The sequence below is a fragment of the Callorhinchus milii genome, unplaced genomic scaffold (genome assembly GCF_018977255.1).
Source record: "Callorhinchus milii isolate IMCB2004 unplaced genomic scaffold, IMCB_Cmil_1.0 Scaffold5, whole genome shotgun sequence".
NCBI lineage: Eukaryota > Metazoa > Chordata > Chondrichthyes > Chimaeriformes > Callorhinchidae > Callorhinchus > Callorhinchus milii.
In genome coordinates this window covers 16,718,260-16,924,971 of record NW_024704746.1, presented here as the reverse complement: position 1 = coordinate 16,924,971, position 206,712 = coordinate 16,718,260, and the positions used below count along the sequence as shown (strand labels likewise).

Genomic DNA, 206,712 nt, shown 5'->3' with positions numbered 1-206,712 from the left:
GAGAGAGAGAGCGCAGAAACTTGGCAAGTCGTACCTCTCACTTTGTGAGCGAGTCGGACCAGGAACTCACCGCTCCTCAGGGAAGGGGCTCTTCTTAAAAGAGTGTACATGAGCCAAAGGAAAGCAGTGAGTGCAAGTTGCAGATCGGGATCGTTCTCGGTTCCCAGTGTTGGATGGGAGTCGTCTTTTTTCCCAACTTCAAACGTATTCAGCAACAACAACAACAACAACAACAAAAAAGAGAAACGTAAGTGCATGTTTGCTAAGTGTCTGCTGTTGTGACTTTGGTGTTGGGAGTCCTACTCTGTGTTGGGTGGGTGGGTGGGTGGGTGGGAGTTTGTGTGTGTGTGTGTGTGTGTGAAGTTTCAGGAACTATGGTAGAGAGGAATTATGATATTACCTGCTGTAATATGGCTTTCAGATTGATCTTTTACTACATTTCAGAGTGTCCTTGCGTCTTGGCACCATAATGAGTGAAAAGTGACTGTGCAACACACGCCCTGAGGTTCCGCACCATCAGCAACTTGCATTTATATAGCGCCCTTCACGTGGGGTTCTCTACAAATGAAGCATCAAAACTGCTTTGAAATGCCAATACAGTAACAACAACAACTCGGATTTATAGAGCGCTCTTCACGTGTGGTTCTCTACAAATAAAGCATCAAAACTGCTTTAAAATGCCAATACAGTAACAACAACTTGGATTTATGTAGTGCACTTCACGCCGGATGGCGTCTCAGAGCTTTTATTCAGTAGCCTAAAATATAGGTGCATCCCTTTGTTAAAATACATTTTGGTTCCAGAAAACCCTTCAGACTGTTGTGTGTAACATCGGTGTCTCCTGGAATTAAAGATAAGCTATATCTCATGATAGTACTACATTCTGTGGTTTTTTTCCCAAATGCACGAGTTTTAGGCATTTCTTTTAAAAAGGAGTATGATTTAAGTATAAAATTAACATTGTTAAGAGATTCTCCTTTGCAGCTACACATCTGAGCACTTAATGTATAACATTCCTTTACATACACCCTGGGTAACTGGAATGCTGAAAATGTATTTTTGGAGAAATTTTCCTCAAGTAATAGTTCATATTTCATAAAGTGTTAGAATTGGCACTAACATGGTTGTTTTTCTGGTAATGAAGTACAAATCTGCACTTAGCATCTTCAGTCACTTCTTCACAACTGTTAATTCAGTGAGGGTATTGTAGAGTTTCAAGACAGTCTTTTCCTTGTACTCTATGGACACTAATCCAGTATTGTTAGGTTATCATTGCCATAAACATTGCTGGCAGTCAACTGGAAATTATTAGTTCATTATTCAGCAATGATCCTGCTTTTTAGACAGTTTAAGATGATGAGGTGTTAGAATGCATGTTCTTTGTGAGCTCACTTGTTGATTGATTGACTGGAGAAAGTGTATTTACAGCTGCCACTAGCACTGAGGGCCAATAGCATCCCTCAAAGGCATCCCCAATCTGAGGAGTAGTAATAATAATCTTTGCATTTGTAAAACGCAATTACTGCACATAAATTCATATCATGTATATTGTATTTGATGCCACGGATTGCCAAGTTGGAAACTAATCTTGGAAAAACATTCCTGCAAAGTCAATTGCAGTTGCGTTGATGTAGGGAATATAGAAATGGTTGAAGTACAAGACATTCTTGAAGATTCATTCGAATAATGAGCATCTGGAGCATGTTTCAAATTTATTTTCTACAATGCAGACTCATTAATTTCACTTGTATTTGGATTTTTGATATATTGAGTTCATTTCAATAATGCAGGCTTTATATGTGTAATAATTGTTTCAGTTGGGGAAAGGCAATGCAGAAATAACATTCTTTCTCTTTCCCAAGTTAAACTGCATTTATTTTTGGCAGACCACAGCACACACATGGAAAGTCATCAGCTATACTAGCTGGAGGCACCTCCACACCTCAGGCGCTGACAGCATCACTATCCAAGGATGCACACTCCACCTTACTAAGCCAGTCTGGAACCTTGGCATTTTGTTTGACCTTCAACTATCCAGTGCCATGACCTGCTCTGCCTTTCCCCATCTCCGCCACATTGTCCAACTATGCCACACACCGCAGGCCGCCGAGAACCTCATACACGCATTCATAACATCTAGGCTTGACTGCTCAAACTCTCTGCTTGTCGGCCTCCCCAACTCCTCCCTCCATAGGCTGCAAATCATCCAGAACTCTGCAGCCCATATCCTCTCCTGCACCAGGCACCGCGACCCCTTTTATCCCCATCCTCACCGACGCCACTGGCTTCCCATCACGCAGATGATACAGTTCAAGAGCCTGGTCAAGATACATGGCCTTGCTTCCCCCTACCTCTGTGACCTCCTACCAACACGCCCACTCCCTCCCGCCTGCTTCACATCCCCCACCTCGCCGCCCCACTATTAGCGGGCTGGCCTTCTGCTACTCTGCCCCCACCCTCTGGAATTCCATCCTTCAGTCCCTCCACCTCGCTCCTTCTCTTGCCTCCTTCAAGACCTGTCTCAAGCCACCTGTTTGAATGGATCCCAGTGGAACAGCTGAATTGGAGTGCAATTTGGCTGCTCTATCCTTGGATTTTCAAGCTGAATTTACACTGCTAATGGTGCAAATTGATCATGAAAATCCTCGTGTAATGCAGGGATATGACTCATTTGAGAACCATGATGCCTGCATGGTAACCTTATCTTTTACTGAGAAGCAACAGATTTAGAGATTTTGTGTTTACAACAACAAGGTTACATTTGTGTAGTGCCTTTCATGTCGAGAGAGTGTCCGAAGGCGCTGGACAGAGCTGGGGTTGGAGGAGGGGAGGGGAAGGGGAGTGGCCGATGGCATTGTCGAAAAGGAGGGTCTTGAGGCGGGACCTGAAGGAGGCTAAGGAGGGGGTGAGGCGGAGTGACTGGGGGATGGAATTCCAGAGGTTGGTGGCAGAGTGGCTGAAGGCTCTCTCTCCAATGGTGGGGCGGGTGGGTCGGGGGACGTGGAGCAGGCCAGAGCCAGCTGAGCGGCGGGAGGTAGAGGGTAAGGAGGTCACAGAGGTAGGGTGGGGCGAGGCCGAGGAGGGCTTTGTATGTGAGGACCAGGATCTTGAACTGGATCCTCTGAAGGATAGGGAGCCAAAGGAGTCGGGTGAGAGATGGGGTCACGGAGTTTGGTGCGGGAGAGGGCACGGGCTCCAGAGTTCTAGATTATCTGCAGCCTGTGGAGGGAGGAGTTGGGAAGGCCGACAGCAGGGTGTTTTCATAGTCGAGCCTGGAGGTGAAGGCATGAACAAGAGTTTCAGTGGCCTGAGGGGTGAGGGAGTGGCGGAGTCGGGCGATGTTACGGAGGTGAGGGAAGGCAGAATGGGTCATGGCTTGAATGGGGGGAGAAAAGACAGTTGAGGGTCGAACAAGACACCGAGGTTCCTGACTGGCTTGGTGAGTTGTAGTGTGCAACCATGGAGGTTGATGCTGCCCGAGCCTGAGTTGCTGAGGCCCTGGCGTGAGCCAGTCAGGAGGGCCTCAGTCTTGTTCACGTTCAACTGTAGGAAATTTGCCCTTATCCAGGACTTGATGTCCGACAGGCAGCTTGGAGGCAGCCTGGTTGATTCACTGACAACGCTTGCTGTGCAGGAACGTTCAATTCCATTCACTACACTTTAATTTTATTACATGAACACACAATGAGAAGATCTGAGTTTGACTCATTTTTTTCTTAGGTTCGCGTTCTTTAACTGTGCCTTCGATACCTTCCTTCCCCCCCACCCCCCATCCTCCATGATCCTGACCCTCAGCTTGACCCTCCGAAACATTGGTTGTCCAGCACCTTGGGTCATCTTCCCGACGTGAAAGGCGCTATACAAATGTAATGTTGTTGTTGTTGTTGTGGAGGAAGAGGAGGTTATGTGAGCATCCAGTGAAGGGGGGGGAAACAAATTGTTGGAAAGAGTCTATCCGTCTAGTTATGATTTTAAATAACTCCAAGTTTTCTCTCTGATGCTGTAGATGTTACGACCTCCAATTCCAGGTGTTGCATGCAGTTACACAATGATACAATGTGCATTGTACTAGTCATGGTAGTAGGTACATGTATCTACTTTTTGCAAATGGGACCTTTTTGCTCCCATTTGTCACTAGCAGTGCAAAAAAATGGGAGCTTTAGTAATTCAATGAAATACTAAGAATTTAATTTAAAGCAACAAAAAACAAAGGTCAACCACTATCAGATCTTCAGATGTAAAATAGTAGCATTTCAATGTAAAGACCGAGACCACTTACTTTAGTGTGGTGACCCTCACTTAGAAACCGCATGTTCACACGTTTTATGCAGAAAATAGATTCAGTGGAAAGAGGGTGTGGGTATCTCTGTTTGTGTCGACGAGAAGAGAGAGTTTTGGCTCGCGCCAGCACTTCAGGCACTGGCAGCATCAGCATCCACGGTTGCACACTCCACCTCACCAAGCCAGTTAGGAACCTGGGCGTCTTGTTCGACCCTCAACTGTCCTTTCTCACCCATATCTGTGCCATGATCTGCTCTGCCTTCCCCACAACATTGCCCGACTCTGCCTCGCCCTTCAAGCCACCTTAACCCTCATACACACATTCGTCATCTCAAGGCTCGACTACGGAAACTCCCTCCTTGTCCGACTCCCCAACTCTTCCCTCCACAAGCTGCAAATCATTCAGAAATCTGCAGCTCGTGTCCTCTCCCGCACCAAGCTCTGTGACCCAATCACCCTCGACCAGCTCCACTGACTCCCCCTTCCTCAGAGGATAGCATTCAAAATCCCTGATCACTTTCAAGGCCCTCCACAGCCTTGCCCCCTCCTACATCACTGACCCCTTATCAACCTGTCCGTTCCCTCCAGGTCTCCCGCCCAACTTGCCCTACCGTCGGTATTCGGGCTTTCAGCCTCTTTGCCCCCACTCTTTGGAACTCCATCCCACAAACCCTTCACCTTGCTCCCTCTCTTGTTTCCTTCAAGGCATGACTGAAGAACCTCCTTTCTGACTGTGCCTTCAGCTGCCCTCCTACCCCTTCTGCCCTCCCTCATTCTCGTGTTGATTGATTGTCCAGCACCTTGGGACATCCTACAGATGTGAAAGACACTTTACAAATGTAATTTTGTTGTCGTTGTATCCAGAGGGCAAAATATTTTGTTATTGTTATAATTGTTAATCTTTGTTTAGGCGAATTGAGCCAACCCTCTGTGGTGGTCTCGGTAATCCAGTTCCTATTCAATACTTCGGGGCACTGCTGATGACAGCCCAGCTAGCCTGGCTAATCAGCAGGACTTGGAAGGGCAGCCCAGTCCCTGGGGGCAGGGATTCTTCCCGCTCAGCTCCTGTAAACCTTGCAAGCCATAACCCTACCCATTTGGGCACTGCTAGCTGGACAAGCAACGGGCAAGCGTGTCAGATAGTCTTTGGCTAGGTAACTCTTCCAAGACAGAAAAGTAAAAGGGTGAGATTCTATGTTGTACTGTAGACCCAAGCCTATGCACAGTCTGCTAAATCATTCTGAGAAGGGTTGGTACTAAAATCCTGAACAATGTTATTGTCAAGAAGAAGTAATTTCAGAAAAACTAAGAACTCTTAGAACTACTTTTGACGATGAATCCTAGTTTCACTTCATTTTGTGAAATACTGCTAGATGCTCCCAAACACGTAGACAGCAGATGTGTGTGTGCTTCCCTGCAGCTGAGACAACAACATTTAAAGTGGCTAAGTGCTGCATTTGGTAGCCACTGTGAGTTGAGCCTCACCAGGGATCTGATGTTATTGATGCACTGGCATTGTATCACCACTTAAGTTTACCCTTCACTTTTTGTCTCAACAATCTATGTAAGATATTTGTTTTGGGTTGGGCGAGTGTCTGACACATGAGGAAATTATAAAAGTATCCAAACCAAATAGAGAGTTCAATGCATCCCACCTATACATGGAAATTCCAGAGATGTTTATTGGAATTCAATGTGTACTCTTCCCCCTGGAGGGACATATCCTGCTTACCCAATTACAGAAAGTTTAGGTGCAGGTTGGCAAGAGCCAAGGTCTAGGGACCTTGGAGCTCTGGGATACTGCTGGAGTCTAACCAGCTAAAACTGCATAGCTTGCCATTGAGAGCACTGCCTGGCAAGCTTTCCCGCTGCTTGTCCAGCTAGGACCACACTACACGTTAAGGTTTGCAGGGTTAATAGCAGCTGAATGGGAGGATTCCCTGCCCCCCAGTGACTAGTCTGCCCTTTCAAGTCCAGCTGATGATCCAGACTGGCTGTGCTGTCATCATTAGTGCTCTGGAGTACTGCAGACCTGCCTGGCTCAGGAATTGTCTCCTTCAAGCTGATTTTATCTCCAAGGGGACCACCAATTGCCACCCCCCACCCACAAAGATTATCACTAGTGAACAATTTAATTAGTGAATTAAAGAGCTTTTTAGCATAACTGTAATTGCAATGAGCTTTTAGATGTTTGCTTTAAGAATTGCAAACCCTGCCTTTGCCACAGACTTCCCTTTAAGTCTGTGTGAGGTTTTCTGAAACCAGTTTTGTAGTTTGTACTTGCTCTGAGAATGTTGGTACTAGCAATTTTATGAGCACTTATTGTGGCGGGACCAGTAGAGAAACCCAACTCACTGCTGGCTTACTGAGCTGTAATTGGGGAACGGAACGCTCAAGGATGAGTTGGAATATTTATTCTAACTTTATAAAGTTGCATGTTCAAACCAAAAAAAGGACAAAGTGTACTGTTCCCTTTCATAAGGCTTGTACCAAAAAATGTGATTGCGCAATTTGTGATTGTCAATGGGAACAAGTGTTAGTAGAATTCCAAGTTTAATTTTGCATGGAAAAATGAAACTTATGATTTAAAAGTTTCTGCTTATTCATTCATGTGATTCAGGACTGTGGATAAGTTAATGTTTGGCTTTGTTGATTTAATACACTTCTAGTTGGGTCTCAATTGCAGCTTTAAATGGAATCGTAACAAATTCTCATGGTCTACTGACCCACTTTGTAAAATTAGCTCATCGGCAGGACTTGGAGGGACAGGGAATCCTCCCACGCAGCTCCTCTTAACCCCGTAAACCAACACCCTAACAGGTAGGGATGGTCCTAGCTAGACAAGTTATCAATAGCAAACTCAGTGATTTAAGCTGATTAGACTCCAGCAGTACCCCCAACACACCCTCTGGGGTCCCCAAACCTTGGCCCCTGCCAACGTTCGCTTAATGCTTTCCGGAATTAGATTAACAGGATGAATCCCTCCAGGGAGAGAGTGTGCATTCCATTCCAACAATCTATTTAGATTATCTAGGCTTGCATCCCCATTCTTACTATTGCAAGAGTAAAAGATGGCTGCTAAACAATAAGGTTTACCATAGGATTCTCATTTATACAATTTTAGCTAATTTTAGTGACTGAATACCTTTCCAAATAGAAATAATCTACAAATGATTATACAGTCCTTGACTTGCAAGACTTTTAACTTTTTTCCAATTTCTTTCTTTACAGATAAATTGGAAGAAAAATGACCTGTTACTACAATGAATCTATGGAATTTTTCTATAACCGCAGTAATGGGGAATCTGATGAAGATTTGCTGGAGAGCACACTCATTCTTGGTTTCGTAATCGGCTCATTGTTTTGCCTGTTTATTTTTTTGTCCAATGCTCTGGTCATCTGTGCAGTTGTCAGAAACCGTCGATTCCATTATCCTTTTTACTACCTGCTAGCAAATCTGGCAGCAGCAGACTTTTTTGCCGGAATCGCTTACGTATATCTTATGTTTCATACGGGACCAGTGTCAAAAACGTTGACTGTGCACCGTTACTTTCTCCGGCAGGGGTTATTGGACGCAAGTTTGACTGCATCAGTGGCTAACTTGCTGGTTATAGCAGTTGAACGCTATACTTCAGTGATGAAAATGCAAGTACACAGTACATTGACAAAACGAAGAGTTTCTGTTCTCATCGTAGGTATTTGGACAGTGGCTGCTGTTATGGGTGCTACCCCCAGTATGGGTTGGAATTGCATCTGTAATATTAGCACCTGCTCTGTTCTGGCCCCAGTCTACAGCAGGAGCTTTTTGATATTTTGGGCCGTGTCCAACCTCTTCTCATTTTTCATCATCATGACAATATATTTGAGAATATATCTATTTGTGAAGAAGAAGACTCAGATCATCTCTCCGCACACCACCGGTTCCATCAAACGCAGCAAAATGCCCATGAAGCTGGTGAAAACCATCATGACTGTACTTGGTAGGTGATTCATTTATTTTAATTACTGAAAGGGAGGATGAGTGTTTTTGTCAAAATGCAACAGAGGCAATTTGCACTTGTATGCAACACGTTTCCCATAGTCTTTTGCGTAGTACGTCTGAAGTGCTCCACAAGGGGAGCACTGTGTAAAGTAATGGCCATGCTCCACTCTGCTCCATAAAACGCTGAAATTGCCTCCCTGGCAACCTAACCTGGTGTGGGACTGGGGGAACCTTTGACATGATGTACAGCTCACCACAGCCAATACGCTCCACTCCCTGCCAAAAAGCACAATTAAAGTTGCATTTTAAAAGTTTTTCTTCCTTTTGTGTATTAGAAAGGATGTGATTTTTGTCTATGATGTTTCCCAAGAATTGAATCAAATCATGTAAAGCATAGTAGATAATGAACCTGTTCTGTTCTCTAATCTCTAAGCATGTAGGAACATGCAGCTCTTCGGGCTGTTTCCAAGTATTGTTTGAGAAGAAAAACAAAGAGCAATCACAACTTGTTTGACCAGCAAATGTTGGTTGAGTGAGATGATGAAAGTGCGATACAATTGTAATCTATTGTTATGTATATATGCCTATTTTTGTTGAAGGAAACCAAGGATCAGCTTTTGGCAAGTTGAAAGCCAATACCCTGTAGTAATTTGTATTTTAAAAAGAAGAAATGTCAAATGAAATCTTGTTTAGGAAGATGGACATTTTTTCTCATCTGAACATGACTTCTTTCAAATCCTGCTTCTCTGTACCATATATCGTCTGACGTAAGGTACAGAAATAGCTTGCTGGTACTGTAATGATTGACAGAGTTCCTGTATGGGTTGGTGGTGTGTTTGTATGGGTGGGTGGGGGGTAGTTCAGTGAAGTGAGCTTCCAGAAAGAAATCTTGTGTCTTCATGCAAGCCCAGTTCCATGAATTAAGAATTCCCACAGTATCTTGCCAATTTGCATGCATGCATGTTGAATTTTTCCTTGTGTTTTTATCACCCTTTTTTGTTTCACATCCAGCAACATAACGTTTTGTCTTCATTTATAAAGTTTACATATTTTAGCCTTCCACTCTTTGTAAGGGATATGATGCATAGTTACATATTAGAGCAATGTCAAGGAGAAATGTTTTGAAGGACAATGGGTTCACGAAAAATGCCTTCAGACAATAAATTCAGCCACCATTCAAGGTCAGTGTTTACATAGTCTGGCATCAGCAGATCCACAGTTTCACTGTATCATAAATTTGCCTACTGGGAAAATATGCATACTCATTATTTAAGGTATTTGCTGACTTTTAAAATATTTTACTAGGTAGTTATTATTAAACCACTTTTTTTTCATTCCAATTGTTTACATCTTATAATAGCACAACCTCCTGCTGGAGTACCATTCTTATAGGTGTCCTTTGGTACCTTGTTTCATGGGTAAAACCTAGACAATGAGCGTTAGTCAGAAGGTTTGACTGAGGAGAAAGAGGTAGCATTATAGTTCAAGGCAGCCTATCCTCATCTGGTTCGCACAAATACACTTTGCAGCAGGGAAGTGCAGCAGATTGTGTCACTCAAACTTTGCAAAGCACCTCAAAGGATTTACTGTAGAATGCAATAACTGTATTTTATAGGTGAACGTGACAGGCAATTTGCATACCGTAATATCTCACAAATAGTCATAAAGTGAATGATCAATTTTATCATGGGATTGTTGGTTAGGACACTGGCTGAAACTACCTTCTCTCAAATATGTAACAAAAAGGCTGCTTCGAGTTTCTGTACTGATTTCCTGCAACAAAATATAGAAATGCTGGAAAACATTCTGCTGCAAGATGATAGGTATGTTGGTGTTCAGATTGCTTGTGTGATTTGCCATAAGTGAACATGGTTAATTTCTGAAGCTCTAACATTTGTCTGAAGAAGCTGGAGCTAAAGAAATGTTTGCAATCTGAAAGATGGTTCCTGTGGCCCCAAAATACTTTTTTTTAAATCCAGCATTAAAAAGGTTAATGTCATCTCTGAACGAAATGCAAACTAGGGAAGTCTATAAATAATTGCGATTCCTGCTTGATTTCCAATCGTGTATAAGCAAATGGAACTTAATTGTCATGATTATGTCTTCTAAAGAATTTCCAAGATGCTTGGCAGTCACCAGAGTTTTATCTTGCCCTAGAGACAAGACTCTGTCGGAACAATTTTTGCAAAAATGTTGCAATTTAAAAAAAAATTGGCACATCAAAGACGGTTGTTAATGTTCTTTATTGTTTCTGCATGTTCACATAACGCATGTTCATCATACATTTTCATTCTACATAAGCATAAATCTTTAGGAATTAAGGGAGCAACTTTATACCAAGTCTAAAAGTTTTATTTGATTTTAAATTACTGCAGTATCGCTTAGTATTTTTGAAGCCTTTCAAAAAATTTAGTTTGTTTAAATAAGACTTGTTTAAGACCTGACCTTGAGACTTCACAGATAATGATCAGACCACCTCAGAAATTTTATTGAAAACCACATTCAAACAGTAGAGTTTCCTTCAATCCATTCTATTACACTATCCTTTTCGGAATCGTATCCTGATGGCAGTCAGAAGCAATGCAGGATTGCATTGGTAACTCAAGCTACTTTAGACAGTGGAACACAGCTGTAAAAGTACATTAGAAAACCCAATATATATTGTACAGAATACGTGCAAGTTATAGAGAGATAATGTAATGGAAAAATATAACATAGTCAGGAATAAAGTAACAAGACAATAGAAGTTGAAATGGCAGTCAAAGAGAACTGCCAAATACTAGAATGTGAAAAAAGAGTGAAGATTTCAGATAACGGCTGATAATAAAAAAAATCATCAGTTAAATTGTATAAGCTACCACTCAAATTAATATGGTTTACATTCCTAACTAGAGCTCAGCACAGATGTTGCCCTAAGATGTGAATGAGAAAATTAATCTTGATATCAGGCAGAAGCAGATTCCTACAATGGATTAATTCTGTTAAGCATTTTATTTGCCTACAGTACATTGAGCCCAAACTATGAATTGACTGTTTAGTTTGTTGATACTAGAAAGTGAAAGATTGCTGAATTATTTCATCTAGGACTCCAACCTTTATTTGTAGAACTTTAACTCTTGTGACTTTCTATATTCACCTCCATACATAGTTTGATTTTATTCTAGTTGTCAGGTCAGGTGACTCCACAAAACCCATTGCATTTATTATCCCAAGATAGCAAGAGAAGGCCCAATCAACCTTCACTGCTTAACTACGTGAGTAGATCCAGACTGGCTTCATGCAGTTGCCTAGGAACATTAGCATCATAAGTAAGTAATTGCTGTGGTACTTCAGTTGCCCACTGTATAGTTCAAGAACATCACCAGGTAGATCCTGTTCATGGGCTCCAGCCAAACTGGTGAGATTGCTGGTGCACTTCCAGATTAATCCCTCATTTACATTAATGCTTCGTTCAGAAGCTCCTCTCTGAACCATCTCTTGCCTCTTACACTAGGCAATGGTGTGTTTAAGACCTGTCTTTTTTAACTGGCAAAATGAGTATTTGTAATTTTTTTTATTGTTTGCCTGTTTAGTGTCATCATATTTTTGGAGTTCCTGTTTCTTTGTGCTATTACGTAAAATAAAATGAGTCAAAGGCAGAAAGCCAATTCGCATAGTACTTGCAATGTTCTCGATTTTCTTTGAAGAAGGCCCTTCAAACTGGCTGCATCTGCTCTGGCTAGTCTTGTGATTGCAATGTCAGCACGTGTTATGAGTTGCACTTGTTTCAAAATAACCTTAGGTGCTGAACCTTTATGGACATATATGTTACAATCTCATTATTTCTACCTATCTATTATTTTGTGGATCGAGATCTTTCATCACCTTAATGTTTGCCTTGACAATTGATTCGGAAAAGCACTCTAGGTGTTTGTAGCAAAAGTTACATCAAATAAGAAAACATTTGTCAGCAAAAAGTTTCACAAGTTGATTGCACTAAAACCTAAGTTCAATAAACCTTATCGCCACCACTGGATAACCTGCAAATTAGCTCTTGGTAATCCTTCAGGCATCCTTTATTTTTAGTTTAATGGTTTCTTAATCGATTTGGAATGAAGCATTCCCACCAGTGATTAACTTGCAGCAGAGAGCTCAAAAAGGGCAAATTCAGGCCAAAGTTAATTTATAATGCAACTCAATTTTCAATAGGGCAATAAATCTGCTCAAATGCTGTTGCTCGCAGGAAAAAATTGTTCCCACCGTGTCCAATGGACGTATTTGTACTTGCACAGGCAGGAACGATTCCATTTATCATGCTCCTGTTACAAAATTAAAAACTGTTTTTGAAATTCTGTTCAATTTTGTCCAAAAATGTCAGTTTTAACCATTGAATGGCTTGAAGCTGTTTCTCTTCACTCCAGATTATCCCTCACATACAAGCAGAGTTGAAAGACAAAAGGGCTGCATGTGACAGCACAGCAAAACCAGGGGTCAGATATAACCCAGAAAGCTGGAGAAATATTTTGTTCTCACTGATGTTCTAATTTCTATGCCGCAAGCATGAACATGAACCAGGAATCCACTGTGCTGCAACATTCAAAAATGGCAAAACCGGCAGATTGTGCGAGTTCCTTGCTGGGCTTTTACATTTTTTTCTAAATGCTTTTTATTGATAGTTGAAAAGAGGGTGGATATGACTTTTCATTGCATAACCTTACTAATTCATGCAAAGTCTACTTATTTTTCTTTATTCCTTTTTTCTAAATTGTTTTGAAGAGCACTGTGTAATTAAACCCGCAGTTTTTCTTTTTGCAAAACAAAATGGGTCGAATACTCAGATTGGTAACAGATTAATTGAAGTGAGACTACTTTGAAGTCATTTTTTTCAACAAAATTGGCAGCCCATGGGTACATTGTTGATCTTTCCTCATCACCCACTGATTGCATCTATAGCCAGTTGAATATTCTGAAATTGATTTTCATCTCTCTTTAGCAGACCTAATCCATATTTTAAAGTTGTGAAAAATGACATGATGAAAATGTGCATTTTTAAGTCGTTTTATAGTATATTTTCTTGGGAGATTAGTTTCAGTCCAAACTTCTACTGAAAACTAAGGAATAAAATGGTTCTTTCCAAACTTTCATCCTGTCCAATTTGTTGGTGTGACTGCACACACTGACTTCCTGAAACATTCTCAAATATCAGTCACAACACCCATTTTTTTTCAAAGCATCTGATTTGTTCCAACCCCTATTGTGAAATAACAATTTGGAGCTTGCTTTTACTTGTCTCTTTACAATCTCTACACATGCACCACGATCTTTCAAGACAATTTGAGCACAGCTACAAAATCTACAGACATTTATTATATAAAATTCAATCTAAGAAATCCCAGGAGCCACAAAGTATATTTAATTTACATTATTTCATTAAACTGAAAAAATGATCTTTATTTTGTTGTAAAAGTCTGTGTTAAATCTCTTGTTTTACATTGCGAGTGGCAATCCCAGATTAATTACAGCTCATGGGAGTTTCTGTTGTGAAAGCAGTAAGCAGGTCAGGACTAGCCTAAATGTAGATCACGAAATGGGCTGAGTCAGCTTTCATGATTATATCTTGTGGGGAAAGCCGTGAGAACATCTGCCTGTTTTTGTCAGCAGGCAACAAGTTCCCTAGCAACAGAAGTTGTATCGTGCCAGTTTTCAGAAAGATTTACTTAACAAAGTAATTGACCAAGGTGGTGATGTGATGGTAAACGTTTTCACGAACTGCCATATGGAATGCAGGTACTCCAACATCAATTTATACTAGTGAGCCGAGCCTTAAAGTTCTACTTTAGATTCATTATTGAAGGATGCTGCATTTACACTGCATCATAGGTAGCAAATGACCATTTAACACACAATATTAAATTGGGTGGGGGTAACACCTGTTGAAGCACACTGGAGCCCTGCTGCTAACATCGCCTGGAGGCAGCAGCAAATACCACTCCATCTTATCAAGAATGTTCATACCTTTGTGTTTAAAACTACAATGCTGATGTATTTGGGCACTGTGATATTATTTTTGGTCAGTCAGGTGTCTGGCACAACTGGAAACCTAACGCTATGCTTAAAAGTGCCCAAACCAACAGAGATCCATGCATCTGCCTTTAAATGGCTATTTGCGAGATAGTTATTGGAATGGAATATGCGCCCTCTCCCTGGAGGGCTTGATTCTGACAACGGTTCCATTGCTAAACATGTTAGTTCAGTGTATTAAGGGGAACGCTTGTGGGGTTAGAGTTGTAGCATTGGGTATTGTGCTTTGAATGTTGTGAATGCTAACACTGTGTGGCAGGTTCTCAAACTATGGGGCGCGCCTCCCTGGGGCTCTATGAGTTAACCAGTTGCATGTTAAACAACACAGCCACTTCCCCTGCTCACAGGTAAGGATTTTCAGTGTTTTTTTAAATGGGGGAAGGATGGGCAAAATTGCCTGGAGCAAAAGCAGGCCGACATTGAGCAGCAGATATGGGGGAAATGGATAGATATTCCTAAATTGTTCACGAATACATTTGTAGATTAGGGAGTATTCAAACAGCTTTTTTTTTCCTGAAGGGATTAGATGAAGGTGGAAATTAGGTTAGAACACAGTCTGTGGAAGGGGTGACCGATATGGACAGAATGACATTTTTTCTTCCATCCTTTTTTTTCTTCCATATAGGGAGATGCAATTTTATTTTCTTGGCTTAGGGAGGATCACTGTGATAACCCTTGCTCTATACGTGGTTTAAAAAAACTGAAATCCTTCAAAAGTATACATTTTAAATCAATGCTATAAGAGTATAAATAATTTTATTCCCAATTGTTATTTAAGAGCTTCCACTTTTGTGTATAGTTTTAAAGTCGTGGCAAGGCCATTGTTTCTGATTGTACGTTAAATTACAAATGTTCAACTAGGAAAAATTAGGAACTGTATTGAATAAAAAATGAATGTGATTGTATGTGATCCAATGTTCAAATAGGAACTTCAATTAGCGTAACAATACCTCAAGGAGATGCATTTATCTCTCTTCCTCCACTTGCACATTCATTCCAGCACTTGTACTTCCCACATGTATGCTTCTGTTGTTTAATGTACTTGTGTTAGGCACCACAACAATGTAATGCTTTAATGTTAAAGCAAACTGGTGATCCCCTGCAGCACCATTCACATTCTAATCAGATTTTTTTTGGATCAGCAATTTTCAATAATTTCCTTGTTTTGATCAATCTTTCCAGGGATGATAAACCCTCCAAAAAAAAATGTGGTCGCTAAATTCACGACTGTTTCTGGGACACTGCTGTGTGCAAATGGCTGCACAGTCAATTCACTTTACAGTATATTTTGTGAAGCGCTTTGAGACAACTCAATGATGTGATATGGCGCTATATCAAATCCAAGGAGTACTACTATTATTCTTTTTTCTTATTTGTAACTTTCACATTCTGCGTCCACAGCCTATCCCCTGCCTGTAGGATCTGTGAGTAGAATTACAGGGTTGTCTATTTGATCTAATTTTCTTGCAAGCAAACACAACAGAGGCAGGGTTATACCGCAGAGAACTTGAAAAACTGGTACTGGAGTGTGAATCCTCATCAAAGCTGGGCTCTACTTCAGTCAGCAATCTCCGAAAAGTTGTATAACTTCAACTAATTTAATTGTGCTTTGCTCTTGAGAAATAAAGCAATGTTCTGATCAAGGTCTTAACCTCCTTATCTAGGATGATCACTGCAGTAATGAGGGAGTGTGCTGTATTATATCTGTATGGAGATGTATCCCACAGAAAAGGTATTAATCCAGTGTCCCATGTATCTGAGAGTAGAATTACAGGGTTGTCTATTTGATCTAATTTGCTTGCAAGCAAACACAACAGAGGCAGGGTTATATCACAGAGAACTTGAAAAACTAGTACTGGAGTGTGAATCCTCATCAAAGTGTCAGAATCCGTCACTGTGAAGCACTCCGGGATACTACCCTGCATAAAGGGCACTATGTAAATACAAATTGTTGTTGTTCACGTGTTAATAATAATACACATTATTCTGAAGAACGGGGAATTCTTCTGGAATCTTGATGTTATACCAAATGCAAATGTATTAATGCAAGAGAAAATGACTCTTCACAGCGTGTACAGCAATAAAAATTTACTTGGCAGCATTTTATCAGTGGCCGATGCAATGTCGGGCAGAACGTTGTTGGGAAAGTGTTCTCAGAATATTAATGTACAAGTTCTTGAATCACTTGTCATTACTTTCTTAGAATTACTAATCAGTTTTGAATTATGCCCAGTCTAAACTAAAAGTCACTGCAGCAAACACGCCACCTAGAGACGTTATACTGAATGCCATTGAATGTTAAAATGTTCGTAAAGGTTGAAACCATATTACATGGATTTTCGAACACCATTCCTAAAAAAAGACACAGAAGCAAAAAAATAATTAGAATTACAGAAAAGATCATTTGAGGTTTTATCTTTCAATGACAATAAATTTAAGCTCTTCTAAGATCTTTCTCCCAGCTCAATCTATAATTTGGATAACTCGGCCTGCAAAGCATTATGATTTCAGGAGAAGGAATCCAAAGAAAACTATGATTTGAATATGACTCAACATTTTCGAGTTGTAAATGTGCCTAAATTAACTAGTGCAGTACCAAAGTCTTAGTTGATTCCTTCAAAAAATGAAGTGACAGCTTCCTGATTCATCAGGAAGAATTGCTAGATATGGTATTGGGTGGGGATGAGAATATGGATCTATATAATCCAAGGTGTGAATACTAATTCTCTTAAAACACAATCTCCAGATAGTGTGGACAAATAGACATCTGTTGAAATTCACATCGCCTCCACTCCAATTTATGCTGCATGTTTGTCGATGAATTGTTGTAAAATTACATCAATTCACTGCCTAATGTCACCAAAAGCATTTCTAATGTACAGTATAAACACAGCATTGGAATGGGGTGCTATATTTATATGGAGTGTTAAATCTTTCCTTATCTAAAATAGATGTAGTAGTCACAGTACTGTAGTGCGTAGTTTTGCAAAATGAACATTGAAATGCTGATCTATTTTGTATTACCATTTCAAAGGTTTGTACATCTGTACCCGTATGATGTAATTATTGGCATATTGCGTGACTGGTTTCTATGTGCTGGGATGATTTATTGTTTTGTTCATTGAGTTACCATTGAGATAATAGTTACTGGAAAATTCCTCTAGCTGAGGTAGATAGATAGCTTCCACACCAAGTTATGACTGAGGCAGGATTACTATAGATGACCCATATCTTGGTAAATCAGCTACATTGATAAATATAATGATTACTGATAAAGAAACCGAGCACTATGTAGTCAACTTGTACTTTCAGATTTTTACGAATGAAGATGGATAAACAAATTCATTGATTTACAAATAGAATGGATTATATTTTATTTTGTGAAGAGCTTTCTCAGTGATTAGTAATTTTATTTCATTCTCTGTGACAAAGCAATAAAACTTGTATTTTTGGGGGGTTGGGGCACAGTGAAACGAAACAGAGCAGTGTTGGCTGCACCTTTTTTCCAGTAATTGCATCAATCCCTTTTATGCCAGTTGGAACAAGTGTGGATTTTTGAGGAAACATGTCAATGGAGGAAATGGTCTTTGTTGCTTAAGATGAATTATTCTGAAGAAATCTGATCATTTATGAATCAAAAAGCCCTATAAAGGGTAGTCTATGTTATTCGGGGTTTCCCACTATAAAGACACAGTAAAAGGATCGCAGATTTTAGTGATCCATGTAAAGCAGATGTGAATTTGCTCTGGAATGGATACTCGTCAATGCTTTCTTGTAGGCATTTGCTTTGTTTTACTACAGTAACATTTTAGTTGATGTAATGTTTCTGACTAACCAAGTATGATTTAAACAAATTGTATGTGGATGATTCAGTCCTTCCCCAAATTCTGGTAACAATTGTGTAAAAATATGCACAAATGAGTTGCATTTGAAGAGTGTTGATCATAACTATCCTGTCTTATGGAGGTTCTGTTTTATTTTTGTTTCAGGTGCTTTTATTATCTGCTGGACCCCAGGATTGGTGGTGGTTCTTCTGGATGGGCTTCAGTGCAAAAGCTGTGATTTGTTATCCATGAAAAAGTGGGCCCTTATGTTGGCTTTAATTAACTCTTTGATGAATCCGATCATTTATTCCCGCAAAGATCGTGAAATGTGGAAAACCTTGAAGAGTATGATTTGCTGCATCTCTCAAAATGCATTTGAAAAGGACCATTCAAAATCGATCTCGACCAGGCAGAGTATCATCACTGAAAGTGGCTACTGTGCTGAAGAACAAGCGTCTTCCTAAATGCTACCAGAAGAAGCTTATAAACTCTGATTATTAAGTGGAGCACTGCTTTCAACATTATCACAGGGATTATCACAAAAGTACCAAATGATTTTGGAAAAAGAAGATTCTTTGGTCCATTTGATCTCATCTTTCCAGAATACTCAGCTTACTTTCTGCCAATTACAGCATCACACCGTTTTGCTTAAATGGGTTAAGCATCCTTGCCCTAATTACCCTTCTTCTAAACTTGTTCCAGTTGTTAATTATCCTCATTGTGAAGAAATATTTCTTTGTGTCTGTCCTGAACTCGCCCTTTGCAGGCCTAATACTATAAAGTACTGTACTTATCCTTGTAAACCTACACAAAACGTGCAGTAAACCATAATATTTGGAATAAAACTAGTGAGATACATTGTTTTACAATGATACTTGAAACATAATATACCAGACTAAAGGTAAACATAATAACATTAAATATCTATTCACTTCTTCAGAACTGAGTAAACCGGGGGAGAAATTGATCAAATTATTGTAAATGTTGAAATTTGCTGACATTTCTCAATGTTTTCAAGGTATATAGAATGCGTCAATTGTGACTATAGATATATAATTTGTTTCCCAATTGGTAACTCAACTGATACCCAGTGTGAGTTATTTTACCCTTTTATAACATGGTTTGGCTACTTGGTTGTGAAAAGACTATCTTGTTAGTCCTGAACTGGTCATTCTCTCTGAAATTATAATATTTCTATATATTTAGAAACGACTAACATACATGTCTAGTCCTGTTAACCTACAGTATAAATTGAGTAAAAATATACAAAAAGTAAACATAAAAGACCATGGTAATATGTATTACTACTTCAAATTTGTTTGTTTGAGGGATTTTTTTGTAGTTAGACTAATGTTTGAATCCAAGTTACAAAATATAAACTTATCCCTTCCATAACACATTAAATGTTTCATTTAAAATGCAGCTTTTATTTGTTAAAAAATGCATGTTTATATGATGAATCCTAGCATATAAAAATGGTTGTAAGGTTCTTCAACTAAAATGTATTTGGGTTTTGCTAACCACATGTATTTTTGTCCTGGTTACCAATCTATAGATATATTACTTGTGGATTTATTTGAGTAATATTCGACAATTATATTCTGTAGCTTTGAGGAGTTTTGCCAAGGTTGATCTTACAGTACTCAAAGCATTTCTCAAGTACTGATATTTTTCTTGGAGAATGCATACAGTAGTACAGGACAAACTACTGTTGTTATGATTTTGATTTAATGCCCACAATTTTGGATATTCAAATCCAAAATGAGTACACAGTTAATGGTGGGGATCTGGTTCATTTCAAAACAATAAAAACATTTTTGGTTTATGTTCTTGATGTTTTTGACCTTTTTATGCTGCTCACATATAAGGATTTGAGGCATTTCTGTCGTACATATTTTATTTTCAGTGTTGTGCATATAAACTCACTGTACTGGTGCTCTCTGCATAAATCAATTTATATGGAGCATCACTGTTTCACTTTAGTGACGATTCTTAGTAAACCAGTCATACATTTATAGCTAAAAAAAATTTTCTTTTTGATGAGATCCCGGTTTGGAAGAGGTTTGTTATTTAGCCATTGATAATGATTTAGCATTGCACTGCCATTAATGAAGGAGCAGCATAGAGATACTCCCTCCCTAAGTCAGTGGAGTAGTGTGGCTACTTTGATTGGATATAGTCATCGGGAGATAGTACAACTGAACCAGCAGGTAACCAACACTGGTTTCCCAACAGTGTCATTACTTAGCTAGAAGTTGAACCTTGCTTTTGTATGACTTGGTACAATGTAAATTTGAACATTCTGTTCAGTGAGTTTGCAAGATGTGCAGTTGCAATTTTTACTGCATGTTTTGATCAAATTTTTATAATGTAACATTTTTCAAATCTGTATTAAAATGTTCTACTTGTCAAAATGAGAATATATGTGTGAGAGTTGACTTTCTATTAAAAATTGGGTGTGTTCTTTTTAATTACACATTTTCTACTGTAATTATTAGCACAACAATTTACATTTATGGATAATGAGATACAATAGATAGAGGCACAGAGTTTTTTTACTTTATATTTTTTAAATTTCTCACTCTCTGTAATGATGCCAGTATGGGGATACTGAAGTCATTACAGACAGCAGAAAGTTCAGAGAAGCCCAAAGATTTTTTTTTACATTTTTTTATTTTATTTGCCGTTGCTTGTAATGGTGCCAGAATAGGGATACCAGCATCATTACAGACAGTGGGAAATTCAAATCTGTGTGAAATATATATGAATATAGGCGTTGATCAAATTGTAGATACATTTATTGGAAAACATATACATTGTCTATTTTCCTCCTCATTGTCAATCTGTTGTGAATACATTCACTTTGTGTATATGTTAGCACTTTTTAAAGTATTTAGACTTGATATAAAGTTATTTTAATTCTTGGTTTTTAACAATTTTAATATTTCTTAACATTGTTCAATGCTTTTTTAACATTTTGCTTTTGTAATAAACCCTCTTTCTTCAAGTTAAAATCCTAGATCCACTCCTGACGATATATAGATTCATTCCATTTGATGACAATTACGTATGAAGCACTTTGTGTCTTTTCAACATTACAAGCGCTATATCAAATGCAAAGGTTATTATAATGGTATGATTTAAATAACCCAAATCAACAATTCTCTTTCCGGGTAAGCAGCTCATATGCAAACTGGTGGTATGTGAGAAAACAGCATTCACACTGAAGTTAACAAGTAAGTCACACATTCTCTGCCTTTCACCCAATGCTGCTAGTTATCAGATGCACTCTATAGTTTTTCAGCCAGCTGGTTGATTAAAGAAAGTAGGATGCATGCTATTGAGCTTGATCAAAACACCAACTAGGTGTTGCATACTTGCAGGTTAATTTGAAAGGATGTTTTAATATAGTTTAGAGAATTTATTCCTAACCTGCTGTTTTCAGTTTTTTTTCACAGATCTAAATCTAGAGCTCTCTGTTGTTTATCGTTTCTAACAATAAAATGCTTAATATCTTGACATCCACCAAAAGGTAGCAATTTTATTAGCTTGTACTCATTGGGTAATTGCGCTACTGGTTAGATAATGGCAACAGACAACAATCTGCAAAGAGTCTTGAAGCACCTGCCAGGCATTATTATTGACACATAAGAATACAGATACAAAGCTACTAGTTGTTCCTTGATGAAAGCTTTCTTAAGGAAACAATATTATTGTGCCAGCAATACAAATAGTAGTTCAAAATGAAAGAGCAAGATGAAAATGTTCATATTGTTTTTTGCAATGTATTCAGAGCTAGAAAATATTTAAATTGTGTATTAACAAGGTTAACTACAATTGAAAGAATTGCATTTGTAGTTAAGAATCGCAGTTAAATGCAAAAACCTCAATATATGTGCAGCAAATAAAATTCCTTATCCACTGAATTTCAGATTCAATTACAATAAATTGTTCTTTATTTGATCAATGTTCACGTACAGATGGAAATGTCTACTGCTTTTCAGATGGAAATTCATTTTTAATTGCACGACCATCTTGATCTCTGCTGTCATTCTCCTTTCTCTGCCATGTAATTATCCTCTTAATTAATTTGGTGCACTTGTCAGGAGTAATTGTGCAACCATCAGAACCTATTTCTCTTAAGGGTTGTTAAGCTGCCGTTATTGGTGGTTTAATTCTGTTTGTTTGACTATCTGCCTTAGCTAAAGTCTGGCAGTTGTTCTATAATGAAAACTTTATAGTTTCTTAACTTCATTGCTAAATTTGCAACGTTTTTATTTTTCCCAAATGTGTTTCAGGATCAGTCCATCGTTGATTTATTGATTTTAAATGTTGTATTTGTTTCTAGCTGATTCTAATTGACTTTCATTGTCGATGCCAGCCAGGACCTTTTAAGATCTGAATCAAATGTCAGAAATGCTTTATAATTACTGAAACTTCCAAGGTCTGTCGTCACTATCTTCTTTCATCAACACTGAATTTCCAGAAAGCTGCACCTCTCTCATCTCAAATACTTAATACATCTGATTCATTCACTGGAAGGGAATTCTTGTTAAACAAATGTTCAAATTCCATAGCTCAGGTTCCCATTAATTGCACAAGAGCCAAATATAACAGAACATGTTTTCAATGCTTTATTCCAAGCCCCATTGGAAGAAACTAAACAGGGATAAAAACAGATTGATCATATTTACATGGGCAGACATGTACCTGAGACAGATGCAAGTTAACTTTCTTTTTAGCAATCTGAAAACATAACTAAGCAAACATTTATTTATCAATAGAAATGTGTCATTCTTTGCAGTAGCATGATCTTCGAATTGTTTAAAAAAAAATTAATTATTCTTTTCACCCATTTACTCGAAGTTTCAGGGGTCGTCTATCTATCCATCCATCCATCCATCCATCCACCATCCGTCTGTCTGTGCTTCAAAAAGGATTTCAACAACTGATTGACATAGAGACATGATTTATACCTCAACGGAAAGGTCTTGCATCTAGGAGTGACATGGGCAAATTTGTTTTCAGGTTTCTCCTATCAATCATGAATTAATTTCAGTTTTGCATTATTCACTGTAGTTACACCTGGTGGAGGCCGCGTCAAAGTGGAGCTGTAGCATCGTGTGTCGCAAACCACATACATATGTACGCACACACTGCAGTTACACCTGGTGGTCGCGCCGGATGGTATCCTGCGTCACAGAGCAGGGACTTAGCCAAACAGCAGGAACAAAATAAAGAACACAGACAAAGCTAAGCCGTGGCAACAACAACAAAATTATATTTTTAAAACACTGAGTCCTCCCAAAAGGAGTCAACCCACAGGAGTCCTCCCAGATGAGTATAGATAAAGATGAAATGTCTGTGTGTCCATCTACGTTCCATATTGGATCCTTTGGTTGCAAGCGTAGCTGCAACGGGTACAGCTAGTATTTTATAATCTGGCTCCATGGTTGTTAGGGTGCAAAAGGTGTGAGAGCCACATAACCAGGTTGTTCATTCTGTGTCATTTTGTCATCAGTGAGCTGCAATCAGGATTATTGAAGGCAGTAATCAGCATCATTCTACCCGTCAGTGATTGGAGAAAATAATCAGTGTCCCTGATAGACCTGACACAGACAGATCAGAGCAACAGCTAACAAGCAAACAATTGAACTACCACCGATTATGGGAAGCAACAAATTTACTGCTGTTTTACTAGACTTATCCTTTCTCTTTCTTGTAAGTATGGATTTTATTTTTACTAGAGAACATAGTGCAAACGTGTTCTGGCATCCTGAGATCAGTATACACAATGGATCTACATTCTATATTTACTTTAGTGCCTTATTGTAAATTGCTTGAAGACTATATTATAACTTGTTTAAGATAATAGTCACACATTTACTAGAATAAGATTAATAAAGGCATGAGATGCAGGAGTCTTGACAAGTTTTAAAGCTCTTTAAATTTCTTTTCATATTTCTCTTGTCAAATTTTCCAAGATTTAATAAATCAGAAATCTTCTTTCTGCACCTATTCAAGTTGAAAATCAATGCATTTTAAGTCTGGGACTTTATGCTGTTAATACATATGTGCAGGTTCATTTTCTTTTATATAAATGAAAAATAATTGTCCTACATTTAATGGAACTATCATCTTCATTTTAGGGAGTTAAATAAAGCTTTCCCCCCCATGATTTGTAATTTGGATTTGGGTGTATTTTAGATTTAGATTTTTTTTGAATAATAGTAATAATTATGTTCGAATCGTGATAATTTTGTTTCAATCCCAGATGTGATCCCGATATAAATGCTTTTATTTTGCTAAAACTGCCATTACCTTTGGTTAGGAGTTATGTAGCAATACCTGTCTCTTTTACATGTGAACAAAGTTATAGCGATGATATTGCCCGTCCTGCCTTACCTGTTGGATCAGTAACTTTAATTCACTGACTTTGGAGTTAATCTTTCTGTGAAGGTTGCAGAGTGCTGGCATGATTTGGATAACACTGAGTATGACTGTTGGCCCATCGAGCAACCAGATGAACACAACATGATCGACTGTGGGGGTAAGATTGAATATAAACACACTAAAAACATATACCCAGATCGATCACTTCTGTGAGTGTGTCAAACCTGATTACATTCAGTTGCATCATATGTTCAGGGTTGCATTTCAATAACTGGTGTTTGTGTGTGTGTAAAAAATAAGACAAACTGACTTCTCAAAATATTTTTCTCAACGTATTTGCTTCCAGAAAATAAATCACATACCACCCAACCTGATTTATTCCCTCCCCCATCTTTTGTGCAAAATTACTACCATAAAAAATTGTCTTGATTGATAATTTTGTGTCAAGGGAAAATGCAAGGACAGCTGGAACTAAATTGTTGGAATCATCAGATTGCTTGTTAAGGAATTCCTGGGATTTATTTGCTTTTAAATAATGTTTTTGCATTTAGCTTCTCCATAATTACAAATTCAGATAGTTATTGATTGCTGCTACAATTATGGTTTCCTTTCCTTAAGGTCTGGAAATGAGCTGGGTGGACAGACCCCCGGAAAAAGTGCGAAGTGGCGAGGAATTCAATGTTACCTATAGTGTTAGTGCTTCCTACGGATTTTATCAGATGGCAGTCACACAGGGAATTCTGAAATTCAGGTGGGAATTGATCTGAAATTGTAGAATTGTCTATTTGGTATTATCGCCAACAATCCTCAATAGATAAGAAAGGTTTGCTTCCTGAAAGGAAATGTTGCCGTTACACCTGCTCATGATGTGCCTTTCCTGCCTCTCTGCCATAAATGGGTGTGAGTGACGACCCCACTCATGAACTTAAGATCATCAGCAGTGCCCTGGAATACTGCGCACCTGCCTGGCTCAGGAACTGGACTGCCGCGATCGCCACAGAGGGCTGGCTCGATTCTGACATTCCATTGCCAGGCATATGACCTTGGAGCTATTTATGCCGTTAATTAAAAAAAGGTTCAAAACTAGCTGAGAAAACTAATTTTGAAAAGGAACTACAATTTTCATACTTAACAGAGTTAAATGATGACTCCACATTATCAAAAAATTTTAAAAAAAGGTCTAATGGAGAATAATGATTTGGGGAACTTAGGGAGAGAGTAGATGCAGATTCACTTTATAGTGACCTCGTTATCCAATGTTATTCATGTGCTGGATTCCTCTCTCAGCTTTCCCCTCAGCGCCTTGGGACGTCCTCCTGACGTGAAAGGCGCTTTATAAATGGAATCTTGTTGTTGTTGTACACTAAAATATTATCAAGAGTGTTAAAATATCATGAAATGGGCCATTGCTGATTTCTGTAATACTATGGTTACTTCTCAAAGGCTCCTAAGTGGCATAATTAGGTAAAAGAGAAGTCTGATTATTGCGAAGTTCTGACATGCCACAAGGCAGTCAGGTCTGAAACTGATCAGAATATGGAAAAGTCCAGATGTACTCCTGCCTGTGAGTTATTGAATGATATTCAACAGATGGTGTATTTAAAATGTTTATGTGTAGCAAATAATTGATATTGGTTTCTGGCTCGATGCCAAAATAAGTACATAAGCAATTGATTACTCACTCCAACGGGAAATCAAATATTTTTTTGCAGGAAACATAAGATGTCATTAGCACCGCCCTATTATTTATTTAATTAAAATTAATTTAAGATCATTAGTGAGGTCTGAACTGGAAATCATTGAGAAGGGTTTGGACACTCAGATAGAAATGTTCTTGTTTTTTTTCATGACTATGTATTCAATACTATTAATTTATGCACAATGGACTAATATAGTGAAATGGATACTATTGTTTAGCTTTAGTGTGACTGACTGCTAAAACATTTCCTACCTAAAAGTCAATTTGGCTAAATTTTGCACATAATGGTTGATTCAATTTATGTGTTTAGAAATGCAAAAAGTTTAATTATGAATCCGATAACCTCGCTTCAAGTTAAACTTTCCATGTTTTTCTTGATATGTAGCAATGCAAGTGAAGCAAAGAAGTTCTGTGAAGAAAAGGAGTGCCCAGCAAACTGGAAAGATGCGTCTGAAAACAACTGCTGCATTTACCATGCCAACATTCATTCCTGCCCCATGGCATTTATGGTGTGTACTTTTTAAATTTGCTCTTATGTGCTGAATAGTCCACAAAATATTGAATAAAATGACACTAATCATATTTTATCATTTGTCTTATATGAAAGTTTGGAAAATCTATCTATTAGTTTACATTTAACTATCTCAAGGTCTAAATTGCAAATTTCACAAACGTTTTTTGAAACGGCAGATTGCGTATGAGTCCCAGATCATATGTTGAATGAACGGTTTTACTCTGGAGAATTATTGGCTGGGACATTCGAAACAAACTCCCTTTCTTTTACAAATTGTGTGATGGGATCTTCAGTGTCCACCAGAGGAGAATATTTAAGGCAGGATTCCAAGGGTTTTTAAACCTTGTTTGTTTCAGAAAACAGGTGGTATATGTGGTCCTTGGATTCCAGATGATGGAAAAATAGTTACTCACACAGTGTCACAGGCTGGGAAGATGTCCCAACAAAACTGGACAACTAAGGTATTGTTTATGGGCAGTCTGATTGTTTACTGTTGATGTACAACGTTTACAAACTCTATTTAACTTACAGACCTAAAAAAATCTACATTTGTTACAAAAAAAATGAAACTAACATTATTGTATTTACTCGAATCTAAGGTGTCCCTGATTATAGAGCATAGGAGAGTTTGGAGAAAATAGAAAGAGCTTTGCTTTAGTTCTAAAGTGCCATTGATTCTAAGCCACACCCTGATTTTGGAGGTGCCTTGTGATTAAAAACTCACCTTCAATTTGAGTAAATACAGTATTTTATTAGAGTGACGTCTTTAAGTTTATGATTAATGTATACATAAAGCACACAGCCCAGGATTTTTGGTGGTATTTTTTAATAAATTATTTTGTAAAACAGATTGTGCGACAGCATTTAATGAGTGTCTGTGACTGTTCGGTGTCCTATTGTTTAGCATGATCCTCTGTTTTACAGGGATCAGGAATAGATTAAAGTCTTCCTTTTCTTTTGTCTTAGTGTTATGCCACAAGGTTATCTAGTTGGGTGCCGGGATGTGAATAAATTGTATTATGTTAAACATTATTCATAAATACAATTTACTGAACCTTATAAGATAAACTTGATTGATTCACTAGTAACTTTCCTTAAACTAGGCTACACTGTTTTAATTGTTTAATAATATACATAAATGAGTATATATTAAAAAAAATAAGACGAGTTAAGCTTTTTGAGGTAATCATAATCTTACAGCACCTGAGAATCTCCATGAATACTCCATGCTATTTTTAGTTTACCTTATAATGTTACAGGAGCTCTAATCTGATCCTAAATTGGATCCATTATCTTTTTGAGCAGGTAACCACAAATTAATATGTTGTTAGCTACTCATAGGATTCATTCTTGTGCCAAATAACAATACTGAGGATTTTATGATTGATTTATTCAGATCTAATCGCAGTAATGCTTGTTTTTTTTTCTTCATTTGCACACCAACAAATATCACTCCTTTGTATAATAATTTCCAGGTTGTCTTAGTCCTCGATGGGATTACTTCATTAATTGCACACGTTAAACTAGGACGTATGCATGCTGCTTTGGAAGCAAAGACAACAGTATTGAGTGCACAAGGTATTGGTGCATGCTTGCCACTTTGGACTTTTTTAAACAACTTAAGTTTTTATTGCTGTGGGATTCATTAGCATGAATACATGCATATTTTGCATGCATTGAATATTGAAGAATAACTACAGTATTTTAAATAAATGTCTTCATACAATGATCATGTCTTTAGATTGCATTTCTGATTACTTGCACAAGATGAATCATGTTTCCTTCTTAATCTGTGTTATTAGTTTGCGATGATGGAGTTTGTGATGGTGATGAACGATGTGATACATGTCCAGCTGACTGTGGAGCATGTCCCATGCCTACGACAATCAAAGTTTCAATAGGCCTTCCAATTGCTCTGTTCTGCAGTGGGTTTATATTCACTCTGGTGGTAGGTAATAAATAATACTTTGATTAGTGTCTTATTGTGTCAAATTATCCTAAAGTACTTAAAATGAGTTGTATTGGAAATGTATTATTAGGCCCTATGTGACATTCTTAAAATAGTACCAAAGGATTTTAAGCATTCACCTGAGATCCAGTGATATCCACGTGCGCAACCAACAGTAGAAAAGTAAAACAAACCACATAAATCTCCTGGATGGTGATTTCTCAATACACCACAATGTTTTGGGAAGTTCAGGTATAAATGGCAGAGATTTATGGAAAAGCCAACACACATACCACCCTGTGTCCCACTGTTTTTCTAATCTTCTCTTTATCCAGTTTCAGTTTACTTCTACATTATTTGTAAACGTTTTAGTATTTACAGTACCAGAAGCAAAAGATGCTTTGGGATGAGAGCTGGATCATCAATTTGAAAGAAATTAAATCAGGTACTTCGCCAATTTTAAGATTCTGAAGATATGCACTCACTTTCCAGAACGTACCTGTATGACACTTTCAGGATTTTTGTCAAGCCACTGTTATTATTATTTTCAGGGAGCGCATTTCAAATGGGATTTGGCAGCATCGAAAGTGTACAAGCAAATGGAATTTCAAATGCAAGCCATGTGACTGATATAACCACAGACGCACATATTCCAGGATCAACACTTAAACACTTTATACAGACTGGCATTTAGTAAGTTAACTCACCATTTTCAATGGTGTTATAACTGATTTTATGTTTGTTCACATACTATTTGTATGAATACAGATAATTTTACCACCAATGCTAAAATTCGCCCCAGGAGATAATGTAGATTGGGTGTTTTTTAATTAGGTTTGTTTTTCATGAACTATGGAGGGAGCAGGCTTGATGGTCTGTATGGCTGTGACTCATTCAATGCTTTGTTACTGAAAATTTATTTCCCTTTCTGTCGCAGTGATGGCAGGTCAGTGGCTATGAAATGGATCCACAAGAAAACATTTGCTCTATCAAAAACTGTTCGGAAAGAGGTTAAGCAAGTAAGGTATGCAACACCGTTTTAGTTACTGGAGAGAAATAGAAAGAGACAGAGATACCAGAACCTAATGATTTATCCAAGTTGTCTATTTTAAGCAACTGTCTCTTTATTTTGGTGTTATCAAGAAAATTAGCATGTAACTCATTGAAAACGTGCTTTAAAAGATAATTAACATGTTAGGCCAATATTGTAGATGATGGTTAATCCCGTTGATGGCAGTATGTGTTCAGCAACTATCTCTCTCTGATTTTTCAGAGAACTCGATCATCCAAATCTGTGCAAGTTTATTGGTGGCTGTGTTGAGGTCCCCAATGTTACCATAGTTACCGAATACTGCCCTAAAGGCAGTCTGACTGATGTTCTTTATAGTGACGACATTCCACTAAACTGGGGCTTCAGGTAAATAATAAAGACACAATTTATCCTTCTGTATTAAATGTGGAAAGTTTGGCTGATGCTTGAAAAAAGCCTTCATGTCAGATCTGATTCTCTACATTCAGTATCAGACTTGCAAAGTTATCTTTATTACAGAAAGTCTCTTCTGAGGATGTGTAATGGAACTTCTTCAATCTACATTATTTCTTTCATTTTATTGGGATTTTCTAACTGGAACATGTGACCACACATTGGTTCTTCCTTGTCTTTAGTTTTCTTACCTACACACTTGATAACTTGATAATATTGCGTTTTGCGCACAAAATATACAGTCAATTCACTTTACAGTATATTCTGTGAAGCATCTGAGAAGTCTAGAAGATGTGAAAAGCACTAAATCAAATGCAAGGATTATTATTATTGTTGAAACTATTCAACGATTGTTGTACTGCTTCTATGCCAGTGATACAAATCCTATGTGAATATATTTGGGCAGTTATGATTGACTTCTTAATAGCTGTGGTTGGACAATGTAAACGTTTAAAATCCAATACAAACTGCCACTAAGATGTCAAGTTCACTCAGAGGAGAGTAATAGGGTGTCAGAGAGTGTATTTTGTGGGAAATGGAAACATTTGCACCGGTATAGAAGGAATTGACTCTCTTTTTAGGTTGGAGATTAAGACAACATTATTAGTACAGATTATACACTTAAGAAGAGAAACATTCTCTTGTTTGGTTTTCTTTAGATTGTCTTTTGCAACTGACACAGCACGGGGAATGGCATATCTTCACCAGCACAGAATTTATCATGGACGTTTACAATCAAAAAACTGTGTCATTGATGATAGATGGGTTTGCAAAATTGCAGGTAATCTCAGATTTATAAACTTTAAAAATCTTAGAGTGAATTGCAGACTCCTGCAAGGAACAGCAATGTTCTCAACAAAATATTAATTTTATTCTGTAAAGATTACGGTTTAACAACCTACAGAGCAGAAGATTCTGAGGAATTTACTAACCTATTCAATATAAAGCCTGGACGTGTTTACTGTGCTCCAGAAGTTATTTCATGCATCAGTTCCAGCCTGACACCAGCAGCAGACGTTTACAGGTAATGAAATTAACAACAACAACAACTTGTATTTATGTATCGCCCTTCGCGCCAGATGATGTCTCGGATCACTTAAAAGTTCAAATGGAAACCTTCCTTTTTACAACTTGATATACAAAAATTAACATATTAAATTCATGTTTTTCTGAATGATTTTATGAAACTTTATTTTCTAATTAAAATAAGCAGAGTGAGTTACACTTATTACCTATGTTTTTCAATCTCCAGCTTCTCCATAATATTGGTTGAAATTGCGACACGTTGCAACCCTGTTCCTGTATGTAAATATTCTGGACTAACTTTTTGATGGATTTTATGTGGTTTCAAACATTTGATTGAAATTTCAATATATAATATATATAATTTATTTTAAAGGAAAATATAGACCTTCAGAAACTTGAATTGACGTGGCGTCCTCCTCTCCCTGAAATTATAGCTAGAAAGTCTGACAGTGACTGTCCAAATCAAGAGGAATATATAGAGGTAAGGTTTGTGAGAACAGAAATAGCATTGTTACACTGCATCAGTTATTAATTATTCAAAGTAATCCTTCGCCTACAGATACACACTCATTGCATCTGAGCAATACTTTAAATTGTTTCAAAATTTGATATATAAAGTGTCATATCAAATGCATGGATTATTATTGTAAATTAAGTAGAAAACGTGATGGGTGTTGATTTATGTACGTGTCTACTTTTAAATTGATTTTTCTATTTCTAAGTTGGTGACAAAGTGCTGGGCACAGAACCCTCCTCTGAGGCCACCATTTGAACATGTCAAAAAAATGCTAGAAAAAATGAACCCTAACAAAGTGAGTCCGGTTGACATGATGATGAACCTGGTAAGTGTATTTTGGTTCATTTGCTCAGTTTCCTGCTTTGCTGAGAGACGCATCAGAATTTTGGTTTCCAAGGAAGTTTCTCCGCAAAATAGTACGTTGAACATTTTAAGTACAGGTTAAATCACATTCATTTGAAACCTAGTGACATGGGTACTATTTAAGACTGTGCAATATTTAATTACATATCGTCTCCATTTCTTTGGCAACAAATTATAGTTTAGTACACAAATTAGCGAATTTTTTTTTAAAAAAAGCTACAATTTCAGGTTTCCACATCCGAGCAGCTTAGCACTGTTGCATATATTCAGTAGGTTTGGCTTCCAGGTTTGCAGGGTTAACAGGAATTCAGCAGGAAGAATTCATGCTCCAATGATTGGGATGAAAGTCTCCTCTCTCTGCAATAACAATGCTGTGTCGAACATCTTCGTAAAGTCTTAGTCCATGGGTTCAGAGTATTATAGGAGTATTATATGTGGAGTCCTGTAGCTCAGTGGTTAGAGCACTCGCTATGCAAGTGAGAGACCTGAGTTCAATTCCAGGCAGGGCGAAACCTTGGGCAAGTTTCCTTATTCCACACAGAGCCTAATAATAATCCCTCCAAAACCAAAAACAATAATAAATTGGTCATTTTCAACCCATGACTGTTTGTGGGACGTTGCTGTGCGCAATTGGCTGCCGCGTTCGCCCACAAATATACAGTCAATTCACTTTACAGTGTCTTCTGTGAAGCACTTTGGGACGTCCTCCCGACGTGAAAAGCGCTATATCAAATGCAAGGATTATTAAGGAATATTATTATTATAGAATGGGAAGTGGACAGATTCATATCAATATGGAGTCTTTGCCAGTGGTAGGTTTTTGGCAACAAACATTTACATAGCACCCTTGACATCAGGAGGCTGTCTTAAAGAAGGACAAGGTGGAGGTACTCCGGGATAGAGTTCCAGATAGAAGGGGCAGAGTAGCTGAAAGCTCATTCTCCAATTGTGAGGCAGATTAATTCGGGGATGGGGCGGGGAGGAAAACACGAAGTAGGCCACCAGTGTTTGTTGAGCAGATGGAGTGGAGGTATCACTGGAGGTGACACCAGTAGAGTGGGGAAAGGCGGTGGAGAGATTTGAAAGTGAAAAAAAATTCCTTAATTTCAGCCCACAAATTCACCAAAATAAAAAAACCCGCAAATCTCCAGCAGACTCAAGGCATGATTAACTGATAAATTGAAGTGCCTCCAACAGAACTAGGTTACCTTGACTAGTCATTAGGCACAACGCTTTAAATATTTATTTTAATCCAATCTTTGTTTTATATATAGTAAATTAATCTTACATGTAATTATGAGGTAGGTTCTAGTATTGCCGAAGAAATATGCTGCAACAGCTTTCATGCTGGTGAACAACTTCAATTAATTATCCAGCTATCTGAATAAAATTAGCAAAGCAGAAGATCTGACAATCCGGAGTGACATTGTGAGCTTTGTATAAAATCATGTAACCTTGGCGCATGCCCTCTACCATCAAGAATACACTAGCACAAGTCTTCTGTTTATTCTAGATGGAAAAATACAGCAAACATTTGGAAAGTATTGTGGCTGAAAGAACTCAAGACCTGCTCCTGGAAAAACAAAAGACAGATTGCCTTTTGTACAGTAAGATATCTTAATTTGAAATTGGCCTTCAATGCTCTCAACTGAATAGCGTCGCAGAAATCATCTTTTGAGTTTATTGTTCTGTTACTTGTATCACCAGGTATGTTACCAAAGCAGGTAGCTGATGATCTCCGTCAAGGAACTACTTCAGAAGCCCAAACGTATTCTAATGCTACAGTGTATTTCAGGCATGTCATTTAGACATTGTGATCTTGAGTTAATTGTTGTAATGGTGAGAGTGCTGTAACTGTTGTTGAGTAGATCTAGAATTTTGCTGGCCAATTTCACCAAACTGTTGCATTTTATTGTGATGGATATTCCTGGGATAAGATCTGAACTCTCTTGATCTATGAGCAGCAGTCAAGTAAATAGTGACTCAGTTAGGTCAGTGTCTTGTCAAGTTGATGTTGGGTTCAATGTTAAATACTGCTATTAATGTCAGAATTTTGTTGCATTTTCGGAATTTCTTTTCCTGACTCTGTTAAACATGAAACCTTTTCTGTTTGAAATGCCCCAATTAAGGATCTCTGCCAACTATTANTTTTTTTAAAAAATCTCCTGTTTATTGCAGTGGGCCTTAATTTTCCATTAGTTATTCTGTATGTGGGAGTGACACAATGGCTGAAACATAATTCTCACTGATCCATACAACTTCTTGACCCACAGAATTTCACTCAGATCTGACAATGTTGGGTGAACCAATCTTTGATTTGGATTTATGTTTTGTTACCAATACGTTCACTTTTGTGTTTGTGTTTTCTTCCAAGTTGCTATAATAATGAATTGCGTTTGGTGCCCAAGTATGCAGGACTATTTCTTTAAATTAATAGTTAAATGTAGTTTACTCTATTCCCCAAACTCTTGTCATTTGTACATTCTTGCATTCTTAAATCTCTACTAATTATCCTGAATTACTTTATTCTCGCTACTAGAGAGAGAAAAAATTAATTAGGAGAGAATAGTTGTTACAGGTGATCAAAATATGTTTGCCTTTCTGATTACGATTCTTTATTTTCTGTAGTGATATTGTTGGATTTACTCAGATTTCAAGTGACAGCACTCCTTTCCAGGTAGTGGATTTTCTGAACAAGCTGTATACTACCTTTGATGATATAATTGATAACTATGATGTCTACAAAGTTGAAACAATAGGGGATGCATGTAAGTATACATTAACATAGGATACCTGTTTGAAAAAGAACATGGATTCTGAAGAATATGCTATTTAAGTAATACAATAATATTCCAATTTTATAGAATAATAATTATTGCATTTGATCTAGCACCAATAACATCACAAACATCTCAAATATCCTCACAAAGTTTCTGTGAAGTATATTGTATTTGTAAGCAAATACAACAGCCAATTTGTACACAGAAATATACCACAAACAGTCACAAAGTGAATGGACGATTTTATTTGGATGATTGTTGGCTAGGGCATGGGGAAAAACTCTCTTCTGTTTTTGAATAATACCACAAGATCCTTAACATCCACCTGAACAGGCAAACCAATCTTTGTGCAAATGTCAGCCCCCAGCTTTGCACTGCACCTCACTCCCAAGGAAAATCGTCACTAGTTAGCTTCTGTATCTTCACTCAGTCATTGACCCAGTAAGAAGATTTTTTTTACCAGTTGTGGGTATGGCTGTTACCCATTATAAGTTTCAAAATATTACAGTATTGATGTATCTCACATAAAGGCACAAATAGACAATAGACAAAGCACAGATTATAGTTCCAGCGATAGTCCTCTGTTGGAGTGAATCAAGACGTGGTTTAATGTTTGTTCTAATCTTTGGCCTCATGGCTTTGAGCCAGGGTGGATTTGTCTGTGTTTTATTTAAAAAAAACAATGATCTTCATTCTGTGAGGAATAGACTTGCATTGTAAATCCCAGTTGAAAAGCACAAAAACATCTCTAATAAAGTGTTTAATCTACATAAAACTATTAATCTTTTCCTATTTGCTCATGACAGTTTAATGTAGATTACATTTTGCTTCATTAAGAATATAGTAACAAATGTAAGAATTCAAGTTATTTGAAGCCATCAGTGCTGCAGTGTTTCTTGCAGCGTTGTTCTGCCCACAGTAAAAAATATTTAAAGTCATGGTTAGTACATATTAATACTTATGAAAATTAAATCTTTATTAATATTTATGGGAAAACCATATTATAATTGCAAAGTGTAAGGAGAAAAGTGAAAATATCAGGACAACATTATACAATCACTACCAGTGATCTACAAATGTCTTTAATACATTATACAGTACCAAGACAATAAATGGTCACCATTGTAAACAAGTAACAAAATGTTCACTAGTTTTAGTCATTGAATATGATGGGACCATTATTATACTGATATGTAGTAGACATAAATTTACACTGATGAATGTTGCGTGTGTGAATATCTAGTATACTTCAAATACTGCTCACACGATAAGCACACAATTGCTACTCTTATCCTTAAAGCCTCTTTGCCACACTTTTGTTCTGATTTGTGCTAAATTATGGACAGTTTTGGTCCTATTCATCCATGATCACCAAGATTAACGTTGAAACTGCCTGAAATGTAACTACCAGGAAGCTGTTATATATTTTCACCGAGACTGTTCCAGCTCCGGTAGAACAAAATGATTAACCAAATGAAGAACTTAGAAAAGGATGTACAAATTGCAAAATAAAGTACTGAAAGTGGCTACCACTTTGTTGATATCTGTTTCTATTTTGCTTTCCTACTTCTCTGTGTAGATATGGTTGTCTCCGGAGTGCCTAACGAAAATGGTATAAACCATGCAGGTGAGATTGCAAGTATGGCATTGGATTTAGTATCTGTCTGCTGCTCCTTCAGGATTCCGCACAAGCCAGACATAAAGTTGAAAATCAGAGCAGGCATTCATTCAGGTAATCAGGCTCTGCCACTGTTAAGTGCTTTGAGACGCTACCCTACGTGGAGTGCGTTATATAAGTGCAAGTTGTTGTTTTAACCATTTTAATATTTCAGCTGCTGATAACTGCAGAGTTTGACAACCAAATTAAACAGGCTGGCCACATTTTTCAGAGATGCTCTTAAGCTTCGTGTTTTCTTCTCTTGATTCTAAAATTCCAAAAAGGTCCTTTAGTGGCTGGAGTAGTTGGAACCAAAATGCCTCGATACTGCTTGTTTGGGGACACCGTGAATACGGCATCGAGGATGGAGTCAACAAGTGAAGGTATACAAGCCAGTGAATTAGTTATTGGATTAACTATGATTTTAGATCCTTACAGAGTGTATTTTCAATAAATTTGGGGCAATTATTAAATTATGTTTCCTCCTTGAAGAATGAATTGTACGTACACATGGTGGCAGAATATTTAGTGACTAATTAGTGTGGGTATTTTTTTTAGTGGGGGTTTTCCATTAGAGGTCATTTTAGCACAATGACAAATTCCCATTAGATTATGGGTATTTTAATTCCTTTTTAATAACATTAATCCTTGGACTGGTACTTATAACAACACACACCTGAGCATATAGAGCTGCTTATCTGTTCACGTAAACACTTGGTGTTCTGACCTTTGCAATCTGCCTGCAGTTGCCTCGGTTTTCCTAACATAATGGGAAAATTAGGGGGTTACTGCTGGAACAGGGCAATTCAAGTGTTAACCGCTTTGTGAACCTCTTTATTTTAAGGACAATAGATGAGTTTTACAAGTAAAGAATGCTGGGCTATTTATCTCTGTTGATAAAGAACTGTGGATCTTTTTTCTAAATGCTGTTCACTTTAGAGAAGCAGCAGCTGATGTCGGGAAAGAATTGAAGTGAATTCTGTTAATATCAAGGTTTTCACAATTGATCAGTCAGTCAGAAACCTTTCATATTGTAATACAATTTGCCTACAAATACACAGCAACTACACATCACAGTGAATCCTGTGAAGCACTTTGAGACACTTGACAATGTGATAAGGTGCTATATCAAATGCAAAGAATTATTATAATTAATAATTTTATACACTAATTACAAATAGGAAATTAGGAAAGGCTACTTCAGTGCATCCTTTTACATACCACTTATAATCTACTCCAGTAAGAATTCTATCCTACATAATTAATCAGCCAAGGAAAATGATTGCAACATTTTTCCCCGTCGCCTCCCAAAAAATAGTCCAGTAAGATTCCACAATATTGATTTAGAGTTAAATCTCCATCACTCAGACCCGGCCAGCTGCTCTCCACAGATATCTAGTCCCAGCTGCACAGAAACCATCGTGCTTCATGGAGTATTTAATCGCCTTTTCATGCTGTCTAGAATATTCAGCCTATTCCTAACCAAATAATTATCTTCTCTAAAGGACAAAGTTGAAAGCACACATATAGTGGTGTCTTATCACTCCAGTCACAATTTTGTCATGAGGTAAAGCTGAAACCATGAACAATTACCATGCAGAAAAGCTGTGATATATTCTTGATTTCTAGTATATTACTAGTGGTGAACTTAATTTGGAGGACAGGGACTACAAAAGCCATGCTTACCCAGAGATCATTAGGCTAACGTGTGAAATACTTTTTATTCTATCAAAACCTCTAAGCCTAGGAAAATCTACAAATCCCTCAGAATGCACAGTAGGGATTAGCAATCCGTGGATATGGTTTTGTCTGGCTGTTAATTGCAGTCAGATTAGTGTTGTGATGTTCGCAATGCAGTGGCTAAATCTTCTGAGATTCAGTCAATCTAACCAAATAGGCCAGCTCTCAGCACGTACTGTACTATATAGTCATATGGTAACAAGTAATCCACCAAAACAAAGCACTTCAAAGCACAAGCAAAATTTGCATTTACTATGTATTAAATGTACAGTTTCTTTAAACTAACAATGTCAGCAACAGTGTATTTAGTTATGTTTCTTGTTGACGCATCTGATGACTTGATATCTGTCAAGTGCAATCTTAACCAGGAGAGGATTCTCTGATGATTCTCTCGAAATTGTGATTAAGAAAGATTTGTTCACTCGATGCTAACCACACAGATCAGATTATCGTGCAACAAAGGAAACAGCAACAAAGCAGTAAAAAAAATTTCATATCAGTTGTGTGCCTATATATTTTCACAGCATACCAGTTACAATTCCTTTTCCATAATGAGCATGCGTAACAGTTACCGGGTAGAAGACAAACCTAGAAATTGCAAATGCATTATTTAAGAATCATTGTAAAAAGCATAGATTGTGAAATTTAATCGCCTTTTTCTATGATGCCCTCCCATTATAGCATTAAAAATACAGTGCAGTTCCAGTACCTCTGATTTGCTCAAGGAAATTGGTGGTTATATCCTCGCTTGTCGTGGGACACTTAATGTAAAGGTATGATTTACATTGGATTTGTATCAACTTAATCTTTATTCCCACAATTGGAAAGTGCCATAATGTTTGCACACTGGTTTATTTTGAATATACTGAGATAAGGCAATTTCTTCCTTGTGGTATCTCAAAGCCACAGCAAATTAACACATTTTGAATTGCATACATAGCACATGAAAGATTTTTTTATAACACCTTATATTGAAACAAATGTATGTGTGTGTAACAAGAAGTGTGTTGAGGAGAGGTTCTGTATGTGTGTGTGTGTATATATATATATATATAGGTGAAGTGCTTTGAGACGTCTTGAAGACGTGATAAGGCACTATATCAAATGTAATTATTATTATGTTAACCCCGACTGACACAAATTTGTTTTAATTAAACTAAATCCCTGTCCCTCTTGCTTTCATTATTGATAATGTCAGATTAGAGAAATAAAGACAATCACTTTTGCTGTTACATCTGAAGCCTTTATTTCTCTTTGTTTATCTCATATACCAAGTTCTCATTATCAAGTGTACCTCGAAGAGTCTGCATTGACCACATTTATGTTGCAACCATTGTATATCCCAGTAGGGCTCTTCAAGGTAATCTTTCGTCCAAATTATACTTCTTTTGGATAATTATGCTGCAGCCATATTTTGTTTTGTGTATTGGGATGACACAAAATATAAATATAAAGTGTACAGTGTAATGCAGATAAAGAAAGTTTGGAATTTAATGATTTACAATTGCAGAGCATGTGGTTGAAACTTATAAAAATAGACTTATTATTCAACATTGCTAATAAGAATGAGGTGTGTGAAATTTACATTGTTTGCGCTGACAACAATGAGTAATACTTTTATTTTGACATACATTATGCCAATTTTAAACATTTGATTTTATCTTGTAAAATTACATAAAAGTAGTTTCGTTTATTTTAAAAAAAGTTTAAATTTACTGCAGCTTTATATTTGCATTGAGATACACACTTTTTTTAAAAAAATCTCCTCAAAGTCATGGAGTAGTACTGGCTTGGCATAAGTGTAAACAATTCTTGACACTTCTATACAATAAATATATCATCGTCTCTCCCTGTCCAGCTATAACTCCCCAAATATCCTGTTGAAAGCAATTCTTAGGCCAAATTTGCACACCATATCACAAGCTATGTTTCGGTAATTTGGCAAGTTGCATTTAGAGTTTAATCCCAAAGGATTATAACTGTATCCTGCACTGAGAGTGCTCACAGCTGGGTATCACTTCAAATGACTAGAAGGTTCAGCTGTCCAAAAACTGGATGTATGCTATTTAATTTCACTATTTACTATTCCAAAGAACACACATGGTACCCAATTACTATTGTCTGTAAAGATTATTATCCGTTGTGTTATATCTATTTCAATCTGCAGTACCTTACATTTTTATTGTGCGTATTGTCTGACAGCAGTTTGTCTGAGTGCTTTCTCTCCACCTCAAACCACGTTCCGTCCACGCATTTCAAGGGGCTCAAGTCCAAGCATTTATTTATACAATGTTCCTCCATCTGAAAAGATACTCTTCATGTAGTTCTGTGTAGTTTATTGATATTTTCTCTGATTGTTATGACAGGCAGGCGAAGCATTTGTCTTCCTGAATTGCAATCAGAATCCCATCTCTTTCACAGAAAGACATAAGTAAACAGTCACAAACTGAGAAGCCAGATGGAAAGAACAACATTTGGCCTCTGCTTGCACTGGAAAAGTACAAAGCAGTTAGGCCTCCAGGAAAGGGGGCCCAATAAAACAATATCCCTTTTCATGAATATAACAGCTCATCCCTTTACAGGGGAAAGAATGCTAACATGAGAGGAAAGATGGGGGAATAACCTCAAGAATGCCACAAGAATAGCGACCCAATTTAACTAAGGTTTCATGTTTCAAATACATTTTACCATAAGTCACCAGGCACTGTATTCTTTTTCAGGGTAAAGGAGAAATGATTACATGGTGGCTTCAAGAGAAAGAACGCTATGAATCACAGAAGGAAGAAATTAAAAATGCATCTTTTCCAGCTGAAGACAATCAACTTTGGACTGTACCAGGCTTGTTAAATCCTTGAATACTCCCAATCAAATGCTCAGTAAAGAACAAAGAATATGATCAGATTTGGTTTCTATTGGTACATAAACATATTTGGATCATATTTAACATTGTTAAAATGTTATCATTTACATTTGTTTTCCATGGTATAATGGTTCAGTGTCCAGTTATTATGAAAGAATTTAGAATACAAAAAATTACAATACATTGTTTGTGTTACAGCTAATTTTACTTTAAAATCCCTCTTCAAAACATTCATATTTATTCCACGTTTTTAGTTTGTACTAACACTAGTAATAATAATAATAATCCTTGCATTTGATATAGCGCTTTTCACATCGGGAGGACGTCCAAAAGCGCTTCACAGAACTCACTGTAAAGTGAATTGACTGTATATTTGTGGGCGAACGCGGCAGCCAATTGCGCATAGCAATGTCCCACAAACAGTCGTAGATTGAAAATGACCAATTTAATTATTGTTTTTTGGTTTTTTTTTGGAGGGATTATTATTAGATCAAAGTTATCTAATAAAAAGTGAGGAAAAATGTGTCACTCAGTCTTCAATCCAATGACACAAATAAAACATTGTAAAGACAGAGTAAAGGCACTGTACCACATTGTCCGTTTCTCAGTAACAAGGTACATTTTGTGCAAAATTATACAAAAACAATTACATGGGGATTACACTGGAATTTGGCCCTACACTTAGCAACTTTTCTTTCCCTTAACAGAAGAGCAGTGGGATTATAAAAATGGTTGTGGTAAATTAGTGATGAGACATTTTTTTACACTTGAATCCAATTAATTATTCTTAGTCTCAAGTAGATACTAATAGTAATTTTGAACATTTGCCTACAATTTCAAATTTAGTTTGGGAAAACATTGCAGCACATGTTTGCTACTGCAGGAACCTTTGCTATGGGACTCAGTCACTAATATTTGAAAATGTTGAAGAGAGCAAAATTTCTGTACTACCTTCCGTTCATTCAGTAATATTGATAGTTTTATTAGGAAAAGGATCCAAAGCTACAAGCACCCCTTCAAATAAGAAGAAAGAATTTACTTTATCAGGAATTACAATTTTTTTTACTGAACAATGCCCTTTTCCCTCTTCCCCAAATACCACCCAACTCTTGTTGGTATGCTAATTAGCAAGTTGCTTAAATGAATTAATTGAATTTTTTCATGGATTCCAGGAAATAAATATTTGCATTTCAATTAGATTCAATAGTATGAAAGGCAGAGCCTGCCAATAAATGTTTAGTTACACAATAACTTTCACATTAACAATGCATGTTAAAAATGTGTTTAGCATATTATGAACATATTTATTATACAAATTCATAGATGGTGTGTTTCTAAATGTCATATTATTCAGTCTGATTGTCTTGCATGGCTTGCTATTTTTAAATTCCATAACATGAAGACGTCAAATGTACTCTAGAATCTAATTTTATGGATTTGTTTATAATAGTGTTGTTGAGGTTTTTAGCAACCTAATAATCCTTGCATTTAATAAGAAGCCTTATCATGTCGTCGAGACGTTTCAAAGTGCTTCACAGGATATACTGTAAAGTGAATTGACTGTGTATTTTGTGGGCGAATGCGGCAGCCAGTTGTGCGTAACAAACATGCAGAATATAAAAGAAATGCTTAAAATGTGTTGTGTGATTTCTTCCAATTCATCAATAAAAAAAAATCCCTGTAGCACAGCACATAATTGCACTGTGACTTGTTTTGGCGCATCCCCACCAAACCGTGGAAGTCAAATGCTGGTCTTCATAGCATTACTATGAGTGGTGTTGAGCAAAATATGGCACCAAAGGGAACAATTTCATCTGTACAATCACAAGAGTGGATATGATGGTATCATTGCAGGCAGCATAAGTGGGTCATTCCTCCCTCTTGGGAGTGGTATCAGTGTGGTATGTGCAGGCTTATAACATAAATACTTGATGAATGAAAATTAAAAGTAAAATAAGAAAACATTATCCCTGTTTTATAATAAAAATCCTTGTATTTGATATAACGTTTTTCCACGTCTGTCTGACATGAGTATTTTCATTCAATTCCTGCTGTTTGGTTATACAACACATTGATCAACCAAATATGATGTTAGACCACAAAGGAAAAGAATGTACTCAGTTGAGTTTACACTGGCATTGGGTTATTTTGAATTTAACAGTGTTATGCGACTGCAGTTTGTCTGACATTGGAATTTAGCTTTTATAGCTGAGGTGCTGCTTCCTTCAAGAACCATTAGTTGTTGGAACATGTGCTGTAATGTTCCAAAATAGCATCCTAGTTCTCAACCTCTATCCCCCCCATCACGCCTGTGAGTACTGCAGGTTGAGTGTTTTTTCCTCCTCAGAGACTGAGCTTATCCACATTGCTCAGCTGTTACAAACCTTATGATTGCAGAGCTGTTTCAATTGCAGCGAGCAATTTTGGTAAGCTCCTCCTCCATTCATAAGGAACACTTTCAGCCATATGGTGTGAGTTAGAGAGAAACTTATAAAAGACAAAGAAATCAAACGAAATGATAAAATATTAAAGGTTGAATCACGCAAGTGCTTTGGCTGGGTGGCAACATTCTTGGGTGCTGATGTCTCCATAATGCTTTCCTAAACTCCTTGCGATTTCATTCCTCAAGAATCCCTGATGTCTACTTAAATCCAGGGCTTTCTATCTTTCTATCCCACTTGGACATTTTGATATTTTTTAAAAATTAATAATCCTTATTTCACTGAACAAATCCAAAGCTTTGATAGTGGCATTTAACCAATCTACCATTATTATATATTTGTTTAATTAATCTACCATTTATCATATTCAGCATTGCAAGATTTGTAATTTGTAGTGTGTGTGAGAGTGACCAGTGTCAGACTGTAGTGTGTGTGAGTGACCAGTGTCAGGCTGTTGTGTGAGTGGCCAGTGTCAGGCTGTAGTGTGTGAGAGTGACCAGAATCAGGCTGTAGTGTGTGTGTGAGAGTGACCAGTGTCAGGCTGTAGTGTGTGTGAGTGACCAGTGTCAGGCTGTAGTGTGTGAGAGTGACCAGTGTCAGGCTGTAGAGTGTGTGAGAGTGACCAGTGTCAGGCTGTAGTGTGAGTGTGTGTGAGTGACCAGTGTCAGGCTGTAGTGTGTATGAGTGACCAGTGTCAGGCTGCAGTGTGTGTGAGAGGGACCAGTGTCAGGCTGTAGTGTGTGTGTGTGAGTGACCAGTGTCAGGCTGCAGTGTGTGTGAGAGTGACCAGTGTCAGGCTGCAGTGTGTATGTGTGTGAGAGTGACCAGTGTCAGGCTGTAGTGTGTATGAGTGACCAGTGTCAGGCTGCAGTGTGTGTGTGAGTGACCAGTGTCAGGCTGTAGTGTGTGTGAGAGTGACCAGTGTCAGGCTGCAGTCTGTGTGTGAGTGACCAGTGTCAGGCTGCAGTGTGTGTGTAAGTGACCAGTGTCAGGCTGTAGTGTGTGTGAGAGTGACCAGTGTCAGGCTGTAGAGTGTGTGAGTGACCAGTGTCAGGCTGTAGTGTGAGTGTGTGTGAATGACCAGTGTCAGGCTGTAGTGTGAGTGTGTGTGAGTGACCAGTGTCAGGCTGTAGTGTGTGTGTGTGAGTGACCAGTGTCAGGCTGTAGTGTGTGTGTGAGTGACCAGTGTCAGGCTGTAGTGTGTGTGAGTGACCAGTGTCAGGCTGTAGTGTGTGTGAGTGACCAGTGTCAGGCTGTAGTGTGTGTGAGTGACCAGTGTCAGGCTGTAGTGTGTGTGTGTGTGACCAGTGTCAGGCTGTAGTGTGAGTGTGTGTGAGTGACCAGTGTCAGGCTGTAGTGTGTGTGTGTGAGTGACCAGTGTCAGGCTGTAGTGTGTGTGTGTGTGACCAGTGTCAGGCTGTTGTGTGAGTGTGTGTGAGTGACCAGTGTCAGGCTGTAGTGTGTGTGTGTGAGTGACCAGTGTCAGGCTGTCGTGTGTGTGCGAGAGTGACCAGTGTCAGGCTGTAATGTGAGTGTGTGTGTGACCAGTGTCAGGCTGTAGTGTGTGTGTGTGTGAGAGTGACCAGTGTCAGGCTGTAGTGTGAGTGTGTGAGTGACCAGTGTCAGGCTGTAGTGTGAGTGTGTGAGTGACCAGTGTCCGGCTGCAGTGTGTGTGAGTGACCAGTGTCAGGCTGCAGTGTGTGTGAGTGACCAGTGTCAGGCTGCAGTGTGTGTGAGTGACCAGTGTCAGGCTGTAGTGTGAATGTGTGAGTGACCAGTGTCAGGCTGTAGTGTGAATGTGTGAGTGACCAGTGTCCGGCTGCAGTGTGTGTGAGTGACCAGTGTCAGGCTGTAGTGTGAGTGACCAGCGTCAAGGCTTTGCTCTGCAGCTATTTCAGAGTGAAGGCGTAGGTCGGTCACGTGGTGGCTCTGATCCCGCCCCCCCCTCTCAACCTCCGACCAATGAATGCGGCGCTTCCTTGTTGCCAACCAACGGCGGAACCAATCAGCGGCCGCGTTATAATAAAGCGCCGGAGTCGGAGCTTCAAACCGAAGAAGCAGCAGCAGCCGCCGGTGAGGGAGGACTGTTGTCGGTGGAGTGGAGGCCCGGGCACCGACCAGTCCATCTGCTCTGCTCGGGGTGGGGAATACTCCCCAATACACACCTGCCGGCCGGTCGGTCGGTCCCGCAGGACATGTAGTGCGAGCCCCGGGTGGGTGGGTGGGTAGGGCTCAGGGTGAGCGGCCGCGGGCCGTGTGTCACCTGCTGAAGGTCCGGCCTGCTCTCCCTTCCCCTTCCTCCCCCCCCTCCCCCTCTCTCTCGACACCTGGCCGCCGCCTGACGTTTCCAGGGGGAATCTTTTACACTGTGACAGCCCCAGTGAAAGGAGGGCCCCGGCTCGGCCCCGGGCTGCGCGGCAGAGAGTCTTACACGCCCACCTTCATGCGGAGGTACTGACTTTATTTCTCAGTCGCTCTCTCTCTCTCTCTCTCTGACTGTCTGTCTGTCTGTGTGTTTTTGCGGCTTTCCCTGCGCTAAGGCTGTCGCTCCTCCCCCCCCCTCCCCCCCCAAAAAAAAATATCCAGTCAATTCACTTGACAGTAGATTCTGCGAAGCGCTTTGAGACGCCTCGAAGACGCGATGAGGCTTTGTATCCAATATTATTATATATATATAGGTGTGTGTGTGTATTATTCCTGTTTGCGGCTCCTCTGCTCTAAGCTCTGCCAGTGTGACCCCCCTCCCACCCCCTAACCCCCTAACCCGGGGCCCCCCTCGGCTGCTCGTTTCCCTGCTTCAGCGCAAAGGAGACGCGTAACAAGTGCTGGAAGGTTCTGCTCGCACGGCGCTGGAAGGTCGTGCGGTTGACCGGACGGACCCCCGAGCTCGCACTGGTTTTGGGGGTTCAACCGGGGCCCGAACTGGAGCGACAGACGGACGTTGGACGCACTGCAAATTAAAACAAAACACACCAATGCACGTCAGGGAAACTCTATGGGTTACACTCCACGGTACAGTAAAAAGATTCGTCGTCACTTCTGTTTGAAATGACGAGATTGTCTTGCAAGGTTTGGAATTGAAATAATAATAATAATAATAATAGGAAATGAGAGTTTCCTGTGAACTTATGTTGTTCCAATTGAAAGTCACACCCACTGAGGTCGGTGTCTGTCTTCTTGCATAGATAGATAAAGCGGCCATCGGTGCCGAGAGATTACTCAACCAAAGACGTAAGCGGATTTGAACCACTTGTATTGGAGGGATCACGTCTCATAGGTAAATTAGACCGTCTCTTACACCGGAGCTTCCGAAGATTTTCCAGGTTTACTATGCGTTGCATTTTCCTTGATATACATAGTCACAATTGCACGGTTATCGGAGTAGAATACGAGTTGCCAGTGTTGCATTAAAAAAAATGCAATGTAGTACTGCGGTTAGACTTTTATTAAAGGCTCTATTGATTAATATTGCACACTTTTAGCTTGGTTTGGAATATTTTGCTTGTCTCAAATTGGTGGAAATGCCTGTAATTTGTGGTTTGTTGTTAATTTGAGATCAGTAAGTTTTAACTTTGTTCCATCTGGCATTGAGAGGGGTGGGGTGGGAGGATGACCGAAGGCACAGTCAAAGAGGAAGGTCTTATGTTTTATGCATTTTATTCAATCCATTAAGTTTGCAGGAGGACCTTTAACCAGGGTTTTTAGGTAAATTAGATTTTCAGGCCAATCAATGTCTTATTCTTTCAAGTTCGCTGGAATTAATTAAGATAAAGATGTGTTACCAAGAAGAAAATCGACTTGCAGTTACACTATTGGAATAATGTAAATTAATATACTCCATGAATTAAATGTCTTGATCATTCTCTGAAACTGTGCATACTATTTGAGGGAAGAAAAGGAAAGCCTCTGCTTTGGGTATAGTATTTGTTTTTGTTTATAGGAAGGTGTGTATCATACTTTTTGTCACCTGCTCTTGACTGATTTATCAAACTACATTATACGTATTAGGTCGTTAAAATGTAATTTGTTTCTGTATATAGTTTCTTTTTGTTTCTCTGTTGTAAAAACTGGGAGTCATAACTGAAATCTTCTAAAGAGACAGATGTCTACCTATTTTTTCCCCTCTTAATTCAGTGAAATTGTCAATCCGTGGTATGTGGAGTAAGTTTGCAATAGTGTAGTGTTAACTTACTTATAGTGGTATAATAGTTATGGCTCAATTAAATGGTACACTTATTGGAAGCCAAATCATTTTGTCCTAACATTAGAGAGTTGTGGAACTGGGGCAGGATATATTTGGCATATTCAGAAGAACTCTTAAATTGTTAATGTTCATGGAGTGATGTTTATCAACTTTTAAGAACATTTAGGGTTGAGGCAGTTGCTTGGATACTGTATTTCACGAATGTTTCAGAATCTGCCTGCTGTTCTGTACTATGGTATAACCTTGATTTGTAAACAGAGGTTGAATGAGGAAGAATTCTATTTTATACATTTTAAGTATAGCCTTCCTTTTTTTTTGAAAGGACAGCCTCCACAGACAATTTCTGTCTATTCCAGACACTAATCTTGTGCTGTTTAGATCTGCTGGGTTTCAACTTTTATATAATGTCCCACCTGGTCAAAGACCAAGATTGAATGATGAGCTCGCACAGCAGAATGGAAGGATATTGCATGACCAAAATAGCTTTGCAAGGGCTGGAGACCATCTTTGCCTTATTATCAGCAAATCTTAGTTCTTTGTGGATGGATGATTTCTTTTAAAATGTGAGAAAGGGCAAGCTGTGGTAATCTTGGATCTCCCAAGGAGAGTAATCTGATTGTAATTTGTGGCTACGCAGTGCAAGAACATATTCCAGAATCTAATCTTGATAATGACATTGCATTGCTGACTTAATCTGTTATCTTATAGATGCTGTTAATTTAAAATGTTCTGCCTTTCTATTTTTAGGTGCTTCCTGCTTAGAAACATTTATTTCAGTCAGTTGTGTGTTGCAGCTGAACTGCTTGTACAAGTATTTTGGCTGCTCAGTTGCTATGGGAGATTGGAAAGCTATAACCATGCCAGAACCATCACCAGGTATACTAAATGCTTTATAAAATGAGAACATAGGCACACTGAAGCTTAGAAATATCTTTGTTATACTGTCTATGGAATATTATAATTTGAGACACAACTTATGTTTGTCCAACAAACTATGCTAATGCCAATAGTGTATTTCCACCTTCTCATATATGGTGTATTGTGAACTTGTGATTATCCTGCTTCCTAACTATGTTCTTTTTTAAGATTTCTTTAAATTGTTAGATATTAAATGGGAAAAAGTGGTGTCTCTGTAATTTAAAGTTTTATATTACATGGTGGAATGCATTACCAAAGCTATGGAACTAATATATTTACAGGGAAATGGCAAAATAATTTGAATATTCACTTAACTAAAATATTGATTGCCTTACCAAACAAAGTGTATATATCTATCAATATAGATTCAATTATCCTATGTTAATTTTTTAAAATTTGTCTGCTATTTACGTTGTGGGTTGACACATCTTGCTTTAGCAATTTAGGCAATGTTAATCTTTATTGAAATCCACTTTAAACCATGGGAGCAGCTGTCTGTTGGCTTTAGATTTAAATTAATTCGGTTTCACTTGTTATATTGGCTTCAGCATGTGAGAATATAGGCTTGGATAAGGATACCCAAGTCTTGACGTTTCAGTTGCCAGATTACAATGGAGAAATTAACACTAATTCAGAACTCCTATGATTTAGGTTTATACTTTGGTGATCTTTAGTCTTTATCTAGGGTGAGGGTCAGAGAGATTTGCTGATTTTAGGTCATCGCTTGCTGCTCTGAGCAATTTTTATACCGTGATAATGTGCTGAAATGACTCGGGACATCTATTCTCAAACCTTTTGTGCAGTTAATCAATGGTAACTGTATTGTAAAATGCTGAAATTTCTAGCTGCTTCTTGTACTTAGTGTCATTTCTAAAATGGACTTTGAGCAAATCTGTGGTATGACTTGTACACCTGATGTATGCAGCAAATCTACTGGTAATCTGTTTGAGTCAGCTCATTACTGAAATCTAGATAGTTCTCGGACATTATGTATATAGATTTGAGCTCGGAATTCAATGGGCACAAACAGTGCTACCCTTTTTATACAAGTGAATACTTCCAAGAGTTTTTTTAAAAACTTTATACAGAACTGGGGTGAGGGAAATTGACTTTTAACCTGTTGTGATTGATTGTAGTCGAGACAGCAGGAGAAATGTTCAAGATTTTAGTTAAATCTGTTGCCAGTTTATTCTAAGAAGTACCACAATGTTTTTGTTTATATTTGTGCCAAATCAGTGCGTGTAAGTTAGGCTGTTGAAGTAGTGAATGAAGTTCAAAACATTAGATGGTGGGCTGCAGTACAGGGAAGCTAAAATGAATAACTTTGTGTTACACACAGAGGAATAACGTTTCCCACTTCTTTCTCCTCCCCAACAGATAGCAAAGAATTTATTTTTCGCGAAACATCCAGGTCAAGAATGTCTCCCTCTGTCAACTCTGATTCAGTATTGCAATATTCACTGCCTGAATCTCCTAATGTTAGCAACAATTTTGGTTCATTTTGCACAAATGGGAATGTGGAGCAATGTATATCATACCTCAATCAGGTGAGCAATTTAAATGTATTTTGAACATTTTATAGCATATACATTCATGAAAGAATTTTGAGGATCAAAGTGTGGCTGGTTTCTTGTTTGACCCTGTGATGGATGCGCAAGGTCCCTTATTTTATCGATTTAACAATAAATATTAGGGTTTTTTTGGCTATGGTAATGCATGAAAAAAAATCCTCCCAGTTTGATCTTAGAAACTTGAATTAACTTTTATCAGTGGTGCATGTGCTATTGTTTGAAGTTGCTAAACTTGTGATTTTAAGGATTTGTGGTGACCTGAGGACACGTGTGCAATTGTTTTTATTTTTCTGGAGTGCAAAATAAGTTTTTTTTAAAATTATTAAATGCTTTTTGTTTTGTGTAGTCACAGAGTTTAATGAAAGCAGCTGTTAATATTTGACTTACTGTCTTGAGTTTCTTGATGACTTAAAGTAGAAGTTTGAGGACTGAATTGGTGGATACTGGATGGTGCAAACTGAGTTGAGCAATTACTCCTTGGGATCCACGTATTGTGTGAAAGAGACATTAATATGGGGGAACATACCTAGAATAGTCAAATGCATTAAGATTTCCTTTTTTGGTTGGAGTATCTTTATTGAACTGGAAAGATGGATTGACCGCATTGTGAACTCTGGATGATAGATTGATTTCATTGTGCATCTATCTTAAATCCTCTTTCTCCCATTGTAAGCAACCATATGTCAGTTTTGTTTTACTTGTTTTATTTTAACTTCTCCTTTAGTAAGCTTGCCTTTTTTTTATTTTCCATTTGCCTCCAGCAAACGTCAAACTTTTTATGTGTCCAGTCCCACTTCAATGAAAAACTGAGATTTTAAATCTTGAGATTGACTTGATCATGGTAAATTATCAGATTAAACAACTAGTCAATTATTCAACTTTTGCACGAAGAGTTGCTAAAAACTAATACTTAATGTTCTAAATCGTTATATATGCAGTAACAATCGCATCGAGAGACCTGGGTTCAATTCCTGGCAGGGCGAAACGTTGACCAAATTTTCTTACTCAACATGCCGCTGTTACCTAGCAGTAAGTAGGAACCCGGTTGTTAGTCGATTGGCAGATCGCTTTTCTGGGGGTAATAATTCCTTTTTTTAAAAAAAAATAATAGATTGGTCACTTCAATCCACGACTGTTTGTGGAACACTGCTACTTTTCACCCACAAAATATAAAGTCAAATTCACTTTACAGTATATTCTGTGAAGCACTTTAAGACGTCTGAAAGACATGATAAGGTGCTATATCAAATGTAAGGATTATTATTATTATCTGATGTGGTGATCACTGTTAGATTTTTATGTTTACAACTTTTGTAAAAAATGAACTTAGTACAGTATTTGATTTGATCCTTTCAATATTTTAGGAGCTTACTTCCATGGGTTTGACATCATTTTATAATGAAGATGCACAAAAAGAACTAAATCTGGTGGCCATTGTAAATTGCATGTATGATCTGCTTCAGCTTAATCGCAGAAGCCTCCGTACACTAGAAGATCTAGAAACCCAACATCTGAAGTCTAGTAGTGATCTGGACCATTTGCAACATTGCCAACTTAAGCTAAAGGTAACGTATCTAATTGAATCAGCTTTGTTAGTAGATCTTCATTTCAGAGCAATGGCAAATCTTTGTTGGAACACTACAATCCTTTTCCATATGCGCAGAGATTCCCAATTTTGAATCGGATTACTGTTTGAATTCTTCATGAATGATTTCCTTTGCTGTATAAGCAGAATCTGTCTGGCAGCTGAACACACCCTGCAGCTGCTTTTGTTGAAAAGAGCTTGTGTCTGATCTGCAACCTCAACATGAACGCAGTTCTGTATTTAATGATTTTCTCATAGTTTTGTGGGCATGGTTTAATTTTAACTTATGAACTCAAATCAGTAGAGTCAATATCCACACTAATTCGGGCCAGCCCATGTGGATATGAATACTTTGTATGTTTAGTCACTGTCTCTTAATTGTCTGCCTTTTGTGTTTGAATCCTTGGGCGAGGGGGCAATCTGAGTGCTGCCAGATTCACCCCTCCTTAAGTTTAGGCTCTTGTGCAACAACAAAAAAAATCCTGTTATGCAGGTAGTTGGAGTATGGATGTATGGTATTCAACTGTATGATTTTGAAAAGTCCTATTCCCTCACTCAACTCAGTGGTAGCACTTGCCTCTTGAGTCATAAGGTTGTGGGCTCAAACCTCACGTTGGGACAAGAACCCATATAATCTAAGATGACAGTCTAATGCAGTGCAAGGAGGTATTGCAGTGCCGTCCACATAGGATGTTAAACCAAGATCCTGTCTACTTGTTCAGGTGGACGATAAAGATCCCATCGCACTTTTCGAAAATCTTCTCCCAGTGTTCTAGCTGACCATCCCCAAATAAAATTGGTCATTCTTTTCATGACTGTTTGTGGAACATTGCTGTGAGCAATTGGGCTGCTGTGTGATCCTACATGTACAATGTCACTTTACAGTGAAACCTGTGAAGCGCTTTGGGACATCTTTCTGATGTGAAAGATGCTACACCAAACCAAAGATTATTATCTATAATTTTAAAAGTGATCTCTTTCTCCAATTACTGCTCTCAAATGCCAGCTAGAAAATGTGTGAAAATCCTCACACAGTACTTTGTCCAGTTAGAATTTCTCCTTGCTACCTGCCTAAGATTGTGAACTCACTCTATGGGATTTGTCTGTACAATCTGTATCATGCTAGTTTGTGGTATGTTGTAGTGACATCTGCATATTATTATGCAATCAGTGAACACTTTTAGAATGGAATTAATTGTATTGGTCATGTAACATGTTTTCCCTCTCTTAGGATCAACTTGAGTCCTCTCATAGGGAGGTTAAATCCTTTCAAGAAAAGGACAGGCAGTTGCAACTGAAGAACAGAAGTTTACACAGTTTACTGAAAAGTGAAAAGGAGGAAGTAAGGACTGGTGCATGTTTTCTCTGATTCTAAGTTGGTTTATTAGATTGCCGTTACTTGCTTTGCTGCTTTCTCCTTAATGTATTTGTAGGAGTTAAAGAATAAAAAACAGAATTCCTCAATGTGGATCAAACTAATCCTCATTGCAAGTGATATGGCATGCTAATTTAAGATAATGGGATCTAAAACGTGGTGACTGGAGTCTCACACAGCAACTCCTGCCAGTAGCTAGATGTGCATCACACTGACCCACAGGAGCTCCACCATGATGCAGTTTACTTGGGAGTGGAAATCAGCATGACTCATTTCTGGATACTGGTAGGAATGTCTGCTTGAAACACCTGTTATGAATACGCCCACCGTTCCCATATATTCCCAAAGATGGTTAATTTTGCATCAAAGAATTTTTCTACTGGAGTTCATGTCTCCTTGTAAGATGATTAATTTCTAGTCCTGCTATTGCAGCAGCTGAGTAATACCAATGCCATCAGTCCAATTCAGTTTAACTTCTCTTCTCACACTTTTTTAAAATGTTGATCCACAGTTGCTAAAGACTCGTATTTTCCTTTTTTAAAGCACATTTTAAATTTAAAATGGAAGGTCTGCTGAATTTTCTAACCTTCTGTACAAAAATTCAGGTATGTAGTCTAGGGTTCTCTTGAATCTTTGATGGGTATGTGCATTGCATTCCTGTAGAAAAAATCTTGGCTGCAAGTTTGTAAACATTTAGGATGTTCATTTTTTTCTGTCCTGCACCAGAATGATCAAATGTGAATTAGTTTTTTTCACTATTTTCAGATACAGAAATTACAGAATATCATAGCAAGTCGTGCAACTCAATACAACCATGATATGAAGAGAAAAGAACGGGAGTACAACAAACTCAAAGAACGTTTGCATCAACTTGTGATGGATAAAAGAGAAAAAAAACTATGTAAGTATTTCTAGGAATTTGTAATGTTTGCGGAGAAAATGTGCATGTTTTAACTATTGAAAATCCTTGTGAAGCGCTTTGAGATACATATTCCCAATTTAAAGATGCAGTATCCAATACAAGGATTATTTACTTATTGGCATTTCTGTGTGGTCTCCTATTCTGTTACCTAAGATTTTAAAGGTGTTGGCAGAGCATTTCTTGCTTAAATACTTTATTGGTTATGAATGGCAACATGAACCTTCATTAAGAATAACTACACATTTTTAGACTTTTGGGGATTTATTTCACATAGAAGTGGAATGATCTCTGAAAGTGCTAATGGCTTTTGCTTTTGTTGAAGCCTTTAATGATGCATCTAAGAGTATGATAATGACTGCAATACTTTCTCTTCTGATGTTTTACGTTTGAGATAGATACCCATAGATGGCCTCGAGGCTCATCAATTTTCCTGACCTGTATAAATGAGTTGCATGAGATTTGTGCAACAAGCAGTGTAATTTATCCACTTCTTGCTAGTGCAAGAGGGGCTGAGAATACCTAAATACTTAACCAGCTGCAACTATTTCAGCTGGCAATCAGTTCAGCTAGAGCATGATTTTGTTAGTAAATTAACACTCTATGAGTAAATGGCTGTTAGTGGTCAATATTTTGTTACCTAATTTGGAAGTCTTGTGCCTTACTCTGGATTACCCACACTTTAGTCGTGGCTACTAGTATGACCCCATTACCTTGCCTCCTTGGTGATGCATTTTGCAGGCATCTCTTTTACAGAGCCCCAATTTAACCAAAAGCCTGGTTTTTGAATGGGATAAGCGGAAAATGCTGCAAAGTATTTGCTCTCTGGACCACTTGTACTGCAATGATTTCATGTTTGTCTTTTTTCAATAGTTTTTTTTGGTATGATTTTTGAATAGCTATTGATGTCCTTAACTACTTGGGGCGGTCTGATGGACGACGCAGTGCATGGAAGACTGTCAAAACAGAAGCCAGGTACTTTAGTTATTTTGTGTAACAAGCGTTAGGCAGTGTGCTGCATGCACCAGGGCTTGGCAGACATTTTTAAGTGACTTAACATTTTTTTCTCTTGTCATAAAACTGCAACTTTTTTTTCTTCCACCCTCTTTCTCTAACCCCCCCACCCCACCACCCACCCTAATTGTTCAGGAATGAAAACGAAATGTACCGAGCCATTATAAATAACTATGAAAGGCATCATAAAGAACTGATGATAGAAAATGTGGAGCTAAAACAGGTTCTACAGCAGATGAAAAAAGATATGATGTCTATACTTAGCCCTAGAAAACAAAGACCAAAGGAAAACTCAGAAGATAGCAGTGGCATAGTAAGTTTGAAATGTTGCTGTTTTTAAAATGTTAATATGATGCTCTACTACCTTTTAATAGAATACTATGTTTTTAATTTCATAATTTCACCTGCTGCATATTGAAAAAAATACCAATACACCCAGGCAAATGCATTGTTATTTTTTGATCTTTGTTACAAAAACCCGTTGTGGAAATTATTTGCATTTTATCTTCTACATAATTTTTTTAATGAAATTCAACTGTGACTGATGCAGTGGATTGGCAGTCTGTAGATGAGCAGTAAGATTCAGACTGTTCATAAGAGACATTTATTAAAAAGTACACTTAGTGTTTTGATGGAACAAATTATATAGGGATCAGCAAATGACAGATGCACATATTCATTGCCCTCTTATAGAAGTTGAATCAAGCACATTCATTTTTTAAAATACTTAAAGGGACTAATTGCTTCTCTTATTTGAAAGCCATATAAGTTATTTAATCAAGCTTTAACAACTTATCCCATAGGCTGAATCAGACAACGAAGAGGATATTCGTGAACAAAATAAAGAGAACACATTGGAGCTGTCTTGTGATGTAGTTAGAGAACAACTTACCAATAGTATCCGACAGCAATGGAGAATGCTGAAAAACCATGTTGAGAAATTAGACTCCCAAGGTATGATTTGAATGGGTAATGAAAGTTATTTTGCAAGTGATTCCTAAGGAATTTTCTGACATTTTTGAAAAATGAACTGGCCGAATTTTATTTTCTTTCAAAAATCAGTTTCTTTTCAGACAAGATAGCACAACTGCTGATACTAAAAGTGTTTGAATGTTTTTTTTAAAAATCCATCATTCTTTTAGATACCCCCCCCTGCACTCGCACCATGGATTGGAAGACATTTTTGTAATTTTGTAAACAAAAATATTTTTTAACTCCAGCCAAAAAGGTCTAACCAAGTTGGTCATTCATTGTGCTGAATGGTGATGAACTACTTTGAACAGCTGGTGTTAAGTGACTTCTTGGAGAATATCAAAGTAATTTTTTAAATAATTGGAACGTAACGCCATCATTTGGTAAAAAATATTTCAGTGATGTGTGTCAAAGTTCCTTTGGCTCCAATGACTCCATTTTAGAAAACTGCAAATACATTAGCATTCTTGCAGCATCTTTTTATATTAAAAAATATTTTAATCTACATAGGCTTGCTTCCTAAACCTATATTTAATTACTGCAAAACATGAATGCACATAGGGCTGTGAAAAAAATGAAGTTATACAGTTAATAAAAAAATTTAAATTGTGATCCAGCAAAATAGTTCCTGTGCCCAGAGCTTTTTTTTATTGAAAGGAGTGAGTTATCTAGGAGTGCCTTTAACCGAGTTTACTGCGACTTGTATAATGTATGAGGAATTGTGAAGCACTTCAATATATTCAGTGTAGTGAAATTCATCAAATATTGTAGAGTTAATAGGCCACATTTTCACTTTATTGTAGCTTCCTTGGTACAATCTGGCTTTCTGGTTGGTGATGAAATAATAAGCAGAGAGCACTATGAACAAGAAATGGAAACACTCAAACTGGAAATTCAGCAATGCAGGGATGTTATCAAAGCTCAGCAACAGCTTCTACAGGTAATGTTTAGATAAAACGCTCTGGGATGTTACCTCCGTAAATGGCACTGTGTGTGTGTATATATATATATATATATATGCGCAAGTTGTTGTAATACTTGATTTATTTGTATAACCTGACCTATGGGAGGTGGGGAACAAAATCTTGTTTACGTATTTACTATATTTACAGATGGAAAGCCAAGTCTAAACATGGGCAGTATTTATTTGTGTTTTTGTTGTAAATTATTTTGTGGGCCATTGGGAGAAATGATTGTGACCATTGCCACATTGGTTAAGAGCCTAAAATATGGATTGAGATGGGACTATTTGGCTTTTTACATATCCCCCTTCTGTAACCAAAACAAAACCTATCCTGTTGTTGATGCCACCCCACTCTCTCCTGTGGGGAGATGCTGCCTAAGGGCAATGGAACATATTCACTCTATTGAATCCCTGCTTGCTCCATCATTTTGTTCTTTATAGTGTGTGTTACAATATAGCCAAGGTTTTTCAACCAAATGTTTGGATCTAGATTAGACTACAGCCTTCATTTGTGCATTTACTGTCTAACTTCTATTGTAAAGGTACCTAGTGATTGTGAAATAATATCTGCATATTAGCACATGTGAAGTATTTTAATATCTAAAAAGACTTGGTTAAGAGTAGTGATTTATTTTAAATATCATGAATTATTCCTCTATCTGCAGATAATTCTATGAAAAATGTAATGCATTTTGGGATTGTTTTGTTAATTGATAAATGTAACAGAAAGGGGGAAAACAGTTGCAGATAGGAACATAATTGTTTTGAGATGAAGAGTTTATTGTTTATGACTTCAAATTAAGGTGTCTGCCGCACTCCAATGCTACCCAATGTGAAGAGCACTATATAAATGCAAGTTGTTGACTACAATTTAATCTGTAAAAATGGGTGAATGCAACATAATCTTAAAGCTTCAAAGCATTGAACATTTTAAATGTGAAGGTTAATTGTATTTTCTTTCCGAAGCAACAGCTTAATGTCCAGTGTGATGATGAAACAGCTGCACTACTGCGTGATTGCTATTTGCTAGAAGAGAAGGAACGATTGAAAGAAGAATGGAAATTATTTGATGATCAGCGAAAGAACTTTGAAAAGGAGAGGAGAAATTTTACAGAAGCAGCTATTAGACTAGGGCATGAGGTACTGTATATTTTAGCATATTATAATGTTGTCGCACTCTTAAGTATAAAGGGAAGAAAGTGAGGTTTCTATTAGGAAGGATGAGATTGAGTCATGGGGCTTTCAACAACAAATCTTGTCAGTTTCAAAGCATAAAATACAATAACTTGGAAGAATCCAAATCATGTCATAAAATATGTTGTCTCCTTTTTAAGAATATTTGGGTAATTCAGTGGATACTTTTCATATATCTAGAATAGCAGGGGCTTGGGAGATGCATTTCAATAATCCATTTTTATGTTGCAGAGGAAAATATTTGAGGAAGATCGAGCAGGTTGGTTAAAACAACAATTTTTGAACATGACTCCTTTTGCAGAGAAGAAGAAGCCAAAGATCATGAAGCAGCAAAGTATGTGTTCTGTTGGCGTCTTTAGTGTCTTTTTAAAATGCTTTACTTTTTTTAAAAAAAATGTATTTGTGGTTTTGGGAAGTAGTTTATGTTCAGACAAAGCTGAGTGAATCTACCAAGGCCACTCTTACACCACCTGCTGGCTCTTTTTCTAACTGCATTAGTAAAATCCTAGGAGCAGACAGCCCGTTTGCCTTTACAAAATTAGAATGAAGCAGAAAGTGGGCAAACATAAAGAATGAGCCTACTATCAAGCCTAATTTGGACCAATTTGTGGGTGTGAAAACTGCATATTTGTGTGATTTCCTATTGCTCTCCATTTCAGCTGCATGGGGAATAAATTGTGCCCTTTCAGGCAAATAAAGTTTTTTCTTTTTGGACATTGCAGCCTGATTTAACATAAGAGGACATACTGATATTCTACTTGCCGTTAAACATAATTCTGCTGCATATTCATCAAGTTGTAGCTGTGGGGAAATTTATTCAAGTAAAACAATTAAAGGTTTTGAGTTAGTGGGTTCATATCCAGTGTATCTTAATTTCCAGGAGTACTTCAAAGTTCTTTCCACTTATTTGCCTGACTTTATAATATCTTCCAGGTTCAGAACAAGAGAAGCAGAATACGCAATCACCACCAAATATGTCTGTTTACCTTCGACCTAGTACAGTTCCAGCAGCAACACCCGAAACCTCATCAAAAATCAGATTTCCACCGCTAGTCAGTTCAATGTCCACTGAACCATATCGAACGGTGCGCCATATTCCAGGAAATAGGTGTGTATGTGTGGTATTTCATACACTATGGATTACAATTGATAAAGTAGCTTTCACATTGTGAGGATGGCTCAAAGCACTTCAAGTCAACTGACTTGTGGCTTGGATTTTAAAGTGACATTAATTAAGTGACATTAGTGTAAGAGTTCAATGAGCTTTCTGATTTCAAGGTAGAAAAGAGGAAAAGTGTTGGACAGCTTATTTGGAACTTGTAAGGAACATTGCAGAAAGTGTCAATATAATCAGAATTTGACTTTGTAAATTGTTGTCAAGTGAATGCAATCGGCTGTTCCGTGTTTATTCCTTTTTCATTAAAATTTAACCAATGTTTTTTGTATAAGTACATTACAGTTCAGATTGAGATACAATGTTTTATTTGTCATTACAGCTCAAGACCTCTACCAAAAAGGGGAAATAATGGTGGCATTTACGATAAAAGAAACAATTGTGGAACACCAAGTGAGAAATGGAGAAACCCAGCAAAATCAACTTCATCTCATGATTATTATGATGCATCATCTCCCATGTTTTTAAAACATTCATGGGATGAGGATTTCAATGAAAACTCTCAACAAACTGGAGCTGAGCCTAACCTCAAGTGACTATATTTGTACAAGACCAAAACAGTGCCACATTTTGATTGTTTTGAAGTTCAAAGAATGTAGGGAATTGCATTTCAAATAATGCAGGAACATTTAAAATGTGGCATTTGTATTGATTACTTCATGTAGCACTTTGAATGCGAGTGGAACTGTTGGTTGTTGTAATTATAATCTATGATTTTGATTTTCTACAAATGCACTATGCGTATGATTGGGTTTGAGGAATTGGTTTTAAGGGGAGGTATTTTTTGCTATAGATAATTTAAGTCTGGGTGCAAATTCATTTATCATTTATACATTTGTTTACCTAGATTGTTTTTATCACTACTACAGTGATCAGGTTTTCAGAGAATGTGTCTACTGAAGAAATTTGCACACTTCAAAATTACCACTACATGCAGTCTTTGCTGAACTTAATTACTTTAGAGAATTTTAATTTTTTAAGAAAAATTGTAACTCATGAATTTTTGTCTTTGGAAGACATGATTTTAATAAAGTGAGTTAATTGCATTTGTTTCCCAACTTTTTTTGTTCTACAGTTGATTATGTCTTCTCATAGTTAACCTGAGCAGGTATATCAATTTCCAATTGGATGATTTGCATCTATAGCTACTGAATCTTTCTCAAAAATGTTAACTGCAGTGCTTTGATCACTTAACCCACAGTGAATATATTTTGATTATTGCAAGAAATTTTGTACTTGCATGTTAAGGTTTTTGATTGCCACAATTTTATTACGTTAGTAAAACCAGAGTATGTTCATGTTTCAGAAGATGCTAATGTTTTTCCTGATGTACAGAGTCCATCTTTCTCATTTCAGCTACCTGGTGTATAATATTTATTGGCAGGTTATATTGAAATTCGGATGCACCGAGGTGCCACCTTTTGCAAATTGCTCCAAAGACAATTTCAGTAATGAAAGTTATAGAGTAATTGCTTCTCTGACTGGTTCACTAACTCTGGTTCAATCTTCATAGAATTATACAGCACAGAAGGAGGTCATTCGGCCCATTGTGTCTGTGCCGGCTCTTTGAACAGAACTATCCAATTCAGTCCCACTCTCTCCCTGTAGCCCTGCCAACTTGTCCTCCCCAAGGAAATCTTGACTCTTGGATTTCCTTCATGTAACTGCTTGCTAATGGTTGTGGTCACATTCTGGGGGAAACTGTTTCAGCTGATGGGCTAATGCAATTAGGAACTACATTTCTACTGAGAATTTAAGGCACACAGCAGTGTTCCGTGGATAAGGCAAACATGGGCAGTTAATGGCTATTTAGAGTTGTCAAGTATGCCTCCAATCTTGGGAGTTGATTCTGTACAAAAAAAACTATGCGTTGAATCAGGTGGTTTGCATGGTCAAATTGGAGAAGTTCTGCGGATTTCAATATTTTGAAAATTAAAGTTATTACTCATTATGAAGAAAATTAAAGTTAATACTGCAGAAGATCCACAACTTCCACAAGTTGATCCACAAATTAAAACTATAGCACCTTAAACGGGACTTAGCTCTACATAAATGGGAAATTGAATTGAATCTTTTGAGACGAATGCATATAATTTGATATTTTAAATTTGTATTTGTTCAATCAAATGTTTTAATATCTAAATCCCATCTTTAAATTTAATTTACTCTAACCAAACAAATAACGAAAGTACCAATTGCTATTTTAGACAGTCCTTTTAGAATTCTGGTCCAACCAGTGAAACCCCCAAAATGTCTTTAAAAAAAGTTAATTATAATTAATAATATCCAAATGTACAAGGAATGCTATCAGTGCTTTCAAGTAGCAAGTTATTTTCTTCTGACTATACTTTAAACAGGATGTCATGTGGAAGAATTAAATACTCTGCCATACAGACACTAGATGGAACCAGAGCTTAATTATGAAACGGGTGTGTGATTTTTGTTAAACATGCATATGTTAGGTAGCTTTTTGAAATATGTGCTCATGAAATGGAACGTGAGCTATTTAGGAGTTTTTGACCAAACATAAACAGTGCTTTTTCCTCTTCCCACTGCTGTCTGGTGTTAACTTTAAAAACTGTTTAAGCATCTAGCAATAAGAGGCAGGGGAAAAAAATGATACCTTTCTAATGGCCATTATTTGCTGACTTTTTGAAACCATTAAAATAACCATAGTTGTATGTCTCATTCTGGGTCAGACAGATTTTTAAAAATCCTTACATTTGATAGTGTGTTGTCACATTGTCAGTCTCAAAATATTTCACTGAATATTTCTGTCAAAAAAATAGTGACTGTATTTTTAGACAAATGTGTTTGGTAACGTTCCACAAAATGGCCAAGAAGCAAATGATCAATTTTATTTTGGGGATTCAGGTGTGGGACACCAGGAGAAACTCCCTTGTCTTTTTTGAATAGTGCCTTAGGACCTTTAATGACCACTTGAACAGGCAGACAGGATCTCATTTAACAACACATCTAAAGGACTCTGCCATTGCAACTCACCCCAGAAATGCCCTGGAGTTTTGTCCTACACTGAGCTCAAAATACAGACCCACGGTTTGAACTCAAAGGGGAGGTTCTGAGGGGAGAGTGTTACCAACTGAGCCAAGCTGAACCTGTATTTTATTCTACAATACTACATTTCAATTGCTGATTGCCTCAGTTACGATTGTTGATTCTTTATGGTTTTTACTATTCAGACCATGACATTGCATATGGCTAAACACTGATTCTTGTGGAGCCCTTGACCAATCTTATCATCCCAACACTGATCCTCATTTCTTTTGGTGGGTGATTGCTTTCCCAATTTAGTTCAAAAATGGAAGATTAATTGAAAATAATCTAATGTATAATTGCCATTAATTAATTAGAAAGGTTAGATTTACAATAACCATTTTATTAAAGGTGATATCCTAAATTCACTGTTTAAAAGCTTTGTGACATAGTGCACCTGGACTTTCAAAAGACGTTTGCTAAATGCACGACATAAGAAATTGTATTCCCCTGATGTTGACTGCTGAATGGAACTTGCATCGGCCCATTGAAAAGCCCACCAAATTTGCAAATTGCTGCTGTTTAGCCTGGGTTGACATTACACCTAGAGGTCTTTAGCAGGAATATGTCATCAATAATTGCCTCTTGAAAGTAGTTGTTTCGATGGTTATCTGGTTAAGGCAAGGTAACAGGAGGATGTGGTCTAGCAGATCCCCTGCACTGTTACGAATCTGAGTTTCATGATCAGTTGAAAGGATTCCAAATTAAGCCTGAATCATGGAGAATTAATTAAATTGTTTGATAAGAAATTGATCGATAAGTGAAGAACATTTCTGATGTGAGAATCAACTCTGATGAGCTGCTGTTACAGTTGAGACAAGGGAAGCCAAATAGTTTATAACATTTAGAATAAATGTATTACTCCTTCATTTGATTGAAGTAATCCCTGCCCTCATGACAGAAATAAGGTGTAAAGATTTAAAATATATCAAGAAGAAAATATGATATTTTTAAGAAGCTGTGAAACTTTGCAGCAAAAATGTGATTCTTTTGCTTTTATATTCTAATGCTACTTCAGCTGAATTACTTTTATACTGCATTTTATGTTTATTTGGGCCAAAGCACATCTTGACAAAATCAATAAAGAAATCTACGAATAGGGAAAATATGTACTATATACTTTGACCAAAAAAAGGGCAAGTTGATCTCAATCCAGGTCATCATAACTTGTGCAAAGGAATTTAACCCACGTTAAACCCAATGAATTTGTTACTCTTTCAAAAATTATTTTTGATTATAAAGGCATTTCTTTATCTCACATAACTGCAAGTCACCACGGTTAGAACCAAGATATTTTAATATACACTAAATAATTGAGAATAATGATTTAAATCAAATTGTTAATCCTTGGTGAACTTTGGTACTGATTTAACAAATGCATCAGTCAGCAAATAAGCACATACAGGTAGAGAACTGTCTGGTATAAATTGATGAAACCAATTCAATCAGTACCATTCATCAGTCAACATGAGGGGAATTATTTTCTTATTAACCTTGACCATTGTGGGTAAGTTAATAAACATGTTGTGCTCTCTAGTTTTAATTGTTTTAAACATTTATACCAAAAATATTTGTTCTCATTTGCATATATGTGTTCTTCAAATTCCAGGAGGTGAGAGAAACCTTGGTAAGTGCAATTTTCTTGTTTGAAAAATACAGTTTTTCAACATGACTTTAATTCAGTGATTTAATCAATACTGTACTAACTTGATTCAAGTACCCAGTTTCAATGAAAGAAAAACACACGTTTACAAGTATGAAGGCATAATTCTAACTGGACTTCCAGAAAGTGGTTTGAACCGAGCAGGTTTAAAAATTACTTGTGGAGTGCAAATCAGCAGACTGACACAAAGAATCCATCTTCTTAATGTAAGTAGATGTAAAATACTATCATGATCATCAATTTAAATAAAAATGTGATGCTGAAAATAGAATCGCAAAGTAACCAAAAGACAGGCAACTACAATTAGTTATTTGTGTAATGTTGTTTCTCAAGCGGAAAAGTCACACGAGCACACACACACACACCCACAACAAAATTACTGTTATATAGCGCTTTTCACGTCAGGAGGACATCCCAAGGCCTTGGGACACACTCTCCAAGTGACAAAGGCAGATACCATCTACACTGCTGTGAAAATAGAACTGGGATTAAGTGGGTGCCAACAACATGGGTGAAAGTTTTCACTCTGGAATGAATCAATAAATCTACGAAGAATCTGACCTTGCGATGTGGTAGCACCTCAAAGTACGTCATCGTCCTGTAATTACTGTCAAATGTAATCATTTTTGTAAGCAAATGCGGCAGCCATTTTGTGTACAGCAGGGATCCCAAAACAGAATGATCAATTTGTCCAGAAGATTGTTGACCACAGCTTCAAAAGTCTGGTTCTTCCCAAAGAGAGGTAGTTGCTACGATGCACAATGGAAAATCATAGAAAATTTCATTATCCATTTTGATATTGCAATATTTTCAAAAATGAAGAATGCAAATCTCTTTTTAAATACAAATTGTATAATTCTCTGTGGCCAATTCATTGTGCCTATTGGTTATTTACGGGTAATGTGTTATGCCTTTCAAAATTTGTTCGATGCTGTTTCTTAGTTCATTTGGTTTTCAGATCACAGACCCTCAGATTCAGGAGCTCAATGGTGTTTGGCCCAATGTTCCATCGAATACAGCAAATAAATTGACACAAAGACTGGCAGCCGACCTGACCAAACCTGTGAAGTTTGAATACAGCAATGGCCGAGTTGGAAATATTAATGCCCCTAAAGGTTTGCCTGAAAACATACTCAATATCCACAGAGGCATTTTGAACATGCTTCAGATCACTATGAAGAACACACAGAATGTCTATGAGTTACAAGAGGTAAAGGTTCAGGCTTCACCACTCACAGCAGATATTTACATAAGTATTGTTATTGTATAATAAACCAATTTGTCTCTCTCACCTTCAGGCTGGAATTGAAGGCATCTGCCATACAAAGTACATACTTCAGGAAAACAGAAAGGCCAACCAGATTATTGTAACAAAATCAAAAGATCTGGATAATTGTCAGGAAAGGGCATTGGAGCAAATTGGTCTTGTGTATACAATGCTATGCCCTACCTGCCAGCAGGTAAAACTGTTAGCTTTTCATCATATTATTCTAGATATTATCTGTATGTCATACTTAAAAATATATTTGTGACCTAGTTTACCTTAAACAAAAGCTATTTGATATGCATTTTGAACCATTTTAATCTTTTTTTAACTCTATTAATGGAATTGCATGGAATGGTAATCACATTTTTTCCTACTTTAGAGAAGCAAGAATTTACGCAGTATGGCGACATTTACCCATATCCTGAAACCTAAACTGTCTGGTGCACTCATTGTTCAGGTTGAATCGCGTGAAATACATCAATTTACACCATTCCATGAACTTGATGGAACTGCGATTATGGAGGCAAAGTAAGCTTCCAAGAGTGAGATTATGAATTCACAAAGAATTTGTAGAAAATACATATTATTTTGCTTCACCTCAAATTTCAAACTGTTTTTAATAACAGAATGTTTTGAATAATAATAATCCTTGCATTTGATATAGCGTTTTTCACGTCGGGAGGACGTCCCAAAGCGCTTCACAGAACACACTGTAAAGTGAATTGACTGTATATTTGTGGGCGAACGCGGCAGCCAATTGCGCACAGCAATGTCCCACAAACAGTCGTAGATTGAAAATGACCAATTTTTATTATTGTTTTTGGTTTTGGGGGGATTATTATTAGGCGTGTGGAGTGAGGAAACTTGCCCAAGGTTTCGCCCTGCCTGGAATTGAACTCAGGTCTCTCACTTGCAAAGCGAGCGCTCTAACCACTGAGCTACAGGACTCCACAATCTATCCAAGTATATTGTGTTATAATTTAAATTTATAATTATGTATGATTGCAGATTATGCCAATGTTGCAATAATTTGCTGCAAAACAAAATAATCTTGTTAACATTTCCAGTGCTAATTACCTGTCATTTGATATAATGTTTGAATGTCTAATAATGTCACACACATTATGGTACATTTCTTATTAATATTTTGCTTTTCAGACAACACCTCTTTCTGGATAATGTCATAGCTGTAAAGGTTTCTGAACCTCAAGTTGAGCTTCAGAGCCGTGGAACTTTGAAACACCACTGGGATAATGATATACTCCAGCAACCAATCCAATTAATTAAATACCAAACTCTGGAAACCCAGGTAAATATCAACACAATATTGTTGTGCCGTTCCCCCATCCCCCCCCACCACCATGTGATAGGGTGCACTTTAATACCACTATATTTGTAAAATTTTTTATATAGATAATTGAAACCTTGAACCATTTGGCCCAGAACAATCAGGATCAGGTTCATTCTGATGCTCCAGATAAATTTCTTCAACTTGTGCAGCTTCTTCGTACAGCATCAGATAAAATCATTGATAGTGTGTGGAAGAATTATGCAACAAAACGGGCGTACAGGTAACTAATTAATCACAATATTCTCCGTCGAGAATTTAGTTAACCCAAACACATACATACTGTATATATGATACAGTAGATACAATTATATCCGAGGCATTGGTAAGCTTTCTGCTGCTTGTCCATTTGTGGACATTTTATTAAATAGCTTCACAGGATACACTGTAAGGGATCAAAACGCTGTGTATTTTGTAGGCGAATATAGAACAAGAAAATGTTTTCACCTTGTTTCTTAAACGTAGACACTGGATTTTGGATGCACTTCCTGCTGTAGCAACAGCTGATGCTCTGAGATTTCTCAAACACAAGATTCAGTATTCAGAAATGAAAGCCACCGAAGCAGCTCAGGCTTTAATTCTTGCAATGCAGCAACTTAAAGCCGACCGGCAAAGTGTGTCTGCAGCTAAAGTGAGTATAGACCTACTATTTACCTGAATTTTGTGATTTGGAGAGGAACCACACCAAAACTTTTTCCCTAATATTTTTGACATGTGTTTGACATTTAACAGTGCACCAAAATTACTCTTAATATATTTTTTTTTGCAGGGATTACTTAGTGTTGCTCACGTGCAACATTCCTCCATTCTTCGCCAGATTGTAATTCTTGGATATGGTTCTGTGGTTATGAGGTACTGCGCAGATCGCCCAACATGCCCCGCTGATGCTCTTCAGGTAAACTGCTGTGATTAATAGCTCATTCGCCATTGAGTTTACATGAGATTAACAAGACTCTACCTGAGGTTTTTTCTTTCCAGCCACTCCATGATCTACTTGTTCAAGCTGATCGGAATTCCCACGAGCATGACATTGTTCTCAGTCTCAGAGCAATAGGTAATGCAGGACAGCCTTCAAGTATAAAACATATAAAGAAATATTTGCTTGGTTTTGGAAGTGACTTGCATCTTCCATTGAATATTCAAGTTGATGCAGTATCTGCACTGCGTAACATTGCAATGAAAGACCCACAGAAGGTACGAAAATCAGCATACCACACCTCCAGTTAAAAATCAAGTTACATTGAATCAAATCATTCTTACAAACCTGCAATTTGATAAAATATTCTATACATTTTTTTGATCTTTTCTTTGTTATCTTTTGAGACAGGTACAAGATATTACAGTACAGATATTCATGAATCGAAAGAATCATCCCGAAGTACGAATGATTGCTTGCGTTGTGTTGTTTTCTACTAAACCTAGTTTAACTTTAGTGACAGCGGTAGCTGATTCACTGCTAAAAGAGACCAGTTTACAGGTTACCAGCTTTACATATTCACATATGAGAGCTCTGTCCAGAAGCTCGCTGCCATCTGCCAGACCAGTGTAAGTGTAGTACTGCATCGCATAATCTTCACAGCACCAAATGCTGCCAATCAGCCCTTGTGGAGTTATTTTCTCTAATACTATTCCAATTATTTTTTTCCCATTACTCTTATTATTTCCTTTTAAATGCTGTATGTAAATGATCCTTCTAACCTCATCCTTTTTTATACTAATATAGTCAATTTATGTTCACTATGTAATTCACTTTGCAACTAGTGAGAACTTATTTGCACTGTTAAAACCAATTTTCAGTTTTTACTGGTGAAATGTTGCATGTATTTAGTAATCCATTATTTAGTAATTTGGAGCCTGTATTGATAATCCAGTAACAATTCACGTTAACAGGGCTGCATCCTGCAATCTAGTCATCAAACTCCTGACCCCCAGACTTGACCAACTTGGTTCCCGATACAGTAGAGTTTTCCGAATGGAAATGTTTAGATGTAAGTTCTAGCAAGATTCTAAAGGCAACATTAAATCAATGGTTAAATAGCTGTGTTTAAAAGAGACTTTTTAATTGAGAACATATTATTAAATTTCATTAAATTTGTAAAATTGTCTCAGAATAGATTCCACATGAAGTACCTTTTATTGTGTGTGCCTTGTAAATATCTAGGAAATGTCTAATTTCTAATCAATATTATTTTGCAGCATTACTATCTCTAGTATCTAAAACAATTCAATTTCTAATATAAACAGCTTAGATTCAAATATACATTTGAAGGCTTAAAACAATTGCAATCTTCAACTGGAAGAACCAATAAATTTATTGTTGTATCTTTCAGATAATCTAATGACAGGAGCATCTGCTGAAATGCTTTTCATAAATAATGCTGGCAATGCAATCCCATCAGCAATCTTGGGCAAAGTTCATGGTTATGCCCTTGGCTCTTCAGTAGATCTTGTGGAGGTAATGGATCACTAATTTGGAGTATTCAATTCAATATGAAATGGATCTCTAACTTCACGATGGATTTCCTATCTACGTGGAATGTGGATTAAGTATAATAAACTGATTTTTTTTATCCACCAAGGTTGGCTTGCGAGCAGAAGGTCTTCAGGGAGCCCTAATGAGAAATCGTGTAACACTCAGTGGAAAACCAAATATTGAAAAGATTCAACGTATTTTAAAAATGGTAAGAACAAATTTGCACGCTCACTGGTTAACAAATACTTTGTAATATATTGGCATATTTCAAAACTTGGTTCCTAATCCATTTGATTTTCCAGCTTTCTGGATGGAAAGCTTTGCCTGAAGAAGTACCTTTGGTGTCAGCGTACATCAGATTATTTGGTCAAGAAATAGCCTTTGTTGAACTCAGAAAAGACGACATCCAAGAAGCCACTCAGGTACCAGAGAGCTATGCAAAGTATGCTTGTAAAAATACAACTGAATGAGCTGATCTGAGCAGAATTCTGAGCACCCACTCTAATCATTGTTATGCCACTAGGTTCATTTCACTTTTCTGTACAGTCAGACACTCGTGGATCGAAAGTACTAACTGGATTACGGAAACTTCTAGATCGGCTCCATAACCAGATTGGATTACATGCTTCTGTAGCATTACTAGCAGCTGAGGTACGACATGTCATAGCGACAAGTCTTGGTCTGCCAATGGAACTGTCCTTTCATTCATCTGTTGTAACAGTGGCCACAGCAAATGGTGAGCATATATATACTTTATCTCTAATTTCTTTCCTTTCACTTCCTTAAAAGGGCTCTTAAATAACCACAGCCACATTTGACTTACAGTGGAAGTGTACAACACATTAACCTTTCAATGAACTCTACCAAAGTCTCAATTGGAAATTTCTGCTTTCGTTCTCGAACAGAACATAAATTGTTGTTTGATTTAAGGGTCAGCCACACTCTTTCCATAGATGTGAAATAAGAATAATTGTCTGTTGAGGATCTTCCATTCATATAAATATAGGAACTAACAGAGAAATGCCTCTCACTGGACTTGTTGCAGGAAATAAAATTTTGTTGCTGACTCATTTTATTCCTTTCTCTTAAACAGTTCAAGCACGCATCTCTCCTTCCTCCATTTCTTCAATTTTTCAGTTACTCAATGCCGACATTCAATTGAAGACCACAATGAACCCAAGGTATTTGTTTATTAAACAAAAGGAAAATCGTACTTGATTTCTGTTGAAATTTATGCTGTAGTGTAGAAGGATCTCATTTTTATGTTCTTATTCAGATTCTTCTCTGTATTAAATCCTTGTCTGATTTAATATTTTCTGTGGTTTGCAGTGTAGCTATTTATACCAAAGCTGTCATGGGAATTAATGCACCCTTCATCCAGGCGGGTGTGGAACTCCAAGCAAGAGTCTGTATGAATCATCCAATAAATATAGCTGCAAGGATAAATCTAAAAGAAAGAAATCTGAAGATTGAAAGTAAACCAGCTCAACAGGAGAACCCGATCATATCATTCAAGTAATTAATACTATCTTCCTTACTGCAAACATATGAGGTTAAAGGTATTCATTAGTTTCCTTTTCTATAATATTTCTTATTTTTTTAAAAACTCTTAAGGTGTTGTTTCTTCTTGGCGTACAATACCATTAATGACAGCACCACTGTTTTCAGACAGGAACCCAGTTGATGACTGCATTATTTTGCCATTGGAACCTGCTGTAGCAGAGCTCGATCCTTCCTCACTTGATTCTCCTCTTCGACCATAGCTTCAGTCACCCTCCTACCCCTACCCTCCACGCCCTGCACCCCTCCTGATCCCAACCAGCAGCTCGGGTGTGGATCCCTGACTGGCCAGCGCCTTGGGAGGTCCTGCTGACATGAAAGGCGCTATACAAATTTAATTTGTTATTGTTGATTAGAAGAAGGAACTATATCAATTTACTTTTAACTCATCTTCCTTATAGGGGTAGAGGGTTAGGGAGGGAAGCTAATACCAATTTTAGCATCAGCGTGGCTGAGATGGACAACATCACAAATTCAGACAGGAACCTTTCTGTTTCACGTGGCTCAATACCACACTATTCAGTATACATATCACTGAGAGACTAGGTGAACTCTGCTTATATTGCTTATGTAGTGTGTGTGTTTTAAAACAGTGTTGCTTTTGCTATGTTAATAATATTTAATATATTCATTGAATATGAAGGTCACAAGTTTTTGCTGTTTCAAGAAATATTGAAAATTTAGCTGCAACAAAAATGACACCAATTTTACCTGCAAATACAATTACAAAGCAAGCCTTCATGTCTTCAAAGAGGTCATCCAGAAAGAATAGGCAAAAAATTGTAAGTAACTGATTTTTCTTTCACATGAAATAGGATGACCTTAGTCTTGTGTGCAGGTTTCCATTCTTATACACCTCCGCACTGTTTTCTATTTGCTGTGTACTTGTGTTCTTAGTTTTTTTTAATATACTGTAATACAAAATTATGTTATGTCATTGGAAAAGTGTGACATTTCTTTGTTGTTCTACAGGCTCAACAGTCTTCAGGAATAATATCAGAAGAAACTGAACAGAGAAAACGATCACAAGTTGCAAGAACTTCTACATATAAGATTTGTTCCAGAGCAAGTGAATTGGGGATTGAAATTTGCCTTGATGCATCAATAGAAGATGCTGTTTTTATCAGACCATCCCCATTGTATGCAATGATAGGCGAGCATGCTGTTACAATATTTGTAAGACCAGGTAAAGAAATCTAAAAAGCACATTTTGCACTTAAGTATTTAAGTACTTTTGCAATATTGTTGGCAAGGTTATGATTCACGATAAACCTTTTGTTTGCATTTCACTCAGAGTCAGACATTGAAACAATTGTGCTAGAAATACAGACAGGATCCAAAGCAGCTTCAAAAGTCATTCGAATGATGCAATGGGAGAATCAGCAAACTGTAAGAATCCAGCACGAAATATATATTGATCAATATCTAAGGCGATACATTTATTTCTTGTGTATTGAACTCTAACATTTAAGAACATCGCTAAAACATTTCTAATTTACTACAATAGAAGTGTCAATAAAATATGAATAAACAAGTACCTGATCCAACTGTAGAATCCCAGTATTTCTTTACTGATCATTTCTTAAAACATTGTTTTAATTTGATTAATTTGATACATCTCAAAGACGTGAAAACACTATATTAAATGCAAGGATTATTATTATTGTCCCAAATACAAATGTAATACTTATGGGCATCACATTTCTCGGAAAATACATTTTTAATTTATGATGATTCATCTAGAGAGTTTTATGATTATTGAGCTTTCCAACACAGATAGAAGCTGTATAATTAATACAACTATCAAGAAAAGGTTTTGCCCAGTTCATGATCTCTGTCTCCACAATATAATCATGGATGATTTTACTTCTGAACTGTTTAGCGTTCAAGCACAAGGATCTCAATGAGAGGTTTGTCAGGAAGAAATCCATCCTCTGGTTCAAAGCGAACACAAAGCAGTAGCAGTTCATCAATTCTTCAATCATCTCGCCAGGTTTGTCTTCTGCTCAACAGTAAAGTTTCAGCATACTTGAGAACTCAGATGAGCTCCAGGTCTAATTAATCTATTTAAAATATATTTGTTTGTAATCCTAGGACGAACTCATCAGGAGCGCTGGCTCCCCTATTCTCACCATCCTTCTTCGATCCGTAAGGATTGACAGGAAACAGCAAGGCTATCAGATCACTGGATTCGCAGAGGTTTCAGATCGCAAACCCAGAGTTCACTTGCGTGTGGTAGAACTGGCTGAAGATAGCAGGTGGAAAATCTGTGCTGATGGTATAATGCCTCATGGACATAAAGCAATGGTAATAGACAATTCTTCTGTAGCTACTTGAATCTACACAGAGAATATTTCTCATTATTCAGTAAAAATAATCTTTAGTAAAATATTCTTTAGGTACTATTGAGATGGGGTAAAAACTGCCAGGACTATAAGGTTTATGTTAAGGCTTCGACTGGTGACTTTGCAAGCCATCCAGCAATTAAGATGAAATTGCAATGGTCCAGGATTCCTGATTGGTTGAAATCAAGTGGAAGAATGTAAGTTTCAAAATAACATATTTATCTCACTTCACTGTGCACTTTCTATGCTGTAGGAAACAATACGACTGTGCTAATTTATGTATTTTATCTGGAATCAGGGTTGGAGAATCATTATCAGGAATTGATTACCTGACAGGAATGTCCCAAAGATATCAAAATAATCCTTCTCATCAGATTACAATGTTGGTCATTCTAACAACACCACAATCCATTGATTCCATTATTAAAGTACCCAAGGTATCGCAATCTATATTTACTTTTATCTCCTTGTACTTCAAGTGATATTTCTTTGCCTCAAGAGCTTCTGTTTTTAACGTCAGAATAACAATAATCTTTGCTTCTGTTTCAGATGACAGTCTATTATCAAGGTGCCCAATTTCCTTTATCAATTCCCATTGGTGCAATCTCTCCACGGGTAAAAGCAAGAGGATTCAAATCCATCACTGAAATTCCTGACTTGCTTCTTACAATGAACCAACGTAATTATTAATTCCAAGTTTGGCCTCTAAATCTCAATTAGCTATACCCAAATGATTAATTCAGTTGAATCTTGTTAAATCATTTTAAGTGAAAAACAATGTAGGAAAGCATCTTCTCAGTTTATTCAAAATATTAACGTAGGAAGGATTTTTGTGTTGCATTAAAGTGTGGGAAAATATTTTATTTTCTACTTTAATAATTTGGTCACTCAATCCACGACTGTTTGTGGGACACTGCTGTGCGCAACTGGCTGCCGCATTTTGCCCATAAATATACAATCATTTCACAATATAGTGTATTCTGTGAAGTGCTTTGAGACGTCTAGAACATGTGAAAAGCACTATATCAAATGCTAGGATTATTATTACTCCTTCAGATTGCTTTTCTTGGCATTATTTTAAGACCAACAGAGATTACTCCCAGTGATGTCCAACATTATTTCCTAATCCAAGTTTACATGAAGTAAGTAGTTGGACATTGATCTCAATATTGTTTATGGGACTTCACCAGCACAGGTTAGCCACCATATTTATCTATGTATGGCAATGACTATGTTTCAAATTAACTCATTGTGTAAAGCATCTTAATGTAATAAGCTACTATATTAAATGCAATTCTTATTTTAAATACAAAGAAATTCAGTTCATTCTCTTTGTATTTAAAATAAAAATAATATAATAATAATTCTTATATTTGATATAGCGCTTTTCACATCTTCCAGATGCCTCAAAGTGCTTCACAGATTATACTATAAAGTGAATTGACTGTATATTTGTGGGCGAAACGCGGCAGCCAAATGCTCACAGCTGTGTCCCACAAATAGTCGTGGATTGAATTGACCAATTTATTATTGTTTTTCTTTCTTGAGGAATTATTATCAGGCTATTTTAAGATAAAATAAATTATTATTTATCATAAAATATTTATTTATAGAAAATATTATTTATTTAAAATATTTTAAAATTGCACAGCTTCTATTTTGGGGGTAATCATCTGTCAATTTCTGACTGGATTTCCTAATAAAAAAAACAGAAGTACATCACTCCAACTCAGGGGAACTATGCTCCAAATCGATTGCAATCTCACAAATTGGATTGTTACCTATGAGTTTCCATTTAGTTTCCATCTTAAGGATCCTTGGTCTACATATAAAGGAATTCTGTTAGAAATCACTACATTATTGGTCTCCAATGTGTAGATTGCCAAATAGGTATTTTGTGTAATATTTTTTATTTTGTATTTTTGCAGGGAAGTGTATTGCAGAACAAAATAAGGTACTTTCATTTGATAATGACCAGTTAGAATATCAGATACCTAATAACTGCTATTATGTCCTGACACAAGACTGTTCAAGTGCTCCAAAGTTTGTTTTATTAATGAAACGTGCGAAGATTCAATCAAAGAAGTCAATAAAGATCCTAATATCAAATCCCAATCTGTAAGTAACATTACAAATAAGCTTTATCTCTTTTCTTGATTCAAGAAAATGTACATAGTTTATGGCTGATTTATAAATTAGGTAATGATGCAAACAAAAGCAGTCAGATATTATTGTAACTGGACATTATTGATCCCTTAATAATAAATCTATAGCGGATAAAGAATAGCACACATTTAATGCAACTAACATAATTTTCCTTAAATACATGTATAAATCCTAGTTGAAGGTCTTGGGAAAGTACATCACACAATTATATTTTTACGGTTGATGCCTTTCTGGAAGCTTACGGTTCTTTAAATAGAATTTTGTGATTTTGTTTCTTAACAGTGTCATTGAAGCATATCCTGAAGATCAAGATATTAAGCTGTTAATTGACAATGTGGATTGCCCAGTGAGCTCCCTACCAAGAGTTGAACAAGGTGAGTGTTTACTATATTGGCTAGATGGTTAAATGTTCTAAAACCAGTAGCAGAAATGTGAGACGTACAATGCAGTTCAGCTCAAAATGTATAAAAGTTTACTTATTTACCCATCATCGCTTACCTTTTGACACCACATAGTTTAAGGACATTATTGTACTTCCTGTTTTCTTTATTCTAATTTAGGTATTGTCCAGATTCGAACAAATGGCACTGGAATTATTTTGGAAGCAAAACGCATTCAATTGGACTTATTATACTTTGATGGAGTCAAAGTGCAGGTAGCTCACCCAACTGATGAGATAATTTTCCAAGTAGATTGTTTAGAATTGTGGTTGACTAATATATGTTTTATTTTAACTGTGTTTTAAGGTTGTGGTGAACCAGATGAATAAGCGGACTTGTGGTATTTGTGGGCATAATGATGGGGAGAGAAAGATGATAATGCCAAATCACAAGCAAACTGAAAGTGTTGATGTCTTCTTCCAATCGTGGTTATGTGCAGGAACCACCTGCCAAGATGGTAGGGGATTCTGAATTACTTTTAAACCATGTTATGTCACAAAAGAAAAAAATGATGCCTGCATCCATTTCTTCAGAACAAGAACATATGCATGTTTTTTCTTTTATTTTAGAATGCAAAGTTCAGCGTGAATTTGTAGAACTAGAATCACCACTGAAGTTTGGAGGCAGCGAGTCCAAATGCTCTCCAATAGAGCCAGTCCAACGCTGTCTACCTGGGTGTTCACCAACTGGAAAAGTTCCTGTCAGTGTCGCTTTCCATTGTGTACCAACTGGTAAGTTTATGGATTGTTTTCAAGTAATAATAATAATAATCCTGGCATTTTGATATAGCGCTTTTCACGTCAGGAGGACGTCCCAAAGCGCTTCACAGAATATACTGTAAAGTGAATTGACTGTATATTTGTGGGCGAACGCGGCAGCCAATTGTGCACAGCAACGTCCCACAAACAGTTGTAGATGGAAAATGACCAATTTATTATTGTTTTTGGTTTTTAGTACATTATTGTTGTGTTGAACTTTAAGATACAAAACAAAGCTGCAAAAGTGATGGGTGGTAGTAGTTATCAATGAGTATGAAAGTATGATTTAAGAATTAAAACAGAGGTACTGTCCATTCGTATCAGGCTGATAATAACATAATTACATCCCAGACGAGAGGCCATACCGTAGTATTTTCTTTCTCAAATTTTATTTAATTGTAACAAAATACTTTGACTTACAAAAATTGACAATAAACAACATTTGTTATTACATAAAGCAAGATAAAGTGTATTGGTAGGAAATGATGTGTTGTGTTGGAATTCTATGACTAGTTTAATTTCCGATTGCAATATTAATCAAACAATATGGAAAAATCATCACTTGATTGTTTTAAAAATATATACAATGTGTACTTCAATTATATGTGATCATAACCAGTCTGTTTAAGCAAATATGTTCAAATTGTTAATTAAGCATATATTGCATTCTTAACAGATACTTATATGAGTCAACCTTTGAGTTTCGATTTCCATCACTCTGTGGATTCCCATAGTGACTGTACTGAAGCATGAAGACTTCCATCTTCCTTGACTGCATTGAGGATAGAGTTTTCCTGCACACCAAACTCACTCGAGACTCAAATGTATAATTTCTGACAGTCATATTGTTGCTATGCTAATTTCAAAAATGAACTTTAAAATGTGTAACTGTACAGTTAACTCATCATTCCAGAATATGCATTCATATATTCCAATAAAGTTATTACCTGTCAGCAAGTTTAAATACCCAATACTGTGTGTGAATTATTTATATACATAGCAACTGGATCACTGGAAATAGCAACTGAATGAGGAGAATCAAGCAAAGAAGAATCAAGTTGACCTTCCAAAGTCAAAGTAGTTAGAAGAACATATAACATTCAACAACATCAGCACATTGCAACTTCATATCTGATTTGATTTTATATTGAATTTTTCTGGAATATTGGGAAAAAAAGGTTCAAGCTTCACATTGGGGCTTGAGCTCCTAATTTAGGTTAACTTTCCAGTGCAGTAGTGTCGTCCTTTGGTTGAGATGTTAAACTCATGGGGAGCCATATTGGTGTAGGTTTTGTTTGATTGTGGAAGACGTGAGCTCAATGGGCCAAATGGCCTTCAGTCATTCCATATTTTCATATATTTTCATGAAGTAAATCAGAACAATTTTGATCAGTGTTCTGAAGGATTCATTGCCAAACCTTGTGGGAGTAAAACACCCTGAATTGTTTTGGGTTTGGAGAGGAATTTGCAAATAGGAATGAAACAGTAAATACAGTACACTGACATTAGTCCTCTCCAGTACTGTGCACTTTTTTTCCAGGAAAATCTTTAAGGAATCTATAATCCTTGCATTTGATATAGTGCCTTATCACGCTGTTGTGACGTCTCAAAGGGCTTCACTGAATATACGGTAAAGTGAATTGATTGTATATTTTGTATACAAACATGGCAGCCAATTGTGCACAGCAATGTTCCACTGGGAAAGCTTTCCAGAGTTTCATTCTTCAAATGTATCATCATTTGAATTGTTCTTGTGACAATAATGCGCCATGCAAACATTCAGAAGATTTGTATATCATGAATATACATCTGTGAGCTCTTACAACAACAACAACAACATTCCATTTATAGAGCGCCTTTCACGTCGGGAGGACGTCCCAAGGCGCTGTACAGTTGGGTCAGGACCCAAGCAAGGGGGAAATGGTCAGGGTGAGGGGAGGGACGGGAGGGAGCAAGGAGTGGGTAGAGAGTCGAGAGGGGAGCTGAAGGCACGGTCAAAGAGAAAGGTCTTGAGACCGGCCTTGAAGGAGGAAAGGGAGGAGGCGGAGAAGGCACTGGGGGATAGAGTTCCAGAGCCTCGGGGCTGAGAGGCTGAAGACCCGGCCACCGATGGTAGGGCGGTTGGGGCGGGGGATGTGAGCAGACCGGAGCCAGAGGAACGGAGGAAACAAACCCAGGCAAGTGCGCTAATACCATCTATGTAAAGAAACTCTTCCCAATATTATTTAAAATTGTCCTTCACAATGCTGAATCTGTGTCCGACTGTCTTGCAGCCTTAATGTATTTGAAAATATCGTTTTGGGTTTACTTTCCCTATTAAGAATTATCTATTAGGCTGAGCTGCTTTCTGAGCTGTTGCTTTAGAAGGCTAAATAGTTCTAACTAACCTAATCACTCTTTCATGACTCATCCTTCCAACACTGAGAATCGATCTTAATGTTTTCCTCTGAACTGCCTCTGGAGCTCAGTTGGCCTCCTAATGTCACAGTGACCAGAACAGTACACAGGTTTGATCATTCCAGAACACTGTAGGTTGAACAGGACCTTGGATGATCTGAACTTACCTGATTTTGCAATGTATCCCAGCATCCCATTTGCTTAGTGTATTACTATCTCATTCTGCTTGGATACAGTGGGCAACTTTTCAACTTCATTCATGGCAATTTCTATCCCATCCTTGGATATGCCATCTCCAAATAAATAACTGTAAGGGTGGTCAGAGAACATTTACCCCATTTGAAGCCATGTTGGGAGTCATTAATGATGTTTTTTTCATGCAGTAACTATCTTGTTTTTGACTACTGATTGTTGAGGACAGGCTAATGAATCTAGAGTTGCCAGGTATGGCATCATTCTTAAATATGGAAACCACATTGGCTTGTTTTTAGTCTGCTTGATGATACCCCGCAAATCGTCATCAGTGCTTGACAAATCTCTTCCCTTGTCTTTCTCAGTGCCCTAGCAATGTATTGGTTTCAGCACCATGAATCCACTAGATCTACTGCCTCACCATTATCAAAATTTAATTGAGAAATATGTTTTAAATAAAACTATGTAAGCAGTTGACAGAGTATATCTTAATACATATTTTATTTGCTCTTAATGTCCTATAATTATTTTATTTTAAGAGGTGGGCGAGTGGGTTTGTTTATATCTTATGTACATTCATTTGTGAATGACATAATTTTATTCATCGGGGAAAATTACATGTGACTATTTGGCTAAATAGTTTATTTTTGCCCTGTCTTATATCGCTTCTCCTACCAGGTAGCTCTCCCATCTCACTGAATCTTGGATATAGATCCAAATATAGATCCAAAACCTTCATTATGTTGTTCATATTCTGTTCGCAATTGATTCAATTTCCAAATTCTTGGTCTCGTAACACATGGATTTGCTTTTACCTACTCGGGCTTGTCTTTCATTAATGTAATTAATACAGAAAATGTTTTTTTTCCGTTTGGATATGTACTGCGAAACATCAATTCTTTGGACCCAATTGCTGTTGCAGTGTTATTTTTGCCATATTTCTGTTTTCCCTATTGGAGTATATTTTCCTTACTTACATCTCCCTCTAAATGTTTTTAAAATAATTAAATTTTTCTCTTATTTTCTAATTCTACCTTCCAGTTAATCTTTCCAAAAGCTCACCTCACAGCTGGAACATTTGCACTCACCCCTTTATTGTTACTTTTGGACTTAACTAAAATCTAGTTATGCATAAGGACCACAGTAAGTTTTCACTCATTTCCATGTTATCGCTCAACTTTGGATGACTCCTAATTACAGAATCTAATACATTATAATATCTCAGCAGCATGTTTAACAGCTTCATAGATTTTACTACAAAGTGTAAAATTTACAGTATTTTATGGATGAATTCGGGTGAATACTTTAGTTTAGTATATTAGGTAATTTGCCCTCAAACTGTGTCTGAACAAAATTGATAAAGAAATCACTGCTTAAACAAATCGTGTGCCATAAATTCATTGCCCCAACAAGGGCGAATTGATTTTAACAGATCCAGGTCACCGTAACCTCTTCAGAGGCCTATGCCAAGCTACATCATCAATTTTATGCATTTTAAAGCTTTTTTCAATAGTTCATCTCATTATTTAACTAAACATGTATATAAAGGTATTATATGCAGTTAGACTTTAAAAAGCCATGTATAGTTTCTGCATCATTGTAATCTAGGCAATATCACCACAAATTGGCAACTTCTATTTAAACCAAAATATGTTATTGCTCAATGTGAACTTTGATACTGATCAAAAAATAGATTATTCAGCAAAAGTTACCACGTACAGGGACATGTGGTACAGAACCTCATGCTTTAAAAGAGCTGGCAGAGTGAGCAAACCTCCATTCACCAATCAACATGAGGGGAATCATTTTTGTACTGACTCTAGCCCTTGTGGGTAAGTTAGAAAACTTCCATCTGCTAGCTATGTTCATCTATTTTTTTTATTAAAAAAACAAATTGTGAATCTTTAATTTGGGCTCACTTTTATTTGTTTCTCATTTCTAGGGAGTCATGGATCCAGCGACAGTGAGTAAAACTTTACTTGCTTAACACTAATATTTTGCAACATGAGTTTATTTTTATGTGTTCCTAAAAATATTGCACTATAATTTTACTTTGTTCACAGATTACCACTCTGATGAAAAGAGGACTCAACCTAGCTTCAGTGAAAAGCAGACCTATGTTTATAGGTATGAAGGTGTGGTCCTGACTGGGCTTCCAGAAAAGGGCTTAAACAGAGCAGGTGTGAGAATCAATGCCAAAGTGAAAATCAGCGCACTAGCACAAAGAAACTATTTGATGCTGGTAAGATAATTTATAAATAATAACAGGTTAATTTGAGTAATCATAAAACATTAATCTCACTGAGGGACAAGATATCTCCATCAACCATGAAGGAACCTTATACAAAAGTTAAATCTCAAGATCACATTAATTTCATGCAACAACCCTGAGAACACTGCTCTCACCCACACCAAACTTTGTACCCCAATTACCCCAGTCCTTGCCAAACTCCACTGGCTCCCGTCACAAGAGAGGATTGGCTTCAAGATCCTCACTCTAGTGTTTAAATCCCTCCATTCCTTGGCACCCCCCTATCTCTCTCACCTCCTCTCTCGCCACAGCAGAACCTGCTGCCTCCGCTCTACTGGATACGGCCTCCTCCGTGTCCCCCGAATCCTCCGCTCCACCATCGGCAGCCGGAGCCTTCAGCCACTACACCCCGAAACTTTGGAACTCCCTCCCTCAACCCCTTTGCCTCCCCGCCTTCTTCCCCATCTTCAGGTCGCCCCTGAAGACCTTCCTCTTCGACCACTCCTACAGTCACCTTCACCCTCTCCCTGGCTTGGCCTCGGGCTCCACCATTGTTAAGTGTTCTGATACGTGTAAAGAGAATGAAGTTAAAAACAAATATCTGATCGGTATTTCCCCTATCAGATTGATTTTTGATTATTTTATTAATGCCTGTTGCATTATAATTTTCTTATATGTATTGTACATTTCACTTATTTTTCCTGATTTCCTTATTTTACTGCAAAACAAAAATATAAACTGTTACAAAGTAGTTTTGCCTAACTAACAAAACCGTAAGTACAATGTACTCATTTTTCACAAAAACATTTTGGAATTCTCTAGTCTGAACTCTCAAACTTTACAATCACATTACAGCTCATTTCAGATTTATAAATTATAAAATATCTATATCAATTTTTAATTATTTACCATATTAAAACACAGACTGTTTTAAGTAACATCATAGCAAGTGTGTCAGTACTGGCACAGCTTAGACCATTTATGTGATTTGGTTCATATGTTTTTCAGATCAGAGACCTTCAGATTCAGGAGCTGAACGGTGTTTGGCCCAATGTTCCATCGGGAACAGCAAGCAAATTGACACAAAGACTGGCAGCCGACCTGACCAAACCTGTGAAGTTTGAATACAGCAATGGCCGAGTTGGAAATATTAATGCCCCTGAAGGCTTGCCTGAAAACATACTCAATATCCACAGAGGCATTTTGAACATGCTTCAGATCACTGTGAAGAACACACAGAATGTCTATGAGTTACAAGAGGTAAAGGTTCAGACTTCACACTTGACAGCAGATATTTAGACAAGCATTGTTCTTGTATAATAGACCAATTTGTCTTTCTTCTAGTTGGGAATTGAAGGCATCTGCAATACAAAATACATACTTCAGGAAGACAGGAAGACCAACCGAATTATTGTGACAAAATCAAAGGACTTGAGCAACTGCCAGGAGAGGGTCATGAAGCAACTTGGTTTGGTGTATGCACTGCCCTGCCCCGCCTGTCAGCAGGTAAACTGTCATCGTGCTTTGTTTCATCTTATTATTTTATGTTTCCCAGATATTCACACTCAAGAATATTTTTGTATTGTGTTGGATGTTCTTTACAAGTACATCATTATTATTGTTTTTGTATCTTTAGAGAAACAAGAATTTACGCAGTAACGTGGCTGTCACTCAAATTCTGAGGCCTAAAGTATCTGGTGCAATCATTATTGAAGCCCATGCACGGGAAATACATCAGTTTACACCATTCCATGAACTCGATGGGACTGCTGTGTTGGAGGCAAAGTAAGCTTCCTATGCTTGGATTATAGATACTATAGCAAAGTAAACCTCCAATGCTTAAATTATAGAAATGATGGCAAAGTAAGATTTCAATGCTTAGATTATAAATGTGCCATTAAACAGCCTCTTTGTCTGTCTGTTTTATGTGATCTTCCAGTTCAGGGACACAAACTAAATGTAGTACAAAAATAGAAGTCGCGGGGAACATTCAGCAGGTCTGGCAGATCTATGCAGAAAGGAAAATGAGTCAACGTTTTGGAACCCAGTTCTGACAAAGAATCGTGGACCCGAAACGTTGACTCACTTTCCTTTCTCCATAGATGCTGCCTGACCTGCTGAGTGTTCCAAGCGACTTGTTTTTGTTACAGATTTCCAGCATCTGCAGTATTTTGTGTTTTATTTATAACCAAATATAATATCCCAGCTGCCACCCTAACTGAGATTATTAGGACTAGGGATCTAAACTGGCACTTCACAGTAAAATCCTGTGAAGCACTTTAAGATGTGTCAACGATGTGATACGATGCTATGCCAAAGATTATTATTGTTATTCTGGTCTCTATGGCTCAATTTCATTCTTCAGAGTTGTTTTACCAACTACACTACTGACATAAAATGGGCAGAAAGTTTTCCCTATTATTTTCAAAATAATTTTATTATTATTTCTAACTATTTCTGTAGCAGTTTACAACAATAAAGGTACAATGTTTGTATTTTAGAATTAGGTAGGAGCATTAGTTATATCGAAGTATAGATATTATTTACTGCTAAAACAAAACCCAACTGTGTTTTTCTCCCCTATATGTTGCCGTGTGATTTTTAAAAAAAAATATTACTGGCACAGAGCTATAGTCTGATCAATGCAATTCTTTGCAGACAAAACCTTATTCTGGATGACATCAAAATTGAACTAGTCCATGAACCACAAGTGAAATTTCAGAATCGTGGATCTCTGAAATACCGTTGTGGCACTGATCTAATGCAGAAACCAATTCAGTTGCTTAAGTACCAAAGCCTGGATGCAAAGGTAAACAGTCCCAATGTTATTCTATGGTGTGTTTTACCTACATTATAAAGACTTGAGTGTCACACTGTTTGCTACTGTCTGTAGATAATTGATACCGTGAGACACATGGGGCAGTACAATGAACACGAGGTCCACTTTGATGCCCCAGAGAGATTTTTGGAACTTATTCAGCTTTTGCGTTCTGCCTCATTTGAGATTATTGCAAACAGTTGGAGGAGAGTTGCAGACAATCAAGATCATAGGTAATTATTTCATTACAATATTGTTCATTGTAAAATGTGTTTTATTGTGCATTACCCATAATCTGAACACCTATAGGCACTGAGATGTTTTGGGTAAGATATTTGTTTTTTCATTACAAAAGCAGAATTAAGTTTGCCACACTTAGCAAGGGTGAAATCCCACTCTTGACATTTAGCCCGCCCGTGCACTTGAAGAAAAGATTTGAATATCACGCTGAATGCGGCAAAAAGATAGAAACACAAGAAAATCTTCTCACTTTGTTTCCCAAATGTAGACGATGGCTATTGGAAGCACTTCCTGCTGTAGGAACAGCTGATTCCCTGAGATTGCTCAAACGCAAAATTCAAAGTTCGGAAATCAAAACCATTGAAGCAGCTCAAGCTTTGATTCTTGCAATGCAACAACTCAAAGCCGACCGACAGAGTGTACCTATTGCTAAAGTGAGTGAGATCTTGTGTTATTTACACTTTTAGAGAAAAAAAATCAAATGCTTTAATGTTTGTCACGTGTTTACAACAACAAAATTAAATTTGTATAGCGCCTTTCACATCAGGAGGACGTCCCAAGGTGTTGGACAGTCAGAGTTTTGGGATTGGGGAGGGTGGAGGGCAGGAGGGGAAGCAGGGTGATCGAAAGCACAGTCGAAGAGGAGGGTCTTGAAAATAACGCTTGAAAACTAAAGATTGATCTCCTTTGTATGTCTTCTGTATAGGAACTCCTCTCCGTCGAACAAATAAAACAATCTCCCATTCTTCGCAAAATTGTTCTTCTGGGCTATGGTTCTGTCGTGAACAGATTCTGTGCAGAGCGACAATCCTGCCCCGAAGAAGTCCTGCAGGTAAAATGATGGGTTTAATGTGAGAAATGATCTGGATTATTATATGGTTTGTACAAAACTCTCACAGAGGCTTTTTTTTTGTTGTTCCAGCCACTCCATGATCTGCTTGCCGATGCTGGCAGTCGTTTACACGAACGAGAGATTGTTCTTGGCCTCAAAGCAGTCGGTAATGCTGGACAGTCAACAAGCATAAAGCGTATTCAGAAATTCTTGCCTGGCTTTGGAAGTGCAGCGTTGAGTCTCCCACTAAAGGTTCAGGCTGATGCTGTAGCTTCATTGCGTAACATTGCAAGGAGAGACCCACGAAAGGCAAGAGAAGCATTCCTTTTATTTCAGTAAAAAAAAATAATGTTTTTTTAACTACATTCATTGTGTTAACGTTGAACAAGCTCACTTAAAATGCTTAATGACATTTGTTTAAATGTAAACATTACAAGATGCAGAACTGTTTCTGTTAAATGGTGCTTGGATCGCTGTCAATTTTCTTTTTTTTTCTTTTGAGACAGGTACAAGATATTACCATCGAGATATTCATGAATCGAAAAAATCATCCCGAAGTACGAATGATTGCTTGCGTTGTGTTGTTTTCTACCAAACCTAGTTTAGCTTTAGTGACAGCAGTAGCTGACTCACTGCTAAAGGAGACCAGCTTACAGGTTGCCAGCTTTACATATTCACATATGAGAGCTCTATCCAGAAGCTCGCTTCCAGCTATCAATACATTGTAAGTACACATATAACTCAACACAAATGTATTACCTGGGCAAAATTCATTGTCCTGTAACTAAGAGTTTACCAGCATGGAACCTGTATTGATAATCTGACAATTGTTCACGATAACAGGGCTGCTGCCTGCAATATAGCTGTCAAACTCCTGAGCCCCAGACTTGACCGTCTCGGTACCCGATACAGCAGAGTTTTCCACCTGGATATGTTTAGATGTAAGTGTTGCACTAGCAAATTTCTAAAGGAAAGATTTCTAACTGCAGTGCACATATCTACATGTTTAGAAGAGGCATCTTATCAGAGAGCAAACTTCATCTGTAATCCTTTACTGAGTGTACAACAGAAATCCGACAAACAATATAAACCTGATCAAGTCACGCTAACTTGCCTCAAATTATATAATTTCCTTATTTTCTTGTCTATTACAACTTACTTCCATCCTGTATACCTTATAAATGATGAGAAAATGTATAATGTATATTCTAATATGCTTAACCCTAATTACTAAACAAATGAAATATCTAATTTAAACAAAAAAGCCAGAGCTTAGGCTCAAATATAAATTTGACACTGAACATAGAACCAAATTTTGCTTTTTTTTAAACTGATGAAATAAACTTTTGTTGACAAAGACTTATTTTTGTTAAAATGTTAAAGGAACTGGCCAATTCACTGTACCTTTCTGATTTAGATAATCTAATGACTGGAGCTTCTGCTAGAGTGCTTCTGTTAAACAATGTTGGCAGCACTCTCCCATCAGCCATATTAGGCAAAATCCGAGGTCATGGTCTTGGAGGTTCAGTGGATCTTTTGGAGGTAAATACAATACAAATTACATTCATATAGCGCCTTTCACGTGAGAAGGAAGGAGCTGGACAGACAGGGATTTGGACCAGAGTTGAGAGTCGGGATTGGGGAGGGTGGAGGGCAGGAAGGATAGGAGAGTGGCCGAAGGCTCGATCGAAGAGGAGGGTTTTGAGACGTGACTATTATATGTATTTTAGTATTTGTTTTAAAAAAATATGCTTAGCACAACGTCTGTGTCCTTAAATAATCAATATCAGTATCCACTCATCATGCCCAAATCAAAACAAATAGAAATTATGAGGTTGAACAAGGTCTCCTTAAATTAACAAACCACTCCTTCAAGTAATTCAGTAAGAGATGGACCTAAACTTCTCAATGGATTTCCCATCTACATGGAGTTATTCCTTTGTTTTTGTCAACACAGGTTGGCGTACGAGCAGAGGGTCTTCAGGAGGCCCTAATGATAAATCGTGTCCCCCTCAGCGATAGGACGAATGCAGAACAGATTCTACGCGTTTTGAAAACGGTAAGAATGATTTAGCAACACTACTGGTTAACAGACTGTGATTTTATGACACGTTAGCCTATTTAAGCACTTTGTATTCATTCATGATCAATTTAATTTTTCAGCTTTCTGGGTGGAAAGCCTTGCCCGAAGAAGTGCCTCTGATGTCAGCGTACATCAGATTGTTTGGTCAAGAGCTCGCTTTTGCTGAACTCAGAAAGGATGACATTCAACAAGCCACTCAGGTACCAGAACGCTATACAATATATGATTCGTAAAAGTACATCCGGATGGAGCTGGTGGGAACAGAATTCTGTGTAGCCACTGACTCTAATCACTCTTATTACACCTTTTTGCACAGACACTCAGCACTTCAGTACAAAACCAACTCAAGAGATCCATGGAACAGCTAGAAAGGGGGATTAAAGCACGTCCTTCTAAAGCATTGCTAGCAGCTGAGGTTCGACGTGTTATACCAACGGGTCTCGGTCTGCCCATGGAACTGTCCTTGATTTCTTCTGCTGTTGCAGTGGCCAAAATAAACGGTAAGGGTTTGCAATCCTGTTTCTAATTCCAAATTCCTTTCAGAAGGGCCATGAATGTATTATTTTCCTTTTGGCTTAGAGAGGTAACACAGGTAAACTTGCATACAGTCAGGACCATAACACTTAATACGATTTACGTGTGGTACATGTTAGCGGAAAACTCACATAAGTCATATCAATTTATGTAAAGCTCATTTTGTATTTTGTGACTTGATGAAGGGATCAACACCTCATTTCCCGCGCTTGTTTCAAATGCAGCACCGAGCATGTAGCTGACATCCATGTAGCCGCTAAGTGCACATTTGGTGCTTCATCAATGAAGCTGCTAAATGCAGTAGCAGCGATACAAGTAAGGAGACGATTTGCAAAGGATTTAGGATTATTTGGGACCAAGAAACTGTTACGACATAGCCACTTATCCAATTCGTAAAATATCATTAATGCAAAGAAATCTTAGTGTTTTTTTGGTAGGAAAATGAACGGGACTCAGGTGTATGTACGACAAGCGAGTATCCCTGTACAATACCAACTTTTCTATGAGCGCCATATGTACATCCCTCTGTTCTCTGCTGTGCCCCACTCGACCTGACCAGGAAGTGGTGCAGCTTGTCATGAGCAGGGCTGAATGCCACACGAGGACTGACCAGTATCCTATAAGCCAAGAACAGTATTATTTCAACTCGTTTGAACTGGTGCAGCAGTATAAAATATAGAGGGAGAAGTGTCTTTAGGTCTCCATCATCAGATATGTTGCAGGAAATAAAGTAATTGTAATTCTCTCTTCCCTCAAACAGTTCAAGCACAGACTTCTTCTTCCTCTGCTTCTTCTCCCATCACCAGAATTTCTCAATTGCTAAGTTCCACCATTCAGATATCAACTACAATAAACCCAAGGTATTAATTTTGTAGCATGTTAAAAAAGCTTACTTAAAAAAAAACTAGAAATAATGCCACTTCAATTATTTTGATAAAAATTGTTATTCAGTATTGGAATTTAAATTTTCCCGCTCTTTGCAGGCGTTTTTCTCATTAAAACCTGTGCAATTAATCTTTTTTCCATTTTATTTTTACAGTTTGGCCATTGTCACCAAAGCAGTCATGGGAATTAACGCACCATTCATGCAAGCCGGTGTAGAACTCCTCGCAAGAGTTAGTGTGAATCAACCAATAAATATAAATGCAAGGATCAATGTAAAAGAGCAAAACCTCAAGATTGAGAGCAAGCCATCTACAGAGGAACGCCGAATAATATTGCTAAAGTAATATTACTATTTTCCTACTTTAATCTATAACCAAACCATTCGAATTTTTCCCTGGTGTCTAACACAATATTTAACGTGTAGTTCTCAGGTTTTTGTTGTTTCAAGAAATATTGAGGATTTGACTTCAGCAAAGATGACCCCAATTTTACCTTCATCAAATGAAGTCAGCATTACGCAACAAGAATTCAGAACGCAACATAGCTCATCAGAAGACTACCACCAAACCATTGTAAGTGGCTTTCATTTTTTATCTAAAGTAGCAAGTGAGCTTTTGGCTATTTGGAATTCCTGTGCATAACATTAGCCAAAATATAACACTATACGGCTATAACAGTACGCATACTCAAATGTGTACAAAACATACCAAGCATTTCCGAGACCGGCAACCAGCATAACATTATGCAGATTCTAACATTTGGTGACTTAACATTATGTGAACTCAACTGTAGAGTCATTGCTTTTTTTCCTTACAATTTATGTGAAATGGAAAGCACTAGTGATATTAAACTGTCTGGCATGATAATAAACAGAAGTCAGGCTTTACACTTGCAATCAATTGTTGTTTCTTTGCAGCCCCGGTTGTCTCCAGAATCAATATCTCAGGAAACGTCATCCTCTGAAGAACAGCGACGTATCCCAAGTGCCTCTACGTATCACACCTGTGCTATAACAACTAAACTTGGCCTAGAAGTTTGTCTGGATGCTAGAATGAAAAACTCTGTCTTCATCAAAAATTGTCTCTTGTACCGTCTCATTGGCCAGCATGCTGTTAATGTAACCATCAAACCAGGTAAGAAGATGAAATAAACCAAATTTAGTCCTAAAGGCTATTGTTCTCTAGAATGACATATTGTTTGACAGTGAAAGGCCAAAGCCATTCTTTGTGAATGTATACATTTAAATCCTTACGCCACAATGACGTGAAAGGCGCTATACAAATGTAATCTTGTTGTTGTTGATTAAACAGTAACTCCTCTCAAACATCTCGCAAAACAACAAACTGTTCAGATCTTATTGGAGCCTGTTTTATTCTCATAGGTTCACGAGGATGAAGAAACAACCTTAACATACATACTTAGAATGTTCCATAACGGCAATGAATGTCCCTGCAATTATAGTTGTATCCCCTGGACCTTCACTGTAGGAATCAGCCCAGTGACAAACGTCTGTTCCTTTCACTTAGGCCAAGGACCCCTTAGGTACCATAGATTTTCTTGAATTACAACCCTAATAACACCACTTCTATTTAGTGGATCGCTCATAGTAGCAAAATTGGGATTGGGCTGTGTGAGACAGGTAATTGAACCCATGATGGTACCCGGATTTCCCATTGCTGATATCTCCCCAGATAATCAATCAGTGATGTCTGTCCCTGAACAACCATGACCAAATCTTCTCTGCTATTTCACAGTACGATCCAGAGACAGCAAAGATTTCACTTTCAGCAATTAGGCATCGGCGATACTTACATCTCGATTCTAAAGGGGCAAGACAATATAGATCATGACAGGCCGTTTCAACTTCTCCAGAAGAGTAGAACCAGAGGACACAGCCTGTAATTGAAGGGGGGTGAATTCAGAATAAATCTATGCAAATACTATTTCAGTGAGTGAACAGTGAACGTGTGGAACAGGTTCCCTAGGGAGACGGTTGAAGCAGAAAGTGTTGATTTTTTTCAAACAGATTAGATAGTTTTCTTTTAGGAAATAACATTATGGGATATAGTACATAGGTAGTTTGGGACATATGTGCATGCAATCGCCAGGAAGGTGGAAGGCGAACCAGATGGACTTTGGTCCTTTCTCGTCTAGCATTTCTTATGTTCTTATGTTATGTTCAATGGCAATATATGATTCATAATAAACCTCTTCTTTTCAGTTCAGTCAGAGTCAGAAATTGAAAGAATCGTGCTGGAAATACAGACAGGATCCAAAGCAGTTTCAAAAAGAATTCGATTGACAGACCAAGAGGACCAACAAAGTGGAAGAATTCAGGAAGGAGCTTTTATGAAGCGCACAGAGGTATTACGTTTATCTCCTGTGTTTCCGACAATTTTAACAGCATTATCAACTGAAGACAACCATGAGCCAAAGGAAGAATGTTCACTGAATGTCATAGAAAAGGAGAAGTTGGCATTAAGTGTTATCTGTACCATATTAGGATTATCATTGCTATGTAGAACTAATGTGTCTCTTGGGGAAAAAAGAATATAGATCTCAGGAAAACTGAATTGCATTTCTACTTCCCCACCCCTCCCAAACTCGGTCTATAATTTAATGGAATTTATGCCTCCTTTAGTTCAGATCAGATAGAAGGAGCTAATTCTCTCGCACCCTGGTGACTTGGGAATATCAGAGCCTGGTGGGAATGCAATGGCTTCAAGATCCTTTTTTTTCCTTCTGATCTCTTCAGTGGGGAACAGCTATAGCTAAACTACTTATTGTTATAATAGTAATAATCCTTACATTTGATATAGCATCTTATCACATCTTCGAGACATTGCAAAGCGCTCTACAGAATATACTGTAAAGTGAATTAACTGTGTATTGTGTGGGCAAAACTCGATTAAAATGCTATTTAATTTCCAGAGCAAAACAAAAAATACCTCTCTGAAAAGCAGTTCCTCATCCAGTTCCAGAAGATCATATCACTTTTCTAGTGATCGCCGATCGAGCAGACGTTCACGTGATGGAATGCGTGGAGTTTCCCCAGATGATCAGGGACTAGGAAGGACAACAAGTGAGTTACAGAGCAGTAGCAGCAGCAGCAGCAGCAGCAGCAGCAGAATGCAGACCAGCACACAACTAAGCAGCAGTAGACAAATATCATCTAGTAGACGCATATCCGATGACCGACGCAGATCCAGTGACCGACGCAGATCCAGTGACCGACGCAGATCCAGTGACCGACGCAGATCCAGTGACCGACGCAGATCCAGTGACCGACGCAGATCCAGTGACCGACGCAGATCCAGTGACCGACGCAGATCCAGTGACCGACGCAGATCCAGTGACCGACGCAGATCCAGTGACCGACGCAGATCCGATGACCGACGCAGATCCAGTCGCAGACGCACATCCAGTCGCAGACTCGGATTATCCAGGAAGATGCAGGTAATCATACTACAACAAGAACTTGCATTTGTATAGCGCCCTTCATATCGGGTAGTATCGCAGATCACTTCACAGTGGCGGAGTCTGACAACGAGCTGGGGGAGAGACAGTGGGGAGGTGACCGTAAACACGGTCAAAAAGGAAGGTCTTTATGTGGGATTTGAAGGTGGGGAGGGAGGGGGCAAGGCTGAGGGATTGAGGGAGAGAGTTTTGGGGCATAATGGCTCCTTTAATTCATGTTTAAAATTAGCAGTTTCTATGAAGTTAACAATCTGGTGCCTGAAAATACAGTATCCATACAATTATAGAGAGGTTGTAACCAGTTGCAAACAATAACTATTTATGCATTGACAGGTACAGGGATTTCCATGTAATTAATGTCCAACATATTCTGTAGGAAAACTGAAAATGATTTTTTTTCTTTTTGAAATAAATCTCAAGAGTGCAGAGGTTTTAATGCTTCGGTTCAAGTCAACACATCACACTGAGGTAAGGCCACATTCTGCTTTGATACCTCGGCTTTATTTAAAAACTAGTAAATGAGAAAACTATATATTGGATAGCATTGACAATATAATTTTTACAGTTAATCTGCACAAATTGAAAGATGGAAAATGTCAACTATTCTTTATCCCTATTAATGTTTTACTAAAATAGATGTTGTATAATTACTATATCTATCAAGAAACATTTCTCTTCCAATGTACAGTCTCTGACTCCACAACATAACCTGCGTAACTTTGCTTCTGAACTGTTTAGCGCTCAAGAATGTCACAGAGAACCATATCAGAAAAAGACAGCAGCAGTTCATCAATTCTTCGATCATCTCGCCAGGTTTGTCTTCTGCTCAATAGTAAAGTTCCAGGATGCTTCAGAACTTAGGTGAGCTCCAGTCCAATTAATTACTTTAAAATATATTTGTTTGTAACCCTAGAACGAACTCATCAGGAGCGCTGGCTCCCCTATTCTCACCATCCTTCTTCGATCCGTAAGGACTGACAGGAAACAGCAAGGCTATCAGATCACTGGATTCGCAGAGGTTTCAGATCGCAAACCCAGAGTTCACTTGCGTGTGGTAGAACTGGCTGAAGATAGCAGGTGGAAAATCTGTGCTGATGGTATAATGCCTCATGGACATAAAGCAATGGTAATAGACAATTCTACAGTATTAAAATGGCTACTTGCAGTAAAAGTAGCTACTTGAATCTACACAGAGAATATTTCTCATTATTCAGTAAAAATAACCTTTTTAAAAAATATTGTTTAGGCATTATTGAGGTGGGGTCAAAACTGCCAGGACTATAAGGTGTCTGTTAAAGCATCAAACGGTCAACTTGCAAGAAATCCAGCACTTAAGATCAAATTGCAATGGTCCAGGATTCCCGATTGGCTGAAATCAAGTGAAAGAATGTAAGCTTCAAAATAACACATTTATTTTGCTTTCATGTGCACCTTCTATATTGTAGAAAGCAATATGCTTAATGATGCTTGTTATCTGGGTTCAGGGTTGGCGAATCATTACCAGCAATTGCCTACCTGTCAGGAATGTCCCAAAGATATCAAAGTAATCCTTCTCGGCAGATTACAGTTGTGTTCGCTCTAACAACACCACGAACTATCGATACCATCATTAAAGTTTCCAAGGTATTGCAATCTGTATTTACCTCTTCTGCTTTCACTTTGAGTGATTATTATTATTATATTTCTTTGCTTTGAGAACTGGTGTTTTTATGCTGGAGTAACACGGAACATTTCCTCCTATTTTAGATGACAGTCTACTATCTGGGTGCTCAAATTCCTTTAGCTGTTCCCATCAGTGCAATTGCTCCACGAGTGAAAGCAAGAGGATTCAAAAGCATCACTGAAATTCCTGACATACTTCTGAAAATGAACCAACGTAATTATTATTTCTACTCTTGCCTTGACAACTTAACACATTTTATGGATTTATTGAGTTCTGTTTCATTGATTTAGTGTTACAGTAAAATCTGTAAAGCCCTTTGGGGGCTGTAAATCTGTAAAGCCCTGTAAAGTCCTTCCCTCCCCTCACCCTGACCATTTCCCCCCTCCTCGCTCCCTCCCTTCCCTCCCCTCACCCTGACCATTTCCCCCTGCTCGGGTCATGACCCAACTGTGCAGCGCCTTGGGACGTCCTCCTGACGTGAAAGGCGCTTTATAAATAGAATCTTGTTGTATCTTGTTGTTGGGAGGTTTCAGTGTCAAATGGAAGGATTATTATTATTATTCACAAAAAGTTATGTTTAGTAATATATTTGTTATTGTTGCAGAGGAGTGTTGGGTGGAACCAGACAGAGTTCGTACATTCGACAATCAGACATTAAAATATCGAATTCCTAATGATTGCAACTATGTGCTGACCCAAGACTGTTCAAGTGTTCCAAGATTTGTTTTATTAATGAAACGTGCCAAGGATCAAACAAGGAAGTCAATAACACTCATTCTGTCAAATCCCAGCATGTAAGTACCATCAGAAGTGATTGTTTTACTGTTATTCACATGTTTTATACAAAAGTCCAAAGTATCTGACTGATTCACAGAATATAAATTAATCTTGGCAGAGAGTGTGGAGAATGATGACTCAAAGCCAACAATTTCTAGAAGCATTATCACTGTCTAGTACCTAGAGGACATTGATCCCTTAGACTGATAACTTAAAATTCGGTTGCAATTACCTAAGATCTTAGGGTAGAAGGTTAGTGCTCACATGTATTAATGCCTGTTGTAGATCATTGCCTTAAAGTAGACACAAACTGGAGAGTCACAGAAACAAAATAGAGATAGTACCCTATTCATTAAGTATTATGCCCTTTTCTAAAAGCTGTTTTTTCCTGTATAAAACCCACCATCAGGGCTGGAGAAAATAGATCACACAATTTTATATGTACTCTCGATGCCTTCCATGAAATTTACAGTTCGTTGAATAGAACTTGTGGTTTTGTTTCTAAACAGGGTCATTGAAGCATATCCAGAAGGCCAAGATATTAAACTTAAAATCGACAATGTGGAGCATCCAATGAGTTCCCTACCAAGAATTGAACAAGGTGAGTGACGAATGAATTTCACAGAGGGTTATGTTTCACATCCCTCTCTCCTCCACCAAGCCCTCAACCATCCTCTACCGCCCTTGAAAAGGCTACCCCCTGTTACTTACCATGTCACACAACTTAGTATAAGACTTAACATTTTTAGGATCATGGTTAATAATTTATGTGTTTCGGAATTGTTGTGAGCTAAAAAAAATATAGAGCTTGTGTTTCCTACATAAGAGCAATCTTGTTAGTATGTTACACAATCTATTTGTAGGTTTCCAACTTGTACCATAAGGCCTTGAAACTACAGATGTTCCTTCTTGTTTTAGGTGTCCAAATTCAATCAAATGGCACTGGAATTATTCTGGAAGCATCTCATATTAATTTGGATTCAATATATTTTGATGGAGACAAAGTGCAGGTATCTGACCTGATTGATGAAAAACTTCTTTAGGTAGATTTTTTTGGTATTGTAGGTGAATTGCACTATTACATGTTTTATTTTTACTGTGTTTTAAGGTCGCAGTGAACCAGATGAATAAGCATATCTGTGGTATTTGTGGACATAATGATGGGGAGAGAAAGATGATAATGCCAAATCACAACGAAACTGAAAGCGTTGATGTCTTCTTCCAATCATGGTTATGTACAGGAAATAGCTGCAGAGATGGTAGGGGATTCTGAATCACTGTTAAATCACGCTATTATGTCACAAAAGAAAAGAAAAAACTAGCCTACATTCTTTGAAAACAATGCCTTTTCTTTTATTTCAGAATGCAAGGTTCGACGGGAATTTGTGGAACTAGATTCATCGCTGAGTTTTGAAGGCAGGGAATCCAGGTGCTCTCCAATGGAATCAGTTCAACGCTGTCTACCTGGATGCGCACCAATGGAAAGAGTCCCAGTCAGTGTTGCTTTCCATTGTGTACCCTCTAGTAAGTTTATTCAGATCCCTTTTTACATACTGCATTGTTTTTTGAGGATGCTCTCTTTGTGAAACTAAGTTTACTCGATTAAACTATTTTGTTAAAGTAATAGTAAATAAGAAAGAAAACAGCTGGTAAAAACAAATGTCACAGCTAAATATAAACTCATTGAAGAATCCACTTTTGATTCTTGTAGACTGAAATATTCTTATGCAAAATATTACTATCTGACCAAGATTGAAATCATTACCTAAACATATATTGTTCTCTCAACAGATCCTTCTATGAGCGAACTGATAAGTTTTGATGTACGCCGCTCTGTGGATTCTCATAGCGACTGTATTGAAGCATAGAGACATTCATCTACCTTGTCTGCACTAAGGATATACAATGTATACTGTACCTCAGTCTTACTAGTGCCTTAAATGTAACATTTGTGATGCTATGCTAATTTTAAAAAATGGACTAGGGAGCTTATAATAAGGCAGATTAACTGTCCATTTAATTCAGTATTCTGTATTATTCATTAATGTTTTCTAATAAAGTCTTCTCTCAGCAAGTTTAAATACCAAGGATTGTTTGTCAAGTATTTATATACATGGAGATAATAATAGGCTGATAGCAAAAGAACAAGAAGCATCACTTGAAATTTTGACTGACCTTCCAAAGTCAAATTAGTTACAATAACATATAACATTGATCAGTATGACAGTATTTGCAGTTTCAATTCTGATTTGAGTTTACATTGAATTTTGGGAGGCATTTTTCAAAGAATGAATCTCATATATATGTAAAGAAGAGTCATATAGTAACAGTTTGGGTATAGGTCACCATTGCTCAATCTTTCCAACCTTCCAAAGCATTACATGTTCAGTTCCTTTTTTAAAAAAAGTTTTAATTCTGATTAATTTCAAGTTAGGAATATTATTCTCAAAACAGAATCAAGCTGTTACGTTTTAATGAGTCCAGTATCCTGGCCTCAACCATTTCTTGGTAACATGTTCCAGTCATTAATTACGCTCTGAGAAAAGATAATTTCTTGGGTATGCCCTGAAGTTGTCCTTTGCGACTTTTAAACTCATGTCCTCTTGTTCTACTGTCTTGGTGCATCTAAAGTATTATAGAATCATATAATCATAGAATATTACAGCACAGAAGAAAGCCATTCAGCCCATTGTGCCTGTGCGGGCTCTTTGGAAGAGCTACCCAATCCATCTCACTCCCCTGCTTTTTCCCCAGATCTTTGCAACTTCTTCCTTTTCAAGTACCTATCCAATTCCCTTTTGAAAGATGTTATTGAATCTGCTTTCACCACCCTTTCAAGCGGTGCATTCCAGGCCATAACAACTTTCTGTGTAAAAACATTTCTTCTCATCTCCCCTGTTTTTTTTGCCAAGTATCTTAAATCTGCGTCCCCTAGTTATCAACCCACCTGCCACCCTATCCAGTCTATCAAAACCCCTCATAATTTTGAACACCTCTACTAAATCTCCCCGTAACCTTCTCTGGTCTAAGGAGAACAACCCCAGCTTCTCTCGTCTCTCCACATAAGTAAAGTCTCTCATCCCTGGTGCCATTCTTGTAAATCTCCTCTGCACTCTCTCCAAGAATAAGCTACTTGGGAAGTTTCTGGGCCAATAGAAAAATGCGGAAATATTTGCCAAAAATTGCAGGGTGTTTGCCAAATTTTTGGGGAAATTGTGGATAAATTGGACTTACCTATAATCTGAAAACATTTTCCAAATTGGTAATATAATAATAATATTTGTATTCCGACTGTCTTTGGGCTACATAGCGCAGTTGTCGAGTCGAATAACTGTTAATTTGTAGGACAACACAGCAGCCAATTTGTATACAGCAAAGTTTCCACATATAGCCATTAAATAAATGAACAAGTTATATGGAGGATTCTCGGTCAGGACACCAAGAGATAATTTGTTCTCTTTTCAAAATAGTATCATGCAATTTGTAATGTCCACCAACAACCAGAAGACATTCTGGTTATTTAAACATCGTAGCCAAAAGACACTATCTCTGACAATTCAGCACAGTACTGGATTGGAATATCAGCCTGAACTATGATTTGAAGTTCAAATGTAGATATACTGAATTTAGTTCAAAATCAATTCAAGAAACAGTTATCATAATTTGGCTGAGCTATTTTACACACCTGGGATAAAAAGCAGCTGAACAAGTTTCTCTTAGCTCAAAACATTTTAATACATAAAAGAAGCACTAAAATTACAAAAGGGAGGAAGAAACAACTCACAAAAGTTAAAGAGATTAATATAAATCAAATTTAAATGTATTTAGGAACAAATGGGAGATTGGAGAATTGAGAAACTTTGGAATGCAACATGTATACACTCTGGAGTATGCCCAGCAGACAAAGGTGGTTAATTAGAGTAGGCGCATTAGGGTTTGAGCTAGTACGATTAACAGGAGTTGAGTGGGAAGAATCCCTGACTTCAGTGACCAGTTAGCCCCTCCAAGTCCTACCGATTCACTAGGCTGGCTGTTCTATCAATCATCAAAAACAAGGTTCAGACAAACTGAAGTCAAGACTGGAATATGGTTCCCTGCTTCAAGAAAGGTGACAGAGCCATAACTGACAATGACAGACCCTTAGCCTGTCCTTAATAATGAGTAAACTAACACCAGTTGAAGCAAAATTGAAGATTTACCTGCATGGAATAACCTAATAAAGGACAGCTTGCATGGCTCCAGAGAGGGTAAATCTTGTCTAACCAAATTCCTAGACTTTTTTTGATAAGGTGACAACCCAAATTGTCTGTGGGAAGCCGTATGATGTGATTGTACTTAAATTTCCCCAAAACCTTTGAGAATGTATTACAAGATAGACTCCTTTACAACCCAAGGTGTTAAGTGGGGCCCATTCTGAATACATTGATGATTTGCAGACTCAATGCAATTAAATTTGCAAATGATACCAAATTAGGGAGGCATTGGAATCAAAGGTGGTAACCAAAGTGTTACGTAGAGATCTTGATAGGATATGCACCTAAGCTGCTAACTAGCAAATACAGTTCAATGGAGGGTTCTGGATTTAGGAAATTAAAATAGAAAACATGTGTAGTCCATGGATGAGATAGAACTTGTGAAAGGGGAAAGAAGTTGAAAGAGATCTAGAAGTGTGAGTTGACTCGGTGCTCATCATGTCAAAACTTTATGTAATGATATTAACATAGTCATCATGGTGCACTCACACAACTCCTCATACAATGTATCTGCAGTTGTGCTCATCACTGTATTAAGTGTTCATCTTTCTTCTTCCTCTCCTTGACACAATTCCAATTGCATTCTCCTGCATTTCCTACCTATCAGGAAGCGTATTTGACTGCCTCCCACTTTGGCTCATTCTGTGTTGCAAAACGCAAGCTAACCCTGAACTCTTAAGTCCTCTATCAACGTGTGGACAATAACCGAGAACATACTGACTCACAGCTGAAGGATTGGTGCCATCTGACTTCCTATGTTCCAAAGTCATCTTTTATCCGTCAACAATAGCAATGAGTTGGTCAGTTCAGTGGATCAATTATGTTTTAATCAATTTTGTTATTTTTTCAAACTCATCAATTTCTATCAAAAATACTTCTTAATTCTTCTAGAACCAGAAACACTTATCATAAAGGCATCTTCTTCCTCATAATTCCAACATCTCTCACACAAAGTATCTTTGGCCTATAAAAGATGCCCTATGTATAATTTGAACTGTGAAGATTCCTATTCAGATTTGAGTATAAAGTCTTGGGTACAGGTGATGTGTAAAGAAGACTTATGGCACATATGAGTGCATGGTTGAACTCACAGTTTGTTTTTCCACAGCACATATCTGCTTCATTATCTGTACACAAGACTTTCTAACAACTTGTTCAAACCTATGCACAGGAGTCTTCCTTTGCTGCATAAAACAAACTTTTGGATTGGTTTAACAGCATGGGTATCCATTTCATAAAACAAATGTTTCCATAGACCTGCTGGCAGTATAGATAATAGAAAAATGGAAATGAGTTAATAAAACCATCAAAATAAACTTTAATATCAAAAGTGCTATGTTGCCACTGTTAATGAAAAATACTAACTCAAAAAACAGTCTGTTATGCATATAATAGGTCTCAAATTAACATGTCTCATTCATCTTCACCCATGGATAAATATTTTTTCTCACAGATGAGGGGGGTTGTAATATTTTGTGCCTGGTGGTGTAATTTATATAGTGTTAGACAATTTGGAACATGGTACTATGTTTTTGAATGAGAAGTACTGTTAGATGAGATGTGAATTCATAAAATTAATTTAAAAATCCTAAAATAATTAATGTTAGAAATTGTTACACTAATTGTGATGGCAAAATCTCCGCTAAACATTTATTTAAAAAATAAGACAAATCGTAAATTAGCAATGCTTTTAAAGCAGTCTTAATCAATGAAAATTACAAAACAAACTAACAATGGTTCCAACATCACCCATTAGTGAAGGCCAATTAATGATTTTTTATTAATAATGTTCATTTTTTTTAATCTCACAAAATAAGCAGGTTACTTTATTTTACTCTCCAAATTCCATCATTAATGCCACTGATTTTATTATGGAATTTTCAGCCCAAGGTTTTCTTGGCATCAGCATTTTACCCTTCAGAGCCTATCATTTCAAGCAATTTGCAAGCAGAATGTCTCATAGATACATCAATACCATATTCCTGGGTAATTTAATCTGACATTGCAAACTGGTATATTGAACTGTTCTTTATCAGTGAAAGATATATCACATATTTATTGGCACAACCAAAACTTAAATGGACATTGATTGAAAATGAAACTGAGTCAAAGTCTTGAAAATAGAATGCAGGTGAATGTTAATAACATTCTTTTTTCTTTTGCCACAGGCATCTGCAGCATTTTTGTGTTTTAAATATTTTTCGATATGGAATATAAAATTTGTTATTGAACTTTATTGAAAGAAATATTTTAAACAAGTACTTCTTCCTTTGAGAAACTGGAAAAAATACTTGATTTGTTGCTGGGACTGGAATATTTTATTTCACCAACAAAATTATAACAACAAAATAACGCCTTTCACGTCCCAAACTGCTGGATTCTGTGAATCACTAAAGACAGGTATTTTTACCTCTTTATATCATAAGATAAATATATATGCTATGCAGTTACCATTATATTCTTTGTCTTGCTGTCATTCTGTCTTTTTTCTTTCAAGATCAATTTGGGGGGATTTTGGAAAGACAAGAAATCCCCCCAAAATGGTCTTGACAGAATTCTATTTTTCCTATGTTCTATTATTGTCTCTTCTGTTTCCCACTAAACCTTTGCTACAGCTCCATCCAACAGAATCTTGAAATAGTACTATTATTTAGTTGACATGCGACCGCCAGGAAGCTGGAAGAATAGACCTTGTTTTTTTTTCGTCTAGCAGTTCTTATGTTCTTCTATATGACATTAGATTCTGTATGAAAGCATTGGGCAGGAAATGTAGGTTAACCTGCTATTAAGGTTTTAGTAATAATTATTGCGTCTGATGTAGCCCCTTACACATCATTGGGTTGTCTCAAAGTGCTTCACAGAATATATTTGTTTTGCTTGTTGTTTTTCTTTGTGTCACATTGACCCAAACTGGACCTGAACAAATCAATAAAGAAATCTGTGATTAAATAAAACGTAAGCCACAAAATTCACTGTCTCAGCAAGGACAAGTTGATCTCAAACCATCCAGGTCATCATAACCTGTGTATAGTCCACGCCATGGTATATCATCATTTTTCATGAATTTAAAAGTTATTTTAATGTTTCCACAGATTCTTTAAACAAACCTATATTTAACAGAACCTGAGTATAATATATAGCTGGGCCTTTGTAATTTAGTCAATACCATGAGAAATCGGCAACTGTTATTTAAACCAAAATATGTTACTCCTAACTCCTGTTCACTCCTGTGAACTTTGATACAGATCAAAACTTGGATTATTCTGCAAATGTTACCACATACAGGGTCACGTGGTACAGAAGCTCACGCTTTAAAAGAGATGGCAGAATGAGCAAACCTCCATTCGCCAATTAACATGAGGGGGATCATTTTCTTATTGGCTCTAACCCTTGTGGGTAAGTTGGAAAATGTTCTACTTAGATCTGGTAGTTATGTTTAGTTATTTTTTGCTGCATTATAAAAGAATTGTAGAATTCTGTCTACAATATTTAGAAAAGTATATAGAAAAATGTGTAGAAAATTTTTTGAATATTTAATACTAAATCATTTGTCCTCACTTTTATTTGTTTCTCAATTCTAGGGAGTCAGAGGACGAAAAAAGGTAAGAATAACTTTACTTGCTTAACACTAATATTTTGCAATATGGGCTCATTTCTGTGTGGTCCTAACAATATTGCACTATAATTCTGTTTTGCTCACAGAACACTATTCTAGTGAAAAGAGTTCACAACCCAACTTCAGCGAAAGGCAGACCTATGTTTATAACTATGAAGGTGTGGTTCTGACTGGGCTTCCAGAAAATGGCTTGAACAGAGCAGGTGTAAAAATCACTGCCAAAGTACAAATCAGCGCACTGGCACAAACTAACTATCTGATGATGGTAAGACAATTCATAAATATAAATAATATATGAATAATGTGAGTACTTACAAGAAATTAATCACATTGAGGGTCTAAGGTGGCACCATACATTTTGGAATTAGGGGCAATACAACACAAATTTGCATTTATGTGGTTCCTTTCACGTCAGGAGGACGTATCAAGGCTCTTTGTAGAAAGAAAGATTTAAGCCACTCTCATATATCTGATGCTTAGTTATTGAGTTATTGAGCAAATTTGAAAGAAGCCCAATAAAAAAAAGTGAACAAATAATTTAAAACATAGCCACTGTCAGATTGATTATTAATTGGGATATAATTTTGCACTGTGTAGTATTATATAGTATCACTTACTCGAGTAACTGAAGTAAAGAAACTAATTTTTCTACTGTACTGTCATCAATCTACTGTCAACTAATTTTTCACAAAAAAACTTTGGAATTCTTAGCATTCACTGCACTCTGCATTTACAAGACATCATCTCCAGTTGGCAAATCGCATTTTGTTTTTAGAAAATTCCTCTAAAATAATTGAAATATTGGCTAAAATGCTTTATATTTACAATTAATTAAATGTTTGCTTTAACTGTTGAATTTATCGAAACATTAAACTACAGTCCATTTTAAGCAAAAGGAGGGCAAGCACTGTGAGTGGCTTTGAAAATTTATATGATTTTCTTTTCGGCTCATTTGTATTGCAGATAAAAGACCCTCAGATTCAGGAGCTCAATGGCATTGCACCCACTGTACCATTGACTACAACAAGTAAACTGTCACAGAGAATGGCAGCAGACTTGACCAGACCTGTGAGGTTTGAATACGTCAATGGCCGAGTTGGAAAGATCGATGCCCCTGAAACCTTGCCAGAAAATATTCTCAACATCCACAGAGGCATTTTGAACTTGCTTCAGATCACCATTAAGAAGACACAAAATGTCTATGAGTTACAAGAGGTAAAGGTTCAGACCTCACACTTCACCGCAAGGTTTTGCATAAGATTTTTTCATGCTGTTTTACAATAAACCATTTTGCTTTTTCCACCAGGCTGGAATTGAAGGCATCTGCCATACAAGATATATACTTCAAGAGGTCAAGAAGACCAACCATATTGTTGTAACAAAATCAAAGGACTTGAGCAATTGTCAGGACAGGGCCATGCAACAAATAGGTGTGGCTTATGCACAGCCCTGCATTTCCTGTCAGCAGGTAAACATGCTATTTTGAGTTAGTTCCTGATTATTTTATGTTATCTACATATCTCAAGCTGAGGACCAGATTGTTTATTAAATATAATAATTCCTTAATCCTCTGTAAAACCATAAGTACCTTGGAATCACATAATAATAATAATAATAATAATAATAATAATAATAATCCTTGCATTTGATATAGCACTTTTCACGTCGGGAGGACATCCCAAAGCGCTTCACAGAATATACTGTAAAGTGAATTGACTGTATATTTGTGGGTGAACGCGGCAGCCAATTGCAACAGAATTGTCCCACAAACAGTCGTAGATTGAAAATGACCAATTTATTATTGCTTTTATAGTATAGGTTGACACTCCAATGCAGAGCTGGGAGAGGGTTGCAATTGTCATTGGGATGAGATGTTAAACTGAGGTCTGGTCCACCTGTTGTACTATTCACTATTCAAAAAGAGAAGGCAGTTTCTCAGATAGTTGTTTTTTGTCAGTGCGTTGATTTGGAATCTGGCAGTGATTTTTAAGCCTGATTATGATTCTTACCCAACAGATTCCCCAAATAAAATTGGTGACTCATTCCATGGTTGTTTGTGGGACACTGCAGTGCATAAATTGGCTGCCCCTTTTGACCCACAAAATACAGTCAATCCACTTTACAGTGAATCCTGTGAACACAATATAAGACAATGTATCAAATGCAAGAGTTAGTGTTATTACTATAATTATCTGACTTATGATAGAGTATAAGTTAATAAAGCCATGACCAACTACTCTGATATTCGTTTTTTAGTACATTTTGGAGAGGAATGATTTTTTTTTACTGTTTTTAGAGAGGCAAGAATCTCCGAGGTACTGTGGCTATTACCCAAGTTCTGAAACCCACAAAATCATCGGGTGCTCTCATTACTGAGGCTAATTCACGGGAATTGCATCAATTCACACCATTGCATGAACTTGATGGAACTGTAATTTTGGAGGGAAGGTAGGTGTTTGATGCTTAGACTCTTAATATCTTACTGTGAATTAAATGTTCTTGTTTTAACCCCTTCAACATCTTTGCTCACCTCTTGAAGCTGTTGACTGATATGATATGGGATGCCACAGATATTAGTTGCTCTCAGGTACACTGCCTCATATATCACATGAGCCATAGGCAGAGCTCACATCAAGTGCAGAGTTTCCCCATTGATTTACAATAATAATGGAGGGTTCACCTTTTTTATGATTTCCGTTATTTTGTTTTATGGTATTCATGTCGCACTATTTCTATGATGTGGCATTTGTAAGTCCGTGTACATATTACAGCTTTAGACTTTAGGATTCGGAACGATTCCTGTTTATCAGAGCCTACTAATTATCTGCTGCCAAAAGAAAAATCTCACTAGTATTTCCATTTTAAATGTTTATATGTCTTCCCCCATCTATTGCCATATTGCCATCTATTGTCACTCGCAGCATCGCTAGTTTCTAAGTAATCTTTTTCTTTGCAGACAAGACCTTACTTTAAACGAAATCAAAGCAGAAGCTGTGCCAGTGCCACAGGTTAAATTTTTGCCCCGTGGAAGCTTGAAATACGTTACTGACCGTGATATACTCCAGAGACCAATTCAATTGCTTAAATACGACAATCTGGAAGCACAGGTAAATATTTACCAACACTATTTTTATTTTAGGAAATGCAGTGTGTCTCTTACATGTAAACCTTCATATCTTACACTTTCCTACTTTCTGTAGATCGTTAACATCTTGAGATACCTGGCTCAGTATAACCAACAGGAGGTCCGAATAGATGCTCCAGATAAATTTCTTCAACTTATCCAGCTTCTCCGACTTGCCTCATTTGAAACCCTTGCAAAAACTTGGAGGCGATTTTCAAACGCAATGGACAGGCAAGATACAGAGGAATACAGGTAACTAATTAATCACAGTGACATTAATTGTAAAATCTAAGATCAATATCAGGATAGCTGTTTGACTGGGTAGTGCCTGTGGAGCAATTATTTCTATGTCAAGGAGTCGAATAGAATGGAACCAAACAAGTTTTTGATGATTATTTGATTTTCCCTTGTATGAGTTAGAGCAGTGAATAACAACACACTCTATTTTCCAAGACTATTAGAATCTGAGCAATCCAGTGCCCAATAAATGCAGCTCTGTAGCACGAAATGCAACCCCCCCCCACCCCACCACCGCCTAAATCTCCATTAATCTGATAACCTCATACAAATAAAGTAGAATATCATACAAAGAAAGCTGACGTGGGATTTGGAAATGGCACGAATAGTTGCAGCTGGAATATATGGTATTGTTAGAGCAGCCGGGATAATCTTTATACTGCACCAGCAGCTGCAGTATATCTGACTAGGAAATGGTTAATGTCAATGCACTAAAGGTGGAAACCATCCCCATCATTTGCCTCCATGGCTACAAAATTCACTCATTTGCCTCCATGGCTACAAAATTCCCAACAAACTTAAAGTAGTCCACGACACTCTGACCAACCACACACCGAGGATTCACGGTGGATTGAATAGAATAGAATAGAATAGAATAGAAAGAAAATGTTCTCACTTGGTTTCCTAGATGTAGACGATGGCTATTGGAAGCACTTCCTGCTGTAGGAACAGCTGATTCCCTGAGATTGCTCAAACGCAAAATTCAAAGTTCGGAAATCAAAACCATTGAAGCAGCTCAAGCTTTGATTCTTGCAATGCAACAACTCAAAGCCGACCGACAGAGTGTACCTATCGCTAAAGTGAGTGAGATCCAGATCATTTCAAATGAAATACTTTAATTCAAATGCTTTAATGTTTGCCATCTAAAAATATTTCCTTTTTTGTATAAAATAAATTGACAAATATTTCTGTTAGTGTATTTTATTGTTTTAAATCATATATACATTATACATATATATACACACACACATAACTGCACACCTAATTTACATAATAAATATTATAATATATTTGTTATACTGGGTCAAGTAATCTATCATAGTACCGTTGTCATATAGTGGCCATTACAACGCTTGAAAAGTAAAAGATTAATCTCCTTTGTATGCCTTCTGTATAGGAGCTCCTCTCCATCGAACAAATAAAACAATCTCCCATTCTTCGCAAAATTGTACTTCTGGGCTACGGTTCTGTGGTGAACAGATTCTGTGCAGAGCGACAATCCTGCCCCGAAGAAGTCCTGCAGGTAAAATGATGGGTTTAATGTGAGAAATGATCTGGATTATTATATGGTTTGCACAAAACTCTCACAGAGGCTTTTTTTTGTTGTTCCAGCCACTCCATGATCTGCTTGCCGATGCTGGCAGTCGTTTACACGAACGAGAGATTGTTCTTGGCCTCAAAGCAGTTGGTAATGCTGGACAGTCAACAAGCTTAAAGCGTATTCAGAAATTCTTGCCTGGCTTTGGAAGTGCAGCGTCGAGTCTCCCACTAAAGGTTCAGATTGATGCTGTGTCTGCATTGCGCAATATTGCAAGGAGAGACCCAAGAAAGGCAAGAGAAGCATTCCTTTTATTTCAGTAAAACCAAACTTATTTTACTCAATTCTTTACTCAAGTTTTTTAAAAAATCTTTAACGTAACATATGTTTATCAATCCATACCATAAAAAATATTTCTTTTTTTATATAGAATAAATTAACAAGTGTTTCTGTTAGTGTATTTTAGTGTTTTAAATCATATATATACATAACTGCACAGCTAATTTACAAAATAAATATTATAATATTGTTATACTGGGTCAAGTAATCTATTATGGTACTGCTGTAGTATAGTGGCCATTATCTTCTTTCTTTTGAGACAGGCACAAGAGATTACCATGCAGATATTTATGAATCGAAGGAATCATCCTGAAGTCCGAATGATGGCTTGTGCAGTGCTATTTTCTACCCAACCTGGTTTACCTTTAGTAGCAGCAGTAGCGAATTCTCTGCTACAAGAGACCAGTTTACAGGTTGCCAGCTTTACATATTCACACATGAAAGCTATATCAAGAAGCTCACTACCTGCTCTCAATTCAGTGTAAGTATATACAGATTTTAATGAAGACATATGATAATGAACAATTACCATAGGGGATTTAGGTGCACAAAATGTTGGGGTTAAATTTCAGTGGATTCATCCTGCTTTTCAACCTCTTCAGGCTCACAAAATGACTATCCGATTTAACAAATATTTTCCTGGATGGTTAGTATGTTCCCCCTGTAGTCCACAGCAATCAAAAATGCTATTGATGAGCTATTGCGGATTTTAAATGTCTCATAACACTTCACCAGTAATTAGTGTCTCCTGTAGTCACTTGAACTTTCATGTGAATTTAGCTTTATTCTATTAAGGTAGCATTTCGGAGATTCTAGAATTTTCAAAAATTGTTGAAATCAGTCTTAACTTTGAAGCCTCCTGTTTTTTCGCCCTGTCGTCTTTTAAAAAGCACTTAGGAGAAAAATAAAAAGCAGAGGAGCCTGGATAATTAAGGCTGCCAATAAGAGAAATTGTCATATTGTGTGCACTATGAATTATTACATTAGTAATCCTTATATTTTATATAGAGTCTGGTCACGTCCTTGAAACACCTCATCTCAATGACCTTGATCTTTTTTTAAACCAGGAGAAATTCCCATCTCTTTTTGAACAGTGGAAACTGTAATGTACATTTAAAGAACTGGCAACATCTCACTCAAAAGATGCCCCAAAAAGTGAAGCAATCACTCTGTACTGAACATTATTGAGTCAATGCAGTAACCCAATTCCTGTTTATTTTAACAGGGCTGCTGCCTGCAATGTGGCTGTCAAGCTTCTAAGCCCCAAACTTGACCAACTTGGTGTCCGATACAGCAAGGTTTTCCGTGCTGATATATTTAGATGTAAGTACTGTACCAGCAAGCTTGTAAATTAAAGTTTTATAGCTACAGTTGAAGTAGTTAAGAATTTAGATTATCCAGTTTGTTGCACTATTATATCCACATCATTTTTTAATCAGTATATTTTCTCCATAGTGTTGTGATTTACCTAATATCGGATAGATTGTATTTGAAGTACTGTATATCAATATGTTACATGTAATGCAACACATACATATTTATGTCAATTAAAAAAGATGGATTGTCAACAAAAAAGTCATTGGCTTTGGTTCAAATGCTGGTTGGAGATTCAATGATTGTTGCAACATTTTGCCAGCTGCAATTTATTTTTGCTAACAAGCCACAAGAACTGGGAAATTCATTGTATCTTTCTTATTCAGATAATCTGATGTCAGGAGCAGCTGCTAAAGTGCTTCTAATAAACAGTGCTGGCAGTGCTATCCCAACATCAATTTTGGCCAAAGTTCGAGGTCATGCCCTTGGCTCTTCAGTAGATCTTGCAGAGGTAATAAACTAATTCAATCTGAAATGGATCTTTAACTTTTCCGTATATTTACCATCTACATGGAGTTTTCATGGAAAATAAAATAAATGTTTTTTTGTTCAATGCACCAAGGTTGGCTTGCGAGCAGATGGTCTTCAGGAAGCCCTACTGAGAAATAGAGTAACACTCACTGGCAGGCCGAATATTGAAAAGATTCAGCGTATTTTAAAAATGGTAAGAACAATTTAGCACTATCTTTTTTTTTCAAAAATGTTGTCCCTGCGATAGATTAGGGTTTTGTGAATTTAAAGTTTGTTCATTCATTTTGAATGTTTTTTTTTGCAGCTTTCAGGATGGAAATCCTTGCCTGATGAAGTACCTCTCGCATCAGCACACTTCAAATTATTTGGCCAAGAAATAGCTTTCATTGAATTCAGAAAGGATGACATCCAACAAGTCACTCAGGTAACCAGAGAGCAGTACAACATATGATTTGTAAAATGTACATCCAGATAGAGCCGATGGGAGCAGAATAGCTTATAGACTCTAATCACTCTTATTGCACCTTTTTACACAGACACTCGGCACTTCAGTGCAAAACCAAATAAAGAGATCTATAGAACAACTCCAAAGGGGGATTAAAGCACATCCTTCTAAAGCATTGCTGGCAGCTGAGGTTCGACGTATTGTACCTACAGGCCTAGGTCTGCCCATGGAACTGTCCTTGATTTCTTCTGCTGTTGCAGTGGCCAAAATCAATGGTAATATTAGCTTCTATTCCCACTTTATTTATCGGAGTGACCCTTCATTCATCAGTTCCTTCTTTAGTTTGGAGGGCAAGTAATACAGCAACTATCCTCTCAATGAATGCTGTCCATGTGTTCCTCTGACCTCTACCACACTCCATCTAGCATGGCAAGGAATGGGTGTAGCTTGTCAAAGTGGACTTGAGTTGAGTATCAGGAAAGTCTTCATCATGGATACAAAAACAGAAATTGCTGGGAACACTCAGCAGGTCAGGCAGCATCTATGGAGAAAGGAAAGTGAGTCAACTTTTCAGGTCCACGACCCCTCATCAGAACTGAGGCATGTTGGGAGGGAGAGGCTTTTAAGGGCTAACAGATAAGGGAGAGGCAGGGCAAGGAAAACAAAGGCAAAAATGGGGTAGAGGACAGGGAAAAGGGTCAGGCATGCTGCCTGACCTGCTGAATGTTCCCAGCAACTTCTGTTTTTGTTTTTAGATTTCCAACATCTGCAGTATTTTGTGTTTTCTTCATCATGGATAACCATTAATTGCTAAGTAGTTTGAACTCTTATAGCAATACAGGAATTAGAAGAGACATTTCTCTCCTACTGGGTATGTTGCAGGAAACTAAGCAATCATCACTAACTCTACACTCCCTTCTCTCAAACAGTTCAAGCACAGACAACCCCTTCCTCCTTATCTAGAATCTCTGAATTGATGAGTGCCAACATTCAACTAGACATCACCCCAAGGTATGTATTTCACATGATTGTTCTTAAAAAAAACTCACAGAAAATATCGAGTAAAAACAAATTAGGTTAAATATTATTGAGATGTTATTTTTGATATCCATAGTGGGCTTTTTCTTCATTATAAATTTTCAAGGATGCAAATGCATGGATTATTACATTTGTCTAATTTAATGTTCTCTGTGTTGTTTTGCAGTGTGGTTATACTCACTAGAGCAGTCATGGGAATCAATACTCCCTTCATCCAGGCAGGAGTTGAACTCCAAACAAGAGTCCGTATAAATCAACCTGTAAATGTAGCAGCAAAAATAAATATAAAAGAAAGAAATCTCAAGATTGAGAGTAAACCATCTGTAGAGGAGCACAAAATAATATCTCTGAGGTAAATAACAATATTTTCCTTAATATAATTTTAAACTAGGATTCATAAAAACCTTTTTTTTCTGATTTCCTTTGGATTCTATTGACTTTTTTTTTAAATGATTCAATGGCTACACAAATGAACAATTTCTGGGTTGCCATGGATGGCTAAAATTGTTAAGAAAAATCTATTTTGTTTATATATATATAACATATATTGCTTAACAGTTACCAATTTGTATCAATTTCCATCGACAATTACTATAGCCAGCTGAGCTTGATTGTAATCATTAGGTATCTAATTCTGAATATTTAACGTGTAGTTCCCAGGTTTTTGCTGTTTCAAGAAATATTGAGGAGTTATCTGCAGCAAAAATGATGCCCATTTTACCCATAACAAGTGAAGCCAGCATTACAAGGCAAGAATTCAAATCACAGCACACATCAACGCAAGAGGCTAGACGAAGCATTGTAAGTGCCTTTCCTTTTTTTAAAACCTAGCATGAGGTGAGACATCGATCCAGGTTTAAATTCCTATGCATCTCTGCAGTACACTGTATTTGTTTTCAGCGCCTTGGGACGTCCTCCTGACGTGAAAGGCGCTTTATAAATGGAATCTTGTTGTTGTTTTGATGATTCCGTTTTTAGGGATGGCCATTGCTGAAATGGAAAACACATGATACTAAGCTGCCTGGCATAATAGTAAAATAAAAGTCAGGCTTTGCTCTTACAAATGAGTTACGGTTTCTTGTGTCTTTGCAGCCACGGTGGTCTCCAGAAACAATATCTCAAGAATTGTCATCCTCTGAAGAGCAGCGACCACGTATCCCAAGTCCCTCTACATATCACACCTGTGTTAGAACAACTAAATTTGGACTAGAAGTTTGTCTGGATGCTAGAATGAAAAGCTCTGCCTTCATCAGAAATTGTCTATTATACCGTCTCATTGGCCAGCATGCTGTTAATGTAACCATCAAACCAGGTAAAGAGAAAATAATTTGTACATTTGCTATAGCACTTTTTCACGTCGGGAAACCGTCTCAAAGAGCTTCACAAGGTATACTGTAAAGTGGTGTACCTGTGTGTTTGTGGATGAAGGTGGAAACATTTTGCGCAGAATTGTCCCACAAACAGCCATGAATTGAATGACCTCAGATTGACATTTCATCCAAAGGATGGTACCTAAACCAATGGAGCACATCCCTGCACTGAATTGGAGTGTCAGCCTAGACTATATGACCTCCAAGTCAATTCAACATTACATATTGGTGGCAACATATGATTTACAATAAACCTGTTCTTTTCAGTTCATTGGGAGTCAGAAATTGAAAAAATCGTGCTGGAAATACAGACAGGATCCAAAGCAGCTTCAAAGGTGATTCGATTGACAGACAAAGAAGAAGTGCAAAGTGGAAGAATTCGGGAAGGAGAGTTTATGACGACCACACAGGTTTGTCTCCTGTTTTTGATGCACTCAATGCACTGTTGCTATTTTATACGTATTTTATACGTATCATATGCCTGCCAAAATATGTTCTACGCATAAAACAATAAAACAATTGAAGAATCCCTTTTTTCATCCCTTTTATTTCTCCAATTACAACGATTTTACCTAAAATCCTCCATGTATTTGATTGACCACAGCGTCGAACACGTCTCTCTTGGAGCAGCAGTTCTTCATCCAGTTCCAGGAGACTAACACATGCTTCTGGGCATCGCACCATTACACCTGTAAGCAGTGATTCCCCTGATGAAATAAATGACAGCCTTCGCACACCGGAAAGAAGACTGAGGACATCAAGCAGCAGCAGTAGCAGCAGACGGCTACAAAGCAGCAGAACACAAGACGATAACAGAATGCAAATGAGAAGCAGCAGCAGCAGTAGTAGCAGCAGCAGGAGAACAAGCAGCAAAACCTGGAGTGATCAGGTAACCATTCTCACTGGACGATCTCATTGGCAAGCCATTAAACTGATAATGCCCACAAAATATAACAACAACTTGCATTTATATAGTGCCCCTCACGCTGGGTAGCGTCCCAGACTATACAGTCAATTCACTTTACAGTACATTCTGTGAAGCGCTTTGAGAAGTCTTGGCATCATGCTCCGCCACTGTCAAGCGCTCTGGGACGCTGCTCTGTGTGAGAGGCGCAATTTAAATGCAAGTTGTTGTCTCAACGACGTGATAAGGCACTAGCTATTTATCAAATGCAAGGACCATTAAGAAAATATAAAGCATGCTATAGAATAATCTGGAAACGCAGGTGTTCATGTAGGCACAGGAAAGCTGGTAGCACTTGCCAGTAATTTATATTGAAAATGATTTAAGCAATAAGAATATATATATAACTTACATCGATAATTAATGATTCGGATGTTGAATTTCTAGTCAAAAAATTCTAAGAGTCAATATTTACTTTAGTAAAGTCTTTCATTTTACTTTTGTTAATCCGATTGTCAAATCAGCAAACTGAAACAGTAGGAATAACATTCCTTTATATTTGACCAAATAGTTTAATGTCCACAAAATACACAGTCGCTACACTTTTTACATTAAATCCTATTAGGCACATTAACCTGATATTAAAGGAGCTCTATCAAGTGCTTGGATGATTATTATGATTATTTCAAACACTACTGTCGTTGTGTCAATTCTTGTTAAAATAACCAAAACAGCTTTTAGTCTTTGTAACATCTACCATCTATGTGATTCTTGTCCACACCCATGGGACACAGTTTGGACAGTCTTACTGATGAAATTAAATTCTTTAAACTGCTCAAACATTTTATTTCTAAGAAGGATATTAATTGCAACTATCTATGTGCCGAAAGAGACAGTAACATTTATACGATTGATGTTTAACAGTCCATGGAGGAATACTTAATAGTGTGAATCTTCTTTCTTACAAATTACAGCAAAGAATGGCAGGAGGAGTTTCCGAGCCTCGGTTCACATCAACACAGCGCAGTAGGGTAAGACCACTCTCTAATCTGATATCTTGGCATTCATGCTGACTTGTCCTGTGGTATTGTGGTATAAATTTACATAATTTATTTATTCTAAATTTAACAGGCTTGATAGACTAATCTCTAGTTTAAGTTTGTTTAACTAAACAAGTTCGCACAAAAATATTTTCCAAATTCTCATTGCAGATATTCTGTTCAAAGTGGTCTTGTGTCCACTGAGACCATCACCAGGGAAACCCTGTTCACGATGAGCAGCCTTCCCTAACAACCTCATTGTTTCCATCACCACCCATCACTCCTCTAAAACGTGTTTAACATAATTTGAACCCTGGGCAGAGTTTATTTCTGATAAACAGTTTTATTTTTCTGCATTTATATATAGAGGATTTTGTCATATTATGGGCCGGGATTCTTACCACTGGGCTCTTATTAACTATGCAAGCTAAAACCCTAATGGGTAGGGTAGATCTAGCTGGGCAAGCAATGGGAAGTTTACCAGGCTGTGTTTACAATAGTAAACTCTGTGGTTTTAGCCTGTTTTAGCACCACATCACATCTTTCAGGGTCCCCTTCGCCATTGTCAATCTGTGCCTAATACTATCTGGAATTAGATAAACAGGGTGTTTGTTCTGGGGAGAGAGTTCACATTCCAGACACAGGGAAATTTCCAGATGGAGAATGCAAACTTGTGTGGAACTCTCAGTCTGCTTTGGATGTTGTTAAGCATGTTTTCCGCATGTATCAGACATCTGACTTACCAAAAACAATAGTGAGGCAATCAGGCTGAAACCTGATTTAATCATGTACAATGTATGCCTAGATTAGTGTATAATTACGATACATGTTCAATATATCATGCCTATATTTTATACAGTATTTGTATTTAATACCTGTAAATGTTAGAAAACCCCATAACCGTAGATGGACAGCTTTTGCCCATCTTATAATGTCTATAGTTAAGCTACACTTACTAAAAGATGGGAAATTGCCAAGTATTCATTATCCCTATTAACATTCTACTCCCAATTCATGATATCTGCCTCTAAGTCACATAACTGTGTAACTTTTTTTTCTGAACTGTTTAGCGTTCAAGCACAAGAATCTCAATGAGAAGTTTGTCAGGAAAAAATCCATCTGGTTTAAGGCAAACACAAAGCAGTGGCAGTTCATCAATTCTTCGATCATCTCGCCAGGTTTGTCTTCTGCTCAACAGTAAAGTTCCAGGATGCTTGAGAACTTAGATGAGCTCCAGTCTAATTAATCACTTTAAAATATATTTGTTTGTAAACCTAGGGCGAACTCATCAGGAGCGCTGGCTCCCCTATTCTCACCATCCTTCTTCGATCCGTAAGGATTGACAGGAAACAGCAAGGCTATCAGATCACTGGATACGCAGAGGTTTCAGATCGCAAACCCAGAGTTCACTTGCGTGTGGTAGAACTGGCTGAAGATAGCAGGTGGAAAATCTGTGCTGATGGTATAATGCCTCATGGACATAAAGCAATGGTAATAGACAATTCTTCTGTAGCTACTTGAATCTACATGGAAAATATTTCCCATTATTCATTAAAAATAATCTTTTCAAAAAATATTGTTTAGGCATTATTGAGATGGGGTGAAAACTGCCAGAGTTATAAGGTTTCCGTTAAGGCTTCAACTGGTAGCCTTGCAAGCCACCCAGCAATTAAGATCAACTTGCAATGGTCCAGGATTCCTGAGATGCTGATAACATCTGGAAGAATGTAAGCATCAGAATAATATATCTATCTCATTGTGCACCTTCTATGTTGTAGAAAACAATGACTTTGCTAAATGATGCTTGTTATCTGGGTTCAGGATTGGAGAATCATTACCAGGAATTGCCTATGCATTAGGATGGTCACAAAGATATCAAAGCAATCCTTCTCGACAGATTACACTGCTGGTTGCTTTAACATCACCACGAACTATCGATACCATTGTTAAAGTACCCAAGGTATTGCAATCTATATTTACTTTATCTGTTTGTACTTTAAGAAATTTATTTCTTTGCTTTGAGAATTCTTGTTTTTATGCCAGAATAACACAGAACCTCTGCTTCTGTTTCAGAGGACAGTCTTTTATCAAGGTGCCCAAATTCCTTTAGCAGTTACCGTTAGTGCATTCCCTCTACAAGTAAGAGCAAGAGGATTCAAATCCATCACTGAAATTCCTGACATACTTCTGACAGTGAACCAACGTAATTATTTGTTCCATTTTCACCTCCATTATTTACGTTTTGCTGAGTTGCTTGATTTATTGGGTTCCATTTCTTTATTTCAATCTTAACATAATGTAAAAGACATTAAAATTAATGTGAGTTCAAACCTTAATATGTGGATATCAGTCTAAGAAAGGTGAATTAATACATGAAAGCATGAAAGATTTTGCATTCCTCTTCTAAAACTATTTACTGTTTTCACCAGCTTTGGAATTATACACATACTGTATTATGCAACAAAATATTGTGCTAAAGATGAAAAACTATGTCTTAGGAACAGAGACATAACTCTGCAGAAAACTGCATGATTTTCAGGAAAAAATAAAATTCATAATCTTGATATAATAATGCAGAATATGAACTGTAATTGCAGCTATCATATTCCCTACAACTGAAGCAGGTAGAATTGTAGTAATATTGGTAGAAAGACTTGTATAATGTGTAGATTCACAAAATGTTGGAACATATTTGATATTTTTGCAGAGGAGTGTTTTGTGGAACCAGGAAGAATTCGTACATTCGACAATCAGACATTAAGTTATCAGATACCTAATGATTGCCACTATGTGCTGACCCAAGACTGTTCACAATCTCCATCATTTATCTTGTTGATGAAGCGTGCTAAGGATCAATCAAGGAAATCAATAACACTTGTGTTGTCAAATCCCAATATGTAAGTAATATCAGAAGTGATCTTTAATGCTATTAACTCATGTTTCAACCAAATGACCACACTACAGTACAGTATGCAATTTAAAGATTTAAAGAATAGGAAGAACTGAAATATTATCAATGGCAGAGTCTGTAGGGTATACTAACTGGATACAGTTATCATATTTTATTAGAAGTTAGTTTATTAACTGGAGAGCATTGTTTTTTACTGTGATTTGATACAGTTAGACATATTTTGTTAGCAGATTAATCTCCGCATGCCATTTAAGAACATTGTAAATAACAACTGGTCCAGAAAAGACATTTGTGGAACTCTCCTAGACATTAACCCAAAAAAGGGATTTAGCCCTCATTCATAATCATATCTTGTTTACTGTTGACAATTTTCAAAATGCCATTCGTGTCATTAGGTTTGATCTTCTGTTAATGCTTCGCATGTAGTGAAAGCACCTTCTGAAAATCCAAGCAAATCACTGGTTTAAATTCAGATCCACTTCAGGATATATGCACTTTTCTGAATAGAATCTGTGGTTTGTTTCTAAACAGGGTCATTGAAGCACAACCTGAAGGACAAGACGTTAAATTGTTAATTAACGGTGTAGAGCGCTCAATGAGTTCTCTACCCATAATTGAACAAGGTGAGTGTTTACTGTACAGTACTACAGAATATTTCTTAGACTTGTAAAGATTTTTAATATGGGAACCGAACAATATATTTGAGTATGCTTGACCTATTAGCTGACTGTCAACATTGCTCACTATTTGATACCATATGGTTAAAGGCTTCATATCCCCATGTATTTATTTTAGAATCAGTGCTAACAGTATAATTTGGTTTTGAATTATTTGTCAATCTTGAGGCTTTCAAATCATAGTCTAGGCTGGCAATATGTTTAAATACTGGGGAAGTGCTGGATTGTAAAGGTGCTGTGCTTCGGATGTTAAAGATCCGATGATACTATTCAAAAGGAGAGGGAGATATTCGTATTAATTTAGCCAACAACCCTCCAGAGGAATTGATTATTCAATCTATGGGTGTTTGTGCAACCTTGCTGTGGTGCAAATTGGCTGATGTGTTTACCTACACATTTGTACACTAGATAGTAATTCCTGTGAAGCTTTTTGAGACATTTAGATATTAGAGGGACTATATCAAATACAATGATTATTCATTCTTACAAAACCATCGAAAAGAAACAGTATTACTATTTCACTTGACTATTTATTCAAGCAATTGTTCTATTTGCACTACCCACAAATGTTCTACGATCTACTATTCTGCCCACTAACTGTAGAAATGGCCTCTTGTCAGGAGGTATCCATAGCTGAGATATCTTATTCTGATATAATAAAATGATACACAAAAAACATCAAAGGTAGGCTTACTATAGAAGATAATAACAAGGGCAATACACTATGCAAATCTATTCTGTCACCATTGAATTATAATGAAATGAAGGCTTGAACCTGCAACCTTCTGACTCAGAGGCAGGAATGCAGCTGAGCCAGAATAAAATCCTGTGATGGATGAACAAACCGAAAGTGTCGATGTCTTCTTCCAATCATGGTTGTGTGCAGGAGAGTCCTGCAAAGATGGTATGACGAACTGAAAAGAACATGTCAGTTTCATCCTGTCACAGAAAGCATTACTTCAACCCAGCAGTCTCATTATATAGGACGTAAGAACAGCAGTAGGCCATTCAACCCTTCGAGCCTGTTCCGCCATTTAATTAGATCATGGCTGATGTATACCTCAACTAGTCCTTTCAATTCCAAATCTTTAATATACAATACATTTCAATCCACATGTCTTAGGTTTGTACTATAAGACTTCAAAGCTACAAATGTTCCTTCTTTTAGGTGTTGTTCGGATTCAGAAAAACAGCACTGGAATTACTTTGGAAGCAACCCAGATGAATTTAGATTTGGTGTACTTCGATGGGAACAAAGTCCAGGTACCTCACCTGACCAATGAGAGAATTTGTCAAATAAACTGTTTTGAATTGTAGTTAAATTGCACTAATAAATGTTTTATTTTAATTGCATTTTAAGGTTAGAGTGAACCAGATGAATAAGAGGACATGTGGTATTTGTGGACATAATGACGGAGAGAGAAAGATGTTAATGCCAAATCAAGAAGAAACCGAAAGTGTTGATCGCTTCTTCCAATCATGGTTGTGTACAGGAGAGTCCTGCAAAGATGGTATGAGGAACTGAAATACTTTCAAATCATTTTATGTTACAAAGAAATCTAATTTGAAGTTTTTGTAAAACAACAAATATACATTTTCTTTGATTGCAGACTGCAAAGTTCGCCAAGAATACGTGGAACTAGAAGAATTGATCAATTATGAAGGGGTAGATTCCAGATGCTATTCAGTTGAACCAGTCCCACGCTGTTTCTCAGGATGTTCACCAACTGAAAGAGTATCCGTGCCTGTTTCTTTCCACTGTGTATCATCCAGTAAGTGTACATATCCTATGTGTTTTATAGTGGTATTATTTTGATCAAGGTGTATACTTTTAAAGCAGTCACTCTTTTAAAGGAAGTAGACTTCATGTACATTTAAATTGTGTATGATCATAATAATTTCTACTGTGAGAGTTAAACCAGAGCAATACCCCCTTCCAGAGGGAACATCAGATCAAAGGACTTTTGCTGTCTAATTTTAACTTGCTTTTAACTCTTCTTAGTCGATCGGCAGATTGCTTTTCCTGGGGCCATAATTCCTTAAAAAAATAATAATAATTTGATCACTAAATCCACGACTATTTGTGGGACACCACTGTGCGCAATTGGCTGCCGCGTTTCACCCACAAAATATACAGTCAATACACCTTACAGTATATTCTGTGAAGTGCTTTGAGACGTCTTGGAGACGTGATAAGCCGCTATACCAAATGCAAGGATTATTATTATTATTTTCTCTAAATCTGCCTCTACTTAAACATATCTTGCATATGTCAACAGATTCCTCCATGAGCAGATTTGAAGAATTGAGTTTTCGTAAGAAGTCTGCTGATTTACGAAGATTTGTGGATTCCCATAGTGACTGTGCTTGAACAAAAAGATATATAGTTATCTTGTCTGCATGAAGGATATTACAGCATAAACTACACATCAGTTTGACTACTACTTCAATTATAATCATGAATGTAATACCACAATTTTTTGAAAAATTGAGAATTAATGTTTTAAGCAATTCAGTGTTCTGGAATGTTCCTTAATATGTTCTAATAAAGTTTTCACCGCTCAGCAAGTGCAAAAAAGGATCATTTTCAAATTATTTACATAAATTATTCACATTGCTGGAAATACTGACAGCAACTAAACCAGCAGAATTAAACTGAATTGTTGACAAAGTCAAAGTAACAACAACAAGGGATCTGTACCCGAGCTGGTGGTTGGGATCAGGGGTGTGGCGGGCGGGGAGTGGAGGGGTCGGAGGGTGACCAAAGGCAGGGTCGAAGAGGAGTATCTTGAGACAGGTCTTGAAGGAGGCAAGGGAGGGGCTGAGTCGGAGTGATAATATCTTATGTAATACTGATGCATGGATGATGACATGATCAATTTGCCATATGAAATCTGCCGGGATTTAATCCAGTCTCTGGGGGAATTGGAGTATTGACAGTAGTGGGTTCGCTCTGCACCCTGGTAGACACCAGGCTGACCAAAAAAAAAGTTGTTTCACTCAAATTAGTTTAACTTTCTGGCCTCAATCACCCTCCCTGGTTAACCATTCCAATCATAAATTTCCCTCTGTGTGAAGAAGTATCTCTTGGGTCTGTGAAATAGTTTCAGAGGGGTCTAATTTGTGGATTGAGTTGACTATCTGCCACACAGATACACATCATTATACAAATTAACAAGTAATGGAATTAATTACAGAATCCCCTGAATTCATTACATTAGGCAAAAAAGGACATACAATTCTTAATGTACTTTACTTTCAATTGTCAGTTTACAGCAAAGTCTATTTTGATCGAATTCTTATGCTGCCATCTAGTGAGCATTGTTGTATAATGTTGTTTTATAATGAAACGAAACTTGCTGTAGTTTGGTGTATTGTTCACACACAACTCAAAACAGGAGCCTCTGTGTACTCTATACAATAATGTTGTGAGTTGCACCCCAATGGGTGGGGGGGGGAATCAGGCACTGGTTGCTGATCTTACATGATGCTGATTGATGGATGGGTTGCTCTAGTGTAAATGCAGGAACATTTTAAGATATACAGTATATATTACATCCTAACCATGGCCAGTGAGGTTGCAGGAAAGGTCACTTCCAGCAGTAATGTATACTTGGATGGATGTTTGATCTGGTGTTATAATGTTTGCTGTAACCAGTGACCAGACTGGAAGGTCAGTCAGCCTTGGTCAAGTGCTTGGTCAACAGCAGCAGAGGAGGAGGTTTGTGTACAGCTCATAATGAGTGAGTCAGTGAGGTCAGGCAGTCAGTGAGAGAGAAAGAGAAAAAAGAAAGTGCTTCATTAACAGGGGCAGAGGGACTCCACAATCACAGTGAGAGAGAGTGTCCTCATAACACCAGATGGGATCATCTCTCCATCTATTTTACAAGTCACAGTGAGATACACAGAGAGCTTATCTGAGAGACTGAGTGAGTGGGAGATTTGAGTGAGGAAGACAGTGAGAGGGAGAGAGAGTGAGTGAAGGAATGAGAGAGTGGGAGGGAGGGAGAGAGAGAGTGGGAGGGAGAGAGGGAGAGTGAAGGAATCAGAGAGTGGGAGGGAGAGAGAGAGAGAGTGGGAGGGAGGGAGAGAGAGAGAGAGTGGGAGGGAGGGAGAGAGAGTGGGTGTAAGTGACAGAGAGAAGAACAGTGAGACACGGGACAGAAAGAGAGAACAGAGAGAGAGAGAGTGTGAGAGGGTCAGAGGCAAAAGGGAGAAGAGAAAGAGAGTGAATTTGAGAGAAAGAGAGAGAGAGAGAGAGTGACAGACGGAAGGAAAAGGAGACACTGAAAGATTGACATCATTCATTACGTCCGGGTCAAAAAAAAAGAAATGAATATATGCTGAGAATCTGAATCCCAGAGAAAGAGAGGGAGAGGAGTGGGAGAGAAAGAGAGAGAGAAAAGAAGAAAGAGACAGAAAGAAAGAGAGAGAGGGAGAGAGAGAAAGACAGAGAGAGAGAGAGAGAGAGAAAGAAAGAAAGAAAGAAAGAAAAAGAAAGACAGAAAGAAGACAAGTTGTGAGGATGGAGCAGAGTGTGGTCCTCACTCTGGCAGTGCTGGTGTGTGTGGTGCTGTTCACCTGTGGCAGTGGATGTCCCTGTACAGACTCTGCTCTGTGCAAACCCATCACTGGTACCAGAGAATTTGAGGTGAGATGTTATCTATATATACATGCAAGTCGTTGTAAAAATGAAGAACACTGATTCTTATTGACAATTATTAATAGTAATGGTCCTCATTGCCTTTTTTGGGGGGACGGGGGGTTTAGGTGTTTGTCTTTGATGTTGGCAAAAAGGATTGGCAGCACTACGACTGGTCAAAGGTCACGACTGTGGCCACCTTTGGAAAATATGACGCCGAACTTATGTGTTACGCTCATTCAAAAGGAGCTCGTGTCGTCCTGAAAGGTAAGAACGAACTTTGTCACAGACGTCTTGTGATACATGCTACAGTATTGAACCAAGTGAAAGAATATTGCAACAAATAGTCTTAATACGGTTGTACAGTGCATTCTGTTTTTTATTGACACCCACTTCATTGCAGCACACAATGAACTGGAGGTTTTTTTTAAAAAATGCACTTCATGAACAAAAAGTAAAAACATTTACTGCGTTTGATGCTTTTCATTCAGTTTAGAAATCGATTAAATAGCTCCGCTAATAGTCTAGGGTGCTCCAATTCACAGATGTACCTGATCCCTTATCCTTAATTGTTCGATTACAAAAAATGCATTGTTTATATACACTTGAAGTGTCCTCACATTTGATTCTGGTTGTTCAGGGTATCTTCCAGTAAAGGATATTCTAGATCAAGCTAATCGAACAGCTTGGATCAATAAACAAGTGCAGTTGGCAAAAAATCAATTTATGGATGGAATCAATCTGGACCTGGAGTACCCTGTTGCAAAGGGTTCCCAAGAGTATTTTGCACTCACTGCACTGGTCAATGAAACAACAGAAGCATTCCACCGCAGAATACCTGGATCACAGGTGAATAATACATTCATGATAAATAGCTTAGCTATGCCTCTGTTTAAAGAGGAGAGGAAAGCCCAGTGGAAATGGTAATCACCATCAGTACAAAGCAAATAGAAATGTATTTTGCACATATAGCGCTTCACTTGCAGTGAAGAGACTTTCGATTTTAGTATATCCTGGTGATTCACCTCTTTAGTTGCTGATTCTTTTCATTTCATCATGATTTTCCTGTGATAGTACTTGAATTGTAATTGATTCTTTTCTTGATCACTCTTTTATCCTTAGGTCACGTTTGATGTTGCTTGGTCCCCAAACTGCATTGATAGCCGATGCTATGACTATGTGTCTATTGCAGAATCTTGCGATTTTTTATTTGTGATGTCCTATGATGAACAGAGTCAAATCTGGGGAGATTGCATTGCAATGGCCAATGCTCCCTATAACCAGACTTTGAAAGGTATGTACGTGCAATATGGTAGGATGCAAGGGTATTGTTTTATGTAGACGTGGGAGGGATATCTGCGTGTGAGATTTTTTTTGGTTGTTATAAAAAATAATTCTCTGCAATTTTCCCCTTAGCTTACCTGGAATATATCAGGATGAATATTCATCCTAAAAAGCTTGTGATGGGAGTTCCATGGTATGGTTATGATTATACTTGTGTGAGCTTGATAGAGGTAAGGAGCTATATTTACCTGTTATTTTATTTCTTCTATTTAATATGACAGTAAGAAATCAAGAAATGCAGTTGTATTAAGGCAGTGGTACAACTTTTACTGGAAGTTGGCTCAGCTTCCATTTGAAAAAGACTTCAAGACAATTTAATTGAAATGAAGGGGATTAACAACATTGACACAGGTTAACTGCTTATGAAATACAGAAATGTATCTAAAATGTAGGAGGTTGGCATGAACTTAATAGTAATGGTCCTCATTGCCTTTTTTGGGGGGAGGGGGGTTTAAGTGAAGAGTGGAGGGCGGAGATGCTAGTAGGTTGGCCGAAGAGGAGGGTCTTGAGGGGAATGTGGGATAGAGTACTAGAGGGTGGGGGCAGAGAGGCTGAAGGCCCGACCCCCGATGGTGGGGCAGGCCAGGCGGTGGACATGGAGCACACTAGAGCCTGCTGGGTGGAGGGAGCGGATAGGTTGATAAAGGGTTAGCAGGTCAGAGAAGTAGGAGAGGGCAAGGCCGTGGAGGGCCTTGAAGATGGACGAAGATTTTGAACTGGATCCTCTGAGGGATGAGGAACCTAACATTCTGGAGAGAGAAAGGATATGGTGAGGAGGCAAAGAGATACCATATCCTAATGGAGCTAAGATTCAGAAACACATTTGTTTGGACTTAAAAACCTTTTTGTGTATCTAAACATTGTCTGTAGTAAATTTAATTGGCCATTGTCTTTCTTCTGTGTGTACTTCCCTGTTCTTGGGAATCACCAATTCATGTTGCTGCCTCTTTGGAGTTACCACTTTAGGGGCATTAAAAAAATTGTCTATTGGAAGTAGGCTCAGCTGTATTCCTAAATACAGAATTTACATTTGTGTCTTGTTGTGCTTTGCAGGGTGTTAGATGCACAATACCCAAGGTTGCTTTTATGGGTGCCCCTTGCAGTGATGCTGCTGGACATCAAGTTCCTTATAGGACACTAATGAAGCAAGTGAAGATGTCAACCAGTGGCAGAATATGGGATGATGTTCAAAAAGCTCCATACTATATCTACCAGGTAAACAATACAAATAAAATCTATTGTTGATCATATATTTAATATTCCGACCAATACATTGCTTTATAACTGAAGGTGTTTAATTCTAGTTCGAAGTAGTTAGTGCAGTTCAGAATGTCCAGTGTGTGCACATGAAGAATTGCTAGGGAAATGAGTTAATGTGCAAATTCCAAAGCCAACTCGCCTTTATAAAGGTATAAAGCTTAATGGAAAACAAAGGAGGCAATTTGCACTTTATGGAGATTCATTCATTAAATTCTTATCTAATTCATTGGGAAAATAATGTACTGCATACAAGGATAAATCATTTTATATCAAAATGAGAGGGAGAAGTTACAATAGATTAGGGTTATGTTAAAATAGATTAAAGTTTAAAAGGGAAAACTAAACAAAATCATTTTTTGCAGTCTTGAGGTCCAGGGAAGTTGGAGGGATGTTATAGGTGAAAGAAGGAATGTTTAGCAGATGAGCCTTTTTTTTTTTTTAAAGATGATATTCTATCGGAGCAAAAATTCTCTGCTGAAAGAGCATCGCCAGGTATACGAATATCAAATACTTAGGTAGAGTTGACTCCATTTACAACTGAGTCTTTCAGGGTATTTAGCATAAGTGAGCACCAAAAAGACTGCTTTAAGTAATCGAGGGAGATCAGAGAATTTAATTTGAGATGAGTGAATGTGAAGTAAAATCTGATTATCATAGCTGTCTTGGTCAGAGGGAGATTTACAACCATGTTGTGTTGAGCACTTGACTTAACTTCACTGCTCGGGTTATTTTGCTTTTTTGGCAGGTGGATAAAGTATTTCATCAGGTGTGGTACGATGATCCTCAGAGCATCTCACTGAAGGCAGCGTACATAAAGGAATTTGGTCTTCGTGGTATAGGCATGTGGAATGGCAATCTTTTGGACTATGGCAATGATACTAAAGTGCAGCAGCAAACTGCAGATATGTGGAATGCTCTCTGTCCTACGAATACTTCATGTGGAAGTTATTCTGTGCAATAAACCAAAACCTCATTAGTCTAAAGTATGGACTTCAGTTCGGGGAATATTCTACGCAGAACAGAATCATGCTGAACTTACCTTTCAAGCTTATCATCTAACAACAATGAACTTGAAATCTGCAGGAATATATATTTTTAAACTTAGTTTGTATATTTATGTACAAGCACAAGTAATTGCAATTTGATTTATAAGACTTGGTGGGTATTCTGGAAATTTGAGATCAAATGGGCTGAATTGCCTTTTTCTTGTAAACCTCTTACATGAATTCCATTATGATCTTTTGACTGGGAAAGTTTTCTTTGGAATTTGGCATTTGGAATTGTGAATAAACAAGAAAATCAATTAATGTTTTGGCATCCATTGAATGTGTATAGATGTATTATTTAATGGCTAAACGATTCAGGCTTTGAGGGACTGAACCACCATGCAGTCTTGTTTGGGATGACTGGGCCTTTTTCTGTACCAGTTCTGCTCTGAGTGCTCGGAGTTCTGTGGCTGCCTGATTTCTCAACTAAAAGAGAGTGCAAGTTGCAAAAAGTTATTACTTAGTACAGATATCAATGTTCAGTTAGGCTTCACACACAACAAAACCTCTTTCACTCGGAGTATGACATCTAACTAAAGCACCCGAAATTAGTTTCAACTAAATGTATCATCAATTCACTTTACAGTACGTTCTGTGAAGCACTTTCAGATATCTGGAAGACGTGATAAGGTGATGCATAAAATGCAAGGATTATTGTTAGCTCAGCTACTAAGTGTATGTTCAGCGCTTAGTTATTTGAATTTGGATTTTTATGGTTAATATTTGTACCTACATTATTTCCATTCCAATATACACTCTATAACATCAATCAGTTTATAATCCTGATAATTTAAAATTGACGAAAAGTGCGTACAGATAATAAATGCTTTACTTGTTAAAAACATTTCAACAAGTAAAACCAGCACAAATGCCTATTTAAATTTCATACCTTTATTTCAGTCATTAGCTTCATTTTGGCATTTTCCACTTTTCTATAAAGCTGATCAATTTCATGCTTGAGTGTTGCAATTTGAATAATGAACTTATTCTGGAACAGCATATTAATTCAATACAAAAATGAGGAAATTAAAATATGTTAAGTATTTTTTTCAAAACCAACAAATTATCATTGTGTTCATAATTTTTTTAAAAAAGTAACCTTTGAGGTTTAAGCCTGGCCTAGTATCCAAGTTAAAACAGCATTTACCTTGGAAGAGCTTGCATTTGTTACATTTCTGGGTTGTTTCCTTGCATCCCTGGCCTCCAGCTGCCGTAGGAGCTTCAGGTAATGTGTCTCCAACTCGTGACGCAAGGTGTTGGACATTTCCTCTAATGGAGCAGTCGCCTTCTTACATTCAAAGTATTTCTTTTTCCAGCTGTCACGAGCTGCAAACACATGAGTTGACTCCTGAAACGTCGCTGCTATAAAATTCAGTATTACATTGTCTATTCACAAGATGAGTTCACTTCAAAAGCGGTTCTATGTACTGAAAGTGTATGTGTATTTCAGTTTCAATGTAGGGACAGTTAGCTTCTGGATCAGCAATATATCTATAGTGAAATATAAATGGTATAAATATATAGCATAATCAAAACCTTTCAAACATTGGTATTGATGGAGAACCTAAGTTATAACATCACCTTACTCCCAATTTGTTTTCCTACATGCAATAACAAGTACTACATCATGTGTGATGACTATAAAAAGTGCCAATACCTCTGTCAGTTTAAGTAAATGCCTCACAGCAGGGCCCTCTATATAATGTAAAACAAATATTTTAGCACATTATGGATGAAAATACTGCAAATCACAAATAGGTCCATTACCATGACTCTCGTGTGATAATCAGACCAGGAAGAGCACAATGAGTGTTGTGGTATCTTTTCCTTCTTAGCATTTTTCAAATCATTGTTGTGCATTAAAATTCCTGTGCCTGGGTAGTTTTATATCCATGAAGGTCCCCAAAATATTGTACACCAAGAAAATTGAGCAATGGTTAGCTTCTCACCTGGGAATCTTGAAGGAGGAGTAAAAGTTGTTTCTGCATAACTTTTCTTTGGTTACAGAGTATCACAGGGAACATTTAAATTCACACATCACAGCCCAATAATGGACTCTACCTTGGTTTCTTCTCAATTGGTTTTGTGATAATAGTCCTCTTGCTCTCTTCACCAGTTCTCCCCTTGATTTTTCCAGATGTTTTCTCTCTTGCCTCATTGCTTTTATTTGTGCAATAAGCTGGTCTAAAAGAAAAAAAGTTGCTTGGAAAACTCTAATCGACTTTCAAAATCAAAAAAGTGTGAATAACAAACCATGTAGATATACAAAGTAAAGCATCTATTTTAGCTTGAAAGCTGACGTATGGGGTGAGAGGAGGGAAACTGTCAAAGAACCTAAGAAAACATTTTCTGTCCTATTCACTCTCTCCATGTCGATAATATTCCCTGGCACGCACAAAGCAGTCACCAGTTCTGTGTGCAGCTAAAGTATGCTGTGTGCTGTGCTTGTTCCGTCTCAAGTATAACAGTAAAATCTAATTATATCAGATACTCACCATCTGTTGGAAATGATTGGATTTGCTGACTTTGTGTAGTGAGAACTAGTTGATGCGGTAGAGAAGGCATGGAATATATTTTTCTAACTGGTGCATATTGTACTTCTGTGTCATCCCCTTGCATCTGGATATTTAAAACAAAAAAGATGTGACATGAAAAGCATAACAATGTAAAAAACAGTAATAAATGCTGAAAGTAACTATTGTAATATAAAATGGTGATACAGTACGGTATTTTAGCAATTTCATCACATATCATGAACCAGTTTCAGGTTCTACAAGGACTCGATGGATGACTGAGACACACAGACTGGTTCAATCCCTGATCTGTTGTTGTCTGATCTCACCTTGGTGAGGTTTCAGCGCTTTCGGACGTCCTCCCGACGTGAAAGGCGCTCTATAAATATAATTTTGTTGTTGTTGTTGCTAAAATTAACTTTAATGTCTGGATTGTAGAGGAAACAGCAAGGTCTCCTCTCCACATCGCTCTCCAAGGGCCACTACAGGGAAGTGCTTGTGTGTGAATGGCAGGGGAGGACAGAATCAGGCTCAGTTTGTGAGTGTATTCTATTTGATACAATGTTGTTGCTGCTCAAAATAATTTCTCTTAAATAAATGTAGAAACTTGAAAAGTATCAAAACCTTGAATTCTTCAAAAACGCTAAAGAAACATTAAAAAATAATAAGAAATAAAAGGAAGAAAAAGATATGGCTTACATATAACTGGCAACAAATTAAATACATGTTTATTCCTTTGTGGTCCGAGTTCAGCAAATATCTTTATGCTAATGCCATGTTGGTGTTCGTTGCAAAAGGATTAGAGTACAAGAGTAGGGAAGTCTTGCTGCAGTTGTATAATGCCTTGGTGAGACCCCACCTAGAATATTGTGTGCAGTTTTGGTCTCCTTATTTAAGAAAGGACATACTCGCCTTAGAAAGGGTGCAGCGTAGATTCACTAGGTTAGTTCCTGGGATGAGGGGATAGGTTGAGTAAACTAGGCCTGTATTCTCTAGAATATAGAAGAATTAGAAGTGATCTTATAGAAATCTCTAACATTCTTAAGGGTCTTGATAGGGTAGATGCCATGAGACTGTTTCCCCTGGTTGGAGAATTTTAAAACTAGGGGTCACAGTCTCAAGATTAAAGATCTGCCTTTTTGAACTGAGTTGAGGAAACATTTCTTCACTCAGAGGATTTGTGGAATTCTCTACCCCAGAAGGCTGTGGATGCTCAGTCCTTAAACATATTCAAGACTGAGGTTGATAAGATTCTAAAGGATAGAGGGATTAAGGGATATGGGGATAGGGCGGGTAAATGGAATTTAGTTATAAGATCAGCCATGATCTTATTAAATGGCAGGGCAGGCTCGAGGGGCCGAATGGCCTACTCCTGCTCCTATGACTTATGGTTTTATGGTCTTTCGCGTGAAGTACAATCATACCTGGCCGACTATTTTTCCAACATTACTGGTTTCTTGTTCCAGATTTAGTCTCTGGCTGAAAAGAAAATTGGAGTAGTTCATGAATCATGAATAGTTCATAATTAAATAGAAAAAAAGAGCAAAATAGAGCATCAACGTTCTTGATTTATGTCATACTGACAGTAAAAGTGCAGACAGTTAACAACAATATTACTGTGTTTAAGCTGCAAAGTAAAATAGTTATCTATTTCTATATTAATTTTTACCTTTTCTTTCTTTCATTTTCTAAGTAGTCCAGATCCCTATCGTCCAGCGATTCTGGTACCCCAGAATCCCACGTGCTGTTACTCTGAATCCTGTTTTCCTTTGAAACTGAATTTACAACCGATTTTACATCTGCCATTGGTGCAGTTTCTACAGGAAAAAAAAGATGTTAATCTTTTTAAACAAGAGCAATGAAGTCCTCAATTCATTAATCTACATGAGCCTGTTTTAGTACCACATACATAAAAGGGCTATTGACAGCCATATTTTAAATCAGTAATTTATAACATCACAAAGTTTCAGGTTACATTTTTTAAAAAAATACATTGAAACAAACAAAAGAGAAATTGCTTTGGTATGTATCACTGAAAAAAATACAAGATTTATCAACCTTTTTTTCCTGGCAGCCTGTGATCCTCTTGTAGTTCACTGCTTTCTGCTATTTTATTCTCATGTATTTTATTTTTAATTGGTGTACTGCGTGGTTCATTCTTATATGGTTCTTTCTCCTCCCAGGTGAAAGGGTTGTTTAAATCCACACGGCTACTGTTGTGCACCTCCTGTGAAAAATTATTATTTTTAAAATCCCTTGAGACATCGTTTTCGTCAGGATTTGTACTTCTCAGTCCTTCGTGTGGCACGTAGATGCTACTGAAATCTGGACTCCTGGTATTGTGTACATTTTGTGAGAAACTCTTAGGTTTACATTTCCTTGAAGTCTCATTTTCTTCTGGGTTTGCTTTTCCCAGCCTTTGATGTGGCCCAAAATATTCCCCAGCAAAGCGCTGACGATCAGGTGTGAGTGTATGGGTAGAATCGGGTGTCAATGTGTGGGTAGACTCAATCCGAGTATCCTCATCCACACCGATCAGCAGGTAGAGTTCTGGCTGGGGAGCCTATAAGTAAAGGTTATTGAGACCAGAGGCATTCGATTAAATATTAAATATAATTCAATGAATAAATATTAAGAAAATAACAATAGATTTACATACGTAAGGAGGGGCAAATGACTTTACTTTGAGCTCTAATTCTTGTTTTGCTTTCACCTAAAAATAAGATTTCAAGAGTTCATTTTCAAAATGAGCCAACCATAGTACTTACAATGAGAATGAATACTAGAAGCATTAATCTAAATGGTTCATTAAGTGCTACTCTTATTCCTAAATCATTCACAAACGCTTTCTAATTTACTGAAAAATATCCAAATAATAGAAATGCAGTCTCTTGTCTTTTGCTTATTTAATTCTAAAGCATTAATTGTGAATTAACAATTAGATGAGAATATAACCAAGCAACCAATCTACGTAGGTGCTTACATCTTAGCATTAATGCCCAGGTCTGCAGGGATCATTAAAATAAATTCTACATTGAGCTGTGCAATGCAAAATTCTTCTTAACAATCAGTCATTCCGTGATTAAGCAATATGCTGAATCGAATTCACACTTGAGCTTATCATGGTGTTAAATCATGTAAACTAGCCACAAGTATTTCCCAATATAGTATCTTCAAATTATCATTCCTATCTTTTGCCAAATTTCATCTTTGTTAGCCGTTTTTGAAACATTTTTCTGGGACATATTACACTTGCAGATTGATTAAATTAAATTAAAGAATTAATTTCATAATTCTGATTTGATAGTTGCCCATTATTTGTTTATAAGAGCGTTGAACGAATAACTGAAACAATGTTACCCAGTTTAGCACACAAATTGTTATACGAAGAATATAAAATAAACATAAGCAAATAACTGCGAAAACATTCAAAGAAAGAATTATTTTACAAGTCAGAGTTTCAAACACAATACAATTTACAGACTCTTCACAGGAATTTTACCAGCACGCTTTATTGCAGCAATCACAGATTAAATGGGTATGAGTTCTAAGCATAGCCTCCTACGTTCAACTTTCTTCAGTATTTGGAAAGATTGCCATCCTTGTGACAAGTTACAGTGTAGTGTTGTCAAACAGCAAGCGATACCAAGCAAATATTTGAATACACAGAGACCATTTCATAAGGTTGCTGTGATTCTAGCTCCAGTACACTAGCTCCAGTACACTTAATAAATCAATGTGTCTGTTGTTGTTCTCTCAGCTTGTTAAAGCAGTTCAGCCAGGACTCGGGAAGAACGTGACCTTCACAGAGATGTATGACCGTACTGGAAAGGAAGTTTATTAAATTCCCTGATTGCCTTTTTTGTGGCATAAAGGGCAGTTTGTTTTCCCCTTTGCCTCTTGTTTTAAAACTAAAATCAAATACCACCAATCTAAATTGTTTGTCTATCACCTGACAGCCCATCACACCAGGAGCCAAGTCTTATCTGATGACTTTTCAATGATTGCTCTTTGATAAACCATGCATTTCAGATCTCAAAAGCAAATCTCCTCAGATCGAACACCAATCTCAGCCTTCTATTTTGAGACTTTGTTAAAATAAGATTTTGCTTGACTATTTCTCTTAATAAGAAATAATAATTACAAATACTCTGTGGGTTATTTGTTCATATTTTCATAATGGAAAACAAGACATTTCAGACTCAAGGTATACACTTAAAGTAAACTAACTTAGACACAGTAAGAAAATGTAATTCCACCAAAAGTCCAGTACCTTGAGAAATAATATGTCCCTTCTTGCTCATGTCAGAGAGCTTTAAATCATCAACATGTGGCAACACACAAAGATAAAGAAAAATAATCTATGGAATTTCCTATCTTTCCATCCACCTTCCTTTTTTACTTGCAAGCTCTTACTCACTATATCTAAGTGCTAAAAGCTTTTGAAAACTATGGTTTAAAGAGGACGCATCAGCATTCAATGGCCTGACTGCAGAAATGTTATTTTATACTGTGAAGTTCTGTATTTGGGTTCAACTCTTGCCACTGTCAGCAAGATGAAGCTCTCATAGATTTATCAATATTTGCACTTGAATAAAATTACCAACAGTGCATGAAAATGAATGAAACTGATTTATGGTTCAATAACATAGTATAGTCAAAGTGAGATTTATTTACTATAGTAACCAATATTATTACATTTGCTTTAAGAGGATTAATGGTCCTAGTGGCGAATACTGAATGTAAATTAGTTGAATGGTTTCCATGCAACATTGGATTAATGTTGGTGGCTCACATCAGTAAGGATCTGATGGTAAAAAGTTTCAAGTTCCCCTTCTGACTTTCTGAAGTCAATTGGCATGGGGGAGCATTCTTATTTGTAAAACCTTCACATTTGTATTTGACAGGCTATGACTAACTGGGTTCACATTGTGTTTTATCACTGGTGATATTATAAGTTACAGCTAAGTTATATATAAGTTATACTTTGGGTTGCAGAGCAAAGAGAATCACACTGTCTGCTATTTGACTGGTTCAGATACTATCTTTCACACCGTCTTCACTTTGTCTCCACAAATGGCAACTCCCTGCTTGTTGGCCTTCCCAACTCTTGCCTCCACAAGCTGCAGATCATCCAGAACTCTGCAGCTTGTGTCCTCTCCCGCACCAGGCTCCATGGCCCTATCACCCCACCCTCACCCGGCTCCACTGGCTCCCCATCCCCCAGAGGATAGAGTTCAAAATGTTCGTCCTCACCTTCAAAGCTCTCCACGGCTTTACTCCTTCCTACCTCTGTGACCTGCTAACGCCATATCAACCTGTTGGCAGCACAATTACTGTGATTGCCCCACTGAAAGTCAGAGGTCCAGCTGCGTGCTCCTAAGGAGTCCATTAAAACTTAATGACCAATGGATCACCCATGAATTTTCAAGGTATTTATTTTACATTTGAATAATGGACCAATTGTAATTATTACCCAATATGAAGGGAAAAGTCATAAGTGTTACTGTTAAGTATGAATTAGGAAGTACAGTAACACTCATTCATATGGACAGAATTGTTATATAGCTCTGAGAAGTAGTCAACTGCTTAGACAAAGGCTTTCAAATGGTATACATGCCCAAACACGCTCCATTTGTTCCTATTGCGTGGCTTGCACTTCTGCAACTGATAACAAATTATTTATTGCACAACATTCCACAAAATCACACAATGCCACAACTCACTAATTCTTTTAAAAAGAAAAGACCTACAATGTTCAAGCTCTATATAGTTGTGCGTAAGTAACTCTTTAAAACGTGTCCCAGAAATGCCAGTCTGGGAGTGATGCTGTCAGGTAGTGACAGTGGAAAGATATTTATTGCCCTGAAAATGACATCTCCACTTGGTAAGAACTTTTACCCCCAAAAATGCAAAATCTCAAAACTCTCAAGTTCTCATCCTTGACCATTGACAAGAGAAAATGATCGGAATCTCATCCGGAATCTAAACGTTGCTAAATAGGATGCAAATGACTTACCACTGCCAAACCTCTTCCAACACATTTTAAATAGACAAATTTGTCATTAACAGAAACATCTCCAAGAAAATCTCCAAGTTCTTGCCTTAATGCTTGCAAACTCAGATCAGGAAATACCCTGGGACATAAGAGACAAAACATTAGTTGTAGAAAAGGTTGGTAATATCTGCTTCCCTGCGAAGAGGTGGAGAATCATCTGAATTTTGTATCTTCTGAATAATAATAACAAATTGAGAAATGGGCACTAATTGGCTCTATTATTTGACTGGCTCCAGTGTTTGTGAACCGTTTTCTTTCCCTTTGTTACAAAGGTATCAAAGCAGATAAATATAGCATGTATACATTCCATTGCAACAAAAATAAACACAACTCTTCCTCATTCTCAAACAAATTCAGTGTATGTATAATTTGCCAAACTATAAAACTGGGAGCTTAACAACTCTTTCCGCTTTCCATAATTTTTACAAACATCCATGTGAGCAATGCTGGTATTGGAAAAAGGAATACTTTCTCTCAGATTCCGTGCTCAGTATCAACATCAGTGGTTCTTAAGCACAGCAAACGAGATAAATAATAAAGCTTTATCTCCACCATTAATTCATAAAAATATGTAGTGAACCCACCCCCAGTAGTTTATTAACCTAAAATCATTGCAAACAAAGTGAAAAATATTCAAGTGCATGAGTGAAATTTGAAAAATATTCGAATTTCTATTCATACGCTAAAAATGTCAAATTAGCAGCTCACCATCATGTCTGCATTGGGTTAATAAACATACCAGAAAAGCAGACATGTGCCATATCTGTACAAATGGATTCAGTTATGAGTATAGTTTAAAAAAGTCTGCTTTAATCCTTACCTGATAAATCCAGCAGAAATAAATTTACCAATGGCACGAATAGAAACAGTGTTTAACTTGGCGTTCCATAATTCTTCTGGTACATGGAAGACATGAAGCTCCAGCACCTGAAATAATTTAAAAACTGGGATAGAAACATTTATAGTCCAACAACTTAATGTTGCTTTATTGTTATCCTAACATATGCAATGTTTGTATAACCAAGATTGTTACCAGCGGTGTCAGTTAAGAAAATAAATGGTCCTTATATTTTCAGTCATTGCTAAAATACAATGTGGCATTAGTTCTCAAATCAAAGAGAGAAAGGATGCAGTTCCCGTGATGGCATAGTGGGTAATGGGACCAAGTAATACAGTCCAAAAGGTTACAGGTTTGATTCACAATCTGTAGAGTTAGTAAACCTCAGCTCGGGAGCAAGTCACAGCACTGCAATTTGTGTTCGTGTCTCAGGCAGTGGAGGGGAAAAAGGAATAAAGTTCAGTCAGGATTCCTGCTCCTCATTGCTATGAAGTAATCCCTGATGGAAAATGTCTTTGTGTGTGAACCTGTAATGAACAGGATTGGCCTCAACCACAATGCCCCCCACAGTCAAATAGCTTGCTAACAGTCATGACTCATTGTTAAGGCTCACACATGAAGAATGGCCAATTGAGCAAGGTACCAATGGGCGGGCACACCAGTCAAACCATATCTCGGTGCGAGTCAGTGCTTTCAGGAAAGGAGGAGGGAAGAAAAGTGAAGAAAGTTGGTAAGGAAGGCTGCTCATATGTTGCTGGACATTGCCTGAGCATACTGCATACATGTATAGGCACACTGACAAGATAAATATTCTCACCAGCATACAATACACCTAAATAAATATATGTCTGACCAGGAAAGCAAGAGCAAATCTGGATTATTAAAAAATGAGAGCTCAAATTAAGACTAATTACATGTTTTTTGTGAAAAATATATTCTACATAAGATAAAGCAGACTAGATGAAATGAACACTGTACTTGAAGCATCTCCTTATAAAGGCCCAATGTATATACGTAATACAACAGTTTGCACTTATGTAATGTCCCTTATGCAGGATCACACCCCACAATGCCTTACAGTGACTTTGTGAAATTAAGAGGGTACCTGATGCAATCAATGTCAATAAATATTGCAGGATTTACTTTGTTTTCTGAGTCCCATTTCATACTATCATTCTCCTGATCAGATTTTATTTACTTTGCTCCTACTAGTTAAGTCTACAAACTAATAATTCCAGTAGTTTGTCAGGCAGAAAACAATTTCAAAACAGTTGTATTTTACCTCATTTAATAATATCCTGTCCCAGATAATAATATAATAGTAATATAATAATCCTTGCATTTAATATAATAGCTTATCACTATTTAATATATGACAAATATACTCATATGTTTGAACCCACATTAAAGCTACAAAACATGATTTGCTGAATACATAAACCATCGATGATTACTGAAATAAAGAGTATGCAGATCAGATTTCGTTATTCAATAACAACGAATATTACATTGCACTTCAGAACACAGATTAGAATTACACAAAATCTGAGTCACTGTTTGCTTTATGATGTGTCATAAAATGTTTGATCACGACCTTTTTTGCATTACACTTTAAAGCTCGCTTTTCTTTTTTAAGAAAAACAGATAGGCATATTTTCCTAAATGAATGTGTTTACCTTGTAAGAAAAAAGACTGAGATTGAGAACAGGGCCAGCTAAATCACTGCAACTACATTCCATCCAACAACACTGAATAACAAGTCATAAATTCACAAAAACAAACAGAATGGCACATGCATGCCTTGTATCTATTTACACAGTTCCCAGTTACCAACCATTTTTGTTTTGATTCCAATTGCTATAAATTAGGGCCCTGGTGATGTTCCAGATTACGTCTTTGATGGTTTGTTTCCATTTTAAGCGTTTGCCAAAAGCGGTACCTACCAAGAGTTATGAATAAAAACTTATAAACAGGGCGCGGTGTTGAGTTAACACAGAAAAAGCGATGTTCAACTCCAAACCCTTAAAGACCTTCAGTCAGAAATATAATTCTCATCGAACCCAGATCGTTAATCAAAAACAATCAAAAACAAATCACTTTGATTAGCCAGTCAGAATTCATTCATTGTCAGGTAATTTATTGTATGAGAACAAAATTTTGCATGTTGGATTTGGGCTGTAACCAATGTTGCCAAAATGTATCCAGGTCTACTCTGCTGTATAAATAGCCAACCTCAAACAACTGTAACTCACATCAGTCCTCACTGTCCTGGTGGATACCGAGTAACTACAGTATGCCAAGATCTGACTATTGCTCACCAAGTGATTATTCGTTGCATTTTCTTAAAAAAAGTACACAAATGTTGTTAACACAGACTGACAGACTGACTGACTGACTGACTGCCAGCGTTCACTCACCCCTGCTGTCCCGGGTCTGTCCCGTGCTGTGGATTTCATGGGGGCGTCTCAAATTGCAAAGGAATTCTGCAGTTTTAGCTAAAACCAGTGAGATGATCCCAAAAATAAAGCGACACTGAGAAATGGCCAGGATTGTACCTTGTCTTATTGATTGTCTTGTTTTTTTTCCCCCACTCCAGACCCCCACCCCCTGACTTCACTGACAAGTCTTGTGTCTTCCCCAAAGCTGCAAAACCCTTGTAACTTTCCAGATTCAGGACTGTATTGCTGTTGGGTGATGGACAGCAGACTCAACCAAACACAGTGATGCATCTGGGTTGATTGACAGGAACTGCACTCAAACACAGCCCTATCCAGGCATTGAATGACAAGAGCTGCGATCAATCACCAACTCAGTGGCAATCCTATGCCTGGGTATTGCCAACTGACATGTAAGATCTGGCTCCATTGAAACTGATATGCATATTAGGGTCAATTTGAGCCACAGATTAGCCAGGATCCCAAGGAATCGAAATTGAGTTGGTGGTGGGGGGGGGGGAGTTTAAAAAGGAAAGATAGTAAACATGTTAAACGAGGATTTTTTTTTGTTCAAAACAACATACACTCAATGCTGTGAGAAGCTCAGGTCACTAACACTCAATGCAATGCAATGCAGACGTTCTGGATAGGTTTGAAAACCCATAAATCCCTCGGGATAAAATATACCCTCGGGAGTAGACATAAGAGAGAGACAGAGAGAGATAAGAGGAAAGATGTGAAGCACTGATGGCCATTCTGGGGCAACCCACTGAATACTTTCCTTGTGGCACAGCAATACAAACTTGTATTCCACACAATTTTCAATGATCCACAAAACCCAAAATACGTGTGTTTTTGACCAGATTTGTGCAATATTGCCAGAAAAGGGAATGGAAGATCAAGAACAAGTCAGGTATCCAGACTGGTGCAGAGGATGGAGGAAGTATAATGGCCAACCCTTTACAACTGGGAAAGGCTATTAAATACTGTGCTTCGCCCCATCTCACTTCTTCTAAAGTGTGACTATGTATTGGTTATTTTAGCCTTAGTTAACCAGTCCAATTTAACGCATTGGAAGACACTGACACCCCCCACCCACCCACCCACCCACCCACACACACACACACACCCACTACCTTATTTACTAAACACATTACCTTGCAAAGGACCTAAACGGATTGGGTATTTGGGTTGACCCCCACACGGATTGCTGACACGAAGCGTTTACGAAATATTTAATCTGGGCTCAGGTTGCAATGAGTCGTAATGCGTCGAAGGTTTTAACCCATCTCCCTCCCTCCTTCTCTCTCTCTCTCTCTCCCTCCATCCCTCCATCCCCTCCATCCATCCGCGTAGGGATGCTGAGTGAGACAGTTGGGGTTGGCTGGGGGTGGGGAGAGACAGCAGCTGAGTGAGTGAGTGTGTGTGTGTGTGTGTGTGTGTGGGAGAGTGTGTGAGTGTGTTCTTTGCTTCACTCAATGTGATCGGTGAGGGGCGCAACAGCAGCGAAAAGGATCCACTGACACCACACCAAGAAACACCGGAAAAGAGAGTGAGAGAGAGAGAGAGAGGAGAGAGAGAGAGAGAGTGAGTGAGTGAGACAAGAAAAAAAAACCAACGCAATCACTGGACTCCAGCCATCCCCTCCCCTCCACTCCCTCCCTTCACCACCACCACTCCCCCCCTCCTCCTCCTCCACACCCACACACACACCCACACGCACACACTTCCTCCTCCTGTTCGTTCCGAGGAGTCTCCCCCACTATAGCGCCATCGAGAATGTCGGCCAACACCAACATCCACGCCATGAGAAAACTGGTCCAGCAACTGCGCTTCGAGGCGAGTTTCAACCGAGTGAAGGTGAGAGCGACTTCATAACTGGGGGAGAGAGAGAGAGAGAGAGGGGGAGGGATAGGGAAAGAGGAGAGAGAGAGAGAGAGAGAAAAAAAAAGGAGGGGAGTGGGGTGGTGGGGGGGGGGGTTAAGGTATTTGCGGGGCAGAGCAATAGCAATAGCCCGGGCAGGGGGTGGGGGAGTTGCAATGGACACTCACTCACACTCACTCACTCACTCACACTCACTCACAGGGCCATTTCTGGTAAAGGAGAGGCTGTGACTGCAGCGCAAAGGCAGTCAGACGGGCGCTGTGTTGCCGAGGCTTCGGTTCGCCCTCTCAGTCACCGGACAGTGACAGTGACACCCCCGGACCTGCGTCTCCTCCAAAGCTGCGAACCGTGTAACCTCCAGGATCCCCCCCTCCCCTCCTCCCCTCCCCTCCTCCCCCTCCCCCTCCCCCTCCCCTCCCCTCCCCCCCTCCTCCTCCTCCTCCTCCCCTCCTCCTCCGACTGAGGAGCTGAAATCTGTAACCCCCCCTCTCTCTCTCCTTCTCCCCTCTCTCTCTCTCTCTCTTTCCCCCCCTCTCTCTCTCCCCCCCTCTCTCTCTCTCCCCCCTCTCTCTCCCCCTCTCTCTCTCTTCCCCCCCCCTCTCCCCCTCTCTCTCTCCCCCCCTCTCTCTCTTCCCCCCTCTCTCTCTCTCTCCCCCTCTCTCTCTCCCCCCTCTCTCTCCCCCTCTCTCTCTCTTCCCCCCTCCCCCTCTCTCCCCCCCCTCTCTCTCTCTCTCTCCCCTCTCCCCCTCTCTCTCTCTCCCCCCCCCCTCTCCCCCCTCTCCCCACCCCACATTCTCCCTGTAGGTTTTTTACACGATCGTTGCTTTATTTGTTGGTGTCGTTCCAGTATTTTAACGTGTAGTTTGTAAAGCTTTCTGGCTCATTCTGTGCCCCGGGGGGAGGGGGGGGGGGCTGGGGAGGGGGTGGGGGGGGCTGGGGGTGGGGGGGGCTGGGGGGGGGGGGCTGGGGGGGAGGGGGGGGGCTGGGGAGGGGGGGGGGTTGGGGAGGGGGTGGGGGGTAATAATGTGTGGCTACTCGGTGACCTTTTCAGCTCATTTTACTTATCATTTTCTTACTTTCGTTATCGGAGTTTTTTTTAAATCATTGGATTTTACACTAAAACACAACTCCCCCCACCCCACCCCCCACATACACACACACCCCCCACACACACACCCACACAACCCACCCCACACACAGACACACCCCACCCCACACACACACACACACCCACACAACCCACCCCACCCCCCCACACACACACACACACCCCACCCCACACACACACACACACCCACACAACCCACCCCACCCCCCCCCACACACACACACACACACCCCACACACACACACAAACAAACCTACACCCCCCCACACACACCCACACACACACACCACCCCCCCCCCCCCCCCCCACACACCCCCCCCACACACACACCCCACACACACACACAACCGAAACGGGGTTCAATGGAATAGGATTAGATCAGTTTAAGTTTCCTCTCCCCCCCCCACACGACCTCATCTGATCTATAGATGAATACCCCAAATCATAAAGGTTTTAAACGATTCTCCCCTTAAAACCTCCGGGTTTCAGCATTACATCATTGGCTTTTGTCGGCATCAACAGCTAAACGTTTTAACCACTAACAATTTTTTTAATATATATATATATTAGGAGGTGATTTCAAGTCCTGGGCACTTTCCCCATGTGTTATCCCAGAGTCAATTCCTTCTTTTTCTCTCTCTCTCTCTCTCTCTTTGTGTGTTTTAAATGAATCTTGTGAGGCATCCTCTGGCTGGACAGCAGTTGCTTCTATCTCAGCTGTTGTTCATAAAATAATTTAATTTGCAAGTGACTTGACTGAACCATCAAAATATTTGGCAGAGTTTATTATGCCCCTATTTTTTTTTGTTGGCCGGGGGTCACAATGATACTCAAATTGATAAACTGGTTCCAGAAGGTAATCCTTAACGTGGGGGTAGTGAGCGTTCAATTAAGTGACTCAGCTTCGACATGTAATAAACTTTTTAAACACTCAACCCAGAGTCCTGTGCATTTGGAGGCCGTTGATGATTCACTGTTGACTCCAGTGGCACTTCTAACACTCCGAGTAAAGGGTGGAACCCACAAGAGGCAAAACAAGATCTCATTTGGGTTACATTTGCTGTGGTAACTGTTGCTGAAGTATCGACCGACTTTGAATATAAAACTCCTGTGCTGGAGCTCAAAACTGACTCCCGTTTGACGGTTTAAGTTTTTAAACTCTCTTGTATGTCCTGTTGAAGCGCTTTGAGACGTTTCGAAGCCGTGATAAGGCGCTGTGTCAAACGCAAGGATTATTATTATATAACCACAGCGCTAGTCTACCGCCAGAGGTGGGCTTCGACTCAGTTAAATTCAAATTGCTGTTCTAGCCTTGCAGTTTTAAAGAGTTAGGGGTTATCCTCCGACTTGTAAACACAGTATCTATCTCCCATAGAGGTACATAAAGCTTAAATTCATTATTTCAAAAAAAAAGAATTTGCTTATACACCGGATTTGTAACTTTCATGGGAACTTGGCTGGCAAGGTTGAGCACCTGTCTACTCCCAGGGCACATTGATGGGCCAGATCAGCTGATCAGTCATTAACAATATACAGTACATGGATTAGTGTGGACCTGCCTAAAGCCAGGCTTGACCCCTTGGAATCTGTTCGACCTCTGCGAGATCCTGCTTAGCTCTGTTCTTTTCTTTCCACTCCCCAAGTGCTTTTTTAAAAATAAAATTAAATGTATTTTATCAACCTCAAAAGGCTGACGTACACCAGGATCCAACCCAGAACCTTCTGGTACTTAACTGACTGCGCTGCTTACTGTAGGTAAACACACGGATTGCAAATAAATTTGTCAGAATAAAATGTTTTACAAAATGAATTTAATGTGTTAATGATAGGCTTTGGGAATAGATGAAACTAAACTCAAAACAAAAATAAGCTAACCACTCCCCCTTCTGCTTTTCTTGTAAAACTGAATGCAATATAGATGCATTTAGTTATAGTACTCTATTGTTTAACACCATCTTAAATGGATAACTCCTTGAGATGAGGTTGAATTATGAAGCAGAAACATTGTGCACTTCAGAAGCTTTTTTCCAAACACCTTCACCCCCTTTGATTTGCAAGGTATCAACTATTGCAACAAAATATTGGACGAAACCCAAGTCCGAAATACAAAGCAGTATGCAAAATATGTAGCTATTGTCCTGCGATACAGACATTTGCTTTGTCTTGCAAATGGATACTGCATTTTAATAAGTGCAGTAATAATTAATAGCTTGTAATTTGCATGTTAATAACCTGAAGCATGATGTCGAGTAAATAGTTCTAAATTTCAGCATTGAACTTGATTTTCGCATTCTCATCAGGAAATAATGAACTTATCTGCTTTTCATTGGAGAATCTTCAAATGGGATTTAATTTAATAAGTTATTCCTGTTGATTGGATATATGCTTTAATCTTATATCAATTAATACTTGAGTAAATCGGTTCATATGGATGTCAATGCTGCAGTGAAACACAATCCCAATATTGAATCCAGGGGCACTGTGATATGCTCTCTACAAGGGACAGTAGTCCCACATTGAACATCTACTTTGATGGAAGTTTAAACCAGACACCATAATCATGTAATCACCTACAGTATTTAGAATAAAATGGTCAACTCTTCTGGTATTTTACATCCATTTGGCTGCAACAAAGTATATGCTAAGCATTTACATAATTGATACCCAAAAAGACAAATGTAGTTTTAAATCTGTATGGGCTGGAAATCAGAATTGTTGGCCTCTTCTGTGGGAGAATTGTTACTTTCATTGTGAAATAAGATGCTCCATATGGCCACAGTCTTCAATATTTTTGAGTCTTATGTAAATTTGAGATACAGGAATGGTAACCAACATCTCCTCCTAATAATCTGTACTAAATCTCGTGGGTAGCTAGGCCAATAGAAACGTGCGGGAATATTTGCCTAAAATTGCAGGGGAATTTGCAGAAGTTTCAGCGAAATGTGACACTTTTGGTAGAAAATTGTGGGGAGTTGATTGGTGCTATTTAAGTACATTTTACTGGCAACCTACATTTATACTTTATTGATAAAAATAAAACATGAGGAAATAACACATTAGATTGTTGCAAAACATTTTTATTAATTTCCTCTTTAACAAAAACTGGGTGGCTCATTTGGGGGTGGGGGCGGACACCATCGCAGGCCTGAAGGACCTGGAGATCCACCAAAAAACAGACACTGACTGCAGGAGGTCACCACCTCCTGCCTCTCAGGGCCCAGCACTGCATACACAGAGAACACACATACACACACTCAAGGAGACACATTCTCACAGAGAGACACACATACACTCATGGATGCAAAGAGACATACATACACACGCAGATAGAGGCAAGAGACACACACACACACACAGAGGAGACAGACACACAGATACTCACAAACAGAGAGAGGGACACACCATCACAATAGCCGGGCGTCCCGAGTGAAGCCCATTTCCCGCATGAGCATCCGGAGCCACTCTACTTACAGTACCGGAGTTGAGAGGTAGCAGTTGATTCTACCTGTTCCGCTTTTCGTCTTGCCAACTGTTGGCGATGGTTCCTCCCAGGTCCGTGTCACAACCCTCAAGTATTGGTACCTGGTCTCTAGCCGTCTCGCCCCAGCCGCAGTGACGTCGAGTAAACAAACAGCCGGCAATGACCCGGGGCCAGAAACTTCATTGTTTAGCGAGTTTAGCGCGAGTCGGGGGCTGCTTACAGTGGGTTTCGCAGAAAAGTTGCAGCCAGACTTTTCTATTGGCCCAACTGGTCAGTCAACTCAGAGCAGGCTTCAACACCACTCGAGTTGCCCAATAAAGTTTGCTACTCTGCTGCCAATTTCAGACAAGATTATGGATGGTATCGTCATTGGTGCGGTCTCTGGAAGTTATTCACAATGAATGGCTTTAAGAGCTTCACGAGGCAGTAATTCTTAAAATAGAATTGAACTTGCTTTTTGAAGATAGTTGTGAATTCCAATTGTACCTGCAGTCTGAATCGAGTGAAATTTTCTTAAATAGATTAACTACAATATTAATGAATTTTGCTAATTGCACTGCTAAATTACACTTTGCTAGACTATGAAAGCCAAATGATTTTCACCAGGCCTGTTAGTCCCTGGTAGCTCTAGCAAAGTCTGTCATCCAGAAAAAAATTAACAATACATTTTAATTTTCCCTAAAGGTTTCTCAATCGGCTGCAGATCTGAAGCAATTTTGCCTGCAGAACGCACCACAGGACCCACTGCTGAAGGGAGTACCAACAAGCGTCAATCCATTTAAAACCCGAAGTGGTTGTTTACTATTGTAGCTGAAATATGATTAAATTCTTTTTGTGGTACGTAGATTTGTTGCTTTAGTCTCACAAGTAAACGTTTGTGTTCTAAAATGTGTTGTGTTCAAGTAAAGTTGGGAGTCCTTAATTATTTCACGGGAAGTAATCTATCCTTAATAGTAAACATGTTATTGTCTATGGAACGTTAGATCCCATGACATTAGTTGAAAGGAGTTTCTCCTGGGAGTCCCTCAAATAAAATTGGTACTTCATGGTTGTTTTGTGGGATGGTGCTGTATAAAATTAGTTGCCATACTCACCTACGAAATAGTCACTACACTTTACAGTAAATCCTGTGAAGCTCTTTGAGATATCCCCGTGATGTGAAGATGCTGTATCAAATGCAACGATTATTTACTATTGACGCTTTAGTTGACCCTGGGATTAAGTGTAGTATGCTGCTTCTGTGATCTTATGCTATTGTATATACAAATGGACACAACTTGTTAACTGGTCATGAATGATGAGCTTCATTCACTTTATGCTTCATAACCGTTTTCTTTCCTTTCAGGTATTCTGGGTTTGAAGTGGGATAATTCACCTTGGTGCATGTTCAGAAAAATGAAGATGTTTACACTAATCTTGTTTCTCAGTGGCCTTTAGACCAACATATAAGCCATGTTGGATCTGTGTAACGGTGTGCCAACTTTCCTTGCTGTCACTTTGCAGATTGCTTGTCTTTTTGATACTGATGTACCCCTACCTTATTGAATGGATGAGGTGCTCATATGTAAAATTTTAATTGCTAAATATGAAACTTAGTTGCTTATACACAATTCTGTTTCTAGAAAACTTTGTACACTGGTGGAGGAATTTTAATAAAGGTTTGGTTCAATTTATGTAGGCTATAAACCTCATTAAAGCAACTAAGCTATAATCTCACTAAACTGCTAAAAATCTGTTGATCCTTTGTAAATCCTGTATACATATTACATTTTGTTTTTGAAGCTCATTATTGATGTCCAACAAAACATTTAAAATACACTAATTTTGTTAGTTGGTCAAGTATAGCAACAATTTCAACCACAAATACCCAGCCTTTTTGCTCTTTTATCCCCACCCCATGATTGTCAGTTCTTTCCTGTTAATTTGAGATTTGCAAACTCATTTCATGGAGAACAATTTACTCTGGCCAGGATTCAAAATCGGGTTAGTAATTAGCTTTGTGTGTTTTCTTTAAAGAACAAAAAAAAGCTATAAGCCACAAAAAAATCAGGTTCTGTAGGCATTTCCTTAATTTAGTGGTTGACTTACTGAAGTTCCAGAATATTCCAGCTGTTTATTTTGTCTGCATCAACATCCTCAGTTGAACAGTTCTGATCTGACAGAGCAGTTATTTCTGAACACAAACTAAAATATTCACTGAACATTTTGTTTACAGAAATGAAGCACATGGAAAGTTAAATTCAAACAAATCTTGTTCCCAAGCACATCAAGCAGTACTGTTATACTGGCTTAGAATCTACAATATGTTCTACTGCATAAAACCTCCCAATTTATTGGATGTAGAACAGTTACAAATATCCTCTAGTTTTCAATTTTTNAAAAAAAAGTCTGGTTCAAGGTAATCGTCACAAAGTTTTCCTCGAGTTAATTTAAAACATCAAGACACAAAAGGTAGTGGGGCGAATGATTAGATGACTTTGATTCTTCCTGTTTCAAGCAGCATTTTACAAGTGGAACTTCCTTCGATTGGTATCCATTTCGTGGCGCTGAAGAGGAAAAAAATACAACCATACAGTGAAATTGTCTCAAATCCTAAAGCACATTTTGAACAACTTAATTCAACTCATACCCATCCAAAAGACAGTCAAAACTTTCATTACTAATTCATCTAACAACACGACAGTTTGTTTAAAACAATTAAGTTCTGAAACATTCTTCTTAATAATTCAGCTCTGAAGCTGCCTCTTGTTCACTTGGCAGGCTTTATCTCTACCTTTTCATCCAAGGAAGCCACAGAATGTGAAAGGTTTGCTACAGCAAACCAAGCCAAAAATGAACTTTCATTTTCATCTCAATAAAGCCACTGAATGTAAAAGAAAAATCAAACTGGAAAAACACTTGCCTTATGAACCCATTCGTATTCTCCAAACTTTGAATCAAAGGTTCCTTTCTGCAGAGATCGAAGTTTCAAGGTAAAACGTGGTCCAAGTTCTTGAAGACCCACTCGTTTTTCATTCTTGAAGATGTACCTTTAAAAACGCACACACACAATTGCTGTGCATAATTGACTGCCGTGTTTCTCCCCCCTCAAAATATAGTCAATTCACTTTACAATATATTCTGTGAAGCACTTTGAGACTTCTCAAAGACGTAATAAGGCGCTATATCAAATGAAAGTATTTATTATTGCTTGTACAAATGTTAGCTTATTTTATTAACTTCTTCTTTAAAAATGTTACCTGTGAAATCTGAAAAAAAGGTAGTCACGTTGGTTATGAAAAGTTGCTACTTGACGTCCAACAAATTGTGGGTCGTGAGGGAACAGAGAAGCAAACATTCGCCCAATACTGTGACCCAGGCGTGTAGAAAAATTATTAAGAATCACTTCCGGTACGTGTTCTGTTATGTCCTTCTTTCTCCCCTGAAAGAACAATAATCAGTAATTACCCATAGCACTCGATGTATTTGATCAAATTTTGCAGTCTAGTGCCTCCTGTCCTCAAAACAAAAATAAAGATTTCTTCTTCATGAAAAATCTACATTAACATTAATGTTCCTTTTTTACTTTCCTGAAGTACCAATTCATATTTAGGTAGAAAATCCTAATTAAATTGGACCTTAAGAAGCAGATATCATGTTAAAATGGTTTGAGAACAAAGAGAGCAAATAATGCCTGAAGATTTGTGCTGTTTTCTCCCCATTTTCTATAGAAATTGGGCTAATGAGTAAACTCAAAAATATCAGAGATAAAGGGTAATCATTCACAACAGCCACTATGATGCAACAGTTATTACTTGAATCACATGAATGTCTTACTCGAAGTTCTTTGGACAGCCGGACGCTACTCATTTTAAAATGAGCTGTGGGTCCATTGGGAAGATGACTAAGGATCAAACCATCTGTTATAATTCAGTTAAGGAAAAACCAACAACTTGTACGCTCTCATTACAACTTCACCTCTAACCTCCACATTATTAGTTCTGAAAGAACAACAAAAGATTACATTTATATAGTGCCTTTCATGTCGTGAGGATGTGTCAAGGGGCTGTCAAAGAGTGGTATCCAAGCTAGGGGGTGGAATCAGGATGGGGGGAGGGTAAAGGGGGTGGAGGTGGGAGGATGACCAAAGGCATGGTCAAAAAGGTTTCAAGAACGGTCCTTAAGGAAGCAAAGGAGGGGGAGGTGAGGCAAAGGAACTTTGGGATGGAGTTCTAGAGGATGGGGGCAGATGGGCTAAAGGCCCAACTACCATCATGGCACGGATGTGGGTATTAAAAGAGTTGAGGGTTGAACAACACCTCTAACCTGCTGGATTTACATTGTTATTCCTAATATACTGTTGTCAAATATTTCCACTCATCTTTCATTGAAACTATTTAAGTTCACAAATTAACAAAAAGTTTACAAACATTTCATCTAAGATTGTTATTGTTAGGATTTACATATGGATGGTACAATTCATAATCAACACCCCAGCCAGGAAATGTAAGCAATAACAAGATTGGACAGTTTATCCAATTATACTGTTGATAAAGTTGCATTTAAAACTGATTTCTGTAAACACAAATTTAAATTGGTATGTTCAAAAACTGATAAGAAACAGATAGCAGTTTCAAACAAGCTCACAAATGTAAAAGATACTTGGGACTTTCCGATTTTCATTAATGACGATCAAGTCTGTGAAACCTCTAGATACACATTGTGGTATGATCTTTTTCAGAGCCAACCCTCTTCTGTAATATACATGGGAATCTGGCAAAATGTTTTTCAACTGCTCACACAGCCTTACTGTTCTCTGCAAACCAAATAAAAATCTGTTAATTCTAGAAATAATAACAGCAAGTTGACGTCATGTCCTGTTCAGAATGATTGTAACATACCCCTCGAGGTCTATCCGAGGTTGTAATAAGAATCTTAGGGGTTGTCTTTCGACTGAAGTAGGAGGAAAACTCATCTGTCGCTTCATCAAAAACAACCTTTGAAATGAAAATAGAGAGAAAATCTATCCATTTGAAGTACTGAAAGTTAATATAATAATTCTTCAAAAGAGGAAATAAACGCTTTCTGCAGATCATCCCCCATTTGTTTTAAACAGTATTCATAATTACAGCATTCCTCTTTATGGTTTGTGAACACAAAAATAAATTGTAACTGTTCTCTAACAGATCACGCTCACTGATACCTTAACTTGCATCACTATAGTGCAGGAAGTCAGCTATGTACTGGTATACAAAAATCATTTGGGCTCCTTTACCACTCGACTTAAAAAGCAATATTACTTAACATAACTTTTGTACAAAATACTCAATAAAACTATTCTTATAAAATACAACATGCTTTTTAAGACGATCAAGTTTACCTCCTCATCAGTAGGATCCACTGTTGTTTCATCATATACCCTCTGGTTTTCAATCGTCTTTGGAACTTCTTTTGGTGGAGCCTAGTGCAGAGAAGCAAGTAGGTAAAAGTAAACTTATGATCACTAAGAATAGTACTGAACATTTACAGCATGGCTTTTAGTTTTTAATACATCAGTTTTGGTTGCAATAACAAATTTCAGAGGCAGTACTTATTGTAAAATTGCAGTATTTCATACAATAACCTGCTTTCTACACAACTATATTTCTCTTATTTTCCTGAAATAATTACAGATTAAAACTATTTATATCCTAATAAAATACAACACGCTTTTGAGAATTTACCTCTTCATCACTGGGGTGCACTGTTTCATCAAATAGAATAAGAAATGTGCCTGTATCAGGAATGGAATGTACACTCTCTCCCTGGATTGGCACAACTTGCTTATCTAATTCAGAGAGTACCAGGCATAGGTTGGAAAAAGTCAAGGTTTGGGGACTCAGGAGTGTGCATTGGGGTACTGCCGGAATTTGATCAGCTAAGACCCCATAGGTTGCTATTGAGAGCTTGCATTAAGAACTAGTCGTCTACCTGTTAGGACTTTGGCTTGCAGGGTTAACAGAAACAGAGTTGGAAGAATCACTGATCCCACTGAAGGTCCCAGCAATGAGCCAGGGTGGCTAGTTTGTCATCAGTAATGTGGACCTGCTTGGCTCATGAACCACACCATTGAGATCATCATTGAAGGTTCACTCAATATCAATATTCTGTTGCCTAAGCACTCTGCTCCAAGGAGACTCTGCTTATCTCTCCCTCCCACCTCCAGATTGTCACCAGTTGGTTATGGTAGAACATACATGCGTTTATAGTAAAGACACAGGTCTATTTGGTCAGTTGGTAAAAATCACCTTATCTCCAAGTGCTTCCCTCTCCTTTTGACGCTTCTTTTTAGCTGCGAGCCGTTCCTGAATGAGAAAAAGCCAACTGTTCAGCACAAATCCACACCAGCAGCAAGTCTCCAACCTGCCATTGCCACCAACCCCACCGTCAATCCCTTCGTTCACCTCAATCTCCCTCTATCCCTCTCCCTCCTCTAACTCTCTCCTTCACCCTATCCCTCTCACTCCATCCCTCCACCTGCACTTCCTCCTCCCCCTCATTCAGTCCTTCCCTCCTCTCCTTCTCTCCCCCTCATTCAGTCCTTCCCTCCTCTCCTTCTCTCCCCCTCATTCACTCCTTCCCTCCTCTCCTTCTCTCACCCATTCACTCCTTCCTTCCTCTCTCTCTCCCCCTCATTCACTCCTTCCCTCCTCTCTTTCTCTCCCCCTCATTCACTCCTTCCCTCCCCTCTCTCTCTCCCTCATTCCTTCCTTCCCTCCTCTCCTTCTCTCCCCCTCATTCACTCCTTCCCTCCTCTCTCTCCCCCTCATTCACTCCTTCACTCCTCTCTCACTCTCCCCCTCATTCACCCCTTCCCTCCTCTCTTTCTCTCCCCCTCATTCACTCCTTCCCTCCCCCCTCTCTCTCTCTCTCTCTCTCCCCCCCTCCCCTCGGGTCCGCTCTCACTTTACGCTGCGCCTGTTTCCACCGCACGAACATGAAATGCCGCCGCTGTTTGTTTTTGATCTCGGACACACTGAAGTTTGGGGGGAAGTGGGGCTCCCCGGGCCCGGGGTCTGAGGCTGGAGCCGGCTCCGGGGCTGGGCCCGGGGCCTCGGCCTCGGGCCGCTGCTTCCTCCGCCTGTTGCCCGGCTCCATGGCGGCTGCGGAGAGGCGCGTGGGGACCGCTGACCTCTCACCCGGGCTTCAGCTTCCGCTTCCGGCGGCCGCCCCACGTGATCCGGGCTCTCACGTGAGAGGTGCGGCCCATGCGTTCTCCGCGCAGCGCCCTCTGCCGGGGCCCGGGGCTCACTGCAGCCGCCTAATGTCCATAAGACAGGTTAACCCCCACCCCTCCCCCCACACACCCCCCTCCCCCCACACCCCCCCTCCCCCCACACACACACCCCCCAACAAAACACCCTCCAATTACCCTCACAACCCAACCTCTTTCTTGTGAGTCAAATAAATAGTAAATCCTTGCAGTTGGTACAGCGCCGCCTCCACTGGCTTCCCATCGTCGCACAGAGAGTCCCCGGTCCTCAACCTCGAAGCCCTCCGTGGCCTGGCGCGGCCCCCCCCCCCCCCCCCCGCCCCCTCCCCCCCACCCACCAGCACCACCCCTCCGACCTCCTAACCCCCTACCGTCCCGCCCGCTCCCTCCGCGCAGCGGACTCCTTCGCGCGTGCCCCGCCTCGCTCGCCCCATCATTGGCGGGCGGGACATCTGCCGCTCGGCCCCGCCCGCCCCCCCCACCCTGTGGAACTCCATCCCGCAGCCCCTCCGCCTCGCCCTCGCCACCTTCCAAGACCCATCTCAAGACCCTCCTCTTCGACCGTACCTTCGGTCACCCCCCACCACCCTCCAACCTCCAACCTCCCCAATTCCGACTCCCAGCTCGGGTCCGAAACTCTTGACCGTCCAGCGCTTTGGGACGTCCTCCCGCCGTGAAAGGCGCTATATCAAATGCAAGGATTATTATTATTATTATTATTTATACAAATGTAATTTTTGTTGTTGTTCTAGACGTTCCGGTTTCCTTTTGTAACAATTTTAAGTTGTTTTTTTCCCCTTGTCTTTCTGTCGGGGAATATGACTTTTTCCAAAATATTTTCATTCACAAGATACAAGGTTCATCTTTTGGGTAACACATTCTCTTTTTTTTCTGCAACAGTGTTCCAAAGCTGAAATGTGCCCAAATAAAAACAATCCGTGCTTTTAAATTGACTGAGGTGACGTTTCTATGAGATTTGCTCAATAGCAGCTCATCACTTTGGTCTCTAAAACGGAAATAAATGCTCTCCGATGCAATATTTTGTGTGCTATATCCTCTTAAAAGGTACATACTGAAATTCATATATTGACACAAAAATACACTTTTTGAAGAAAAACAGTAAATTTTATGTAGCATTGTAAAAGAATGGGACAGCAATGGAATCAATAAACCAATGTTGTTCTTCACTTACCAAGATTGGCAAACTATACGCATTCTGTCATATATAAATGAACATACAGGAACACATCAATCAATCATATGCCACAAAACACTTAAAATAATAGCTGCTACAAATATCAATAGCACAAAAAAATTCAGAATAGTACAGCTGTGCACAATTGGCTGCCGCATTTCACCCACAAAATATACAGTCAATTCACTCTACAGTATATTCTGTGAAATGCTTTGAAAAGTATCGAAGACCTGATAAGGCGCTATATCAAAAACAAGGATTATTATTATTATTATCACATTCCTGTTTAATCTGTTGCATAGAATATCTTGATCAACAACTTTGTGACAGGAAAAGTATTTTTATTGATCCCACCACTCTGGCTGATATGCCAACCAGGCTCAGCTGCAACCTAGTATTCTCATCTCCTGAGTCAGAGGGTTGTGGGTTCAAGCCCAATGCTGAGACTTATTTGAAGAATCTATGAAACACTTGCATTTAACCATTGGTCAAAGTTCCCTATGGTCTCCCACTATCCATCAATACATTTCCTATACAACAACACAGAATGTCTGAAGGCCTTGTAAATAAAGGGGTTCAGAGTACAGAGCAGACCACCACCTCTCCACATCTGGCCATATGTTCTATTTATATCTCCAATGCAGGTCCATTGTCGACTATAATCCTGTGACACACACCACTTAGAATGATCAGAGTGTGAAAGGAAGACGACAGATCCTGGGAGTTTGATTCTTAAGATATTATAGACATGTTGTGGCAGGGAGCAATTGGAAGGAAGTGCATCTTTAGTCCTCTGCCATGTCTCAGCCAATAAATCAGTCTCCAAGGCCTGAGCTAGCCAGGCTGCATATATATCTGAAAAACAGTGAGAGAGATCAAAAGGGTGTAACATATAAAATGAGGCAAGCATTAAAATGTCAAATGTATCGTTTTGATTGATAATCTTATTCTAAATAAGTTTTAACTCNTTTTTTTACAGGAATAGAATTAGTTATACTTAAGCTGGAATAATATCAGACAGATCTTCCAATGAAAAATTAGCTGAAATGAACTTTATTTTGTGCAATAAAGTTTGACAGTTCCAAAGTTCCAACTCCAATCAAATAGAAAGTTTATATCTAAATTGTTCAACCATTCCAGCATTTAAATGCTGGTCATACCTTTCCTCAAAGCTCCCTTCCCTAATGAAAATATGTTGTTTGCAGTGTTCTTTGCATGGCAATTTGTGACTTACCTTCTCCAAAATTTTTGTATTTTGCAAAACTCTGAAACTGCTGGCCACCTGCGGATACAAGTTTAGTCCTACGTTTCCAGGGAGGACTAGTCAAGCAACTACCATTGGCAATAGCCTGCAGAAATGAAAGCTCAGGCTGGAAGGCATCCGGGAGAGACAAATTGTACACATGCGGATTTTCGTAAAATAGTTGTTTACCTGCAAATAAAGATATTTGTATCCATTCATCTGACAATAAAATGATTTTTTTGCCTTGGGACGTGCTCCCGACATGAAAGGCGCTATACAACAACAACAACAAGATTACATTGTATAGCGCCTTTCACATCGGGAGGACGTCCCAAGGCATTGGACAGAGTACAGCATTTCAGACCCGAGCTGGGGTCAGGGAGGGAGAGGGGAGGGGAAGCGTGGTGGCCGATGGCATGGTCGAAGAGGAGGGTATTGAGGCGGGACTTGAAGGAGGCTAAGGAGGGGGCGAGGCGGAGTGATTGGGGGATGGAATTCAAGAGTTGGGGGCAGAGTGGCTGAAGGCTCTCCCGCCAATGGTGGGGCGGGGGACGTGGAGCAGGCCAGAGCCGGCTGAGCGGAGAGAGCGGGCGGGTTGATACGGGTTTAGAAGGTCACAGAGTAGGGTGGGGCAAGGCCATGGAGGGTAGGTGAGGACCAGGATCTTGAACTGGATCCTCTGAAGGATAGGAAGCCAGTGGAGTTACAAATTACAAATGTAATTTTATTGTTGTTGATTGAACATTTCTGTGTTGTAAATGACCTTTGATGATACTTAAAGTGTATAAGTAAGGTGCAGTACTTTCATTTTATTTATCACGTTTACTTGTGATCCTGTACTTGGGACTTAGTATTTCTTTTTTGTTTTTGGTCAGGACCATTCTCTGCAATCAGCTAACTCAGAACAAACCTGAAAATTGAACATTCAAATCTAGTTTTAAATGAGATACAAGGTACAACATTGGCACCAGGTTTGGAGAAGCTAACACCTGAAATGAGCAAGTGACAAAGCATTACTGTCTCTCAGCAGTTAGTTTTTTTTTGCTTGACAAGAATTAAATTAAATTAAGCAGTTTTAACAGGATGACAAAATCCAAATTAGTACAATATTGACAATCTCATTCAGCAAGTCGTAAGGATGACTAAGTAGCGAGAGAAATAGAAAAGTTATATTCGTGCACCAAGGAATGCTCTTAAATTGGGGCAACATCAGAGAATATAACTGTTCTGCAACAACAACGATTTGCATTTATGTAGCGGCAGTCGTGCAGGGTAGCATCTCGGAGCAGACACCGGTTAACAAAATGGGAAACCGGTGACACGATTCATTTTGATAAATACAAAATTCACGAACTTCACCCAAAATAAAATGCAGTGACTCCTTACTTATTTCTTCAAACTGGCTATATTTGTACGTGACACAGAAGAGAGTCTGCCCAAACATCCTAGCAGAGGACGGCCAGCCATAACCCTGCTCAGGAAAAGGAGGGAAATGTGGTACACTGTGAATAAGCCAGAAGCCTTGGGTTTTGTCCAACAGCAGAATACCTGAAATTAGACAGTAATCAATAAATATGTACAAAATACCTTTCCTCCCTCCCAACACCACCCCCCCACCCCTTTTCATTTTTTCAAGATGGTTCACAAGAATATCCTGAGGCTCAGCAAACTACAGACTTTTTTTCCCGCTTTACAAACAATTGCAATACAAAGACTTTGGGAAGAAGCCCCAAGTGATAAATATTTCCAGGGAAGTACTGAGTTTTTAAATCTTCTGTTTAAAAAGCTTAGTTATACATTTACAACCACTTGGCAAAGCATTACCAAAAACATAAAACGTAAGCATTAAAATACATTTAACTCTCTATGTAGTGGTGATAGATCAAGTCAAGCTCAATCCAATGAAAATCTTTTAATCACCGTTGACGATAATTGTCGTACCCTGTGGAGGATATTACCATGCAATAAGGAGAATGATTAATAAGACACAAATTTCAATTACTTTTCACGTGCCTTGGGACGTCCCCTCGACGTGAAAGGCGCTGTACAAATGTAATCTTGTTGTTGCATCTGCAAATTATATAATCTACCCACAGCTGAGACACTTTAGTCCAAAATCAAAGTTGTTGAAAGAGGCAATTCTCTCTGGCCTTCCAGTGAGACTCTTTAAGTTTGTGCGAGAGACGGTCGGTGGGACAATGTCAGAATAAATGCTGCCAAGTGAGAAAAGGTATAAAATGGGAACAATCATCCATCAAAAGATCAATGTGAATGGCCACTTGTGTTCTCTTTATACTAAGACCTCACTTTCCTTACTGTTGTACAATTCAAATGCAATGCAAGGATTATTACTGACTTCTGGTACTAGATTATACTCTAGGGCTGGAGAATGTCATTCAATCATTCTGTAGAACATAATTTGACAAAAACAAGTACACAATAGAAATCCCTAGTATTTCATATAGCATAATTCTGCATTTATACAGTGCCTTTCATGTCGGGAAGACACATTTTTTTTTCTTGATGAATGTGTTAGTGAAAATTTTGGGTTTATCTGAACAAATTCTCAAGAGATTTTAAGAAAACTAAGAATGTTTTTTTTTAAATAACAGTCTTTCTTCCTACGATTGGGAAAAAAACCAGGAGAATAAAATCAGGTCAAAAGCCATAACCTGATTATACTTCCAGATTACAAATTCACTGTAAACAGACAATTGTTGAGGTTGTTAACCTTCTCCTCCCTGAAGAATCTGCCAATGGCAAAGCGTACTAAAATAACGTACACATCAGTTCTGAGCAATGTTCCAGCTTTCTGATAATGACTAGTGACCTTAGCTTATTTGAACACAACTCAAACCTGATAAGGCACCGAGATTGTATCAAGTTATGAAGTTCTATTTTTCACTCAAAGTTTCATATTCCCATGGGGAAGTGGAACAAAATCGATAATTTTTTTTAAATGAAAGAGAAATGGTTTTAATATACTGAGTACAGCAAGATGTACAAATGAAAATGAAAGTGCTCACTAAAGTTACTTTGAGATTTCAGTCCATTTTGATCATATATTTACTATGATTGGCACATATTAGAAATTATTTTATAGTGAACAGAAAATATCTCCAAATATATCAAATGTATTTACCTTTTGCATGTCCATGATATCTATCATATTTCATTTCGGGTGCAGCATCATTGTAAATAAAATACACACAGTTTTTATCCTGTTTTGCAAGAACAAAAAAAATGACAACTTACAATCCATTTATAGTGTACGTATATATCTGAAGACTACGAAATCCACTACAAGATCAGTCTAAGGGATCCCGCCACTTAATGTTATCTGAGATTGCTCTCACTGACGCAGAACAAATCATGAATATAAAATAAGACTAACACCATGGGAGGAAAGGAAGCAAGGGAGCTTTTAGACATTGGTCATTTTACTGAATCAATCAATGGATACCAAACGAGATAACCTTTCTTTTAATTATACTGTCTTTTCATGAATATGAATCATCTTATTTCCTTTATTTAAAGTGGAGATATATCCTGCAGCAAAGGAATAGATTCAGAAGTGTCAGGAAAATAGCTCAAAACCTTGGCATTTGTAGAACCATCTATTTAGCACAGGCAAAAAAAAAATGGAAATCTATAAGATTTCACATAAATGGGATACCTTAGCGTTCTTCCTCAGCCCACAACTTTCATTAATTCCAATAGTTTTGCAGACAGGCACTTGCTCACAAAACACAGTCACTCCGCTTTACAGTATAGCCTGTGAAGCACATTGAGATGTCCTCCCGATGTGAAAAGGCCCTTTACCAAATGTAAGAACTATTATTATTATTAATATTATTATGTCTATTTCACCTATATCTGATGGCTTAGTTGACAACTTGAGGATATAGTAAATATCCTCATGCCCAGAAAATCTTCTACCACCCTCTATTCGGAAAGGCCTAAAATATTGTGCCAGAAACAACTGGGTTCTTGTCTAAATATATTTTGATTAATTCAATAATGATATCTGAGTAAACAGTCTTTCATCCAAAGCACAAAAAGAAATACTTGCATTTGACTTATAAACCCGGTATAGCTGTTCTAACGTTTGTCCAACAGCGCCCTTGGTCATATTGACAAGATGTTTGCTCATTTGCCAACCCTCAGTTGAAGAGTCCAGATACATGTATTCTAGTCCTGTTCCGGTAGACTGATTAACTCTAGATCTAGGCAATTTGTAAACGACAAACCTGCAAGGAAATAAATACAAAACAAATACTTGCATTTGTTTTATAAACCAATAAAGCTAGATTGGTAACATCAACCTACTTATCAATTTCCAATAATGGATTCCAGTAACATTTCAGGGAAAAGTACACCAAATGCCTTATAAAATAAGCATGTTTACATAACACAGCCTGTACTCACCAGTCTACAGGCTGCCCAGTGTCATCTCTGCAAGTAATTTCTGCAACACTCACAAAGGAATTTAAATGAATTAAAAAGTAGATGAATATAATCTGGAAGGATTCTGCATTCATATTGTACGCGGAAGAGTTTTATCAGTTTACTTTTCAACAGTTATTCAGAAATGGTCAGCGGAGAAGTTACAAGCGCAGAAAACCACCTGCTGTTTTGTAACTTAAAAAGCAGAAGTAACGTGATAAATTAGTCATCACAATCACAGAAATAAGGTTACTCCTTATTGGTATCTTGGGACATTTGGTTTGTTGTTTGTTTCACCATGTTGTGAGGTGTGATAGGCTAAAACAAAAGGCAATACAGCAACTTACAATTCACCTAGGAAGTGATTAGATCTTTTGTATTACCAGTTTGACTCCTGAGACAAGAGTCCATTTTTTGAGGCAACTAGCACTAAACCAACCAGTTTTTCTGGTAATGAATCTGTGAGAACCTTTTTTCGAGTGAGATCGCCCATCGCACAAGTAGCTCAGTGATGGTCATGCATGAGAATCAGCAGATGTTGACTTTTACCACCCAAATAGTGGTGGAGCCGGAAAGCCAGGAGGCAATGCACCCAATATTCAGTTGTCCCTGCCAGCAGCCACTAACATTATTTTGGTAGTGGAGATGGTGGAAATAAATTTTGAGTAATTTTGTCCAAATGAGCAGTCCAAATTGTAGTAGACGGTAAAGTTGATTAATGGGATCAACTGGGAGAACGTTGGAAGAGAAACTGTACTGAAGCCACACTCCACCTGAAGCAACAGCTTGTTTCTTTTGAGTAGATGAAGAGAAAGACCATTTATTATGGTCACATAATTAGCAAAAGGCAACATTTCTACATTTACTAGAAATCAGATGAGCAGAAACTGGTTTTATTCTCAATCAAGAAGTCAGAAAAATTGGCAGGTGCACATGAAGTTAAAATAGTTTAGGTGCAAAATTAGTTTCTACAAAGTATAATTAGCAGCTTGATTTATTTAAAAGCTTCATCAACAGCCATGTGATATCAGCAAATTAGATGCCATGTTCGCCTACAAAATGCTACCGAAAAACTGATATTATCCAAATCGGCCTTGTTCTCTGTAAACTGTATGGCTTCTGAAATTTCATTTTTGATGGTCTCAATACCAGTTATAATAATAATCCTTGCATTTGATATAACACTTTATCACGTCGTTGAGATGTCACAAAGAGCTTCGCAAGTTATACTGTAAAGTGGATTAACTGTATATTTTGTGGACAAAACACAATCCTGGTGTGTCCAAGTACAGAGCAAGATAATTATCCAAAGTTTGGGAAATATGGATCAGGTGAATTCGACCCCATCAAATAAATGAACAGCAACAATGCACAGCTTGGTATATCTATTCCTATTGCTCACATTTAATCAACCATTCCTTTTTTTAAAAAAACTTTTTTTCTGTTAATGTTTGAATGGTGACGTTGACACTACATATTCTGTACCAGTCTTAGAGGAACACAAAGATCTACAGAATAATCATCCAAAATCAACTTAGAATATTGAGGCAAGTTTCCTTACTCCACACGCCTAAGTTTACTTTGCAGTACTTAGGAGCCCGGTTGCTAGTCGATTGGTGGATTGTTTTCTGGGGGTAAAACTCTCTTCAAAACAAAGAATCAAATAAATAAATAATTTGGTCCTTCAATCCATGACTGTTTGTGAGACACTGCTGTGCGCAATTGGCTGCCTCGTTTCGCCCACAAATATACAGTCAATTTGCTTTACAGCATATTTTGATTAGCGCTTCGAGACGTCTCAACAACGTGATAAAGCCAAATGCAAGGATTATTATTAATATTAATATGACTACATTGTAAGAGAATGATGTATTAATTCATGTAGAAATTCATATTATTTCTAATTCATCCATCGTGGCCGATGAGGCTTTATAATAATTGAAATTTAGGGTTTTAATCACTATTAAGCACTCCGGGACTTTATCCAGTGTGAAGGCCGTTATATAAATGCAAGTTGTTGTTGGAATACGGAGAATGTTGCCCTTTAAATTATTGATTATGTTTAATAACAGATTTCATATGCTCTCATTGGCTTCCTTGGTTATAATGGCTAATCTTTAATTATTAACTAAAGAAAGAAGTGACTGTAGAGCACAGATAAGCCAGCAGTTACTAAAAAGTGTGTGTCCCATCTAGCTTTGAGAATTTGGTGCATCAGTCAACAGAGCTGCATTGTATCAAGCAAAATGTCCAATTCCTACTATTCTGGTTATAAGACGGTAAGTCATCGAACACCTACATTATTTATTTAACAATTGTACTTACGAAATGAATGCAATTATAATACATAACTCCACCAAAAGATCCAGTCTATTTCATGAGTAGCTGAGCCGCACAGATTAAGAATATTCCTGATTCCAACTTCTTCTGCACTGCGTTACCTTACATCAGCCAAAGCAGCTTCAGGGAAACTGTATCCGACCTTCAAGACGTATCTTATGGAGGGAAAAATCACCCAGGATCTTGTTCTCAAATGCTCTGAGTGACCACTGTTGGAATTGTGCTCAGCTGTTCGGAAAAGACAGGAGCTAGAAATTCTGGTTCTGAATTAAGATTATTACATGTTCTACTGGAGACCCTCTCTGAGGGAAATATTTCAGACTTTTGACTTCTTGGATGTTGAACCCATCTCTGGTCATTCACTTATCAGGGGAGATTAAAACTACGAGGCAAAGCAGTGTCAGAATAAAAAATATACTTGACAGTCAATCACACTTTTTCTTTTGATGCTCTTTTCCATACAACCACAGCCTTAAAGATGAATCTGGTTTCTCACAATACAGGCAGGAAACGTGGAATTTGTCCGTACTGGATATGGGAAGAATATAGTAAAAGTTCTGTATTTCAGAAGAGAAGGAAAGCAACATTATATCAAAGAAATTGAGGTGAATGTCGACCTTACTCTCAAGACTGTAAAGGACTACATATATGGAGACAATGCAGATGTTATTCCTACTGACACGATGAAGAACACTGTTCATGCTTTGGCTAAACTGAAAGGGGTAAGTTTGATTAGGTTTGCTTTGTTTCAACATTATTTCTTCAGCAATCTCATTACAACAATGCTACAGTACTTGGCCATTGATCCAGTCATGACATTGGGAACCCCCACTCCCCCTTCCCCCGTTTTGGGGTAGGTTGAATAATGATCTTTACATATACTTACTGTATTTTGAGGTAACCTTTGATTGAGCATGGAGTTGTACGTATTTGGTTTCAGTGAAGATATCATTGTGTATCAGGATAAATGAGGCATCTTACCTGTCCATGTCACCTAACGTAAAAACAGAGTAAAAGCAGAATAAAACTATTCATTCAAATGTATACATGAGTGTGATTACTGAGCAATAATGTGTTCTTCAACATAATCACAGTTAATGTGATCAGCAAAGCCAGATGGGAATTTTTAAAAAAGATCAGCCAGTGAGTTAATATTTTAAAATCCTATCACAGTTGTCCTTTTCCTGAATGGTCAAAATGATAGAATTATATGAAATGTAACAAAAAAAATTATACATACACTATCTTTGTCACCAGATACAAACCATTGAAGAGTTTGCCCAAGATATTTGTGAACACTTTCTAACTTCATTTCAACATGTTTCACGGGCGATGGTCCATATAGAGGAAATTCCCTGGAAACGTCTGGAGAAAGTAAGGGTTTTAGTCTAAACACTGCTGAGCAACAACTCTAATATACTGTGCCTTTGAATCTCTTGAAGCAGAGAGTTAGAACCATATCAATTTACAACACAGAAGAGCGTTCAGCCCCATCATGTCTGCACTGGCTCACTGAAAGTGTAATCCATTCCTTCCCATTCATCTGCATTTACTCTGCATCCCAGTTCTATGAATCAGTGTTTATTGTATTAAATTTCTCTGTTCGCCAATTTCATTATGCATGCCCTCCGTTAATTTTAAAACCCAGCAAGGACTTGCTGAATTCACATAACCAATTAAATTATTTGTTTGCTGTACATGGAACACACTGGGAGTTCATAGTCCAGGTCCAGTGTATTGCAAGAACCCACAACACTATTTGAAAAGAGAAGGGGGTTTCTTCTGGTATCCTGACCAACAGTCCTCCAGAATAATTGATCACTCACTTCACAGCTCTGTCGGGCCTGAGTGTGTGGAAAATGGCTTCTGCAATGGTTTACAAATATAGTCACTACATGTCCCTGTGAAGCACTTTTAGAAGTTTTAAAATTATAGGCACTATAATTGCAAGGATGCAAGGATTGTTATTATTTTTTAATAATACACTACTATTAACGATTTACTTTACACATAGGATGGTGTTGAACACGTGCATGCCTTCATTTGCAACCCCAAAGGAACTCATTTTTGTGAAGTGGAACAATTCCAGAATGGTATGTTCTTTTTGTTAGCTTACACCTACTCCATGTCACCGAGAAGCCAATCTGGCAACCTTGTAGGCACAGCACAAGCTAAGGCCTTGAACCTTGGAGAGCACAGTCACTTATTTAGCTTCTTCAACCATTGCCTGCTTTCTTATTCAGTAGTCATGTCCAGCTTTTCTATAATTTTTTCATGACCACTTTCTCCTCTCCTTTTTCCTGCCACTGGGATATATGTTCATGGCTCTCTCCTGTACCTCGGCTAAGTGATTTTTATTAATGCACAAGCTTTAGCCGACTATTGATAATAGCGAAGGGGAACAGCTGGGTCTCATCCTACATATACACTTCCATGAGGTCATTGCTGGATAGCGATCAGGCTGGCTGATTTGTTTTTAACTTCCAGAAGTCAACTGCATCAGTTCTAATGCATTTCAGCTGAGATCAACTAACTCAGCACAGACTGGTAATCAAATTTTGGACCTCTCTAACCTGCATCCGGCTTAGCTACTCACTGAATAAACTCACTGAAGGGAGAAGTCCATTTTAATTTTCAATGATACGTTTGATCTGTACCTGACAAGCTGTACCCTAAATCCAAAAATGAATAATAGTAATGTGTTGTAAATTGATATGGTTCACATCCATTTACTTTCTCCTGTTTTGCAGAACCACCAGTGGTTCATTCTGGAATCAAGGACATGAAGGTCCTAAAAACAACGCTGTCTGGGTTTGAGGGCTTCCGAAAGGACAAGTTCACCACTCTACCCGAAGCGCGAGACAGAGTGTTCGCTACTGTGGTGTACGCCAAATGGCGTTACAGCAGAACAAAGAATGTTAACTTTGATTCTGCCTGGTATGTTTGCACTTCTCCATGTATTGATGAACGCAAGCTCAAGGCCTTTGGCAACTGTGGGACTTTGCTTTGAACACAGACTAAAATTCAGAGAGATCAGCAAAAAATGGCACGCCTTTGATGTTTGTTCTACGTTAAAGTCACTTTGCAGTATCTGTGCATTTATCCACATTAAATATTTGACAATAATGTTTAGTAGACTGAAAATTAAAAATAAACTATGAGGTAGTGAAATCAGCTTTTTTGATAGAGATGATTTCATAGTTGTATTATATTAGATCAGTTTATTCGTCAGGAACCAATAAACTAATCAAATTCAGTTAATATTCTGTAATCTGTTTTTATACAAACAGGCAACTATAATCATAGAATTTTACAGCACAGAAGGAGGCCATTCAGCTCTAAGTTTTAATGCTGTTCATTTACTTCTTTTACAAATTCACATGTAATCAATGTCAGCATAAACACACTGCTGGAAATCAGAAACATTTCAAACTTATTGAATTTCATAAGCTTCCTCAATCCATTTTGAATGTGAAAAGTCCAATTTGTAAGTTTTAGTATAAAATGCACAATTGTATGGTCAGTTTTCACTCAGACCCATTTTACGCTTCCAGGAAAACAGTGAAGGACTCGATCATCGAGGCATTTGCTGGTCCATGCAACTCTGGTGTCTTCTCTCCATCAGTTCAGAAAACGCTCTACGATGCTCAGTGTTTGAGTTTCAGTCGAATTCCTGAGGTCAGTCTTTTTTTAAACTACCCATGTATTTATTGACAATCTAGATATAGCTCTGAACATAATATATTCTCAGAGTTTTATTTTGCGGTTAATCTATATTTTTTAAAGTTCATTTTATCCCAGCAAAATATATTTTAATAAATGTTTTGAATACTGCAAAGCAGAATAGTTTCCAGGATAGACTTGTAACAATAGGAACAGTTTAGTATTCATTTATTCCTGAAGAAGCTTACATTTAGCTTGTCAAATTTGGAATGTGTACATTTACATTTTCTTTGTTACAGATCGAAGAAATTGAGGTGATCATGCCCAATAAACATTACTTTATAATAGATATGGAGAAGCTTGGCATTGCTAAGAATAATGAGGTAAGGCATTCTCCAGATGCACATCATTTTAATAGTGTTATCAAAACCTTCTGGATTGTTTGTTGGACAATTCAAATACAAACTGTGCAAAATTAGACAATCATGTTTCACCTAAACTGCCCTCGACTTGTTTAGGGGATTGAATTTGATTAAATTTGTCTTATATAAGATGCATTGCTATTTACAATTTAAGATTTAAATCAAATTGTAGCTAATGCAATTGTTGACATCAACATTCTCTTGTGTTTTAGGTTCTGTTGCCTGTGGACAACCCCTCAGGGAATATTACGGGAACCCTGAGGAGGCAACTTGTATCCAAGCTGTAGCAACTGCCGAAAGATGACAGTGAATTTCGAATTCATGATATACTCGATTAAATATCTGAATTAAAAGATTAAAATAAAAACTGGTAACCCTGTACATCTGAACTAGAAACAGAAAATGTTGGCAATTTAGGGCAAAATTTAGGTCACACACTTGTCAACTTTCATCAGAATGATGAGGCTGAAGAAGCCCTTTGATAAGATGGGAGAAAAGCGAATAGAGCTAAACCAAGCAAGCAAATAATTCAGGAAGGTGTTAAAATCGAGCTCCTATTCCAGGTGGCCATGCAGTGTCCCCTGCTGGAAACCAACATGAAAGTCAGCAGGTTTGATTTGGCTTCAACGGGCAATGTGGCCAAATCGGTCCTCGATATACATTCACGATTTGCTATTAATATTATGCACATTCGCCTTCGTTAAAAGCCTCACATGCAAAAAAATTTCAAACCCATTTTGAAAACTCACAGCTTTACGCACTGAATAGCTTTTATCTGAGAATTGAGTTACTACTTCAAAGAACATCAGTACATTCGCAACTCACTTTTTAAAATAAAATCTAGCAAATGCTAGTAAATCTAATACAGTATATATAGCATTACTCCTAGTCACAATTACCTCTAGTAAATGGCTTGGATTTTCACAACTGACTTTTGCCTTTTCTGGTCTGCCTACTTCTGCCTCGATGCTGAAACACTGACTTATCACCTGAACAGTACGGATACTATATAGCTCAGAATTCCTGCAATTTTAACAATTGCTTATATATATCCCTAAAATGTGTTTAAATACAGTAGAATGCAGCACGATTAAAATTTTCATGGTCTTTTTAAAAAATTGTCCTTTTCCTAACTTGTTACTGGGGTGAACTTGTGAACTGTACGAAGAATAAAGCACAACCGGGAGAAAATTACAAGACAATAATAAGATGGTGTCCAGGGATCCAGATGCCAAACCACAAGAGCACGTAGATGGAACACTTTATGGAGTCCCCAGTGATCATATTACAATTCCTGTAACTTCATTTACTGCTAAAATAGTTCACCCATGCAAGCCGGCTTTTGCCAGCTGTTACCAATTGTCTTTTTGCCCTCATTACCAACTTATATTCGTATACAGCTTCTGCCATTTCCTCCCCGTTGATATTCCAGTTATTTTTTTCATGCTTGTTAGATAACCTGTTACGACATCAGTCTTCCATCTCAATCAACAGGCTTATCTCTGTGGACTATTTTATACCCAATTTCACCTTCTGCTCTCCTTCTCACAGCAGGTTTCTATGGTATGTCCTCCTGACATGAAAGGCGCAAAACAAATGTAATTTGTTGTTGTTGCCAACACATATCCAATATATTTGCTGCTTTCTGTGCCCATTAAGGAAAAGCATTCCAAGCTTACTCTCCAAAAATCTTATGTTTTATCACTTCCTTGTGATGCACATTAATTCCTTTTGTTGTGCAATAACATTCTTCATCTGCAATTACCAATATTAGCTTCATCCCTAGATCCTGGTTTAATTCAGTTCCACATGCTTTGGCAGAATATTTTTTTCAATGCTTTCTGTAAGGTTCCTCCCACTTGAGAGAGTGGTCTGGTTATCAGTAAACTCAGTTTTCTCCTGTAATCACAACTTTAATAAAACACAAATGCTCCAAGGGATTTGTGACTCACTCTGTGCTTGACTCCAAAGGAAACTGGAACCACCCTTTTGTGGACTCTTTACATTAAAATGTGTCCACTGAAGCTTTACTTCGCTGCAATCTCCACCTCTCAGCTGCATTCTCCACCTCTCAAAGCCAGTCAGGAACCTCGGTGTACTGTTCGATCGAGTTGTCCTTTCTTCCCCACATCCGCGCCACAACTGGCACCGCCTTCCACAACCTCCGGAACATTGCCAGACTATGGCACTATCTCACCCCTCACGCTGCTGAAACACTGGTCCACGCCTTTATCACCTCAAGGCTGGACTACGGGAACTACGAGAACTCTCTCCTCACCGGCCTTCCCGGCACCTCCCTCCACAAGCTGCAGGTCATTCAGAATTCTGCAGCTCGTGTACTGTCCCGCACCAGGCTTCGCGACCACATCACTCCCACCCTCGCTCGCCTCCACTGGCTCCCCATCCCCCAGAGGATCGAATTCAAGATCCTCATCCTCTCTACCCCCTCCTTGCTCCCTCCCTTCCCTCCCCTCACCCTGACCATTTCCCCCTTGCTCGGGTCCCGACCCAACTGTCCAGCGCCTTGGGACGTCCTCCCGACGTGAAAGGCGCTCTATAAATGCAATCATGTTGTTGTGGTTTACTTATCCAGAACTTCTGGCCACGCTAAAGTCTCACATCTACATTCCTGTCTTTTCATCATTATTAGATCTTTCTATGTACATATCTATCGAATTGCCCATTAAATTATTAGCTGTATCCTATGCTTTCAGTATCTTTAGGTTTCACTCTGATCATACCACACGCCTTCTCCTTAGCGATGCCTTTACTTACCATCTAGAAAGCTGTGTTTTTTAATCTATTGAAAGTACTGGCTGCTGAGGTGCATTTAATATCAATAAGCCATGTTCTGCAAGAAATACAAATAACCGTTTTTTGTGTTCTGAAGATTGCTTTACTGGCATTAAACCACCTGTTCAGGAATGTTTTAAAAACACTTTATCATTATCGGTAAGGAATTTCCATTTACATCTTTATCCATTGTATTTGCATATTAAAAAGAAACAACAAATGGATTGACTCCAAATTAATTTGTTCCTTGCTACAATACTGATCAGATCTATAAATACTTTACTGAAAATACTGAGGCATTAATGAATGTTTGTATCCAAATAAAACTAGAGTAAAATTCTCATAATGAAGCCAGTGAGTGAATCGGTACTGTATTTGGCATATTGCTTCACCTGACCGGTAAAAGTTGACAATGTATACTCAAGATTAAGAAAATCTGAAAATAACTCCTGCATTGTAAACTATAACTAAGAGACATGCAATACAACTTTGTACTGTTAAATTTAATGGATGGAAATGCTAAAGAAGAACTAATGTTGTCATGATTTTTCATAACTGGATTCTTCATTTTATTAAGATGACTAATTAATGCTAGAATACTTCTGATTATTGTGCATTCCTCTTCAGACTCTTATTTAAAGTATGAAAACACTCTCATACTGCGGAAGAAAATCTTTAGTATTATGTTTTATTACAATTGAACAGACAGAATGAATAGTTGGATCCACTTGATTTCATCATTTACTCATAAACTGATCCCAGTCTTCATAGGTGGAACAATCGTACGATTCCATGATCTCAGATTATTGTACTTCTCACATTTCCATGCAGCACAAATTAAGACTCCTTTCATACTTTTGACTAGCCATCATATCAAATAAAATGCGACACTTCAAGCAACGTGTATAAATACTTTTAACTCCAATGTACATCTGTAATTTAAGATTACCAGTTACGATAAGTTGATAAAATTTGCTATTTTGTATACACAAAACACATAACTTAACAATTCACAAAAAGACTGCAAATGCAGAAAATAAACAGGTTTTGCTTTTTCTTGGCTCCAGGAGTGCTACTGAACAACTCTTTCTGGGCATCGCTGCAATATGAGCCAGTGTCATCGTGGAATAAAAGTGGAACGCCTCCACTTACTTCAAGTAAAAAAACGACGCATATGACTGCAAACATTTACAAATATATCAAGTGCAGGTACAATGCTAAAATACAGACTCAATGCAAATGACAAGATTTTACATCACTCTATACATTTCTTTGTAAATACCAATGTAAGATGTGTGGGGTGTGAGACTTTTTGTCTTCTTCCCTACCTCTATTTTATTGCCAAATTGGAATTGACTACAAATAGATAAATAAGAATGTCCCTCGGCCATACTCTGGGGAAACAGTGCCTTTTACACAAGAGTATGCTCTCTCCTCAGTATTCAGGTGCAAACCTTATATTCTGGACTTCATACTGCAGTGCAGACTGGTACACAGCATCCCATTTGGCTTAAATCAGGAGTTTGCTTTGCAGCAGTTCTACTAGATCTCAGTGTTAGAATAGGAAGAACATGTGCAGGTGAGTTACTGAATAAAATATCCATTTATATTTCACTGAATCAGGGATTGTAAAACCAATTCAAAAGCTTATTATTGAGTGCAATTAATTATTCAGTGCAACGTACTGCCCACCATACCTTACTGTGATACACACATAAGAAATTTGCAGCCTGTGCTAAAATTTTATTTTAAGCTTCAGTCAACTGACAGGAGAGGTAGGCACTGAGTGGAGTTAGGGCAATTTCCAATAGGAAGAGAGGCTTTTTGAGGTGTTCTTATGCGTTTCCAAGCAACACAGACACAGAAGGAAGGAAAGAAGGAAAACCAAGAGGACACATATCTATTATAGTATCTAGACAAATAACCACAGTTAACACATTCTACATTTATCCTACAATTGATATAACACTTTGAAGTATTGAGTGTAGGAAAATTGTAGATCAAGCTTGGTTAAGTGAATTCTGTATCTTCTTTCAAGGCCAACCCATTGTATTCAGTGCAATAGCTTTTGGGATTTTTTTTTAGAGCAAAATAAATTTTGGTTGAAATTTCAGATAGATTTATCTAATGGAAGGTATTTTGAACTTGCAAAAATGTATATGATTTTTGCACCTTAACAGTTCACATTGGTATTTTAGTAGAACACTTAAATTTGCATACATTTCTGGCAGGACTTTTTAAAAAGAATGCATGTTTAGAAGAGCATCAGCTGCTTAAAGTGGAAGTGACAGCACCCAGTTCCTCCAGTACGCTTTGCAAACATTGCCTTAAAACAAAAATCACAAAACACCTTCAAGGACTTTAATCCTCTCCCTATTAAATACAAAACGTAGTATTTCTGTCACTTCAAAATTGTGTCATCAGACTAAGGCCCTTGTACCAATAAAATTAAAATTAGATAAAAGCCATACTGAGAGCATTCAAGCACAAAACTGCAACAAAACCACAAGAAATCTTCCAACATTGCAAAATCCACTTCTACCACATACAGATTACAATGAATATAAAATGATGTATTTTACAAATGTGAAAACACACATCTTTTAAAGAAGTTGGGGGAATAACCACGATTAAATAATAAGTATTGGTGGAGATAGGCTTGCATAATCATGCAGTTAGTTTTGTGATCTGAATGACTACCAGCGAACAGACCAGAGATGTACAGACAGAGAAGTGAACTGTTCAGGTGGTAGGTTAAAAAACAATACTGCTACAGAATGAATGGGCAACACAATAATAATCCTTGCAGTTTGATACAGCACCTTATCACATCGTCGAGACGTCTCAAAGCACTTCACAGAATAGACTGTAAAATGGATTGACTGTATATTTGGCGCGGCAGCCAATTGCGCACAAGTGGCCATATTAACTCCAGATGCGACCCTCTTTTGAGTTTGAAAAGCACCAAGACAATTTTGTACAACCCTTATATTTTGCACAGCATTTCCGTAACCCGTACTATTTCACTGAAATTAACATCAATTTCTCACTGTATTGATCTGATTGATCTGTCGTGCCACCACATTCCGCTACACCATGTCGGAGGCAGACAACAAATCAGACGGGAGTTCATTAGTCCAATTCAACACTATGAAGAGCTGTTCTTTAAATGACGCATCTGTAGTGCTTTCACGTGGTATTCATAAATCTTGAGTGCTGGGCCCAATTTGATTGACAGTCCAGTTAGCACATCACTTCTTTTCATTAGAAGTAAAGATTTGCCATCTATTTCCTACAAAACAGTTAAAAAAAATACTCCAAATATTTGTCGATTCTGATACCAGTATTCATTCCAAATTACACACAAAACAAATTATGCTCTGTGGTCGTTATCTATGGATAAATTACAATTCACAAATATTTTTGACTAACGCATCATCCACGTTTGTTTTAAAAAAAATCAATTCAAACAATTCATAACTACCAACATGGGCACAAAGCAAAATTAAATGGAAATAAAAATGTCCTTTTGAAGTAATATCACAAAAGAGAAGCGACCCTCGCTGGTTCTAAACAATAGAAAACACATCCACGGAAATGATTGATTAGAAATGGGATACCCACCTGCTCTTGAAAAGCAATAGCTTGTTCTTCAAACCCAGCTTTCTTGAAATAATTGAAAACATCTAAAATAGTCCACTCAGCAGGATCAAACGGTTTTCCGTTTTCAACTAAGCTAAAAGGAAACAAATGGCAAACTAAACCACAGACTGTAAAAGTGACAGCAGATTATACCTATAGATAAAACTGTCATACAACCAATAATCCATTAATCTCTACTAATAAATCACTCAAATGCACCATTCATCTGATATGGGTATTTTACTAGAGTGATGTGATAGTGAGATTTACTTCTTTTGAATTAAATGACATAATTTTCTTTGAAGATGGACAATGCTGGGAAATGCTACATTATCATTCGTTTAACCTCTGCAAATACGATTAAGGACCATGCACTCAGCACAGAATAAAAGGGAAATTATTACTTTGAAATTTAGAGTTGTGTTTTTTTTAAATAAAACATTCAGGATCAATCAGATGAAGTGCAATGGTTTTGTTTTCTTGGGTCATATTTACCGATTAATTCTTATGATTCATTTTGGACTGCAAAGGAAACAAAGTAACATAAGAATCGAAATGTAAGCTGTGTTTGTTGTTGTAAAAGAATGAAGATCGTGTTTGTATATAACTCAACGTTTCTTTCACCTGCAAATAAAACAGGATCACATCAAAATAATACAGGACCTGATGGTAGTGGAAGAACTTTAAAAAGACAAACTTTTTAGTGTCTAGAGAGCCGTTTTCATTATTCTCCATCTCGACTGGCGATGCTGAAGGTGTAGGAAGGCAAGAAGCACCTCTTACTTCAGGAACTAGGATGAAGGAACAAGTAACCATCGTTTAAGATTTCGAACAGAAAGTTTTAAAAGAGTTTATCTACATTTTATTGGTGTTAGGTAAAATACCATATAAACCGGACATGTTATCTGGCAAAGACAGTTACATTCACAATGCAAACTGATGCCCCACTTGCACTGCAGAATGCAACTTACACTGTGGGTATTTTGGTTTCCTCATTGAGCTTCAATTAATGTGCTTTACTTCACTGAACATGCCTGGATTACAAAGGGTTAAACCAAAACAGACACCCAGGTTATCTTTAACCCAATAATAGCATAGCTCTGCAACCAACCTTTGTAAACCAGAACAAAGAGTCATTCCGTTGAATATTCATAAGTCCTTATTAATTATGATACAAAATTAGACACAAATCAATGACCCTCAATTTCTCCTTCAATTAACACCCTACAAATAAATTACAAAATCTATTTTAAAATAACTGTCTTATGATTTCAGTGAGAGCTGAGTGAGTGAGAGGTAATTAATTAAAGGGTGGCCATAAAAAAAATTGCTAAGTGTTATCAAGTTATTATCAGCCACTTTCCTCCCTTCCTCTGGCACTCTCTCCTGAAATCCCTCCGGCTCTGTTTTCAAATCTCTTTTGAAGAAAAATCTGAATCTTTGGGCCCATCAAGGCAAGGGATATCAGTGGTTATGATGGATAGGTGAGGGGAGAATCAATCTCAACATTGGATTCTCTTTCATCTCATGAAGGCAACATTTAATTCTAAAACATTTTGTTTTGTTCAAAAATAAACTGACATTTGGTCTTCAGAACAGGTCTGATTTACTGTTCCTCTGATCCAGGGATAGCAATGACAATACAATGTACTTCAGTCAAAGTACTCGAAAATAATCCGTTCACAAATCACACTGCTGCACCACTGTGTACATGAGTGTCCTCTAACAGCAATACATTACAATGACAGGCAAGAAGCCTGTTTAACAAGCTGGTTTCTATACAACTCTATACACAAGATCGCAAATGTCTTTTTTTTTTAGAAACATGTTATTTGTTCAATTTAAATAGTATTTTATGCCAATCTGGCAATGTGGGTTTGAAAACAACAGAAGACCACGCACAAATCTAAAATCATTGTTTAGGTGACAATATTTCCCTTAGTAAGTATTCACCAATATGGTAAACCTGCAGATTATTAGATACGTGTCCCTGATCAAATGGCTAGATATTGTTAGCTGAAATCAAACTGTAGTCTTTCAAACTTACAATTCCCCCAGGCACTACAAATGTACAGCAAAACCAAGTACTCACTGAGGCCAAACCAAAAGAATATATTCAACGTTTGTTGACTTGCTGGCTTGTTGCCAACAGCACCAATATTCGCTACATAAGCATTAAACCAAGGTAGAAAAGCACAAGCCACCACTCCAATTCGAGGAAGCTCATTGGGGTAAGTGCAAACATACACAAGGCGTGCTATTACATCCTTTCAAACTTCCTCATCTGAGCAAACACCAAACTGTCCTCAACATCTACACGCAACAGTTCAAAGGTTCAAAGTACTGGCCCTTAATTTTTTTAAAAACATATATATTTTAAGATTTGTTTTTACACTTATGTGTGATAACGACTGGTATAAGGAATATGTGTAAAGGACTCAGAATTCGAAGAATAGGTTTCTTAGTAAAAAGTGAACTTTGATGAATTAGTTACTTTCATTTTCTAAAAAAAATGTCAAGAGCTGCCACAGCATCCAGGGCATCCACAGCCATTCTTAGAAAATGCAATGTGTGGTTTTATTTTGCTGATTGAAATGCCTATGTTCAAGAGAAAATAAAATTCTAGCGAAAGGAAAGTGAGTCAACGTTTTGGGTCCACGACCTGTTGTCAGAACTGAAGGGTTCCGAAACGTTGACTCACTTTCCTTTCTCCATAGATGCTGCCTGACCTGCTGAGTGTTCCCAGCGACTCCTGTTTTTCTTATTACTGCTAGGTATCTTTAGCTGCTCCCTATATACAGCGTTACAGGTGTTTGTTGCTTGCATCAGACCAATTCTGCCATCGCTGTGGGCACACTGCTGCCAAATCATCATCTGGAAGTTACTTTTACTTCTAAACTTCACCATGAATTAAGGTTAAAGACAGATAAAGTTTACTTCTTATAACAGTAATAATCCTTACATTCGACATAGCACCTTAACACATCATCAAAACATTTCAAAGTCCTACTGTAGAGTGTAGTGACTGTATTTTGTAGGCAAATGCAGCAGCCGATTTCTGCACAGGAATGCCTCACAAACAGCAAACTCTTTTGATCTGCTTGTTGGTCGGTCATTGGGAGAAACTCTCTTTTTTCCAAATATTGCTGTGGGATCTTTAACATCGAAATGGCAGACACAATCTTGGTTGAACTTCTTATCTGAAAGGCATCACCACCAGTACTACCCCAGTACTGCACCTGACTTTCAGCCCAGATTATGAGCTCCAAATACCAACGTGGGGCCTGAACCCACATCAAGCAAATAACTTTACAATATTAAGCGTGAATTTAAAATCCACATTGCATAACAAAATAACCTTTTCAATTTTCCCACAAATGGCAATATTACACACAAATGGCTATTGTGCTTCATGAAATAATTCAGTCAATATTATGCCGCTTCTGAATTCTAATGCATATAAAGCACAACTCTCGATTTTACAATTTAATCTAGTTTATTCCCCAAACTATCACATCAAGGTGACAGTCAGTAAGGAGATAAAATAATAATAATACATTGGTCTCAATTTGAATGTACTGAGATTGTATCTGTCCCCAGATACTGGTGTAAAATGAAACCTATTGGCAGTAATTTACCTGCTGCGCTCTGCTCGGGAACAGCTTCCTCCTCGGTCTTGTCATTTCTTACGGCTTGATCAGGAGACGAGAGTCGAACAAGTAACATCCTTTTTGCAGCTTCTTCCCCATGGTTTCCAATACATTCGCCATACAGCCACTGATCTGAAGAAAACACCAAGCAGTTACCAGTTGTGTTTTGTGGACCTTTGATACTATAAGCACAATGAGTTGTCTTAATTCTAGCCACATCGTATTACTTGTTGAGGATATAACTGACTGTGTATTGCAATGAGACTAGAGCCTTAAATCGTCAGCACCAATGAGGCAAACATTCCACAAAAGACTCAACTGAACCAAAGCAAGCAACACCATCTTAATTTCTGTTCAAACAGATTAAGTGATCAAATAACATTTTAAAAAAACACTACAATTCACAATTTCAGACACGAGTAAGCCCATACGTCTACACATTTTTATTCTTACTAAACAGCAAAACAAAAACACATTGTTTTGCATTTTCTTAAAAATGACAATGAACCCAGAAAAAACATCAATGATTAATTACCAATGGTAAAATAGAACAATCAAGGAAGAAAATTAATATCCAAACCCAACAGCTCATGAGTCAGGTTATCTGCCCGTTATGAGGTAATGCAGCCACTCAGTGCTCAGAACTCCAACCCAGTTACAAGCAGCTCTTTAATGTAAGACAACAAAGAGGAAGGTTTGATTGGGTGTTCGTAAAAGACATATGGTAACTGCTTTCCAATTGTCTAATGAGGCTACCATTTCTAATGTAATAGCAATGTAAATCCCCTCAGGCATTTTATCAAAATATACATCATTAAAAATCACTGCTTAAATCCATAATGTAAAACAATCATCCGTACAGACCTCACAGTATGCAGGAGCTCTCACACGACTGACGATACAAAATATTGCTTGCTGTACTGGAACTGCCATCAAGAGTTCAGTGTGGCAGCTCTCTACCATGACAACAAGAATTCCTTGTGCTATGAATAATAATCTAGAGACGAGTGTAAAATATGCAGAGCTCCACAAAATAAGTCAGCGCATTTTCCACTAAACTAAACCTCAACGTGGCCATGAATGGGGGGGGGCTAAATTGCACACAAATATGGAAATAATTTATGTGGAGAGAAATTCCATCTTGATCTAGATATTTTTTACGGCATCCAGAATTGTTTAATCCCGGCTAACCAAACCGTTGGGCAGGAAGAGGGGGAATTTCGGCTAAGTGTAATTACAACGTCGGTACTGGCATTCTTAGGCACTGGCTTTATTCTAATTCATATTGATAGACGTGTAATTCGGAATGCTTTTAGATACAAAGCTTCAAACTTCCCCCAATGTACGCTCACTCTATATCTGATCAGTGTGACAAGTGTGCCCTCTTCTGGATGACTTTTCTCTGTTCAGTCAGGTCAAGAAAACATTCTCACACAGATTTAACTATTGGAAAACTACCTGTGAAGCCAACGTTTCAGAATTTAGCTTTTCTCAACCTTCAAAAATAATGGTAGTGGGAGGAAATCTTGCAAGACAAGCCACGAGGTTCCATCTACATTGGACAGGAGATAGCTGACAAGATGGAAGCAGTACTCATCAGCTCCTGTTAATGTCTTCTCTCCTGTGGCTCTGACCTCCTCAACCTCCATGGCCTCTCCGCAAGATTTAACAAAGCTGTGCATAATCCAGCTGTCCTTAATAACCCACATCTGGTCCCAGACCAGGACCGTTTTTCTCAACCACCATCTCATTGCCCACCTCTGACCGTATCTCACACTCAACGCAACCGAAACCCTCGACTATTTCAATGCCCTCCCAGCTAGTCTCCCCAGCTCCACTAACCAAAAAATCCAACTGATACAAAGCTCCACCCGTTTACTTACCCGCTCTAAACTCTGTATCTCCATTACACCAGTCCTCATCAGGCTCCACTGGCTCCCTATCACAGAACGTATTGAATTCAAGATCCTCACACTCATCTACAAATCCCCTCATGCCCTGGTCCTTCCCTACCTATCCAGTCTACGTGCTCCCAACTCCACCACCCACCGACTCCGCTCAACCAGCTCCAGTCTCCTGCTTGTCCCTCGTCCCCTCCAATTCACAATTGGTGGCTGTGCTTGCAGCCACTATGCCCTGAAACTTTGGAATTTTTTCTCTCAATCCTTCTGCCTTGCCCCTCCTTCCCAATTTTCAGATCATGCCTGAAAACCTTCCTCTTCGGCCAGGCTTACGGTCACCTCCCCAGAGCTTGGAGTCAGGCTCCACTACTATTGAGCGTTCATGCTAAATAAATACAAATTGTTGTATATTTTACACCTGCAATCAGATTAGAGGGGGGAAAAAAGAGGGAGCAAAACAACACCTTACCGATTTCCCATCTGAGTTAGATGTTAGTTATAAGGTAGAAGTAAAAGATTAGATCTTCCTGATCTGTATGACTCCACTACTCACTGGATAAATTCACTGAGCCATCAGGGAAAATCAAAGCTTACTTTCAAATCCTTTTTCAAATCACTTTCACCATCTTAATTTAGCCTTGCTTCGTCTTTTTAATCCCACAGTTCCCCATCATCATGACCCTACCCAAGCATCTGGTGGTGCATTACATTTTTGCCCATGATGGGAAAGAAACAGGCAGTGACAGTACAGACTAAAAGTATTCAGAGACCAAAATTTGACAAGAATCTTAAGCCAGGAAAAATCAAAATCATAGGGTTTGGGATATATCTATGAGAAAAACAGAAGGAAGAGAGGTTTAGGATTTATCTCGGCCAGCATACTATCATGAAAATTATCCACCAAATAGTATCATCCTCAACAGTCTGTTTGTAATCTACTCCATTTAATAAAACATCTGACCAAGAGGTATGCCAATTTTCTTCTCTTGACTGCTACCTGCAAAGGGCAGCCATAAACTTAGGTTTTAGGGAACAGAACATTCAGTAAATTTTAAAGTAACAGCAATTATAAATATTTGGTTCAAATGTTATTATTTGGATTGTTTTCAAAACTGTGAGTAATTTGTGGCTGCTGGTGCCTGTGGGAAGGGAATGGTTTTGAGAGGCAACCTTCGCTACAAAAACACGATCAAAAATGTTTTGAGCCTCAACATTAGCATGACTGCATTCCCGATTTGTTATCTTGGTTCAATATTATGTTAGCTAGCTCCTCCCAAGGGAAAGTGAAACAGCCGAACAACTCCAGAATATCCCCAGTCTGTACTGAGTTAATTGATTTCAAACAGGTCAGAAATAAGGGTGCTAGAATCAGCCTCAGTATTCCTGAGCTGGGTGGAAACTCAGGCAGATTCTTGCTTCTTATTGCTTTTCAGTGGCTCTAGCTAGGAACTGAGTGTGTGAAGATGTTAAGTAAGTTTTAGTTGAATAGCCTATTGTCAAGGTTTACAAATGAGTGTAGGTCATGCTTCCGAAAACCATACCTCAGCATTAAGGAAGATTTTTTTTAAATAAAAAAAGGCACAGAAATTCTTATATTTGATTCCAAGTAAAATATGAATTTCATAAATTTCTAGGAATTTATTTTATTTCCACAAATTAGTCACAAAGAAAAACAAAACATTCTGACAAGTGCTTCGGAATACTCGGATCATTGAGAAAATCATCCCAAACTATTACTGATGCCATCAACACTGCCCTGTTATGCAAGTCTTTTCATTTCTCAGTCCAAAAGTCCAGTAATACTGTGAATAAGATCCTAAATATCTTTCAGGAAACAAATCTGGAAATAATTTGTTAAATAAAGGACAAGAAAAGACTAGACATCTTAAGTCAGTTGTTTCAGATTTAATGGCTGGAAATAAAAGTATATTAACCAGATGATTATCAATGTTCCTACTCCTAAACATCAAGGGAACAGTTAATCATGTGGATAAAACAGCAGTGGGTCTGGTTCTGGGAAACCAGGTATTGCGACATTGTTATAAGAAAAATCTACTTTAGGCAAATAATATTATATTCATTTTTCTTTGCTTGCCTTTTTTTTAAAATCACATACAAAAGCACCCCTGATCTAGGAGTTCCACTAGTCTAGCATTAAAGTTACTAAGGGCACGGGAACAACAACAATTTGCATTTATATAACGCCACTCACGCAGGGTAGCCTCCCAGAGCCCCGGAAGAAAATCTTTTGCGCAGTCCCAGCTGGGCTGAGTGTGAGAGCGACATTTAATCCCATCATTAGGAATCTGATCCATTACAAGAGCAGAGAATGACCCCTACCTGTTGAATGTCCTGATGCACCTGGTGTGTGGCCATTTATGCCATGAGATTTCCTGTGGTCTCCACAGTTCGAAAATGTTGACTGCAATCAGAGAGTGGATATGAATATGTGAAATGAATGATCACCTAGTAACTCTAAATATTATCAATACTCAAATTTAAAGGTTTTCATGTTATTGAGTTGTTTTAAGAGGCTACGGAATAAATGATGCTTCATGCAATAGTAAATAAAGATTTACATCAAAAAGCATATCCCATTAAGATGACATAGCAAGTATGTTACAACACAGTATCTGATGCTGGAAAATGACTGATTTTATATTTGAAAAAAATATTACATTTGATCTAACGCCTTTCAAGACGCCATCTCAAAGTGCTTCACAGGATTTACCGTAAAGTCTATTTTGAAGGCAAACGCTAACTTGTGTACAGCAACGTTCCACAGACAGCCATGAAGTAAATAACAAATTTTATTTGGGGGAATTCTTGGTCAGGATATTCCTTTTTCTTTTAATAGTACCATGGGATTTCATGTCCATCTAAACACCCAGATGTGTCCTTAATTTTAATGTCTCATCCGAAAGATGGCAGGCCCAAAATGCAGTATACATCCTGCCCTGCACTGAAGTATCAACGACTTGCAATTGATGGTAAAACAGCTTCCTTCACACGGATACACTCTCGGAACGCTGACATCAGCCTAACTATGTGAGTTAGGCTAGAATCAATTCAAAGACCCGTTTATGGATTGTAAATCCACAATCTTCTGATTCCGAGGCGATAATGCTACTAACCGAGCCAGACTGACACAATAGTTAAAGTGAAGTTACAGATTCTGAGTACAGACTCGCTGCGGAATGAGATTCCAGGGAGCACCCAGCACCATATCTTACAGTTCCGGTTTGAACAATTCCAACAACACTGAACTGCCTCAGCGCTCTTGAAATAAAACATGTGCAAACGAGTTAAAATGCACTTTTGTTCCATCAATAGCACCAAAATAGAAAAAAAATGAAAAAAGAGCAGCACAAGCTCCTACTTTAGTTACAATACAAATACAAAAGCAAAATAGGACCTTTCATTGCGTTCATATGACTGGAGTCTTTAAAATTACACAAGGCAAAATTCTGCCAAGGTTCCGATTTCTACCTCTTAGTCATTAACTAAACCTAATCAGAAACGCCTGGGCATAAATGTAATTAAATTTATTTAGCCCAGCTCACACACATCAAACTCGTTAATTATCTGTGGAGGAGTTAAGGGACCATGATAATGGGTTAAACTGACTTATTCAGATTATGTTGCACTGAAGACGGCAACCTCAAAGTATGCTCAGGAGCTCATTTTTAGAAGACTTGAAAGGAAGAAAACAGGGTTATCAATCTCAGAGGAAAAGAAATCCTGCTGTTTTACCACCAATTTAGTACTGGAAAGGCTGGTACTGAAAATAAACAAAGCGGGAATCAGTGGAAGAATCTTACAATGGATACATAATTGTTTGACTGATAGAACCCAGAGGGTTGTGGTACAGGGAATGTCATCTGTCTGAGAGAATAAGGCCAGTGGGGTTTCCATAGGGGTTTGTTTTGGGACCTTTTTTGTTCAATATCTTAAATGATCTGGAGCTGGGAGTAAGAAGCACAGTGGCTAATTTTGCAGATGAAGGTGGTAGACAGCAAAGCTGAAGAGGATAGGTTACAGGGGATTTGAATTTACTTGGGAATTGGGCAGATCGATGGCAGATGAAATTCAATGAGGAGAAATACAAAATGCTTCATATGGGGCAAAAAAGAAATCCAGGAAGAGGCTATTATCTAAATGGAAAGAAAATAATATGTATGGAAAAATGGAAATGAAAAATGAAAAAGACCTGGGATCCCGATTGACAATAAAATGAAGCTATCACAACAATGATCGGTGACAATGAGTAAAGCAAATAAATTGTTGGGATGTATTAAATGGTCAAAATTGGGTTCAAATAGCAATGTATTCCTGCCACTTTATAAATCATTGGTGCAACCGTACTTGGAGTACTGTGTACAGTTGTGATTGCTCCAGTACAGGAGGGATATAACAGTGATTTAGAGGACACAAGGGCAACCAGAATGATGGAGGGGATGTAGGGACTGGATTAGGAGGAACGATTATGTAAACTGGACATGTTCACACTGGACAAGGTTGAGAGGTGATGTGATTGCTGTTTTTAAAGATACTAAAGGGACTAGATAATGCAGACGATGACAAGCTGTTTAACCTTGCCCAGAATGGTAGAACCATGGCCTGCGCTTGAAGGGAATAAACTCAAAACTAATCTGTAGAAACATTATTTCAGTGAGCAATTCGTAAATCTATGGAACAGGTTCCCTAGGGAGGCAGAAAGTGTTCATTCATTCAAATCTAATAATCTTATTAGATAAGATTTTTTTTCAGAAAATAATATTTGGGGATACAGTATACGATTGAGTCATGATATATGGCAAGGGAGAAACAGGCAACTTGGACCTATGGTTCCCAAAGCTTTCCACCACTGGCGGGTTTTCCTTGTTTCGTGCCCGAATCTGTTGTAGTGTAATCGATAAATCGATTGCCATGATTCCTCAACACAGCATGGGACTACCAGGATGGTAGAAGGCGAACTAGATGGAACTTGGTCTTTTATTGTCTTGCAGTTTCTATGTTTACATTGAAGCCAGCACACTTTTGGTATCTATTTGCCAGCAGCACAGCACTGAATGATACCAGTGTCTGATCACAGGAAGCCTATGTAATGGGTGAGCCCAATTACATTGGGGATAGTTTGTAGGTTTTTAAGACTAAAGTGGCATCCATTTGCATCAACAAGGTTCCATATTTAAATATCTAAAAGTTGTGATCTGCCCCTCAACATTCAGGAATGAAATTCCAATTTTCATAATTTAGGCTGACACTTTAATGCAGACCTGGAATACAGCTACACTGTTAGGAACATAGGATAGGAACATAGGAACAGGAGGAGGCCATTCAGCCTTTCAAGCCTGTTTAATTAGATCATGGCTGATCTGTACTTCAACTAATCCTTTCAATTCCAATTTCTCCAAATATCCCTTAATACTCTGACCAACAAAAAAATCTATCGACCTCACTTTTGAAGGTGTGGATAGATCCAGCATTCATGGCCTTTTGAGGGAGACAATTCCAGATTTCTACCACCGTTTGAGTGAAAAAATGTTTCCTGATTTCACTCTTAAATGGCCTGGTTCTAATTTTAAGACTATGCCACCTTGTTTTGGATTCCCTCACCAGAGGAAATAGCTTCTCTGTATCTACCCTATCAAATCCGTTTATCATAAATACCTCAATCAAATCACCCCTCGAACTTCTAAACTCAAGTGAATACAATCCAAGTTTACGCAGCCTTTCCTTGTAACTTAACCCTTTTAGGCCTGGTAACATTCTGGTGAACCTGCGCTGCACCCCCTCCAGAGCCAATATACCTTTCCTGAGGTGTTGTACCCAAAACTGAACGCAGTCTCCAGATGGGGTCTTACGAACGCTCTCTACAGCTGAAGCATAATTTCTTCCCCTTTGTATTCCAGGCCCTTGAGATAAAGGTCAACATTCCATTCATCTTTTTGATTCCTTTTTGCACCTGGGAACTAGTTTTTGGTGATTTATGGATTTATGGATATGGACACCCAAATATGGACTACTGGAGTCCTGTAGCTCAGTGGTTAGAGCACTCGCTTTGCAAGCGAGAGACCTGAGTTCATTTCCAGGAAGGGCGAAACCTTGGGCAAGTTTCCTCACTCCACACAGAGCCTAATAATAATCCCTCCAAAACCAAAACAATAATAAATTGGTCATTTTCAATCTACGACTGTTTGTGGGACATTGCTGCGCGCAATTGGCTGCCCCGTTTGCCCACAAATATACAGTCAATTCACTTTACAGTATGTTCTGTGAAGCGCTTTGAGACATCTAGAAGACGTGAAAAGCACTATATCAAATGCAAGGATTATTATTATTATTAAATCTCTTTGCTCCTCCACAGTTCTTAATTTCTCCCCATTAAGAAAATATTATTTTGCTTGTCATACTTCGTTGAGATGGTAAACCTAGGTGAATTGTGCCTGTTCAGATGGATATTAAAGATCCCATGGCACCATTTGAAAAGAAAAGAAAGTTTTTCTTCAATGTCTGACCAACTTTCCTCCAGATGTAACTGGTCATTCACTTCATGGTTATTTTTGGGACTTGCAATAAGGAATTGGCTGCTGTGCTTGTCCTCAAATACAATTATGCTACTTCACCTTAAAAATTTAGGTAATGTATCAAATGCAAGAATGATACCTTACCAACAACAACGTTCAACAATTATAGTTTGTTTACTCAGAAAGAGCCTCAAACTATTAAGCATTTCAAAACATCAACCTTCTGTACTTTTCTATTAAATCTAGCACTTACAGATCGAGTTGGATGGGAAGAACCAGAAATCTTATTCTTGCAGTTAATTTGAGAGGAAGAACATTGCACAGATTCAGTCTTGTGCGTATCTTTCTTCAAACCTGTCAAAAATTATAAAGTTAGTACAAATACAAGAAACTCTTCTGTGAATCAAAAAACAGCAGTGGATCAAAAGTCATCAAAACTGGAAGAACAAGCACATTAAATCCAAGACTGGATTGGTTTTAAATTCACTGGATATCCAGATTTTATTCTATTAATTGAGTCTTATTTTTCTTCTGTCTCCTGTTCCATTTCCCCCCCCCCCCCACCCCCAGTTGATTTATGTTGTAGGACTGAAAACAGAAACAACATTGCTTTGTTGCCATGACAGATCGGAATGATGATAGACACATAACGCCATCTATAGCATGAATAGAGCCAAATGGATGGGTATTACAGTGAAACTTGTATACTTCTCCTTTATAAATTATACAATCACCGAAGCTGTACAATCATGCGAGCCCCATTCAATTTCCTATCAAAACCAGCTTAGATTTCTTTGCACTCGTATTAGTCACCTCCTAACTCGTAACGCCACCTCATACTCACCACTGCTCCCCCACTTACCGACTGCATTGAAATGTGGGAAATGACGGAATGACCCCCCCTCCCCCGCTTTGGGTTGCTGTTGGCTCAGATTAGCTGCCACAATGTATCTTTATAACATTCATTTTAAATTGTATTTTGTAAAGTACTTCAAGATGTTTATTTATACACAAAATATTTGTTAGGTCAGGGTACCGAGGGATGTGGGGGAAGGGTGGGTAATTGGAGTTGAGGTACAGATCAGCCGTGACCTTATAGAATGGCAGAACAGGCTTGATGGGCTGAATGGCCTACTCCCGTTTCCATATAAAAAGCTCTATATAAATGCAAGTTACTATAACTATCATAGGTCCAAGTCTCAGTCATGAACGGACAGTATGCTAATCCATTCCTAGTGCGTTAAAACACCACAAATTGCTAAAATCCAGCAGTGCATAGAATGACATCTGTGTTCCTTAGCTATAGGTGAAACTGATGTTTACTTAAAGCTTTTAAAATTCTAAGTCACTTGCATAGATAACCCTCACACAAAGATAGGAGGTGTGGGGGGTGGGGTGGAACTAGTTAAGAATTATATTCTGCTTAATTAGTGGTATGTAAATATGCAATGTCGGTTACGTTAGTTTTGCTTTGTGGGATCCGAGTGGTTCTCTGCCTCCTCAGTTATCCTGCTTCAAAGAACTGACCTTTAAATTGAAGGGTGGTCAGATAATCATGTGAGACGACTGCAGGCCTCAGCCTGCTGGCAAGTAAAGCCTGTGGACTTCGTTGTCAACAACTCCCGATTCAAACTATTTCAAACTACATATAAGTTATTAAAAACAGAATAACATATCATTGTCTATAGTTAGTCATTTTGGTAAGTAACAGCATCTTTGATTTTTTTTGTGGCAAATTATAACTTTAATCGATGCCGTCGTCAATAGGCTTGAGAATTCCACTGACCACTTTTAAGTGAATTCTTGAGGTCAAACAGATGAGGGAGGCAACCTCTGAGAAATCAACCTCATTCCTATTTCAGCCACCCAGGGTCAGCATCAAGTACACTGAGGTCAGATAAATTAAGGGTCCAATGCAGGGTAAACCATCCTCTACTCTTCCCAGAATAATATACCCGATTCCCAATCCTAGGAAAGCATCCTCTCCTACTGCCTGCACGTAATTAATAATAATAATAAATTGGTCATTCAATCCATGACTGTTTGTGGGACACTGCTGTGCGCAATTGGCTGCCGTGTTCCCCCACAAAATATACAGTCAATTCACTTTACAGTATATTCAGTGAAGCCCTTTGAGACGTCTCGAAGACGTGATAAGGCTCTATACCAAATACAAGGATTATTGTTATTGTTACCAGTGTCATATTTTTCACAACAGACATGCATGCAACCTCTGCAAGTGAGATTAATCACAATTGTTACCTATTCAGGGACATTTTTGTTTTAGCCTATGGCCACTGGAAATAGACAGTCAATTATTTTTAAGGACGAACCATAAAGCAACAGAGAACCCCATTTTCTCAGCATTTGGGGTGGAAAACATCATCCTGACGTGAAAGGCGCTATATTGTTGTTGTTGATTTGAACCTAACCTATTTAACACCCAATACTGACTCTACATAGTATATCTTATGAAGTGCTTTGAAATGCAACAACAATCTGATATGGCACTATATCAAATGCTAGGGTTATTATTACTACTAAAATAATCCTCAAACTATTATACAATACAAATTACATTTGTATAGTGCCTTTCACATCGGGAGAACGTCCCAAGCGCTGGACAGTCAGGAATTTGGACCCGAGCTGGGGGTCGGGATTAGGGTGCAGGGTAGGGAGGGTAGCCGAAGGCTCAGTCAGAGGAGGGTTTGAAACGCGCCTTGAAGGATTTAAGGGAGGGAGTGAGGCGAAGCAAATGTGGGATGGAGTTCCATAGGATGAGGGCAGAAAGACTGAAGGCCTGGCCGCCAATGGTGGAGTGTTCCGGGCAGGGGACGTGGAGCCTGCTGAGCGGAGGGAGCGGACAGGTTGATATGGGGTCAGCAGATTGCAGAGTAATCAGGGGTAAGGCCTGGAAGGCTTTGAAGGTGAGGATGAGGATTTTGAACACATGTTCAAACAATCCCATGTTTCTGAAATACTCCAGATGAAGCACTAATTCTTTCTGCTTACAATCTTAAATTTTTTATAAAAAAATACAAGCGATCGAAAACTCAACCTGGGTCAGGACATTCTTGAATGTCTTTCAATTGCTCTTTCACACACTTGCTTGCTGGAGAGGCTGCATCTGATGGAGGGTTGCTCAATGAAGCACTACCCTCAAACGATTTCTCTCTTCGACTCCTCTGATATCCCTAGATTCAATTACAAAGACAAAAAAAAATTATATTGATAGCCATGGATCTCCGAACTCTACAGTATTTAAGTTTTTTTTACTCAGTTGCTTAAGCAGGTAACATCTAAAACATCATATACACAGACTGTTGCATATGATTGTATGGATTACATGTACTTTTAGCTGAAAAAGCATTCTCTGTTACTATGTTTAGTTGAAAGTACACTCAACCCCCAGCTAACCTCACTAATGGAGGGAGATCTGGTCAGATTTTCCAGCTAAGTGTTAATGAATTTAAAAATCAATAGAATAAAATAAACTGTAGCATGTAAATCCCACCTAACATTTAAAACGAAGAAAAATCAAAGCTGCCAAAGCCCTCGTCATGCCTTCGTCAACTCCCGCCTCAACTACTCAAATACCCTCCTGGCCTGACTCCCCTGCTCCACAATTCACAAATTCAGCTAATCCAAAACTCCGATGCCTGCAATTCTCATCCGCACTAAACTCCATACCTCCGTTACTGCAGTCCTTGTCAAACTCCACTGGCTCCCTGTCAGAGAGCGGATTGATTTCAAGATCCTCACTCTTGCATTTAAATCCCTTCATGCCCAGGCGGCCCCCCCACCCCGTCTCTCCAACCTGTCTCTCCCTATACAACTACTCGCTGCTTCCGCTCGACTAGCTCCGGCCTCCTCCTTGTCCCCTGGACCCTCTGGCCCACCATTGGTGGCGTGCTTTCAGCCACTACGCCCCGAAGCTGTGTAATTCTCTCCTTCAATCCCTTTGCTTTGCCCCCTCTCAACCAATTTTCAGGTCGCCCTTGAAGATCTTCCTCTTTGACTGTGTCTATGGTCACTTCCCCCTCCCCCTGGCTCGGCATCGGGCTCCGCCACTGTTAAGCGCTCCGAGACGCCATCCGGGGTGAAGGCCGCTAAATCCGTGTTGTTGTTGTTGATGAATGGCATTTGCCAGTCATGAAAACATCAATGCTGGGCAGTGAGATCTTTTCACTCTCCTTTAACCTTTGGAGTAAGAATGGGTGGATCCAAATACAAGGTCTATGGTTACCATTACCTGTGAATTGCAGTTCAGGGTACCCAACAACGAACACACAAAACTGAGTGCCTTTCTGTCAATTGGTAATTGTGAAAGAAAAGCAACAAAATAAAAAAACAAACACTAAACTACAAAACATAGATACACTTGGAATGGATTTTGTTTAATGAATATAATAATAATAATCCTTGCATTTGATATAGCGCTTTTCACGTCTTCTAGACGTCTCAAAGCGCTTCACAGAATATACTGCAAAGTGAATTGACGGTATATTTGCGGGCGAACACGGCAGCCAATTGTCCCAAGTGTCCTACAAACAGTCGTAGATTGAAGATGACCAATTTATTATTGTTTTTGGTTTTGGAGGGATTATTATTATTAGGCGTGTGGAGTAAGGAAACTTGCCCAAGGTTTCGCCCTGACCTGCCTGGAATTTAACTCAGGTCTCTTGCTTGCAAAGGGAGTGCTTTAACCACTGAGCTACAGGACTCCACACTCATATACATATCTAAAACGCCACAAAAAACACACTGCACGTGGTATAGTGAGTGTGTGAGTGTGGGAGAGGGGGGGGGTGTTGTGTTCTATTTGTAGAACTCTCGGTAATTTGTTTTGGTTACTCTTTAAGCATCGGTTTCCACACGTCAAGGCACTTGCTATTCCATGTTTTGAGAAGGGTTAAAGTGTGTTTATTTAAATATATACTTATACCTCAGTACAGTCTATTAAAAAAAAGCAGAAGTAAAGGAAGTAACAGATTAATTTACAATGTCATGTAGCCCATTACTCCTGGGATTTGCCATAATAGCTTCAGCAAAATCTTACAGGTACAATACATACGCACAAATGTTACGACACAGAGAAAACAATCACACAACAGGAAAGAAATCTTCTATGAGATCTGCCATACTTGGGGAAAAAAAACCTGATCACAGTGCTTCCGACATAAATTACAGAAAAAAATTCACGCACTGTCAAGAATTTATGACCCTATCTCCCATTTACGTTAATGCTTTACAGTAAGTCTACTTTACAGTTTTTAAAAATATATATAATTATAGTGTGACTAGGTGCCTTCCACATTTCATGGAATACAGGCTATTAAATATCCCTTGATCTGTTAAGTTACTGAACAATTAATTAATTTTATTGCGTTTCGCCCACAAAACATACATTCAATTCACTTTACAGCATATTCCGTGAAGTGCTTTGAGATATCTCGAAGACGTGATAAGGCGCTGTATCAAATGTAAGGCTTATTATTATGGGGTGGGGGTGGGGGGGGGGAGGGGTGAATGAAACATGTAGACAACTCTTCAAACCTACAATTTGAGACCTGCATTAAAAACCATGGCTCTGCCCTGACTCGAAAAGTAGTGGGGCTCCTGCCAGCCTGAGTCACACATACCTTGTCCCAGCGCAGCAGCAACAACAGCATCACTCTCTCTCTCTCTCTCTCAACGAGGAGCTGTAAATCAACCCCACACCCTGGGAATTGTAGTCTCAAATCCCCCTTTTGCTCCAATCGGAGGTTGAGGGGATGGACTACAACTTCCAGCCAGCTCCATCCTCATCATCACCATCATATATATCATCATCATCATCATCCCGACCCTACAAACTGCACAGACCTTTTGTCTCCAAAACAGCAGCAGCCACTTTCCTCCTCCAAACACACACTCACGCACACACTCACTCACTCACTGCAACGTTGGAGCAGCAGTGAGTGAGTGTTGCCATAATGCAGTATATCCCCCCCCCCACCCCCTGTCCACGGAGAAAAGCGAGAGACAAAGGTCTGTATCTGTAATATAAAGCCATCTCAGTGTGTGGGGAGCAAAGACTTGGATCACCTCCTCCAGCCTCTGGCATTCCCAGGAAATCACAGATTTGTGGAGAAGAATTGTGGGATTTGCAGTCCAGGTTCCCACAGACAAGAGTGGGAGGGAAAGAGGGTAACAAGGAAAGAGAAGAGGAGGTTAACCCCCCCCCCCCCTCAAAAAAAAAAAGCTGGAATGGGCACCTTTTGGGGGGTTTAAAAAGAAGAGGTGTAACCAAAAGCCATGTGTTGCAACTATTAGACGCATTGGCAGTACAACACCCCCCACCCCCCCCCCCGCACACACACACTCACTGTACCACATGCAGCGTGTTTATTGCAGCGTTTTAGATATGTATATGATTGCATTCATTAAACAAAATTAAAGCAGAGTTAAAATCCCGTAGAGCCAAGGAGTATTGAGCCACACACACACACACATCCATACACAGGCCAGTGAGGAAACACACACACACACAACACACACACACACATCCATACACAGGCCAGTGAGGAAACACACACACACACAGGTCAGTGAGGAAACACACACACACAGGTCAGTGAGGAAACACACACACACACACACACACAGGGCAGTGAGGAAACACACACACACACACACACACACAGGCCAGTGAGGAACACACACACACACACAGGCAGTGAGACACACACACACAGGTCAGTGAGGAAACACACACACACACACACAGAGCAGTGAGGAAACACACACACACACACAGGTCAGTGAGGAAACACACACACACACACACAGAGCAGTGAGGAAACACACACACACACACACAGGTCAGTGAGGAAACACACACACACACACACACACACACAGGCCAGTGAGGAAACACACACACACACACAGGTCAGTGAGGAAACACACACACACACACAGGCAGTGAGACACACACACACACACAGGCAGTGAGGAAACACACACACACACACAGGCAGTGAGGAGACACACACACACACACACAGGGCAGTGAGGAAACACACACACACACACACAGGTCAGTGAGGAAACACACACACACACACAGCGACACACACACAGGTCAGTGAGGAAACACACACACACACACAGGTCAGTGAGGAAACACACACACACACACACACAGGCCAGTGAGGAAACACACACACACAGGTCAGTGAGGAAACACACACACACACACAGGGCAGTGAGGAAACACACACACACACAGGGCAGTGAGGAAACACACACACACAGGTCAGTGAGGAAACACACACACACACACAGGGCAGTGAGGAAACACACACACACACAGGGCAGTGAGGAAACACACACACACACACAGGTCAGTGAGGAAACACACACACACACACAGGCAGTGAGAAAACACACACACACACACAGGCCAGTGAGGAAACACACACACACACACACACAGGTCAGTGAGGAAACACACACACACACACAGGTCAGTGAGGAAACACACACACACACACAGGGCAGTGAGGAAACACACACACACACACACAGGGCAGTGAGGAAACACACACACACACACACAGGGCAGTGAGGAAACACACACACACACACACACACACAGGTCAGTGAGGAAACACACACACACACACACACAGGGCAGTGAGGAAACACACACACACACACAGGTCAGTGAGGAAACACACACACACACACACACAGGGCAGTGAGGAAACACACACACACACACACACAGGGCAGTGAGGAAACACACACACACACACAGGGCAGTGAGGAAGCCAACACACACCATCACGTGTGTGTCTCCCCACCCAGAGGCCGCTCCGCTCTCTCTGCTCCGCTCTCTCTGCGCTGCGCTGCGCTGTCTGTTGTACCAATCCCGTTCATTTGTTCTTTTCTTGTTGCAATGCATTGGAAACACCCAGTGATTCTTAAACCATTTGTCTCTCTTCCTGAACACACCCCCATCGCCCTTTACACACACACACACACTCACACACTCACACATACACTCAGCCCAACCCTCCAAATAATAGCTTCTTTTTTTTTAAAAAAAATACCTGGATTTGCAGTTCAATCACCAAGTGAGTGAGTGAGTGTTTGCAAATGTGAAAGGATTTTTTTCCCCCTCTTTCTCTCTCTCTCTCTCACTCACTCACTCTCCACGGTTCCCTCTTTGGTTCGCATCAGTGTCTGGGCAATGGGTCACAGCCCCACACACACACACATGTACACACACACACACACACACATGTACACACACACGTACACAATGCGCTGCAATGCCAAACACACAGGGAAACACATACACACACACACACCTCCCACTGTATATATACAACATATACATATATAACATATACACATGTCTACACACCACTGCACACGCACACATGCCCCAACGCGCGCACACACACACACGCGCGCGCGCGCACACACACACACACACGCGCGCGCGCGCGCACTAAAAGAAAATGAAGCCGCTGACAATCAGCGCTAAACACACACTCACACACTTACACACACACACTCACTCACACACCTTGTGGGTCGCAGCCCTCGCCGTTGCCGTTGCGGTGGCGGTGGCGGTGCCGGGCTCGGGCTCGGGCTGACCCTCCGCGGGCCGCTCCCTGTGGTCCGGCGGCTGCGGGAGGCAGTAGTTGCCGGTCAGACTGTGCACCAATCTGCCGCGGCTCACCTCGCGCTTCAGGGCGACCTGCAGCCTGGCCCGCGGGACCTTCCTGTGCGGGTCCTGGGCGCCCATGTACTTCTCGATCTCCTTGACGGCCACTCCTCGGCGGAGGAGCCCCTTCTTACCCCCTTCGCGGGGGGGGACCGAGTGCTGCTGCTGCTGTTGGCGCAGCAAATCCGCCACCGCTTTGGCGATCCGATTGCTCTCGGCGTCGGCGGCGGCGGCGGCGGCGACGGGTTTCTTCCGCTGTTTGTTCTTGTACCACTTGGCCGCGTTGCGGTAGCTGTTGGAGCCCTTGTAGGCGACTTTGATGACCAGTTCGGCTCGGACCAGGTTTTCCAGCTGCTGCTGCGTCTCCGCCGGCGAGAGCCCGTGTCTGCGCTCGATCATCCGGCAGATCCGCTCCAGGTCGGGTCTGGCTTTGCGGGAGCGCAGAGAGTCGATGGTCTCCAAGATCCACTCTTTATATTTCACCTCCATTCCCCCCCACTACCACCACCACCACCACCTCCACACACCCCCACCACCACCTCCACACCTCTCCCTCCCCTCCTTCCCCCCCTCCTCTACTAACCCCTCTCTCCCCCCACTCCACTACCCCCTCTCTCCTCCCACTACCCCCCCCACACACACACACACCCACACACCCCCTCCGCTCGGAAATAACTCCCTGTTGTCGAGCGAAACAACTTCTCTTTCAAAAAAAAATCTCCCTCTCGGCGTTATCATTCAAAGAAAAAAAAAGCCCCTTTTTTTCCCTTTTTTCTCCACCCAATACACACACATATATATATGTATATATATATATATAAAGACACACACACACTCTATATATTGTATTATATATATATATATATATAGCGAGAGTGAAAGAATAAAGAGGATCAATTATATCGACCAGATTTTTCTTCTTCCTCTTCTTCTTCTTCTTCTTCTTCTCCCTCTTTCTTTCTTCCCCCCTCTCTCCCTCTCCTCCCACCCCCCCCCCCCCCCTTCTCTCTCTCTCTCTCTTTTCTCTTTCTCTCTCTCTTTCCTCTCTCTCTCTCTCTCTCTTTTCTCTCTCTCTTTTTTTCGGGTCTTCCAAAAAAAAAATAACTGTCTCCAAAAAAAAGAGAGAGAGAGAGAAAGAAAGGCGGAAGATCAGTTGTACGCCTGCGTAACCGACCCCCTCCTCTTTAACGCACGAGAGGGGGGGGGGGGGGTCTACAGAGCGGAAAGGGGGTCTGGGGGGGGAGGGGGGGAGAACACTTCAAAAGGGGTTCCTGTGTTCCCACACACCCCCCTAAAAAATATATATATGAGGCTTTATATTACTCCCCCCCCCACCCCCACCCCCCCCCTCCCACACAACACACACACACACAACGGCCGCCCCAACAACTGCGACCAACACCGCAAAAACGCGCGCCCTTCAAGAGCGAAATAAAACCGCAGCAGCGACGCTGGTAATTAATTTGCTAATGATTTATATATATATATATTTTTTTTAGAAAAAGATACCCAACTGTCTATCTATCTATATATTTTTTTACACACACACAAATTTGTGTACACACAAATCAAATCCAAATCCAAACTTACGCGAGACGGAAATAAAAAGAGAGAGAGAGGAGAGAGAGACGGGGAAAAAAAAAGAGAGAGAAAAAAGAAAAAAAAAGACACACACGAGACCAGATAGACAGACACACACACACACACACACACACAGAGAAAGAAAAAAAAAGTCTACATTATATATAGTGAGAGAAAAGTGCGCGCTGTCGGAATGGCCACCGCAGCCGCTCCGCTAACGCTCAAGTACAAAGCGCAGCTCCCGAGCGCTTTTGTGTGGGTTTTCTCTCTCTCTCTCTCTCTCTTTTTCTACTGAGCGTCTGATTTGCGCGTCTCTCGCACTGTAACTGACACCGACACACACACACACACACTCGCATTAAAAAAAGAGCGCTCGAGTCCACCAACGCCACCCCCCCCCCCAAAAAAAAACCCCCACAGCCACCGAGACGCAAAGGCTGCAGGTGAAAAGCAAACCACACGCACGATACACACCGCGCAAACAACTACTGGAGAGAGGGAGAGAGAGAGAGAAAAAACATTCAGGGGGGGGGGAGGGGGGTGGGGGGACGTTTGTGGGGAGGACTTTCCACAGCCATTAATTCATTCCAATCCATCCATCCCAGATCTCATTCCTCCTCCACTCCACACAGAGGACAACAATGCGGTGGAAATAAATGTTCAGGACAAAAACGCAAGAGCACATCTCAACCGCACTCACTCAATCACACTCTCTCTCTCACACACACAAGGTGGGGTGTGTGTGTGTGTGTGAGGGGTGGGGGTGTGTGTGTGTGAGGGGTGGGTGTGTGTGTGTGTGTGTGAGGGGTGTGTGATGGTGTGTGTGCGGTGTGTGATGGTGTGTGTGTGTGAGGGGTGTGTGTGTGGTGTGTGATGGGGTGTGGTGTGTGATGGGGTGTGTGTGTGTGTGAGGGCTGTGTGTGTGTGATGGCTGTGTGTGTGTGTGTGTGTGTGATGGGGGTGTGTGTGTGTGTGTGATGGAGTGTGTGTGAGTGTGAGGGGTGTGTGTGTGGTGTGTGATGGGGTGTGTGTGTGAGGTGTGTGTGTGTGTGGGGAGAGATGGCGGAAGATGTTTGTGGTATTCTTTATTTGGGGATAAAACATGTTTTTTATATATTATATGTAAAAAGAAATTAAAACACCCCCCAAAAAAACCACAGACACACACACACGCACACACAACAGATGGCGCGGGTTCATTATTTTCAATGCTTTCCTCTTGTGTTAAGGACTAAAAAAAAAGATGCTTTCACACTCCTATTGATTTACCGAAACGCTCCCAAGTAGTTGCGGGACATAATATTTTCTCTTGCATTTTGTTGTAGTTGTCAGAAGACCCCCCACCCCCCACCCCTCCCCACCCCCCCCCCTCCCCACCCCCTCCCCCTTCTGCTCTTAAAAGTTTCATTGCTGAATGAATTGGCAAAGGTGATTTCCGTACTGATTTAAAGATAATATATATATATATATTATATACATATATAATAACATATAAAGAAAAAAAATTCGCAACCCTGTGGGTGAGGGAGGTTTATCGACCACTCGCTGCTTTTATATATATATTTTTAAATTTTTTTAAAAAAAAAACCCCACTTTCAGCCAAGTTACAGTGCTTTCCTCGCAAAACATTCTGGCCACGAAAATAAAATGACACAACTTTCCGCACCGGTGTGTGGGGAGTGCCGGGTATCTGAACCCCACTCGACCCACAGTACGTTTAAGTGACAACCGATTGAGACCGTGACATGAGTTGGAAGGGAAGCTGGTTTGTGCTGAGCGAATAAGCTTAGAAATAACAGGGTTTATACCCCCTATTCCCCCCCCCCTACCCCCCCAAAGGTGGGTCAGCAAAATAGATGCTAAGGGTCACATCAGGACCAAGTGAATTCATCAAGAAAAATAACACCATTATAAAGGAGTTTTAAAAGGTATTTCCTGCCTCCACCCACCCCCCAAAACATTTTTTTTTACCCCCCCCCCCCCATGCATCAATGCTTACGTTCATCAGCAAACCTAAATAGGTTAGTCATTTTTGATGCACTTCATAGGATCTACCCTAAACACAGTCACATATACACAGTCACTCCACTTTACAATATGCTCTGTGAAGTGTTTTGAGAAGTCTCAACCACACAATAGGGCAGTGTGTCAAATGCAAGGCTTATTATTATTAAACAACCACTATTTGTATCTACCAAAATTGAGACATTTATCACTACTTATATTTAAACCGAGGGAATGAGTAGATATGATTTTGGAAGAGAACTGTATATTTTAAGCCCATTTATATTGTTTACAGTTTTATAGCATTCCTTATAGCAATGTCCTCAAAATCAAGTATATTTAAATTCAAAGCACAGTATCATTTTGCACTCATTTGTCTCTGGAAATAATTGATACTATATATTATTCTACTGAAAATACTAAGTGCCGAACTAGGAAAATACCTCCTCCATTTCACTTTTTTATTTAATTTTAAGTTTTGTTTAACCCTCAGCTCTCCTTCAAACCTTTCATTTGGGCTCCGACCAAGTTCGCTTCCTTCACCCTGCAGTATCTCCAGGAGTGAACTGGCTATCTGGGAAAATTACTGAGCGGCCCCGTGAATGATTCCTGATGTTTACCACCGTGTGGAGCCTAGTTCAGAAATTCCATTTGACCCTGACAAAGTTTTTTTAAACACACGGATGTTTTATGCTTTTTGTTGCCCTCCCCCCCATGAATTGGGGCTTTCACGAATCTTCACCCCCATAACATGACAATCCCGAGGCCTTTCGGGAAGCCACTGACCTCACTTTCAATGCAGTCGAAACCCTCATCCTCGTCACGTTGAGGCCTGATGTGACAATGCCTTGTCTACTGGCCACAGTTCAGCTGATTTAGGACAAAAACAAGATCTAGGACTTTCCAGATTTCTGCAGCTCGTGTCCTCTCCTGCCTAGCTCCATGAGCCCATCAACCTCTTCCTTGCCTGCCTCCAATGGCTCCCTATCGGACAGTGGATCAATTTTAAGACACTTGTCCTCATCTTTCACGGCCTTGTCTATTTCTGCAATCCAGTGCAAACCTATTCCCCCGTGCCAGCTCTGGCCTTCTCTAATCTCTCTCACCCCCACTGCTCCATGTGTTCTGCCATGTGAAATCCCTACTCTCCTCAGTCAAAATCCACAATTGATCCATCTCTTTGTGCTTTTGACCACTTTCTCCCTATCCTAAATTGTTGTAACTATTTAAAAGATCAGGAAGTGAGCAATAATAGGATGGTATTGTAAGCCCTCCAGGCTGGTCAAACAATAAACTACTGCAATTCTTCTGAAACTGGTCCTCGAATTACTAACATGTTGACCAAGTGTCCAGACATATAGATTGAAGGCAGATCTTTGGACAAATATAGTACAATCTGCCTGGAGTGACACCCTCCAGGACTGAACTGCAGATAAGTGGTCTCCTAATACAGATTCATCTTCAAAAAGAGTCTCTTGCAGTTTTTCCACAGGAGTGAAGGGAAATCAACAACTTACATTCAAAAATCGAACCTTTCACATAATGGAAACATCCAAGTGCTTACAAAATTAGATTAGTGAGTGTTATGAAGACAAGTGCAGCAGTTAATTTGCACCCTCAAACCTGCACAAAGAATAAGTTGAGTAGCCAATTAATTTAGGATGAATTTAGCTGAGGGGTAATAATAGGCAGGATAACCAGAGAAACAAAATCCACACCTTTATGGCGTCGGGGGTGAAAGAGGGCTGGGAATCGAATAATATTTGCCTGAATCACAAGGTAAATGAGTTACAGAAATGAGAAAAGAAATCAGAATGAATCATTCCAGGTCCACCTTGTATGTTTCCTGGTAGTCATTTGTAAAGCAACACCAACAAAGGGCTGCAAAGCAGATCAACTGCTGCCCGTCTCTGCCAGAGAATAGTGTGTGTTACAAACTGTTCCAAAGAGGGAAGATCAGAAAGAAAAAAATAAAATTTTAAAATTGTATCTAGGTGACACAATTAATTAGGTCCTTCAACTCTGGGAACTGAGTTCAAATACAATTCAGACTAAGATGAAAGTTTTTGTTCCAAAATAAAAAAAAGATATCAAGCGAATTTGATCCAATTCTGAATGATAACTAGTCCATATAATCCTTTTTGTGCTATTCATGGATAGATGTCCACCGGACAAAAGCAGTATATTGACCAGTTATCATTTTGAACCACTTGTGTGTATTAACTACAGCTTTGACCAACTGTATCTTACTGAATAATACAATAAAATACACATTAAAAAAAAGCTTTAAGGCTTTGTTGTTGGTGAACAGCCTTTATGCTCCAAATAAAAATGGTGGCTTGATGAGGAAAGAAGGTTTACAACTGGGAGGTGGTAGGAAGTTAAACTGGGTAAGGGAAGTGTGAGGTAGGGCGAAGCGGAATGGAATAAAAGCTGTGGAGACTTCCGATTAAGACTGGAAAAGCAGAAGTGACCACGAGAGACCTTTCAATTTAACTTTCTAGGTTAAAAAGTCCCATTGATATGAACAAAGATTCAAAGCTCCAAGACTTCATTACATTCTCCAATTGCATTCCTTTGGCTTTTCATGTGTGTGCTAGCCTGTGTGGTGTTGGGTGAACCATGGAGGCACAATGGTCTGTGACTGTTATTCACATGATTCCAGTTAAAGGCCTATCATTGCAAGGTAGGGGTAAAAGATGTAATTGAACTCTTATGGCCAAATCCATTCTTGAAAGCTAATTAGTTTAATATTTCATTGGTAACACTTAAATTACTAGCCATGTATAGCATCTGACATAGTGAAATTGGAACATTCCCATATATAGCTCTATATGTCTTCACCAATCAAATATCAACATAGGATCAAACATTTATTCCAAATGTAGATGTCTCAGGTTGAATATTTTTGTGCATTCCACAAAAAAGTGATCAGATTATGTAACACTTTTTCCAAAATTAATTTGCCCAAGGCTTTCCTATGTGACAAATGTAACAAGCAAATAGAAGGTCAAACATTATGCTGCTGAAATCTGGTTCAGATGTTAACAATTCCTGTAAAGAAGTGCATGGACAACATAGCTTCAAATCAATTAGCTGAACATGTATACCTTTGTATAACAGCAATTTGTCACTATTCATTTATAAGATGGTGTAGAACGTTCTGACACCTATGTTCTGACAATAGCTGAATATTGCTTTAGGAACACAAAGTTAACAGGAGTCAGATCTGGCCCTTTTCTCCTTTTTTAGAGGATCTGCTGTGCAATCTGAGAGTTGAAGTCAGATCATAGACCTCCAGTGTAAGCTACTTGTCAGGTTACATTTACTGTTGTGCATAGCAAGCTTCAGGTTATCAGAGAAAGGCGACGTGAAAATTATTTAAAAAATTAAAACCAGAAATGCTGAGTCAATAAGCACGTTTGCTTGTTTGGTAAATGACATTAATGCAAACTAATTAGAGCATGTTGGGTTTTGCTAAGCACCGTCATCGAGACAAAAGTTTTGAAAGTGATATGGCAATACCAACTAATGAGGAATATGCTTCTCCCATGTGCCACATCTGCTCTGGTTGTTCATGATTGACACAGAACAGATGGCACAACTCGTTTCAGAAAATCACATACACAAGCAGTGAATTTTTAAAAATTGTTTGAAATGCCTAACACAAAAAAAAGCTTGCCAATTAAAATGCTCAATTACACATTGCAGGTGTAAAGTTTGTTACTCTTTGAATGTAGTATGACTTTTGCACACAGACAGAATATTGTAAACATTGTAAGGGAGAAAGGAAGGCATATAATGACACTGAAAGCATACCTGGAACTCCTCCCCCACACTTTCTTCCCAACAGTAATTTCAGCGCCTTGGGACGTCCTCCCGACGTGAAAGGCGCTATACAAATGTAATCTTGTTGTTGTTATAACTAGCCTCATTGTGAAACACAGCCTTAGTTCTTTCCCACTAGCGCCATTACAACAGGTCAGATAGAGACAAGCAGAGAACGTACTGCATGAGAATGAAGGTGAATAATTAGTATTCATCTGCAATATGACCTACAAACAGCAACTTACCAAGGTTGTTTGAGAAAATTGCAGGCAGCCTTCCGATAACCCGACTACACAAAATTGCAAGGGTTACCTTAACAGGGTTAATAAAAAAAACTTCCTCTCTTTCAAAATCTTTTCTTCATTTTACTAGTGAAAGAAAAGTGTGACTTAAGCTTTGTGCCAATGTTGGTACTACTGTCAACAGCAACATGAGAATTGCCAGCACCAGCAGCAAAGTTGCCATTAATATTACAAACTGAAGACTATTGCACAAAATTGGACATTTGTCTGCAAAGGGTTATAACAACTGACCATCATTAATAAGTCAAAGGGCCTCTCAGGCATTAATTGATCAGAGTCCTCCGAGTGCAACCTATCCTATTTGTGGGATGCTGACCTGATGCCGAATGTCTTAGCCAAAGCCCCTTGAAAGTTGATAATAAACGACAGTATCCTTGATCATTTATGATTCTGTAGTGGTTGCTTCCACTGGGCTGATGTCAATGCTTGCAGGGTAACTCTACAATAGTTTTAGTCAACAGTCTGGGTGATTTATGCACGTGTCTGCTTGAAAAAGTGCCAAATGTTTTCTTTTTACTAATTTTCAAAACTTGGGTGATGAAAAGGTCGGAATAGACTGAAGAACTTACCCGCATCCTCAGCACAGCTGAATCTGCTGTTGACAATGAAAAATAACAGTGTGTGTCCCAGGCTAAATGTACAGTGAGTGGGGAAAAAGCCTAGACATAAATAAGATTTATAGGCCAGCTGACCTGAGTGTTAACTCTTTCTCCTCATATAAATTGTACTTACATGTGGATACACTTTCTCCACCATTAGATCTATGAACAATAATAATTCCTTAATTCCATATTCCCTTAATATCCTTATCAGCCTTCTATTTACACATCAAATATGACAACCAACTCTTAACTCTGGGTTTCTGAGGTGGTCTATTCTAATATTCTTACAACCCTTTTTGTAAAAAAAAATGTTTCCTTGAATTCTTCTTTCACTGGACAAGAAGCTGGTAATCTTGGTCTGTGTTCTCCAACTAAAGAAGTGTTGTTCCTTATTTATTCTGTACACTTCATTATTTTGAAAATTCAGTTGCTCATTTCTGAACTCCAATAAATATAAACTCCAGTTCACTCCGGACTCTTATTGTAGTCGCACTCATTCATCCCAGGTATCAAATATCAAATGCAAGGATCATCATTCCAAAAAATGATTGCTGAACTTTTTCCAAGGCATATCCTTTGTCAGATGGGGCATGCAAAACTGAGCTAAACAGTTGAAGATGAACCTCATTATACTTTGTTTGCTTAAAAGGCTACAGAGGAAAACACTCATGGTGACCACTAGAGGGAACATCAAAGCACAGTAGTTGGCAAATACAAACATTGAAAGGTATTTTAGACTAATTTCCCCAGACATGTATTTTAATACCTTCTGTCAGGCAGATTTTAAATGCAATATTACAGTATCAAGTTACTGTGCGTACATTTTGTATTGGTGAGAAGGATGGCGAGTCTGATATCAGAAGACCACTAATCTGCCTTCCTTTATGTATACAAGAGACAGAATTTGAAACTTGATTTTTATTATATTTTATTTTCAGAGCAAAACAGCAGTGAAGCTAAATTTCTACCCGAACATAACAGTAAACAGAGATGAAGCACTTACTTTTCACTTTAATGGGAATCAGTAAAATAACTGCTCAAAACATTCATCTACAACTTAAAAATAAAATTCTGACTACTTATGGAGAGAAACTCTATCTGGGTTCTGGATTGCTGTATTTATGAAGCATCTCAGAACATCCGCAATCTAGCAAATTGTTAAATACAGCTTTAATGTTGAAGTTGATTTTCTACAAGTTCTTTTCAAGAATGACAGAAAAGAACTTTAAAGTTAAAACTGAATTCAACAATTTACCAAATTATGGCTGCTTTGAAATGCTACAATAATGATTGACCTTAATCACTAGTAACCTTAGTGGCAAAATTAAATATGCAATTCTACCAATGTGATCTCCCCCACCCCCCTCTCAAAGTCAGAACATCTCCCATTGCATCCATATATCTTGGTTTCCAACAATTATTTAATTCTAGGCAGCTTTACGCAATGGGACTTATAAAGAAATGTGTGGAACCTGCTAGTCAACTCACTGGGATGAACGCGAACCTCAGAATTCAAGGGGTGAAACAATAGGGTTTGAAGCCTCTCATTGTTCAGTCCCTTTTAGCACAATTTGAATGTTAAATATTCATAGCAGTTTGAGGTCATTTATTTTTGTGCAGTTTCATATATTATGCAATGAAAGATTTTACAATATCTATGGTCACATTCTTTTGGGATCACTTCTCTTACTTCCCCAGTCTTATTTTAATGCAGTTTTACCTTCAACACCATTACATCCTGTAATGGTCAGGCTCTTTTGAGTAATACAACATACTGCAAATGCAACATATTGCTCCATCATGCCAGATAAAGCAATACTAATAAACTGATAAGTGATTTGAAAGAGCATTATATTGAATCAACATTTTAGTAAAATGATAAAATGATACTACAAAGTAGAGAACCATGGGGAGAAAACCATCAAATGGCCCATTTCTATGCTGTAATATTCTATGATTCTATATTCCAGCAGACATAGGCTTTGGCAGAGACACCGAAAACACATGCTCTCCTTTTGGGTCGGAAATTGAGTCTAGGTGGGCTTCAAGATGAAAGAACATAAAGGTATTGCTCTTAGCTTCTACCTCCTGCAGTGAGATCATAGGGTGTGACTCATTGCCAGGGTCCATTGATTCTACTCTTCAGCCAACATCTAAAATATGCTGAATACAACAAGAATACACACAACTTCTCTTTCATGCATTACAATAGCAATGTGGCTGCATTTGATATCCCAGGGCTAGAGGGATTAAGCTTTAATAATCCTTACATTTGATATAGTACGTTATCACATGACAACATCTCAAAGTGTTTCAGCGTTTTCTATGAAATGTAGTGACTGTAGGGGAATGTAGCAGCCAATTCGTGCACAGCAATATCTCACACATATGAAGTGAATGACCAATTTTTTATCTGAGGAATTGTTAGCCAGGACCCAGTAAGAAAGTCCCTTCTCTTTTCAAATAACGTCATTAACATCCACCTAAACAGGCAGAGAGGACATTGCTTTAACACTTTATCTGAAGGATGGTTTACAGAGCATGGAATCAAAAAGCACTAAGTGCTCCCAGGATTTACATAAACTAGATGGACATTCAGGCAGATCATTGTGAAGTTTATACAGTTTGGCACTTTTAAAATATTTGTACTATATGTGTGGTCATTTGGTGCTCTTGTTTAAGGACACAAATATGTTAGTTGCCAGTGTTTTGGATAACAGCTCTAAGGCCCCACATTAAACTTTTTCCCATTAGCCCCAAAGTGGGATAAATTTGGATGAGTTCTTGGTTGAATAAACTTCTGGTAACAGTAGCAAAAATTCTCACATTATCTGACAAGCTGTCTGTTTCATCAGCAGAAGTGTTTCCTGAAAATTATGAAGTTGCATTGGTGGCAGACGTGAAGTATTCCACAACCTGTTCACTGACTCTTTCCACATTTCAAGATTGGATATTTGACAAGAAGGATTCTCCTTAGAGGTTTTATTTTAACAGATTCCAATAATGCATACAGTAACAGAAACAAACACCTAACCAAAGAGGAAAAGCGAATAGATCTATGCTGATTATGGTTTTCAAACATCACAGCCAAAGCTAAGCTAAAAAGTAAACTGAATACGCTATGCTCAATTTATTAGGTTTACAATTCACCATCTGGAATGGATGACATCAATTTCAAATGGATGCAAGAGCAAACAGGGGTGGGTTGAACAGAGAAGAATTAGACGGCACTTCCCATCTCTCCTGAATTCTTGAAGTTTAGATTCTTGATTATGTTCCTGTTGAACATTTTTAAAAAATTTTGATTTTCAAGTCGAATGGTTTACAAGCTTATGACATGCAAGACTATTGATAACTTGCATTCTGGGCTCAATCGTTTCCACAAGCTGTCTTATCCCCTAGCAGCCACATTTCCTGAAAGCTGCTTGTGAAGTTGTATTGGTGTCAGAGGCTGTGGAGCAGTCACATCCTGTTCAGCAAGTTTTAAAAAAAACTGTTTAAAAGATTTTCAGGAGCCGACTGCGTGCAATAGGAGTCCCAAAGGTGAAAGATCACGGTGCTAACTCTCCATGTCTCTTGGTCCCCAAACATGCATTTTAAAACAAAAGAAAATTCATGCTCACTTGAATGAGCACATGGTCACATTTCCCTTCTAAATATACAATGCATTTTTGTTTTAAATGAAACTCTGAGATGCCGCCCGGCATGAAGGGCGCAATATAAATGTAATTCATTATTGTTGATACATACAGCAAACAACATAAATAATTATCTGTGCAATACATACACAATTTTTCTTTCATATTAAATGTTTATTTTTCTGAAGAAGTACACAATCAACAATCACACATTGAAATACAATCAGGCAAGCCATAATAATGAGTAATCAGATTGTTCTACTGAAGCAGAGTTGTGAAACTAACTTCCTAAACTGTCTCACACAACATTTGTCTGAATTAGGCATTAGGCACAGCACAAGGCTCTCTGGTTAAATTACTGAGTTTGCTTCAATTTGTTGAGTCTGTTATTTTGAACCAACATAAAATGCAATATAACTTCATAATAAATCTTACATGGAGATAGTTGGAAATTAGCATTTTGGTTAATGAAGCAATTTCCTCTGAGAAAACCTAAGGGAAACTGAATTTATTTTGTTGGATTAAAACTCAGTCATTAGTCTCAGATCTGACCAGATCACATAATTCCTGTTCTTCAAACCTATGACGATGAAAAAATACCATCTGATCTTATAACAGCTCTCCTCAGTTTATCAAAGATCTCATACAATACTGAAATAAAACTTACTATTCTCTTTTGGTAGCAATTTATCCAGACTAGAGCATTGGCTGTTACAGTCAGAAGCATTGAAATCACCAGAGCATTATTTTCAAAGGGCTTGCATGAAGGAAAACACAATGTTTTACTGCAAGGATTCCTCAAGAGATTTAGATGACTGCTACAATTCCCAAATTTGGATTCAAATAGCATCCCTCCAGAGGAATTTTAGAATTTGTTCTTCTGCTTAACCTCCTCTTTGAAAGTTTCACTGAATCTGGAATTATAGAAATACCCTTGCTTGGAAAAAACACAGGAAAAAAAAACAATCTTTAGTGAGGTCAAAAGTAAAATATTCACAATTCAAATTTATGTAAATCATGAATATTGATTTCTGTTGATCGATATACATGTGTTATACAGACTATGGGAACTCTAAGAATGGAAGTAGATCACATCGAAGCAAGTACCATAAGAGTTCCACGTGATTGCTGAATTCCAGTGTTCTTTAAACAGGGTTGAGAGCTACAGCCTTTTAAAACAGTTTGTCAAGCGAAAAATAGATCATGGGGAAGATTTGTATGGGTTGAAAAATAATCCATGCTCGTCAATCAAAGTCGCGACATCACACTCCAGCTCAATAAACTATTTTTTTCTGTTGCTTATGCCCAACTAATTAAATGTAAAGCACACAAATTTGCATGAAGAAATCGGATACTTTTTTTCATAAAAGCTATCTCTTTAACTTGAAATGTCCTTTCACATTTATAAGAATTCATGGAGGCATAAATCCATAGGTACTGCTCTACATATACCGTAAAGGAAATGGGAGGCTAACAGAAGACTCCATGTGTTCCCACTCTCCCAAATCAAACCTTCACAATTGTCAAGTTACACGTAATCCTAGAAACATCATCCAATAAATTAGTGACACAATAACAGGGTACACCAACACTTTGTGAATTAGTGTGGAATACTTTTAATTTATACAATATTGCTTATAATACTGTGGCCCGTGAAAATTGAGAAACAGTTCAAAGAAGGCAGCATCTCTATAGAATATACTTATCTGCATTGCTCGAATCCAATTTCAGACTTGGTGAATATTTGCAAAAATAAAGCAGTTACAAAAACAATAAAAAAAAACAAAAGACTGCCTGCAATGTGGGTACAAATTATCTTTCCTTGTGAAAGAGGCATAGTCCTTAGCTCTATATAGCATGCAATCATTGCTAGAGACAGACTGCACTCAAGACGAGTTAAACATGCATTCCAAAAAAACCCTCGTAGAAATCAGCAAATCTGTTCCATTTGATGAATGAGCTCCATAGACAGTTCCTGTATATCCAAAAAGTACACACAAATAACCTACAATTCTGAAGTACATAGAATTACCAGTACTCAGTCGTAGTTATCTTCTCCTCCAGAGAAATTGTGGACCAAAATTAGTATAAAGGTATGCAATGGGGAACAGACTTGCCTGCATACTGAACCAGTAGTATGAAATTAATACAGTATTGGAAATGAAGACAGTACTAGTTAAAATAAATCCAAAATATAAATGCCCAGAAAAACTAATGTCTGAGATGTGCATTTTGAATTAATTTACCAAAACAATGTTGATTATCCCCCAAAATGGTTTATGGTGCTAAAGCTTTTAATTTTCTGAATGATTCAGGAAACAAATTTCTGATAGGTAAACTATTATCTAAAGAACAATTGAAACTGTAGACCAAACTTATTGTACAAGTGACATTTCAGAAAATTAGCCCAGCTAGATTCAAAACCAAAATTTAGTTTGTGAAGGAGTTAACTAAATGTTAAGTTTACAAAGTGTAAAGTTTTCAAAATGGACAGTTGTCATATTAAGTACAAAGGATAATAAAGGTTTCTCTGCTATTTGTTTTAAAATCAAGTCCTGAAAAATACATTTC

At 38.4% G+C, this 206,712-nt stretch overlaps 11 protein-coding genes across 19 annotated transcripts; 7 read left to right on the top strand and 4 right to left on the bottom strand.

The window, feature by feature from the left end:
- The first annotated feature begins 7,522 nt into the window (after positions 1-7,522).
- Positions 7,523-20,573, top strand: lpar3 (lysophosphatidic acid receptor 3). Its single transcript, XM_007887204.2, has 2 exons — positions 7,523-8,261; positions 18,313-20,573. The coding sequence occupies exons 1-2, from the start codon at positions 7,529-7,531 to the stop codon at positions 18,609-18,611; spliced, it is 1,032 nt and encodes a 343-aa protein (XP_007885395.1). The 5' UTR covers positions 7,523-7,528; the 3' UTR covers positions 18,612-20,573.
- Positions 20,574-23,814: 3,241 nt separating this feature from the next.
- LOC103174800 (atrial natriuretic peptide receptor 2-like) lies at positions 23,815-41,122 on the top strand. The gene is made up of 23 exons (XM_007887352.2): positions 23,815-23,868; positions 24,607-24,697; positions 25,159-25,291; positions 26,625-26,748; positions 27,110-27,214; positions 28,229-28,331; positions 28,556-28,701; positions 29,074-29,146; positions 29,253-29,394; positions 29,639-29,725; positions 29,975-30,118; positions 30,844-30,965; positions 31,067-31,208; positions 31,437-31,489; positions 31,594-31,691; positions 31,933-32,052; positions 33,604-33,697; positions 33,798-33,885; positions 34,719-34,858; positions 36,450-36,602; positions 36,812-36,910; positions 38,949-39,040; positions 40,988-41,122. Exons 1-23 carry the CDS (start codon positions 23,815-23,817, stop codon positions 41,120-41,122), a joined length of 2,538 nt encoding a protein of 845 aa, XP_007885543.1.
- A 4,736-nt stretch (positions 41,123-45,858) lies between these two features.
- On the top strand, positions 45,859-60,504 carry ssx2ipa (synovial sarcoma, X breakpoint 2 interacting protein a). Of its 2 annotated transcripts, XM_042335188.1 has the most exons (15): positions 45,859-46,019; positions 46,758-46,845; positions 48,520-48,648; positions 50,068-50,237; positions 51,626-51,826; positions 53,078-53,188; positions 53,987-54,122; positions 55,040-55,115; positions 55,290-55,467; positions 55,958-56,108; positions 56,930-57,066; positions 58,057-58,230; positions 58,516-58,618; positions 59,218-59,392; positions 59,781-60,504. In XM_042335188.1, exons 3-15 carry the CDS (start codon positions 48,606-48,608, stop codon positions 59,992-59,994), a joined length of 1,869 nt encoding a protein of 622 aa, XP_042191122.1. In that variant the 5' UTR covers positions 45,859-46,019; positions 46,758-46,845; positions 48,520-48,605; the 3' UTR covers positions 59,995-60,504. The 2 variants fall into 2 exon arrangements, with proteins under 2 accessions (XP_042191122.1, XP_007885397.2); XM_007887206.2 differs by lacking the exon at positions 45,859-46,019 and having other exon boundaries at positions 58,063-58,230.
- Positions 60,505-63,968: 3,464 nt separating this feature from the next.
- On the top strand, positions 63,969-120,376 carry LOC103174801. Its single transcript, XM_042334977.1, has 101 exons — positions 63,969-64,019; positions 64,122-64,139; positions 64,230-64,381; positions 65,134-65,385; positions 65,474-65,635; positions 65,822-65,970; positions 66,601-66,751; positions 66,856-67,013; positions 67,256-67,421; positions 67,560-67,685; positions 67,769-67,984; positions 68,118-68,335; positions 68,681-68,778; positions 69,121-69,245; positions 69,370-69,471; positions 69,566-69,685; positions 69,810-69,999; positions 70,357-70,444; positions 70,593-70,778; positions 71,467-71,605; positions 71,796-72,009; positions 72,118-72,212; positions 72,706-72,816; positions 72,918-73,130; positions 73,718-73,847; positions 75,097-75,286; positions 75,617-75,708; positions 75,895-75,989; positions 76,081-76,231; positions 76,344-76,505; positions 80,891-80,953; positions 81,064-81,084; positions 81,185-81,363; positions 82,381-82,632; positions 82,717-82,878; positions 83,009-83,157; positions 84,031-84,181; positions 84,266-84,423; positions 84,699-84,864; positions 85,137-85,262; positions 85,353-85,571; positions 85,769-85,986; positions 86,106-86,203; positions 86,680-86,804; positions 87,220-87,321; positions 87,426-87,545; positions 87,662-87,845; positions 88,640-88,739; positions 88,919-89,104; positions 89,189-89,336; positions 89,681-89,897; positions 90,986-91,128; positions 91,696-92,220; positions 92,662-92,709; positions 92,980-93,054; positions 93,155-93,367; positions 93,488-93,630; positions 93,726-93,864; positions 93,988-94,117; positions 94,509-94,698; positions 95,191-95,282; positions 95,600-95,691; positions 95,790-95,940; positions 96,044-96,205; positions 96,473-96,543; positions 98,510-98,588; positions 102,268-102,330; positions 102,516-102,536; positions 102,637-102,815; positions 103,514-103,765; positions 103,857-104,018; positions 104,847-104,998; positions 105,507-105,657; positions 105,751-105,926; positions 106,600-106,771; positions 107,089-107,214; positions 107,304-107,522; positions 107,832-108,049; positions 108,794-108,891; positions 109,269-109,393; positions 109,505-109,606; positions 109,718-109,837; positions 109,950-110,133; positions 110,788-110,869; positions 111,063-111,248; positions 111,550-111,697; positions 111,989-112,208; positions 112,534-112,676; positions 112,871-113,155; positions 114,145-114,201; positions 115,281-115,388; positions 115,489-115,701; positions 115,795-115,937; positions 116,032-116,170; positions 116,284-116,413; positions 116,918-117,107; positions 117,653-117,744; positions 118,967-119,061; positions 119,159-119,309; positions 119,409-119,570; positions 120,078-120,376. Exons 1-101 carry the CDS (start codon positions 63,980-63,982, stop codon positions 120,167-120,169), a joined length of 14,862 nt encoding a protein of 4,953 aa, XP_042190911.1. The 5' UTR covers positions 63,969-63,979; the 3' UTR covers positions 120,170-120,376.
- A 1,758-nt stretch (positions 120,377-122,134) lies between these two features.
- On the top strand, positions 122,135-126,345 carry ctbs (chitobiase, di-N-acetyl-). Its single transcript, NM_001292270.1, is given in 7 exon segments — positions 122,135-122,449; positions 122,569-122,707; positions 123,081-123,289; positions 123,563-123,734; positions 123,857-123,954; positions 124,838-124,999; positions 125,790-126,345. Coding segments are annotated over 7 exon segments (1,122 nt in total). The 5' UTR covers positions 122,135-122,323; the 3' UTR covers positions 126,006-126,345.
- A 15-nt stretch (positions 126,346-126,360) lies between these two features.
- spata1 (spermatogenesis associated 1) lies at positions 126,361-138,133 on the bottom strand. 3 transcript variants are annotated; one of them, XM_042335717.1, is made up of 12 exons: positions 137,917-138,133; positions 135,482-135,588; positions 134,623-134,740; positions 131,263-131,316; positions 130,662-131,166; positions 130,273-130,420; positions 130,028-130,082; positions 128,586-128,709; positions 128,152-128,274; positions 127,238-127,416; positions 126,980-127,078; positions 126,361-126,516 (listed from the first exon to the last, which is right to left on the bottom strand). In XM_042335717.1, exons 1-12 carry the CDS (start codon positions 137,953-137,955, stop codon positions 126,385-126,387), a joined length of 1,683 nt encoding a protein of 560 aa, XP_042191651.1. In that variant the 5' UTR covers positions 137,956-138,133; the 3' UTR covers positions 126,361-126,384. The 3 variants fall into 3 exon arrangements, with proteins under 3 accessions (XP_042191651.1, XP_007885399.1, XP_007885398.1); XM_007887208.2 differs by having other exon boundaries at positions 130,662-130,830; XM_007887207.2 differs by lacking the exon at positions 131,263-131,316.
- A 1,479-nt stretch (positions 138,134-139,612) lies between these two features.
- gng5 (guanine nucleotide binding protein (G protein), gamma 5) lies at positions 139,613-146,081 on the top strand. Its single transcript, XM_042335720.1, has 3 exons — positions 139,613-139,794; positions 145,093-145,245; positions 145,754-146,081. Exons 1-2 carry the CDS (start codon positions 139,714-139,716, stop codon positions 145,216-145,218), a joined length of 207 nt encoding a protein of 68 aa, XP_042191654.1. The 5' UTR covers positions 139,613-139,713; the 3' UTR covers positions 145,219-145,245; positions 145,754-146,081.
- Positions 145,753-151,581, bottom strand: rpf1 (ribosome production factor 1 homolog). Its single transcript, XM_042335719.1, has 9 exons — positions 151,333-151,581; positions 150,675-150,731; positions 149,768-149,848; positions 149,289-149,384; positions 149,050-149,203; positions 148,225-148,307; positions 147,648-147,829; positions 147,311-147,437; positions 145,753-146,954 (listed from the first exon to the last, which is right to left on the bottom strand). Exons 1-9 carry the CDS (start codon positions 151,522-151,524, stop codon positions 146,913-146,915), a joined length of 1,014 nt encoding a protein of 337 aa, XP_042191653.1. The 5' UTR covers positions 151,525-151,581; the 3' UTR covers positions 145,753-146,912.
- A 1,116-nt stretch (positions 151,582-152,697) lies between these two features.
- Positions 152,698-162,003, bottom strand: dnase2b (deoxyribonuclease II beta). 2 transcript variants are annotated; one of them, XM_007887216.1, is made up of 6 exons: positions 161,750-162,003; positions 158,150-158,327; positions 157,220-157,298; positions 155,464-155,625; positions 154,069-154,266; positions 152,698-153,689 (listed from the first exon to the last, which is right to left on the bottom strand). In XM_007887216.1, the coding sequence occupies exons 2-6, from the start codon at positions 158,261-158,263 to the stop codon at positions 153,346-153,348; spliced, it is 897 nt and encodes a 298-aa protein (XP_007885407.1). In that variant the 5' UTR covers positions 158,264-158,327; positions 161,750-162,003; the 3' UTR covers positions 152,698-153,345. The 2 variants fall into 2 exon arrangements, with proteins under 2 accessions (XP_007885407.1, XP_007885406.1); XM_007887215.2 differs by lacking the exon at positions 161,750-162,003 and adding an exon at positions 158,506-158,785.
- uox (urate oxidase) lies at positions 160,724-165,305 on the top strand. The gene is given in 8 exon segments (NM_001292291.1): positions 160,724-160,802; positions 161,367-161,585; positions 162,121-162,237; positions 162,878-162,956; positions 163,614-163,800; positions 164,418-164,541; positions 164,826-164,909; positions 165,161-165,305. Coding segments are annotated over 8 exon segments (918 nt in total). The 5' UTR covers positions 160,724-160,769; the 3' UTR covers positions 165,236-165,305.
- A 5,311-nt stretch (positions 165,306-170,616) lies between these two features.
- Positions 170,617-192,101, bottom strand: samd13 (sterile alpha motif domain containing 13). Of its 5 annotated transcripts, none has more exons than XM_042335407.1 (8): positions 192,046-192,101; positions 186,523-186,658; positions 183,718-183,818; positions 179,275-179,356; positions 175,022-175,165; positions 172,081-172,174; positions 171,366-171,477; positions 170,617-171,033 (listed from the first exon to the last, which is right to left on the bottom strand). In XM_042335407.1, exons 5-8 carry the CDS (start codon positions 175,107-175,109, stop codon positions 170,890-170,892), a joined length of 438 nt encoding a protein of 145 aa, XP_042191341.1. In that variant the 5' UTR covers positions 175,110-175,165; positions 179,275-179,356; positions 183,718-183,818; positions 186,523-186,658; positions 192,046-192,101; the 3' UTR covers positions 170,617-170,889. The 5 variants fall into 5 exon arrangements, with proteins under 5 accessions (XP_042191341.1, XP_007885411.1, XP_007885408.1 ...); XM_007887220.2 differs by lacking the exon at positions 192,046-192,101 and adding an exon at positions 191,564-191,631; XM_007887217.2 differs by lacking the exon at positions 192,046-192,101 and adding an exon at positions 191,293-191,535.
- Between the last annotated feature and the right edge of the window lie 14,611 nt (positions 192,102-206,712).

Coding starts and splice junctions, on each gene's coding strand:
- lpar3 (XM_007887204.2), top strand. CDS start 7,529: ATGACCTGTTACTACAATGAATCTATGGAATTTTTCTATAACCGCAGT. Junction 8,262..18,312: donor AACCATCATGACTGTACTTG/GTAGGTGATTCA, acceptor TTTTTGTTTCAG/GTGCTTTTATTATCTGCTGG.
- LOC103174800 (XM_007887352.2), top strand. CDS start 23,815: ATGGGAAGCAACAAATTTACTGCTGTTTTACTAGACTTATCCTTTCTC. Junction 24,698..25,158: donor CAACATGATCGACTGTGGGG/GTAAGATTGAAT, acceptor CCTTTCCTTAAG/GTCTGGAAATGAGCTGGGTG. Junction 31,209..31,436: donor CCAGCAGCAGACGTTTACAG/GTAATGAAATTA, acceptor TTCAATCTCCAG/CTTCTCCATAATATTGGTTG.
- ssx2ipa (XM_042335188.1), top strand. CDS start 48,606: ATGGGAGATTGGAAAGCTATAACCATGCCAGAACCATCACCAG. Junction 51,827..53,077: donor ATTGCCAACTTAAGCTAAAG/GTAACGTATCTA, acceptor TCCCTCTCTTAG/GATCAACTTGAGTCCTCTCA. Junction 54,123..55,039: donor TAAAAGAGAAAAAAAACTAT/GTAAGTATTTCT, acceptor ATTTTTGAATAG/CTATTGATGTCCTTAACTAC.
- LOC103174801 (XM_042334977.1), top strand. CDS start 63,980: ATGAGGGGAATTATTTTCTTATTAACCTTGACCATTGTGG. Junction 80,954..81,063: donor ACTGACTCTAGCCCTTGTGG/GTAAGTTAGAAA, acceptor TCTCATTTCTAG/GGAGTCATGGATCCAGCGAC. Junction 87,322..87,425: donor TTCTACGCGTTTTGAAAACG/GTAAGAATGATT, acceptor TTAATTTTTCAG/CTTTCTGGGTGGAAAGCCTT.
- spata1 (XM_042335717.1), bottom strand. CDS start 137,955: ATGAAATCCACAGCACGGGACAGACCCGGGACAGCAGGG. Junction 134,741..135,481: donor ATTTCTGCTGGATTTATCAG/GTAAGGATTAAA, acceptor CTTATGTCCCAG/GGTATTTCCTGATCTGAGTT. Junction 128,275..128,585: donor CCAATCATTTCCAACAGATG/GTGAGTATCTGA, acceptor TTTTTCTTTTAG/ACCAGCTTATTGCACAAATA.
- gng5 (XM_042335720.1), top strand. CDS start 139,714: ATGTCGGCCAACACCAACATCCACGCCATGAGAAAACTGGTCCAGCAA. Junction 139,795..145,092: donor CGAGTTTCAACCGAGTGAAG/GTGAGAGCGACT, acceptor TTTTCCCTAAAG/GTTTCTCAATCGGCTGCAGA.
- rpf1 (XM_042335719.1), bottom strand. CDS start 151,524: ATGGAGCCGGGCAACAGGCGGAGGAAGCAGCGGCCCGAGGCCGAGGCC. Junction 147,830..148,224: donor GGCTGTCCAAAGAACTTCGA/GTAAGACATTCA, acceptor TTGTTCTTTCAG/GGGAGAAAGAAGGACATAAC. Junction 147,438..147,647: donor CTTTTTTTCAGATTTCACAG/GTAACATTTTTA, acceptor GCGTTTTTAAAG/GTACATCTTCAAGAATGAAA.
- dnase2b (XM_007887215.2), bottom strand. CDS start 158,618: ATGAATGCAGAATCCTTCCAGATTATATTCATCTACTTTTTAATTCAT. Junction 155,626..157,219: donor ATATCATGGACATGCAAAAG/GTAAATACATTT, acceptor GTCTAATTTCAG/GTATTCTGCTGTTGGACAAA. Junction 153,690..154,068: donor ATACAAAAATTTTGGAGAAG/GTAAGTCACAAA, acceptor ACTGTTTTTCAG/ATATATATGCAGCCTGGCTA.
- samd13 (XM_007887217.2), bottom strand. CDS start 191,511: ATGTGTGAGTGTGTGAGTGTGTGTGTGTGTGTAAAGGGCGATGGGGGT. Junction 183,819..186,522: donor TCAAGAATGTCCTGACCCAG/GTTGAGTTTTCG, acceptor AATTTTTGACAG/GTTTGAAGAAAGATACGCAC. Junction 171,034..171,365: donor CTATTGCTTTTCAAGAGCAG/GTGGGTATCCCA, acceptor ACTGTTTTGTAG/GAAATAGATGGCAAATCTTT.